Below are 235,533 nucleotides of genomic sequence, written 5' to 3' on the forward strand. Positions count from 1 at the left end.
GGTCTGACCTTTTTATTTGCCATTTCTCAGATGAGCAGTAAAATGCACTGGAAAATCCTTAATCCTTCTCAGATCCCTTGCAGGAGGGCAGGAGGTGAAAGCAGTTGTGTGCAGAGAGCACTGATGTTAAATCTCTTTGCTCAACTAAGGTGACAGACACATGTTTCTGCCAGTCAAGTGAAGTGGATATAAGACAAATGAAATTCTGGTTTTTCACGCTATGAAGTGCACAGGGTGTTCTCCAAAAGACAGGCTCTATACCAAGATGGGTATAGACAGGTACAGGCATGGAATGTGAATGCACACACCCCATAAATTAATTATTCGTTTTTTTCACTGTATTTACATTCAGGAAAATCATATAGGGCACAGAACTTCAGGAGAAAGGAATAGAGTGAAATACCTGAATTTCTTCTAACCAATGCTTAATAAGCATGTGCTCTGGAGGATTAGCACAGTGGAGTGATCCCCCAGGAAGTATGGCCAGTCATGTGGTTGGACTCTGGTCCTGAAGTACCAACAAGGAGCACAGAAATGGCAGTTAAAGAGATTAGAGTAGCAACCCCCTTCTTTGCAATTGCAGGATAATGGCTTAGTCCAGGTTCCTCAGACTTTCCCCCTCCAGAGTCTAACTCCATCAGGTTCCTTTTGTATTTAGGATCTCTTCAGAACCAGGAAAGCCATGCTGGAGATCACTGTGGTGCAGACCTCATACTGAAACACTCCTTGGTTTCTGTTGACCACAGCTTGCAAGCAAGTGGCATGTTCTGTGTGACACATCATTCTGCATCCAGAAGTAGTTTAAAGCCCCTTCAGCCTCACCCCACTGCCTCCCTCAGACACTCAGTTCAGATGATGTTCAACCAATGATGGCCACAAAGCTGAAAAGTTAACCCAAATTACAAAAAATACACTTTCCAGAGGGTTGTTTCTGTGCCCTTATGTATGAGTGACTTGGAAGAGGTGCTGGGTATGTTTTGTTTAGCCCACCTCATTTCCCAGACCATCTGTAGAGCTTCTCGCAGGAGTGGGATTGAAGTGCCCTACACTCACCTGCCAGCAAGGGTCAGAGGGTCCAGGTGGCTGTTTTGTTCCACCAGGGCCCCCATGAATTAATAGGCAGCTGATCTCTTTGGTGCTCAGACAAGCCCAATCCTTACTGATCCTTGTGGGAAGAACAGGCAGGGGAGTCTGCTGCTTCCCCTGCCCTTCCCTTTTGGGGTGTTCACTGCCGAGCAAGCTGTGGGGAAAGCTGGCTCTCAGTTGTGTACAAGCTCCCTTGCAAAGACATCATGAAGGGACTGACAATGTGCTGAACAAGAGTAGGCCTGGTGGCATGGGCTGAGACTAGACCTGCAGAAAATAAAAATAACAATAACCCACAAAAGACTCTGGCCACCAAAGTCCTGTTTAAAACCAGAGTGGATTTGGTATGTGAATACTCTTCCAAACATGGCACAAGACCTATTCAGCATCACCACAGGCCAGGCTAAGCAGGTTGCCCACATACCAGGTAGTCTTAGTGCTGGGAACCAGGATAACCATGGAAAAGTGCTTTGCTTCAGCAGCAGCAGGACAAAAGCTGAAGGAGCAGTTCTGAGACCTGAACTTTTGGCTTTAGCCCAGCCTGTGGGAACAGATGTCCCATGCATGGTTTTTGCAATGTGGACACCCAATGGGGCCAGCACACCTAGGTCACTTGGCTAATTAGCATAAAATTTATGCCTGGAATACTTAGGAGCTCCCTTGTTGGGCAAGATCTCTGTTTTTCAGAGAAGAAAAGGGAGGAAAGGAACTACTAGATGACTTGGTCATAGCAGATGTCCTTCAGCCAAGGAACTCCAAATGCTATCCAAGTACCCACCCCAGCATCCAACACTGACCCTCATATCATCATGTTCAGACCTCTGAAGAACCTCCCCCAGAGCCTACTCTGAGCCAGGCTAAGATTTCACTGACTATTCCCAGTGGAGTAAACTCTTCAACATCCCTAGGCAGTCTGCTTCAGGGCTTTCTACTTGGCAGGGTTAGAAAGTTATTTTCAACCCATGTGAATTAAAGAGAAGAGTAATAATTTAGTGTGCTACAGAGAAGGTTCAATCTTAGAATTAGGAAAAGTGCCTCATAGCCTTTCAGTTATTAAAGTGTGCATGTGATTTTCCACCACTCATCTTCCTTCTAGGAAAAGCAAAATTAATTCATTAAATACGGCCTGTGGCCAGAGTTTGTCTAGTGAGTATTTCCTAGTGAACAGTGGTGCCCTGGCTGTTCTTAGGACACCAGTTCCTTTCCCAGGCAATGCAGATGGTTTGTGGATCATGTAGATGGCTTTAACAGATGGATGTTTTCATTAAGGTGGTTGAAGGCACTTGGATGGCAAATGCCTACTAATTTCAGTGGGGTAGTTATCTCCATCAATTATGTGGTCTGTGAAAATGTAGAGGCAGTGCAGGCAGCTGGTGAGGAAAAAGGGAATAACTGGAAATTCTGTTGAGCCATTACAGTCTCTGCAGGAGCTAATAGAGATAAATCCTGCCTTTCTAGCTAGGATGGGAACATCTGTGTTTCCTGCTACACCTGAGAGGCTGCAGAAAATTCAGCCAGCAGGATCAGCACCAAAGGCCAAGTCCCTACCTGTCTGAATGGGATGCAAGCAGTTGCTGCTGGTGGGGAAATCACTTTCTTTGCCATGAGGAAAGTGTGTAGGGACATGCTTTACTCATGGCAAATGGGACATTATTGTAACTTTTTTTTTTTGCAAGACTGAGTCTGCCTCTTTGGGACATCCGACCTGGACACAATTGTGGGGAGGGTGGAAAGACTTCTCCCTCCCATCCCCCCAAGATGTTTGGTTTTAGTGGGGGAAGCATAAAAATGAAAGTCATGGCTAAAACTTGAAACAAAATATTTAGGTTTTTATGATGAGTCCAGATTACTTTGCAACTGTGAATGACAGTGTCTTGTGTCCTGCAAGATTATCCTTCATCAGCCTTCACATGTCTAGTGTCCTGTGGGAATTGTGTCTCTGAGAACTAGTGCCTTTTTCCCTGCTTTTTAAGGCATGAGTATTTTTACTATGCTGGAAAACATTCCACACCATAAATACAACAATTATTGATTTTCATGTAGCAGGGATGACTGAGAGATTAAAAGCTGCAGAAATTCAATTCTTTGAAAGCATTTTTCAGTCATACAAACCCAACACATTTAATTTTGGGAGCTGTGAAATGGCACCAGAGCAGCAAGCACAAACTCAGGAGCAGCGTGAGACTTTCCCATGTAAATCCCACAAAGATACAATTTGCACTACAGCTGGAGCAGAGAGAGGAAATACTCCATCCAGTTCAGGTCTCAGTTCGAGGCTCTGCTGGGGGACTTGATATTTTCTTTCCTCTCCTGAAAGCAGTTTGGATAGAAAGATGAAAAGCCAGCCAGCTTTGTGGTGTGCTGAGGACAGTACTCCCTGTCTCCATGTGCTTTAGTTCATACCACGGGATCCAAAGACACATGTAATAAATCAGTATCAGTGTGTTTGCTGGGTTAATCCTTGAATAACTTTCTAGGACTCCGTTTACAAAATATTACTTGCATAAGCAACCTCCAGTCCCAGTCTCATTCATCTCTGTGCCAGCATTAATCTGGATGTATTTAGAGGATTGTCTCTCACTGTCTGGAATTAATATTACGAAAGCATTGGGAGTTTCAGTGCTACTAGCCCTCTTCCACACCTAGGGCTGTGGAAACACTGTAGGGTTGGGACAGTCCCCGAGCTGGGTCTCTTGAGTCTGGAGGAGAGTCATTTATTGCTGACTTCTTTTGATTTAGGTCCATTCCTGGTGATTGCTGATGTGTTTATACAGGAACCATGGTCATTCTACGACAGGTAAGTGAATCATTCCTGTCTTCAGCTTCTCTAGTTTTACTCCATCACCACAGGCACTAATAAAAAAATTTTTTTGGAGGGGATGGGTCAAGTCAGGTTATTTTTGTCCTATCTTATTTCCCTAAAAGGACTGTTACAAGATGCAGAGATACTCATTAGCCTTAATCCTTGATTGGCTTAGAGGAAATCATTGCTCTGTGTGTGTAGTCCAGATTAACCTCACACAATGTTCCACTTCTATTTTCTCATCTGGGATGGCCCAAAAGCTGCACGTGAGTCCTGGACATGCAGAAGAATAAAACAACTTACTGCCTGACTTAAAATAGGATCTGGTCAAAAATTGATTTTCAATTTCCAGGAACAGTTCTGCTTTGGTTGTGTAAAAATTGAGTCTTTTTGCACATTCAAAAGAAATCGAGGGGTGGAGCACCTCTGATGTGGAGACAGTCTGAGATAGTTGGGATTGAGAAGAAGAAGGGGAAGAGAAGGCTCCAGGGGGGCCTTGTGTCACCTTGCATTACTAAACGGGGCTTGTAAAAAAGGAGAGCAACTTTTACATTGGCAGGCAGTGATGAGACTGAGGAAGTGCTTTTAAACTAACAGAGGACTAGATTAGATCAGATATTAGGAAGAAATTCTTTCCTGGAGAGGCACTGGAACAGGTTGCCCAGAGAAGCTGCCCCATCCCTGGAAGTGCTCAAAGGAAGGTTGGAATGGGCTTTGAGTGATCTGGTCTAATGGAAGGTGATCCTGCTCATGGCAGGGGGTTTGGAACGAGATGATACTTTAAGTCTCTTCCAACCCAAACCATTCTATGATTCTATGAATTGAAAAATTAATTGTGTAGCAGGTCTCATGTAGATTCTGCAATAATTTAGGGCTTCAGATTGTAGTGTTTTCCCTTTGTCTAGGCATAACATGTCTCACTCTCAGCTTCTTATTGCCGTGTCTCACCTGGGGAGGACTGACAGTCCCACCACGTGTCCTGGGTTGGGGCTGCTGATTGAGACTCAAGTGTATTTGTCAATACAGTCGAGCATTGATGCAATGGAGCAAATCTACCCAACAATTTTGATTTAATTCTGTGTCTTGCTTGGTAAGCCTGCTTTTGTCCAGCAGAAAGCACTGGACCTTTGAAGGAACTCACATAGTTTCAGTTTATAGCAGTGACACAAAGAGCTGAGGATAGCTTTGAGTGGAAGGAATGCCAGAGATCTTGTGGAGCAACTGAAATGCTTTTTATAGCGTTTCCCCAACCTGCCAGAACCTGAGCCCAACAAAAACCGGCTGCACTTCGGTAGGGGTGTGAAGAAGTTCAGTCCTCCTTCCAAAGGCTCCAAGGCGTTGGCCCCATGCACAGACTGCCTGATGCAGTTTGCAATGACAAGGAAAATGGCTGTGGAAATAAACATGAATTGGGTTAAAAGGTCAGAATAGCAGTTGAGAAATACCCTGTAACAACTCTGTCTAGGATGATATCGCTCTGGGCTGCCTGTCATGTCTCTCTCTGGGAGGTACCCCTATATGGTTCAGCTACTGGTTCATAGTCTTCTGTACCGGTCTGAATTCACACTTTGCAGAGCCTTAATCAAATTGAGCACCTTCCTCATTATCTAAAAACAAAGTGTTCCATCTAGGCAAGGCTGCAGCGTGCTTCTGAATAATTCTGGGCACTCTCCCTGTGGGTTCAGATGCCAAGCAGTGGCTAGCAGGTATCAGGGAAATAGGTTTGTGTTGAATTTGTTGCTTACTGCAAACATCTCTGCAGCATGGAAAAGGTGAGCAATGACCTCTCTGTGATGAAGTCAGGTTACCGAGTTGTTAGCAGGTACAGGCCCTTTCTCAAGTCACTTCATACCACTTTGTCCCATCTGAAGGTCCTTTCTGAGTCACATAGGAAACACTTTGCTCTCTGTCACCCAAAAGACTGCTGTTTATGTGATGCTTAATTGCAAATAGCAGCAATATTCATATTTTGCGTCCTTCAGTTTTGCTGTAAGATTTTGGAAATACATCTGTGATGTTCATGACCTGTATTACTTTACAAGGCGCTTTCTCTCTGTCTTTTTCGTGCTCGTTCTTGAATGTGCACAACATGCTTACAGTCCTGCCATCCTACAGCTTTTTCAAACAAAACCCCAAATCATCACCTGGGATAGATGAGCACAGAGTTTTGGGCCCTTATGGCTTGGTTTCCCTGTCCTTACCCAGCTGTAAATCCAGGAATTCTGAAGATGAGCCTGTGACATTGCTTCCCTTCCATTTTCCCATCAAAACAATTCCTACCAGGATCTCCCTTAGGGAGGGAGAACTGAGTACCGAGGGCAGTGCACAGCTCCAGCGAGGAGGAGAAAGCACACAGAGCTTTCTGCCTGCCCTGTGCCTTCCGCCCAGTAATCCAAAAGAAAAGCCAATATTGTTCCCCAGCAGGGGCCTGCAGGGAGCCAAACTTATCAGCTTTAGTCACTAGCAAATTACTAGTGGCAAGTCCATTTCCATGCACAAAGAAAAGGAAGATGGAAAAGGAGGGCTTCCTGAATTCCTGCCCTGGCAGCCTGACAAGTTGGTTTGGCTCCACAGCACAGCAGCAGCTCGTTCATGCATGTTCTGTCTGCTACGTAAAGCAGAGACATTTTTGGAGCTGGAGTGGCGACAGGGAGGGTGTGGTGGTCCTGCCCACAGCTGACCACACAGCCTGGCCAGGAAGAGGGCTTTCCTGGTGGTAAATGGCAACAGACTGCTGCTTGCTGCATGGCTCTTTTTGCCAGATCTGTCTTCTCACTCTTGTGGGCAAGCCCTCAATTAACCCAGTCTTAAATCCAAGGTGCTGCAAATTTGCTGTTGCTGGGCCAGCGCAACAGAAATCAAACCCACTTATCTGCTGGGAAATAAAACGTGCTGCAAAATTAAAGTCTTTCGTGGAAGACTGAGTTCAGCATCAGGAGTTGGACTGGATGATCCTTATGCATCCCTTCCAACCCAGGACATTCTATGATCCTGCAAATCTCATCCATTAAGCTGGACTTTTCAGATTATTGTATCTGTGTTACTGTGGTCGCCTGACCACGTCCAGACCACATGAGAAGCATCACTGCTATTGTAGGTTTTCCCCATTCTTAGTGTCCCCCATACCTGCTCCTGCAGTTATGGGGAGAAAAGTGGAACTAAGAGTTAAAAGAAACAGTGGAACCCTAATCTAAGCAGATAAAGGAAACCAAAGTTCAGCCAGACATTAAGGTCTTGAGGGATCAAGGACAGTGGATGCTTCACACTATAAAGCTCTTTTTAGTTCAATAGCAAAACAAGGAAGTTGTTCTAACTATTTTGAAACTTTGCAGTTTCAAAGTCAGAGACTTCAGCTCTGCTCTCCTGGCTTGTCAGAGCTGCTGGGGAGGCGACTCTTGGGGGCAATGCCAAAATCTCGCCGTTTCCTTGCCACTCTCCACTCTGCAGTTCCTGTGACATCTCTGGCATTTCTTTGAATGTAAAGTCCCCAGTACAGCTTCAGTTTTAAACCTCACAGGGCCAACATGAACAGGACAGTCCTTGATATCTTCATGTCTCTGTTTTCTGAGGATATTTGTTGCTTCCTGCTCTTGTGCCAGGAATGGCCTTTAGATAAAACTGTCCTTTCTTCTTCTTGCCATTTCTCAGTGTTTGTATGCAGAGTTATAGTTTTCCATTGTACCCTTGGAGCTGACCAAAATCCTACAAAACCCTTTTTACCCCCCTCATGTTAAACAAGCTCTGCAGTCCTCTTGTGATGGCGGCAGCTCTTTCTTCACTACTCCAGCTTAGCTTCTTCTTGTTAAGACCAGAATTGCACATTGAAATGCAGGTGGAGGGGATTTGTGCAGTGTGTAAATGAGCAGAAATAGATTTTGTGACTGCCAGTGTTTACAGAGTCTCAGTTTAATGCTCCAGGAGATGTTTCCGCATGCTGGGAGTAAGAATAGCAGAGACCAGGTTTTGAAACCTTTCAGTTCATTCACAGACATCACCCCCTTGGGCTGTGTGAGCAGTGGCTTTACCTGGAGCTGAGATACACAGTTTTGAGCACACACTCAGCTTTGCTAAGTGATTCATTGTGCAATATGTTTTGCTAGCAAGGAGGAAGGGGCGGGGGAGAAAAACAACGTTGTTGTAGGTCTTCTTGGGGCTCATCTGTAGTCATGTTATTATAAAAAGCAAAGTGTAACTCTGCTGTTTGGATTCTCTTTCTCATAAACACTGAATAATTTAAGTCTTCTCCCATTTATGCCTTGTATCTGTCTGATCTATGAGTCGGAGGCTTCCCTGGATAGCTGTAATGCAGCAGTAAAAAGTCCAGCACAAGCCAACCAAAGGGCACATTTGCATATAGATTGAAACATGAATCGTTGGGAGCCATTCATTAGTTGCAGTACTCAAGACATTTGGCATTTTAACAGCTCTTTGCATCAAATCCTTTCCATCACGTTTATGGGGCAATTAAAGTGCTGGGGTTGTTGTGTGCAGAAAATGAGGCTGCAGGCTAGGGAGATGCTCTTGCACTGCTATGGCTGTGGAATATAAATTGTGTGATGTCAAATAAAGGCAAAGCAAGCAGTCTCAGCCCTGGTGTGGAGATACCCTCTTAGAGAGCCTGTCTGAAATCCACTCATTCCTGCTTCTTGATACCTCAGACAAACCCCCAGCATCCTTTTTCCCTGAAGTGCATGCACTGAAACCTTCATCTATTTGAATTCAAGACAGAGAAGGCTTGGAGTGAGAGTTGTTGTATGTGGGACTGAGTTTAGTATTGCTTTTTTAAAAGGCAGTAGCAAAATACTCAGCTAATAGGACATTCATTTGAGGGTATAGGAAATTTCAAAGGACTCAATAACAAATTTTACCTTGACTTCCTATTGGGGCCACATGTTTCCCCAGGAGAGCTCTTGCAGAGCAGCTCATATATCATCTTGTCTTGCTTGATGGTAACTTCTCCATGATTGTCAGAGCCTTTAAAGATGCATTTAACTTGCTGAGACCTGTCATCTGGAGCAAAAAGAGAGGGATTCAGCTCCTCAAACTGTCTCTTTCTCTTAAACCCTCCAACTCATCATAGCCTTAAGTTGTGCCAGGGGAGTTGCGATTGGATATTAGGAAAAAATTTCTTCACCAAAAGGATGATCAGTCATTGGAATAGGCTGCTTAGGGCAGTGGTGGAGTCATCATCCCTGGAGGTATTAAAAAGATGTGTAGATGTGGAACTTGGGGATGTGGCTTAGAGTGTTGGGTTAACAGTTGGAGTTGATGATCTTAAGGGTGCTTTCCAACCTAAATGATCATTCTATAATTCTATAACCTGACCCTGAAAATGTCTCACTGTATTTACATGCTTTCTGTAAAAAAAAAAAAAAAAAAAAAATCTGTCATGAATCTTGAACGTCACCTGGCCACTCTGTCGCAGCTGGTGGAGTGGGGATCTGCTGGCCCATCTATCAACCCTTTTTTCAGGAGCAAAGTTTGGGGAGGGAGATTAGAAATCCTTCATTGTCATCCACCCCACATCTTATCCTGCCACCAGGGATCACCACAAGGGTTGATTTCCCTTGGTCATCCAGCCATGGAGCCTCTGGTTACTGTTCTCAAAGGGAGGAAGCACTTTCATCCCAGCTGTGCAAACAAAAAAAAAAAAGAGCTCAGGAGTTCCTGTCCCATCCTATCCCATCCCACCCTCCCCGTTCCATCCCATCCCCATGCCCTCATACCCACCTACCTCCATCTGTCCCAGATGTGTGAGACAGCTATTAGCTGGACCACCTTGTCCATAATTTTGCCAAAATCATATGATTCACATGTACTTCTAAAAATCTTTTACATAAGTTATGATTTGTTTTTTTCTGTTATTTTTACTCAGGTCAGTTCTCAGATGGTATATATAGGGGCTGACAACTGAAGGGATTTGAGTAAAAGGTAGACATTTAAGCCAACATGTCTGCTTTAAGGTTTGTGACGTGACATCCTCAGTAGAGTGTGGGACCATGCTTGCCATCTGCTCCTTGTACAAGTGGCTATGCAGCAGGCGGGTGTCTCTCCTTGTTTGAGGTGACCTTCCTCTTCATCAAATTCCTCTTGCAAGATTGGAAAACATTCAACAGCAAGGCATTAGAAAGAGAACACTCAACATTTCATGGATTTGGGGTTACAGATACTTCTGTGGAATGACTCTGATTTGAGTTTTATGGTATAAAATTCATTCCCTTTTCAAAGCACAGCATTTGCTAGCACAGAGTAGACTTGACAGCAATTTTCCTAAAGAAACCCACTTAGCTCTGGCTTTTGCGATCAGGTTCAAGAGACCGAGCACATCTCCTGGGGCCCAGGACAAGAAAAGCAATAACAGACCTTTTCAAATAGCACAAATTGAAAAATGGCATTTCTTTCTCAGGCAGAAGTTGAGATGGGGGTATAGAGAATATCTGTCAAGATGTCATTTCCTGGTCAATAAGTAAAATAGTTCCATTGAAATGAAAAGCTGAATTTGGAGACAGAATTCCAGTAAGAACATCAAAATTATGCTCTCCATGTCAGTTTTCAGTGAAACTCAAGTGCTTTCACTAAAAGCTTTGTTTGTATGTTTTTCCTGTTGCATTACAGGTTTTGGCAAAATGGAAATCTCTAAGGAAAATTTATAGTGAGAATTTTTGAAGAGTAAATCTGTTTTGAGTTGGTTCATAAATGTAGCCAAAATTGTAGGATAATTTAGATGTTTCCTCGAATACACATAAAGAGACTTCTGAAAAATAATTCAAAATCTATTCAAGAACAAAGAAAATTCAATACTGGGAGTGAAATAACCTGAGATAGGCCAGTGAGCCAGCTGCCACTTTAGATACTTCTACTGGAGCTTTTGACAATGGGGAAATGAGATGAGTAAGTGTGGACTGGGAGTTGAGAATTTGTATTCTGATACCTTAGCATTTCCATTTTTCTGCTCCTGGGTAGATTTACAGATACTGCCCTAGTGGTCAGCAGTACTGGCCAGCTTGTGCAGAGGTTGTGCATCAGTGTTGCAATGTAAGGGAATTGCCTTTTCTCTGTTGGCCACACCCACATGGATAAGTTTTACAAAAATGGGAAGGTGATACGGTGGTGGATCAGTCCTCTTCTCTGCTTTGCAAATCAGCCCTGTTTGGGAGGTGGCATTGGCAAAGGAAACCATCTGATTTTTGCAGTTTGATATCCCCTTAATTTTGGACCAGAAGAGTATTTTAAAGAAGTATCTCATTTTACCTGTCCTGCTTTGTGCTAGGCAACCTCATGGGCCACTGGAGAAAGCAAGATGCTGCCTACCGTAGATGGTTGTTTGGTGTGCCTAAACCTTGCACACCCATTTGCATGCCCTGCCTGAGCTAATCCCACTTGCATCCTGAGAGTATTGCTCCCAACTCCTCTAGCAAGAAGCAGATGTCCTCCATCCTTTCCCCAGAGGCACTTTAGCAGAACCCAGGAGAAGAAGAGGTTGGCTTATCTTGTGTGCTGAAGAAAGAACCAAATGCTGCTTGGTTTTAAGATTAGGAAAAACACCTGTCTGGGACAGTGATTTGCCCACCATGACTCAGAAGCCTTTTGGCAGCTTGTGCAAATGCAATGTGAGCAATTTATGTGCATCCCCTACCACCCAGCCAGGCGTTTTATTGCCAGCACCATTGCTGGCAAATGACTCTTAAGGTCACACACTGCATTTTCATGATCTACAAATCACTTTGTGAGGGCATTTTACTGCCCCTTTACCCCATAAAATTGCTAGATTCAGTGTGAGATGAACAGGCAGTCTTTCCAATTGCATAGGTGCTGGAAATTAAACAACATTTGCATCCAGCAAAATGCAGTGGGGGCGTTAACTGTATTTCCATGATGATACTGTCAGCTAATTCCTTACAGAAACATAGGCTTAATTAATATACCTATATGATAATACTCTTGCAGCCTCAAAATTAAGGCTGTGTGGCAATTACTGAATTTTATACTGAAAATTACACTTTCTCAGAGCAAGTATAAAATTGATGAGTGTTATTCACATGAATTAATTTCCCTTTACATGATTTGGGTTTGCACATGAGTACCCATTTAGCTGCCAGTTTCTGAACAAGCTTTTATGCCATGCTAGGCTCCCTGAAAATGCCCCCAGCCAAACCAAAATTTTGGTTCCAGGAGTAACATTTAGCAAAACTTATTTGTAATGCAACCCTTCTCAAAATGGGTTTTGGAGGCCATATCCCCCTCGTGCAGCATATGGACTGTCCTTGTAATAAAATATCCATGAGAAATATAAGCAGTACGAAAACTACAGGAATTATTTGCTGTGCCCAAGTGCCAAGCTTATTTTTTTTATGGTTTCATTCTTCTAGCTACTAGAGTTCAAGATGTCCATATGAAAGTCTTATCCCACTGCCAATCTTACCAGCCACCATTCCTCAAAATTTTCACGTAAGAAATAGGTCCAACTTCCTTTTCCAAGCTGTGACTATTGCTTTGTTTGCAATGGCTGGGGTCTGTTTGGTGGGACTTGGATTTTGAAACAGTTTTTTGGGCTTGTGCATGTAAAAAAGGACTGATGTTCAGGCTCCAGTTCATGGTCAGTTTCTGAAGGCCAGGTCTCTTCAGTGTGTGCCCAACAAGCTCTAACCCATTAGCTGTAAAGCTGTCCCAAGCTCACAGTTGGAAGGCATCCACAGTGCGCATCTGTGTGTGTCCTGATCCAACAAGTTGACTTGTCTTGGCTGGGTCTGGTAACTGCAGGTGTGATTTGAACAGTGAAGGTTGTCCCAATCTCTGTCATCTTGTGCCAGCCCACAAACTCCACTCCATCTCTGTTTGCAGCCTCTAGGATTTGTCTAGCTGAACTTGCCAACTGGTCCCTTCGGACCTTTGATAAACCAGGTTGTCCTCCGTGGTCCCTATGTTATTCCAGAGCCTTCTGGAATTTCATATACTATTAGCTTCAAAGTTTAACGAAAACCCGTGGAGGAATCATCAGAAGCAAGTCTCCTGATGCATTTGGTAATTCCAGAGAGTTACAGCAGATGGGGCTGGTATTGTGCTGTGCAGCTCTGCGGCTGGTCCACCTCCTCCCTTGGAGGGACCCACCATCAGCACTATGGGATGTTTTTCCAATACTGTAGGCAGGGGGATTGAAGAATCCAGGAAAGTGGTTGCAATTAGCAACCTTTTCTGAGTTTCCTTTTCAAGGTGATCTTGTATGGAGGCAACTCTGGAGTCTTCAAAACCACAAAGCAAGCAATGAAATCCAGATTATTTTTCTGGGTTTTGATAAGTACTTGTGGGATTCTTTTGTTTTCTATTTCATTCTGAAAAAACAACCATGTGCTTAATGTCCTCAAGAGTTTTTTCATAGTATCATAATATCATAGAATGGTTTGGCTTGGAAGGGACCCCAAAGACCATGTCATTACAATCCTCTGCAATGGACAGGGACACCTTCCACTAGATCAGGTTGCTCAAAGCCCCACCCAACCTGTCCTTGAGCACTTCTGGGTTTGGGACTGCCACACCTTCACTGGGCAACTTCTTCCAGTGCCTCACCACCCTCACTGTCAAGAATTTCTTCCTGATATCTAATCTAAACCTGCCCTCTGTCAGTTTGAAGCCATTTCCCTTTGTTCTATCCCTACATGCCCTTTTCAAAAGTCCCTCTCCGTCTCTCTTATAGTCGCTTTAGGTACTGAAAGGTCACAATAAAGGTCACCCAGGAGCTTTCCCTTCTCCCTGCAGAAGAATACCAAAACCCAGGTTTTTTACATCTTGGAGTGTCTTTTCTCTTTTTGGAAGGATGCTACTTGCATTGCAGCACCTCTGCACCCTTGTTGCTGGCACCTAAGGAACAAAGACCGGTATCGAGATGTTTTGAATTGCATCACAAGCATTGCCAGCACAATTTGTTTGTTTTCAGTTATGCTTTCTCCTGCCATCCATTCCTCTCAGGGGCTGGCTTTTCAAACACACCCCTCGAGTAGTCAGCTTCTCCCTTCAGCAGTCATACCACAAATTCCCTCAGGATGCTACTGACTGAGCTGCAAACTAACCTCCCTCTGGAACCCCTCACTCTCCTCAGTAATCATCACAACCCTCAGTGGGTAAGCAAAGATAGTGTGCAAAAAGGACAGATCTGCTCAGATGTGGTGTGGCAATGAAGGAAAAGTAGCATTACTCCCCTTTCATTCCATATTTCCAAAGATGAGATATTCTATTTAAGTAGTAGGGCTTGTCTAGACAGATCGTGGCTTTGGCTAATGCAAACCCTTAGCACAGACACATTTCTGGTGGGAAAATTGCATTTACACGAGTATAGACTACTATTCTATAGGAAAATAATATATTTGCAGTGCAATTAAGCACTTCTTTCTACTAAGTCGACGTCTTTGTTTATGCAGGAATTGCTGTGCAGATAACAATGGTCTCACATCTATTTGGTACGCAGGAGCTAATTGCAGACTAGGTCTCAGTGAGGTGGTGAAAAGGCAGGGAGGAGCAAAGGAGAGCCTGAAGTAAAGAAATTAAGCAGAAAGCATCTTCCCACAGCATGGAAGATAAAGCTAAAACTCTGAAAGAGAATTTGACAGGTTGCATGTGAAAAGTAAAAGATATTTTTATCGCAGATGGTGGGAAAATATTCTTTGTTTCCAAAGGAATAAAATCAGCCAAAACAATTAAATTCATGTGGTTGTTTTTAGGCTTCTTTGAACAGCCTGCATGAGCCAGGATTAGAAACATCTCTTCCAATTTACATTTCTGTGTATCATCTTCTTTTTTTATTATTTTTCCCCTTAATCAGTACTGTACAATGTAATTCAAACTGTCCTTTCTGTGAATTGTTGTGATCTTGAAAAGGCTGTATGCCTCAGAGGCAGAAAAATGTTTTGCAGACATACCTATTTATCTCCATCTGTTACATAGTTCTGTAGCTCTCATGCTCATCAGCTGGGATTCTGCTTTCATTAATCAAATCAAACAGTTCTCTGCCTTCATCCAGGGAATAAAGCTCATCCGTGAGTGTGGCAGAGCCTCCATCCAGCTGTGCTTAGTGATGCCACTGCAGGTACCTCACAGGCAGCAGCTCCACTCCCCCAGCCATGCTGCCAGTTCTGTGTTCTTGCTGCTCTCCCTGCTCCTGCACTAGGGCTGTGCTGTTTGCCTGGGGAGCCAGTTCAGGGACTAAACCAGCAAAACACTTTGCAGAAACACATGAAAATGTTCCTTCTGGGTTAATGCCCTGAGCTAGTCCACTGGGGATCAAATCAAAGAAAAAAATCATAGATTCTTTTAGGCTGATCTAGTCCAGTCCCCCTGCAACGAGCACAGACATCTTCAACTGCACAGAGCCCTGTCCTACCTGATCTTGAAAGCTTCCAGAGGTGGAGCATCCACCACCTCTCTGGGCAGCCTGTACCAGTGTTTCACCACCTTCACTGTAAATTAACGTCTTCCTAACATCCAATCTAAATCTTCTTCTTGTTTAAAACCATTACCCCCTTTTCCTGCTAAAAGGTTTGTCCCCAGCTTTCTTGTAGCCTAAAACAACCCTACTTCAACTTGAAGGCATTCCCCCTTGTCATATCACTACATGCCCTTGTCAAAAGTCCCTTTCTAGCTTTTTCTTGGATCTTCTTCTGGTACTGTAAGAGGCTCTAAGTTCTTCCTGGAACCTTCTCTTCTCCATACTGAACGCCCCAACTCTCTCCGTTTGTCTCCATAGCAGAGGTGCTCCAGCCATCTGAGCATTGTCATGGCCTCCTCTGGACTCACCCCAGCAGGTCCATGTCCTTCATATGTTGGGAGCCCCAGAGCAGGTGGGGTCTCACCAGAATGGAGGTGGGGGGGAAAGAATCCTCTCTCTTGGCCTGCTGGCCGCACTGCTGGGGATGCAGCCCAGGATGCAGTTGGCATTCTGGGCTCCCAGTGCACATTGTTGGGTCATGTCCAGTTTTTCATCCACCCTGTCCTTCTCCTCAGGGTCGCTCTCAATCCCTTTATCCCTTGCCCTCTATGGGCACTGGGGGTTGCTCTGACCCAGGTGCAGGACCTTGTGCTTGGCCTTATTGAATCTCATGAGGTTCCCATGGACCCACTCCTCCAGCTTGTCCTCTGGTGGCATCTCATCCTTTAGGTGTATCTACTGCACTACAGACCTCGGTACCATCAAAGGGATATGAACAGACAGCTGAGCTGTCCAACCTTAGGGACCTCTTGGAATCAGCATCCCTCCCAAACTATGCTTAGAGAAGGAGATAGCATTCCCTTAGTACAATCTTCCTAAAACTTGACATACAGAAAACATACATTTATAGAAAAATATCCGAAGTGATTAATTCTGGATGGTAAGGACAAGGAGTTTCCTTCATGCCTGCTGTTGCAAACTAGGAAGATTTAGCTGTACCCTTGGTTCTCTGGGGGTACGGGAGTGACTGTTCCTGGCAGATTTAGAGTGGATCTGAAAGTTCCCAGAGTGGTACCCAGCAACCTCTTACTCCTGGGACCTGAAGGAATATGTCTTGGTCAAACAGTACTGAATTACATGCTCCCATCCTAAAGTGCTCCCCTTCTGATTCCTCCTGTTTTTATCTTCCCTCAACCCAGTTTTCCAGATTAGTGCTTCTTATGATTGCTCTGATGTCTTCATTTGGATTTCTTCCATTTGCATTTAGGACAGGACCCGGCCATGGGGCTAAAAGGCTCAGTCTTCACTTCCTGTTCCACTTCTGCATCTTTGCAGATTTTTCAATCACATCCTAAGCAGCATCCATCAGCTTTTTGTGTGAGGCCTGATACGCAGGGCTCTGGCACAGCATTTGGGTGGGTGACACCCGGGGACAACCTCATCTGCTTGTAGCATCAACGGATTGCCAGATTCTCCACGTCAACTGTGACAGTAATGCCATAGGCATCACGGATTAATTCTTCTATCTCCCTGTTTGTCTGCATGCTTAAAATCCACTCCTGAGCCAAGAGGTCCCAAACAGTCAACAACAAGCTCCTTGCCAAAAGCCAGGGAAGAGGTCAGGCATCACTGGGAGCTGAGCCTCATTACACCGCACTAAGTCACGCCCTTGTAAATCTGACTAAATCCATCATTTTTGCTCCCAGAGCCTTTGACTATCCCTCAGCACCAAACAGGAAAATGTTGGGATGAGTGCCACATTTGTGGGAGGTTTTTTTCCCTCCTGTCAGTATCGGAGTTACAGAGCGAGTAAGCAGTGCATTGATTATTGAATTATTTAACAACTCCTCTTGCATCTCTCCCTTTGCTTCAGGAAGCCTTTGTGTGTAGCTTGTTACCTTGGCTGACAGCTGGTGCCTGATGTGCTGTAAGAAATTGTGAAAGGAATCTTCTATGAAACAGGAAAATTATTAGTGTTACCAACTACCAGCATGTGTGCTTCTCCTCTACGTTATCATTTGTTATCAAGCAGAAATGCAAGCTTTTTCTTCCTTTTCTACCTCTTCCTGGTGATAGTGGCAAATGCACATCTAAAGATGAGTGCAAAGAGTAGTGATGAGCAGTCCTGATTCTCCCTTGGATTGCACAGCTGTGAATCCAGGAGGAGGTGCATTAAACTGAGCAGGGTACACCTGTGTAATTGAGAGCTGAACTGAATCAGACAGGTGATATCTGGAGGTGATGATAAGTGTTTTTAGTAGAGCATAGATGTTCTACTGCCTGAAGGATTCAGGTAGCTGCTGCAAGTCCTAACTGGCATAATAAGGTGCAGTGCACCAGTACATTTGGATTTCAGTCTGCTGTCTAAATCACTCTGAAATTTGGAGCTGGGGGAATACCCTATGATTGCACTGGTGTCATGTGCAAGGATTTTCATTCTTCAAGGATGAGCAGGAAGGGAGTAAAAGACTTGGCTCTGGAAACTTGGATACGTGATTGTGCCTGTTTCCATAAAAAAACCCCAAACAACAAACATCACAAACAGGTTGGTTTACATCAGTTTTTAGAGGTATGGCCCACAGATAACATTTAGCCCACACAGTGCATCAACAGCCATTCTGCAGAGTATCATCTTTCTTATTGTAGAAAAGCAAGTTTTAGTGCTCCGGGGAGTAACTGCTGGCCTGAGACTACAGACAGCCTCTGCCACTGATTTTTCCATATCCTTCAGCAGTTTACCTGAGTATCAGCCCTTAGGGATTTTCAGTATCCATGCAATGGGTAGGAGCCACCTTAGCTAGCCTTGGACACATGTACTGTAGTTTTGTAGCTCCAAAGAGTGTGAAGAGTGTCCTCTTCACACACTTCTTTAGGTCAGCATCATCTGGCCTAGTTTAATTACCTGCTTTGGTGACCATAGGAGTGTCTCTTTTTTTTTTGCCTTGAATGTAGAGTAGGCTAGGGTAGGCTAGGATATTTAATTTGAAAGGAGTGATCATTCAGCAAAGGTCTGGATGCCTTGCTCAGAGGTGAACACTGGGTTAGTTGAGTTGTACCTGACCTTTTGTCACTGAATAACTCAGCTTTTCAGTGGTAGCTGCAAAATGATTGATTCAAGAACACTTCTTCAGCCCTGGTAGTGTCTGATGCATTTTATTTGGGACTGAAAAACAGGCTGGGGCAAAGAAACCCAAGCTTTCATTAAATTAGGGGGTTCACCTGCTGTGAGGGTGCTTCCTGCAGGTAAAATTTCCTTTCTTTCTCCAACAGTAAGGTCCTTGCCACTGCAATAGCAGTTAATGGGAACTCAGGCCTCAGCAGCAGCATAAACTTATTGTCTGTGTCACATCAATTCTTTAGGATAAACATTTACTTACTATGAATATGCACAAAGCATGTCACAGCAGGACCTTGATCTCAGCTGTGCCTGCTGCTGCAGAGGTGTAGTAAATCATCAGAGCAGGGTCCAGCATGGCTCTTTTGGCTCATACTTCTCTCTGCAGGGAAGGGTCTAATGTTACCCCGGGGAGCTGTAATCTAAACCGGATGGCATTGCTGACAGGCTGCCAGCCAGCTAAAGGTTTATTTTCCTCCACCGTGGCCCTCCCCTCATTGTACTAAGTGTGTTTATTTGTTTCCCACATAAGGCATAGCACATTTCCTCAGAAAAAGCGGGCTGATAGGAGGCTTAGTGCTGTTGCTCTGCCTCCGGATGCATAGAGAAGGGAGGCTGGTTTCCAAGCCAGGCCATCTCTTCCGAGGAATGGGGTTTCCTGTTTCCAGGAGGCAGCCTGCTCTGGTCATTCAGGCAGACCTCACTGCAAATGCGAGGTGTCTCTGGCTGACACTTGTGACTCTGCCTAAGAGTCCCCAGAAAATCTCCTGCTAGCGGAGGAGCAATGCAAAAAATATAGTGCTAATGTGTGAAATTATAGATCTTCAGCAGCCCCAGTGCCAGGAGAAAAATAAGCACACTCATATAATAGGACTGCAGAGGCTGGATTCAGCCCTCTAGGGTCCAATCTATCCTTTGGATCCTCTTCCAAGGATAACCTAGGGCAAATCAGTCCTGTGCTCCTCAGCTTACCCTTTGGCAGCACACTGGGATACACAGCCTCAGAAATATGGTACAGGGTATGGCTGAGCAATTATGGTATTGTCTGCTCCAGTGCAAGGTGAGATAAATACTCCAGCTGCTCTCTTGGATCTGCTGCTCCCACACTGCTCCAGTTTCCATGGCAGAGCACAGTGAGGAAAGGTGTTGTGGTGAACAGAGAGCCTCTGTAGGACCCCACTTATATCCAAAGAGCCTATCTTCTGGATCCCTTTTTATATATTTAATCATTCCTTTCTTCCCTGTGGATCCTCTCATTTTTTAGCTTCAATTTGACATCTATCTTCTACTTTCTAGGGGAGCAAAACCACAGTCATTTACAGCACTGTGTGTTCAGGTCATGCTGGAGGCAGACATCTCCCCAGGGATTGCTACATTCACTCTGTCCCCTTTTTCATGCCTCATGTACATTTTTACTTACTTCTTTGGTGGAGATCCATCTAATTAATCTTCACCTGGCTTCTTATCCATGAGACATGATCTCTTCCTTACTTTCCCTGAACAGCCACAAGAATTATACACCTTATTGTCCCGGGGCTTTGTAATGCAGCTTAAACCTACAGCATCGCTTGCCCTTTGGGCAAGGGTTGCCTCGCTGTTGTCACTGCTGCTCATGGTTGAGCAGAACTAGCTCTTTATGTGTTTAATGTACCCATCACCTGCTGTTGTCCTTGGAGACTGTGTCCCAAGAAGGGTACCTATGAAGCCTTCCTTTATCTAGAAAGCTTTCCTCCAAGTATGTAAAATCACAGAGTCATTAAGGTTGGAAAAGACCTCTAAGTTCATTGAATCCAACCATTAGCCTAATGCTGCCAGGCCTACCAATAAACCATGTCCCTATGTTGTGCTCTTCATGGACAAATAGATTCAAAACTCCGTGGAATGAAGGCATCATGAGAGCTTTGCTTTAAAACAGTGATAAATGAGAATGTCTTAGCAGCTGCACTGATACCTAGTCATGCATTGCTCTGGTCTGTATAAATAGCAGTGCTTTAGATTCAAAATTTTAATGGAAGAAATTGGGGCCCAGCTATAGTGGTCTGAAATCCTCTAAATGACCAGAAAAGCCTTTCTTAGATGAAAATGAGAAATTTCAAGTGTATCTAAGATAGGACAAGGAAAAAGCAAACCTGAGGCTGTAAAATGCCGTGTGCTCTTTGGGCTGGGCCAGTGGTCCTGATTAGTCCTTACTAGAGCAGTCCTCCCTATAGAGAAGGAGTGATTGCAGAAAGGGGTCTGTGGAGCTGGCAGGTGTAGAGTCAGTGCAACCTCATTATCTCCATGGTCCTTGTATTGAGCCCATTTTCATCCACAGCACAGGCTCTCCTCTCACCTATAGGCACAGAGGCCGTGCTGCGCTGAACACCTTCCACTCAATTATTTAAAATTCAGTTGCTATGGATCTACTCAAGGCGATCAGTTTAAAGAAAATGCAGACGGCCTCTGGTTTTGAGTTCCCGCTGCGCTTTGGTTAATTTGGTATGTAAAGGTATTAGGTTAATTAAATGCCATGTGTTGCATGGGGACTGACTGCATTTGTGGATTAGTAAGTATCCCAGAGTGTTCTGTGCTGAAAGTCCTCAAGCTGGCAGACGGTTATTTCACTAAGAAAGGAAGGTAACGGAGAGAGGTCCTGGGGAAATGAAGAGGTTTCCTGTTAATCCTGCAGTTGTTTTTGCAGAACGGGTAATTGCAGTGTCCTTCAGGTCCCTGACTGAGTATCAGCCCTTGCTGGAGAGACTGGAAGAATTTAAGTGAAGAGAAGCAAAGTTGTACAGTTTGCTTTGAGATTCCCACAGGTCATATACAGTGAGCGTGTCAGCTGGCCAGGGGAGGACCATGGCTGGTGCGTGGGAATTTTCCTGCTAGGAGAAGATCTTTACCAAGAGCCATATTGTGAATCAGGTCAGAGGGTGTCCTGAGAGCAGCAGGCATGATCACGCTGCAGGTCTAGAGCAAACCGGGCACCGCATTCTGGCATTCATGGTGGAATACACGTAGAAAGCAGAGACAGGGACAAATACCACTGCAAACTTTTGGAGATGTTGAAGAAGAAGAAAGTCGTTTTCATGCAGCCATGCCCTGAGGTGGTGGAAGATCAGGAGAGAGACCAGGGCAGATGGACACTACTTCGCAATGTCAACCAGGTCCTGAAGCCCACGACTATTTTAGCGGTAAGATAGGGGGTCCCAAGCCCTGAGCATGGCTGGAAGCTTTCAGGCTACTTTGAAATCTGTCTTGCTGTTGATGGGATCCTTGTACTGCTTACGCCAGCTTCTCTCACCTTCCTCCTTTGTCCCCCCCCCCAAGCACTGTAGCTCCCCTGCAGTGCAACCTTCTTGCTCTTCACATTTGGAAGCTCCTCCTTAAGATCCTCTTTGTGAATTGTGTGGATCTGTGTGGGGTGTTTTGTCATCTTGCACCACTGTTTGGTTGTCACTGCCCCCAGTTTGTGAAGTCCTGAGGGTCTGCCCCAGAGCAATTTGGAAGATTTTTCTAGTTTGAAAGGGTGCTAAACCCACTGGCTGCATTGAGGAGGAAGAGGCAGACCATGTTCATACTGTGAAGGGTCTGGTGGTATTCTCACTTCTCCAGTACTTTGTCATGTATTTTGGAAGATAAACTGTACCGGTTTAGGCATGAGGCAGGTTACGCAACTCACAAGCCGCAGCTGGTAAATGCATGAATCACCCCGATTTGCCCTGAAATCCCCAATATATCTGCTGGGTTTGGGACTGATCCAGAGGTGATTGTTTCAGCAGAAGCAATGTAGCTGACTTTCATGGGATTTATATGAAATTGATTAAAGTCAGAAAAGGAAATGGGTCAGCACTCTTAATAAGTGATGTTATTTTATAACCCCCCAACCTTCCTGAGCTTACCAGCTTAGCCCATCCCATAAGACTTTTTTTACCAGTATTAAGAACTGCACTTTAATGGGTTTAGAAAGAGCAGTTTGAGGGAACGAGCACTCTGTGCATTAGGCAGACAAAGCACAGAAGTTTTCTTAGTGGTAGTAGAGTATCAATTTACCTTGGGGAGGGCAGACTGCCTTTTATCTCAGCTGTATGGTAATGCACCATATGAAGCAGGCTGCTTTTACAGCTATTCAATATTAGAGATTTTTTTTTAAAAAAGACAGCATTACAGTTCTTGGGGTTTTGATCATGAGCAATTTTTACAGAGCTGCTAAGGTGTTGGAAAGGTTTTCTGCTGAGCAGGGACCGAGCAACCTGGCTCGTCTCTTGCTGACACCTTGATCAGGTTACCCACTGTGTGCATGAATTTGCCCAGTGATGCAGAGAGGATAACAGTGCTGAACATTCTGAAATGCTTTGAGTCTTGGATCAAAGAAGCTAAAAAATAAATATTAATATATATCGATTTATAATGTATCTGCTCCTGACACTGTATTCATTAGTTGTGACTTTTTTTCCTTTTTAATTAAGTTATGAGATGTGAGGATAAGACAGTTAATGAGAAAAAGATATGAATATTATATTTTTATGAGCTGGATAAAGATACTTATAGCTGTAGCACAACCCTTTGAGGAAATGAAAACCCAAACTAAGGACTGGATCCTGAGCTCCATGTGAGCAGGATGACTTTGTTGATATCCTAGTGAAAACCTAGCAAGTAGCTGCCAAGGGTAGAGTCTGCCACAAAATGGTTGGGGATTCCAGGTGTGTAGTTTCTCCATGTGTGGATCCCTGAGTATAACCTTACATCCTGGTGGTACTCAGAGTTTTGTGTCTCTTGGAATTCTTAATGAATGATGACTCGGATGGTGATGTCTCCAGTTCCCACCGCCCAGGAGAGAGATGAAGGTTGTTTAGCAGCCTGTTGGGCCAAACCAAATCTCTAAATATGCTCTGTCCACAGAAATGGTTGATAGTGGATACTCAGGAAAGGGGTTATATCAGAGCACATGCAAAGTGATACATCCTGGTTTTCCCTTCTCCCTCTCCCAGCAGTTCTTCAGGACTTCAAAAGGTAGATACTGCATTTGCATCGTGCTTAATAGGTACAAGTGGAGCTGGTCCCCAGGAATGTGGGTTTAGGTGGGGCTACAAGTCCACCATATTAATATCAGCTGCATGAATGAAAACACACCTGACAACTAGATTGTTCCCAATTTTAATGCCTTTTCCCACTGAGAATAGGGGTGGGAAATAATTCTGCTTTGTTCCAGTGTGGCTCCTGCTTGGGGCTTTAGTTTGGAATTATTTTGGAGTTTGCTTTTGTATTGAGAAAAACAGCTTTTTAAAAAGCTTTTTTGCATTTGAGTAATTTAATATCTACAGAGCTGATGAGCAGATAGTCCCTGCCCAGCAGGACTGACAGAGGTGCATAGGATCAGTAGTGACATGGAGTGAGTACATAGGGGTCAACTGCTTGCTGTGTCTTTCAAAATGAAAACACAGAGGTCTCAAATGAAAGAGGTAAAACATTTGAAACATGTAAAAGGACACAGCCTTTTGGGTTTAGGGATGCTAAAACTTTGCACAGCTTCAGAACTCAAGTGAAATTCCTCGCAGCAGATAAAATCCACTGAGAAGTATTAAATACAAACAGCCCACCTACACATTGCTGTAGCTGGAAGAACTGAAGAAGAACATACAGCTGCCTCTATGTTCTTAACCCATCTTTAGTCATTCCCTTTTCAGAAGTTTCCAAGGAATATCTGGTAATTGTTAACTGCCAGGAAGAAAGATGCCACAAGCCTCCAGATAAGGCTTAGCAGAGCTCAAAATCATCTCCTAAATGTGACTTCCTAGGTTTGTACATTACACAGAGGAAAACCTCTACCTGGGTGTTTTTTTCTGCCTGTATCACTGTTCTGTAACCTGTTTCTGCTGGATGCATTCTGTGACCAACAACCACTCACAAGTTTGAGGAGCAGAGACTTAGGGCAGTGCGTGTTTGCTGTGTGGACCATGCCCTGTTGCTGGCACCTTGCAGGGGATTTTACAGAGTCAGGGAGTCATTCAGGTTGGAAAAGACTTCTAAGATCATCAAGTCTTACCATTAACCCAGCACCAGTGTGTTCACCACTAAACCACACCCCCAGGTGCCACACGCAAAGCACCTTCTTTCCTGAGCCTCTATGAAAAGGGGTGGTTTGTGGTTTGCAAGGGAAATCATTTGACTTGTGCTAATGATTTGGGTACCAAACATCTACAGCTTGTATTCCAAGGGATGCTGAACTTCCTGCAGCACTGAGTATAACTGTGCTGTCTTTGTTTCCAGGGGGATTATGTGTGGATGGACCTCAAAACCGGACGGGAATTCGACGTCCCCATTGGAGCGGTGGTTAAACTGTGTGACTCTGGACAGATCCAGGTTGTGGATGATGAGGGCAATGTACGTACAAAGGCTTGTGATGTGCCTTCTTCAGCTCTGTGACCTTGCTGGGACAGGGGTCCCAGGGCCATGATAATTGACTTCATTATGGGCTTCTCATATGTCCTTGGGAATCAACTGTGCCATAGTTTTCTATTTGTAAAGACAAGACAGTGTTGTGTCCCTACTTTTGTGGCTGTACTGGGAGTGCAAGATTGAGAAGCTTCTTGAGTACAATGGTAGCAGAAGCCCCCAAAACACATTTAGATAGTTATTTGTGCAAACCCTCCTAAGTCTGAGGTTCCTCTGTTTTTTGTCCAGTCCTTCCTGACCTCCTACCAATGCCTGATGTGCCTGAACATTGGTTCTCCTTCAATTTCCCACCTCTACTTTCGTGCAATGGTGGCTATTTTAGAGTAAGGTCTCTATCACAAGCAGAAGGTGGTTCTCCATGCTTCTTTTGTTTTTCTTACTGGGGTAATTGTAAATGCTCTCACTCCCTTCAAGGGTGATAGAAAGAGACTTGGTTTGGCAGGGTCCTTGTGTGCAATTTGTAGTGCCTTATGAAGCCCTTAGAAGTGGTGAGTCTAAATTACATTGCCAATAAAAGTATGACTTTGCCATCCCTCTCTCCTTTTCTAAATCATCTTCTCTCTGCTCAACAGTATTTTGTGGCAGAGGGTTAACCAGGGATGTGAAAATGCAGTTGTGAAGGGGAAGACAAATCTGCTCATTGTTATAAACTCCCCTGATGTGCTGGATGAACATGTTGCCCTGGAGGAGGATCCTGCCAGGATGGCTTGTGTCTCCGGTCTCTTGCTGCTCCAGTAAAACTCCAATAAAAAGATGCTTTTCTTCTTCTGTTACAAATCTTTCAAACTCATCACTGCCTTACCCCAGAAATAGAAGCTGTGGCACATGTGCTGATGGTCTCTTGTGTACGTTCTTCCGTCTGGTCCTTCTGTTTGGGGTGGGCTGTTTGTGTCTTTCATCCAAGTGGTCTCTCATTTGACTTACCTTTCTCTGGCCCTGCTCTTTTCCCAGGAGCACTGGATTTCCCCACAGAATGCCAGCCACATCAAACCCATGCACCCCACGTCCATCCATGGAGTGGAGGACATGATTCGCCTGGGGGACCTGAATGAGGCAGGAATTCTCAGGAACCTGCTGATTCGCTATCGGGAGCACCTCATCTATGTGAGTGTCCACCTTACCTCCACCTCTCGTTCTGCACTCCACTCCCTGCTCTCCTTAGCTCCAGGGAACCCACGTTGGGGGGAATCCTGATTGAACTAAACATCTGGGTTTCTACCTTCACCTTGTCCCAGGTGGTGAGGGGATTCTGATATTAGAGGACACATTTCAGAGCTTGTGTATGCCCCAGTGAAAAACCCTATGAGTTAGGTGATGGGCAAAGTCCATCTTGCTGTCCCACCCCTGTAGAGGTTTTGGGCATGTGCATTAGCTTTCTGCACACAGAATAACCAGTTCAACCCAGGCCATGAGCATGTTGTAGTCATCCTAAAGCAAAAACTTTTGTAGGGGTGTAAACTACATGCTGGATGTGACCCTTCTGCCCTTTCCCCCTGAACCATTAACTTATTGAACCCAAGTGGGTGAAGACAACAATTGCTGGAGGTGGAAGGGGTGGAGGAAGGATGAAGAGGGGCACATATGAAATAACTGGGAACAAAGAAGTGAGCAACTCTCAGAACACCTCTAAAAAACCTTCCCAGTCTGTGTTAATGGCATATTAGCCCTGGGTTGCCTGGGATCCTGACAGCTGATCTCTGGGGACAGCAGTGTCCTTCCTTAGGTCAGCTCAGTCATGTCATGCCCAGTGGACCCAGTGCATCCTTGCCAACCCAAACAGCCATTCATAGATGGAGGGGTTTACAGGGAGCCAGTCAGAACTGCATCTCTTTTCTGTGATAGCATCGCAAAGGCCACCTCCCCAGCATGACAGGAGTCAGCATTCAAGTCTCTGTGCTGGTTTTATCAGTGTTCTCTATGCTGTGTAGTCTTGTGCATGTTCCTCAGAGAGAAATTCAGAGTGCACATGTGTTTGCTGCTAGATAATGTACTCAAACAGCCTCTGCAAACATGGAAAATTTAGTATTACTCTTAAATCCTACTGTTTTCAGATACCCAGGTAAGTGCCTACTGGGCCTTTGAAGGCCTTTTCAAAGCCTGCTGGTCATGTAACTTTTAAAAGGCTCTAGAGACCACTAGATTTTCAGGTCAGAGGGAATTGCAAGACAGTCAGACTTCACAGATAAAATAAGCTAACAGAGTATAGGCAGGATTTTATTTATCAAGTCTGTTTGTTCACCACTGCTTGATGTCCAGTGCCTTTTGATAGGAAGGTTTTGGATTAGGGATGGGCAGTGATGGAGAAGACACCACTCTGTTGCGTAGGCTGTTAATATGTTTGACAGCTTTTTGCTCCTTCTCTGGGAGATACCATTCTCTTCTTTTCAGAGATGGAGTCCAATCCTGGAGGAAGGGGACATGGGTGCTGAAAAGGCACCTCTAAGTCCCCAAAACTTGGAGGAGAATAGAGACCTCCAAATGCATCTCTCACTCAGACACTTTGTTGTGCGTGATGCCTAAGTCCCCTGTATTGTCAGTTTAGACAAAAAGAGTATAACCAGAAAATTATTCCCACCTTAGATGAACTGAGTTTCTCCCTTTATAATTAAAATTTCTTGCCATTTATAATGGTAAATTAGCAATTTAACAGGCCAAATTCATGCTTGAGGTGGTGTTTCCATGTTCACTGGGCATCCATGGCAGTTACCAGAGGTGTCAATAGAGCCAGGAGAGACAAGATTGCCTTTCAGCTATGCAAACAGAAGTGCCTCTCAGATGCTTTAGAGCTGACTGGAGCTTGGATATCATAGAAGATTTTATGTTGGAGGAAAAGTTTAGGCTGGTGGTCTACAGTTCAACCTTCCCCTGCTCAGAGCACATCTATCTTCAAGGTTAGGTGCTGTACTTATGTGGATAATTGAATTCAAGCAACCTGAATGCCACCCAAGAAGTACAGGTGGCCAATAATTTGTAGCTGATTGGCTCATTCAAGGAACTTGTATTTACCCATTGAGCACTGCCCCTTTTTCCCCTGCTTGTGGGCACCCTGCAATGGCACAAAGTGGATTCCTGCCGCTCTCTCTGAGAAAGTTTGGATCATGTTGGATATTTTTTCAGTGGTGTCCATGTGTCTCTTTTGGGGTGCCTATGTTGTCCAGCAAGTGCCTGTTGCCTCTCTAAGTGACCAGAGGTCCTCAGATACAATTTTGTGTTGCAGTATCAGATTGCCCGTGACTATACCAAGCTCCTTCGTAAAAGCTCTGTCTCTGAGCTCCCTTGCCAAGCTATTCACAGGCATTCAGGAAGATTAGGAAAACAAGCACTGGGCAAAGTGTTGTTTGGCAACATCATCCTAATAAGGGCTGATGCAAAGGGTAGCTTCTAGCCTGGAGGTGAGTGTGGGTGGTGATTTGGGCTGAAGTGACACAATAACCACATTGGTTTCTCTACCAGTTCTTCTGGTTCGATGGTGACAGTGCAGTGTGTCCTACAGAGTTACTGCCTAAGGGATGGCCACATCCCACAAAGACATTTGCATCACAGAGATTCCAGGTTACTGTGCCTTGATTGCTCCACACCACTAATGGCTTTAGAGTGCCAGCCCAAGAACTGGGCACAGCACAGCAATTAGTGCAATCTCAGAATCAGAATGACACTCTCAAAATGACAGAGAGTGCATAGTTTGATAGAGAGGCATGCAAACCCCTTCTGTCTACAGGTGTGTAGCTGGAGACTTGGGAACCCAACCTTAGATCTCAGCTATTACTAATGATGGCACTAGGAGGAGTAGATTTGTGTTGGATGTGGTAAATATTGATGCCAGTTTTGCAAAGCCAAGGTACCATATGGATGCCATGTGTGCAGGGGACACCCAGTCCCCTGAGGTGCTTTTTTCTGTGGTATAATTAGCCCTGTCTTAAAGATAGTTAAGTTTCACTGCTTGAAAGGATTTCTGAGCCTGCTGAGTAAATGATTACTTTTCCAATGGGGCTTCAGTTCCTCTTGTTTCCTCATGTCCTTAGCTTTGTGGAGGATGTAGTTCTGCTCTAATAAAATATAATTTCCCTTTTTCTTCTCCCTCACATTTTACTCATAAGACAAACTGCGGCGGGAGGGTAAGTATGACTCTTGGCAATGTCATTTGCAATTGCTGTCATGCCTTCCACTGGATCACCTTTTTCTGTTCAACATTGTGGCCTTCTCATTTACTTTGCACCACCGTTGCTGCTGCTTCATATATGCACTGAGAGCATCCATCCGCTTTGGTGCAGAGCTTGACCCACATGGTGAAGTTGTGACACCTCCCAGAGCTGGAAGGTCCCTGACCTGTGAATGTGGTTAAAGCTTTTAAGTCCTTCTCAGTAATGACCTTAACTTGAAGGGAATAAATGTCTGCAGCAAAATATGAAAAACTTCAGCAAGGGATTCTTGCCCTTAGTTTGGCTTGCATGCACCAAGAGAAGCTATGGTGAATAGCAAGAGAGTCTGGTGGGGAGTTTGGACTCATGAGTAAGGTTAAATCTCTTTATCTGGAGATGACCAGTGCCTGCTGCTGCTCTCTAAGGGCTGCAAAAATGCAGTAATGTTTGGTAGAGCTTTAACCCCCTAACAATCCAGATGAAGTCAGCCATGGTATTCTGGGTAGTGAGGGAAGCAGGCTCAGAAAGGATTTGTTTGGGGCTAATTAAAATGTAGGTCATGCAGGCAGTAATGAATTTGCTGTGAGATGCGGTTCCTGTGGTCAGCTACGGCAGAGTCCCTGCTCTCAGTAAAGCTTTATTTTTCCAATAGAAAAGGACTTTGACATCACCCAGCAATAGAAACCAGTGAGCTAATATTTCCTTGGAAGTGCCCTTTGGCCCCTCATTGAAAGAGTGAACAAAGTTTTGCCTTCTGTCAGCTGTGAGAATTGGGCAAATTGTGATTATTTATCAACTAGGAATGACCTACGAAAACAAGCAGTAGTACAAGAGTTCGTGCTGACAGAGTGTTTTGCAGATCACAAGGGAAGGGTCAGTGAGAGCATCCAAAAAGCTTTTCTGCCACTAATGGTTAACACCTTTAAAAGCCTCTCTGTTTGCATTTGTGGCAGGGCAGACCAGTGTGACTGAAATGCAGGGATTTCAGAGACCTCTGCAAGCAGTTAGATTTTTTTTTTTTTTTTTTTTTTTTTTTGAAAAGAGGCTTAAGGAAGATGAAAAATGTCCCTAAAATTAACCTGGTAATAAATTGTAAAGAGGAAAAGAGTTTTCCAAATATCTCAGCTAGGACTCAAAGGAGTCTTCATTAGGGATCTTGGTGTCATAATCCCATTCAGAAATTGAGCTCACTTGTTCTCTGAGCACTGAGGTTACTTGTTCTGTCCCCTTTGAAGGCTTTTCTGGGATGTCTCTGCTCCCTTATTTCAATGCCTACTTCTTCTAAAATCCAGTCTACATTATTTCACATCCAATATCTACCCTTTGGAGTTGTGACGACATTGTTCTTGAGCTCAAAGAGCTTTTTCCCCTTACTGGCACGTAACCCCCTATTACAGAGAAGAGTATCGTGTCCTTTCTCAATTACCACTGTAAAGTCAAACTTCACATGGGATTGAACTGAAAGTTGCTCTCTTGTGTTGGCCTTGAGACTAGAAGGTGAGGAACCCCAATGTCTTTCATCATCCCTACTATGGGACACAATTGCCACCTACTGGCTGCCTTCAGGAAGCCCGAACTGGTGGCAAGTGTTCCATAGATGGTGACAAATTACTTCTTTTCTCTCACAAGCATCCTTGGCTGTGCCACTTTGCTGCTTTGTGCCAAAATCTTACTGGTTTTAGGCCGTGCAGATGACAACCCATAAGGATTATATTAATATTGGAATTACTTATTTTGTTTCCTGAAAAATATGTGCAGTAGTGGGGGTGCTTTCACAGCTGGTTCCACCAGGAAAGAAAGGTGAGATTAATCTTGTAACTTCAGTTGCTAAAAATTAACCTAGAGAAAGGGACTTGAATTCTTTGAAGTCACAGAGTGAAAGTAGCCTCCATCTCATGCCCCTTGGCTAAGCCAAGGTGGAGGCCCATGACTCACCTTCTCTAGACACTGACTTCTAGACAGATGAAACAGGGGAAGGAGATCCTTATTCTCTGCCTTGAGCTTGGGATGTGGCCTAACCTCAACACTGTATCTGAGCAAGATAACAAAGTTCACGAGTCCTTTGGTGAGAGGCTTGAGAGAAACAGCTTCTGGAAGGACAGAAACAAAAAAGCAAGATACTACAGAGGAGTTTGCTGCCCAAGGCCCAGGACCGCTTTGCTCGTTCAAGTGCCCCAGAGAGCATGGGAGTGGACCAAAGGCCATTTCCAAAATTTCAGAAATAGATGAGAAGGGATATGTCAGGACTTCGTGGGCAATATCCATCTGCACAGGACAAGGTTTAAACTGAAGTATGGAGAGATTTGGTTAGGCAGAGATGGTAGAGAAGAATGTATTGCAAAGGGAAGCTTAGCATCTGCTACGGATTGATAGAAACAGGTTAGATAGTCATCTGTCAGAATGGTTTGGATCCAACTGGTCCTCCTTTGGAATGGTTCTCAGGTTTCTTTCATCTATGGTTTCTTGTTGTATGTGGAATGCAGTAGATGTGTATGAACATATGCTGGCTCTGGTGATATTTTTGCAAATATGAGCTTCTCTTGAGACTCTAAATCTTAACTGGGAGCATCCAAAATATGAATTAAGGCTTGAATCCATGCTGTGCATGAGCAAGGCTGAGTATGAACTGATTTAGGTATTTTGGGACTTCTGTTCCCCTTTTCCTCTAGGCTCTCCCTGCAAGCATCTCTGAGCATCATCTTTCATCCAGCTTTTAAAAAGCCTTGATTTTTGTGGCCTCCATCCACATCCCATCCAAGCTGCCAAAGTCTCTCAGCTGCACCCCACTCTCCCCATAAACCTTCATGTGCTTCTCCTCCAGACATACACTGGTTCAATACTGGTGGCAGTAAACCCCTACCAGCTCCTACCCATCTACTCACCTGAGCAGATACGCCTCTACACCAACAAAAAGATTGGTGAGATGCCACCACACATCTTCGCAATCGCTGACAACTGCTACTTCAACATGCAGCGCAACAACAAGGACCAGTGTTGTATCATAAGGTGAGTTGCTAAGTTTCCAGCTGGACCATATCCTGAAAGCAGATGCTGAGAAAATGCAACGTGCTTGATTTGGAACAGCTTATCAGATAGAATCAGATGTTGAGTGACTGATTAGATCTTCCATCCACGTATTCCCTGTGCGGAGGTGGTCTCTGCAGTCACTCTGTTCCTCGTAAAGGTGCTTTATCAATACTTTGGTGTTTACCCTTGCAACCCAATAGATCTCATATTTATGTTTAACCTCCCCTTTTAAATTTAAACTCAATACTCCTACAGACATCAAAAATGCACATATCTGTAGTTTCTGCACAAGGAAGGGTTAGGGACGAGCTTGATCACTGGACCTGTGGTCATTCACACTCCTGGACGGGTCTCCATGCATGGCTCTGCTCTGGACCAATCACCCTTGGGCACCAAGAAGTGCCTGGTTATGGGTATAATTATATATATAATATGGGTATATATTCCCTCCAGTATCTGTCCCAAACAATGGTATGAGCCAGATTTGACATCCTCAGCCCTCCAACACTGTCAGATAAATTCTGAACCCACAGACAGTTTTTTTGTTTGAGGCACCCCTTTCCCCAAGGCATGCCTACCCTAAGTTTCATTGAATAAAGACCCATAACTCTGGAACATCCCGTGTGCAGTATTTCAGGTACATGAGTCTGAAAAGGCCATTCAGTAAGGCTTATTTTGCTGGTTTAAAAAAGCATCATGTGGGGCCCATAGGAGAGTCGATGCAGTGTGCCAGTGGCCTGAAAAGTGAAACAATTTGCCCATGAGGCCAGGGCTGGGTACTCAACATTAGGAAGGTCTATTTCAGTCATTGAACAGGCCATATACTCACCAAAATATTTCTGCCCAGCCCCTTCCTCTTGTAGCATCACAAGATAACTGAGGTTTTTTTTCAGTGAAGAGGAAAGTTTGAGGAGTAACTCTGGCTTCCTGCCCCATAAGCTTCTCCTCTCCCACCTGCTCTTTGTTAGAACAAGCCTAAGAGACCTGTGGAAGTCCCTGCTGTTAAAAGGCCATATTTCACAGTCTGCCTTATCAAGACTAGTGATGAAGATGTCCCATGGGAACCAAAGGGTCATGGTCTGGTGATCATACCTGGAAAAGCACTGACTGAAAGTACTTCATGACCTTCCTAGTGCTGACTGAATGATGGCATTTGCTCAGGATACCCAAACTCAAGCAACAGCTTGGGCCAAATGGAACACAGAGCAAATCTGAATCTTGGCTGGAAGCTGTCTGGTACCATGTCTTACCATTTGTCCCACAACCAGTCCTTGGGATGCTGGAAACCCATCCTTAGTGGTCTCATCCTGCCTACGCTAACAGAAGAGACACAGAGACAGAAGTCCCTTTGGAGACAAAGGGAGGGACACTGGCATGGATGCAGCATGGCTTTCACTGACCTTCACTCCTGTTGTCTTTGCAGTGGTGAATCCGGAGCAGGGAAGACAGAAAGCACAAAACTGATTCTGCAGTTCCTGGCAGCAATCAGTGGTCAGCACTCCTGGATTGAGCAGCAGGTCCTGGAGGCAAATCCCATCTTGGAAGGTGAGGCCTCAGATAATGGAGAATTCTTTTGCTGGAAAAAGTAAAAAACAGATTCAGGAAGCACAAAATATAACCAAATGTAAATCACTTACGTAACACTTTGAGTTTCCAAAAAAGTGACAAATTTTTTTTTTAAAGTACACTTTTGCTAAACAATACATTCAGATTCTTTCCATCTGAATTTATTTTTCACAAGAATAATAATCTCTGGTTTGAGCTCTCAATGTGTCCTTTAATATTTTTGACAACTACTGTTGAAAGCAAAGCATTTCAGCTGACCTTAATTATTTTTTTCAACTGTTTTGTTACTTAAAATAGAAAAAAAATGTGGTTTTCCAGTTAAAGCAGTATTTCTTTCCTCAAAAAAAATCCATAAAAAACCCTGAATTTTATCTAATTCTGTGTGTAGTATGTAAAAGTGCTGATCAATATCTTTTTGAGTATCTGATGTTCAATCAAAGTTCTTTTGAAAAATCTCACCACCACTTCCAGTGCTGGACTGCATGCAGAGCACCAATATCCCATCAGTGCTGTATTCAGCTAACTAATTATTTGCTTTTTTTGGCCATAGTTGCAAAAATCCTATTCCTATTCTTTGATGGTTCCATAAAACACCAGTTTAATAGGACCTGAGCTTCACAGCACCTTGTGCTGGCCATACACAATACTAAACCCCACCTTTTCCTTCCAAGATCAGTGAATGGCAGCAGAATGCAGAAAAAGAAATAGAGGAGGTCAAGAAAGAACCAGATAATGAGAATCAGCTTGTGGCCTTAATAGGTTCAGTGGCAAGCTGTTACTGTGATCAACCCCACTATTTTAATTGAATGTCTGTAAATTAAATAGGGGATCTGACCCTCTTGAACCAACGTGATGCCAGATAGACCTTTTATGCTTACACAGAAAAATCACTTTTTCCTTAAAGAATGACACTGGGATTGTTCTCTAAGGATGGAGGTTTGATCAGCCTGGTCTAGCATGAAGCATCCCTGCCTTGGCAGAGGGGCTTGGAACTAGATGATCTTGAAGGTCCCTTCCAACCCAAACCATTCTATGATTTTTACCTCCACTGCGTGGTAAATAACCCTCTAGGAATCAACAGAAGTGTGACAAGCACACAGGGCGCTATTGACTATGCACTTAGTCACTGCTAAGATTCAGGGAGGAGAGGTTCTGTAGTTCAAGCACATGTCCATCACCTGCCAGAAATCCTGGAGCAGAAGTTGCATGGTGTGCTGGTTCAGGGCACTCATCCACACCCAACAGAGGATGGACATGGGTTCCTTTCTCTGCATAGTCTGTTTGCAGAGAGAAATCTCCCGCTGGGGCTTGGCTTAGTTGTCTGTGTTTCCCTTTTGGATGTATTTTCCCTTTTCTTTCCCTCTCAGTGATCAAATCGCTCACCAGCAGCTCTGTCATTTCCTGCACAGTGTCACCTTGCACACTGCAGCCACTCTTGCTCAACTCTTGTATTTCATCAGCTGCTGCCAAAATCCTGCTGTCCTAGCCCTTCTTCCTGGATAAGGTCATCCCATTCCCAAGCTTCCTTTTTTGTGCTCCTCTCTGTATTTCCAAGGGTAGTCAAACTTAATGGAAGGCTTTGGAGCTGCTTTTTACCCTCTCAGCCTCTCTCTTTTGGCTTTCTTTCCCCCCATGAGACCAGATCCACCATTCTCCCTGCATCAGATCCCCTCTAACCCACCACAATTCTTGCAGCTTTCGGGAACGCAAAGACCATCCGTAATGACAATTCCAGCCGATTTGGGAAGTACATCGATATCCACTTCAACAAAAGGGGAGCCATCGAGGGGGCAAAGATTGAGCAGTACCTGCTGGAGAAGTCCCGGGTGTGCAGGCAGGTAAGGTGATACACCTGCAAGGCACAGGGACTGGCGCTCGGGCAGCCAACCTTTGCAGCGCTTGTTCTCCTCACAGAGCTGACACTTGCTCTTCTCCTGCAGGCCCAGGACGAGAGGAATTACCACGTGTTCTACTGCATGCTGAGAGGAATGACCATGGAGCAGAAGAAGAAGCTGGGTCTTGGGAAAGCCACAGACTACAACTACCTTGCGATGGTGAGAGAGCAGTGGAGCAGAGGTTTGGTGGGGTGATGTGGTGAAAGGGTGTTAGCAAGGGAGAAGGAAAAGAGAGTTGCTTCTGCAGCCAAGAGCTGCTTTGCTGGTTATGACCTTCTTGAGCCTTAGCCGCAGGGTTTGAGAGATCTCTTTGTCTCACCACCACAAGGCTCACAGTCTTAGTGGAAACCCTTAATCCCTGTGTCTAGACCAGGCTATTTCCACACTTCCTGTGAAGCAGGACGTAGTCTTGGATGGGATGGTGTATGGTGCCCATGCCACGTGTTTGGAAATTACCAGGGAGCTGGGTAAGACCTGATGCTCTTGAGGCAGTGATGGACAGGGAGGAGCGCTTGCCTGGATGGCACATTCTAAGCAGAATATGGGGCTGAGCTGTGTGTCCAACTGAGCAAGTGTCCAACTGAGCCAGCAATCTCCAGCCCCACTCCCTATGTACCAGTGTTGATACCCAGAGGAGCTGATAGAAGCAGGTGTAATCATCAGCAAGGCTGGGACCCAGCTTTCTAACTGGATCAGTGGGAGCCTTCAGCTCTCTATCCCCATCTCAGACAGCTTTTTCTCCTCTGCTGGTGGCTGTCAGACCCAGAGTACCTGGGGACAATAGGGTGAGTGTAGGTCACAAGGCTGAGCAATGAATCATAGAACATGACAAAGGGCAGAGCCAGATCCACAAGTTCAGCATCATCCCTTAAACAAAATGCTGCTGGTTCAAGGGGAAGCCCTGATAACTTAGGGTTACACCCGCGTGTTCCATGCAGTGTGTGACCTGTTTGCCTCCCCAGGGTAACTGCACCACCTGTGATGGCAGAGATGATAGCAAGGAGTACGCCAACATCCGCTCCGCTATGAAGGTCCTCATGTTCACCGACACGGAGAACTGGGAGATCTCCAAGCTGCTGGCTGCCATCCTGCACATGGGCAACCTGCAGTATGAAGGTAAAAGGACAAAATACAGGGACGTGGTCCAGTGCACTGCTGCTCTTTATTCTGCATGCTGACAGGGAGCCAAGCTTAGGGATGGAGGGCTGTATCCAGAACACCTGCCATGGTGCCATGCCAGGCACTCAGGTGTTTATTGTGGCATTGTAAGGACAAGGAATGAGGAATAACTCCACCTGCCCACAGCAGGGCTCCCAGGCTGCAGTGTGCTCAATGACATCCACATTTTCTGAATGTTGTGAGGTTGAATATGGCCACAGGCCATTCAGTACATTCAGATTTTACGAGGAGAGGCTAATGGAGTATTTGACAGGTGCCTGTGTGATTGGATGTGCCTTTGTAAAGGTACCAAACAGCTCTGCTGTCAGAAATGACAGTGATTTAAAAAGCCTCTTTGGAAGACAGAAGCCTAAAGCACTTAGATGCTAGAAATATTTCTAGGTTCTTTACTGTCTTGTCTGGCAGAGCAGAGTGCAGGTCCTTTGCAGCCAGCAGCAGGACTCCAGCAGATGTGTGAACTTTTCTCTCCCTTCTATGGCCAGATTTTGCCAGGACATCACACAGAGGGAGTGGAAAAAGACCCTTTCCCCCACCCCATCCACCTTCTGCAGAGACACGTCCCTTGCTGATGGCTTTCCCTCTGCCTTTCTTTCCCCAGCTCGGACCTATGACAACCTGGATGCCTGTGAGGTTGTTCAGTCAGCATCACTCAGCACTGCGGCAACGTTGCTGGAGGTCAGTGGCCCTGCAGTGCTGCTGTTCCCTTTCTGATTCAATCCCAGGTTTTTAGTATTGTGGCAAGGCTTCAGCTGAGCCAGCCTGTCCTTGCACCACCAGCTCTAGGAAGCTGAAGAGGCCCAGATAAGCCATATTGTGTCCTGCACATGAAGGTGAGTGTCTTCATCTGTGCTGAGTAGCCAGAGGACACCACAAAGATGGTCAGAGGGCTGGAGCACCTCTTCTGTGGAGACAGGCTGAGAGATTTGGAGTTGTTCAGCCTGGAGAAGAGAAGGCTCTGAGGACAGCTTAGAGCCCCTTTCAGTACCTAGAGGGGCTACAAGAGAGCTGGAGGAGGGACTTTTGACAAGGACGTGGAATGACAGGACAAGGGAGAATGGCTTCAAACTGAAAGAGGACAGGTTTAAATTAGATATTAAGAAATTCTTCACTGTGAGGGTGGTGAGGCACTGGAACAGGTTGCCCAGGGATTTTGTGGCTGCTCCACTTGTGCAAAAAGCCAGGTTTGATGGGGCTTTGAACAACGTGGTCTAGCAGAAGGTGTTCCTGCCCTTGGCAGGGGGGTTGGAACTAGATGATCTTTAAAGGTCTTTTCCAATCCAAACTATCCTATGATTCTATGATCTGAGCTCCCCTTCATACCAGCTGATAGTAACAGACCCTCTGTTGCACATCATCCTAGTAAGGACATCCAAAATAACTCAGTCCCTAAAGCAGGGTGTTTCCTTCATTGATACAAAGAAAGTTCGTGACGGTACTTGAGACAGATGTCATATATACTCTGTGTATCTGAAGTGAGGTGAGATGACCCTCGCTGAAACCATGGGTGCAGTGGCTGGAGCATTCTTCAGTGGTCTTCTCAAGAGCTAACAGGGATCCCTCTGGGACATCATCTTATCTCCATAGGCACTGCTGGTCCCAGAGTGTGATCCACAGCTCTCTGTCCACTTAGGGAGTGGACATTTCCCTGAAGAAGCATAAAAAGGAGTCAGGGTGATGCAAAGCTTTAACCATTCTGGTAGCATACAGCTTTGCAGGCTTTACTTCTTTCTTGTCCTGTCTTCCCACACGTCATTAACATTTCATGCTAAGCCAAAAGAACACCTTCCAGATGAAAATACGGTATAAAAATGTTAATTTTTCTCTCTGAAAATGTCTGTGTCGTCATTTGAGGTACCTCTCCTGTATGGCAGCTGTGTTTGATGTTGTCTCTGTCAGGTTGAGCCTCAGGATGTGATGAACTGCCTTACCAGCCGGACTATAATCACGAGGGGTGAGACTGTCTCCACCCCTCTCAGTATGGAACAAGCGCTGGACGTGAGGGACGCTTTTGTAAAGGTAAGTCTTGGGGCATTTCCTTATGCCTTCTGTTGATAAGCTGAAGAAATCTGCCCCTTCTGAGACTGGAGCATCCACTGCACAGGAAAAGGGTCTCGCTTGGGGCCTGTGTGAGCTCAGATCAGCAGACGCCCTTGAAACCATGTTCTAATTGGGATGCACAAAGAATTGAGATGGAAGGAGACTAGGTAGCCTGCTCTGCAAAGGATTTGCAATCTGGACTTGAGATTGTCTGTAGTCAAAGGGGACCTGCAGAAGAACCAAGAAGTCTGAAATTACTTCACCTCAGCTTCAGGAAAGATCCTCAGCTGCTGTAAATGAGAGAAACTCTACCAACACCTCTAGCACCCACACCTGAATTTCAGGATTAGGGACGTAAGCAGCAGTAAATACAGTTGAACAACACAGAGCCAGGGATAGAGCAGTCTAGCAGCCATCAGAGCACACAGAACATCACTTGAGACTTTGGGGAGATGAAGGTTGATGGGGTGGGTGTGCATCACTGCTGTGCTGTTTGCAGCCCCATGTAAAATTGTGAGACAAGCATTATTGGCATGCTTTGGCCAACTTGGGTCTTCACTTTATCTGTGGGGAAATGGTAGATAAAGCTGGTTTGATAGCTAGCCTGCAAATCCTGACAGTGTCTTCTTTAGTGGTGACGAGCTTTTGAATTGAGCTCCCCTCTTGGTTGCACTGCTGTAGCTTATAAAATAAAAATCAATAGCAGTTTAAAACGTGAAGTTCTGAAATTACTGAAGCAGCAATATCTGTTTCATTAAATCATCGGACTCTTCAGCCAGCACTGCAGCGTTTCAATGAGCACTTTGTCCAAGTGAGCAAGATGTTCTTGCAGTGTAACATGGCTCTGCTCTGCTGATCTGTAGAGAGAAATGTGTGGAAACCAAAGAAAGGACTGTCTGGCTTCACAGCGAACCCATAGATCCATCATTTAAGACTATCCAAATTTGCGGTTTTGCTCTCAATTGTCTTTTAGCTAGGCTTTCAGGTCTGTTTTCCTTGATCTACATAATGGTTCTTGAAGCTTTAAACCATGCCAAGAGTCTGGCCCAAACGTTGGTGAGCACATCCTCAGGGACTGTCTGATTGTTGGCCATGGTTTAGAAGAACCTGTGTCATTGAGGGTGGAATGGTGACACAGACTTGCAGGACAAACTGCTGAACTGTCTCAGGGAGCTCCATCTTTGGGATGTTGCAGGGAATTTATGGGCGACTTTTTGTGTGGATCGTGGAGAAGATCAACGCTGCAATTTACAGACCTCCTTCCCAGGAACTCAAAAGTATCAGGAGATCCATTGGCCTTCTTGACATCTTTGGCTTTGAGAACTTCACTGTGAACAGGTATGGAGCCTGCAAAAGGAGAACGAGGTCTTGCTCCTCATTCACAAGCCCAAGCTCAAGGTCTTGCAGTCCTTTCACCTCTCTTGAAGTGAACTGGACTGGGTTGGTCCAAGCCTTTTTCTGTATGAGAAATTATCAGAGCTAATCAATTGCAGCAGACAGCATAGTTCCTAAACTGGTTTAGACCACACACATAACATTGTTTTGGGAGAAAAACTGATTGTCTGAACCAGTAAGGAAATTCTAAGCCAACAGCAGCCTTACTGAGAGGTTGACAAGGTCTTAGAGTACTACTTCAGGCATGGAGAGACATGTAGAAAAATTAACCGTGATGGATCTAAAGTGGCCTCTTCTTGACCTTCCCTCCACAGTTTTGAGCAGCTTTGCATTAACTTTGCGAATGAAAACCTGCAGCAGTTCTTTGTGCGCCATGTCTTCAAACTAGAGCAGGAGGAGTACAACCTGGAGAACATCAACTGGCAGCACATCGAGTTCACTGATAACCAGGATGCCTTGGACATGATTGCCATCAAGCCTATGAACATCATCTCCCTCATTGATGAGGAGAGCAAGTTCCCCAAGGTGTGTTTTGGGCCCAGCCTTGCTGCCAGTGATTCTTCTGGTTTTATCCCCTTTGTACTTGCATGCTGGCATTCTGTGAGAGATCTGCTCAGCCCCAAACACACATTCACCAGTGGCCTGCCTATTTATAGTTTTTATTGCTCTCTTAAATTTTCTTCCATCAGTATCACAGCCATAATAAAACAAGTGTTTGTGATGGAAAAATATGCCTGCAAGAGGCTCAAGAACATCTATTGGCAAAGTTTAAGAGAAAATAGTGTTAAATGTACTCCTTTTGGAGCATTATTTTGAATACAGCATTACATATCAGTGATATTTAATCAGTTTCTGTAATTTCTGCACTTGACATATCCTCTCCAACATACCACTTCTCAACATAAATGCACAAGACAAGAAAGAAATGTGCCATTGACTGGAAAATTATTTCAATGGGAATAGCCTTGGTTAAATGTCAGATCTTTTCATGCATAAACAGGGTACAGATGCCACCATGTTACACAAGCTGAACTCCCAGCACAAGCTTAACACCAACTATATTCCTCCGAAGAATAACTACGAAACCCAGTTTGGCATCAACCATTTTGCTGGAATTGTTTACTACGAAACAAAAGGTATGGAGCAGCTTCTGGGGCAATTCAGGGGGTGAGGGGATGTCCATGGCAGATAAGCTGCTGCTGTGTTGGAGCAGGGCAGGGTGGTAGTCCACAGTAGTGTCAGTGTCCTTTTCTGGCTGCAATGACTTGACCCTCCAGCTGTGCCCATGAGCTGCAGAGTTTGGTGCTGTTTCATTCGTGTGTGCCTGTGACAGAATGGCAGTGCTTTGCACCACTGCATCTTCGATCCAGTCTGAAGATGTGCCTCTGTCTTCCTTCTCATGGTCCCTCTCTCTCTGCCCGCTCATTACTCCCATTACCTCACCAAGAACATCCAGTAATCCACCAACCCAGAAGCTGCTTGCAGCTCCCATACTGTCCATGTTGCGCTGTGTCATCTATGTGTTGTCCCATTATTTCTCTAGGTTTCTTGGAGAAAAACAGGGACACGCTGCATGGAGACATCATTCAGCTGGTGCATTCCTCAAAAAACAAATTCATCAAGCAGATCTTCCAAGCAGATGTGGCAATGGTAATGCAGGCGGGAGAAGATCTTTATTCACGAGGAGGGGTATTCCTGGAAGGGGTGGAAGATTTGCAGACTTATATTGCTCTGATGCTCTTTGGGGTGTTTCAAACCTGTTAGTGAGAGTCAGCCATCAGGAAGTGTTAATGCAGTGCCATGGATGCATCCACATTCATGCCCCCAGTTCACTGCTTTTTGGTTCATCAAATATTATTTTTTTGCTGTGATTGCCCCTCTCTGAATTGTGTAGGGATTGGAACAATCAGATTTGTGATTGTAGAAATCTGAGAGAAAAGGAACTGTGCCTTCCACTTGATACATTCAGATGTGTGTGTAATAGAATGAGAAGTAAACTAACAGAGGGCAGGTTTAGATTAGGTATTAGGAAGAAATTTTTTCCTGTGAGGGTGGTGGGATACTGGCACAGGTTGCCCAGAGAAGCTGTGAATGTCCCATCCCTGGAAGTGTTCAAGTGTTCAAGCAATCTGGTCTAGTGGAAGGTGTCCCTCCCCACGGCAGGAGGGTTGGAACTACGTGACCTTGAAGGTCCCTTCAAACCCAAACCTTTCTATGAGTCCAAGTAAAAGCTAAATACTTGCCAATCAGAGTAGAACAAAGGGAGAATCTTGCTGGTCTTTATGCACTGCAACAGGACTTGGAGGGAACAGTTGTATTTTACTGTTACAACAGCAGAGAGAGAGAACAGTTATGAAAGCTGAACTTTAAAGCTCCTCTTTCCACATCCCAGTCCTCCAGGAGGTTATGTGTTTACTCCATGCTCAGTGTGAGAGAAGACTGTGTGCCCTGAAGCTTTAGAGAAAGGCAGAGTTATTTCTTTAACCCTTTCCACCCCATTTGAGCATTTTTTAGTGGGATACCAGCTTAAATGCTGAGATTAGTGACCATTTCACCGTTAATAACAACACAAATGTGTGATATTTTCTTCGGGAAGTTGAAAATCTAAATCTCTCTACTCAGCCCTGCTCCCAAAATTAAAGTAGAAAGTGTTTTAAAATATCAGTCTTGCAGAATCTGAAAGTCTATACAGATCAGTCACTATGGCCAAATCCCCCAGTTTTTCCCTAAGCAAAAGCCATGGAACTGTAGAGGGTGTGGGGACAACATTTTTCAAAGCAAACAAACTTTTGGCAGTCCGAGTCCCATTTCCAAATGCCAGCCAATGCCACTGATGGACCAAGGGACTTAGGGACTTTCAGGAGTGCCAAGCTGTAAGTGCTGAATTCCTTTACATGATAAGGGAAAGAAATATTTACATTCCCAAGACATTTCTTTAAATGTGCTACATGCTGTTTTGAAAGCCTTGGTCGTAACCTTTAGCCATTCCCTTTTGCTCCTGCTGAAATTAATGATCATTATCCTTTCGACTTCATTACGAATAAGAGAACATTTATCAATTATTAATTAAGCTACCAATTGGCGTGACACTCCTGGTGGGTTCAGAGCTATCCTCAGATGTGGATGCTCCTGTTGAAGTAGACACTAACTCCCTTAGCATCAGTGCTGCTGCTTACTTTGCTTTTTATTGCTTATTCCTCGCTGCTTTTTATTTTTGGTGTAAGCTTTTGACCTTGGAAGTGATTTCTTTCTTCTTTGGGCAGAGTAGAGATGCACTCTGGGTGATCAGCAAGAGGGTTTACACAGTCACACAAGCTTTCTCACGGGGACACCTACCAAAGCATCTTTAAAAAATGCTGGAAGTATATAATAGCTAAGTTGGGATGTCTGCCTGGATGTCATCTAGAATGTGAGAACTGAAACCTTTGAAAGCATCGGAACACTTTTTTTTTTTACAGAAACCATTTGGGTTTTTTCTATAGTTCCACTAGACATCTTCAGAATCTGTCCCAAGTGGTGGTCTCTGTGCTTTGATACTTTAATGATGTCTGGTTTTCTTTTTTGAATTAGAGGTTTTTAGCCTGACTGTCATGGAACTGGAAGAGGAGCCAACATTGTGTACCAGCTCCCCTAGACATGCACAGGGTTGTTGTGAAACTGGAGAGCACTTATTCCCTGAACACCACCATGCAAAAATTCTCAGACAAGCAGGATCCAATATAGGGCTGAGATGCTTTTGCCAGTGCTTTCCACCAAAGTTCAGTAATGTTTGCACCCCCTTTCCTAGGACACGTGCCCCAAAAGAAGGAGCAAGTGAGCCTGGGTCATGGAAATTGACTGCATGTAGCAAAGATCTGTGGTGAAGTGTCCTTGGAATGTCTTGGAATGGTGCATGCCTTCCCTGAGCATCAGTGAGGCAATCTGTGGAGGAAGAGATGCTCAGGCTTGGGCAGTCAAATCTAACATCTTCCCTTAAAAAGAGACATGTGGCTGCTCTGCCAAGGGCTAAATCAAATCATGAGGCATTTTGCTCAACACCTTCCAAACTTTGGTTCTCAGGAGCTTATTGACAAGTTTGTAGGATTTTGTGGGTCAGTGACAAGCAAGTCCACATCTGCTTTACATTCACTCTTTCAAATGGGGTCCTTACAATCTAGAAACTTGAGAAAGCCACAGATCAGATCAGAGAAATTTGAAAACCAGTTGAGAGTGTATCTTTGAATATTGTAGTAACTGTTTGGTCCCTGAAAGACCTAATATTTGTGCACAATGAAACCTGTGTGGTGAACTGGGTGTTTCTGGAGCACATGGGGCTGTAAAGTCTCATTTATGCACAGCCATCACAGAGAAGGTCTGTCTGCATGTGTTTGCTGAATGGGAACATTGCTTTGAGTGGTGCCAGGTGAAATTATGGATTGAGTGGGAGTTCTACACTGTTCCTCTGAGGAATCAGCTGGTATGGTCTGGCAGCATTGCTTGCTCAAGGAACAGGTAGAAGGAGCAGTGGAGGATGGAACCCTGTAAAAGGAAAAACAAATGGGAAACTGAGGGGGCTTTCCCCTTGGCAAAAGTTGAAACTCTATCCAAAATACCTGATTTTTGGGATTAAAATTAGGGAGGAAGGGAGGGATTTCTTTGGAATGTTTGTGTTTTGTTCCTGGCACCTTCCCAGCCACTGTATACTGAGAGCAGAGATGAGTGAGGATGAAGAGTGGGAATGGCTGAAATTGGATGGATAAAGAGTGGGATTAAAAAATGTACAGTTTGTTTCCAAGAAGCAAGAGCTGAACCCTGGCAGTTCCCTCAGCTTCTGAGAAGTTAACATTGAGACAAAGGGGAAAAACCAGGAGAGGGTTAGACAAAAATCTAAGAATAAATGCACTTTGTTCATGAGATATATTACAGCTGGACCTCCAAGACTAAAAATGTCAGGCTCCCATTTCAGTTATTCCTTCTTTTCACTTTTGCTCTTCTCTGTCTCTGTTTTGTGTTTTGTTTTGTTTTTTTTACCTGTGCTTCGTGTAGTTTCTCTGTGGCTATGCATCCAGCACATTTGGCCAGTCGCCCTCGCCCACACCCACACCAAAGGTAAACTGAATACATGAGTTCCTCTGTTGTATACTCACCTCTCCTTGTCAAGGATTGTGCTTTACTCCTGTTGGTTTATTCCTCTTCCTGCACTATCTATAGAGGATCCATTTCAAGTGACCAATGTGACGGAGAGCATTTTTACAGCTTGTTGAATAGGTACAGGTGTATGACTGTGTCACTTAATTCTAGGATTCAACTCAGAAGAACTTTGTAATGGTGGGAATTTGGTTTGGATAAAATCAGAACCAGGCTCAGCCATAAGTTTTTTTTCTTGATATTTTAATCATTTTAAATAACTTCAGGTGGATCATCTGGGATTTGGCTGTTGTTTACCGCGGTGACACCATTGGCTTCAGTGGGACATTATTCCTCCAAACAACTGCAAATCTGGCCCTCTTTTGCACTTTTTGAAGCAAGACAGCTCAAGTGCAAAGGGAGACCCCTGGACTGCATTTCTAAATGCTATCGTTTTTGGAGGTGAAGGGTTAGTTCTTGTTCAAGGGAGACCTCAGATCCAAGTCTTCAGAGACAAGATAAGATGAAATTTTGTCATGATCATCAAAACAGGCTTTTGGCATCGTTTTTAGGTCTTTTCTGTTGCATCTCATCTGCTGACTGGTTCTGATAGCTTCCCAGACTTTGCTTGCTAGATATTTGGCTGTAAGGTAGCATATTGTGTGCTAAAGATTTTGTGCTATAAGCTTTCTGACTCTGCTCACATTTCCATAACCCCTTGATAACCAGAGGATTAGCCTGCTTTTCAAAATTCAAATCCTTGCATGGGGCTGAATTTCATCTTTTTTTACTTCTGCAATATCTTGGATGTTTGGATTTGGAATTCCAATGAGGAGGATGTGACCCAAAATGGCTGAAAGCCATTCATTCCTTCCTCTCTGTATCATGGTTAAAACTGTTTCAATTGGAACATATCACTGGGCCTTGCTCTAGAGTTGTAGCAAAAAATAATAGTCCTTCCTGAGTCAGGATATGAGAGAGCTGGAGAGGGATTTTGACAAGGGTACTGAGTGATAGGACAAGGGGAGTGGCTTTAAACTGAAAGAGAAAAGGTTTAGATGAGGTATTAGGAAGAAATTCTTCACTGTGAGGGTGATGAGGCACTGGCACAGGTTGCCCAGAGAAGCTGTGGATACCCCATCCCTGGAAATGTTCAAGGCCAGGTTGGGTGGGGCTCTGAGCAACCTGGTCTAGTGGAAGGTGTCCCTGCCCATGGCAGGGGGGTTGGAACTGGATGAACTTTAAGGTCTTTTCCAAACCAAACCATTAATGATTCTGTGATTCTGTGGTGGGATTAAATCCAGGAGAGAAATGTGCAAAATCTGTCGGAAATGTTTAGGCCAGTTTTTTTCCTCTGAAGATGTCAACAGGAGATGCAGGGAAATGGGAGTTTTGTTGTTGTCATAGTTGATCTTACAACTAAGCCTCATGTTTTGTAGGTTTTCTAATGAATAATAATTGTTCATATTTGTTAGACACTGAGGTAAAGGTGGAACAGCCAAGATAAAAACGATCTTTCATATATATATATATATGCATGTCAATAAGCTTATAGTTCAAAATAGTGATACTCGGCACTGTTATGTAGCCCAAGTCAACTTTGCAACTTTGCATTGGAAGGCACTTTCCAGACTGCACAGCCTTTAGGAGAGAGACTGTCTCTTCACTATATGACACTGCATAATGAGGTGGCCTCAGTTTTCAGTGGTCACCTGAAGGCCACCCCAGTGACATTTCATATAAAAACATAACAAACAATAAGCATCTTTTTTCTCAGAAACTGCATGTCCCATTGGCATGGCCCAATTCAGTTACCTTATAATCCTAAAGAGATGGGAAGATAGTCCTTTGTCCAGAACCTTTCCTCAAAGTACTGCTGGTGATACAAGCTTCTCCTTCCTTCCTTAACTCTCCTCAAGTATTTCATCTTTCTGCATTTCCACTGAAGCAGGTTCCATCTCCTGATGGTGTTTCTGGTGCACCAGCAGCCTTCTCCTTCAAGGAGAAGGTGCAGAGGGACAGAAGGAATAACTTCTACCATTTCTGGCTCAGTGACATTTCTCCTTGTAGTTGCCATTCTCCTTGCCTTTTGTCTTGGTGTTACTGCAAACAGCCATGTATGTGTTTGCACCTCCAAAGTTCAGACTGGCTTGAGATGGCAGAAAGAAGCAGAATTGGAGCATGTCCAAATGTCGTGCTGGTCTGCACATCATTCTAAACTCTCTTCTGCATGCTTCTTCCCTGTAAATCATTGAATTGTCTTCTTTTTCTCATTTTTCTCTTCTGGTTTTGAGTCTTTTCTTCCTTTGGTGCAGAATACAGACTGAGTGCCCCAGTTTTGGGTACAGCACCTGTGAATGCTGCTCATCCTTCCCCACGGCACACAGGTCTCATCCTCCCGTTCTACTGGGCTTTGTATGCACACAAGTGAAGAGAGAGTCTGAGTCCCAAAGATGTTACAGTCTCAGAGTTTGAAAGCTAAGAAGTGTCTGGCCAGGGAAAAGCAGAATGTATCAGCCCTTTTCCCATCAGGCTATGAGGACTGGGTCTGATTTTAGCTAAGAAAATGCTTCTCCTCTGCAGTAAATTCTGTCTTTTTAGTGCCTTGCTAGGCTGTGTTGACAGGCTGCTTCACTCCTTTTTGGGGTCATTTTGTTGAAGTAAGGGAAGAGGTGTGATTCTCTCCAAGCTGCTGTTGAGGTGAGGCAGAAGGAACCACAATTGCTTGAGTGGTGTCACCTATCCCTGAAGGAGGAAGCTGATGAAAAACACTTGTCAGAGTATTCATTGTGTATCTGAGAGCCCAAATAGTGCCCATAGGGCTGATGCCCACTGTTGAGAGGGGTCTGTGCACAAAAGTCAGGCCCTGAGATGTCATCCCTGAATGGGATGATGTGGTCTTGACAGGGGGAGCCCAGACCACTCTGACTATTTGGACAGGAAGACAAGCTGCTCTCTGGTCACTGTCCCTTCCTTCCAACCCCTCCCAGCAAAAAGCTCTCAGATGTAAGGATGGAGATGGCACCAGTGCTTTTTGCCAGATCTGGATGCATGCAGGAAAGAAATGCAAGGCACCAGCAAGCTGGAGAGGCATTTCTTGCTGTCTGGGAGCAAACCACTCCTGCATTCCCTCGTAGACCCCTTGTACAAAGTCTTGCTGCCTTCCTAATACCATGGCTTAAAAATGATCTCTCCCAGCCAAGCCCAAATTGACAAAAATTTGGCTAACATGCAGTTGTTTCCAACTGCCAGCTCTGCTCCTGTTGCTGCTTCTAACCCCTGTGGCTATCCTTCCACATCTCACAGAGGTGACCTGCACGCATAATTAGCAAAGTGATAAGAAAACATTCATCAAAGCCTTTCAAACCAGGATTCTTGCTGAAACAGCCTTTTCCTCAGAAAATCTGTGACAAAATACGAGCATCAGACTCTACCATGCTCTGCAGGTAGCAGTTGTGTCCATTAATTACTCTAGATTTGTTAGCAGTTTGTCCTTCTGGGGAGGATTTTGCTGGGAGAGATCACTGGTAGCCCCCCATGCTCTTCTTGACAAGCAGGCCAGATTTTTGTGGTGTTTGCATGAGCTGGGTTTTCTCTTTTTGGAATTCCATGATGACTTTGTGTTTGTCTTGATTGGGTTTGTCTCAACATCACATCCAACCTGAGCTCTGTAAAATCCCTGTTCGTGGTAAAGGGGTTGGACTAGAGGGAATTTATAACCCCTTCTGATCCAAACTGTTCTGTCATTCTATGGAATTCCTCAGTTTTGGGGGGGTGGGAATGTTGAAGGTTATTAGTGCTATGTGATGAAGCATATGTAAAGATTTTAGCAAAAGTAGAAATAAACACGGCAACAAAAATATGCAAATAAACACTGCAAAATGTGGCAGCAAGGCCAGTGCAGATGAGGATTTTGTGACTCCACACATGGCTTGACCACCTGCAAATAAGAGGATGTTTGGAAGAAAAATGCATTAAAATCCTGCTGGAATCCTCCCTTTGGGAATTCTCTGGCCATCAGGTCATGTCACATGTTCACCCTGTTTTTAATTCAGAGAGAGTTGCCTCCTGGTGCCAAACTTTTCCTCCAACCTTTCAGCATTGCCTGCTGCCCCACAAAGACTCCCTGAACACCAGACCCCACTAGACACACAGCATCACTGTGATTGATGTGTCATGAGCTCAGGTAATAGTGGCTGGCACATGAAATGAGCTAGGGACTTCATTCGGAGGTGGTTTAACAAGGTTTTCCCAGAGCAGGGAGAAGGGATCTTAAGGGAAACATATACGTTCTCATTTAGAAACACTTGCCCCAAAATAGAGGTTGGGTTATTAATTTGACCAAGGGAGCTAAACTAAGAAAAATACTCCAAATCATCCTGATTCACCCTAAATACTCACCTCACTTAGTCTAGTTAATCTTCTTTTCCAAAAGCAACTGGAATCTGTGGTGGTACAGGTTGAGGAGTCTCAGCAGAAGTTTCTGAGCTGTTGCAGAGTCACCCTGCAGCAAGCATTCCCCTGGATTATATTTTACCCTAAATGGGTCTCTGGTTCTTCTTCCAGGGAGAAGGAGGAGCTCAGCCTGACATGAGGAACCATGACAGAGGGTTTGGCATGCCCATGCTGCAATCCATGGGGACAGGGAAGCCTGTGCTGCTCCTGAGGAGCATCCCTGGGCAGGTGTATTGCCCCAAGCTGTAATACAAAGAATTTTGATGGCCCAGAAGAGGCAGTATGCTCTTATGGGCAGATCTTCCTCATGGCTTTGCATAGGGAAGATGGGTTTTCCAGTCACACAGCAAGGTTCAAGCAGGAGAAATTAAATCATGGCACTTTTCCTGCCTCCACAGAGCCATATGGAGTAGGCTGCCGGAGCCCGGCCATTGCAAGTTCACAGGCTCTGCCCTTCCCCTCTCCTGCCACAACTTTCAGCCACCTCTGGCCCCACTCCCCACTCCAGCCCCGGCTGTTGCAGGAGGTTCCTGGGGATGTGGCCAGAGGGGAAAGGCACTGTTATCCTTTCATTTCCTGAGTGCACTCCGCTGCGGTTTTGCAGGGAGCAGAGACAAGGAAGCGCTCACCGACGCTCAGCAGCCAGTTCAAGCGCTCCCTGGAGCTATTGATGAGGACTCTCAGTGTGTGCCAGCCCTTTTTTGTCCGCTGCATCAAGCCAAATGAGTACAAGAAGCCCATGGTAAGTCCTGCTTTTCTCTCCTGGTTCCTTTTTGTACAGGATTGCCCGTGGGGTCATTCTGCCCTGGAGCTACCGCCAAAACTCCTTTGGGCATCAGTGGAGTCAGGATTGACCGTGCGCGCTTAGAAAACCAACCCGCAGCCTCTCGTGCAAGCAACAGAGTCACAAAAGGATTAGCAAATTCAGGCACTTGCTTTGCAGTCCAACAGCACCCCAAAACTTCTTGCAGGGGGTAGCTCCTGACCCTGCCTTTCTTCCCAAGGGCAATCTCAAGGAATTCACCCTGCAGCCCTTTATCCTATAGGAAATGCCTCTCCGTTTCCATAGGGGGTAGTCTCCTTCCTGCTAGAGACTTCAGCTGAGCCATGTTCTGTGGCAGAGTTCAGTGCTTTCTAAAAATCATCTTCCCATGGGTGTTTCCCTGCAAATCTTGGCTCTCAATGGATCTCCCTTATTTTAAATCCTGTTTGATCCTTTCCACTGCCTTTTTATTTTCTTCACCAATTACAAAAGCATGGTTTTAAAAGCAGAGGGAAAAAGAGGCAAAATAGCACAGAGGAAATGTGAGAGGAGTTATCTTGCTCAATTCACAGTGATTTGCTTCAAAAGCAGTGTACACTATGGGGGCAAACTTCTGGGAGCAAATGAAAAGGAAGGACAAGGCTGTCAATCCTCCTGACCACAAACTGCTCATGGAGGGGACTCTTAGTTTTGCAGAAGAAGGCAGGTGGGTGTTGTATGCTCTGATCCCATTCCCCACACTTTGCAGGATCAGACACTGATGCTGTGAGCTATCACTGTTACCTGCTCACCAGACTTAATAGCAATACTGCTTGGAGAGGAAGAGCTTTATTTAATAAATAAAGTTAATATGGCCAGAGCTGGGGCTTTATCTGAAGTCAGTGTCTGTTAGCAAAGCTCAGATGAGTGTAAAAAAGCAAAAAATACTGAATTTCAGAGCTGTTATGTACAAGCAGTGTTTGAAACTTATTTTTGCTGTTCAGTGAATCTAGTATGATGGAGAACAAAAGGTTTGGTGCCTCTCTCAGATCATTTTACTGTGCTCTTATCCTGGTTTTGGTGAGAGTAAAAAGGCACCTGTTAGCCTGTTAATGGAATACCTTGGGTAAATATTTAACAGTATGTCTGATCTGTGATTATCATCTGAGCAGAGATCAGAACAAGACCTTCTTTTTGAACATAGGTGATGTTGAGAAATAGATGTACATCCTGAACTGATGTTAGCAAATTATTCCAAATGCCCTGACTCTGAGCTGTTTTTACACCTGGGTGTCTGGAATTCAGTCTGGTATTTTGTGTCATGCATAGGAAGTCTGTATTTCATCAGCTCTTGCAAGTACTAAGCCAGAAGTCTCTGTTCGACCTATTTGTCTACAGAACTTCCAGTGGGACATTAAATCAGCTCCAGGTTTGAAAGAATTAGACAAAGAGAAATTAATCTCCCCATTAAAGAAATGGGTGAGCTAACACTGAATCAGAGACTGCAGTATGATATGAAATGTGATTTCTTGCTAAATTTAATTTTGGCCTTGGTTTAATAATCCAAAGGAAAAGAAATCCCAGATAAAGGCACACAGAGCTGTTCAGGGTGATTGCAAAAGAGAACATTGTCTGAGAGATCATTTTCTGTCCCTGCCTTTGAAGGAAAACGTACTGATAGTGATAGGAAATGGGATAGCGGAAGTGAAAGGTCAGTGGAAAGTCCTGACTGTTTGTTACTTTATGTTATTCTAAAACTTTTACTTCCTTCTAAAATGTGCTTTAGGGGGCAAAAAAACTGTTTGTATCGGGATGCTGGCTGGAGTTCTCTGGGTCTGTACATCATCTCATGCTGTTGTTTCTGAGTATTGTTCTGGTTAGTCCAAGAAAAAGGCATGGGATGAATTCAATAACAAACCATGCAAAGAAAATGCGGGGGGCTTTGGTTTCAGTCTGGACCGGGCGTAGACGAGAGATCTCTGAAGTCAGATCTTGGAACATGCGGTTTATTGCAAAGGGCGTGGGTATAGGGGCACTGCTTAGAGCTGCCAGACTCAGCTCGGAGCAGGCCCCGGAGAGAAAGAGAGTAAGCGGGTAAGTAAAGAGAGAGAGAGAGCGAGAGGAATGAGAGTGAAGAAGAAGTAGTGAGAGAGAGTGTAGTAAGAGAGTGTGAGTAAGAGTGTCTGAAGTCCTGGTTACAATACAATAAATCATCTTCTGTACTGAATATTCTAATTGTCACTAACCAATCTAATACAAGATACAAATCCTATAGCATTTACATACAGCCTATAAGAGTTCTTATATTACCATAGAGTGTTACATCTTAACTTCTAAAAACTACTCTTTGGACCCCTTCTGCTGAGCTAGTAGGGTCTGCTCTGATGCTTGGACCTGCCTGCAAGCAGAGGGTATTGTTCAATCAAGAGGGGATTACCTTCAGTCGGCCATACCATTGTTTTCCAGTTGTTCAGTAACTAAGACTTGGTATTTCAAAAGCGGCTTTCATTTCGATGTCGCTTATATTTTTCATATTCCCAAAATCTTTTGTCAGGCAGTCATATTTATAAGGCTTTCCTGTTTCATCTTCCCCAACAAGAAAATCAAAACTGTCTCCAGCAGTCTGTGCCTCATCAGGAGCACATAGTTGCCCATAAGTACAATGAACGAGCCCTAAAAGATTTGCAATCAAACCCCAGTGTCCTGTAACCTCCCCAGCTGTTTGATCGGGAGCTGTGCGTCCGTCAGCTGAGGTACTCAGGGATGATGGAGACCATCCGCATCCGCCGGGCTGGATACCCCATCCGCTACACCTTTGTGGAGTTCGTGGACCGCTACCGGGTGCTCATGCCGGGGGTGAAGCCAGCGTACAAGCAGGTGAGAATCCTCTTTCACAGGTGACAGTTGCTCTCTGCTGGGAATCTCCAGAGATATTTATGGGGTGCACATCCTCTCCAAAAACAATTATGCAACATTTGATCCCCAGGTGTCACAGTAGTGCTCTGGGCTTTCCAAGTGAAGGAAAAATGGTTACAGGGCTGGCAGGAACAGTTAGCCGTATTCAGCCTGTCCCTTTCACTCATCTTAAATGAGGTGACAGTAAAGCCATAAGAACCTCACTAGCAGAAAACTGCAGGATTTGGGACCAGAAAAGGTTCACACTGGGCTTGGGAGGAGCGATGGGTGAGTCTGGTCCTGGTGAATCCCAACCCCTTTTCTATCAGGGTGACCTGCGTGGGACATGCCAGCGCATTGCTGAAGCAGTGCTGGGGAAGGATGATGACTGGCAGATTGGCAAGACAAAGATATTTCTAAAGGTGAGTGGTTCTCCACATTCCCCCCACCATCTTGGATCCTTGCCTCTGGAGGCATGTCCTACCCTTTCCTTTCCATCATAAGACATGACCCTTTTCCATGGTCTCTGGGCTGGCATGTCAGTGGGTAGAACCTGGGTTAAGGCAGAACATTAGGGGCCAGTTTAGGAGCAGCAGGCAGGAGGAAGTCCTGACACTGTGCCAGCACTGATGAATTCACAAAACCACACCGACACAAAAGTGGTCACATCCAGTGCACAGCCTTTTCCCTCCTGGGGTGAGTGGTTCAGCTTCCTCTCCTGCCTTCACCCAAAAAGGCACAGCAGCAGGAGGGATGCCCATACAGAGCCCTGCAGAGAGAGGGACATGAGCACAATAGGCTCGTTTTCCTTTCTGCACATCCTTGTGCAACCCAAGATGTGCCTACAGTCTCCTTTTCTGCATCAGTCCAGCTGACACAGAGCAGTTCAACACTGCAGGTGCCCTGCAGCCCCATACACACTCATCTTTCCTTACAAACCCATTCCTGTGCTGTTCTGGGAAGATGAGGCTTCTCTTGAGCAAAAATCTCAACTATAAACCCTGACTGCTTACACCTAAATTCACCCCCAAATCCCACTGCCAGCACAAACAACCCCATCTCTTCCCCAGAGCTTGTTCTCACTAGTTGCTCTTTCCAGAGCCTGTTATCAAGATCTCACAGCTGTCAGGACAGGAAACAGAGAAATTGGGAGGCCCCAAGGGGCCGCGGGAGGTCGAGCAAAGCAGGAAATGTGTGGAACTGCCTCTGCTGCACCCAGTGTGGCATGGCTCAGCTTGCCGTGACTGGGAAAGAAAGCTGAATCACACACAGCATGGGAGGAATCAGAGTAAAGCTTGGATTGGTGCATCTGAGAGCCTCAGGGCAAAGGAAATTCAATGTTTCGAGGAGCTGGTTTTTTCCTTAGGGTAGGGAGACATTGCAGTCTTGGCTAGAAGAAGTAATGGGATCCAGGCAGCCTGGAGTTTGCTTACCAACCTCTCCAGTGCTCCTAGGAACTGGTCCCATGGCTGAGAGCAGTAGGAGGGAGCTCTGCAGGGAAGGGCAATGTAATTCAGACTGTGAAGTATTGCATTTGCAGCTTCTGGATGACCTGTTTCATTTGGGAATGAAGACTATAGATCACTAGGGTTTATGTTAGCATTTCCCCAGTGAGCAGGTGGGGTAACACTTGGGACGTAAAATGACCCAAGAGTTTATTTTGAACAACTGTCCTGGAGACGGGTCTTGTACCACCCTCTCTGGCCACATATCAGGCAGAGGGAGAGCTTGAGACATTGGTGCTGTGTTGCTTCCTCCCACAGGACCACCACGACATGTTGCTGGAGATTGAGAGAGACAAGGCCATCACAGACAAAGTCATCCTCATCCAGAAGGTGGTCCGTGGGTATAAAGACAGGTAGGTATGAACCCCACTGGCAAATGGGAGGTGACCTGTGTGGGATGCTTCATCCAGCAAGTGGCTCCTGGAGGCTGCGTCACTCCTTTTGTGCCCAGATGACCAGAGGGGACCCTGATGTGCTGACACTCAGGTACAGCGAGTACTAAAGGAAAACAGTAGAGGAAACAAGAGGATAACTGTGTTACCTGCCTCAAACCTGGACAGAATAGGACCTTCTGTCCCTGTTCAGTGCCGTCTTCAGGGGATGTGGTGTTTGCTATGACAGTGCAGCAGTGGGAGTCTGAGCCTGCTGAAGGCAACCCTAAGACTCCAGTCTGTGGAGATCACCACAAGATCTCCTGCAGAGGGAACCCTGGGTCATCTACTGTGACTAAAGTTGCTCTCCCCAAGGCCCAAGGGGTTCAGAAGTCTTCCCTTTGCAACCCGGTTTCCAGACATGGGAGGAGGACAGGGAGCTCACAGGATTGTTGTGGATGAAGAGGGGGAGCCACAGCCGAGGACAGGCTTCACCTATGGAGGAGGGACAGTTGTTGGGGTTTTGTTCTCTCTTACCATCCAAGCCATGGTATGACTCAGGTGGTGCTTTGCAGAAAGGGCACCTGCTGAATAACTCATCAATCTTTCACACACTAATCCTAGTAAGACCCCCAAGGCCTCCTAACACAATTGTCTCTATGTTGTCTGCAGGTAGAATCAGGTCAGGCTAGGAAGGATTGGAAGAGCAGATAGGGATAGCAGGGTGGTGTTGGTGAGGTTTGCTCTTGATATTTGGGTGAGATTCAATCCATTTTCAGGTGCTAGAACAAAATGGGAAGGACACATAGGGAAGAGATTTTAGGTGTGAGAAGGGGATGCAGGGCTGGGGGAAAGTGGGGACCATTTTCAGCATCTCCTGCTCTTCTCATTTCCATAACTGGGCATAATCTGCCTGCCCAGACCTCTCAGAGAGAGTCCCTACAGATGTTTTTTGAAAGCAAAGAGAGCTGGGGAAGGAGACATTTTCAGGCCAAAAATGCAGTGTTTATTCCATCTGGACACTCAGGTTCAAATCTCTAAGAAGTGAGGCCCAGGAGATGATGATAACTTGTGGCCGAACCAGAGGCAAATGATTGAAATTGACTTTGAAATTTGACTTTGCAGGTCCAATTTCCTGAAAGTGAGAAATTCAGTCCTGATGATTCAGAGATACTGGCGTGGACATAACTGCAGGAAGAACTATGGTGCTGTAAGTACACGGGTGCTTCCTCACACCTCTGCCTTCCTGCCTCTTTCACCTGGGACATACATGAGGACTTCTGGTTAAAAATGTCCCATTGAATGTAAGAAGTGGTGAGGTTGGCTTTTATCAGTTGGAGCAATGAAAGGAAGTTTGCTCTTTTGCTCTGTCTTCTCATTGAAGAGACCACCTCCTAGCTGTTCTTTTGCCTGTGACTTAAGTGTCCATTGCACCAACTGATGATTTGGGGTTTTGTAAGTCTTCCCCTAGTTTCCAGATGGCGGGAAACTCAAGAGCCTCTGAAAAATAGACTCCATCTCCACGTGGGGCCATATTTGAGTTTCTCACCAACCCATCCATAGTCCTCTTCTCTCCCTGTTCCAGCTGGTTCTGAACCCAACAGCAGGGTCTTTTGGGAAGTATATTGGGATCTAAAGTATCTCAATATAATCCTCCAAGCCTGCAACTTGATAGAAATAGCCACTTTCCAGGCTGTCTAGGATGCTGCCTCCTGCTATCAAACAGCATCTTGACTGTCAGGCAGGAGCTTTGCAGCTGCTGGACCTCCACAGGAACAACCCTCATGGCTTGTGGTTACTTGGGATGACCAACCCAACATCCTGAAGCCTCTCAAAGGCTCAGTGGGGAAGAAACTGTGTTTGTCCTTCCTGGGCTTTGAAACAATGCAGCAGCCAGAGGGCTTCATTTCCCCACCCTTTTGGAAAACCTCCCTCCAGAAGGTTTGCTGTCTTGGGGACTGATTTCAGTGGCTGTTATTTACAGCCGTGCAAGCAGGAGATTAGCAATGGAAATCTGCTTATGGTGGGTGAGCCCCTGGCTGGTGGGGTGGTTTCATCCTGCTCCCTCTTGCAGATGAGGATTGGCTTCCTGAGGCTGCAGGCCCTGTACCGATCCCGCAAGCTTCACAAGCAGTACCATATGGCTCGCCGGCAGATCATCGAGTTCCAGGCACGATGCCGGGGCTATCTGGTCCGTAGGGCTTTCCGCCACCGCCTCTGGGCTGTCCTCACCGTGCAGGCCTACGCCCGGGGCATGATTGCCCGAAGGCTCTATAAGCGCCTCCGAGGGGAGGTGAGTACCATGGAGGAGAAACAGAGATGAGGAGAGGGGAGAAAAACATGCTTCTGTATCATGTGCTCTTGGGATTCATTTTTAAAGGAAAAAAAAATCCAAAAATAATTTGGTTCCTATTCAGAAGGCTCTTCTATTTATTCCCACAGTATTATCGACGCCTGGAAGCAGAGAAACTTCGGCTGGCAGAAGAGGAGCGACTTCGAAAGGAGATGAGTGCCAAGAAAGCCAAAGAGGAAGCAGAAAAGAAACACCAAGTACGTGGGGACTGATCTCTTTCTGGGGTTCTGTCTGTTCTCCAGGAAATTGCTTCTTTGAGGGGCAATGACAAAAATATCTAAGGGATTTCTGCCCTGCTTGAGTGGTTTGTATTTAATTCTCTAAAGTACTCTGTGCTTTATTAGTTTGAAGCTGCTCCAGAATTTCTGATTTGCTGCACAGGAATGCTAGAGATTATAGTTATTATTCACTTGCTTTTGCTATTGTATGAAAGGGGAACTGGGACACTCTGTGTGTGTGTGGACATGCAGGGCTGTTGTATAAAAGAAAAAAATGAGGTCAGTGAGAGTTTCTGGACATGGACCAACACCCCTAAACAGGCACTAAGGAATGGGGAAAATGCATTGCTTTGTCCTTCTGCAGTTGGGAAACTGCGACATGGACATGTCGCTGATTTGCTTCAAGTTATGATACGGGTATAGTGCTCTAAGCACCAGGCAGCCTGCCTTCCTACAGCCAGGCCCTGTGGAATTTACTGCCAGCTCTTTGGAAGGAGCAGTTCAGTCATTGCACTTGTCCTTTTGCAGGTACGCCTGGCCCAGCTGGCACGGGAAGATGCAGAGAGAGAAGTAAAGGAGAAAGAGGAAGCACGTCGGAAGAAAGAGCTCTTAGAAAAAATGGAGAGAGCTCGCAACGAGCCAGTGAATGACTCAGAAATGGTGGACAAAATGTTCGGATTCCTGGGGACAACCTCCTCCCTGCCTGGCCAGGAAGGCCAGGCACCCAATGGCTTTGAGGTACTGGAGATGTACAGGAGCCTGGCTATCTCATGAAAGACATGAGAAAAGCAAAATATTAATAGGTCAAGGAAGAGTACAGCAGTAAAAAAGTGTGTCTCTGAAGGCTTCCTTCAAGGCCAGGCTCTCCTGTGTGGCCCCAGAGTGTTACTATGCTGTGGCTGGAGATGGGCAGGCAGACTGGCCGCTTTCCCTGGGACTACCAAATGGAGGAGAGCAGTATCACTATAAGGTCATCAAGGACCTGTGACCTTTGAGATCTTTCCTTTTTGGTTCATCACAGCTCAAGGCATTTAGCTCTTAGACACCCTTTCCCCATGCTGTGAGTGGGGCCATGCTTGTTACTTCTTCTTCTGCTCTAGGGACATTCCTGGGCACAGGCATGTCCTTCAGAGCTTGGGCTTTGCATGGGCTCCAGAGCTATATTCCATGTTTTCTCTCCATCTGACTTTTCCTTTTGGGATGGAAATCAAACTGACAGAAAATTCAGGCCCAAAGAAAAATGGTATTTTGATAGCCAAAGCCATGCTGAGTTTCTGACATGTCCTTCCACAACAGGATCTTGAGCAAGTCCAGAAGGAGTTGGAGGAAGAGGACCTGGATGCAGCATTGCCTCTCCCTGAGGAGGAGGAGGAAGACCTCTCAGAGTATAAATTTGCCAAGTTTGCTGCCACGTATTTCCAGGGCACAACGACACACACGTACATCCGCCGGCCTCTCAAGCAGCCTCTCTTGTACCATGAAGATGAAGGAGACCAGTTGGTGAGGCAGGGGATGAAAATCCTTGAGCAGGGCTGGGTGGGTTGGAGCAAGCCTGGGTAACCCTCCAGCCAAAAGGTACCAGCAGTTTCCATTTGGGATACACTCATCTGCTGCACATGTGTCCGTGGCCACTGTCCCACGGGCATGCTTTGAGTGCTGGTAAGACAGTGAATATTAGAGGGATGGAGCATTAGAGAGGAGGGTCCATCTCTGGACCTTGGTATCTGTGTTAAGACAATGAGGTGCTCTGGGCTCAGGGCATGGGCAATGGAAACCGTTGTTTGAGTAGCACTTGTAAAGCTTCTAGGGAGCTGGAAAAGTTGCTTCTTACCTTGTCATACACACCAGGGCAGAGCTGTAAGAGAAGAACCGCTTGTCCCATAGCCAGCAGTACAAGAGCAGAAATGGGTTGAATCTGCATGGCTATAATGCACGTTATATTATTCATGAACTTGCCTTCGCTGTGGTTCTCCTTTCCCTCTGCAGTGGGTTAGGAGCTGCAAGTCTCTGCCCCTTGATAAGGCTGGCATCTCCTATCAAGAAGCAAACCCCTGGTAGGGTTCACAAACACATTCGTGGTGGCACAAACACAGAGCCTGAATGTGGTCCCAGCCAGCGGCCTACCCAGCATGCTCAGAGGGGACGTGTGCCGCAGGCAAAACTTCACGTGTGACGCAGGGAAGTGTTTTATCTCCTGCAGATGTACAGAGACACCACAGTGGGATGGCTTGCCCACCCCCTCCACTGCCCTGGTGGGAGCTAATGGAGTGTAACTTTCCTTTCAAATAGGCAGCACTTGCTGTATGGATCACTATCCTGCGTTTCATGGGAGACCTCCCCGAGCCGAAATATCACACTGCCATGAGTGATGGTGGTGAGAAGATACCAGTAATGACAAAAATCTATGAGACTCTTGGGAAGAAGACCTATAAGAAAGAACTGCAGGCTCTGCAGGGAGAAGGAGAGGTAACTGCTGCAGCTGTAAAAGAGATGTTGTTATTATTAGGTGTTGGATATTGAAATGTGTTGGAAAGAAACGACTTGTGGGGTTTGTGGCAGGCAATCAGTTTGATGATTTTATTTGCGCTTACGCTACGAAGGGAGAATTGCCTGTGTGTCAGATGTTGATCCTGTCCCTCCCTCACAGGAGGAACTGAATGTTCCCCAGTGACGGAAGTGCCCTGATATCTCTCAAGGGACTTTGAGCTCTCTCCTTCACCCCACAGGGCTAAAATACAGGGGGGGAATGCAATGTGCTATGTTTCTTATTTGGGGATTTCCTTTTGATCTGCCCTGAGTCAGAAGAGACTAATTTAAAAATGTGTCCTTAATCTTGGAGCAGGAAGTAATTAGTTACCAGGAGATTAAACTGTGGAAATAAAAATTTTTAAAACAGTAAATCCCTATTGCATCCTGAGTGCCTTCTGGATATCACTGGAGGACTTCATCTTAATATCCTTCCCAGACAAAACATTGTTCTGGATAAATCAATGTTCACAGTGCTGATACGTTTCCATCTTTGGCAATTGCTTTATTCAATAGGACAAGATATTCTCTGCTATTAGCATCTTCTGGATGTCATTGTGTAATTTTCAAGAAGTTTTCTTGACAAATCTCTGCAGCATTTGCAGAGGTAAATTAACAAATCTCCTCATTCTTAGAAATTATGATACTTCTTCCAGTGAAGACAAGACTTCCCCTTCTGGACAAGAATAGCGTCAGGATCATAATTCTGTAAAAATATACACCAAGAATCACCTTTCATTCCTTCTACCCACAATTGCTTGCTTGTTTACTACAAAAAGGCATATTTTATCCAATCGAGATATCAGGTAGTACAGTAGAGAAGGAAAATTTAAGCTGTCCTTTTTTTCTGTGGTTGCAACATCTCTTCACAGTACGAAAGATGCCGGAGTGAAATAATATGCAAATCCAGGTTTACAGCACCAACTCATGTTTATAATGGATATAAACCATCACAGCCACAGGACTCAAAGTGTTGATTGGGTGTGAAATCATGGTCTGTTCAAAGCTGCTTAAATGAGGAGAGATTAACTGGGTCCAAAAGTTTGCTATAAAAGTAGAAAGCCAGCAAGTAATTTGATGATACATAGTCAGTGCCTGGAGCTGTCCCACATCAAAGGTATTCTTCTGGGAAAACTGATAGAGCACAGGGCTGATTAAAAGTTATGAAACCACAGTGGGTAACTACCTGTCCATGAATCCCTGTCTAGATGGCTTCCAGCTAAAAACCTGCTGTGCAAATGGCTTGTCTCAGAGAGTGGTCTTGCTCATCTCATTTCCACTGTCATACAGCAGAACTGGGTGGACCTGGGTTAAGCAGGAATCAGCCATGTATTCAACATAACTTTTTTTTTATGTTCCCAATATATAATTTTGATCTGAAGGACACTTACTGATTAGAGAATATCTACAAAATTCAGAGCCAGCCCTGGGTTATCAAGGGGCACAGGAATATGTGTCCAGACTTCTGGTTCTCACCAGCCTCTGAAACATCTCACTCTCTGCTCAGGATTAATGGTCTTTTGCAGGAGCCCAGGTGAGGCAGGGAGAGCACTTGTTCAGCACTTGCGTCTCACCACTTTGCATCCACCCCTCTTGCTTTGCAGAGTACTCACATTGATGGGCACAAGAAGAACAGTGTGCGGCACAAACTGGTCTCCTTAACACTCAAGAAGAAATCCAAACTGACGGAGGAGGTGAGGGGAGACGCTTGGCCGCCTGGCAGCACAAGTGCCATTGGATTGTCTGCAGCCCTCTCTGACTCTCTTCTGCTTTTCCCTAGACAACATAGAACCAGCCCTCCTCTGGGTTTGGCGCTACCTGTCTCTCTGCCTGAAAGATTTAAGGAGTGTTTAAGGGGAAAGGTTGGCTTCCCGTGTCTCCTTGAGTCATTCTGCACCTCGCGCCGGCCTCCCCTCGGCTCCTGTTCTCCATCCATCCAGCACCTTCCCTCCCCTCTTTCACAGCCCTCCATCCAGCTGCCGATACCTCCCACCACTCTGTGATGGTCTGAATGTTATCCCTGCTTTTAGTTTCCTGCCCTCTACCATGGCATAGATAGCAGAGGTGGGGTCTCCAACAGCACTCACCCATCCTCTGTTCCATTCCACTGCCAGGGACAAAACTCCCCATGGGAGCAGTTACGCTGAGCTGAGAGCTTTTGAAAAATCCCATCTCAAAAGAGTGAGGAATGATAAATCTTTCAGGTGGGGGTGATGGAAACAATTAATAGAGTGCCCATTTCCAGAGCAGGCACCATCTCACCTGGCTATAGCTGCTTGAAAGCATGAAGATTGCTCTGTGAGATATTCCCTTAAGGGTCAGTGGGGAGAAACAGGACCCAGTCCAGCTCACCCTAATTGACTCTGAACACACTCTAAAAATATTCATCTCTCTAAATGGAGGTGGGGTTGACTAGCTGAGACAGCGAGCTGGTAGGCAGATGAATGCCATCCTTGTTTTCACAAACAGCACCATGCTTATGCATTTTCAGCTGCATCATTAGCATGGGGAATAGGTCCATTTTGCCAGTTAAAACACTGATGATTATTTTAGTATGACTAAGTTAAAGGGACAGGTCCTCCTTGGCAATAAGATGGGTTTATTCCCAAGACCCTTGGTGGCTCTCTCCCAGCAGCAGGACCAGCTCAGAGCTGGGAGGCAAGGGTGCCATTGTAGAAACCCTGGGAAAAGACCAAGCAGGTGGAAGTGTGACTAGACAGGACCATTTTTAATTTCACCCATACATGATTAAAGACAACACAGTCAAACCCTCCCATTGCTGTTAAAATCCTAAATTGGAGAACTACTGAGAACCCTCCTGGCTGGTGGAAGAGTCCTCCTGGGGGAGCACCACATGCTTGGGATGGGGGTGGGGGGGGACACAGTAACTGGCTGTCCTGAAAGAGACCCATATGTCTGGTTGGCAGGTGACAAAGAGACTTCACGATGGTGAGTCCACGCTGCAGGGTAATAGCATGCTTGAAGACCGACCCACTTCCAACCTGGAGAAGCTCCATTTCATTATTGGTAATGGCATCCTCAGGCCAGCCTTAAGGTTAGAAATCAAGACAAAGGCATGAACATGCCATTCTTTTCATTCCTTCTTCCTTGAGCTTTTCTTGAGTTACCCAAACAAGTTTGATACTGTCTGCTGCTTTACAAAGCTCTCATTTTGTAATTTTTATGGTTGTGTTGTATAATGTAGGCTGGGCTGAATCATGTTTCTTACTGTCCATATCAGGCCCAGTGGAAAGACCATGCAAAGGGATTCAAACATTCTGAAAGTCCTAATGAAACTGGATTGGTTTTATTAATGCTCACTCTTGTTCCTCACTACTCCATTGACCATTGTATCTCTTTTGTTTGTGTGAATATTTTTAATGGTCTGCTAATGAAAAACTCAAACTCATTTCAGCTGCTAAATGAAGCATTCAAAAATTCTAAAATGTCAAATGAAGGCCACTTTCACATCTCTGGTTTAGCCAATTTATGTGTTTATGTTTATTAATAGAAATTAATTAATGTTAAATAGTTCCTCTAATTTTTTTCTGTTTAACTTTTAATTATTTTTTTTATTCCTGTTGTAGGGATGAAATCTACTGTCAAATCTGCAAGCAGCTGACCCAGAACCCATCCAAAAGCAGCCATGCTAGGGGTTGGATCTTGATGTCCCTCTGCGTGGGATGTTTTGCTCCTTCTGAGAAATTTGTGAAGGTAAATTTTAGATGACATTTGTCTGATGAATTATCTGCCAGTACATTTTCTTTTCCACTCATGGGACCAGCTTTTCTCTTGGGTTTCACAGTAGAGGGAATCCCAGTCTTTGCCACAAAGTTCCTAAGGAAAGTGTGCATTATCCCAAGTTCAATGTCTAATGTGAATTAGGTGAGTCACTCCTGAAAAGTGACTCTCCCTTTCCTGTGACTCTAAAGGTAATGTAGACAACCAAATTAGATGATGCCTCCTGCAGTGTAGATGTGTGAAGATGTGATTAAGTGACTTCTGGTAGGAAATTTGTTTGTGGGAGGCTGCAAGTGCAATTTGCACAACCAGAACAGCCCACATTTCTCCCCTGTTTCTCATGTGCAAAGGTCTGTGCATTCAGCATCTACTGGCTTTGACAGTGTGACCTCAGGCATCTGTTCTACCAAAACTGGCAAGGCATAGAACACAACCAATTATGAATATAAATTTATGCTAAAAAGAAATGCACATAGAAAGGGAAGGATTTAGTTTACGTGGAAGTACATTTGCAAAGGTGCTCTTGGAATGACACTACATTCCCCACCACGTGTCATACTGGAAACATCCAATTCCAAACATGAGATAACATGTAATCCATCTCCAGCAGCACTGTGGATCAGCAGGACTGAAGTTAGTGGGAGATGCCAAGTGGCTGACACTTTTGAAAATCAGATTGTTCTTAAGGATTTTCTTTTCCTCTTTTCTGGGCAAAGTTCTGTTGCCTAGATTTGAACACTCTGCTTTCCAAATGAGTTATAGAGTTACAGAATTGATTAGGTTGGAAAAAATGTCTAAGATCAAGTCCAGCCACTGCCAATCCCACTGCTAAAGCTTACCCACAGGTACCACTAAAGCATGTCCACAGGTACCACATCTGCATGTTTTTCGAACACTTCCAGGGATGGTGATTCCACCCCTTCCCTGGACAATTTGTCCCAGTGCCTGACTGGAAATAAAGATGTTCCATTAATTTCCATAGATATCAGATTAGGTACCAGGTCTTCAGCACTGAAAAGGCTGAAGCCCAGAATAGAAATGCCTCCTTCATCCCCAGGCCTTGTTGGTGTGAAATCTAATAAAGAAGATAAATCACTGGCAAAGTCGCAGGCAATTAAATTATGTGGGAAAATGAGATCTGAGAAGTATGGCACAGGAAGTTGTGCTGGTTTAAATCTTTAGTAGCGGAAGATTACTTTAGGATAATGAAGCACTTATCAGAAATAATTTATAAGTAGTTCTGGAGACTCAGACACAGAATGATAGAAATACAGGATCATAGAATCAGAGAGGCATAGAATGGTTTGGGTTGGAAGGGATCTCTGTAAGTCATCTAGTTCAACCCTGCTGCCAGGAGGGCGCTCCTTTCCCTAGACCGGATTGCTCAGAGTCCCATTCAGCCTGGCCTTGAATGTTTCCAGGGATGGGGCAGACACAATTTTTCTGGGCAACCTGTTCCAGTGCATTACCACCTCCACAGGAAAGCATTTCTTCCTTATGCTCAATCTAAACCTGCCTTCTTTCAGGTTAAGGCAACTTCCCCTTGTCCTGTCATTCCATGTCCTTATCAAAAGTCCCTCTCCAGCTCTCTTATAGCCCCTCTAGGTTCTGGAGGGTGCTCTAAAATCTCCCTGGAACCTTCTCCAGGCTGAACGCTCCCAGCTCTCTCAGCCTGTCTCCGTAGCAGAGGTGCTCCAGCCCTCTGAGCATCTTAGTGGCCTCCTCTGGACTTGCTGCAGCAGGTCTGTATCTTTTTTGTGTTGGGGGTCCTAGAGCTGGACACAACACTCCAGGTGGGATCTGGTTAGGACAGAGCGAAGGGGCAGAATCCTCTCCCTCTCCCTGCTGCCCACGCTGCTGGTGATGGCTTCTGGGCTGTGAGTGCATATTGATGGGTCATGTTGAGCTTCTTGTCCATGAACACCCTGAAGTCCTTCTCCCCAGGATTAGTCTCAATCCATTCTCTGCCCAGCCTGTGTTTGTGCTTGGGATTGCCCCAGCCAAGGTACAGGAAATTGCTCTTGTCCTTGTTGAATTTCATGTGGTTCACACAGGCCCAACTCTTAAGCATGTCCAAGTCCCTGTGGATGTCACCTATTTCCTTCTATGATTCTGTCATTCAAAAGTATCAATTAGAACTGAACATTTTGAAAAAGATTTCACTGATAATGAGGCAGGTCTTCAATATGTATTCCAGTTCCCAAATATGCAAGTTATGCTTTGGATCCCATTAGATACCTTTATTGCATCATGTGTTAAGCATGGGCCAAGACACATTAGCACTCCTGTTCTTTGCACCTTTCTTTCAACCAACAGAGGGCTTAGGTGGAAGCTTCAGTCACAAGGAAGTAGGAACGTGAAAAAACATGTAATTACATTGTTCATTGTTTGCAATAGTATAATTAAAACTACACTTTTACCTTGCATCGAACACTTAGGATCATTTCAACAGCTCTCATCTCTATAACCTGGCTGTATTACATAGGTACTTGGTAGTGCTGCAGTGAGTTATGATTGACAGAGATAGCTGTCTCTCTAGCCATGTTATTTATGGCTGACAGTGTTATAAAGCAGTCTGTGTTTCTGAAGGAACAGCTGTGTGTTATCATTCAGAGAACTCTTTATCTATCTATAAAGTCTCTCAGAAAAATTAGATTTACAGAATTATTAGTCTTACTTAGCATTTTGGCCAACATGTTTGTGCAATATTTTTCAGTGTATTATCTTTCATATTGTGAAAATCACAGGATTTAATTTTCTCTACAATAATATGGTTGTATTTTTAACATACACTGAAGCACTTCAAGTTCTGGTTTAGGCCAAATTGCAATTTAAAGTCTGACTAAGGGAATATCTGTTTAATGTCACCATGAAAGATCTTTTGTGCTGGCAGCTAAGTGTTCTGAGTGGCATTCACTTACAATTCCCCTGGATTATTACTTACACATCTTTTTCATTCACTCCCATCTTTTTGGCCAAAACTCAATAACATTTTATAATACATCTTTAAAATTCAAAGATAGAAATCAGTGGCAGCAATAGCAAGAACAGAAAAGCTGCTGCTCTGGCTTCAGTCAAAGTCTGTTATCTAGTCTGGTATCTTATCTCCTCTGAGGCCAGAAATGCACAGTAGAAGAACAAGGCAGGCGTGCAGACTGTCCTACTCTCTCTCAGCTTCCGGTGCTGTGATGTAGGAACATCCGAGCCTGAGTGTTATCACCGTCATTAGTCACAGAGGGCTTTTCTCCAATAAAACATTACTTGTTAACCTTTGCAAATGCTTGGCCTCTTAAGCCAAAGGTCTAAACAATGTGTTCCCTGCTGCCAACAGTATTTGAGGAACTTCATCAACGGAGGCCCCCCAGGTTATGCTCCCTATTGTGAAGAGAGGCTGAGGCGGACATTTGCCAATGGGACAAGGACACAGCCACCCAGCTGGCTGGAGCTGCAGGTACGAGCCCCTCCATGTCCTCCCCAGGCAACTGGGGCTCAGGGTTTAAGCCTTTCACTGTCACAAGAACCACATCTTTGTCAGGACAGAATGTGGGGCAACAAAATGCCTATTTCTGTCAAGAATTTTCAGATAATTCCAATGTATTGCATTCCCTGTACATCTTGGCTTTGCTCCAGAGTGTGTTGAAGATCAATCCTTTTGGCTGCATCAATATTTGTAAATTCAATGTGCTTGAGAGTGCTGTTGGGCATTGAGGCAAGCTGGCACAGAGCAAGCCCCTGTGTGTTCTAGGAAACTGTCTTCCAGATGAAGGTGGGTGCTGGCAAACTGCCTCCTCTGAGTGGTCCCTGGGACTTCTTTGGGGGTAATCATAGCTGGAACAGGCAGTTTGTGCAGAAGTTGCTCTTTTTCTATACCAGCTTGCAAGCACATACAGCTGTGCTCCAGTGTCCATGAGCATTCCCTAGCATGCTTGTATTTACTGGAGTAGGCACCTCGATGACTGAATGTGTTAAATAAAATATCTGTGACTTCTGAGTGCTTCCAGTGGCTGACCATACATTATCCCATTGATAAATGTGGTATGGTAACATTGAAAAGCAACCAGTCAGTAGGATCAGGAATTAGTAAGTGGTTACCAGAGTGGGGTGGAAGAGTACGCAGGTAAATAGTATTGAAATACACATAACATCATAAAGTTTGACTTCAATCCTTTAGGCAACCAAGTCCAAGAAACCAATCATGCTGCCTGTCACATTTATGGATGGGACAACAAAGACGCTGTTGACAGACTCTGCAACAACTGCTAAAGAGCTCTGTAATTCTTTGGCTGACAAAATCAGTCTGAAGGACCGATTTGGCTTTTCACTCTACATTGCGCTTTTTGACAAGGTATATCTTAAGTTCTGTTCCTGAATATCTCTGGGAAAGAAGGGGGGAGGTTCTCCTTGCTGTCACATAACTTCCAGAAGGCAGGATTATTTCTACAATGCAAGTGTCACCATGATTTTCACAAAAAGAGTAGTCAGACTCTGCAGCTGGGTTGTAGGAAAATCTCTCTCATTGGAGATACTCAGAATTTTACACGAAAATACAGAGAAAGCCATTCAAAGAGGCACTGTTCTGACCAGTGTGCTGGACCAGAAGCCTCCAGAAATTCCTTTCCTCCTACATACTTATGTGATGCTATTCTCTTGCTTTCAGTTAAGCTTATTAGAGAAGAATTTCCAGTAAAACAACCTACCTGGATTTTTATGCAAGGGAGCCAATTAAATTTAATCGGAAAGCTAACAGTTGAAATTAAGCTCCCACAATGAGCTAATATCCAAACTGCCATTCCTGCATTGGCATCTAACCTGATTTCTTTAACATAAAACCACATGTTTTTCAGAAATTCTGTAAAAATAAAAGGTGAGTATAAATGAGAGGGGTAAAACTTCATCAGGTGAGACAACAGCTACAAGTCAATGAAACTAAAATATTCCAAGAGGTGCTGTGTAAGAGGATGAAGTATATTCTCACCTGCAGATGTGGCCACCTCTGCCTCTAGGTGGAGAAAAAAATGGTTTATACTCTGCCTTCTTCATCTTTTTTGAGGAGTCATTCAGCCAGGGATGCCAAGTCTGAGGGGATATAGTCCTTTAGGGGCTTCATGGCAGACACCAAAGAGAAGGCAGGTAAATTTCTGTAACAGGACAGGCTTTTTTATTCTGGGTTTTTCTGATGCTTAGCATGGTTGGGTCCAAGCCCATGACTTTGAAACAGTGTGTTTCAAAGCACAATATGAATCAACAATAGTTTAAAATGGGACCATTGGCTTTGCTGGTTCATGTTGATGCTCTCCTTTCAATCTGGATGGGAAACTGGAGCTCAAAATGGAATGACTCAGCCATGCTGCAGAACTATTCAGTCTTGGCTGTCTAGCAGACATAGATACATTGATTGTTGTGATTATGAAGGAAGTCTGGCTGAGTGACTCAAAAATAGATCTCTCTACCTAGAAAGGTCTGCATTTGGTCAGGTGAATGCCACATTTCCCTCTGCCCTTCCCAGGTGTCCTCGCTGGGGAGTGGCAATGACCACGTGATGGATGCTGTGTCCCAGTGCGAGCAGTACGCCAAGGAGCAGGGAGCGCAGGAACGCAACGCGCCGTGGCGGCTCTTCTTCAGGAAGGAGATCTTCACTCCCTGGCACAACCCAAGTGAGGACAACGTGGCCACCAATCTCATCTACCAACAGATCGTGCGAGGGGTGAAGTTTGGGGAGTACCGGTGTGACAAGGTGTGTGACCTCAGCAGCTCCCAGTCTGGTCCAGCAAGTATCTTTGAGATGGTGAAATAGGTTACAACAAAGGGGATGATAAATATTCCTCCCTGGATACCCATTAGCTTGGGCATTATGGTATTCACGTAGAAAACAGGAACTACAGCAATCAGATGCTCTTGACTGGGCTTGGATGCTTCCATGTGCTGCATGAGCACTGTCTCCTGTTGAATTTTGGATGGGAGAGTGAACAGGCACTTTGTCCACCTGCCTCAGTTTGGAGCACCACAAATAGTCTGTAACCAGATCACCAGACCAGCAGTACACAGCAGAACCCTGCTTGGTGAATCCTGCCAAGCCTTAGGCATGAGAGATGATTTGCAGGATACCCAGACCTCTGCCATGCAGTACAAACCCAGTAGTGTTGCCATATACTGAACAGACACTGGCAGCATAAACACAGCATTAGAGTCTCTGGGAGCTCACAGAATTATTCCAGTGTCATGGAAACTAGCATTTCAGGAAACATCAAAATCTCTGAAAATGTCCATCATGGTTTTTGGGTAGGATTTTTTAGCAAACAGCCAACTTTTTGTGGGGCTTGTGTGGGGTTTTTGTTTCTGTTTAAAATCATCTTGGTGTCAAATTGAAGACATCTCTCTTCCCCAACACCTGGCCGTTCTCCTGTGATCTGGTAGAATCCAGTCACCTTGGAAACTAAATCATCTTTTCACATCTATATTGAATTAACTGCAGCTCTTTTATCCTGTCAGAAATCCTGTCCTTTCTCCCTCACCTTCTGCTGCTCCTGGTCTCCCTTGTGCTATTACCATTTCGGTAGCTCTGTTGCTTCACACCAAGTGCTTGAAATGCAGCTGCATTAAAGGATGTTTTACACGTGCAGTTGGTGGGCTTCCCAAATGTGGGAAATGATGGACATACGCAGTTTTCAATCACTAAGCTCTGTCTGCCATAGCAAAATCACCCATTGCTGACTGCAGACATCAGAAACAGGCTGATCTGCAAAGAAAGGCTGGGGCAAATGTTGCCACACAGTACAGTGTTGTGTGGTGCTAGTCGCTGAACATGTTAAGGCTTAATCATAGCTTTTAGTAGTCAATGTCCTGAACTTAAGTTGAGCAAAAAAGCTGCAAAAGGTGAAGTTCTGCCAAAGAGAAGCATCCCCACACAATTTTGTAGTACACCCAGCCTCCACAACAGGCTCCTGGAGTGGTGGAGGATGGATGTTGTGATGACCTGGTAACAGCATTAACTTGGTTTGTTTGGCTCCTACAGGAGGAAGATCTGGCAGAACTGGCTTCCCAGCAATACTATGTGGACTATGGGTCAGAGATGGTACTGGAAAGACTGCTAAATCTAATTCCATCCTACATTCCGGACAGAGAGATCACAGCTTCAAAAACAGTGGAAAAATGGGCTCAGCTCATTATAGCTGCACATAAAAAGGTGGGGACAATAGATCACCAGTCGAGGACCATGTTGTGCTTCAGTAGCTTCATGTGCGTTTTAAACGTGTCAGACATCATAGCTCAGCTCTTAGCCTGGCCTGAAGCTAAATCAGCGAGAAAGGGCAGGGTTTGTATTAACCATATTCAGCTTTACACCGGGTTTTATGCAAGATCTGACAGAAGACAACCTGCAAAGATTTACTGTGAGATGCAAAATGCCATTTCTGGGGTGACATTCCTGTTACATGAGATTGTGGTGTTACTGGTTGTATTACAGAGGTGGTCTGTGTCTCCAGGCATTGTCAGGACCTTGTTGTGCCAAGCATTGTATAAAACCTCCCCGGCTTCAATTAGAACACTTGTGACACTCTCACATGGCAACACTGCATAACTCATTACCCAGTACTCATGACCACTCAAGAGGGGTGATGTTCCTGGCATGAGGATGGGCATTCATTTAACATCAGGAGCCAGCTTCAGATTACAATACCTACAATGTAAACATCTCCATATGCATTAGGAGTCTCACCTCACCTTAACTGTCAGTGGAGACACAGGGATTCACTTGGATCTTGCACATCCTCTGTCAGCCTGTCAGCTTTGTACAGAGATGTCAGGTGTTTAAGGATGCCCTAAATAAGGGGCTCAAGGGCTGATGAGTGTCCACTTCCAGCTAAAGGAATGTCAAGCTGAAAAGTAAACACACACTTTAGGAAAACCCAAAGTCAGCTGAGATGAGCCTCACTGAGACTGGTCACTCCAGATGCTTGCCCAGCCTCTCTAAGTCAAATTATTCCCTACAGTGGGAACTGAAGGCCAGGACTTCGTCCAAACTGTTAGTTGTTCCTGTAGTAGTTTGTTTGGCCCTTAGCCACACTGAGACCTCCATTAATATTTGTTCCAAGATCTTCAGGTTACATGGATTGATTTTCTTTGCTCTCTTCCTGGTTATAACTGTGTTTTGCTTCATGTTGGTTGTGGTTTGCATTTTCTGTAGGGAATTTATACTCAGAAGAGGGCAGACCCAAAAAAGGTCAAGGAAGAAGTAGTGGATTTTGCACGTTTCAAGTGGCCTTTGCTGTTTTCTCGGTTTTATGAAGCCTTCAAATTCTCAGGTGAGTCAGTAGAGCACATCCCCAGAGGACAAGATGCTCTAAAGCAAAAGGAAGGAGAGATGGAGATTCCACAGACAAGAAGGGACCCATCTAGCTGGTCTGTTTTGGATACATTATTTTTTGGTGCATCCTGATTAGCAATGGCTCAGGCTATGGGTCTGCTACTATTTCTCTCCATTAAAAAAACATCCTTCTTTGAAACATTTTCTGTATCCTAAGACCCTTCATGAACTGATTGAATGCCTTGTCTTCAACCCAGGACCAAGCCTGCCTAAAAATGATGTGATTGTAGCTGTCAACTGGACAGGGGTGTACTTTGTGGATGAACAGGAGCAGGTTCTCTTAGAGCTCTCTTTCCCAGAGATCACAGCTGTGTCAAGCAGCAGGTAAGGGGCAATAGACTTGGCTGGCAATCTCAGCATAGATCAGTTCTTTTCCAGGCTTTGCCTCTGGATGTCATTATGTTTTGTGTTTATGTCTCCTATAAAAATACATCCCAGAGGAGGAAAGCTACAAGGGCAGAGTTTTACCCTGGCCACCATTAAAGGTGATGAATACACTTTCACCTCGAACAATGCAGAGGATATCCGGGACCTGGTGGTGACCTTCCTTGAAGGACTAAGGAAACGATCCAAATATGTGGTCACTCTCCAAGACAACCCAAACCCAGGCAAGAAAATAGCCCAGCTCAGTGGTAAACATATGGATAGATTGAATATTCCCAAGGAATTTGGAAAAAGACAATTCAAACCAATGGGGTTTTTTTTGCAGTGGGAGAAGAATCTGGGTTCCTCAGCTTCCTTAAAGGAGACCTGATAGTTCTGGACCAGGACACAGGAGAACAAGTGATGAACTCAGGGTGGGCTAATGGGCTCAACGAGCGGACCAAGCAGAGAGGGGATTTCCCAACTGATTCCGTCTACGTCTTGCCTACAGTCACCATGCCTCCGCTGGAGATCGTGGTAAGCTGTCTTACGGAACTACACAACTTGGTACAATGCCCAGGGAGGTCAAAGCCTTCCTGAAGTGCTTACATCTGGCCAGAATCTCCCTGAAGGTAAGGCAGAAACCAAAGTGGATGAGAGAGATGACAAGTTGTCCAAGGCAAAAGTGACCTCAGCCTTTCTTCTGATCTTGGCACTCAGGTTACCACAAACTTGTGACTTGGAATATCCATGTATTGTGCTAAACCCCTCCAGCTGGCCTGGTTGCTTAAAGGTGTATTTATGGTTGGAGGGAACTGCTACATTCACATATGGAGCTGTAGGTTCCAGAGCACATTTTCTTCCTCAGGAAATGATCCACATTATGGAAACATCTGTTATTCCTTGCATTAGTGACTGAGAATGGCACAGAGAAATGACAGCTGCACAGTTCTAACTGCCTGTTAACAGGACTTGATGGATTATTCTCATTTGCACTGTTCTTGTTTTGTATCTGCTTCCTCTCTTTGAATATATCAGATATATTTTATTTCAAATATACCAGGTAACAGAGAGCTTTTCATCCCACAGGCTCTGGTCACAATGACCCCTGACCAACGACAAGATGTTATCAGAACCTCTCAGATGGCAGTTTCAGACAGTGAAGAAAGAGTAAAGCCATACACCTTGGAGGAATTCTCCTATGATTATTTTAGGTGAGTTTTTTAAACCATTCTCAAAAATTATAGGAATCCATCTGCAGGTAGCTTGGGAATCAGAAAAATTTTGCTACTGGAAAAGACTCTGAATACCCCATCATGTGACTTTGTACAACTGCAGCCTCTGATTTAGGTCATGGCATTTGAACAGCAGGTTTTCCACAGACAAGGTTTTATAAAGTATTTCTTCTCAGCAGAGGTGTAGCAATGTGAAATTTAGTATTATGTGGGAGGATGTGCTTAGACTATATAGGCATTTTCATCTCAGCTCCAAAAATCTAAATGTGCACCACTGCTGAATGCAGCTGACCAAAGCTCCCACTTCTGTTAGGATGGGCTGGCAATCCAAACAGACAGACCAGATCCTCTGGGATATCTTCAGCTTGTCAGGCTTACACTGCTAGGTGATATTCTTTCAGTGCAGGTGCCCTGGCCATTCATCCATCATCCTTCCTGTGGTTTGAAGCTTTTTGGGATAGGGTTGGTGGTTGTGGTGTCAGTACTTTTGTAGGCTCTATAAGAGACTCCTCTGAGTCACAGGAATGTACAAGTGTTTATCTTTGGGCAGAACTGGAGCTTGCTAAATTGTGATGTCCAATTTGGTGTAAGAGTTCATTAGCCAAATGCTGTGAGCAACCTTTCTAGGTGAAACATTGGCCACAAGCTGTCCCTTTTATCCCTGTAGTCTTCTACCTTTTGCTTTGTATTTGCCACCAGACCACCTCCAAAGCACACCCTCAGCCGGGTCATGATCACCAAGAGCCGTGGAAAGGACAAGCTGTGGTGTTACACCCGCGAGCCCATCAAACAGCCACTGCTGAAGAAGATCCTGGGCAGCGAGGAGCTGTCCCAAGAAGCCTGTATGGCCTTTATTGATATCCTTCCTCTGCTTGGGAGTGCCTTTGGGCAACAGGTCTGACAGACAAAGGGCTGAACAGGTTCTTTAGGGCCCCAAGCAAAGCCCAAAGAAAGGTTTGTGGTCCCTCTTAAGGGCTGTGGGACCATGTCACAGGCTTGGAGATGGGTGTGCACCACAAATCTATACTTAAGCGTCCTTAAAATCTGAGGTGTGTCTACTTCTTAATAAATGAGGATTAGGGGACCAGTTATTGAGTCCTGCTGGTCCACACTCACTGGTGGTGTTCTGTCTTGGTTCAGCTGACTCTGCAAAATGCACCTTCTGTGGAAGGCCACAGCCCTAATCCATGTGAATGCGGACCAGTCCACATGGCCTCAGGGACAGGGTTTGATGCCTGAGTATCCCTTTGCAGCCACTTCTGTAGTCATGTGTAGGATGTCTTTTAACAATGTCATCAACAGAAGGGCTTCTCCAAATATCCCAGTTAGCTTATCCTTGACTCCTACCTCCCACCAGTGCTGAAATATATGGGTGACTACCCATCCAAAAGGACCCGCTCAGTCAATGAGCTGACAGACCAAATATTTGAAGGTGCCTTGAAAGCCGAACCCCTAAAGGATGAAATCTACTGCCAGACCCTCAAGCAGCTCACAGACAACCACATCAAGTAAGGGTTGTTTGTTCCGCTTGGCCCAAATGCATTAGACTGTGTTGCACAAAGCAGATCTGAAGTGTCCATGCCATGAGTGATTTTCTTCCTCCTGGATTTCTTCTTGCACAGATACAGTGAAGAGAAAGGCTGGGAGCTGTTGTGGTTGTGTACAGGCCTTTTCCCTCCGAGTAACATCCTCCTGCCTCATGTCCAGAGGTTCCTGCAATCCCGGAAACATCACCCCTTGGCAGCAGACTGTATCCAGAGACTCCAGAAAGCCTTGAGGTATGGCACCAAAAGATCTCCTAGTCCTGACTGCGCCACAACATCCAAATATGTGTGAGAAAATACAATTGGGAGATATTTTGGTGACTAGAGCACAGTGAAAGCTCACAGCCTCCCTCTCTATTCCACCAAACTGATTGAAAGAGACATTGGGTTGCTGATAAGCAGTGCAGAAAAATAGAAATGAATCAACTTTGTTCAGATCCACTTAAGTCACTTTCTTCTTTGTAGGAGGAAAAGTATTGTAATATTAAGAAACTAGCTGGAGTTATTAAAAAAGAATATGCATTAAAAGGGAAGATTTAAACAAAGCATTCTTGCTTTGATGATGCTGTGACACTTGCCACCTCCTGTTTTGCAGGAATGGATCCAGGAAATACCCACCCCATCTGGTAGAAGTGGAAGCTATTCAACACAAAACGACCCAAATTTTCCACAAGGTTTACTTCCCTGATGATACCGATGAGGTAAATGGGGGAGAAGGAAATTTTTTTCTGTCAGGATGGCTGTCAATTTTCTTATTAAAATCTCAGAAGAGGCTAATATTTGTTCTGATCCAGAAAAGTTCAGCCTTTCCAGAAGCCTCTGGGCCAAAGCGTTACAAGGAAAATCCATCCTTGTCTACTCTTTTTGTAGTAGAGTTGTTGCAATTTGTGTTTTTCAAGATATGGGTGCTCTGCTGGTGTTCACTGGAGGGTTTACAGTATGACTGCAGAAAGAGGGAAGCTGGATGGGTTCATCCACTCAAAATAGCTGACAAGCCTTGGCTCTCAGTTATTTGGAGCCTAGACCAACGATACCCAGTGGGGTATCATGATGGGGCCCCGTGGGGACTGGGCAGAATGTTGCAGTACTGGCAAGTAGGTGACTGAAATTACCCCTTCTGACCTGAGATGACACAGAAATCATACCTGCACTCAGGAAGCTCTCACTAAGCATCTTACATGCTGATAAGGCAGCTAGTCATATTGATGCCAGAGCAGATAGGCATGTCCTTGCAGATACTGCTGTCTTACAGTACTGATTAGTCTTCCTATGAGGCTCACATCTCTCTCTTCCCTCATGCCCTTGGGTACAACTAAAATCCTGTATTTCCAAATGGGTTTATTTGTAAAACAACCCACACCCATAGAAGGAAAAGGATGATTCCCCTGCAGCAGCTGTGAGTGCCCTTGTTTATCTGTAATGGAGAGTTGAGCGAACTCTTGGGGCTTCTCATCACTTTGAGTATTTTTTCCTACATGACCAGCAGTGGACATGACACTGCTTTGTACACATGCATCTGTGTGAGAGCCAGTAGAAGGAGGCAGTGCGGACTTCTGCACTTGGATGGGTTTGCTGTGATCCTTTTGGCCATGGAAGTCATCATGTGGACTGGCAGAGTGGCATCATTCCAGTACAAGATGCATTTGCACTGAAGTGCTGCTGAGCATTAGCAGCACTGAACCCCAGATCAGACTCTCATGGGATGTGGAACATGGGTCCTGGTGGTTTGGTGATTCAGGCTAACACAGCCATGCATGTGGGGATCAGGAGCTTAAATTTCTTAAACTGCTATGGAGTGAATCTCATTAAGTGGGCAGAGCAAAACTGAGGCAATGTAAATGCTGAGCACAGCTCAAAAACCAAAACCAGAATTGGGATGTGCATAAAATGGGCCAGATCTTTAAACATCCCATCCTTTAGATTATCCATAAAACAGGAATCATTTTCCTTCTATTCTGCTATCTAGAAATCAGGCATCTGGCTTAGGCCTGGTCTAAGCCAGGCATCTGACTTCCTCAGCATCACTGGAGAGACAGTTGGGACAAACCAGCCTGGAGGTCTCTCACTCTGTCTTTCCCACCCCTCTTCCCTCAAACAAATAGTTCTGAGACTTCACTGTTAGATCAGAAAAATTTCCTGCATTGCCTAGAGAGCTCTGGATAAGCCAGCACAGGATATAGATACAGCATTACAAAGCACAATGGTACAGTAGTAGCGTGACAGAGCTTCTGCAGGCATCCCTTCCAATGCCCAGAGCCCCAGTCCACAATGTCACTGATTTCACTGGTGGTGGGCATCTAAATCCCTCTGTGCACCTGGAGCTCCTCAAAGAGAGCAAAAAGTGGAAATTAACCTTGAGACAGCAGTGGTGATGATCTTCCTCTCTCTATAGGCATTTGAGGTGGAATCCAGCACAAAAGCCAAGGACTTCTGCCAGAACATCTCCAACAGGCTGCTCCTGAAGTCCTCTGAGGGCTTCAGCCTCTTTGTCAAAATCTCTGACAAGGTGAGTGACCCACCCTGAGGTACTCGGGACAACCTGCTTACCAGTGGGTACACATTGGTGGAGCCACAGCCACGTGGTGAGCAGCATTTCTCTACAAGCTGTGTGGCATTTCTAAGTCAGATCTGATCTGATACAGGTGAGGTTTGCAGTCCCACAGCCCTGACTTCTAGCAGTCACCCCAAAGGACTTAAAGCACAGACAGGCAAAGCTCTCCTGGCCTGTTGCTGAGTTGGGTTTATGAGAAAGGACTAAGTAAGAAAAATGTGCAGCTTAGAGCTGCCTCTGGAAACTGGGAGAAATCTATGGAGATAGTCATCAGGAAGTGAAAAGAATTGTGGTGAAACAAGTTGCAGTGAGGAGTAATGGGTGAAATTAGAGACAGAGCCTGAAGCAAGGCACTAGCAGGGGCTTTCTCACATCAGCAGTTTATAACGCCTCAGTGTTAGCAGCACAAAGCAGTGAGCAGCAACTACAGGAGAGGGACTGGGGCCAACCCTGCCTGTGGTGTCTTGTCACTTGTTTTGGGCACCCCAATATAAGGAAATAAAGCTGTTAAAGAGGGCTATGAAAACAGTGAAGAGCCTTGAGGGGAAACCATATGAGGTCACTTGGTCTGTTCTGCCTGGAGGAGACTGAGAGGAGACCTCATTGCAGTCTGCAACTTCCTCATGAGGGGAGGAAGAGGGGCAGACACTGATCTCTTTTCTGGGGTGACCAGTGATGAGACCTGAAGGAATGGCATGAAGCTGTGTCAGGGGACACTTAGACTGGATACTAGGAAAAGGTTCTTCACCCAAGGAGTGGTTTGGCACTGGACCAGGCTCCCCAGGGAGGTGGTCATGGCACCAAGCCTGACAGAGTTCAGTAAATATTTGTACAGTGCTGTCAGGCACATGGTGTGATTCTTAAGGATATCCTGTGCAGGGCCAGAAGATGGACTTTGATGATCTTTCTGGGTCCCTTCCAACTCAGGATATTCTGTGATCCTGTTGTATGACTCACTTGCTTAGTCTTTATGACTTTATGGGCTGTGTCCCCTAGGTCATCAGCGTGCCAGAAGGAGATTTCTTCTTTGACTTTGTGAGACACCTGACAGACTGGATAAAGAAAGCAAGACCAGCAAAAGATGGTAACGATGACTTTTTTCTTTTATGGGTCACACACAGCCTTCCTACAGCCCTCCATCCCTTTCAAACAAGACTGACCACATAGTCTGCCACAAGCACTGGAACAGGCTGTTCATGGAAGTGGTGGAATCACTGTCCTCTAGTGTTCAAAAAAATGTGGATGTGGTGCTTAGAGACATGGTTTAGCAGTGCACCTGGCAGAGTTAGGTTAGTGGCTGGACTCAGTCTTAAAGGTCTTTTCCAACCTCAGTGATTCTGTGATTCTATTGGGCCACAGATTCTATTCTGTGATCTGTTGGGCCACACTGATAGGGGTGGTGCTCTCTACACAATCCCTGGGGACATCACCTGGAAGGTAATCCATCAAGGAGCAGCAAAACCTCTGCTCCAGGGCTAGTCCTGGCCCCTGTCAGGAACACCTGCTGGAGGACAGCTTTCCAGGAAGTGCCTGCAGGAAGGTTCCAGTGGTGGGATTCATCTCACCTCACCAACCACATCCACAGTGGAACTGGCTGCAGCTCTGCTGAATTTACCAGTGGTTGCAAGACACAGGTGCCTCCAGGGTACAACTCCTCTGTCCTGTGTTAGGCATGGGCACTATCAGTGAGGTTGTGGAAGTGAACCCAGACACTTTTTTCACTTTATTAAAGCTTTGTTTGCATGGCAGTGATGTGGTTTGTTCTGCAATGTCAGAGCCCAGTTGGCCTTGTGAATGCCCCTGTCCCTGCAGGTTGTGATGGTGCATGGGCACTGCTGGATGCAGACACCGATCGCCAGCTGGTACTCTCACCATTGCTCTTATGTTTGCTTCACTTGTACAGGTATAGTGCCTTCCCTCACCTACCAAGTGTTCTTCATGAAAAAACTGTGGACCAACACAACGCCTGGAAAAGACTCAATGGCAGACTCAATCTTCCACTATTACCAGGTGTGCCGGGACTCTGCAATAGCTGTGGAGACTTGGGAGGGATTAGGAGTAGGTGTAAGGACTTGTCCATTTGCAAATGTTCCCTGGGCGCAGCCTCCTAGCCAGGGGCTGCATACCTCCACAAATTCCTTTTAACATCTGAGGATGAAGGTCCACAGGCATCCTCTCTATCTCTCTGTTCTTTCCTCCATGCAGGAGTTACCAAAGTACCTGCGTGGCTACCACAAGTGCTCACGGGAAGAGGTCCTGCAGCTGGCGGCTCTCATCTACCGGGTCAAGTTTGAGGATGACAAGTCCTATTTCCCCAGCATCCCCAAACTCCTGAAGGAGCTGGTGCCTCAGGACCTCATCCGGCAGCTCTCTCCAGATGACTGGAAAAGGGTAAACCAGCAGCTTGGTTCATAGGTGTGGCTGGGAGATGCCCAGTCTCTCGGGTAACTTTCATTGACATTCAGTGTTGAAGCTGGACTGCCAGAATGAGTGACCCCTGATCCTTCTTGAGCCTTATCAGAGCTTCAGCCTCCCTGGCACCACCAAGAGAAGAAATTGTGTATGCATGTTCACATACACATGCCTTTCCCTGGGTTTTCTTTGTCCTGAGGCTGTGGCTGTAGCGGTGGATGCAAAGCCAGAGGGAAACATGCTAAGAGATGGTCTCCTGTAGAGGTGGTCTGTCATTTAATGCAGACTAATGAGTAAAGGGATAATTCTCCATGCTTCACACAGGGAGAACTGTGGCACAGGTGCAGACAGGTCTAGCCTTAAAACATTAGATGTGTCTCACTGTCAAGAAATAGTCTGATAAGTCCTTTCCATTTCCTATCTGATATCAGCATCTCTGGATTTAAGGTCTCTCAGTCTCATCTGCTGTATAAATTGAAGAATCAAAATTCATAATGCCTTTAATGGAGTCACCAGCTCAGCTCATCTAAGAAGGACCTGCCTTGGTTCCAGGCCCTGCTCCTGTGACCAGACAGCACTTTTTTTAAGTGTTATTGGAGCAGAGACTAGAACCAAGCATCAAGGCCAGGTTGGACTGGACTCAGAGCAACCTGCTCTAGTGGCAGGTGACCCTGCCTACTGAAGGAGATTTGGACTACATGATCTTTCAAAGGTCCCTTACAACCCAAACTCTTCTATGAGTCTATCATTGTGGGACTGATGCTCCTTCCCTGCAAACATCCCTGGTGCCAGGTGGTGCAAACCCTCCATCTCTGTTATGTTCTCTGTTGCAGTCCATCGTGGCATACTACAACAAACACGCGGGCAAAACAAGAGAAGAAGCCAAGCTTGCCTTTCTAAAGATTATCTTCAAGTGGCCTACATTTGGATCAGCATTCTTTGAAGTGAAGGTACCTGCCCTGGGGGTCAGCTGGCAGCTTGTAGCCAAGATCAGGAGCCCTGTACCACAGAGGGGTTCCAGATCTGAACCAGACTGGGACAACCCTGATGAAACAGGGAAGTAGTGTCATACTCTTCATCATAAAGGGCAAATACACTCATTCATTGATTGCTGCCTTGCCTCTTTACACTGACAGAAACATTGTAGAGCTTCAGCATATCTCAGTCATTGGGGCTGTTCCCACAGTTGTGCTGCTGAACACACAAGAGCCCTTCTCTGTTTTGCCAAGGCAAAGGGGAACCTGTGGTTTTCCAAGGGATGTGTCTCTACCCACCACAAACCAAATCTGGACCATCCACCATGGCACTAGAGTTCCATCAAGGACTTTAGAAGCCAGTTCTGTCAGGAGAAAACAGGGAGAGAGGAAATAGGAAGGGGTCTGATTTTGCTTGATACATCCTCTAACCAGTTCATCTCATTTCCAACAGCAAACTACAGAGCCAAATTATCCAGAAATCCTTCTAATTGCCATCAATAAGCATGGAGTCAGCCTCATTGATCCCAAAACCAAGGTAAGCAAAACTTAGGTATTCACCAGATGCTCCTGAGCCCAGTCCCCAAGCCCTTACAGAAGACATCCCAAAGAGTGTGTTGTTCAGAACTTAGTGAGTTCTCTTTAAGCCTAGTTAGAAAGGCTGGATAGACAGAAAACTTTCTGGAGGCAGAAATTCACTGTTGCACAGAGCCAGCCCAGCCTTTTTCAACAAAAGATGGATTGGGAGCATCAACTATTAGGGCCCGATACCTGGAGAATGCACACACTCCTTCCTTAATCCTTTCACAGGCAATAGGAAAGGAGCTGGAGTAAATGAGATCTTACTAGTTACTTCCACCACGTGCATGGTCATTCTAGTATGGCAGTCCTTCACAAGATATGGAGGATCTGGAGTCTTGATCTCACTGCCATTCCCATGAGTCTTATCACAGTAGACATCCTTGGCCTGCTGTAATGGAAAGTGAACAGGGACATGAGAAGTGCCCACAGCCCTTCATGGAAGTTGAGGCTCTTGCATGTTGAGTGTCAGTCTTGTGTTCCCACCAGGATATTCTCATCACTCACCCCTTCACCAAGATCTCCAACTGGAGCAGTGGCAACACGTACTTCCACATAACCATTGGCAACTTGGTGAGAGGAAGCAAGCTGCTCTGTGAGACCTCCCTGGTAAGAAGCGTTAAAGGTTAGACAAATCCTGTCTTTAGCAGCAAATTGTGTCTCAGGGATTCTCTGGACTGAAAGTGGTCTCTCAGAAGAGCTGCTGATATGTTTTTTCTCATTCTGAATTTCCTATGGCTCTGCTCAATGAATCAGAGCTCTCACTTGGTCCGTCATCCAACATACAAGCAAGCCTAAGGTGCCTGGGGTGTTGCTGTGTCAGGACCACAGGGGACTGCTCCCTATCACTGGGCTGAAAAACACCTTAAAGCTGGTGTGGGCTCAAGGGGTATTCTTGAGCCCTTTAACCAGTATCATTTACCCAGCTTGTCCCTAGTAACAATCACAGCAACAAACCTCCTCCTAGACTATCTTAAACCCAAAGCACAAAAGATAAGAATTCCTTCTGGATTAATTGTTACTAATCTGAGGCATTCAGTATTTTGTTGGCCATTTGAAAATTCATGTCCTATCCAAAGCTCCCTGTGTCCTTAGCCTCAGCAGCATCCTGGGACAGGCAGTTCCTCAATCTCAATGTTGCAAATTTTGTTTGGACACTGTTCCTTGTGGAGAATGGGGAAACAGGTCAACGCAAGCGCAAGCCAGAGAGCGTAAACTGTGCTCTAGAGGCTGCTAACATCTTCCCTCTCCTCCTCAGGGGTACAAGATGGATGATCTTTTGACCTCGTACATCAGCCAGATGCTAACAGCCATGAGCAAACAGAGGAGTGCAAAGGGTAGCAAGTGAACTGCAAGAAGCCACTGGCACGTGGTCATGGGGCTAATTCACCAGCTGAGGGCTGTGGGATACCCATGCAGCTGGGCGAGAACCTTTGCCTCCCAGATGTGGAAGATGAGCCGAACACCATCAGGGAGTTCACTGGACTCTGATCTTGAGGGCTCCAATCCCACCTCCCATTCCAGCGAAGATGACTATCTCTGACCTCCTATTCACCTTCCTCACCCTGCATCTCAACTCAATCCTACGCCTCAAAGATTTCCAGGGGACACCATTGCTCTCAGAGAATGACCAAGGCAAAGACACTCCAGCAGGAGGTTTGCCTGAACCCAATGGTTGGCATCACAAAGGCTCTTGGAAAAGGATTTGTGTGTCTGTGTGTGTGTGCGTGTGGTTTGCTTTGCTTTCATTTGTTGTTTATTTTCTTAAATATGAGAGCTGTTAGGATGCTAACAGGTTTTTGGTGAAGTTCTGGGAATTTCAGGTTTGAAGAGGAATAACAAAGCCCTGACCCATGCCGGAAAGATGTCCAATGAACACTGCAGGGCTTGGTTTTTTTGTCATTACAAAAGAATACACTGTGTTCTTAAGATGGACGGAAAGATAAAGCAGGCTGGGAGGAGCACATTTTAACTAGGAATCAGAATAAACAACCTACTGATTGAACAGGCTAGAGTACTAAAGTGCAATCTGTGCAATGCTGGAAATATTTAAAGAACAAATTTTAAAGTTTTGTTTCTTCTTCTATTTATTTTTTAAAATATTAAAAAGGAAAAAAAAAATCCTGTATTTCGTGCCGGTATCTGGATGATGACTCAGGGCTGAGGGTGACCTGCAGAACAATCCCTTGCCCAGGGATTCCCCAAGAGCCATGACTGCCAGAGGCTGAGTAAGGCACATCTTTCCCGACTTAAGGGCTCAGCTGGAAGTGAAGGTTGGAAAATTAGTTATCTCCTTTTTCTCCCTGTGTCCAGAAAAATTAACCTTGGGAGGACTTTTACTGCAAGCTTCAATATGGATGTAGGGGTTTTGAACACCCCATTCTTGGAAGACTGAGGGCGAGCCTATGTTGGGCTGTAATTCAAACATGAACTTGGCCGCTGCGTTTGTACCAGCTGAGGATTTTATTGTGCTTTGTGTGTGTGTTTCTGTATAAAGCAGCTCTTCATGAGTCCCAGCTGGACCTGAACCAACTCACAGCAAGGGCAGACTCCTGATTTCCGTGGGCTTTTCTTCATCTTTGACTGGCTGTACTCATCTGCTGGCTGTTTGCCTCACCTGGCACCCAACGCCACGCAGCGTGGACCAGCTTACTTTGGAGCAGAGATGGGATCTGCTGGCAGAGAGGAGGCTGAAACCATGTCGTGTCTGGGAGGATACAGGGGAAGAAGCCTGGGGGTGCCTTTCCAAAATCCAGGCTTCAAAGGAGCACATGGCTGGGTGTGGGGTATTAGGAGAGGTGACAGTTGTCCACCAAGATCTGGTGTTGGTGCCACTGAGTGGATCTCAGTAGATGTTGAGGCCTCTCTTGGTCCCGTGCATTGGACTGGGTTTGGCTGCTTTTTGTAGAAGTCCATATTGTGGGGTGTCACATGCTGCTCTGTTGAGCTCAGCTGCGCTCAGGTCTCCAATACCATGGTGTGCCAGGGAGAACTGGCAGTGCTGCCTACCAGACCTCAAGGACTGTGACATCCAAGTGGGATGCAGCAGTGACTTAGGACTGTGGTTGCTCCATCAAAGCAAATGAGATGCTCCATGGAGACATCCACCAGCCAGACAGGGCTGCTAGGAGATCCCATTCCTCCATCATCCCCTACCCAAAGCACTCTGGTGATGGGAGCATGGTTACACCAACCAAGGCTACGCTGGGAGCCCAGCTGCCTTCACACCATCCATGTCTGACATTTCTCTCCCTTCCCCAGCTGCCATGATCCAGCTGTCCCAGGGATCCCACCTGTCCTTAGACACATGCCTATCATCACCACACCATCACTGCTTTTTCTGAGTCTCCAGCCATCCCTGCCTCCCATAGCACACTCAGCAGATGACCTGCTGCACAGCAGTGTTTCCAGAGCTGTTCTGGGTCATCTTTCCCCTCCCACTACCCTCATCCGTCCACTTACAGCTCTGTTGGCCTCCCATGCACCCCATAATTTTGGGGGAGGCTGGAACTCTGTGTGCGTGTACCTGTGTGTCTTATGTATTGGCATCTGCTGGCCTCTTTGTATTCACACCAAGCAATGTAACGTGAAAAAACGTATGTCCAAGTGAAATACTCCAATTAAAAAGCATCAAGTGGCTTGTGGGAGGCTGTTCTGCACTGTGCAGTTGTGGTGACATCTCCAGGGGGAAGGGTGAGATCAGGGCTCTTGGGTTCTTGGGGACAAGACTTCTCCTTGCACAGTTCAGTTTCTGGTGAGAGTATCCAGCAGTGGGGAGGAAACCATCAGTGTACCCAGACTGGAAATTAATTGAAATCTTTTCTTTTGGGATAAAAAACACTGAAGGCTGACAGTCTCCATTGCTTGTCCTCTATGACAAGGGCTGAATCCCTGGAAGTGTTGGGTGAAAAGTTTGTGTGTGGGAGGCAGACAACCAGCCATGTGCTTAACAAGGTTGCCAGACCTTGCTAGCTGTGAAGGAACAAAAATAGTTAGCCACTGAGATGTGACAAATTGTAAGGCATTAAAGGAAACCAGAGGTCTAACTGGCCAGGCTCTGCCTAAGCAAGGCTTCTGAGGATGAGGAGGCTGAGCACAGGGAGTTACCAGTGCATGTTGGCCAAGCAGCAGCTAGATGCATGGATCAAAGAGCATCGAGGTGGCTTTTCCCAATTAAAGGCAGCGGTTGGGGGACCACAGCCAAGCCCCTCACTTGAACACCAAGGGACAGGCTGAGGAGCTCATGGTGCACTCCATGCGCAACCCACATGCTCCCCACCTCCTACTTTGGCTGCTCACATACTTCCACGAGTGGTACCCATGACACCTATGTATGCAAGGCATGGGGAGGGGGATTTAACACCATCCGCTCCCCGTATTTCATAGATCTGGAGCTGCTCTACAACAATTCATCAGTCCTTTAGCCTTTTTCCAAAGGAGGATGCTTCATTTTTTGCATTTCTAGCCTCCAAAATACTCCAAAATTGCAACTTGGAAAGGTTTGGGTGCTTCTCAGCACAGATAACTCTGAAACCTAATCCTTTCCTCTCACTTGTGATCACATCATTTAACAAAAGGCTCATGTATGAGAAAATGTCTATAGTGTGAATCAGGTAAAGACTACTATATTCTTTCCCAGTTTGCTGAAATAAGAACAAAACAGGATAGGAGAGGTAAAATGTATTTAAAACATCACTTGAAATTTACAAAAAACGTATTCTTATTATCTGTTCAAGTAGAAATATATGGCTTAAACCTGAGAGATGTTTACATCTCCCTTACAGAGCATAGGCCCCCTCCCCACTGTGTGACAGCAGCCACCTGGGAGAAATGAAAATTGGAATAAATCCCAGGGTGTAGTACAGGTGTACAGACCTTCCCAAGGGAAAAGCAAACAGGACACTTGGTGGGACCAATTCACACACAGCTCCATCCTTCTGAAGAAAAGTTGTTGGTGTGTTACCGGTCATAGTCCCAGTAGCTACATGGCCAAGACATTATAAATCCTTCAGCCCCCATGGGAATGACATGCCTTCACCCACAGACAAGGGGAGGAGACTGTCCTGTTAGGCTATGGCAGGGCAAGAGTGGGGAAAAGGAAAACCAAAGTTGCCCCTGTCTCTGTTGTAGAAAGGTACCTATTGTAATGACCCAGCCAGCAGCACCATCGTGGTGGAGATAGTGTGCTCTTGGGGGTGGTGGACACCTGCAAGGAGGGAGGAAGGGAGGTAGTGTGTGGAGAAGAGGCTGGTCTGATAGGAGAAATCTGGGCACCTGAGAATGAGGAGGGCTGGAGGATGCTCAGAAGTTTGCAGCATGTGTCAAAACAGGGCTTACACACAGCACGAATGATTGCCCTGGGGGATGCCAGTGGTCTCAGGGGTAAACGGTGGCTTCCATGTGGTTGCTGCATCTCACCATAGTGCACAGTTTCTTCATGGCTGCAAGTCCATCTGTGCTCTCCTACACCCCAAGGATCCCTGACAGGCATGGGAGTGTGACAAAAGCTGTAGGAGAGGAAGATTGGTGCTCATCTCCAGCAGGGCCATGAAGGCAAATGGCTCCTCCTCACCAGATAGATCTGAGCCCCCCTCCAGCTGGTCTCCTCAGCCTCATCGAGATGGCAGGTCCATGTCCCTTCTCTGCCCATGTCAGGCCAGGACGGCAGGCATGTCATTGAGCTCTGGAAAAGGAGACACATGATGAGCTACCAAACATCTGCATCTGTTCTGACAGCCTGTGAGCAAACAGAACCTGTTTGAAAAGGCATGCAGCCCAGGTTTGGTCATTTTTTCTGGATGATAGCTCCATGGGTGCAGAAACGTGGTGCATGGGAGGGTCCTCAGCCAATCCCACCCTGCCTGGCAGAACCAAGAGTGCTCAGTGCCTCCAGAGTCTCTTTTCACAGCATCGCAGAGTAATGAATATTGGAGGGGACATCTGGAGGAGCCTTGCTTGAAGCAGGGCCAATTGGATTGTGCTGCTAAGGGGTTTGGGGCTGAGATTGATGCCTTTTCCTGGTCTTAAAATCAAGAGTCAAACACGGTTAGAAGGGAAAAAGGGATTTTACCTTGGTATTTATTTTAAGGATCCTTAGGTGCACATGTCCAGGTCGAATGCACCTCAATGCACACTGCAATGCACACCCTCCCAAAGATCAGGTATAATATTATAGGTCTTACTAATAGCATATCTATCAAAGATTCCCCAATGAGAGGCTCAAATGAGCCCCTCTCCCCAAGGAACCTTCCCCTGGATGGTTCTATCTTAGTTTACAAATGTGTTCTGGAGGGGAGACCTTGGGGTCTGGGGCACACTGATCCCTAACTACGAAGCTTCTAAGATGTTTAGTCTCCTAGCTGAACAAACAAGTCCAAGAATGTAGGCAAAAAGCACTAAGAATACAGAAGTTGTAAAAAGGTATAACAGGGGTTTATAAGAAAAGGCAAGAAATCATCATGGCATCAAGATAACCCAGACTGCATCCTTCCTCATAACCTTCCTTATAACTATGGACATCCATCACCAACCCATCCATCAGGATCCCAGTGGTCCCACAGAGACCACCCTGAGCAGGATGCAGCTGCTCTCCTTGCCCTGCTCACCTGTCTTGAATTTGTTGTATGTGCCATTCTCTATCATTGTGTTACTGTCCTGGACACAGCAGGAGAAATTCTTCTCTCGCCACCTGCATGGGGCAAAGCATCTGGGTCAGGCCACTGCTTGCTGTGGTTTTCCTCACAGCCCCCTGCAGCCTTGGACACCTTTTTCCTACTTTGTGAGGGCAGGTATTTTGGGATTTTCTCAGGTCCTTACCGAGAAAGGACTTGAGTGCATGACTGATGTCTAAGCACCCACACTCCTGTGTGCAACAGCATTTTGAAGGCAACTTTGTGACCAAGCCCTGTTTTCTGAGCAAGATTTAAGAGCTCCAAAGCCCCAGAAATGTTTACAGCCACTGGCTCTTAAGCAGCCAGGGCAATTTAAAAATTGTGATTTTGGTGTGTTCATAAACCTGACAAGACCACACAGGGCACTGAGGCATTGCTGATGGCCCTTCAGTCCCAGGAGGGCTGGGGATGCCCTTGCTGGAAGGGCAGCCAGGAGGACTTCATTGTTTGGTGGGACCAGAAGCATCCACAGGATCCTGGGAAATGCACACAACAGGAACATGATCCTGGAGGAGATGGGCATGGGAAGGTCTGATGGTGGTGGTGATGCTTTGCAGGGGTGGTTGTGCACCACCCTACAGCCTTGAAAACAGAATGAAAGCAGGACCTGAGGAGAGGAGAGCAGAGCAGAGTAAGAGAGGAAGGAAGGGAGGGAGTAATCTTGCCTTGGGAAAAGCCTGGATGCCCAGCAAAAATGCCTGTACAGCTATTAGTTCATCGCTGTCAAACTACCAATTAATTTTTTCATCATCCCAGAGCAATAGTAGCCCTCCAACCTTTTCCTATGCCGAAGCAAGTCACAGTTAATGGCAGGCCAGAGTGCTCACCCAGGGGCTTCCCAAACTTTCCTCTTGCTGCCACTGGCAGCACAGTTGTACTGCCAGCACCCTGCAAAAAATCTCCCCTGGGCTGCCTGCTCTGATCCTGCCACCCATCCACAGACATCCAGCTGAAGAGCTGAGCCCAGCACATCCTGCTTTCCTTGGGCACTACTGGGATGAGAGCATAGGCATGTTCCTCATACAGCTGTGGCAGGGCAGAACATCCAGCAGCCAAACATGACCAGCTGGGGTGAGCCTCTTCTATGAACCCCAAATTTCCCAATAATCTTTGACAGAGGGGAAGGAAAAAAATGTGGTGTCTGTGACACAGTCAGACATTTTTGTGTGGGAGGATGGATTTCCTGTGGGGTTCTGGCATGTGCAGAAAGAATGGGATGCTCTAATATTAACATTGGGAGCTTTCCTAGCAAATCAGTCCAATGAAACATTGTCAAATAGTAATAATAGCAAAATAATTTCCTTTCTCAGCCCATCAGCTTTGATAATTGGTTTATGTTGCTATTATAAATCCACCAGTTCTCCACTGAATCCTGAAGGTAGACAATGCCTGAGCTGCCAAAATGGAAAGGGAAAATGAGAGAAAGCAGGAGAAACAGAGAGGTTTGGGGGGACTTTAGGGGCTTTCTTCCATTTCCAGAAGAGAAAGCTAATGTTCTCAAGTGTAGTTTTAACCCTTCAGGTCACCTGAACGCATCCCTCCTTCCCTCCACCTGGAGCAAAAGATCAGGTTAGAATGGCCATTAACAACTTGGTAGTTACCAGTGCAGAGCAAAGATGAGTGAGATGAGGAATGCAGAGGTCAGATCTGTCAGGATCCACATGATGTTGTACTGCCGTGGAGTCTGGAAGAGAAAAACGGAGGCTGTGTCCACCACTAAGGACCACAAGATTTGCAAAAAAAGTTACTCAAGCTCTTTCTTCCTGATTGAATATGGCTGTTCAGCTGCCTGGTTTGCATCTGCAGTAACATCCCTTGAGTATTTAAAGCATTTGGTGGCATTTCAAAGTGGCCACTTACCACTGCGTTGTGTTGGTGCCAAACCATTCTCCTTCATAAAAGTGGGTCTGTTTTACCATAGAAGATTTTACCGTATCACAGTGAATGCCACAGAAACCTCTTGTGTGTACAGGCAGGCCTTGCACTTCTCTGCTTCACGCTAATAACAACATTAACTGGTGGCATCTCATTTTCTCTGGAAAAACTACCCTTCACTGAACACCACAGAGAGCCTGGGGTGGCTCCTGCTTTAAGTCTAAGAGCATCTGAAGATTCATCCTTAGACTGGACCTCCACCCAAACTTAGGATGGACAGAAACACTGCAGTTCTCTGGAGGGGAGCATTGTAAAATCTAATTCAAGAGTGTGAAGCCAACTGCTTAAAGTCCTTACAGAGACTCTGGTGGGACCAATGCCCCAGGTGCTTCTTGGCCCTACAGGTTGTCCAAGGCAGAATAACAAATAGAGAAATTATGTGAAAATTTCTCCCAGAAGGAAGGCTTATTTCTGTGGTTGTTTCCCTTGGACTTGTAGAACAAGACCAAGTTTGACAAGGGCAGTGGGATGCTCTGAGAAAAGAGAAACTTCTGACATCAGTAAGGTGCTTCAAAAGGTTAGAAATGGAAATCCTCATGCATCAGCTTGTTCCCTCAAAGGTCCTTCCTTTCTTCCTGCACAAGTCTCAATATAACTTGTTTTCCCTGATCCCAAGGCCTGAGCTGATAATCCTAACAACTAGGGTGCTTCTTCCTGAGCCAGGAGAAAAGAGAAGGGTATGGTAATACCTGTAGTGTCTTAGATGTTCCAGTAAGCCAGGTTTCAACTCAGGTCCTTCTTATGCAAAGGATCCTTAAAGGATGCTTTCTCCATATGTGAACTGGCCCATAGTCTCCAAAGGTAACCGTGAACATCCCAACCCTACTTCCCACCCCTGAGACAGAGAAGACTTCCACTTACCATGAGGAAGAGTGGCTGGCTGAGATCCTTCAGCAAGTGGACGGCATTGGTGGTCACAGAGTGTGCCCCAGAGCACCATGCCAGGGAATAGAGCCATGGCTCGTTGACCACATAGAAGTTGGTGGTGATGTTTGCCTCGGCGTATTTCCTTTAAAAGACCAAAAGGCAACAACCTTCATTGAGCAAGGAGATTAGTACTTCCTTCGGGCTTACTCAAGGAGATTCGGGAAGATCATGGGAAATGGTTGTAATCTTCTGTAGGAAGTGCTTACTTTACGACCTAGATAAGGAACATAAAGGAAAGCCAACCAGCCAATAATTAATCATTAACAATTGGTCAATACAGAATAGCTGAACAGCTGGAAACAAATGCAGATAAAATGCCCAAAAGGTCAAAACCTTTCTAATCCTTCTGCCATATTAATCAATGTAACAATGTGTTTGTAAAGGAGGCTGTTCAAGTAACAAGCAATAGAAAAGGAAAAAATGGCCTCAAGCTCCACCAGGGAAGGTTTAGATTGGATATTAGGAAAAATTACTCAATGGAAAGGGTTATCAAGCTTTGGAATCAGCTGCCCAGGGAAGTGCTGAAATCATCATCTCTGGAGGTATTTAAAATATGTGGATGTGGCACTTGGGGACATGGTTTAGTGATGGGTTAGGGAGTGCTGGGATAATGGTTGGCCTTGATGATTTTAAAGATCTCTTAAATCTAAACAATTCATGTTATTCTATAATCTCCCCACATTGTGTTCAAAACCACCACAGAATCACAGAATAGCCTGAGTTGGAAGGGACCCAGAAGGCCACAGAGTCCAACTCTTCAGTTCAGGGCTCATGTGGGGATTGAACCCACAATGCTGGTGTTGGTTAGAGCACCTGAGTTGGTTAGACCAGCTGAGCTAATCTTCGAAGCTGACCACCCAAGTTTGTTATGGTTGCTCCATCAACTCATCATTTCTCAAGTTATTATAAGCTATTGAAACTTGATATGAAGTAAGTTCATTCTTTGTATAAAGGTAATGTATCATCAGTATCAGCATTTATATATCTACCTAGGATCTATCCAAGGTTTACCCAAATGGATCTGCTTATGACTTTTAATAGCCTTTCAGCCTAGAGAAAAGAAGGCTCTGAGGAAACAGAGTACTTTGCAGTACTGAGAGGGGCTACAAGAGAGCTGGAGAGGGACTTTTTACAGGGGCACTGAGTGACAGGACAAGGGGGAATGGCCTTAAACTGGAGGAGGGAAGGTTTAGATCAGACATTAGGAAAAAATTCTGGATTGTGAGGGTGGTTGAGACACTGGTATAGGTTGCCCAGAGAGGTTGTGGACTCCTCATCCCTGGAAGTGTTGTGTTCAAGGCCAGGCTATGGGGCTCTGAGTAACCAGGTCTAGTGGAAGCTTCCCTGCCCGTGGCAGGGGGGTTGGAACTAGATGGTGCTGAAAGTCCCTTACAATCCAAACCATTCTGTGATTCTATGATTTTATGATTTTACATCCTGTGACAATTATAATTGAGAAAACATGAACATTACTCTTGTCCAAAGGATTGAAGTTTTTCCTTTCTTTTTAATTTCAACTAGACTTCAATGGTTTTGTGCATTGGAAAGAACGAAAAATCCTATTTACAAGAGGAGACCTAGACAGGTAAAGCTTGGGGGGTTTCGTGTGCGAGTAGCATTTTGGAAACTCCTGCAATGAATGTGAAGCCTTTCATCATAGAAATTACATTTTCATTGTGTCACATGCAACAGAGTACTGGTAGCAACAGACAAGAAATGATGTCTCCAAAACACTGGCTACAAGAGGGTGATGGTCTCTCACCACAGCATTATGCACTCCCACTGATGTTTGCAGAAGAACCATGGAAGGCTAAATAGTTGTTCATTCTCCACGATTCAGTGTTGGTGGGACTGAGGATGGCACAAATAAAAAGAGAAATCAGGATACACCTGTGTTGTTCTTACCAGAAGATCCTCAGATCCTGGTAAATATGGAATTGAGGACAGCAGGGTTTAATTACACGTGCCACCTCTTAGTCAACAGGAGGAGTGAACTGCAGTCTGTCACCCCTAAAATACATCAGGGATGGCTACTTGATCTGAACGACCTGTTCCCAAAATATTCTAGTCTCTGGAACTGGTCACTGGAGGGAGACATTGTCCCATGCATGAGGCAAACATAGTCCAGATGCACCCCAAAGATTACACTTGGAGCTGAAACCTACCGGATATCTTCACTGGACATTTCAGTGTAGACCAGATTGAGTTTGACAATATTGTGCTTTAATAGGTCTTCTATTGGTGCCTTTCTGCCCATCGTGTGCTGAAACCCAGGAGCGACAGATTGAACAAAGGATCTCACACTGTTATGCAGCCACAGAACCTGCAGGCAACAAGAAGAACCAGGGAATTCTCAGCAGAAGAATTCATGCCCCTAATATGCCCCACTGTTCACACAAACACACTAAAGATAACGTCTTGAGGGGCTTAACCCAGTTTGTCAAATGACTTTCTCCCAATGATCAAAGAACATTCAGATGCAGGGTTAAAACTTGCAAGTCACTTTTATCAAGAAAAAAGTATCCACTGTTTCTTGCTTACTCACTGGAAATCAGTGAGTACGTTTCACACAGCCCAACAAAAGATGCAGTGTTGAAAATGAATGAAAAGACAGCTTTGGTCTATGGAAAAGGCAACCGAAAATATTCTGTTCTATCATTCTTCCAGCATGGAAGAAAAGATCTTCAGCAGATACAGATCAGCATAACTCCCCAGACATCAATGGGTACATAACCTGATTCCCATGAGTTTAGCAGTCATCCATTGCCAGGGGCAGGAAGGCAATATTACAATTTATTTTAATTTAAGCCAGGAATTTTAATGCAACATATAAAATAAGCATGAGTAGCAGGGAACAGACTGACAATTAGTATATTTATGAAAGGGTGCTGTTTAGGGGCTAAGGCATCAGCTGGTATATACACTGCCTTTTTCCTGTGCTGCTGAAGGATTACACCCTTGTGAACCTTCTGAGGAACTAATAGTAGGAATATACTCCAAATGATGCCTTTTAAATCAAGTTAAATGCAAAGGGCCAATTTTATGCAGGTGAAATCATGCAGAGTATGCCCCAAAGTCCCAGTTAGGAGAGCAAGAAAAAGGGATATGGAGTGAGGCCACCCTACCAGATGGCGTTTAATCTTCGACTCCTTGAGGATGACGTCCAGGATTTTGCGGATCCACAAGTTCCTGTAAGGATGTCTCTCTGGAGGGCGGTAGAGATCAAATATCACAAGTTTATTGTGACTGTCTGCGAGGCGCAAAAAACCACTTAGCGTGTAAATGGACTGATTCATTGCCTGGTTTTGATCTGCCTTTGACAGCGAGCCCATCCCTAAAAATGGTTTGTTCTAGAAATAAACAGATATAAAAAAAAAAAGGAAATCAATCAGGCAGTTTGCTCTGGGAGTCAGCTGTATCTCTAAGAGGGAAAATGTTTGATGTCAGTCCTCAACAGGTGGGGATGTTTTATTTTGCTTATTTCTTCTACATAAGAAACGGGGAAGCTAAACCAGGCTGTGAGGACATTGCTTCTGGGACCTAAACTGCATAGTTCACAGCTAGCTCTGCTGTGCTTCTCTGTCCCACCTTGTTAGCTCTGAGTATTATAAACAGCACATTGAACAAGTAGCTCTTGTCTTCTTCCCCCAGCTCACGAGCTCTGCTGCTGCCATGATAAGGTGACACAGGAACACCCACCAGCCAATTGTTACAGGTCTCCTTAGCCTAAAGGCAAACTGGACAAAGCAAAGAGACCCAAACTAAAGGATTTACTCTGGCTTATTGGGAGTTTTGGCTCAACTAGAAGTTCCTCTTCTAACACTGATGCTGTTAAATAATAGGCAGCTGGTGTCTCTTCTACATCTAGTTGGTGATAGTCATGAGATGATAGAAAAGTTTGGATTGGAAGACACCTTTAAAGCTCATCTAGTCCAACCCCCCTGCAATGAAAAGGGACATGTCCAACTGGATCAGGTTGCCTAGAGTCCAATCCAATTGACCTTCAATGCTTCTAGCTCTTTATGATATTTACCTTAAGGAACCATGTTCCAGCATTCAATTTCTGCAGAGAATCCCAGGAGAATAACGAAGCAGCTTTACCAGTCTCATTAGGGTAGACCTCATGGATGTTAGTTGTCCTTCTCAAGGTGTCGTCATGCATGAGGAAAGGAACCCCATCATAGCTGCCAGAGAGCAAGAGTTCAGGTCACCTGGGGTACAGGTTCATTCACAGCACGAGCAGATTCATGCCAGGTCAGAAGACCATGTGGGGCGCTGTGAATGCAGCAGTATAGCCTCCCTCAGTGCAGAGAGTGCAATATGGAGGAATGCTGAGGCTCAAGACATCAGGTTATTTCCAGCTTAAATACTTCTAGGAGATCTCACAGAAGTCATGCTCATCTGTGCCTCAGTTTCCCTAGGGGCAACATGAAGGAGGAGACCTTTTTGCCTGCCAACTCCCCCAAAAATGGTTAGTAACTTATGGTTGAAATCTCTTTTTGCTGACATCAAAGTGTTTCTCTGGTTTTCAGAGGACTGAATTCTGAATGGACAGTGATGGAAATGCAACATTTTCTTTTATAGAAAGCTCTAGTCGAGTAGAACATCTAAATATTAGTGTTTTTCTCATGCAGTGCCTGGAAACAGCTCATCCTGCACAGAATGCTAGCATTTCATGGCAATGGGTTCACCAAAGGCAATTAAAGATCTAATAATTAGGGCAGTGCTGTCACAAATCTGAACACAATTTTCTGTTGGTTTGTAGACCTCATATAACCCTCACTATGATCTGGAAGTCAGACTAGAGTAGGGACTTGTCTCTATACTCTGCCAAGCATTTAAAACACGATCGTTAAATCAATAGCTGCAGCTTATTGACCTGCCTGACAACAACCATGCCCTACAGCCCCTGCCATCCCAATGACAGCTGAGGGATCCTGTCCCAGGCATCAGTAAAACCTAATTGCCTGGAGCTGCATCTCTCCAAACACATGTTTCTGTAGTGAGTGGTGAGTATTTTGGACCAAACCACTACAAGCTCTTAGAAGAAGCAGCGTATATTCTGTGAGATGCGATGTTTTGCCCTCACCTTATGGTGACATCTGTTTCAAGACCATCCCCGCCATGCTCAATTGTCTTCAGAAATGACATCTCAGTGTTTTCTGGCGCCAGCTGAAAAAAAAAAGCAGATGAGCGGATCATTTTTAAACACTCTCTGGAGGACTCTGTAAATACTTTCTGCCTCTTTGTAACATCTCTGTTTTTTATTAAGGGAGCATCATTATAATGTTAAAGTCTACTGTTTATTCTCTTCCACTTTGGCCAAACCCATCTTGTAGAAGAATAACAGAATCATAGAACGGTTTGGGTTGGAAGGGACCTTGAAGATCACCCTGTTCCAATCTCCCTGTCAGGGCAGAGACACCTTTCACTAGACCAGGTTGCTCAGGGCCCCCTCCGACCTGGTCTTGTCCCTCAGGAACAGTGTTTTCCTTGTAAGCAAACCCATGCAGTGATGTCTTTGGCATGCAGTCCCAATGACCAGAAATGTCTCCCACCCTCAGCAGATTTCATGGGAAAAAAAACCAAACAAAAGAACAACTGAAGATGATGATGAAAGTAGTAAGACAAAGGATGAAGAAACGACATAAAATAACTTCTTCAGACCTACCATTGGTGCTCCACGGTGTCCAATGAGGGCTGGCTTTGGTCCAAGTGTTCCCTTCTCTCTGATGCAAGGAGAGTACATTCCCAGGGGTATCAAGAAAAGAAAGAGAAGGATAGCCAGGTATGGACCAACAATTACCACCTGAATAACTGAAAGAATTTGAAGGAGGAAGGCTAGAGTTAATCCACATTGTAATGTACGAATCTGCCTTGCTGCTTAACTTCTAACACAGTCCTCCAGCTAAGTAGCTTTTGGGCTTCGTCCAATCCCTTTATCCATCCCTTCTTCCCCTTCTTTTCACTTTCTCTCCAAACAATGCAATGCAGGAAAACAAGTTGGTCAAAGCAAGGATGCAGGCTTAGTCAGGACTGCAGGTTTTATGCTTTAATTACATCTCACTATGCCTTACAGCAAGATATGGCTTTATTTCTTTTTTCTTTAGACATGGTGCAATGAAATCTCCATCTGTAGAAAAACAATCCTCAACAGAAGGATGCTAATTTTTTCTTTCTCAGATAAGAACAAGCACCATTTTGAAGTTTCATTCACAGTGAAGAAGAGTAGGTACCTCTCCTTCAACTGTGTTGCATTTCCTTACTGTGAATACTTCCCTGGTTCATTCAGATTGTTGTTAGTGCCCTTCTGCGTGTGACCTAGAGAATCCTATGGACTGAGAGCATGGATATTGCACCTCAGAAACTTGCCAACTCATTACCTACAGTCTTCTCTGGACTTTGTTGACACATTGCCCAAGAGCCCCGGGCGTCCTTCACCTCAGGGACCAAAAGAGTTCTTCTGAGAAATGAGCACCTATGCAACACCACCTCTTTCTTGAATGGGTACCACCATCCCTCTGTGCCAGTGGCTCTGAAGGATGTACTAAGCTAGGAGTACCTCAGGCATGGTGGTGTGTAATATCTAGGGTGCCTGCATATTCTCCCCCAACCTCTCCAGCTGCAGTTCAACAAGAAAAGTCTTGGACAGGGAAAAAAAATGCTTTCACCAGTCCATTCGGTCTGTGATTTTTATTGGAAACCAGTGTCTGAAGGTGGGTGTCAGGTAGATAATTTTGGCTGTATGGAGAGACAATCAGAGAAAAACAGTCACTCCCAGTCAGGCTTTTCTGCAGTTGTTCCTGGCATCTGGCTTTGTCCTTACAACATTTGGTCATTCTTCCTAGAGGTAGGCAGGAACTTCCCATGAGATAACACTAGGAACTGATCAAAAATCTCTTTTCCCTATCTCATCTGGCTTCTCCTGAGATACATTAGGCTGAAGTGGTTTGTCTGACTGGACTGGAGATCCCTTCTCTATACAGCAAGCAAAAATCAGCCAAGGGAGCTGCTACTGGCTGCTTTCTCCTGCAGAGGGCTAAACAAATTTTCACTCATGACTCAGAACATGGGTGCTTCTGCTAGTCTCCACCATCTCAACACAGATCACTGCCTCAGTATAGGGAAAAACAGTGCAAGATAACATGCAAACCAGTAATACGTTGGGACAGAAACAGGGCAGTGCACAGCCCAAGTCCCAGCCCCACTCATTTCCTTGGGATATGCAGAATTTGAAAGTCTCCTCCAGCTGGAGTGCAAGTGTGGGAGGAAAGGGCTCCTGCATCCCCCTTTTCCCATACTGATATATATCTTTTATCATACAGAGAGCAGGAACCAGAGCTGCCATACCTTTCTTATCTGCTCTGATGGCATGAAGAGCCACAGGCCAGGAAAGAAGGACCATGATGGCAATTGCCCCTATGTGGAGATAAGGAGCTGTGACCTGGCAGGCAGAAAAAAGGATTTTAGTCAAAGGATGAACTGTGGAGACAGATGGAAACAATCCCCATCAGAGCTAGAGCCCTTACCCCTGGATGGGCTCCTGCTGCAGATACCAGCAGTTAACCACTCTCCCTCGCTGTGTTGGATCCACCAAATACCTCAGGACTCAGAGGAAAGGCCAGGCCAGGGAGGAGTGTGCCTGAGGAGTGCTCCTCACTTCTTTACTTTTTCCTAAGTCAGCTGAAGGGGACACAACTACCCTCCTCCATGAAGACATGATTGCCACTACTGATATGCCATAATCTGTGAGCATCTTCCAGTTTAACCCAATATAAACCACTCCAATGCCATCCAGGAGATAGCTTTCTCCACACCACACCACACTGCAGTTAAATCATTAAACTGATCTCAACACACCTGAGTGATAAAATGTGGTATTTACTAGCTGTGGTATGAAACTAAATACAGTGGTGTAAGAGAAGCAGATATATTAGATAACATTGCTGGACAGATAATGATGCCTTAGGTTTTAACTTTAAGTCAATAGATTTGATTTCTTTAATCTTAAAGATTAAACAAGAAGATTATAAGACAAGAATCACTTCCATGCTTCTCATGAATGCATGAATAGAGTTGGAAACCAAGCAGAAATACAGATCCTGAATGGTTGCTGGTTTGATACGTTTTTCCCCAAACTAGGCAAATCTGAGCTAGAAACCAGTCCATCATCTTCTCATGTTCACCAGAGCCCTGTGGCAAATACTCCAGCTAGAACTGACAGTTATTAAGGTATGTGCTAGGAAAAACCCCAACTACCCAGAAGCAAGCCTTTCCTGCTGCTTAGTCCTGATGCTGGAGCCTCTAAGATGGAAGGGTTGAAGAAAGCAGCAGTCACTGGGAGACGTTGGTGGATGTGACGCTCTCTGCCCCAGACACTCGACACCAACATCTCCCAACCAGAAGCAGGATTCAGTTGTGCAAGCAGAGGTGCCATCTGAGATGTCCATAATACCTGAGGTAGATCTGCAAGGCTAATGGACGTGACGTAGTATCTACAAGAGATTCATGTCCTTTGGGAACAGCAATGGGAGGCCATCCCAAAGGGCATGGATACCTGAAATAAACAGCACCTGTGGGCAACCCAAAGGCTCTTGTGTCTCCTTCTCCTCATCCACATCCCCTAGTGTTTGTCAGGGGGAGGAGAAGCTGATGTTTTCTCATTACCTTTGCCAGTGCATAACCCAGTGGTTAGCAAACTGTAGAACAGGAAAGTGCAATTAACCACATCCTACAAACACATCTTGCCAGTCCACTTGCATTGCTCTCCCAGCCTTCACAAGCACTAAGCCACATGGGAGAGAGCTATTAGACCCAAATAGGGTAGAATCATGGAATTGTAGAGTGGTTTGGATCCTGTAAAGCAGCTGTGTAGTCAAAGGCTACATACTTCTTCCTGCCCAATACAACTGGGGACCTGGATGCTCAGACACTGAACAGCACTGGACAGCTCTTGCCTCCACCTTCAGATCTGGTGAGAGTTGAGGAGGCCAGCAACCATGAACTCTGATCTCCTGCATCCAGCATTTTGTCCCACCTGACACCAGCATTCTCCACCTGCTCCCCAAAAACTCGTTGCTCTCTTGCCCTCAGGAGATTAAGCTCTTCTGAGTCACAAAAGACTGGAATTGTGCTGTACCAGCAGATTGGGATGAGGGATGAGGGAGAAAGTTCTTGCTCCAGCAAACCTACCAGCCTAAGGGGTCTGATTTACCTGCCCTGGACAGATGAAATTTAATAGTACACCTAGATTTTTGGGAGGGAAAAAAAAAGGCTGTAACTTTCTATATCTTTCCAAACTGAGACATGTTACATCACACAGCTTGAAACTCAACCTCAGGCCTTGGCTTCCTTTCCCCCAAGAGGAAATGTTAGGTCGTAATAAAAGTTTACTCAGAACGTACCCTGCTAACAAAAACCACGTGAAAAACACGCACCATACAGAATATCTTCTGCCAGTTGTTACAAAAGACTTCTATAAACAAGCTGCTCTTTCAAATAGACGTCCTAACCCCTCTTACCTGGAAGGACAGGCGGACAGTTTTCCGGTGATCTCGCCAGAGTATAGATAATGCAAAGAGGGATGAGATAGTGAAGCCCAGGACGAGAAAAGTACCAATCTGGGGACACAGAGAAGACATAAATCAGCTTCGGCATTTTTGCATAGGGTATACCATCCATCTGAGTCACAGGCTAATTTAAGCAGCTCGATAAATTGTTTAAGATGCATGAGACTGACTATGCCAGTTCAAAGACGGAGAGATCCAATGGGACTAAAACCAAATCAACAATGCTATCAGTATGGCAGGACTGATTTCGGGAGCTGGGTACTCAACTAAGTCAGCTCTCAGGACTCTCCCTGTAATCAGTGGAGAAAGAGGAATTTCAGAGGTGATCCATTCCTGCTTGCATTGTGATGGAATATGCATTTCTGCCTGTTGATATAGATGGAGCCTAGGTTACCAGGTTACACTAAATCCCTAACCTGCAGATGGAATTCATCACTTCTAAACTCAGAAGTGATAAATTCCACCCAAAAGGGACAACAACACAACTTCCTTGTTCTATGAGCTGCTTTGTAACAGGCTTCAGCGGTAACAAACCCTCCCATAATTAAGAGATGAGAGCTCACTTTTTAACCTAGAAGGTGAGGCAGTATCTCAGTCAATTCTTCAGCTTCTTGTTTGGTTTGGTACCATCACTGCAGTAATGGCAGGCTCTTCTTGGTGTATCATCTATCTGCTGACAACTAAAGGCAAGTAGCAATTGCACCAAGGCCCTAACCATTCTTCGGGGGATCTTCTACAGATCAATGCCTTAATAATCCCTTGCACCCATGAATGCCTCTTTTTTATTATTCTTCTTTTTTTTTAATTTGGTTGGTTGGTTGGTTGGTTGTTTTTTTACAAATTGTTCTACAACTTTCTGGTTCTCGTGGAACCCATTTTTCAGTTGTAAAGATCACTCCATTTCCATTCCTTAAATGAAGAAACACAGGATCAAGCACCTGCATGCTCAGCTATTCCCTCCCACTGCAGCCTTTGCAACTGCATTGCATCCTACCCTAAACTGCATGGATGGAGGAGCATTTTTAAATGCCTCACACAGCCTCAAAAATTACTTAAGGAAGATGATTCTAACACATAATTTTACAGCAGCAAGTCCCCAGTAATTTGTTTCTGTATCTTCAAAACTCCAAAAGGCATTTCCCATACCACAGAATAGAATTAAGAACTATAGAACAGTTTGGGTTGAAAGGGACTTTAAAGATAATCTAGTTCCAGCCCCCCGGTCATGGGTGGGGATGCCACACAGTAGATCAGATTGCTCAGGGCCCCATCCAGCCTGGCCTTGAACACTCCCAGGGAACCATCCAAAGACCAAAAGGCATAAAGCACCAGGATGCCTTGGAAAAGCCATATTTCTCTCCTACAGAGAGAGCAGACACTTTTTGCACTGTTGCTGGTGTCTGCTCCAGAAAATCATGCAGTGCTTCTCAGGAGAACTTTGCTTTTGACTTCATGTTACCATATGTAGATGTGTCAAATATAGATATCTTCACCTGAATGAGTCACTGCAGGCACCTAGTGGGGAAAAAATGGTTCTTTGAGTGTGATTCATCTCATCTTAATTTAGATGTCTATGACCAGCTGGATGAATTGCATCCTCAGAGGATTCATTTCCCTCCACCGAGTGCAAAAAGAGTTTGAGTGATCAGCTCAGGCGGAGATATCATTTTCATGGTATCTCGATCTCATAAGATTAACCTCTTCCCTCTCTTCCTTCTCTCCCATAGTCTAAGAGGTTTTCTGTGCAAAGAAACACCACAGACTCAATTATTTTAAAGCATAGATTAGAGTTACCAGAAAGCCCTGACTCTCCCCACCTTGTGACTCCAGTGCAGGTACAGCTGCTGACCTTCTGCAAGCAAACACATCGCGAGGACCTGGGAAATCAAGAAGAGATTGTATGCATCCTGGTGGAAGGTGGTGACGTGTGCCAGTGAGGCACTTCTGGAATTATTTTTGCATTGGGAAGTTACTTTACACTAGATCTTCCTGCACAAAGTCAATGTTTGCAGGACAGGTGTATGGAGAGAAAAGTTTATTGCTACAGTAAAAATGCTTCTGAAATGGCCAAGCATGTGTCACGACTGCCCTTCAGGATCAAAGACTTTTTCCTGGGTAACAGATAATTGGGCTCTTTGGAGTACTTGCTTTCAATGACTTTTTGTGATGAGAGACTCTGAAAGAGGAATGATGGCCAGAGTAAATTATTATTGTATAAAAGAATACAGCACAAACCTTGACTATTTTCTATGCATTTATTGTGATTAGAGGGGTATCAACCATGGGAGAGAAGTCAGGGAATAAAAAATGCGTCAGAGCAGCACAAAAGTATGGAGCAGACAGCAAAAAAGGCAATTCTTCCACATTAACCACAGGGAAGGCAGGAGACAGGCACATCTCAGACCAGAGAAAAGTGTCTTGGGGATTAAATGACTCCAGTTTTTGGTGGTTGGCATGTTTTGTCCACTTGATGGCAAGTTGGAGCCCTTGGGGAGGGTTCTTGTAAGGCATGCTGAAAATGCCAGCCAGGACAGAGGACAACCCAAGATGCTTTGAACACCAAGAAGTCGAGAATGAGGCAAGTCAGTCCACGGTTCTCATGCAGAGTTCCTTCACACAGTTGCACACCTAAGTAACCAGTGGGTCTGGAGATGAATTTCACCCAAAGAAGCACTTTGCTGCTGTGAAAATGCACAAGTCTATGCTCAGGAGTCTAAATGCCTGGGGAAACTTCCCAACTACTGTAAAGGATAATTTTGGGCCCAGTATCACCAGGTATCAGGGCTTAGAGAAAAGTATCTGTTAGTAGACATCCACTGAGGAGGATCATTTTTGCTGCAAGTCCCTCCAGACTGTAGCATAGGGGGATTGTATGAAAATAGGACATATAGATTTGGGGGGGTCTTCTGTCCTGAAACACAACTGCAAGTGAATGTAAGTTGTTTCCTATCCATCCACAAAAACTCCCTCTTTCCAGGATTATGCTGATTTGAAGCAAGATACAAGGCCAGGTTGGATGGGGCTTTGAGCAACATGGTCTAGTGGTAGATGTTCCTGTCCATGACAGAGGGGCTGGAATTAGATAATCTTGAAGGTCTCTTCAAACACAAACCATTTTATGATTCTGTGATAAGCTTGGCAGTGAATAAAAGTGCTTCTTGACATGTTGGCTTCCTTTAATGGAATAAATGCACCCAGTACAGGATGAGTAACTGGGAGCAGTTGAGAGAGAACTGAAATACTGCTAAAGATCTTAAATCAGCCCCATTTAAATAAGCTATTTCAGGGTGAAAAAATGAGAGAAAAAAGCTACTCTGCTCCTTTGCTGCAAGTCTTTGTTACACAAAGACCTGGTCCTTGTGTACAGTAAAGCCAAACATTTAGAATATTCTGAGCCAGAAGGGACCCACAAGGATCATCAAAGTCTATCTGCTGGCCCTGCACAAAATCACACCAAGAATCACACCATGTTCCTGAGAGGATAGTCCAAATACTTCTTGAACTCAGGGCACTCAGGCAGACTTGGTCCTGTGACTACTTCCCTGGGGAGCCTGTTCCAGTGCCCAACAGTCCTCTGGGTGAAAAACCTTCTCCTAATTTTTAACCTAAATCTCCACTGATAGAGTTTTATGATGTTCCCTCGTGTGTTCTCACTGGTCTGTCTACTCCAAATTGCTTCCACACACTTTCTGGGATTGTCTAATATAAGTACAGAGGCATGAGGGCTTAGGTGACCAGTATGTTTCTGACTAATACTGCCAAGGTTAGAGTCAAGGTCCTTCTTGCCAATCCCATCATCTCACAGCCTCCAACACTTGCATTCTTCTCTTCTTTAAAATGAGGTGTGGAAGTGTCTGCCCTCCACCATCTACCTGCAAAGTGGTGATTAAGGGATGCTTCTCAGTGGTAAGAGAGATGGGCTCACTGCAAGGAGGATTGCACCTTTGTCTCCCTCTTTCTGAATGGCTGCATTGACCACAAGGTTATGCTGCAAAGGGTGGACAGCAGGTGCTTAACTCCACTCTGCTTCAGCATGGGAACAACCTTGTAATCATCTCAATACTTCTGGTGAGGTGTGGGCAGGCTCTGAACCTACACTACAAGGACATGCAGGCAGGCACTTAGACACTCAGCTCACCTGAAACATCTGCTCACTTAGATGTTCTCAACTGCTGGATTCAGGTCCTTATATTCATTCACTTTATGGCAAGAAACTCAGAACTTGTCTGGTACCCCAGTCTCTTAGGGATGGAGTTTTGAGGTCACGTTTTGGATTTCAGCATCAATGTACTATTTTGAGTCCTTCCATTTATGAATGAAGAGGCCACAATGCTTCTGAACCTCTTTACTTTGCACAGTCACAAGTCTCCTCCTCACAACCCTCAGAACAAACATGGTTGAACTGCAGAGAGGCAAATGTTTTCTGCTGGGGTGTGAAAGACTACACAAGAAAAGATTTTTCTTCTCCACTGAGCATGAACAGCTCTGTAATTAGACCCCTCAGCTTAACCTTTTAGCCCTAATGGGGATGAGAAAATTGTCTTGGGGACTGACTGAACAATTGAATTAATTGAAATTTGTTGTGTGAAAAAATGACAATGATGCATGTGGACGGAGAGCATCTTTGTCCAGACAGCTAGTGCTTTCTTGTGCAGCATTTTCTTCGGCCACTTGTGGCTGGTGGGCAGAAGACTGTATGCTTCAGGGGGTCACAATAAGGTCATGGAAGCAGGCTTGCAGGTTCCAGCTGGGTGCCATCATTAAGAAAGAGGGTATGGTGCTCACAAGCAAAACCAGACCAGCCACTGGTTTATACAAAATCTTTCTGCTCCAACAAGGGCATCAGGGTGCTCATTTTTCCAACATGATGGGCTGTTCATGCAAAACACCACCAGAGAACATCACCTAGGTGAAGGTCTCCAGTCCTTCTTGCAACACATGGGGGGATACTCTCCATCCAACACCGTTCAACCAGAATTTGGGATGTAATTTATCATGGCAGAAACCTATTTGGCCATCAGTTGTTTGAAATGTATTAGAGCAAACCACCTGTCATATAGTACCCACACTGAGAGATGTATTTAGATGTGGAAGGGCTGAGTTACACTTACCAGCCCGTGGGGCTCACAGTGTTTTGCTGGGTGGTCCATCAAAGCCTTCAGTGAAAGTGAAGCACTACGATGAGCTTTGCCCAGCCACAATTGTTACAATACCCTTCATGTTTTCAGATAGAGGGAGCATAAGTGGTGGCAGTGATAACTTTCCTTGCTCCCCTTTCCCTCAGGACCTAATAACATTTAAGTAGCAGCCTCATGCCCCCAGCACCCACTGCTCAGCATGGATGCATGCAGCAGTCTTGCCACATAGGACACAGTGGCATGGCGATGCAATCAAGCAGGACCAGTGTCCTCAGAAATACCCAACAGCTTTTGTTGGGTCACTTAACAGCTTCATAAAAGCAAGGAGCAAATGGACCTTCACTGCAGGGGCTGTTCCCAGGGTGGAGGAACCTCTGAAGTGTTTCTTCTGTTGTTTGATACCATCCAGACAACTTGTATTCTTTCAGGTTTATCCAGGCTCACCCTTCTGAGGAAGGCAAATGTTGTTAGCCTCGTTAGACAGAACTGAGAAGCTTGAGAGGAAGAGGAGGATGTAGCTACATAATAAAGAGTGAGACCAGGACTGAACTAAACCATGTAGGACACCAATTTCACCTCATATCCTCCATCTTCCTTTCTGGCTTTACTTTGCCCATCACCTGCCCTGCCAGCTTGCAGTCATCACATTCATGCTGACAAAAACCTGAAAATACTCTAAGAAAGTCCACTGCTTGGACACTGGCTGATGTTTGGATCCAGACAGAGCATGACTGAGCTGATATATCAGCCCCAGGGGACTTCAGGCTCCTTAAGCCCAGGAAATCCTGTAAAGCCAGTTTCTAGCACAGGCTGTGGTGAACTAGTCTGATCCTGAGGTTGACTCCAGATCCACAGCCTGCTGAGGCACCGTCTCAGATGTATCCATGTCATATGGGCATCTCTGGCAGCTCTGAGTTGCCCCAGGTAGCATTGTAACCACCAAGCTACCCACACTACTCCATGGCCCCTGGGAAAGCCAGGTAGGCTCTGCTGAATAATAGTCCATGAGCCCTAGAGCCACCACAGTGTTACAAAATCCTTGTAATTACTTATTGTTGTTTGTCCCATTCAGACCTCAGTCAGTCCACATCTCTTATGATGCTCTTGATTGCTGTGGCATGACCAAGCACCTCTCCTATTTATCACTTTGGGGGTTTTATTGGTAGCACTAGAATAAAAGTACTATTTATTTGTACTTCATCAGGAAGAAAGGACCCCAGAAACCAATTATGTTAGGTACTGAATGGACAAAGCCAAAAGAGATTCCCTGTCATGAGCAATATACAGACTGACTGTATGACGACACGTCAGGGAATGGGGAAGAACAGCAGGAATGGAAGATAAAAGCTGGTTGTCTTGGTCACAGAGGTGAGACAAAGCCATAACCTCACCTTCAGCACCTGGCATTTCAAAATCAAAGTCAGAGCAGGCACAAGACTGATGTGGACTCCAGTGCCTGGAGTCAAAGTGAATTCTTGGCCTATAGCTCTGGATGCAGAAGGTGGAAACACAGATGCAAATCTGTTTAATTTGAGAGCTTTCTTACGAAGGAAAAAACAGAGGAAAAGGATGAGTAAGTAGAAATTTTAGGAGAATTTTGGGTTTGGTATGTTTCCCTAACTAAAGCAGACATCAGATTAGAACTCTAGAAAAACTTTCACAGGACGTGGAAAAGTGAGGATTTCAGGAACCTCTGTCAGCATAAACTTTAGCAGCATCTTGTGACCACATCTATGGCCTCTACCTGGAGAACATCCTCCAGCAAAGCAGAGTGGGTCAAGTGATAAAGTTCGATTCTCCTTCCTCTAATAAACCTTTTTATCCAGGATTAGAAGAGTAACTCAGCTGTGATGACGTATCACCACTGCTACCTGACTCAGAGCCCCGTATTTCCCTGCTGCCAAAGAAATAATCTTCAGTTCCCTCCAAATCTAAATCCAGCCACTGCTGGCTCAGCTTTCCTTGGGTTCAAGGAGGAATTGTACACATTTATCAAAGGGACATCATTGAAAGAAATCACAGAAACATCTGGCTCAGAGACCCCTGAGCTGAAACTGGTCATTTGCAGGTGGATATGGGGAAAAAGTACTGTAAACACTCATTGTGTTCCAGATCTTCTCCAGGCATTCACTGTCTAAGGATCATATGGAGGACTAGACTGAGCTTCGGTCTGAGACATTAAAGCCATCCCTATGCTTAGCTTTCAAGGTCAGCTTACAAGGAGCATTGCTTACCAGTAGCAGTGAGGTGTATGCGAACAAGACTGCAGCCACAATCAGGATAACAAGAGACCAGAGAAACCAGAAGCCCAGGTTACCATAGTTATACCTAAAAATAAACCAATAAAATATTGTAAGAATGTTTTTGGTTAGCACATGGACTAGAGGGGACCAACAGCCTTGTCCCTTGAAATTCTGAAATTTTCTAAACAATAGAACAAAGAAAGGCAGAGGAACAGCCTACGCTGGTAACATGCAAAAGTGATTAAGAGCTTCCTTCCCAAAATCCCTGACTGCATTAACCATCAGACTAATACACATTATTATACCTTTCCTTCCCATAATATTTGAGCAGCTCTAATTTAATTTTAGGGGCCAGACTTGCATAACTGTTGCCTGCATACTACAGAAGGAAAAGATGTGCATAAAGCCCTGACGATTATTTCTTACTTTTGAATCTGGGAACCTGGAATTCTCTTTCAGTGAGAGAGCTGGTTCAATGCCTCTGATTCCAGCCATTACACTTCTTCACATGGAATGGGAAGGAGAAAGGGAAGGAGAAAAAGAAAGACTCAGAGAAGAAAAGAGTTATTTAGTCCCTTTCATTCACAATTTTTGTGACGGTGATTCTCCTCTTTCTCCTAAATTCACACTTACACCTAAAAATTGTAGCCAAGCAAAAGGCAGAGCCTCAGCACCTCCAGAAGCATTGGACATTCAATTTGGATGCTGTAACCAAGAGTTTAAGGTGCCAAATCTTTGCTTCATGACTAAAGTGCCCTGTTTCAACACAGCTGCTCCAGAGGCTGCTCATCCCTTCCCAGTCATGCCCAAGGGGTGGGAGAGGAGGAAAACACAGTACTTACCAGTCAAAGCCGTTGTAGTCATTTTTACCTTCACCCCATGTGTACAGAAAGACCAGAGAAAAGCAGAAAGCTGCAACAAGCAATGGGAAAAACATGCATTCCCGCTGGAGAGGGAGAGGAAGGACAAGCAGTCAGAGCTATGGCCAGCCCAGAGCAATCAAAGCAAATGGCAGGTACTTTTAGGCTGTCCCTAAAAATATGTAGCTTGGTGTTGGAATTCTAACTGAAATAAATATGGAGAGGAATTCAATTCCCATCCCTCGTAACCAGGAGAATGTCCTCAAAAGCCTACTCTGCACTACTTGTTTTCAGGGAAAACTCATGACTTCCAAATGAATGGGATTTTTACCGCCTCACATGAGAGGAAATTGCACTGTACAGCAACCTTCTTTGCAATTCTTACTGCACACCCAACCCTAATGTTACTTCTTTAATTTGATTCTATGGCTTTGAGATGTTTCACTGGCCAGGAGAGGTTGGTGCAAACTCCACATTTATTAGTTGTGTGGCAGCACAGACAAATTGAGCTTGCCACCGAAACAGCAATTCATCAAGCATTTAGAGCAAAATCTAACAGCCCAACAGATCCCAGCAGGCTCCAAATGATATTGGGCTGGGATTCCATGACATCAACCCCTTGTCTGCTTAGACTGCCCTGCCCCAGTACAGAAATCCATGTCTGTGCTGATTTTGTGCTCATTTACCATGTTGCAGCAGCATTTCCCAGGCTCAGTCCTTTCGCGCTGGTACCGCCTCCAGCGGCAGCTGTAGAAACCAGCCAGGCAGGAGATGAAGGGCTGGTGCTCGTACCGCTGCAGCAAGCGCCGGCGGACCACCTTCAGCTTCCCAAACTTGAGCCTCTTGAGGGTGGTGGGACTAGCCTCCATCTGAGTGGCTTTAGCTCATCTTCCTCCTGGAACAAGACCACAGGTTTTACGGGGACACTGTTGGGTAAGCTCTCCATATCTGAAAAAGGAGAGGAAGTTTTCCCAAGAGGATGCTGAGACCAGCAGGAAGTGAGGCTGAGGACATCCCATCTAATTTTATATACCAAAGTGAGATGACCAGCTGGGAAGGATGGTCACTGCAAATCCTCTTAGCAGTCAGTGGTGCTCCTGGTTGTAACTTAGGTGCTCTGAATCACCTTTGAGGCTACCTCTGCCTCCTTTTGCCTATACAGGGAGTTCTGGGAAATGAATTCATTAATTTAAGCACATTTCAGATTATGTCATATGAACCTGAGCCTAGGCTTACCTATGGGAATTATTCAACATCACTGTGACCTGTTTGAAACCTGCTATCAGTTTAACAAGCTCATATAGAAAAGGCACTAAACCCCACCCCCAGGTACACAGCTCTCTTATCCTGGAAAAACTGCAGCACTGCAGAGACTGATCCCTTAAGAATTAATTATTTCCTGGCTGAAACAACTTTACTTGGAACAGGTTTTCAAGTGCAGAAAGGCCAGCTGCAAAGATGTACATGTGGGAGACCTATTCATAATCATAATTTAAAGCAAAGAACTTGGTGGTAAATTGCAACCGGTGTAGTTACAGTGAAGCAAATAGCACAGAGACTAGTGCTAACTGAAGACTGCTTCACCCAGCAGGGCACTACCTTCAAGGTAAGACTTCAAGGAAAGATTTAGGAAAACAGTTTTGTGTGGGCATGCAAAGAAGCTCCATTATACAGTCCTTCTTTAGAGTCAAGTTAGTCAGAGATGTTTTTCTGTTGCGTTAAAAAGTGCCATTGCATCCTTGAGTCCACACCAACCATGTCCAAATCTTGGAACATCTGCTGCAAAATCCCAGCTTAGGACTCAAGATTTCCCTAATTTTTCAGATGTAATACCAAAAATTTAAGAGGAAGAATAAACAGTTTGCTGCACTATACACATGGATGAAACACACATATATAAAGGAAATAACTCGGATCCCAGTGTGTCCTCGGAGAAATCAGTGCATAAATCCTTGCAGACTGACACATCCAAATAACTGACCAGTTTGCAGGAAGCACAAATAAATCAGAGACATCAGACACAAGTTAAAACAGAAAAGACACTCCCCTCGCTCTCTTTCCAAATGCCCCAGCCTATTGGCAGCTGGAGTACCAGGAAAGAGGATGGAAAGGAAACAAAAAGAGGGTTCCGTTTGGACCACTACTAACTGCAGCATTAAGAATGCCACGCCCTGAATGCCTTCCTGAGACAGATGTTTCTGTCCATCCAAGACAGGCGTAGGGAATGACACACACTTGGATGGGGTGGCATCAAGCCATCCCTAGAAGCTCAGCAGTACCAGATCCTGGCACCAGCAAGTCACCCTTAGTAAAAAATTTATGCCAATCTCATGTGGCAAGATGGTGATCCTGCTCTAGAATTCCCAGAGCACAGCTGGGGGGATGTGGTGCAGATGACAGCTGATCCGGCTGGTTTCATCAGCTGGCCTAAAGTACACCTGGCCTAAACCCAGCAATTACCAAATTACAACAGCCACAGCTTCTGAATATATTTGAACCTTCCGAGCTCTTACCAGAAGGTTGTCACATGCCATGGGATTGCAGTATTTGTTACCTCCTATAAGGATCCCCAAAATAGGAGTTCCCGTATCACCAAAGGACAGCATCCATTTCTGCTCAGCCCTTCTCCTTCAGCTACAGGAATTCAGGGCACTGGACCAAACCCGTTAGTTTTGCTGTCAGAGGGCCATGAGGTTTGTTACTCACATTCCTGGGTGTGGGTACAAGGCTCACACATCAATATTTGTCTATGAGCACATAGGATTTGATACGAAAACAGATTATGGAGATCCTGAAACACTGCCCACATCATCTGTCTGGCTCCAGCAGCATGTCAGGTGTTAAACCTAGGTGTTAAGTTTACCCCTCATGAAATTGTCAGTGATGGAGATCCCAGCATCTCTCAAGACAGGCTGAACTAGTCCTAACTCACTTTATAATTCAACACTGGGGGGGTTTTCCCAGTGTCTTGTCTACTGTATTACAGTTAAGGACATTACTTCATGCCTTGTTTATTGTGGATATAGTGAACTCCTCCTTTGTTACGTATTTCATGTATTCACATGTAGATGTCTTCCCTTAAGCCTTCTCTAGCCTCAACAATCCCAGCTTTTCTAGTCTTTCCTTGTAGTTCATGTTTCCTCCTCCTCAGAGTATCCTTGTATGGAGTGCACAGTCACCTGCTATTTGGGATTTCCATGACAATTCCCATGGGTTTTGGCACACGGTAGCCACAGTCTCTCCAGGATACACCTGTTCACCCATAGCACAGGCTACTCGATACCTGCAGCATCCAGTTTCTCTCATGTATCAAACATCATCTGGCCTTGAGCTTCTGAATGCTTAAATAATTCACCCTGGACTCACCCCCAGCAGGAAGGGAAAGGTGTTTCAGCTTCATCACACAGTGACAGAATTTTTTGGATTGGGAGGGATCTTAAAGATTGTTCCACTAGACCAGGTTGCTCAGAGTCCCATCCAACCTGGCCTCTAACACTTCCAGGGATGTGGCATCCAAAACTTCTCTGGGCAACATCAGAGCTTCATCTGTGTATCAGAGTACTTATGACACCACCATAATTAAGAATTTCATTACCTCCTACCTTAGTCTTTCCAATCAAGTCACCTCGCCAAGCCCATGGGTTATTGGGAAAGGGGTACTTCATTGCAGAGGAGGCTGGGGAATGAGGGAGAGACAAACACAACCTCCTGTCCACAACCCCCTCCACCAGCCTCTGGCTCTCCCAAAAACATGAGGCTGGTCAAAGAAGAGCAAAACACCTTTGTGTCTGGCATTCCCTGAATCCCCATTGACCCTGTTGTCCAAGCAGTATCAGTATGGCAATAAGATCTTTCAGTATCAAGAGACTCAAAAAACATAACTTGTCCCCTGCTTTGGGTTCTAGCTTCTGCTGGCATCCATCTGTCCCTCTTTTCCTGTCTTCTCCCTTTTTTCTGCCCAGAGACCTTTTCCCTCCTCTCCCAGCCCCCAACAGAGCTACCTCATTCAGCTGCTCCTTTGAAGCCGGCAAAGGGCCAAAGAATCCCACAAAGGCAATAAACTCAGACTGAAATTTTATCTTGCCGAGTACAGAGGACAGATGTTCTCTAGCATATCTCCACTCAAGTAAATGGAGATATAAATGGAGACCCTACTGCACCTTCCAGTACCTAAAGGGGCTACTACTGAGCTGGAGAGGGACTTTGGACAAGGGCATGGAGTAACAGGACAAGAGAGAATGGCTTCAGACTGAAAGAAGGTAGGTTGAGATCAGTTCTTAGGAAGAAATATCAGTGAGTTCTTGACCAAAGCAGAAACTATCCTGCCAATCTCCAGATCATTATTTGATCCAAGGCTCCTGCTCCCTCTAGGCATACAGGGCTCACCTAGCAAATAGGAGCCTTTGAGCAGCTCTGACCCACAGCTTCAGGGGCCACTGGGTCTCTGCTGAGGAGCGAAGCACAAGGCATGCTCAAAGCACTAAACAAAAGGTGATGCTTGCGTGGAGATGCAAAGGAAAGAACTGACAGGGAGAGGGAAGACCAAGAACAATTCATCAAATTTTAGGCTGCTTCACTCTTAAGCCAGTGACTCCTACGAAGAGCCCATCTGCCTCTGCAGTTCTGCAAGATTCATGTGTTGCGATGCATTTACACTGTGCTGCTGCTGGTATCAGCAAACAGCCCAGTGGTAACTCCCAGGACAAGTCCAGGAGAAATCCCTCTTCAATGTGCCAAGACCCATGTGAGAATGAGGAAAACAAAGACAGACACAAGGACAGTCGGAAGGGTGCTTCTCAGCTCAAAATGTACTCATATCTCCAGGCACTCCGTTCTTCTCTTTATACCTGCCCCTCCAAACAGGCATCACTCCTCTCCTTTTACCTCCACATATTCTCCCTGGTTTCTGCCCTCAGGTTCATCTCTATGTTGTCAAGTAATTGTGTTCCCTTCAACACTAGCTCCCTCCTTACCACTCAGTCACCCTTCAGGTTCTCCATGTTCCTCTGTCTCATGGTTTCATCCTTCCTGGTTTCATCCTTAGTAACCAATTATCAGTCTGCTGCCACAGTTGGGAAAAGGCAATTAGAAGCCATAAAAACATCCCAAGATCTCCCAAACTCCCAAGGTCCGGCTGAATCTGCAGTGCTTCAGACCACATCAAACACTGACATTTGAATTCACAAGCATCTGATCCTGAGAAAGATAATATCCCAGTAACTGGGCCCATCAACAACACCGAAGCAAATGGCAGATGCAGAAGCCAAAAAAACAATTCAGTCCTTGGCAGGACTTAGCAAGAGGTTTCACAGTCCTTGCATCTAGATTTGAAGCACAGTTCTCTTAAAATTCAAAGATCGTCTGCAATTCCTGCCCATCTTTACCAGGCAAAGTTAAATGGATAAAGGGAAACAGCAAAATGCCATGGGAGCAAATGGGAGCAAAGAGCAACCAGGTAAACATGCATCAGTAGGATGGCAAAGTTTAGGACTCCTTAACAAGTGAGGCATGAAAGCAGTAACATATGTTTTTCTGCTCCATAAACCCCAGGGACCTCAGGTTTTCCATGGCAAACAGAGAATTTGTGTGCTTGCAGATAAGAGTCCCCATAATTGCAGGCAGTCAGACAGGGCTGCTGCCTTCCCACTGCTTGGCAGAGAGTGAGGAAAAGCATGGGAAATAGCCTGGGGGCATGAGAGAGGAACGAGAAGGAGAGCAAAATCAGGAAACATATTCAGCCACACAGCCTGAACGCTGAAAGCACTGCAAAGAGAAACGGGCTTGAGAGGCCAGTGCACAAGCAAGGATTAAAAACCTGTGTCTTTTTGGGTGCTGGGGCCGGATCATTCATAATCCAAGGGGAAAAGGTACAGCAGCCAAATTTGCCATTGACCTATAGCTTTTTCCCTTGGGCCTTTTAAGTATTTCTGTCCTTTCCCCTGCATCGAGGTCTCTCCCACACAATACCTTACAACGCAGGGGGTTGGTAAGGCCGGCCGGCGAGGCGGCAGCGGCGGCGGCGGAGCTGCGGCCGGGGGTGAGGGTCAGGTCAGGCTGTCCAAGGAGAAACACCCCAGCAGCAGCAGCCCAGAGCCCTCGCAGCACCGGGAAGCTCACGGCGGCGGAGCGGGCGAGGAGCGGGCGGAGCCGGGAGCACCGCGGCGGTTTCAAACCGGCCCGGGCAGCGCGAGAGGCCGGGGCCGGCGAACGGGGAGTGCGCGGGGATTGCGCGGAGAGTGCGCGGGGCTGGTGCGGGGAGTGCGCGGGGATTGCGCGGGGCTGGCGCGGGGCTGGCGCGGGGAGTGCGCGGACCTGGTTCGGGGCTGGCGCGGGGCTGGCGCGGCGGTTCTCTGGCAGGCAGCGGCTGGCACGCGCAGCGGTTGTCCCAGAGGTTGTCCCAGCGGTTGTCCCAGAGGTTGTCCCAGCGGTTGTCCCAGAGGGCGCTGAGGCGCTCCAGCACAGGCAGCAGAGTCAATTGCCTCAGATGCCTCGAGATGAGACGACCAAGAGGGGACCTCACCTCTAAGTGTCTGCGGGGAGGGTGCCAAGAGAATGGAGCCAGGCTCTTGTCGAGAAACTGGTGCACAGGAAGCTCCACCTAAACAAGAGGAAGAACTTCTTTACTGTGCAGGTGACCGAGCACTGGAACAGGTTGTCCAGAGAGTATCTCCCACTGGAGATACTCAAGAACCACCCAGTCCTGTGCAACGTGCTCTAGGATGACCCTGCCTGAGCCATGAGGTTGGACCAGATGACCCAGTGTGGTCCCTTCCAGCTTGACCTGTTTTGATTCCGTGATTCCGTGGTTGCAGGCTCTTTCCAGATCCTACATTTCCCACTTCACTGCAAGAAGAGAGCTGGGCGAAAAAAATTGCATGGGTAACAGGAGTCACATGAAGGACACAGAGATGGTCATTTCTCAGCCCCTGAGCATGGCCAGTTTCTCCTAAAAATCTGTAAAAAGACAGCAGAAAGGAATGATGCCCACTCTGCCTGTTCCACTGTTTCCAAGGGGTTTGGAGGACTAAGAGATTCCTTGAACCTGAGCTGAGCCTCTCCAGCATCTGCAGCTCCTTAGCCTGGAGATTCCTGCCACCGCTCTTTGGGGGATCACTTCCTGGCCTCTCCCCTGGCACTCTTCCGCAGCATCACACCAACAGAAGCAAAGGAATAAAACTTCCTGGCAAGCTGCCGCTTGATCACCATCATCATGAGCTGCACATAGATCTTGCCACTAGCCAGAAAAGGTCAACAAAGAGAATCCCTTAAACCTGCATTTCTGCCCTACAGTCTGCCCAAGGCTCTTGATCACCGTCCAGCATCCCGTTTATTTGACTATCATCTGCCTTCAGTTTCTTTCCAGGAAATGAATGAGGCGTAACCCAGGAAATGAAAAAAAGATCAAATAAAATAAAGATAGTTGTAATCTCCCTGTGATAAAGAATATACTCTATATCCTCTCCCTGGCAGATGTTAATTATAGTTTATCAGTATGACCTTCAGCAGTTTCTTGATAAGCCCTGATCTGGGATCCCAGGGAGTGGCACAGCCTGGGACAAACACGTGCAAGGCATGTCTCATGCGTTGCTTATCTGTTGGCTCTGAGGTGGAAGAACACAGCCCTTAGCAGAAAGAAACAACAAGGCTTAACACGGGAAACAACGAGCAGATGTGGATATAGAAGGGGAATAACAGCTCCTGCAGTGACTGCAGGGACAATACTTCTCCTTTCCATTTGTTGTAGTACACCTCTAACAGGCAGTGGCTGTGGCTTCCAAAGACATGGAGAGATTTCCACCAAGGTCCATGCCCTACATTGTGGAACACCCCACCACATTTTGAACAGACAAAAATAATCAAGCCCATTTCAAACAAATACTGCCAAAATCCTGTATCTATTACACAGGGACTTACCCCATCACAGAGGACATCCAGGAAGAGCTGTGCTGGGAATGGCTGCTGTCCCCTGCTCAGCCAGAGGTGCCTCAGCTGTGGATACATGCTTTAAGGAAAGATCTTCTCAGGCAACCAATCAATTTTGTGGGGTCAATTTAAGAAGCCCTTGAGGTGCCCCCATGGCTAAGAATGAGTGATATGGGTTTAGAAATGCTCTGCAGCCCCAGATGTCTAAACATACCCCTACATGGTGAAGCAAGCCTCACTCCAAGGTGAGAGCTATTGACCTTGAAACAAAACCCGACATCAGCCATGAGAATTTAGCATAGAAAAGGCATCTTAATTCCTGGTTTTATTCCAGAGTGATCATCATAGGAAATAAAGCTGCATAGCTGAAACACATTTTTGCACAAATCACATTTTTCCTCCCCCAAAACTCTCCCCTAGAACTGTTTACTGTCTCTGTTTCTTCAAGGTTTCTTCACCTCTCTGAAGAGTGTCTCACAATCAGAGGACTGGAGCACCTCTCCTGTGAAGACAAGCTGAGAGAGTTGGGGCAGTTACTGACTTTAAACTGAAAGAGTGCAGGTTTAGATTAGATATTAGGAAGAAATTCTTCACTGTGAGGGTGGTGAGGCACTGGTACAGGTTGCCCAGAGAAGTTGTGGCTGTTCCATCCCTGGAAGCGTCCAAGCTCAGGTTGATGGGGCTCTGAGCAATCTGGTTCAGCAGAAGGTGTCCCTGCCTATGGCACGGGGTTTGGAATGAGATATCTTAAGTTTCCTTCCAACCCAAACCATCTCATGATTCTATGTTTAGAGCATGTTTGTCCCCAGGTGCAGACCCCAGGAGTCATCACTCATTATTCACAGCCAATTGCAGAAATCTTGTTTAATCATACTTATCATCATTAGAAATTACAGCTGTTTTTCTTCATTTTCAAAGCACTTTTCAGGCTATATTAACAAATGTGTGCCCAGGAAATTATTGTCCAAGTCTCAGAGCATTTACAATGGGTTTTATACAAATGCTTTCAGCTTCATGTGGAAACAGGCAAGGGGAAATCATCATGTTTGTAAAAGGGTCTCAAAGTGCTACAACAGATTTTCCCTCTCGCCTGCTAGGAGCAAAATGAGTGTTTTGAATAAAGCGGGAAAGGAAAGGAAAGGGGAAAGGAAAGGGGAAAGGAAAGGGGAAAGGAAAGGGGAAAGGAAAGGGGAAAGGAAAGGGGAAAGGAAAGGGGAAAGGAAAGGGGAAAGGAAAGGGGAAAGGAAAGGGGAAAGGAAAGGGGAAAGGAAAGGGGAAAGGAAAGGGGAAAGGAAAGGGGAAAGGAAAGGGGAAAGGAAAGGGGAAAGGAAAGGGGAAAGGAAAGGGGAAAGGAAAGGGGAAAGGAAAGGGGAAAGGAAAGGGGAAAGGAAAGGGGAAAGGAAAGGGGAAAGGAAAGGGGAAAGGAAAGGGGAAAGGAAAGGGGAAAGGAAAGGGGAAAGGAAAGGGGAAAGGAAAGGGGAAAGGAAAGGGGAAAGGAAAGGGGAAAGGAAAGGGGAAAGGAAAGGAAAGGAAAGGAAAGGAAAGGAAAGGAAAGGAAGAAAGAAAGGAAGAAAGAAAGGAAGAAAGAAAGGAAGAAAGAAAGGAAGAAAACCAAGAGGTAGAGAAAGATTTTTTTTCAATGCCATGTCTTTGGCTGGACTCAGGCATAATCTGATCCAAGTGTTCTTGGGTACATGGGCACTTTCCCAGCATAGCAGAGATGAGCATGACTGACAGGTATCTTTGTCTCTGTTGGTGCCAGACCCCTAAGCAGAGTCTTTCCTCCATTTTTTACTCTGATCAGCCTTCATATACCTCATTTATAAACCATTTCTTGGGTTATACAGCACCTCATCTCAGTCTTGGGTTCCCACCTCAAAAAGACAGAGCCCTTTAGGGAAGCTGGCATCCTTCCCCTTAGCAACACAGGTAAGCAGAGGCAGAAATTAGCCCCAAAAGGGATCAGGAACAGCTACCTTCCATCTGTGATCACACAGAGACCTTCCACCCCCCAGCCAGATGCTGGTCCCAGATGGCAGCAGTGAGATGTCCATTTCTGGGTGTTACTTCGCTCAGCCAAAGAGGGAATCAGGACCATCACTGAGCTCCAGGTCAAGCCTCAAAATGGAGACTCAGCATGACCAGTTTGGGGTGAGATGCTGCTCCCCACACATCAGTGTGGTCAACAGGAGAAGGTAAGAGTTTTGTTCTCACTGTGCTTGTGGTCGTGCAGTGTCACCAGCAGCAGTGTGTGCAGACGTGCTCAGCTCAGCCCTGTGCAGCACGTGGGCACAGCCCCCGGCTCTGCCCCTGGGTGGCCCACAGCTTTCTAAGAAGTCGCTCTCCCACCATTGAAAAGCCACTGTGGGGAGGCAAAAAGTGCTTCCATGCCTCAAAGCCTGCCTGGGCGGGAGGAGGAGGAGGAATAAATCCCTTGGAAATAAATAAAAAAGAGCTCAGAAAGGAGGGAAAAATTTCTTTGAAGCTATAAATCCTACTTTGTGCATTTCAGCATGCCCTGGCTTGGGTCCCTCTCTGCTCCTGGGAATGCCTAAGCAGCTCTTTGTGCCCTGCTATTAAGGGGAGACGAGGAGATTTGGGCGCAGTGTGGGGGACCCTCTCCAGCCCCACAGCCCCACCGAGGCCTGTGCATCACCACAAGCATCATCTCTGGGGGAAGACTTTGTCCCTGAGCCAAGAGGGGAGAAGAAAAGAGGTTTCCAGATTGCATACCTCGGCCCAGCAGCTCTGCAGAGCACTATTCAGCCTGGACAAAGGACAGGGGCCCTGGACAGCCACTGTGCTGAAGACCCCAAGCGCTGGCCCTCCCCCAGGCTGGGTGTTAAAGTTCAAGCCTTGGAGCCAAATGCCCTGCAAGGAGGAGAGGAAAAGGGAGGAAAGGAGGCTTTCCATGTCACCAGACAGAAGTTTATCCGTTTAGTTATTGACAGTATCCAAGTGCATGAGGGCTAGCCAGCTTTTGCACCGTAAGAATGTGGTGCTGCTGTTCTCAGAGAAAAATCCTTTTTAGCTAATTAAACACTACCACAATTCTGCATAAGGCATCTCAGAAAATTCTGAACTCATTTCAGAGCAACAGGATATTCTGACACACAAATCCCCTGACCTAACCTCAAACCACGGATGCAGCGAAGCCAGCACCCAGAGCCTCAGTTTCCCAGTTCAGGGTTGTGCCAATAGTACAAGAAGATCCAGCAGGTCAGGACTCTATGGCTCATTTGATTTTCATCCATCTGCTAGTGTGAGACATGGAGTTTGCTTAGCAAAGTCAAGAAGATTAGCACAGATAACCCATGGGCAGAGCCTCGATGGACCTCCTCAGGGCCAAGGACACACAGCACAGTCACATCTGCTGGATCAGCACCCAGCAGCGCTCACATCCCAGCATCCTGGAGGAAACGAGTGATTTATTCAGCTGTAGAGCTTGGGGTGGGTGTTCTCATTCCTCCATTGATCTTTCCTGGAAGACTGGTTAGAATCATAGAATCATTAGGATTGAAAAGCCCTCTAACATCAAGTCCAACCATTAACCCCACACCGTCATGCCTACCACTGAACCATGTCCCCAGGTGCCACATATACACATTTTTTCCAGGTGACTCCACCACTTCCCTGGGCACTCTGTTCCAATGCTTGAGCACCCTTTCAGTGAAGAAATTTTTCCTTATATCTGATCTAAACTTCCCATGGTGCAACTTGAGGCCATTTTCTCTCCTCTTGTTACCTAGGAGAAGAGACAGATGCCCACTTGGCTGCAGACTCCTTTCAGGTAGTTGTAGAGAGTATTAAGGTGCCCCCTCAGTCTCCTTTTCTCAAGACTAAACATTCCCAGCTCCCTCAGCCACTCCTTGTGGCTCCATCTCCTCTGTGGTCAAGTGGTCACCCTGATCACCCAGAACAGCCAGCGAAGAGAAATGGGCACAACTCAGCTCATGCAAGGGCAGATGTCTAAATAGGCCAGATGAACGGCCTCACACACACCCAGAGTGCCAGGGCACAAGCCCAGCCCAAAAAGAAAGGGCATTCATCGCTTAAACCCAGCAAGCCCTGCCAGTTCACCTTCAAGGAACTTCTGCATCCTGGCACAGAGAGGACGAGGCCACAACTGCCAGGGGGTTGTCATCCTGTTGCCATACAAAGGGACAGCCACAGAAATTCTGCATATGGGGTGACATGAAGCAGTCACAGGGGCCACAGGTGGGTCCATGGGTAGGACCACATGTAAGGCACCAACAGGCTGATTCAGGGCAGTAGTACTCAACCCTACAGTGCCTCATTCTCACAGAAGGGCCAAAACCTCACCCCTCCCTGTCCCCCCAAACAGAGAGGAATATAGAACAGACCCAGCCTGGTAGCAGGTTGCCAACTGGCTGCAGAGAGGGAAGGAAGAGGTCACAGCAGCAAAGCACTAAGATGAAGGCTGGAAAATCTGAGGGATGGAGAAGATAAAAGGGTTGGCGTTATTCACCTGCATTTCTTGCAAGGATTGGGTCTTGCTCAACGAAAAACTTCTTAAAAGCTTTGCAGGGAAAGAGAGCACTTAGGACAGAGGCACCATGACCCCACAGAACCTTTCTGACGGCTTTGAGGCATGAATCAATTAAAGCAATCACAGAGCAAAGGTTAATCAGTAGCAAGTACATCTTAAGAAATAAGTAGTCTTTCAAAAAGCAACTGCTTTTGCCAATTCCCCCCTCCCCTTTTTCTAAAGTGTCTTTTATTTCTCCAGCTCTGGAGACTTTCCAAAGTAAGGTCAGTGATTAAGAGCAGCTGCCGAAAGGACCAGACTGAGTCGGTGGCGGCAGCCGGGGCTGCCGGAGCAGAGAGGACCGGACCCGTAATTGTCACCAAGGCTGAGTGCTGTAAAAGTGTCTCAGGGGTTGAAAACCTTCCAGGGGCTCCCAGCCTAATTGGAGCAGATGGAAGCTGGAGAAACAAGGAATAGCTCACAGTTGCATCGGAGAACAGAGGAAATGAAGCAGGAGAGTAAGGCAGAGACTGACTCTAAAGCGTTTCTGCACAGGCAGTGAGACTCCAGCAGGCCTACAGCAATGCTCCGAGCTGCTCCCGGCCGGTGCCCTGCTTGCAGATATGTGCTTCTTTCTTCTTGCACCCAACACGGGAGCTGACGTCAAAACAGCCGCCCTGGGCAGCAGCCACAGCCTCATTCACACATGTACTCATTCCCCCACCCAGCCCTGCCCTCCTTCCCTGCCTGCTGCTATTCTCGTGCTCCCTGCTGCTATTATAGCACAGCACCATCACAGCCAACCTCTTACCCTGTCACCTCTCCTTGCAAGTGTTGATGAAAGAAAAGAGCTGGCACACTGTGGTGGCCCCAAGATCTTCCCTTGGCACCAGACCTGCAGAGGGTGAGTCCCAGGACAGGGTTTCTCATCTCCTTCTTGCTACAGCATCATGTGCACTCACACAGACTACAGCTGCTCAGCCACTGGAAAGGACCTGGGCCACGAGCATGGAGAGTCCATCCTGACCCTGGCAGCAGGTTTTCATCATGCTTAACACACCTTCTTCCCTGGAGACACCACAAAGACTGGCAAGGCAAACAATGACAGGGGAATAGGATCAATAGGACATGGGCATGTTCATTAAATCAATGTATCACAGAATGGTTTGGGTCGAAAGGGATTTTCAAGATCAACTGGTTCCAACCTCCTGCCATGGGCAAGGACATCTTCCTGTTCAAGCCTCTGAAATATCAATGTTTCTACTTCCTTCCTCTTTTCCTGGAGAGAGAAAGAAATGCAGCAAGTGCCAATGTCCTGCTGGTGGGGAGAATAACTGGGAACATGACCAAAGATGCTCTCTGTTTACTAGGTTTTTATAAAATGCCAAGCCCTCAACCACCAAAAAGCAGCCAGCTGTGAGTCCTGCTTGAATGCTGCTGGGAGAGCAGTGTCCAGCACATGAATAACAGGATGAGGACAAGATGTTGAGGAGAGGAGCACGTGCAGGCAGGTTGCTCAGCTCCCTCACACTACATGCCTGTAGCTGGAGCAGAGGGTGCAACGTGGAGCCAAGCCTGTGCAGCCTCAGGACTCATCCTGCCATGAGTGCCAAGCTGCTCTACCCACACCAGCTCTTTTCTTTCCTTTCAGTAAGACCTGCAACACAAAGGATCTTCTCCCAACTTTTTATCCGATCTGCTCACCTAAAATGCAGCCCTAGACCCTTTTGGGGTTTGCTGCACACCACAGAGATCTCTGGGGCAGTTCTACAGGCCAACACACAGGAGGTCACTCCAAGATGAGGTACAGACCTCTTCCTGCAAGATATCCTGAGACACGGAGTCAGGTTTGGACCAAGGCCAGGCTGTTGCTGCACATGTGCATGGTGTTGCAGTCTACAGGGAACGACCGCTGCAGAGCTCCCTGCACCCTGTCCCCCATGCAAAGCCACCGAGCTGGGGCTTTGCCAATGGGCAGGATCTGCTCCACGCTGGAGCATGTGTGTCTCAGCTGATGGGTGGTAGCTTCTGAAAGTGTCTACACACAACCTGAAAGTTTTGCCTGAAGGAGAGCCTCTGGGCTTTCAGAGAAAAGAAGGGTACATTTTCGAAGGGCCACAAACTTCTAGAAGAAAAAACAAATCAACTTTTCTCTTTTAATTTGGCTGATACTTTATCACATTGAGCGAAACTGTATGGTAACAACTTGCACAGAGGTACATTGTGAGCCGCAGGCAGCCTCACAACAAGCTGACACAACTAAATTTAAAGAACTGTGTTTCCATCACCAGAAATGATACATAAAGTTCAAAAGACACCATTTGCTCACCTCCTTGGTCCAATGTCATGTCATAAGGAAGTCCCAGGACTGGTCGTGAGAACAAGCTTTGTGTTTGTATTCTCCGCAAGGATTTCAAATTGCCCTGAAAATCTTGCACACCTTTTAAAAATTTCAATAGTGAAGTTATAAAGGAAGTGACAGCTTTGGCTCCCTTCACATTCAGAACAATTTTTAATTACAATCCAGCTGGTCTCATGGTACATTATGCCTTTTTTTGTTGTTAAATGCAGCTTAAAATCTTTCAGCACCTGTAGGAAATGATTTCTGCTCTCTCTTGTCCTTCCACCTAGTATCACCTCTCAGAACTTATATGGGGAGATGTTACATTGTGAGATCAGGATTCCCAGAGAAAGTGTAGAAGTGAAGAGAAGGTGATGTACACCATGGGCTGGACCTCCAGCTAATCAAAGCTTGCACTTTGCAACTTAAAGTTGTCCAGGTGCCAGTCTCCAGGTTCACATCAGCTGAGTGCCTGATTCTGAATTAAAATTCACTCTTTCCTAGAAGCCAAAATTCCCCTGTTTCAGTGCTAATTGTGGTTATGCCTACAAATAATGTGGGAGCATTTGGACAACAGCAGACTAAAGCCAGGGTCAAATCCTGTTTCAGCTGCAAACCGAGCTGCTCTCTGAACAGTTGCCCATCACAGCCCCCAGGGTGACTGCAGCATCAGGGCAGATAGTGGACTGCAGTGTTGCTTCCAGCCTTTCTAACCAAGTCGCGATTATTTACAGCTGTTCCCAGATGTTACCCGTTCACGGGTTATTTGTTCCTGAGTCGACCTCCCCGTTCACACGCTAGGCAAGCTCAGGGGAAGAGAGAGAGAGAGGCTCCTTTCTCTCTTTTACTATGGAAACAGCCCTTTATCCCAAGGATTGCGAATGCTCAGCCGCCGTTTCCCTCCCACCGCTGCCCCAGCTACAGCGACCCCATGAGCCACCCGCCGCTCACGCCTCATCCCGGCTCCCCTTGATCCGCTCAACAGGTCACACCAACTCATCCAGCACGGACCCTGCGTGAAGCAGGACTGCTGAGCACCTTCTCCTCCCCAGCAAACTACCAGAAAGCCCCCTGCTCGCCCATCACCCGCTTCCCTCCCCTTTTGTTATCGTTTCTCCCTATTCTCCGGCTCTCTGCGCTTTGTTTCTCGCTGAAGCCCAGGCGGGAGCCGGGTCAATCGCCCGCTGTCGCATCCCAACCAACACACTCAAAAACCCACAGATAACAAAGGAAAAGCGGAAAAAATCTCGCCACCTCGGCGCTAACTTTCAAAGCAAGCAGGGAGTAGCAGGCAGGGGTGAAGTTCAGCAGGCAGGAGCATCTCTGAGAGTTCGGGGGCAGGAGGTAACTCACCGCGCCGTGATGCACATGGAGGGGTTATTTTTGCTTTCCGCTGCACTTGGGTTGCTGTGTCCCCCGCCTGTGACACTCCGGGACGCGAATGGTGGCACCGCTGTGTGACACCCGGTATTAGAGAGGCTGCTGGAGCCGTCCCTCCCACGGTAGGAGGGGCCATGAGAGGCTTAATAAATTCAGTCCCCAAGGCTAGAGAAATTAAAATCTCATCATGGGACGCAGACAGCTGCTCATGGCATGGCTCTGGGAGACACCGGGGACTTAGGGACGAACTTAGGATTGATTCGTTCATCCCTTGCCCACCCAGAACAGGAGAGGCTCGTATTCACATCCCACCTTGGCAGAATTAAGCGTCCAAAGGATGGGGTTTGAGGAAATATCCCAAAGGAGATTCGGGAAAGATGTGTCATCGCTGACCCTCGGAATTAAAACTCCTGAACCTCCTCCATGAAAATATTTTCCATGGCTGTAAGCCCCAGGCAGGAATCCACTACACCAGGTTTCTGAGCAACCCCGGATGCAAACCCGCTTATTTTACTTGGGTTTTTGCATGGTTTTGGGCTTTAATATCTAAATCCTATTAGAGTTATAACTTCCTTTGAAGGGGGAGAGGGGACAGGTCAGTACAACAAAAACAGGTTGTATTTTGTAACCTCCAATGCACCCTGGACTTTCAGAGAGGCAAAATCTCATAATAAAGTTCCTCAGGACAGGAAGCTGCACAACCTCATGCAGCTCCTCCTGCTCCATAAAAGTTCTTTGCCACATTAGAAGCTAAACAAACATCCCCTCCAGCCCTGAAGGGCTCTCTGAAACACTACTAGTGCGGTTTTTCTGTCCCTGTAGTTTCTCACATTGGGATTTTTCTTCTTAGGTGAAAAGACAGATCAGGGGGTCCCTCAAAAGCAAAATCAGCAAACTGCCCTTGGGAACAGAGAGGGCAAAAACATGCCAGAAAGGATGGTCCAGCAGATTTTTGTGCCGTTCACATTACAAAGAGAAACTTTTAATTAGAAGATGAGCTACAGAGGTGACAGCCTGGTTCACTCCAAAACTTAACGATGAGCAGAAGGCACATAAGAGTTCCACTTTAAAACAGTCCTTACTTAGCACTTGGTCCTAAAATAACATCACTCTTCCTGTGGAATTGGGAGAATTGGAATTAAATAAATTCAGGAACCACAAGGCATGAAGGTAGAAGCAGCTAGTTTTATTGCTGGTGGTTTTCCAGCTAACATTTAGCTGGCTGGGGTAAAAACCCATGGGGCTGTGTGTGAGCCTCTAGAAAAATTAGTTGCTTTATGGTCTAATTCCTGGAAATCTGATAAATAGGGCAGGAAAGGGTGAGATTAAGAAGACTGGTGGCACTAATGAGATTTAGGAAGCAGCAGCTATTCCAGGTACCCTGCAGTTTTAATCTCCTGAGTTGATCCACTGGATTTTTCTCCTTATGTATTTGGGCCGTGTTGAACCCAGATTCATCACGGGGCCCCACTGAGGTCCTGCAGGTCCATGGCCAGAGGAAGCATGGCATGGGGGTGGCCTGGAAGGCTTAAGGAGTAGTGGAGAACACAGAGAGCCAGAGCACTTTGCTCTGCCTTTGAAGACAGTAGTAAGGTCAGCAACTCCCCAAAGTAAGTTCTAAAGGGCCTTCACCATCATCCCTTTTCTGGCTGCTATTATTCCAGCTGCTGCATCTTCATGGTGTGTATGAACCCCAAGGGTTATAGGAAGATAAGGGGACAGGGTTGAGCAACATCATCAGCCCAAAAAAGCTCCTTACAGTGGAGGTAAGAGCCTGAAAAATGAAAAAGCTTATTAAAAGCACAACCATAGTCTTACCTCCTAACAAGCAAAGAAAACCTCAGATATCTTTGTTCTCTGCCCTAAAACATCTCTGTGGTTTTGCTTTCTTTTGGGTATAGAGATGCAAAGCCTTCAGCATCAGTTTCCTCTGCAAACACCTGGCAAGACTGATCAGCTGGGCAGATGCTGCTCTGGCTTCAGTATCTTCAGCTCGGAGTTCACCAGCTTATCTCAACCACAAAATCCTCACCCAGTGTCCCAGTCAATGCCCTAGACCTGCCAGAAACTGGGAATGAAGGCAAGCAAGGATCTGCTGGAGCCCTGCCACCACCAGCAAGTCCAGCCTTGGAGTTTATGAGTCCCTAAAGGAAATGCCTGCAAGGGACCAGTGCTGTACAAACCCTCTCCAAGGATATCAGCAGGGTAGGTCAGCCTTGAACCCAGTGAGTTTTGCTTCTGTGTCAGGACAAGATAAAACCAGGGCAAAAATGGCACAAACAGGGAGTGGGGATGGTGTCCCTGCCCAGCTGCCAGCCACATCATGGAGTATTTTGGTGGGAAATACATATGTTCACACCCTCCTACCCTAAGTCCTCTCACAACACACTGCCTTGGCAGCAGGAGGGGCCAGCATGTGTCCCCATCGTGTCCCCCATTCCACACAGGACATTTGCCCAAGGAACAGCTGCTGAACTTTCAGAGCAGGTGATTCATGCGGGTAACAATATTTAGGACAGAAATGGCAGAGTTTATGGCAGTTCCAGGAATGATAAGGGAGGAGGGGGGAGAAGGAAGTGACCTGAACAAAAACCAGGGAGAGCATCAGCACACCCCAAAGTGTTGGTGTGGGGGGGGACAGGGTAAAGCAGAGGCACAGTGCAAATGGGGAGCAACAGGTTTGGCAGGATGCTGGCAAGCCTCCATGGAAACCTGGGCCTGGCCCTGCGCCTTCATCCTGGGACACCTCCTTCACCAACACTTCTCAGGCTGCTTGGGTTGATCTGAGTTGTTTCCAAATGTACTTGCTCCCAAGAAATGCTGCTGTCCCTTCCCGAGGATGGCAGCAGCTGTGGATAATGGTGCAAAGTCCAACCAGTTGTGCCCAAGATATGGCAATTTATTCTGGAGTGTGCAAGCCACCAGGTGCAAAACTTAACCCAAGAGTCAAAATATAAACTCAAAAAAATCACCTCACACAGGCAGAATGGCCAGGCAAGTCCTCCCAAGTCCTGGGGTTCAGGGAGGAGCTCTGAGCCTCGTTTCTGGGAAAGCCCCATGCCTCAGGTGGGCAGCAAGGGAGACCAGGCAGATACATCATGAGCCTGACCATGGGGGACCAGCCCCAAATACAGGCTGTGTGGAGTGGATGGAGGGAGCTTTTACATCGTCCTCAAAGCAGCTGGCAGGGACACTCTGCCTCTCACAGCTGTTCCTGCAGCAGCTCCACTTCCCGCTCTCCCACAGCACAGCTGGCTGCTGCTGGAGTGGATACAGCCTTGTCTAAAGGGAGGAAGGGACAGTCCTCACTCTTCTTCCGTATCTTGTGGCTGTCCTTTAAGAAATGGCATCATTTTGTCCTTTCCTGGCAGAAATCAGAAGATTGCAACACACCCACGAGGATACAGCCTGAGGTACCCTGAGAGCCCAAGGGACTCCCAGAGGGGAAAATCATGCAAGAACCAGTGAGGAAGAAGAGGGTGTGATAAAACATCCCTTGGCCAAATTTTTCTGTGTCCAAGAAACGTAATGTGGCAAATGGTGAGGGAGGACTGTGACAGGTCTCAGGAGTGAAGCACTTCAGAGTTTTGTTTCTTGAGCACACAGGCAGCTGTTCTGTGTTGCCTCCTCCTCCTCTTTGGTCGGTGATCCTGGAGGTCCACGTTAGCCCTACCCTGATGGTTCCTCCCTCCAGAGTGGTGGGGACGTCGCAGCAAGATCCCCCACTATCCCTGGGTTACACACCACCCTTCAGGGAACTGAGCAGCCAAAGAGTTTTGTGGGGACTCAGAGCTGATGTCCCATTTTGGACTGGCAAATATGGTTCCCACCACTCAGGCTCTTAAAACTGTGCTGTGCCCCATGTCTCTCAGCCTGGGCTGTTGCTCGTGCTGCAGCTTTGCCACCGTGGAGCCTCTCGGGTGACACTTGTCATCACCAGGGTAAATCCAGAGAACTCACTGGGTGCTTCTTATCCTTCACATGGTGGATGGCATGGGCAAAGAGACACAGGCTGGCCAGTGGGACCCACCATCAATGAGACCTCCCTTCTCCAGCACACCAGCACCAGTGGTGACATTGCCTAAAGCTCCTGCACCCACTCAGGAGCACCCAACCCATTCTCCTTGGTGCAAGGGGAGACCTGAATGGGCTGGTGCCTGCTCTGGGGACATCACTATCTTTCTGTGCCCCAGCATTACCACTGATCTCATGCTGGTCCTTCCTGGGCTGGGACCTACCTGGTGGATTCTTCATGGTGCAAAAAAGATGGGACAATTTACAGTGTCCCTGGGCTGGGCTGTTCCCAAAGCCTAGGCAGCTTCAGAGTGACTACAAAACACAAAGGCCTTGCGTGAGAGGTGGGGTTAGAGGCTGATGTGGTTAGAAAATGTGAGGAACAGAAGAAAGTGGTGGATGCTTCCTGTCTAGGGGCTTCCTGTCCTCTCCATGAGGCTGGGTGTGAGGAGCCAATTCAGTTTTGTTATGGCTCAACAATGGTTGTCGGAGGCATGTGGAGGAGGGGTGCACATGTGCCAGGTGCAGGAGGCAGCTAGAAGAAGCCTTGTCTCTGGGGTGCCTTTTCCTGGCAGCACCTCCCATGAGACAGGCAGTAGGAGATACTGTGGAGGGGCTTCTCCGATCGGGTCTCTGCCAATGGGTGACAAAGAAAGGCTGGACTGGGCCAGTGGTTCCCTGTTAGCGAGCGGACTTTGGGAGGGGCCGGGGGGGTATAAAAACTGACCGCACTGCTGCTCGCTGGCGGGGCTCGTTCCCTCCTTTGCCCTGGCCCCAGCCTCCCTTCTGGCTCTCCTGCCCTCGCTGGCTCATCCTCACACCTGTCCTGCCTTCCTGTGCCCCTGACCGCCGCATTGGCACTTCGCCCCGCGTCATTGCCTGGGCTGCCTGTTTCCAACCCCGCTGTCCCGATCCAGCCCCTCGCCGTGACCCTGTCCAGGCTCCTGCTCCTCCCGTCCGAGCTCCCTCTCACCGCGTGTCCGGGGCCGTCGCCGCGGGAGCCGCGCCCGCCGGGAGCCGCGCAGGCTCGGCCGGAGCCGGCCCTGCCACAGGCCGGCAGCGGCACAGCCCTGCCTGGACACCGCCAGCACCGCCCTGCCGGGCTGGGGGTAATGCCCTCTTCTTCGCTCTGTCCCTTCTCTCTCCTCTCCCCCAGTCCTTTTCCATTTTCCTTTCTTCTTTTCTGTCTCTTCTAGCCCTCTTTTGTTTGGGCAACTCCTTTTCCTTCTCCTTTCTCTTATCAATAAGCAGCTTTTCAGATACAGCATTTGCCTCATGTGGCTTAATTTCCTTCCCGACCATCCGTTTTTAAAAGAACTCCTCGCAGTTCCCCTCAGTGAAATGCGACACAGGGGAATGAAAAGGAGTGGCACTGAGGGAGCAGTTTGCCCCCCAGTTCACTGCCCTCCTGTGCCAGTCCAGACTCACTCCCCAGTCTGCCTCTGAGCATTTCAGCTCTCCACTGGTGAGAAAAGAGAGGACTCTTACCTGCCTGCCGCCCTCCAGGGCACAATCCAGGCACACCTGAGCCCTGGACACCATTACAGCTGCACACGTGGCCAGCAGGACCATGACCTGGACTGTCAGAAAAGCTGTCAGCCCCAAATTTAGGCAGGTTAGTGGTTTTAGGGCGCAAGGAGTGGAATGAGGGATGAGTCACGGTTCACTTCGCTCCTGACTGCATTCACAGGGGAGGAGCCTCTGCCCAGCAGCCTCTCTCAGCCCTGCCAGCCATCGTGGCACAGTACCTCTTCTCTTTTACCAGACATAACCAGTACGTCAGAGCAGACCTGGCCCACCAGAAAGTCCCACCAGACCTGGGAGAAGCACAAGGGTGTCGGTGAACCCAGCATTAGGGACCCATGCTCGGATGGGAGCAGAGGGCTCACACATAACCCATGAACCCATGGCCTGGGGGGAACACGTTTGCCTTAGGAGGCCACTGCAACTTAAAAACGTGAGAGGAGCAAAGCTGGAGGAGGGAGGATCACAAGGGAACAGACACAGCGGGACACCAGATTCCACCTCAAGATGACCTCCTTATCCATGCCCGCTGCCTTCAGCGTGCATCCTCCAAAAGAAACAAAAAGTTTCTTTTTAGGTTGCTCGTAGAAAATGAACATGTAATGAAAGGACTCTTCTGTGCAGCTGCCGGGAGAGGGCATCACAGCCCCAGGAATGAGGAAGCATCGGACAAGCCCAGCCAGCTCCCTGCTCACCGTGTTCAAGCTACAGAGCCTCCTCAGAGATGAGCTTGAGAACCAAAACTTGGGAGTCTTCTGGGTGCTGCTGGAAAATGAGGGACCCAGTCAAAGCATCCTCAGCATGAGGAGCTGCAGTGTTCCTGCAGCATGTGCTAAGGAACACCTCTTCACTGTCGTACCTGCCAGTGTATTGCTTCTCCTATCATTTATTCCCCTATTTTGTTCCCAAATAAACAAATATCCTGAAGGTACACACACAATAACTGTTCCCACTAGGATTTAGCTGCCAGTGTGCTCTGTCTGGCTCAGACCCAAAGCTGTGTTTTCCCCAAAGCTTTTTCCCTCTTTCCTCTCCTGCTCCCCCTTCACAGATCAGCTGGTCTGACACAAGGCGTTGTCACCTTGTGTCCATCTCCAGAATCATTTCTCTCCAAAACGTCATTATTTAACTCCAATTATTTAACACCAAAACTATTAAGCTATCAAATAAGCCTTCAATAATTATATGTTTTTAAATTTGGTTATGAATTTTCCTTCAAGGAAAGGTGCCTTGGGCTCTGAAGAGCCTTCATACAGGTTATACTTCATTGAAATCAGCATCAACCATTTCCTAAAGCCTTGACATCATGCATTGTCCAACATCTCCCATCCCCCATCAAGTGCTGGACAACTCAGTCAAGTTCATCTCAAGGGAAGAAGCCTCCAAGACAGAAAGTTCTCCCCAGAAACCATGGATAATGGTAGCTAGTTAGAATACACTCTGCTCCCTCCATGGGACAGGGGGTAGAGCCACCAGGACCAATCCTGGGCATTTTTAGGGGCACTTTGAGGGGGGTGTACATTACCATGAGCAAAGTTCGCCTGGTATCCTGCTTTGTGAAGCTTCACAGGAAGAGAAGTTGTTCAGGCTAGAGAAGAGAAGACACTGTGGAGACCTTGGAGCACCTTCCAGTACCTAAAGGGGTTACAAGAGAGCTGGAGAGGGACTTTGGTCAAAGGCACGGAATGACAGGACAATGGGAAATAGCTTCAAAATGAAAGAGAGAAGGTTTAGATCGGATATTAGGAAGAAATTCTTCACTGTGAGGGTGGTGAGACATTGGCACAGGTCGTCCAGTGAAGCTGTGGATGCCCTCTCCCTGGAAGTGTTCAGGGTCAGGCTGGATGGGGCTTGAGTGACCTGGGTCTAGGGGAAGGTGTCCCTGCCCATGGCAGCGGCGTTGGAACTGGAGGATCTTTAAGGTCCTTCCAACTCAAGCCATTCTGTGATTCTGCAGAGGTGGTGTTGGCCCAGTCAGATTTCTTTTCTCTAATGGGACAAGGACATCCAATGTGGGATGCTACCACATCATGGCAAAGAGAATCACCCCAAATCCCTGCCAATTCGGCTGCAACGTTCCTCTTGCTCAAACATTGGGGCCCCCATCTTTGTAAAATACAACTTGATGGGTATCTCCTCTAGTTTTCCTGAAAAAAGCTGATGGAAAGCAATCTCCAGCTCCAGCATCTGTTCTAGGCAGAGGGGGGTTTATGGAGTAACACTGATTTCCTTATTCTAGGTGGTCAGGTCCCGCATTCATCCCTTTTTTCTCAGTGGGTTCTCTAAAACCTGGCTTAGCACCATCTGACTCAGAGGAGCTTGGCAGAGCTTCTTCCTGCTCCTCACCCCCATGTTCCACAGATGCTGACCTCAAAGTCCTCACAGCACTGGGTTGGGCTTCTCAGACTTCAGAATAAAACATCCAGGTCAGATGAAATCCAGGCAGTATGATGAACTCTTGTTCTTGTTATCAGCCTTGTCCCACCAATCCTGGAAGAAAAACTGATGCTGGGAAGGTGGGTGCACATACCCATCTCAAATCCACCCCTGATTTCCTCCTCCACACTAGGAGCCTCAGACACCAAACTTTATATCTGGGGGGAAAAAAGCATCCAAGCTGCCTCCTCTTCTTCTTCAAGATGTGGTCTAGATCCTGCTTCCAGCCTGCTTTCCAGAGCATTAACTATGTCCAAACAAGTTAAAATAAGAGGTGAAAGTCACACTTGCTGCAACAGCTTTTAGTGTAGTCATTTTGCTCAATCAAATGAGATCTGATTAATCTAAAACAGGTCAGAGAAACACAACCCCTCTTTCAAGCACCCCCATTCATTTCTACTATCACTGCAAGGGTCTTTGAAACAGCAAGTCAAGCAGAACCAAATAATTAATCAAGGTCTTATTTAAGGTTTCAATTTTTATTTTTAAAATGGCTGAGCTGACCTGGCACATTAAACAAACTCAGCAGTACAGTACAGGAGAGTTATGCCAAGACAGCATGGAGAGAAATACATTATCCAGCAGATTTTAAAACTGCAACAGCCTCTGTATTTCCAGGTGGGACATGACACAATGACATCTACCAACAGCGGAGAGCTGCAGTCAGAAATCAGTAGGTGCAGAGCAAAAAGCCTTCTTTACAAACACAAGACTGAAGTTGGGCGGCTGCTGACACGATCCCAAAGCAGAGCTGATCTCAAAAAGACACGACACTGATGCTGCAAGGCAGGAGGGAACGAGCTGCTTGTCATCCACAGAAACCTGTGTTAAATTCATTTCTGCTGTTTCACACATTCAGGAAATCTGGCCTCTCTCTTCAGTTCCTTGGCACATCAAGGCCATCTCCTCCATTCTAGCTCCACTTTTCCTTTTCAGCTGAATTTTGTCATTTTTTGTGAACCTCCTGGATTAGCTCCAGCTCTTAGCACAGGCTGTGACTCAGAGCCATATTGCTGCTCCAGTCTCCACTTTCAGCACCTTTTCCCTTCTCAGGCTCCTTTCTGCTCTCCTCCTTCAGACACGCTGCTGCCTTGAGATGCAGGAGGCTGATGTGACAGTCCCTGAATTTCCTCAGCAACTGTGTCATTGAAGTTTTAACCTTTGCTTCATCCTACCCTTTGGACCAACTCTGTCTCTTTCCCACCGCTCCCTGTAGGCTCCATTTTGGCAGGAAGTTTCTATCCAGCTCCCATCCTTATTGCAGTTTTGTTGCTGTTGGCCATTCCCTGTCAAAGTCGGCAGCTGCTTCTTTAAGATCCCACCTTTGCCACCGTGAGTTGTCATCAGCAACAAACCATGAGATCCTACAGCATTCATTACACATATGCTTCATCCAGTTGGGCTTACAACCCCAAAATACATCTACAGGCTCTCTATTACAGCTGAAATAAGAAGCCATTAAAAAGTCTTACTGTTTTACGGGGGAAAGATGAGCAGATAATCAGTTCACCTTTAACAGTTTTAACACTGAAGATGTTGTCATTCACCAGACAAATGGACTATGCAAGCTGTAAAATTAGGAACGGGCTTCAAACAAATATTATTCTTGGAAACTGGTCAGAACCAATTTTGCTGTCAGCCAAGAAGGGTGGGTTCTAAGAAAGCAAGCACCTAGTACAGACCATTGCAATCCTTTCTTGCACAGTACTCTGCTGCAAACGTGCCCTGCTTACACCGACCAGCAGCATTTTGAGACAGATGGATTAGGATACTAACAGAGATCTCAGCTAAGAGCCAGACTTTTATACACCTCACAATCCTGAGCAGGCAACATTCTCAGTACTTTTTCAAAACCAACCCCCTGAAAAGGGACATCAAGCTGGCAACAAAACACAGCAACCCCAGCTGCTTTGCAAAACAGTGGCTTTTGTGTCAATGTGGTGTCTACCCACCAAACTTCTTCTCAAGCCTTAGCCAGATCTTTTAAGTCAAGTAAGTGTCTCCATGGAAACCTCCTTTCTCAAGGAGCCTCCTTTGCTGGAGAAATCCCTGCACCCCTTTTGTTTAAAAGGGGAAGGCAGTTTGGTAGGAGCATAATGCCTGCCTAGAGAAGTGCCTGTAGGAACTAATCAGTCAGATTTATGTTCTTTAAAAACACGTCCACTCAATGAAGACATTTCAGGGATGGCTAAAGGTGTGCTACTGCTGCTGCAGCCAGCCAGTTCTGCTGTGCCCTCCATCCCTGGCTCTTCACTCTCAGCCTCACAGAATCTCCTGAGCTAGAAGGGATCTGCAAAGATCATTGAGTCCAGCTCCTGGCCATGAACAGGACAACTCCAGGAATCACACCATGTGCCTGAGAGTGTTGTCCAAATAACCTGCCTTCTTCCCACATGGTCTCCTCTCACACACATACACCTCACACACAAACTCTTGGACCCAAGTCAAATTGTTTAGAAAACCTCTAAACCCTAAAAAACCCTAATAGCTAAAGTAATATAAATCAATGCCCATGCTTGAAACATAGGAGAAGTCTTATTGAAGCTACCATCAATTGATACTCAAATAAGACAATCTCTGTGTTTAAGAAAAGATTAGTTTTAGCCTCTTCCTCCACCAAGCCCTTTGTAAACTGTAGGATATGAAATTATTTCTGGTATAAGATTGCTTGAGATCCCTCAAAAAGGAAACCAATTTTCTGAAAAGACAGTCAAAACAATTGAATATTTAATGTTCTAATATGGAAGAGAGAACTTAATTATTAATTTGCCTGCTAATATTGAAGGGCTGTGATTAAAAATGGTTTCAACTCAGGCAAATCAGTTAATAAGAGAAAGTTAGGGGGGGAAAAAAGGCACCAAAGAAGCTGTTAAGTTGTAGTCACTTTCAAGTAACAGCAGGACCAAGATATTCTCAGAAAAATAAGCCCTAGAGGTTAAATTTTCAGTCAGAAAGTCACTGTTTAAGAGCCCTCTGTAGACAGGAAGGTGCTGTAGACAGGAAGGGCTCTTCAAAAGCTAACGGAGATGCTGGTGCCAGGCAACTCACACATAAAAGGACAGGGGAGGAAACAATGCATTTCAGAACAGCTAGAACGAAATAAATCCATTCTCCTAAGATTAAGCTAATTACAAATTTTTTTAAAGATTTTCGGAGAACATAAAAACATGATGTGTCTGGCAACCGGAAACCAGGTCCAGGCACGCTGTAGCAATCGCTGCCTTTTCCCACCCACCTATCACGAGTGGGGACAAAACAGCCTGGGACAAGATGACACACAGGCATGGGCAGAGTCTTGCAGCTTTTCCCAGCAGAACGAAAGGCTTTTGGCAACACCCCTCTCCAGCAGCCAACAGAAACCAGGCAGGAGCGAGTCAATGTGGAAGTCGATGAGACAGAAGCACATTGTAAGAGGAGGGATAAACAGTCGCTGTTAATCCCTTTCCATTATGCAATAGAGGATCCAGAAGAGCAACTTAAACCACATAAAAATAACCTTTTCTATCTTCTTTGGGGAAGTTTAGCAGAAATCTTGCTGCAGGAAAATAACCTCCCATGCATGCTCGCAGATAGGGCACACCTGCATTAAGGTTCTCATCTCAATGAGATGCAGAGAAGGGAGTGGGGAAGGGAATTAAAGAGAAGTCAGAGACATTAAACACATTGTGGATCAAACTGAACCCTCTGCTGTCAGAAAAACAATCAATTTCCAAGTCTGCCAGTCAAATGAGATTTTAGATCAAGAAAGATCCAGCCACTAATTCTTTTCCTCCCACATATGCCATCCTGAGTCTTCCAGAGGGAATACAAAGTCCTTTTCAAAGGGAATTATTCAAGCATAGTGGCCTTCCATTCCACAATTTCCACCTAGGCTCCAAGCAGATGAGCTCATTAATAGATCATATCCCTTTCCAGGTTGGCAGCTCTACTGTTTTGCCCAAGGAATTCATCCTTGGATACAAACTTTGTGAAAGGAAACTTAATAATACTGGGAAATTAAATATACACGCACAAAGGGAGAGAGGCTGCAAATTTGGGCAACAGATTTCACCCCTCAGCCTTGTGTCAAACAGTGACCAACCTGGAGCACAAAGAATGGGAGAAGGCCCCTCAGAAGCAAAAGAACTCACCAACTACCTCCACCCAGTAAAGCTGGTATAAGAGCTGTCATGGACTGTGGAGCCAATCGGAAAAATTTATTTCATTAAAGCCCAGGTGCAGGGAGGAAAGGGCTGAGCCAGCAGCAGGTCTCAGCAAGAAGGAATGAATTTCTGTCCAACACAAAGATGAGAGGTTACTCCAGAATAGGTTTAAACTCACCCCATGTGTGACCAAAGCAGTACAGAGAAAGCAGCTCCTGCAGTTACAATACACAATTTTTTATCGATTTTCTCTGTGTGTAAAGTTACTCCCTTGAGGGCCACTCACTATCCCAAAGGACTGCAGAAGAAGGGGTAAGAAACAAAGGTTATATTACTTCATTCAACACATTCAAGTACCTGGTCACCATAAGAGCAATGACAGACTTGTCTGGTGACAGTGAATTCTCCAGTTCTCCCCTAGCCCCAAGTTAAGAAACGCAGCAGTCACTTTATTAAAAATCAGTATACAGTTGAACATAAGCCCAGTGTTTACAACCAGTCCCTCTTCTAGTAGTTCCAGGTTTCCTGATGTTTTACAGACTATTGGCAACCCGAGGAATCAGTAGCATAAAGAAACTATAATTTCAAAAAATTCTTGTCTCCACATCTGCAAGGAGAAAGCAGCATCCATTATCAGTTTGTTTTCCATTGAACTTGCTCTAAGAAACAAGAGTTTTCAACATATTTTGCAGGCAAATCTTATCTTTAGAATAGAAATTGCTTTGTTTGTTTATCACACAGGGTAGGGTCTCTAGAAAGCCTCACAGCGCTGATAAAATAACCCTAAAAGAGCTCTCTGTCGTTTTTTTTCCTGCGATTTATTTCCTAGAACAACAAAAAAAATATTTGAGATTTGTTTAACTAGTAGAGTTGCCACTAAAGGGGGAAGGGAAAGGAAGGGGGGAGTAAGGGGGCAGTTCACACAATTTGGCAAAGAGATCATCCATGAATTAAGTTCTCCAATGGCTGCAGGAAGCACACAGAGGCTTTGCCTACGCTTCCTCGAAGCATCCAGCAGTGCTGCAGGAGGGATGCACCTTCACCCCCTCGTTCCCCTCTCTGCTGACAGCTGTTCACATTGCTGCTGCCTGCTTCCTTCCCTCCTCGAGTCATCCAAAGCACAGAGCAGCCTCCGTGGTGTAATAGCAGCTTGGCAGAAGCAGGCAAAGTGCAGCCAGCAAAAGATTTAATTTATTAAGATAAACATGGTCTAAGGCTCCACATTATTTTTAAAAATAAACACCGTAAGAAATACGAACACAAACTGGCTTCGCTACGTGGAGGTCAGGTTCAGACGCTCTCAGAAAGATCTCCTCACCCATACAAAATGTTCTTCCCCTCTCGTCCCCACCACAAGGATGGAAGGAGAGTTCACCATGTAAGATCAGCCCTGTCCCTGTTGTGTGCCCTTCCCTGTACAGTGAATGCCACCCTTCAGGGCAAGTCAAAGTTGTCAGAACACCCCTGCAAAGAAGGAGCAGAAGGGGAGAAGGGCAAGTAATTCAGTCTCTGAAATGAACATCTAAAAGTCTTGACATGATGACTCTGTGTTGACTTCACCACTTTAGTGGTTATTCTTGGCTGCCTCTTTAGCTGCAATAATCAGAGGAGTGAGACTGGATAGAGGCTTTGCAATTTTCAAGAACTGGTGCTAGGACAAAACAAAAGAAAAAATGGTTAGAATTTTTCAGAACATGCTCCAGAAGTGGCTATTCTAAACATTTTCACCTAAACCCATATGAAATCTAAGAACCTACTCTACTCTCTGTACACATGAAACCCGAGGATCTGTCACTACCACAAAATTCTGAGGATTGCCTGAAGTGATGAAGAGATTTGCACCCCACACATGCTAAATTACCCAACGTTTGTGCATGTTCAGGATCAAGCAAAACTCAGCGAATTCCCCTGAGGAATTAAAAAGTTGCAATATCTATACTGAAATCCAGTGTGATGGAAGGTGTACTAAAATCAACCTGTGTGACTCAGACACAAGGCACAGGGCTCTATGCAGGAGTCGCCTCTCATTTCCCTGTTCCCCATTGTCACAGGTCTGGAGAAAGCATTGCCTTGGCCTTCTACCAGATATCAGAAATTTGCAAAGCAGCTGAAATTGAGAAGAGCAGCACAGAGCTTGCAACACAGCACCATTCAGTCTGCTACATTGGTGCTCTTCTTGAATTAAAACAATATCAAAACAGCTCTCAGAGAGTGAAGGGCAAGTCCACAAGCTGTTCTGAAAACAAAAAGCAATGATAATCCACAAGACTTCTGAGCATCAGAAGGGATCAATCACCCAAGGCAACACACTTCAGAGATGGAAAAAAATAAGAAGTAAAAATTCAGAGGCCACAAGGTAGTTAAGAGCAGGCTGAAGCGTTACAGTCAGAATGTTCTCCTGCTCCAAGGAACAGGACATAACTTCTTTCTGATATTTTAGGACTGAAAAGTCCAGAAGAAAAAGTGATCTTTCAACTACTGCCATTCTGTCAGCCATTTATGCTTCATTATAGTCTCAGAAGGCAGCAGCATGTCCAAGTCTGAACACACTACACAAATTAGTGGAGAGAGAGGAAAACAAAAAATGGAAACTGTCTGATACTTAACGTCTGAGTGTTCCTGATCACAGATATTTATTTTACAAAGACTTACATATTCCACCCTCATGGCAAATTTGACAGAAAGAACACACAAACCACTCCTCTCATCCATGCTGGTAAAAATCCTGGCACCTTGGTCCTCAACTTTCACCATGAGTTCAGACTAAGACATCAGTTTTTCAATGAAATATCTGATTATAGGGTGATGAGGCACTGGCACAAGTTGCCAAGAGAAGCTGTGGCTGCCCTATCCCTGGAATTTTTCGAGTCCAGGTTGGATGGGGCTTTGAGCAACCTGGTCTAGTGGAAGGTGTCCCTGCTCATGGCAAGGGAAGCAGAACCAGAGGATCCTTAAGGCCTCTTCCAACCCAAGCCATTCTATAATTAAGGTATCTCACAGGCTTTGTTCGATCATCTCTGTAAGGAGTAGTATCAGGCAAAATGTGGTAAGACTGAACTGCTCCAGTTAACAGAAGCCACGCACATTTCAAAGAGCTTTGTGATCCTTCCTCCAGAAAGGAGACAGCCAGAATATCTGATAGCTAGAAGCCTTCCTGCTGTCCAAACTGGAACAAGCATGACAAGGCTGTGATAACACATACAGATGTCATGGCCAGCCACGTGAAGAAACCACAGGAATCGGGGGTCTCAGCATTTGGCAGGCCTGGGACATATCTCTTATTTGAGGGTGGGCACAGAACACACTGCACAGCTGCTGCCAGTAGCCAGTACAGCATGGAAAGGGAGCAGTCTGTTATCACTTTATTATGGATTTATGTTTGGGGGCTGTGGTTTTCAGTTGTTTTTTTCCCCTCAGAGGTTACCTTAGCTGTGCTTGTGCCTTCAGCTGATGCAGTATTCAAGACCTCAAACAAGACCTCGCCCTAAGCCTGGCCTCACTCAGGATTGTATGATTACATTGTTCCAGTCTTGTTCCCCATCACCTACCTGTAGCAGCTCTTTTGCAGAACCTCTCTTTTCCACGTCCATTTCAAGACAGCGATTTAAGAAGTCTCGGAATATGGGTGAAAGCTTTTCTGGATTCTGCAGTTCTGGAGTCCCGTTAGTAGCAATGAGATACAGGGCCTAAGACAAAAACAAGCACCCAGGAAACAGAAGGTTATGAAGATTAGATTCTATCTCTGGATTAGAGACACCCATTTCTCCTCTCCCTCCCCACAGTTCAATGGGGAGGAAAAAACTCCACCTCATCAGGGTCACTAATCAATGCCTACATTTCAGCAAACAGAATAGCTGCCAGCCCTATTTTTTGTGGATGAGATCCAATCCTTTATTGTTTTACCCTCGTAATCTGGGTTTGGAACCTGCAGCCCTCTCAAGGGATTACCAGGACAAAAACAACATTCCAGACCCTGTTTACACAGGGAAGTTAACTGGCATGACTCTACCATTACTCCTGTAATGACTATATCTTCATGGGAAGGTAACCCTGACTAAATAGACTTTTCTTTCTGTTGGTACTCTGCCTGAGTGCACAAGGCCTAAAACATCAACACGATAAAGATGCAGTTGGCTCTTTACAAAAGATGTCCAGCAGACCCTTAGGCATCTTTTAACACCCTGCAGAAAAAAAGCAGTTTTGCTACTGCTTGGGGATGAAGCATTCACACACACCCTCCTCTGAGAATCAAGAGACTCAAAATTCATCCAGTTCAGGATTTCATGTGAGAAACTTCCTGGATGAATTTTCAAAAGAAACAGAAATCTGTCAGAGACTCGTTAATATACAGGCCTTTTGAACACATCACTCAACACATCCCATGGGAGCAGTCTAATAGACTGGTAATTGGCATGAATTGTGTTAAATGAGGCCAAAGTATTGTTACTCTAACTCAACACCGTTTTATTCCTTATAGTCTTCCTGGCTGCTGCATTTCTCTCCCAAAACCAGTTCCATTGCAAGAAATGGAAAAAGAATTTAAACAGAATTTTTCTAGACCCCTCCAACCCATGTAACTGGTGGAAAAGCCATAAACCTAGCTTGTATTAAGAGAAGTGATGTCCCTACATGCTGACAGCATATCTCCTTTTGTTAATAATTAAACAAAGGGAAGACATCAGGAGGCTTAAGCCCTGTCTAAAGGCTTATTACGCTTCTCATTTTACTTGGAGCGTGCAAGGAGGAACAATTTGCCAGTAGGAAGAAGGTCCTACTAGAATAGAATCAAATTGAATCACAGAAACATAGAATGCTTTGGGTTGAAAGGGACCTTAAAGATCACAGAATTCCAATACCCCTGCCATGGACAGGGAACCTTCCACTACACCATGCTCAGAGGAGAATTCTCTCATTCACAGGGTAGAAGGTTTGAAGACATGACTGCTTTGTTGCAGTAGGTAGAACTTCTGCCTCTGTTAGCATCCCAGAAAGTGGGAAATGACGAGTATGCATGATCTAACTCATAAAGAACCCACACCTCTGCTACCCAGAGCAAACTATGGGTTTTAACTAAGACTATCTCAGTCTTCTCACTAGGACATCTAAGGAGACCACAGATTCATTTGAATTAGATGGGGCTGGAGGTGGTGAAACCACACCGGAGGATTCAAATGAGCTCGGTTTCATCAGCAGCTTAGTGAAGAGCTGAGGAGAAAAGCACTTGCTTACTCTCAGAGGGTTCTCATTGAGGTAGGGGGGCTCTCCTTCGATCATCTCAATGGCCATGATCCCCAAAGACCAGATATCCACTTTGGGCCCGTAAGCCTTCCGCGTCACCACTTCAGGTGCCATCCAGTACGGGGTGCCCACCATGGTGCTGCGTTTGCTCTGCTCAGGAGTGATCTGGGCACAGAAGCCGAAGTCAGCTGGAAAATTAAAATAGGGTGGAGGGGAAAGACAGAGATGAAGGAATCAGCAAGTTTCTCCAAAAACAACCCTTACTGACACCAGAGCTACAGTACACTTTACCCTGCTGTGCTGTCTGGTGTGCTGCTGCTGCAACTGTGACAGGAGGAGAGGTTTTGTGGCTAATACAGAGGATGGTGTTTAGAGCCAAGTTTCTAAACCTGACTCTCTGAGGCCATGAGGATTCTAGAGCTGCTTTCACTTGTCTGTGTGAAAGATGGGGATCAGGAAATAACCACATACAGGAGTTGGGACACTCAGCTGTGTTTCAGCATTACACAGCTGTAACACACTCTATAATACATCATCTAAAGACCATTCCTGGATATGCGAAAACAGGACTTAATGCACAGTCTGATCTAGATACACTGCCCAGACCACACGCTGTACTGTACTGTCTGGTGATATTTTCAGTCCAAGAGGTATTACTTCCCCTGTAGACACATCATTTCTCAAACAGCATCTATTTTATGGAGCAAAGAGTGTTCAGAATAAATGTAAAGTACCTAAATTTATACTGACTACTTTCTTTGAACAGAGAGAAAGATGGAGGGCCTTCACACAAAGATTGCTGCGCCCTATGTCTTATTTGTATTTGGCTTACCAAAAGAAAACTAAATCTGTTCTTGCAAGCCCAGCAGAATCAACACAGCAAGATGCACCGCCCATCCTGACCCCCTGTGGCATTGCACGTCTAATTTTAGGCAGAATGATGAAAATTAAACTGATTCCTAGCTGAGTTTTCATCAAGGGTAAATACCAGGAAAGGACATATGGTCCATAAACAGGGCAAATTTCCAGCAGAGCCAATAAGCAGCTCAGATCCAGAAGGTTACTGCATCATATCCACAGGGATTTCTCTAACTTTAAACTACAGCCCGGCACCAGCACACCGTGCTCAAAGAAGTTATTCCATAAGAACAGAGCACTTTGGCCCCCATCAGTTATTCATTGCTAACACTCCTGAGATCTGGCTCCACCAAAGTGCAGCTTTAGTTTAAAAAGCAATTATGTGCAAAAAAACCCCACCTTCTTACTCAGCATATCTGCACCCTGTGAATTTTAAGTTATATCTGCTGTCACTGCCGACAAAAATAGATTTATTTATGCCTACTGGGTGCCAGCCAACAGAACTGAGAGGAAGAAAAAGGGAGCACCATTCTGTTAAAGCTATAGGTGGAAGATAATAATTCAGTGGTTTCCAGGCTTATCTCTGCATGGACAATGACAAGCACAACAGCTACCTTAGCACCCAAGGGGCAGAACAGTCTCAAGGTTTTCATTACTGGTGATACCACAAGGAGGAAACAACATTTAGACTCCAGTCTGGGTTGGCATTGTAAGATTAAATGATTTCTAGTTACACAGTTTTCAATTCTCCCTCCACTTCTCCTGCCCTTGAGTACCTGCAGCATTTTCCAGACTGAAGAGATTGTTCATAAATGAAGACTTATAGCCTTACATCTTCTAACCCAGCTTTCTAGACTGGAGTAGCATTAAAATACTGTTATTTCAGTTCACATAAACAGATGGCCCAAAGCTAGATGAACCCCAAGCCTCACTTCAAGTCTGGTATCCCTTCACAAGGATTTGTGTTTGCCAGTCTTCATTAAAACAAATGCCACAGAAATATCTATAGCAGCATTTCTACAGCCTGTTCATCATGACAGCATCAAGTACCTCAAACACCCATCTCCCTAAAATGCCTGGCCCAGAGCAGATAACTGGCATGGGTTGATAAGTCATCAGCAGTAAAGTTCCCTGCATACTTAGTTTGACAGAGCCATCCATTCCCAGCAGGATGTTGTCACTCTTGATGTCTCTGTGAATAACCTGGTTTGAATGGAGGAATTCCAGGGCTTGGAGACACTGAAAAATAATTGAGATATTCTTACTGTGCATGAAATGATTCACCAGTCACAATTAGCCAGCTAAAGGACTCAAACAGACTGTGCATTTTTGGTAGTAATGGCGCAGGGTCTCAGGGCTTTTCATATACTCAGTATGTGCAGGGCTACAGAGATGTCACACTGGGATCAGCAGATCCTGGGAGGACAAGTTAGTCCCAAATGACTTGCAGAACAGACAAAATCAATAGGATCCCAACCCCATTTCCCACTCTAGTTCCTCCCTCTGGGGTGAAACATGAGGTTTGCATTAGAATTGATTGCTGCATCCTCATAGGTGAAATCCATTCTCTAAAAGAATGACTGTCACATTACAGAAGCTGGAGACATTCCCATGGAGTCAGTGACAGATGGTGGAAAGTTCATGTCCCATTCCCAACCAGAGCTCCCTCTGACTGTGAGTGCTGCTTTACCTCCCGGCACACGGCGGCGATTTGTCCCTCGTCCATGCAGGTCTCTGTCACAACATCGGTGAGGGAGCCTCCTGCCAAGTACTCCATCACCACCCAGAGCTCTTCTCCTACAAGGTAACTGAAGGGCCCAGACCAGATTTTAAAAACAGAATGTACAGGGTTTTAAAGTTGTCTTAGAAGTGCTCTAAAAACAAGAGCTGCGTTTAACAGTATTAGGGAACCACAAAATTCTGGTACTTTCTGTACACGGGAAGATCTGATCACAACCTGAATGACCAAAGAGAAGGGTGAGTGCAGAAAGTTGAGGAGAGGTGTAGTGGGAGAGCTGGCTAGAAGTTTCCTGTCCATAAAGGCAAGGCTGAATTTTTCTGCCATGGAAAGGATGCAGACTAAGATGGAGACCTGACCTTACAACTGCTCCTGCTGCTGGGAGAGAAGGAAAGAAGCAAAGATGGGGTCCGAGCATGCAACCCAGACATTTGGCCCACAGCAATGGCTTCTGAGGGCTCTTGCACTGGAAGAGGTGGCTGGGGGCTGTTTCACTACTCCTGGCATCCTGCTGTCCTTAGCAACTGCTTGCTTTGCCTCGGCCCAGGGACAATTCTGGGTGACACAAAAGATGGCTACCCACAATCAATCATGAATGAGCACTTCTTTTTTAAGCACCATGCATTTGAAAAATCACCTCAATCTTTTCCACATCATCCAACTAATCTGTGATTCTGTCTGAAAATTTCAGAACCATTCATAAGGTCAAAGTAGTACACCTTACTGGATGAAACAACAATTTAAAGATTTAAAATAGAAAAGGAAATGCCAAAAAGGCAGGTCTTTTCTAAAGAAGGCCCATAGGAAGATGGGGAGGAGACAGCTGAGATGAGAGTGGCTTTTCTCAGTCATTTGGGATATTCCTCTCTGCTGAGTGTGTGTGTGTACCCATGTCTAAAAGTAGAAGATGGGAGATGAAGACTTCAGCATTAACGCATTAAGAACAAACAAACAAAAGAACCCAAAAAAAAAAAAAAGCCCAAACCACTAACCATTTCTGCCCCTTTTTGGGCCCATCAACACAAACTACCAGGACAGATACATCAGGATGACACACTCCTGAAGGAAGGAATCATCACTTTGAAAACCCACCTTTTCAGCCAATGCTCTCATTTTTCAAGTGAGTAGACAGATGAGTCAAAAGTGAGAGGGCAGAGAATCTAATTAAAAGCATCATCTGGCACTAGAGTTCATCAAGGATACGTTTGCTTTGCTCTAAAACACTGATCCTACTGAGGAATGAATTTGCCAGGAGCCAAATGCAAATGCAGGATAGGTATTAGGGAACAATTAGGTAGAAAGCAACAGTAAAGGAGAAAGAACCTATTAAGCTTGGCATGGAAAGTAGACAGAGATGAGTGAGACATCACAGCAGTGAGCAAGGTGTGGCATTTACCCCCAAAGGACACACTGACAACACCAAGCTGATGAAAAAATCCCCCTAAATAGTAATAGTGGTCTGATCTACACCTGGATGACAGTAGTGTTACAGTTATGGACAGCCTTTAATTCCAGGGACAAAGTGGGTATCCTGATTTGCTGGTGCTGAAGACTGTGTAGGGAGGTGCAATCTGGAGATTCTTACAAGATGCAAAGCCCAAGGGCACAGGGCTGTGCTCCCGCAGCACAGAGGTCTCAAATTCCACTATGGAACAGAAGCTGATGCACTGGCTTTTTTTTTTCCCCAGCATTACAGACCCCAGCAAAAGCACTCAGCCCCTCTGAGTAAGAAAAGAGCAGCAGGACTGCTTTCAGAAGCACTCCTGCTAATTTCTGTGGGTCATTTACCTTCTGTTGGGCTCTGAAAGCCCAACTGCATCCACACTCTTCCTTCCTGCCCTATGCTATAGCTACTTCTTCACTTCTGCCAAACCAGGCTTTCTGCAGATTTTATCAGCACCCTCTCAGCAAATCACCCACCATGGACATCACAAGGTTTCCCTTCATTGCCAGTAGCACTCTCTGCAGCCCAAATCCACTCTCTGCAGCCCAAATCCCGCTTCACTGTAAGAATGGGGGCAGAATGGGCTCTTTGCATGACAATCTCAAGTTCCACATGCTAGGAGCAAGCTGGTGTATCTCTGCAGCCAAAACAGATGGAGCAAGCCAAGAACCATGCTGTGAACCAAAGCTGAGCCATGAGCAGCCACAGACATGTGCCAAGACCCTGGCAACTCCATAATTGATAGATTTGACATAACACACAGGGAGGTGGAATTAACAGTGGCTCCCTGCCAGCTGCCACCAAAGGAATGTCATCTCAGGGTGGTACTGTCTCAGGGATCTTTCCACTCTCTTGCCAGTCTTAGTCACTGAGCTGCCCACTGAAGGCATGACTCAAACCCACTCTCTCAGCAGTTCTAGAGACACCATCAGGAAGTCCATACACCTACGTGCTGCTCTGATGCAACATCAGGCGCAGCATGGTGTCACACCTTGTCACCCACTGTCACCTTCCAAAACAAGCTGGCAGTAAAAAAAGCCTGATGAAAATCTTTGAGGAAGAAAAGGATGGTCTACAGCTTTCTCTTCATCCATCTGCAAGAGCAGCTAATGTCTGATCCTGTAAGGTGCTCCTCAGCTTCCACTTAGATACCTTAGGAAGTTGTCCACCAAGTCCTGTCTATCACAAATACACATATTTTATTGATAAATTTGGTGAAATTTGGAGTTGCCCAGAAGTGCAAGTTCATTCATTACAGAATTTTGCACCAGTAACTTGCCTCCAACATGCAAACATGAATATAGCCTGGAAAGAAACCAGTGTGTTCTTGTAGCATGACTGTCTTACACTTTCAGCTTTATTCATTGACCACCCATCCCTACTGCAGTTTGGGGTTGGGGTAACAGAGGCTACCACTTATTTGTGGGGTTTATTAAGTTAAGGAGTTCTTCAGAATGAAACTAAAGGGCAGGAGTTTGCTTTGCCTAGCACTGGGCATCTGACGCCTGTGTTTAGATGGCTGAGTTTAGAAGCAGGGCTCTGAGGGCCTCTTTCATGCAGCAGAAAGGAACTGGCACCTCCAGCAGGTAATTCAGCACAAGTGGCTGTTTGTCTGTACAGAAGACTGGTGCCACTGTCTTCAGAGCCAGATGCTTCTAAATCCAGCTCCCAAGTACAGCTGAATTAGGCATGTCACTATCTTAAATATCACAGCACACCTTTGTGCAACACTGGCCACTTAGACTGCAGCAGAAAAGATGCTTAACCACAAGCATGTAGGCTGTGCAGCTATGAGGGGACAAAGAACAGGAAACCCTTGCATAAGGGCAGGAGCTGAGGCAAAGAGAAGAGAGAGAGCTGGTTCATGCCAATGGCTATCTAGATTGCAGCTCCCATTAGGGACTCAGAAGGGGAGACACTGTAACAGAACCACAAAGCAGAAACCAGTGATCAGCACATCCTTCCTCCACCTCCTTCAGCAGGAGGCAGAAGCCAGCAAGTGGCATCCAAATATCAGCTTAATTCAGCACTTGGGAAGCACAGGCACATTAGGCTGGGCAGGAGGAACACAGCTCCCCAGCAACAGGATCTTGCAGTTACAGAGCTGAAGTGGCACAATAGGCACAAGAACCCCCATGTTCATCCCAGTTGCTGTTCTGTCCATGTGCAGCACTCAAACAAAAGCTAATCCCTCTGAAAAAGATTAGTGAAAGTGGAGGACAAAAGCAGCAGCTTTTGTTGCTGAAAGTTTGAATAAGACAGCAGGATGTGGAGCTATCCTGCAGCTGGGATGCACGGGCTAGATGAGGTAAGTGCATGTACACAGTGATGCTCTCTAATGGGAAGAGCCTCTCTCTCAAATAGTTTTGTCAAAACAAAGCCTCTAATCAGCCAGGAGAAAATAACAGTTCCAGGCCAGATGGAGTTCTTAAGCACTTGTTTCATTTTACACCAGTAACATTCTTCTGCTCTCTCTAAGAACAGGGCGTGTGCCCAGAATCAGTTTCCTGCACACACACCTCTTGCACAAAAATTTCAGGAGCAGACTTTCTGTCCCCTCAACAAAGTAGTTCTTTACAGCTATGCATGGGACACAGCACCACAAAAATTCAGCAACACAACTGTTGCAGTTTGTAAGTGCCTCCTTTTTTAGCTAAGACATTGAAAGCCTGCTAACTAAACCTATTAAAGAAATAGCTGATTAGATTTTGACATACATGCCAAGCATAAAAAGTGTGCAAATCCCCTCTCAAATTTCCAAAAGAGATTCTAGGTCACATCCCTTCATGCTATCTTCCAAAAAACCCAAGCTGCCAAGACTAAAGCCTGCAGCTCACCCTATCCAAGCAGTCTTTACCCTACAATAAAGCAAACCTGTGGTTCATCAGAACTGCTACATTCAGACATTGAGTGCAGCCGACAGAAAATCTTGCTGCAGCTCAAGTGGAACTAGCTCTATTTTTAACAGGTAAAGGACGCAGGCTTGACACAATGCAGCAGTGTGATGTTGATGGTGAATCCAAGCCACCATGCAATGCTTTTGCCAGTTGGGCTTTCAGCATCATAGAATTATAGAATGCTTTGGGTTCAAAGGGACCTTAAAGACCATCTAGTTCCAAACCCCTGCCATGGGCAGGGACACCTTCCTGTACACGAGGCTGCTCAGAGTCCCACCCAACATGGCATTGAACATTTCCAGGGCAGCCTGTGCCAGTGCCTCAACACCCTCACAGTAAAGAATTTCTTCATTACACATAACCTAAATCTACCCTCTTTTGTCTGAAAACTGTTCCCTCTTGTTCTATCACTATCTGCCTTAAAAGTCACTCTCCCTCTTTTTTAAAACCTCAGTGGACAGTCACAGGGACAAGACTACATCTAACCCTGGAAGGAGTCTGCTCCTCTGGCAGCAGAACACCACCATTGCTCAGTGGAAAAGAAAAGAAGAGGAAGGCAAATAGAATAATACATTTCAAAGTGTTTCTATTTCTCCTTTAGTAACAGGAAGGAAACAAGCAGGAAATTTGTTGTGTCAAATTTGGCAAAGGAGAGAGACGAGAAATGGAGTCCTGACAGGACCTTTGTTGCCAGCCTCTCTAAGGAGAGCCTAGACATCCCACTAACACTGGTTCAGATACCTGTTTCTCCTCGTTCTGGAGAGAGACTGCCAGGCCACCCACACTCCCACAATGCCACATGCATTAAGCAATGCAAGGTTGTCCCACACTTGCATTAAACTGAGCCAGGAACCATTAAGACACCGACATGGAAGTGTTTTCCAGTGTCCCTTTGTGAGCCCTTCAAATACTGACATACCTGTCCAAGTAGTTGACGATGTTGGAGTTTTTGTTTTCCCTCATCACAAGGATTTCATTAATAATCAGTTCTTTTTTGGGCTGCTGCTGCAAATTCATCTGTTTGATTGCAACCTGCAATGAAAAGAGATCAAGCAAAGCATTATTGCAGGAGTCCCCCAGAAACTTGCCAGTACCAGTCCATTTAGTCCCACATTCACATGAGGGAGGATAAAAACCTTTTCATCATGAGGTCACTTTTTCATCATTAGCTACTGAATCCTACTACCATTCCATAACTCTACAAGTTCCTGCAGCCAGTCCATTTCCACACATGCTGGATAATGCTTAATGACAAAAAGAACAAGGGGAATTGCCATTTTCATACTGGATCTTCATGTCACAGTTGGATAGCCGTCTCCATCTACAGCTTCTTGGTAATAAGGAAGAGGTCCCCTTACTCTGGCATGGACTGATATGCCAAAAAGTTTTTATTTCTGAAAGGATTCTTACTAATTTTATATTTAATTGAATGTTTCTGAAAATTTTTTGGTGGTTTTTTTCCTCCTCCCATGCAAATTTCTGCTTCTAGAAATCTAAAGGAGGGTGGGTAAATAACACAACCATGCTTAGTACTTCAAGGTAGTAACTCTATTTCTTTTGTCACAACAAGACCTGGGGGAGAGAAGCACCAGTGTTTAGATAAAAGGCTGAAAATAAATGAATTTGAGCCAGTTTTATGGCCAGTCATGCCTAAAGTGCAACAGGGATGGATCTGTCAGCTGCAGCCCTTTGGTTTAGTAGCTTTCTTCCTGTTTTAGGATACCAGCTCTGCATGCATATATGCAAAGAGCAGGAAGGTTACAGCATGTTTTTAACTCTTGTATTCAAGTTTCCACACTACCAGTACTTTGTGAGAGCACCTGGCCCTCTGAGGAACCTCCAAATCAGTAAACCTACTCAGCAGAGCTGGAGGCAAAAATAACTCATAGATGTCACAACTCAACTGCTTTTGGTACAATATTTAGGCAAAGGGAATGAGATGAAACTACACCTTTACAAAACTGCTGTGCAGAGAAGAAGGCCTGGGTGAATGGATCAGAACCAGCAACTACAGTAACTCACAAAAACAAGGATTAAAAGAAACAAGCCACAGAGTACCAATATAGATGGATACAATCAGCATTTCAAAAGAATAGCAGGGAAGACTATAGAAAAATCCCAACACATGAGAAGGCAAGAGCAGACAGACATGCTGGTTTTCCACAGTACTCACAAGGCTGCCAAACAGTACTTAAAGAACTCAAAAACAAAACCCCCATGCTGCTCTTTATACAAGACCAGAGAGAAGAATGAAAGATGAAGAAGAGAGGGAAGACATTTTATGCAGATAAAGAAGTTCCCAGTGTTTCCCTGCACAGAGCTCCTGAGTTCAGTGCACTTCACAAAGAGGAACAAACAACAGCATGACAAAGTTACAGCGATCCCAAATGCAGATTTTAAAATCCAGGGCCTGGTCACACTAGTGTAACAGGAATGATTTAAAAGTCTGTTGTAATACAAGAGCTCAAATTCTCACATGGGAGTCACCCAAGTGGTCCAGGAAGAAAGCAGAAAACCATCAAAGGACTTCCTCCTCCTATAAAATTTCTCATTGCCTCAAAATAAATATAAGAACTCTTCCTTAAAGGCTGCAATTAAACTGTATTACTTCTTCAGGAACTAAAAAGGGGGGTGAAGGAATTTCAGCAACAAGCACAATTATGAAATTTACTGGTGAATAACTCCTTACATTGTACAATGCAAAGTAGACATGCATTGTGGCAGACTTCCATAAATAAATTCAGAATAACACATGCACTTTAATCTTTTTTAAAATCCTCCATCTAGAAATAAAGGTTTCCACAGATGCTGTATATCCATCGCTACTAGTTTATTATGCAGGCAATAAGCATGGCACTTCTCAGTATTTGAGAGAAAAAAGAATAGACGGGCATTCCTTGTCTCCAAATTCAAGGGCAGAAAGTAAGTGGGCAAAGGGTGGGAGAGGAACTATTTCCATGCAAGTTAAGTAGTACAAGTGTAGGAAGAAAAGGAGCAGAAGGCAAATAAAAGAGCTTGTATGGACACATGAAGAAATCTTGGGGAAGAAGAGAGAAACTTTTACTGAGGAACTGCCCAGATCCAAACATTTGCTTCTAGCTTTTGCAATCACAGAAAGAATCTTTATAAATATGAAGTTATTCAGGAATCAAAACTTGGGAAGTAATTTTTTCCAGTTCTCTCCTCAGACCATTCAACCATGTCTCATTAGTAAGTAAATAAAGACCTCATTAAAAATAAGATGCCATGAATCCCTGAAAGACAGTATTTTGGAGCATCAACTTGAACTTTTAGGATACAATCCAAAATCCACTGCTGTGGTACTCTGGCAGCACTTACCTCCTGTCCTGTAGCTACATCTATTGCTGTGTAAACTGTACCTGAGGCTCTAAACAAAACAGAGAAAAAAAAAAAATTCTTAGTGTCTCAAAGTAAAAGCGAGAGCTTAACACATGCCCCTTCCCATTTGTCTCTCTGAAGTGCTCTCAGTCCCATTCCTTTACATGCAATAATTTCAATGGTAAACATCAGCTGAAATATTTCTGAGACAAGGCTGTTGTTGGAGCAGAAGCCAGAGAACTTATGGGCAAAAAAACTCCTAATAAGGGACACTGTGGTCATCCAAACCCTTGCTGCTAAACCAGCAAATTGTAGGACTGTGAGTTTATCCCATTTCAAGTGGCATGACTGCAGTACCCTGGCTTGCAGAATGCCCAATATGGTAACAGAGCAACAGGATCAGCTAAAGTAAACAAATGTGGCATTTGTAGTGAGGAAAAGAGGAGTTTGAGCACATGGAGCCAACTGCAGGTCTGTGTTTTGCCTCAGTGCAGTCTCTCCTACAACCTCTACTGTCCCCCTGCTTAGAGGGCCACAGCACATACCTTGAGAAGAGCTGATTCAGAAGCAAACCTGTAATATGAAGATGGTCTTGCAGTTCTTTCCCTGCTTGTAGCTGTATTTATAAACCTGATCATCTAATGGCATAATTTTTTATACTACAACACAATTGCACAAAAACCCGGTCCCTGTGACTTTGCCAGGAACAGGAGAACAGCTGGAGGGGATGTGGAACCCAGCAAAACAACCAAAAACAAAAAAAGAAGAAAACAAATAAACAACCAAACAAAAGAAACTTTCCAAAGTATCCCAAACAGCTTTTCCAGCAAGCTTACTTAGCCTGGTTTCAGTGGATTCTTCTTAACATAAGGAAATGAAAGGTCTAGGACAGAGAAGAAGCATATACTAACCCCTGTCCAATCTTCTCAAAATTCGTGTACTTCTTTTTTGGATCACCCACACTCACGATACTTCCTACAAAAAACAAAAAACAAGAGGATTTTCTTCAAGTCCTTTTTTCATACAGCTACAAGAACTAGCTGCAAGAACAGCTCCAGTGGCCACAGCAGGCTCTGATGAACCACTCGTCAAATCTAGAGGCACATGGACACCAAGGAAGCCCTCAGTTATTTACACACATACCAGCTGCAGCATTCCCTTCTATCAGGACCTTCCCTTCAGAAATGATGGGACACAGACATTAAGAACATTTAACCTTCACTAGCAGTCATTACTAGGTGCAGGATGGGGATACACAGGCCTAACACATGGAAAAACAATTACTTGTTGGAAACCTGCTACTTAAAGTCACTCCCAGCTTCAGCACCCTGGATGATCTAAGATGTGCCCGCACAGCAATCTCTGAAATTGGAGGCTGGGCTCTCAATCATCTTGGAGCCAACAGTCTTTTACAAAACTAGCCAAAGATTTCCTTACACCATGACAGCTTGTAGCAGAAAAAAAGTATTTATGATATTTTTGTACCAGCACAACCACAGCCATTTACTGACCCAGTGACTGGGCTGCAAGACTCAGGAGAGAAGGTGGAGAGACCCTTCAGAGCCAAACCTCCCCTACCCTGTCTTGGGCAATGCTCAGCGGCTTTTCTAGGAACCTGACAGCCAGCACAGGTTTAGCAGCAGTTGCCAGCATCCCTCTGGGTTTGGAAAGCAACCTGAGACCATCTCAGTTTGTTCTCCCAAAACACGGCTGTTCAGCCAACAGAAAGTCCATCACTGCATCCCTCAAAGGGAAAAGCACTTTGCCTGGTGTTCCACAGCATGTGGCTGCAGACTTTAACTGATATTGATAACTCCTCTATGGCAGGCAGGAATTACCCCTTTTTAGGGCAAAGAAACCAGATCCAGCAATTTCTAGAGCTCAGCTGGTAGCCAGTCCCCTCTCTAACAGCACCAAGGTGGCTCACAGGTTCAAGGGATGCAGAGCTGCATCCGAGTTGGTGTTTGCAAGTCACTGAGGCTGCCAACATACGGTGCTGCTTTCACAGGGTCTGGGGCTGAGCCTTAACAGATGTATATTGGCAAAGAAACTGCTCATGGTCATTAAGCCAAGGAAACCAGTAGCAAGCAGAGCAAGAGCAGGCTATTTTCAGACACCATTGGAGAGAAGCCAGACCCAGAGGGTTTAGGACAGACAGAGGTAGAAGTAGGGAATATGGCCCATGTTTGGAGAGGAGGGCAGGAAGAGAAATCTGGCTTTATAAAACCCACTCTACAATTACAGAAGCGATGCTGTCTGCCCTGAGGACTGGTATTTCTGGACAAATATTCATAAATTTTCCCTCAAAGCCTAACACAGGCTACAAGATCAGACTGCAAATGTTTCCCCAAGGCAAGGACTGGACAGAATGCTGTGGTGACAAGAGGCATTTGCCAGTTTTGCCCTGTTTAATGCTCTTAACTCTAAAATAGGGGGAGGTTTCCTACCTTCCAAAGAGTCGGGTGAGGATTCATTAATGTTTGTACCAATGCTGTGTTTATGCTGAGAGGTAGAGATTGAGCAGCTTCCTTTTAACCTTTGCACACATTTAGCGCATCTTTAATATGTGTAAATATATTTTTGTTTTACAGTTTTAATCATTTTATTTACGTGTCAAACTAAAATGTCAAAAGGCTGCTTGTCTGCACAAGTACAGCTCCATTGCCCTCAGTGGAAAGACATTTTTACTGAGATTAAGACTAAAGATTAAAACTTCATAACATTTTTCTGACTAGCCCACATATAGAAGTTGACACCTGGAGCAAGCAAGGTATCAGAACATACATCTGCTTCCCAGCACTCCTAAAAGTAGCAATTGCACTTCTCTTTGTGACTGAAGTGGGTGTATTTGTATTAGAATAGCACCTTTTTTCCTGCCACAGTTCCTACCTGGTCACAAAATGTCTTGAATCCTTAATGGTACAAAGATCCTGCTAACTGAGTGAGTGAAGTCGATGTTTTGAAACAACAGGTGTGAGTATTCCAATAGCAAGCAGTTCCAGTTCATAAGCCATCAAGACAACTTAGGCTTTATTTAGAGAAATCAGGTACCATTTTTTAATATTTTAAAGTTTTTTTAAAGTTATATCCTCAGATTAAGTCTTCATGTAGCTACTAGACTCTTATTCCTAAAACACTAACAAATACCTACTCAAGCCAAGGAGGTCAGCCTTACCATAGAGATGCTAACACAATTTAAGTCAACTGACAAGCAAGGAATGGATGTAATTAATACAGGATTAGTAGTTCAAAGAATTACAAATGCTCTACTCTAATAAAACCTGGCCCAGGCTGAGGATAGCAATCAATTGCATGAAAGAGCTGGTTCAGCGGTTGGATATGCCACAGCAGCTTTGTGGCAAAAACCACCAAGCAGCAGAGGGGCACTTGCACTGAAAGGTAGGAACTGTTAAAGACACAAGGACACAACTGAGAGACTTGATGAATTTTTCTCATTAAAAACTCACCAATTTGGCTACCCACAAAATGTTAAAGCACTTAAAGATAACCAAGTCACTTTACACCACGATACTGTGGAAAGCAAACTTGGGGATGCATTAATTTTCTCTCCATCTTTCAGACACCTTGTGTCTAACATTGCAATATAATAATTTGTGCTTCAGAGCTACAGAATAAGACGTGGAACAATCTCAGACTTCATTGTTAAATAGATGTTATTTGTTCAGGGCTTGTTTTGCAGAGCCTGAGGATCTGTAACTCCCTGGGGACTTCAGCAAGTATCACAGGTGCTCAGTTTATGTTCAAGCTCACCCCTTACATCTGCCCCCAGTGTTATGTTGTGACTGTGTGCCCATGTCTTCAGTAAGGGATCTCAAAACAGGAAAACATTTCAGCTTATTGACATTCTGAGAAACCAACACAGCAGGACCTGGAATTTGACTTTGTTAAAGAACAAGGACATACTTAATTTTTCCAGTATCTCTTCATCTGACATTTTTGGCTTTTTCTTTTGCTTCTCTGTGTTCCTGACCAGCATGTCGGGTGCTGTTGTGCTGTTTTCCGAGGGAGAAGAAATAGGAGAGGTGGCCACATCTCTGGTAGGAGGAGGAAGAGGGTCTATCACAGAGCGGGTGTATATCTAATTTTGTTGAGAAAAACACACAAGTCAGGTGAAGATTTAAACACTTCTATTCATCTTCTTATTATTGCTATTGTTCTGGTTGTTGCCAGGGATGCATTTCTACAGCTACTTTGTTAGCAACTAACATCACTAATCAAGGATTAGTGATTAATCATTAATCGTGCCCCCCCCCCCAACTAGGCAGGTGACAATACAAAGGTGCTCTGCCAGAAGGAATGGCTCCCATTGCATCCCTCCTGCTCCCTAGAAGGGCTCAGCATGCCATGCAGAGGGACAAAGTCACAGTCAAGGCCTGACTGTGGTTGCAGCAGTGAGGGCTGAACAAAGAATTTCTGCTCACAGATTTGGTGTGTTCAGGTCGCGGAGCTATCACAGGGGGTGGAGCTGCATCATCTTCATCATCCTCATCTTCAGACACTGAGGGTACTGCAGGGGTCTCAGAGACAGCCTTCACATTCTGCATAGAGTTGCACAAATAGCAAAAATCAAAACCCAATCGCATGTTGTAAACAAAATCACAAACACTGGATTAAGCTCCTAACAGAGATTGCACTGAAGCAAGTGCAGAAAAGCAATAATCAGAACAGGCTGGAGAGTTACAGTGTCTGAAAAATTCAAGGCCCAAGGTTTCTGAGTCTTCATGGGAAATGGGTGTGCAGTCCAGCACTGCCTGACACAGCTGTTCAGACAGAGCTCCTCATCTGCCTGACTGACAGCAATCCCCTTCCCAGAAGACCTGGGCTCTCTCACTGCTTCCCCAACACCCACACAGCTGCCCAGCAAGTTTCAGGACACTCAAGTTTGAAAATATCTCTCCCTATTTATACTGTCTCTTAGGGTTTTTTGCGTGCTTCAAACCCTGACCATTCAGTATGAAAATTTCAGACTTTAAATGCTAGAATTTGCATCAAACTCTTAATGTTTTCTCCAAAAGTTAGGAGGTCAAGTTAATGTTGCCTCTGGTACTATGATCGAGAATTAATTAATGTGAGATTTTGGAAGCAGAATCTGGCAAAATCTTTTCAAATCTCTTTTAAAATCACTTCCTAACATAAAATTTAATGGAAAAATAGGAATGATTTATTTTTTTAAAAAACAGTTGTAAAGGTGGATAAAAAATTATCTGGAATTTTCTGCAATACTGTGATTAGGAATGAAAGTAACTTTTAAACTTATACATTTAAAACTGGATTTGAAGTTCATTACATTCTTTACACTATAAACGTTTCAGAATAAACTTGGTGAGGTCCTCAACCCACTAGACCAGTTCTGTTTGTGCATCATCACCTCCCTAAGAGTGGCAGGGGGAAAAGTATTAAAGTCCTCAGAAAGAGGGGGAAAGCAACACAGTATTTCACTCAGCCTAAAATACTTGAAGTCATCATCATCCTATAATTGTCAAAATGCACTTGACATGACACAAAAGCCTGGCCTGTTAAAAGCAACAAGGAAAAACTATGCACTGGGAGTTTCCTGAATATCCCCAAAATTAAAGGTTATCCAATGCCCTCCCTCAGGCTATCTCAGTAGACTGGTAACTACTGCTTTAACAGGATTTACTTAAAAATCCAACCTCAGATATTGAAACTTCTGAGGACTGACATACAATGACATGCAATAATGAACAACGGCAGAAACATTTTCCTTTTCTTTTTACAGAGAGTCCTAAATGATCAGATCTGAATAAGCTGCCTTTGGAAGGGAGAAGAACAAGCCAATTCTATGTAATGACATGGCCATGAGAAAACAAGAGATAAGGGAATTGTGGGGTTTTATGAACCATCTTCAACTGAAAGTTTTGTTTCTTCCATCTCACAGGCACACACAAAAATTTATCACATCTCCTAACAAAGCAAATAGGAGTGGTGCCTGCCCTGGTAAGGACTGAGTAAAGGTCAAGCAGAGAGGAGGAGAACCTTTTATTTCCTGTTCTGCTAGAGATTAGTCTGGTTAATCAACATTAGCTTTGGTAAATCAGACTTAGTGGTTAGTAAATAAACTTTATTATATCACAGATGTTTATAGAGACATAAAACCTGACAGCAGAGTGGTTATCAAATTCTAGGTATAGGAGAAGACCAACTTCTATGAAAACAGAGCTATTTCTATTAATTAATTCACTAATTTGCATTCACTAAAGATCCTACTTCTGTCCACTTTACTCCCCATCAGTTGAAAAAAAAAAGTGAAAGGAGCATGCCTGTTTTTATAAAGATATATTCACTACACACATATATATAGTTCAGATTCTAAAACACTAAGCAAACTACAAGTTTACATGTAATTAACTGGTTTTTTGCAAGTTTTTCTAATCCCCAAACTCGAGACAGAATGTGAGTGTAAGGCTTACCAATGTATTCGATGAATTGTAATCCTCTGCTGATTTATCTGAAAGACAGGTAACAATGCCATTATAAATGAGTTATAAATGCAGCAGCAGTGGGGAGAGGAGCAAGGGACAAGCTGTCTTTAGAAAAGGCAGGCAAAAAGGCTGCTCCCAAACTTAGCTTTCTAACTCCAGCTTCCCAGAACCAGCCATACCCTGGCAGATATAGGAACAGAGGGTAAATAAATGCAGACAAATGCAGGGGTCACGAATCCCTGCTGCAGGAGGGTGGAATTGCCCAGAGCAAAACCTGAATGAATATGGTCCTCCATCCACATACACAAAATATTATCAATGGACTAAGTCAGCAGCAGAGGCACTACAGCTGGCTCCCTCCTGCATGATGTTCAGTCTCAGATGCCTAAACTTCCTGCAAGAGCACAGAGAACCCCACAAGTCAACTGGTGGGGTCTATCCAGGCACTAGTGGGGAAGATTTGCACTTTTATCCCTGCTCAGAGCCTTCCTAATTAGTACCAGATCTGGTGACATGGTTCTATCCCCTTAAAAGAACCAAAGTAGGGGTTAATATTTAGAAATTGCAAAAATTTAGAGTTGCAGTTGAAAGGGAGGAGTAGTAATTGCAGATGTCCTTCAGAGGGCAGATAATCCATAGAAAGAGGCACAAAACCTTGAGAGTTTTGACTTTTAGAGGAATCCAGCCAGGAATTTTCAGGCACCCAGGCAGCTGAGCCATATTCCTCAGTCATGGCACACGGGAGCAGAGAGACTCTCACCCCAAAGACACAAAAAGCAACATCCACACCCACCCTGCAAACTGAAACTGGTGCAAAATTTAGCTGCCTGTTTTCTCCAGGGATTTTCATCACTGGGAGCCCAGCCCCAGCAGTCTGGGATCTGTTTTCCAGATGATGTCTGTGAGCATCAGAAAAAATACGTGTTTGGGAGGCTTAGCCAGTTGACTGACCTCCTCTTTTTGCAGCTATGCTGGGCATCAGGATTAACAGAATGGAGAGACTAATGGAGAGTTGGACAACGCAGCCACATGAGACCATCACCATGTACCTGTGAAACTCATGTACTTCTGGCTGTTGGAGATCTTCTTGGAGTTGTAAAACTCCAACACGTCCAGCACTGCCTGGGGGTTCTTCTTCTGTTCTGACTTGGTGATGTTGGAAGTCTGCAGCAGACGTGCCCATTGCTCTGGCATTCCCTGTGGGAAGAGGCACCTTGTTAACACACAGTTGGCCTAACGTGGTCCACAAAACATAAGCCCACTGTCACAATTCTGCCCCAGCTTTTGGAGTTACACAGTACTGTGAGGGAAATAGGGAGAAAAGAGGACAGGAGAGGAGAGGAAAGAAAAAGAGGTGGTGAATGTGTGCCTCCCTAGCCACTGCCTGTGTTACAAATCACACTTGGGCATGTAAATGTCACTCTGCTCTTGGGTGACTCACATGTCCTTTGCAGACCAAAATTCAAAAACCAGAAAGGAGAAGACTCAATTGCTGCAGTTCAGGAAAAGTCTCAGGCAAAAAAACCAAAACAAACAAAACACAAAATCCTTTATGCACAGGTATACACATACTTATATATACACCCTGGAAAGACTATAGAAGTAACATACAGTGCATAGCCTCCAGCACAATGCACATGCAACACTCATTTGGGTCTTCTGGTAGCACTAGAGTTCTTTGGTAACAGCAGTGTGGTGCCCATTGTAACCAGAGCTGGGAAAGCAGAGGTGTTAACTTCACATCTCAAGCTCTGAATTTCGGTATAGGGACATCATTTAAGCCAGAAAATAAACACACCTGGAGAACAGCCAGACTTGTGCCTTTCCTCACCAGCAGGGATAACAGTTTGTACAGACAAAGAGGCAGAGATTGGGATCCATTAGCAATGACATTATAATCCTCCTGGTTCAACAGGATGGCTGGATACACCCCTCAGGTAATGCCCCACTGATGCCTTGAAGCCCTAAGGCATCAGCACTGGCACACGTGGGGTAACCTGGGCAATTCTAGAGGCTGCCATGCAAAACACAGCTGTACACGTGATTCAGGGTAGGGGAATAAAGCCCCTGAAAAAGCACCATATTACAGACAGGTAGAAACACCTTGCTCACAAACAACTTCTGCTGCTAGGAAATACTCTCTCATAACCAAAATAAGAATAAAAATATGATGATGACGAAATACAACTCTGTCTTTACAGTATTTTGCATGTCAATAAATGAAAAAACCCACAACACATAAAAGCATCTGACATTTAGCCTTAGGGCAGCACATGCATATTCTGTCCTAAGTAGTTGTAGACAGCTGTGGGCCTCCCACAGGAAAACTCCCAGATCCCCAGTTGGGGGACACAGACTATGCTGTAGACCTATTTCAGCTCTAGAAGAGGAAGAGAGGGGAAGAGAAGGGAAGGGAGGAGAGATATACCATGTTTAGCTGACCACAACAGCAAAAAAAAACAGGAAAGGAAGAGTTTGCTGGCAGCCTGATCTCCTGGGATGTGCCAAGTTTGACAGTCTTTCAGCATGGATTAGTGGGTAACCTCTGCAGATGTGTTTCAAATGAGATCAAACTAGATGATGGTAATAGCCCTTCCAGCATAAAAGATTAATGGGCCCTGGCTCCTCCTAGCAATAAGCTAAACCACACAGTTCCCTTTTCCTCCAGATTTGCTTACTGTGAATTCTCCCGTGACTGCATCAAACCCCACGTGAATCGTGTGTTCAAAGTCTGAAGGGAGGGATATCTCCGGCCGCTCTTTCTCTTTCTTCTTATTGGCTGCAAGAGACAAAAACAACAACAATTAAAAAGTCCATAAATGCATCAAGAATTAAAATCTCCTCAATAGCTTCTAATTCACCTATACAACCACCCCACACACACACTTGTGCTAGTCATAGGATTTCAATCTGGAGCAGAGAAACACCAAGTTTAAAAACTTTGTTTCCTCACTTAAGAGAAGCTACAGAGAGGGGACAACAAAAATACCTGTAATACAGGACAAGCATAAAAGAAACTGATATTTTCAGTATGTAAAGTGTCAACTAGTATGTCTAGACTCAACAGCATGAGATCTATTTACTCTAAAATAGCCACTCACACAGGTCAGAGTCAAAAGCTCCACAGTGGCAGTAAGTGGAAGCCAGTCAGTTTTGAACACATTTTTTTATTTGTTGTTTTAAGCAAGTTAAAAAAAAATATTATGTGCTTTTAAATGTACACCTGCCTCTCACACAAAGCTAGGGACAAAATTAACTACAAATACTGCTTAGAAATTGCTTTCTTCATCCTATTTCCTCAAAAGTGTATGAAGAAACCTAAATATAATGTGGGCTTCTGCTACAAAATCTTACGAGCAAAAGCTCTTCTATTTTTATTTGCTCACAAAATGAATTAAAGGTGGTTTTAATAACCAGCTTTGAAAACATGAGCAAGACAGCAGAATCTGGCAGGTGAGGCGCAGAAGTCATAAAGAAACAGGGAAGGAAATACATCAAAGCAGATGCACCCTGCAAATTTTAAACTGAAGTCGTCAAACAAGATTATCATTATGCATTGGATTCAGTTCATCCATATTCATTATGTACTAAGGGCTCCACCTTCCTTTTAGTATTTGTTGTATTCAAAAATTGAGATTAGTTTAAGGAAGAACCACATTCTAGTTGGCTTTGCTGCTGCTTGCAATAAAATGAGTGAAGCCAGGAGAAGGTGAGCAAACCACTCACGTTTCCCAGCCGCTCCCCTTTTTTATCCAAAGCCAAACAGAATTTGTTTTGTGGCTGACATTCCCCAGCACACTTTTGGCAACACAGATGCCAAACCCCAGGTATTTCAGAAGCCTGCAAGGCTAACACTCAGAGTAGCAATTCTTTAAGACACTGCTGCAGTTGGCTGTGTAGAGTGGCTCAGGGCTGGCCCCAAAGTACTGAATCCCGTTTCCTTCAGTGCCAGCTCTGGCACCATTCTCTGTATCATTACAGAGCTACAGTTGTACAGAGTAATTTTGGAGAAAGAAAAAGGATCAGATGCTCCATTTGGGACACGAAGATGGAACAGATTGTTTTTGATCCCTCTTTCAAACAAAGGGGATGGGGGAAGCTGAGTCGCAGAGGAGCGACAGAGCTGCCAAGGGGCAAAGAGCCATGCTGGAGGAGCCATCCCTGAGAAGGGAGCGAGGAGGAGACAGGAGCAGCTGCTGGTTAGCAGATGGTGAGCATCTGCAGCACAGAGGCCTGCTGCACACAGCAGCAGTGGATGGAAAGCAATAGGCAAAGAAGTGCAGGGAGTGCCATCAGAGGCACCATACTCCATAGGCCTGCCTGCAGGATCAGTCCACTTATCCAAGCCAAAGAGTGAGGTGCCATCTCAGCCTAGAAGCCCATTGCTCAGGTGAGGAAGAAGAGGACACCTCTACCAGCACCGCTGTGCAGGAGTTCCTCACGGACAATTAACACCCACACATGGTCCAGGGCAGCTGCCACAGCAGAGTTGAACATATTCCTAAAAAAGCTTAAGGGCCTTAAGTCGTTATCCAGAAGTCTTAGGCGTTTTTTGATTTCTACATTGAGGCAGATCTGACAGATCTAGAAGCCTAAACATTATTAAACCATTAATAACACAATTGCCTTTGTAAGCAGATATTTATGTCATAGCAGGTGGTAAGGGAAAAAGAACTAAAGAGATAGGCACTCCCAATCTTGCTAAACACTTAATGTCCCTTTAAAGTGATTGCATTATCCTTGCAATAAGCTTAAAAGACTTGAAGAATCCTAATTTTAAAAAAAATTAAAAAGAGAAATAATATAATATATTTAAGACAACCTGCCTACCACCACCAAAGGCTTCATTCCCACAAACACCTCACCACCTCCTCATTCATAACCCCCCTTTTCAATGCTGTTACAAGAGCCTCCCATAAATTTTCCTTATGATGCTCTGGCACCTTGAGCTGCTACTGTGAAGCATGATGTCTGACCATGCAGTGAGCCATCCTGAAGCACACTGAGATGAGAAAGGTCTTGACCACTGCTAACATGGAGTAAAGTTCTCCCAGTCACCATGGGAAGGACTCCTGGTTGCTGCACACTGTCACCTTGTGGGTAAAACCTTGCCTCTGTTCGAAGCTGCAGCTGAGCTCAGCAAAGCTCACAGGAGCTAAGTGTGCCCCATTCAAGCAAGACTGATATCCTCAATTAGTCACTGATGAGTCCCCTGAGCCCAGGAAAACTCAAAACGTTCCCAAGTCCTGCTGAAAGCAACAAGTCACACAAGCTCTGCTCTGAGTCCTTTGGGCAGGACCCATCCCGTATTAAGCCAACAGGTTTTTTAAGTACTGGGTTTGTGGTTTAGGCTGGGACAGAGGAAATCAGGACTTCAAATTACATCTTAAATTTTGCAGGCAGAGCATGACACCTCCAGAGCCACCTGGCAAGGGGTATAGCTCAATGCAAGTGTGAAAACATGCATGAGGCGCTGGATTTATGCCCCATGTGTCCCTCACACGACACCTCTGTTCATGCACAGGGGTAGCACAGATTTGCTCAAAATTACTTTCCTCTAACTAAATGGAAACCAACTTCTCTTTTAATTCAGCCAAACAAGCAAATAACACCCAAATTATTTCAGGCACAAACCAAAGAGAAGTGTCTGAACACTGAAGAATTTCCCTACGTTTAAGCAGCATGAAGCTCTAGGACTTTAGCTCTCTTCATAAAAGACTAAAAGAGACTAAAAGAAGTTTTCTAAGATGGAAATCAACCAATTTGAAGTGAAGGTGATAGTGCTAAAGGAATTTTTTGCTTGACAGGAATTAGAGGACAGAAGCAACCATTCTCGTTTGGGCAGGTGTATGGCAACAGAAGGCTCTGCTGGGCTTGGCTAAACAAAAATCTCTCACGTCTCAAAGCATCTGCCATGTTGGCCAATCTTCAGTAAACATAGGCATCTTCAGATCAGTTGCAGTCTGTCTGCTGATTTTACCCAAAACATTCATTTTTCTCCTCATTCGTAGTTCTCCTTCATAATCCAATTCAAACTAGCATTTCAGGTTCTACTTTTTTTATTATTTTACAAGTTTCAGGTGACTTCTTTGATCTCTGAAACAGTTGATCCCAGAGATTTAAAAACTCCTCTCCCTTAAGTAAGCCAACACAAAAATCCTGCAGCTTTTTTAGGATTCATACACGCAATGGCAAGTTCCAACCAGGATCCAGCAGACTTTTAACATTGAGTTCACAGGTTTCTGGATTGCAGGTTCAAAAACCCACGTTTGTAAAACAATCCAAAGTTGCCAAAAGTATCAGCTAAGAATAATAATCATCATCATCTTCATCATCATCATAAATACTACAGTATTTTGTAGAAAATGATCCACCACTTTGCTTATTTAAATTAGTGAAGCAATCATTTCAGTTAGTCTTTTCACTAATAAATATTAGGAGGCAGCCTCCCTCCTGAAGTCCAGGGAGTTGAAGATATCTAGCCTTGATTTAGTTGCCCAGTGCTTAGATACCATTGCAATACAGAAAAAAAGCTGATATATTATGAAGAGGAACTCCAAAAAAATAGGTCAGATATAAAAAGAACCCAGCACATATTAGGGGATGGAGAGATTTTTTTCTTGCATCACTTCAAAAGATTCATGAGAGAGAGGTTTTGTAAAATATTCTCATCCTAAAAATTAGAATTTCATGTACAGTTCACAGTTCCTATCTCTTTTTCCATCTGTTACAGTCCCTTGAACATGAAAAAATTCCTTCAGTTCACAAGAAATATGCAAGAATTTTCAGTGACAGATTGTTCTTAAAAGCAAGTAGACAATGCCTGACCCAGACATGAGAACAGAGTAAATGGCCATGAGGTAAAATATGACAGGTCTAGTAGGAGATTGCATGTTAGTCTTGTATATCTCAAATTATTTGCTGTTTAAAACAACAAAACAAGCAAAAGACCTCCCTCTGCTCTCCACCAAAGGAGTTGCCAGTGCCAGCTTTATTGGCCAACTTGTAATTGGCACAAAAATTTGTGATTTTCAAGACCATTATGGACAAGTCAGGCTGGGAAGTAACAGAGCTAGTCCCAGAGTTAGTCCCAGTTTTCATGAACACTGTTGTCATAATTTATGGGAAAAGCAAAATAAATTCTAAAAAATCTGCAAGAAAGGGGGCCTAAAAGAGACCTGCAGAGGGATTTTGGAAAGGGCAGGGAGTAATAAGACAAGGGGGAATGGATTCAAAACAACAGAGTTCAGGTTTAGATTAGGTATTGGGAAGAAATTCCTCACTCTGAGGGTCTTGAGGTACTGGAACAGGTTGCCCAGAGAAGCTGTGGATATCCCATCCCTGGAAATGTTCAAGGCCAGGTTGGATAGGGCTCTGAGCAACCTGGTCTGGTGGAAGATATCCATATCTACCTTTAACAGGAGAATTGGAACGAGATGATCCCTAAAGTCCCTTCCAACCCAAATAATCCTAGGATTCTATGATCTTATGAAAATAAAGTGAGATGGATTAAATGTGATAGGATTAATCATTAGAAAAAACATATCTACAGACTGTACCTTATGTACCCTGAAAAAACCAAGACAGATGTGCAGGAAACAAACACACAAGGTTTTCTAAAACCTCAACCATCACTAAGCATCAAGGGCTTGACTATGTTCAAGCAGAGCAACGTTCAGACAGAAGGTTTATTAAAAGAGATAAAATACTTTACTTTTATCTCCTGGCAAAATAGATCGGTAAAATCGATCCTTCCTCTTCTTTTCTTCTGGATTGGGAGGCAGAGGTTTTGAGCCATGGTTTAAAGTCCCAGGATCTTTGCTGCCCGATCCAATCATAGTGCTGGTATTTCTCATTGGAGGAGCAGGTGGTTTGTCTTCTGTTTCAACTCCATTGTTAGACATCTTCAGCTGGGGAGGCCGTTACTGGGAATTGGAAAAGAAAACAAATTAGAAGCCCTATTTATTTATTGTAGACTAGAATCACACACTATCAAGTAAATCATTAGCAGGTATTTGCAGACAGACCTGCAACCTCAGTCCAACCATTAACCCAGCACTGCTGTGTTCACCACAAACCATATACCCATATGCCACATCCACAGGCTTTTTGAACACTTCCAGGGATAAGGATAGCAACACAAACCCAGCACAACAAATTCTACTCAAGCTCTGAATTTTTTTCCGTTAATAAGACTATGTTCAAGCATTTGAGTTGCTGATCACTGAGAAAAGCCTATTTCAGGATACAACCACTTCTCAAGCAAACCATGGAGCTGACATGCAGGGTGGGAAGGTAAATATAAGGTAGAAAAGAGTAGGGATGCCTGAGAGGAGCCAACAAGTTGCTGAGTTCGTAACACCTCTCAGATCCCTGCTAGTTCTCCTAAAAAACACGTCAAAAAGTTTGCATCAGTCTCCAGCACAGCACAATACAGAGACTGGAGTTTGTACCCAAAGAGTTTTGATGCAGCCACTCAGGCTCCTTTGCTAAAAAGCTGCTGAGCAGGTTCAGAGGCAGAGGTGGCCAGGAAGCCCTGAGCTGTACCCATGTCACCTCAGATGCAGTGCCACAGCCCTCGATTGCGCCAAGCCAGCCCTGGCCTTTCTGCAGTAACAGCACACTTCAGAAGCAACTCCAGGAAGTTGATTGCATTTTGTTCTGTTGGGAGGGTCAAACAAAACTAGATCCCCAACACACACTTAAATCCATAAGTAAATAATCCCTGCTGTGCAGATTTAAAGACGGAAGCTTGGGAACAGGGTAATAGATTATTCTGCAACGGCTAACTTGTTCCACCCAAATGAGATCAGCATTGCTCCGGACACAGCCTGGCTGCAGCAAGATCCTTCTGGAAACTGGAATTCATCTGCACTATGTTTTCAAAAGTAAGTTGGGAGTTAACTGCTGAATAAAGACCAAAGTGGGAACGGTTTCTGTTTGGGTGGAAAAAGCAATTCAACAGCTTTACCAATTTCACAGGCAGTAAGGGCAGATGTTTTGCTCAGGGAGAATTACAAGGTGGCAGAAAGTCAGAAGCTGTTTGCTCTCTGCAAGTGAGAAGTCTAGTTACAAAGCTGAGAGCACTGCTGACTGCCAGGGAGCCGCTTTCCATAGGCTGGACTCAGTGGGACACTGAGTCACACTCCAGACAGATCCCACCACCATACCACAGTCCTATGGCCACACAGCACCCAGCCAGCCTCCAAAGTCTTCTTCAGCCAAGCTACTGATCCTCAGTGTAACTGGCAAGATTCAGACCCAGAGCACACTGCTCTTGCTGCTGTGGGGAACTGAGGCAGGCAACCACTGCCCACAGAAATCACTCGGCAGCAATGCGCCAGATTTTGCCAATAGCAGGTTTCCCTGTCATGGCTGGCCTGCAGCTCCACCTCCTCCTCCACTTGATTGATTCCCAGTTTCTTCACACTTGCCCTTAAATGGGAGGGCTGGCAGTGTTGTACACCCTGCAGGGCTTTGGGCAAGTCTTCACACAGAGGGAATCTTGCAAAAGGACTGACCCCAGTCCCATTTTCCTTCCAATACCGCTGTGCAATGGAATATTAAATGACACGCTAGCATTTGGGGATTGATTTTAATGGTGGGACAGCTTTGGCATTTGGGAGGGGTGGGGGGGAAATTAGCTGTGCACTTGTCTGGGCGTGTCCTTGCATGCGCCCTGTGCATGTCCCACCACTCATGCTTCAGCCTCATGCCATTCTTGAGTGTAAGACAGAACAGAACTAAGTGACAGCTGGAGTGCCAGCCATGAAGTGGTTGGTGCAAATGAGTAGTCTCCCTGCCTAAGCAGTGGAAAAAAGTCTAAGCTAAAACCCAACTGATAATTTCGGCAGCCACTGCTGCACATGTACCTTGTGAAACACGAAAATGCTGAGGCCTTCCTGATGGGCTTTGCACATCACAGTGTCAGTGGCTGGAACTGAACTGGCACAACTAAACCATTTGAAACAACATAAGCAGCAGTGTCCCATAGGAGATGCATTCTCTGCATTGATCTTATTTAACTACGAGAAAGCAAATGCCAGGAAGGTGCTAGGAATATACTGCAAACAGGGAAGCAGAAGGAAAAGGAACGTCAGCAGCTCTGTGCCTGCCAAACAGACCTCCCCAGGAGTGGCACCACATTTGCTGCTCTAACACCCTGGTTTACCCCCATGGGGGTTTGAATAAAGGTGCATCCAAAGATTCCCCCACCACCCAGACTGCCTGGAGCTGCAGGCATGGCTGGGATGGAGACTGACTCATTTCTGGGTCCCTCTCCCACTGGGCAGAGAAGTCAGTAGGTGAGAATTGGTGCTTCTTACCTGCTGTCAAAGGCAAGGGGACAGAGTAAAGTTTACTAAGTTGGGGAATGGATGCAACATCCGACTGAAACAGAGCAGTATGTGGCTCCGGGCTGGAGAAAAAGAAGTGAGAAGAGGAATAAAAAAAACCCCCAGATTGCAGGCAGAGGCTAGCCTGGTGCTGGGGGAAAGAAAAAACATAAGCAAAAAATCCCAAACAAAGACTCTAAGAAAAATCTCTGGATGTCAAGCATCCTCCCGCTCAGTTCCACCAGCGCAAAACCCCAGGGACATCTGCTCTCAGTTTCTTCAATACAAGAAAGTTTTTCAAAATCCCTCAGTCAGAAAGGATAGTGCACACATGAATTACTGTTTTACCACAGGGACAGAAACTGGCAGTACAAGCTCTTGTTTATCTTACATGATTCCCTGAATGAGCAAGTAACTGCTGAGAAGTTACATAGTTTTACAAAAAATATTGTTTCATACCTATTTGATAACTGCAACTTTGCTGTAGGCAAAGCCTATAGTACACCTCTCATTTTCCCTCCATCACTCAAGCTCCCAGACCTTTCTCTTCATCAAAGTCTTATGTTTGGAGTTACATGAGCTGTTTGGAGATGGCGGAGTGAGAGAAATCCACTGATCCACAAAACTAAGAGGCTGATTCCACAGAAGTTGTCCCCTGTAATAGCAGCACTAGAGGGTTCCCAAAAGCCTTGTGCCACTATATAAAAGGGAACCCAAAAACCTGCTTAAGTGAATCCTCCCACTGCAATACAGAGGTCAAATGCAACATCATTATACTTGCAACTTCCATTGGCTTCAAAGTAGGTGAATGAAACCCTGTCCTGACAGAATTATACCTCCAGTCAGAGCTGAGAGCTCAGAGCCATGCCAAGTAGTTACAGAGGTAGCCATCTCCCTCACTGCAGCCCAGCTGGCTGGGCAAATTCTCTTCTTCCTAAAATAATCTCCTGCCAATTCACATGTAAGCAGGCTTTAAACAAACCCCCTCGTGTAGGCGCTGCTCAGATTCAGAGCGCCAGGCAATCGCTTCCCCAGCCAGCAGAACATCAGCGCTAGGCCGCTGAAATGAGTCACTCTGCTTGGCACAATCCCTTCCAACAGGAAGGCAAAGCATCACTGCACTGAGTTATTTCCTTCTTCACACCAGCACGACTCTGCCTTGAGAAATCCATCTTAGGTTTCCACTGTGTTATTAAGTGAACAGTGGAAGCAATGAAACAGCACATGAACTTTTCAACCAGAGTCAGATGAGGGAATATGTTTTAGCTGCAGACACAATTATTCTCAACTATTGTATCTATTAAAACACCAGCACTCAAACCAAACCCCGTAGACACCACTAGGAAGGCATAGCCGTGATGTAGGACTATTGTTTCTGCAGACATTTGGGAGCACTGGAAGTTCAAGTTGTTTCAGCACACAGTAATCAGGAAAAGTTTTATTACATACTGCAATCTGTGACTGCTGTAGTCAAGTTATGGTTGCCTTCAATGCACCCCTGTCCCTCCCCATCAACTTTTGCAGCCCTTTAGCTACATAACATTGCCCCAGCCTCAACAGAGTCAAACAGCAAACCTGGCAAACTCTCCTTTTACACCTACAAAACACTTCTGCGTTCAGGAAAGAGACAGACAGAAGACAGAACATGCAGCAAGCAGAAGTACTGAACAGAAGACAGCACCCACAGGTGCCAAGAGTGGCATCCAAGAGCTCAGAGTACATTCACACATGCAAAGATCCATACAGGTCTGCTGATCTTTGTTAAGAAGATATAACACAAAAGACAGTTACAGAATCATTAAGGAAAAAGACCTCTAAGATCATCAAGTCTGAGCATTAACCCAGCACCACTGTCTTAATCACTAAATCACACTCTCAAGTGCCACATCTACTTGCCTTGTGAATCATGCAGTTTATGCCTAAACTACAGGCATAAACTGTAGTACAGGCACAGCCTCCTGAGACATTCACCTAGCAGAGTGGGACCCAGAGGTAGGTGGGACATTCTGACCCTACTGTAGCACACACACAAGCAGAAAAAAAAAGAGAGAACAAAGACCCTCTATGTATGTCATTTTTCTTCCACTTAAGTACATCATTTCAAACCTGCTGCTCCATGCTGAACTCTAAGTTTCTATCAAGCTGCTTGTGTTCTCTTTGCATTCCTTAGCAAGACAGACAGATGACTGATTGCTAAAACAGAAAGCAATTAAAAAGTCAGAAAGGCTGAAACCTACGCTACAGTAGATGCCATACAGATAACTACGTCCAATGCATACTAATTGCAGGAGTCGACATGAAAACTCATAAAAGAGCTATCTATAATTCATGCAGTCTGGCAAGAGAGTAGCTGTAAGTTACTCACTACAACTTACAGATGAATAAACTATATTAAACAAGACAGGGAGGAGGAAGATGCTCAGCAACTGCTCTTCCCTCTCTGCCTACTACCAGAAGGAAATCACATTTTTCCAAGACACTAGTATTCTGTTGTTGACAGGGTGAGGAAAAGGTGTCTTGCCCACAAAAAAAGAGAGAGATTCTTAACCTTTAATTGAGTCAATCCTGATCAGAACAAGTGTTTTACCTCTGCACCAGTATCCCTGCATCCTTCCACCCCATGGCTAGAAATTGCTTGTGCACACACAGTTGAAATCTCCTTCTCCCTCGCACTGCCCTGGTGAGAAAGAGCACAGACAGGCTGTGCCCTGCTCTGCTCAAACACATTGCAAGCTGCAGATTCCCTCCCTGCGTGTCACGCTTCCATGCAAATCCCATCCAAAAAAGCAACATCAGACTTTACCAGCTGGGTTTCGACACAGTATGAAAAGACAGCTATTCGTTTTTCATTACTTTACGTGGGACTGTCTGAAACACCAGTCTCGCACTGAAGGAAAGGCACCCCACACATTCCACCTGAAAAAGAGGCAAGAGGTGTCCTCTTCCTCCACCAGACAGCAGATGGGACCTGGAACACATGCTGTCACAAAAAAGGCAGCTGCAACACACATACCCCGAGGGAGGAGAGACTGGTCACCGAATTTAGAGGTGATTAAAAAAAACCCTTAGAAACTGCAGCATGGAGCTGTCTCCCCAACCAGTTACTGCACATCTGAGCTCTTTGCAAGAGTGCCAATTAAACCAAAAAAGCCAAGGACCAGCAAAGCACCAGCACAGACCCGGCATTTACATGTGAACTACAACAAAAACAAAACAAAAACAAACAAACAATAAAAAAACTCCAACAAACTAAACAACAGGTTGGCATAAAGTTCAAATAAATAATTACAAAACAGCAGTGTTTGCTGATGTCTTTTTAGAACTTACCTGTTAGACCCCTGCAGGTGCTGCCAACACCTAAAGATGCAGATGAAATCAGTAAATTAAATGAAGGAATAATCACTCAACATCAGTATACACGCAGAAGAGAATGCATCCACTGCTACAGCATGGATGGGTGGGTGTGAGGAGGGGGAAGGGAGACACTCTCATGGCAGATGGCCAACTACCAGTTGCAGTCTTGCTCCACTGCCAGCATTATTTCCATAGTGCCAGACATAAAGGATCACTGACCACTTACAAGTCAACAGGAAAAGCTGGACAATTCCATGGCTTGGAATTTTAAAAGCCAAAAGTCTGGATGGTCCTTTCTAAAAAAAGCCTTTAATTCAACCCCAACAGTTTAGGCTAAAGGCAAGAACTGCCAGGTGGGATTCCCTAGCCCAGATTTTGCAGGAGGACATGGACATCACTGCAGCGGGCAGGAGAGCTGCAAAATCTCTCCCTGGGCAGATATCCATGCTAACCCATCCTACTGCACAGATACACTTCTAAAGAAGAACAGACTAATTATAACCAGTCGATTCCTAGCAACAGAGTTCTCCTTTCATTCAAGTTAAGGAAGCTTCTTTCTGTTTTGTTTGAAAGAATGGAGGCCCAATGTTCACCGGCTTCCACAGTGTGGGCCCATGCATGAGCACTGTGACAGTAACCCAGGCACACTGAGGGTGTCAGAGGCGCTGAGGCAGGTCAGGCCCTTTCCACCACATTAGGCTTGAATCCAAAGCCACAGAGAGGCAATGCCAGCTTAAATTGCCGTGTTTAGACTTGGCTTCAGCTGTTGCACAAATAACTGGCAGTGCCAAACAATAACCATTTCACAATCAATGCCAGCTATGGCCAAGTACCTGGAACACGTGATGAACTGCCCTTACTTGTGCTCCAGTACTCAAGCTTGGAGAACTGCAGAGGCAGCTCTGGCTGATCCCATCTCTGGGCAGCAGCCTCCTCATTTTGAACGAGCATTTACCCACTTCTAACAGTGCTTTTAAACAGCCCTAGAAAAATAAATTGCATCTATTTTCAAGGAGAAAAAAAAATAAAAATCCAAGCTGAGACAGAAAGAACCAAGAGAATAATTTTTAAAAGCTCTCAGCCCACAAATCATCCTCCTTGTTTCCTCATCTCCAGAAGTGCTGCCTCCCCTCCCCCAGCTACATGCCTGAACAAGCAAGTTCGCTGTTGCAGATGTCAGGACAGGCTCCCTTTTCCAGCACAGCACAGAGCAGCCTTGGCTCTGGTTCTGCTTTTGCTTGCAGGAGGGCAGGGCTTCAACCACACAAGTCAAAGTAGTCACCAGAGTCGGAGCTTGCTAAGGAGGGTGGGAAAAATAAAGGCCTCTTATGTTAAAGCATACCCCAAAGCCCATATAAGCAGGTTTCCTGGAGGAAATCTGTGTTCCAGAGGAAATGACTAGATGCAGCATAAAGAGAATATATTAATGCACACAGTTAAACCCACCCCCACTACTCTGTGCCTAAGTTACTTGGCTCAGAGTCCTAACTCCACATTAGCAGCAACAGCAACTGAGAGCAGCCGAATCATTAATCATTCTTCCATTCAAAAGTTTCCAATCCAGAAGATAGACACAGAGCACAGGGCTCAGGATTAAGCCCTGCTATCCCCTAATGTGGAATAATTCCGTACAACGTATTCACACTTTAAAGACACGTACACATTTGCAAAACCTGCCCCTTTTTAAATGGAGAGATCTGTCATTTTAGCAACGGGGTTGGGGGTAAAAATATATATAAGAAAATGAGAACATTGTCAGATCAAGTCAACAACATACCATAGGCACAGAGGACACTGCAATACAGTGGTTAGCAAAAAGCCACAGTATGTCAATAGATGAACGTTTACATGAATCTGTAAAAGCTGAGTTTTTTCTGAGGTGAAGAAACACCAAGACAGAGAACTGCAAGGAGGAAACCAACGTTCTTAAGAGCAAAACTCATTCAACTCCTTTGTCACTGGGAAAGTAAAGAGCAAGAAGACAACCCAATTATCATTAGTGAATGAAACCATCCAAGACCCTCAATTAGACCGAGGGGAAAATGCCACAACAGTTCAGTGCTAATTGGAAATGCAAACATTTATCATCAGAGTAGTGCTTGCTCCTGTGTATAGCTCCATTGTGTTCACTGCAGCTAATGACAGTAGGAAGCCCAGTGCTCCACAGCATTTATGTAATGACTGGCGAAGCTGTCACATTCCCTTAATTGCTAGCCAGGATTTTCATACTGGCAGTAGTTTTCAATTAAATAAAATCACAAAGATTGGTTCCGTTTCATGTTGCTCTGTTAAAAGTTTTGGTTTTTCAAAGCTAGGGAAAGAAGGAGAATGAATAGTTCTCCAAAGACAGGATAAGCTCTGCAGCAAGTATGAGGTTTTTGTAGACAAACTGAATTTAGAGACAAGGAAAGCACCATCAAATACCCAGCACTGCAAGAGCTAATTTAGTATCAGTAAAGACAAGCAATTTGAGCACTGCACATAAATCTGCTTCAGGTTTGCAATGATTACTCCTTCAAGTGTGATACATTAAATGCTCTAAGAGCAGTTCACTTACAAGACGAAATGAAAAAGCCTAAGGTGGCTTAGGGTTTCTCCCCTAATTAAACTTTCACAGTAGAATCTTCTTCGCTGCAAGAACATCTGCTCTGTGTTTATAATTATATGTTATCTAGCAAAACTCCCTATTCTACCTGCTTTATGATTCCAGAACATACAGGAAGAACCATAGTGGGAGGGTCTCACATCCCTAGCTTCCTTACTTGTACCAAATGCACTGCAGAGCATTAACTAGTCCATTAAGAATCATCATCGTTTAATTTAATGAGCAGCAGTTTGTTTTTAGGAAGCACCATCAAGCCTTTTATCACATCATTTACTCAGATTCCAATCATACTTACTGTATGTCAGTAGAGAAAAGAGAGCTCTATAGGACTGGCACAAAGGAACTGCTGTTTCTGCAATATATTACAACTAAGTCTGCATTAGTGCTCAGTTAAATAAAGCCCATGAGCCAAGTGAACTATTTTTACTCCACTGAACAAAAGGAAATATAACAACATCACTTATTACAGTGGCAGGCCCATTTTAAGGCACTATGTAATTAGGAGTAGGAGTTAATTACAAGACTAGATATAGCAGGCAAGGTTTTCCTCAGCATCTTTGAGCAAGGCTTTTCTGGGGCATGGATCTTCTTACCCTCTGTTCTTGCTACAATGACCTAAGCAACTTTAAGTAGGATGCATGGATCTTCACTGCTACCTATTTAAAACTCGTTCTTTCTCAAGAAGCAGCAACACTGCAGCCATAAAACCCAACTCAGAGGAGACTGACTGAGCTCCCATTCACAGCCCTGTCAGCATCTGAAGCAAGTGACTTGCTTATTTCCATCCAATTCCCAGTGGACAAGCATCTTCATCATACAATTAGCAACAATATGAACTGCAAATTCAGCAGAATTGGGATTTCACTGATGGATGGTTTGCCAGTACGCATGTTTTATTCATCTCAAGACTGCTTTGTCAGGTAGTTGTATGTCCTCTGTGTACTTAAAATGCTAAAAATCATTTTATGGTCATTATTGAGCAGACAAGAAGCTCTATAGACAATGTTGTACCTTTGCTAAGTGGTAGCCAAAACTCACCAGATTTCCAAAATGAAGACAACGACCAAAGACAGATGCTCTAGGAAATTGTATGAGTTAAGGCATTTTGTTCATTACAGTATTCCCTCCCACTACTCTAAGGCACCTTGCTCAAGTCCTACAGCTACTTCCTCCTAAGGTCACCAGCACAAGAATTAGCCTCCCTAGGAGAGCACAGCATGCAGGAAGTCCAGGTGGAGTTTTCTGACCACCCTTCCCTAATTTCAACAATGAAGATTCAAGGATGTTCACAGCACACTGTCACTGAGATATGGTACCTACCCACAACACTAGAGCTTCCTTAGTGTTCAGGCACACAAACCCAGCACCCACCTCAGGTTACCTGACCACACTCCCTCTCTCCCATCCAAGGCAAGGGAGTATAAAATGATACTTTAAATTCTGTAACTAGCACACCATAATTTCACCCCTCACCTTTACAGTAACAGCTCTGTTTGCTAAAAAACTCAAGATACAAACAGGGCAGTCCATTTTGGAAATGGCTATGTCACAGCTCTCAAGAACTCCCCGGTTTGGTCCCTGAGCACACCCAGGAGCAATGCATGGGGGTGCGCTTCCCAAATCAATTTTTTCCTCTTCACTTCATGCCATTTACACTTGTCTCATGTAAGTGCTGCCTTCCTCTTTACTAACAATAACATTCATACACACATTGTGGCACAACCTGCACTAACTCCACCTTTTGTTCTTACACTCCTTGCAGAGGAATCCAGTGAAATAAAATACACTTGCTGTGGGAAAGGAGATCCTTCAAATCAATGCACAACAGAGCATGACCTGATGATGGCTTTAAGTGAACTGTCTCCTTTGCAAGTATGAGGTTGCATCTTCCGCTCTTTCCAGATGTTTCTTTTGGCCCAAGTTTTCATAGAATCATAGAAAAGGCTTGGGTGGGAAGGGACCTTAATAAAATCAACTAATTCCAGCCCCCCTGCTGTGTGCAGCAATTCCTCCCAGTAGATCAGGTTGCTTAGGGGCCCATCCAACTTTTTGTTCTTTTCCTGGTTATTCTTGTACTGCTGATATTTGCAGGTGCTGATTCACAGCCTCCCAACATACGCACGTTTGGCTGCTTTTATTTTTAAGAAAAGTCTCTTCTGGCTGGAAATAACTCTTGTTTTCCTGTGAACATTTGTCAATGTACATCTAAGCTTGATCTGAGGAGCTTAAATATTCTACTTTGACAAAAGCTTCAAAGTTTTGTCAGTCTCTCTTGTTCTATTAAAATGTTATAAAACAGACATCTAAACTTGTGGCCTGCTACTTTGTAAGGTCCCTTATAGCTTTAAAAATAGAAATTGGATTTGAGCCTAGTATATATTCTTTAAACTTCCAACATGGTTTGGATTTACATTCCCCACAGGTGAAACTTCCCCAAACGGTTTCAATTCATAAAGTTAATTAAAAACCTGCAAAAAATTAATGCTTTATTTCTGACAAAATTTAACCAAGATATCTTAAATGGAAGTAGCCAAATCCCAAATAATGACTTTTTTTAATCGGCTCTCAAAAAGTAGTCCTAAGAAAATAAGCCCATAATTCTGTCATTTTAGTATCTTATGTTGCCAGCAGACAGCTTCCATTTTAGATCTGAGATGATGTATTGTCTCCAACCCCTACTCCACTGGCTCCTAACCCTTTTCTTCCCCACAGAGCATCAGTACTCTACAGGGTATTTCCCTGGAGATTCGTTAACTGCTTCTTCCTCAAAGGCTGAGATTATTGGCATTTTTCTCAGACACATTTCTAGCCATTTAAAAGACCTGTCAGGACAGAGAAATAAATACATACCAAAAAATAACAATTCATCATTCTCTCTGTCAAGACATCACAGGTAAAGGGAAGACCTAAGTTTTGGCTGATGCCTTTAAAGACCATTTTCTATCTTGCATGCCTGTAAATCATTTACATAGCATTCCACACCCTCTTTTAATGCCAGTATCCTAAGGGAGAGGGTGGATTAGAATATTGGTATCTTTAATTTAGGAGGCAATTAGACCAACAATAACAAACCAGAGCTGTATGTATGCTCAAAACAATCTAGTTAAAATTCTATTTTAATTAAAAATCAGTCAAATAACCCCATTATGCCCAGAATTGCTTTAGGCATGGTTCCAATCTAGCACATCTTTTTATTTAGTATTTTAGTTCCACACAAAGAAAGTGATTGAAATAACGCTGTAGACTACCAGAATGGTCCTTTCTGTACAGCAAGTTCCTCTTCCAGTTAGAGAGCTTGGGAAGATACAGAAATAAATGTTCCAGTGTCAGTCAGCCACTTGGTAAGCCACTTAATAACAGAAACAAAAAGAAACCTGCTAAAATAAAAGCAGCCTACATCTCAGGCAGAGTAAAGGGATTCTCCACCTCTGCTCTACTCTGGTGAGACCCGACCTGGAGTGCTGCATCCAGCTCTGGGGACCTCAGTGTAAGAAGGATGTGGACCTAAACATATATCCTCAAGTGACAAAGTACTAAAAAGAAAAGCAGTTGTAGAAAGTTAGAAAGCACAACAGACAGCTCTAAATTAATATAATTTGGTATTGCACATTGCCCACTTACTTCTGTAAGTATTCATACACTGGATCTTGTTTCTATTAACTGGAATTATATTAAATTATAAAATAAATAAACCTATTCCCCAGAGACATATAAACAAGGTTGTTGCCCAGATCCGTGTTGCCCTCATGCACATCAACCACTACCACTCCCAATACTGAAATATACTAGGGAATTAAACGAGAAAAGAAAATGAAGACATTTCTTGAGGCCATTTTCTCTTCCAAGACACTTGTGGGAGGAAGGGCCCAGTACCTTAGCAAAGGTTAGCCTCACCAATTCCCTCCAGGCTTGTGCTGAAGAAAGAAGAGATTCAAGGTCTTGCAGTTCCAGAAATAGAAACCCTCCTTTACAGACATTTTATTCTACCAGGTCAATACACAGAAGACAGTGGTGGGTCCCCAGACATCATCTTCACCACTCCCTATCCTGCTGAGCCTTCCAGTCTGCTAAACTCAACCTTCCAATGCCTCTGGCTTCTTGGGAAGTAGAGAAGCTCCTGAACCACCTGGACTATTGTCACATTATTTATTTTTAGCATTTGAGCATAGAAGTCCAAGGAACTGGTGGGTAGAACCAGATTTTGCTCATCTTGCTGTTTTGTACTAAGACTAAACTTCATCTGTGGAGCTCTCTTGCCTCTCCGAATATCATTGGGAAATAAGGTAGGATGGTTTTGGGGTGATGAATGTGTACATGATTACGAAGAACTGGGAAGATATTCCTTATTACAGGCTTTCCACAGCCTTAACCTTTGAGAAAGTCTGCCTGAAGAAACAAAAGTGCACTTCTTGCTGCCAGGACAGGGGGATAGACCCAGAGCAGCCTCCATGAATGTGTAACAGTGGTGGGCAAGTGACCTTTACACTCCAAAACAAAAATCATTACAAAGCAGTGAGGTCTTAGATTTGACAAATTTTTCCAGGACAGTCAGGAAGCCAGAGCAACTTGGCTCTGCATGCCTGCATGATTAAACACAGCCATCCAACACCATGCCGGAGTCCTGCAGGATCAGGATCACCGCTGGGCTGCAGCCTGGCGGTCACTAGAGCCAAAGCCCATCCCACCTACACACACCAACCCAGAGCGGAATACTGCGGCATGAGTCCACAGGACCATAAGGCAAGAGCACCTCTGAAGACAGAATCAGGCAGCCATGTGAGTAGCAAGCTGACAGAAGAGGTAATATTTGCTTTGAACCTTTTCTGTGTCATTAGTGCTTGCGCTAATTACGATAACCAACAGCCGCAGTCACTCTGATGGCAGGGCTGAACAGAAGTGACACAGCTGTCAACTCCATTCAAAGAACTAAATCCTTAAAAGTCCATCATTTTGGGGACAGAACAGAATCCATACAGCAAGATGCACAAGATTGCAGCTTTTTTAGGGCAGAAAGCTTCAGAGAGCAAGTACAGCTGACGTAGATGTTAAAAAGCGCGTTTGCCTGTTTCTCAGGGGGATTTAAACAGCAGGTGAGTGGGGCTGGTCTGTGGGACATGACCCTTTTTTATTTCAGCTATTTAGATGCAAATTGTTCCCCCTCCCTCCCCCTCTCAACACCATCTGTTAGCCCAGAGGTTTAGACTGTGCCTAGGATGTAGTTTTTGGGGGAGGGAGATATAGATAAAGCACTGAGAGAATTTTAGTTAATGCCTCTATTTCCTCTAGGGCACAGTTTTGGAGAGAAAAAGAAAAATCACTTTTCAATACTATAAAAATAGGATTTTTCTCTCATTCTACTGCACTTTTTTTACTGACCCCATGGATTTCCTACCCTGGAAAGCATTCCTTGTCCAGCTTTTGGCCAACAAGCCACATTATATAGTGATGTTTATAGCAGGTTGCTATGGTGTTAGCCAAGGGCATGAGCTGGTATTGCATGAAGTATCAGAGATTCGAGGAATTAAAGTCCTAAATAATAATAATGAAGTCCTTTACTACAAGGCACAGTATTTAATATTCTTTTAGTGCTAATGAAGCTGCCTCATCTCTGTCTAACTTTCCCAAGTGAACAGCAATGTACTTTCAAGAACTGTTGAGAGATTTGATTCATTAAACACTTCACACAAGGCTCTCGATTCTTCATAAAGGAAAGATTATAGGTGACAGCAGAGTCCACTTTCAGTAAGCTCAAAGATGATACAGTATTGGGATTGGTGGCTGACAGACCAGGTGGGTGTGCTGCCACTCAGAGGGATGTGGACAGTCTGGAGAAATGGGCCAACACCAACCTTTGCAGTTCAACAAAGGAAGATGCAAAGCCCTGCTGCTCAGGAGCACAGACTGGGAGCCAACGGGCAGAAAGGAAGCAGAAAAAGCAGAGAAAGACCTGAGATCCCTGGTGGACATCAAGTTGACCATGAGCCTCTAAAGCACCTTTGTAGCAAACAGGGTCAACAGCATCTGGGCTGCAATGGAAAAACAACTGCCAGGAAGTCAAGGGAGGGGATCCTTCCCCTCTGCTCAAGGTTGGTGAGACAGATCTGGAGTGCTGGGACAAGTGCTTCCTTCCTCTGTACAACAGAGACAGGGACATACCGGTACAAGTCTAGCAAAGGTCCCCAAAGATGATTAAGGGACCAGAGTATCTGGTATATGAGGAGAGGCTGAAGGAGCTGGGACTCTTCAGCCTGCAGAAGAAGTAGCTCAGAGGGGAACTTATCAATGTGCATAAATACCTGATGGAGCTGTAAAGAAGATGGAACCAGGCTCCTCTTGGTGGTATCCAGCAACAGGACAAGAGTCAATGGGCACAAACTGAAATACAGGAAATTCCATTTAAATGTTAAGAACATACCCCACAACAAAACTCCACTTTTTTTCTGGATGGGGATGAGGGGAGATGGACACAAAACCACAGAACCCAGAAAAACCACAGATTTCTCAGAAAAATAATGGGAATTTTCATCCTTGGGCATGCTCAAAACCCTGCTGGATGTTCCCCTGAGCAAACTGTTTCAGTTGCCACTACATTAGGTGGGGAATTGGACTAGACTATCCACAGAGGTTCCTGCCAACCTGCAATTCTGCAACTACAAGCCACACAAACTGACAGGGAGGCTTTAGAAGAGAGATACACACATCATTCAAACTACTTGTCTGAAGCACATGTCTTTACTCCTCAGTATCCAAGGCCCTAGTTTGGCAATGAAGACAAATTTAAAGAGGTTGTGACAACCTTGAGCAGAAAATCAGCAGAAGAGTTGGGATCAGTATCACAACACCCTCATTATGTGGAGGACTGTGGAGTACAGTCCCAGTACTCGGGAGATGCCAGCTCTTGTCCCAGTTCTCACAGACCTCATTTGGGATCCTGGAGGCACAAGAGGGGGAGAAAATACTTCTTGTCTGCTCTTCCCTCCTCCCATCAGTCAGTCATCTCTTTAAAGAAAAGGCAATTCAGGTAGTTACAGAGCACACAGCATGAGAAGAATCCCTTCCAGGTGCTTCTGCAACTTCAGTTAGCACAAGAAACACATTCTCAGCAAGGAAAGAAAAATGAAAAAGAAAAGAAAAATAGAGCTGTGTATGCAATCCTGATGGGAAACTCAGAGGTAAAGGGGAACATGGAAGAATTTGAAAACCCTTCTTCCCCCTTGAAGTCCCAGAGATGGGACAGAAGAGCCCCCCTGAGCTTGAAATATGAATAGGCAGCAACCACCTAAGGGGAAATGGAGAAGGAAAACAATACAGTGTGGGCTTCAGAGCCTCAGCTGCACCTGAGCAAGTTCTTGGGGCACCCTTGCATAATACTTTAGGCTGACACCAAGCTGGGTTCAGTCAGGCTTTAGTGATGATGCTCCACTGAGGCGAAGGAAAGAAGCTCTTCAGCTGGAAAGACCTTCTGCCAGACAAGGTTTGCACAGCAACATTTTCTGAAGGGATTTGGGCCTTTTTCTTTTCTTACTGTTGGGATATTGTTTGATTTTCTTAAGTGTTGCCAACACAAACACAACATCTTCCCTCTTTCTTGCACAGAAAGAAGAAGCCAGAACAACAAATTATCTCAATTACTTGGTGACAGTCAGGAACTTCAGGTACCTACTTTCAGACAATTAACTTCTAAAATACATTTAATTCAATTTTGGTGGAAATCAATATACTGGAAAAAGTTGCAGGCATTTCATAGAAACATTCTCCTAAAAAAAAAAAAAAGTCAGTTATCTGAGCAAACAGCATTTCAATAAATTTGTGCTGATACTTTGAAAGAATTTAAAGTTTTCATTTTAAAATTCATGGGATTATATTTCCTCCATTTATGAAAAGTAGGGTTTTCAGAACATCAGTATTTCCTCTACAGAATGAGTATCTTCTTCATGCACTGCCTCTAAATCACCAGCTAATTTCTGTTTCCAGATCTCTGGCATTTCACCAGCACTACCAAGAATCTAAAGAACAGTTACTGGAAATGTTTTTGGTTAACCAACTTCTTGTTCACGAATCTCAGCACACGTACAAACTTTAGGAGCTGCAATCCTGCAGTTTGATCTCTAATACAAGGTACAGCATCAAGTCTCAGTCTCCTTGACTTTTAAAAGACAGAAAGGTCATCTGTGATAGCTGAGGGGTACTTGGCCTTAATGCCAGCAAGCCACCCACTGAAAACAGTGGGAGTTCAGCCCAAATTAGGATTTCAGGATTTATCCCTGTAACACCTCCCACACAGGACTACCTGACAGCTTCTGAAAACTGGCAAAATGTGAAGGACATGCCAACATCATCCCAGATGAGGTTTCCAAGGGTGTGTTTTGTAACAATTGAATTCAACCAACACCAGTCTGCATATGCACATATTCTTGCAGCTCCAAGGGGGTTTAGCATGCTGATTTCAAAAGCACAATGGCTAAAAACACCTCTCTGATACCGACTCAGTGCCAAACAAACCACACTTTTAAAAGAGAAAAAAAAAAACCAAACCAAAACCACAAAACCAAAGCAGTGGCATCCAGGATATCACTTAACTTGTGCAATAATACCCCATCTTCAGATGCTTTTCTAGAACTTCTTTCCAGCACCCCCACCCAAATCCTCATCTTTTCCCACCCATTACCTCCAGAACTGCTCTAAAATAGCTACTGCCATCCGCAGCTCAGCCTAGGACAAGGTGGATGGGTTTACAGCCCAGAGGCACTGAGGTCTGAGAGGCAAATTTCTGCCCACACAGCGACTTCAAACCCAAATCTAATGGCATTGATGCTCAGGAAACCAGTTTACCACTGGCTGATGATCTTTCAAATCCCTGTCCCACTCTTAACTAAGCAAATATTGCCCAGGTAAGTATGTGCCAGAGCTGAGCATTTCCCCTGAGGGAAACATCTCTATGAGCCCTGTTCAACCCAACCTGGCCTCGAGCCTGTGGGAAGCTGAGTAACAACCAGCTCACATATTCAAGGGGCCAAAGGCTTTCGTACAGCATCGCTTCTCTGAATGGGGGACCTGGGTCCTGCCCAAACTGAAGCCACTGGCTTTACAGACAACAGCATAAGGTCTGTAGCATCTAATTCTTAGAAAGATCCTTCATTTGGATGCCTGGAGGCAGCAGGGGTTTGCACAAGACAGGGTCAACACCTATGGTGCAAGTCAGATTGTATCGGTGTAAATAATCAGTGCAGCAAGTGAGATACAATAGGTAAGATGAGCAGCCTCTTTAGGTACCACAGCAGCTCCCTGACAACATCCAACAGAAAATAACCCAAACAAATGATAAAAAAAAGTTTAAAAGATGGTCAAGGACAGTGGGTATTTGAGAGACTGAATCATGACTTACTTTGGAGCAAGAGCACAGTTAAGCAGACACACTGCTGAAGAGACAAGAGAGGTTCCACTCTAAAAGCAGCAATTAGTTATCAAATGACAGAAGACTTCCACAGGTTATTTGGTATGCTTGAATTTTCCCCTGAAACTAGTAATTTTTAAGAGGATCCAAATGCAGGAGAAGGAAAGAAGCCTGACTCAAAGAAAAAAAAAAACAAAACACCAAACCAAATAGCAAAAAAAAAAATCCCATAGCTGTCTTGTATGTTATGTTATGACATATATTCTCTAGACAGGAAATCTTTGGAGCAGCAAAAGCCTCTCTGCCGTTCACTCCACAAACCCTTGATATCATAATCACATTTTTAAAATACTGCCTTCTTGAACAATGCAGATTAAAAGGCGTAAGTAATTCTCTGACATGCTATCAAAAACCACACACCAGCATGAAACAGCATTTTATTGCATGCAAGGCCATTAAACTATTACTTACAGTGCAATAAATAGTATATCCACACATATACCACTGTCACTGCTGAGCAGAAAACCTAGGGAATTCCTCATCCCTGGCCCCTGGGGTTTGAGTGAGAGAAGTTGAATTGCTCCTGCTTGGAGCAGGGTTTTGTCTTGCAGAAACACTGCAGTATCTCAGCTAGCACAGCAATTGTCCCATAATTATCATGCACACTTTACAGTCAGTGAGACAAAAGGGACCTTTCACTTCAAAAGTAATTTTTAAGGCAAAAACAGAGGAAAGCTTTTCAAATTATGCCTGTGAAAGGACAAGGAGAAGAGATTGTGTATTTATATGGGTCAGTAAAGCATTCAGCAAACAACTGCGGCAGGGGATGGTCATGGGAGACCAGGGCTCATTTGCCACACCAGAAGTGGGTTTATTTCCACAGAGCTAAGGCGCTTGTCAACCACTAAGACACAGCCCCAAACAAGAACAGCCTGACAAGACAGAACAAGACACCCAGCTGGCTCCACAGTCTAGACAAAAACTTGCTTCTCTGAAGCTTTTATATTTTCCCTTCCTCTTCCAGAGTTAAAATTGGAATGGTATCAGTTCCTTTCCCAAATGGAAAGCCCTCTGAGAGCAAACCAGATTTTGAAGCTTTCCAGCAACTACACAGATCAGGCCACCAGAGCTAGCTGCTTACGTATCTGTGTTCAGGGCATCCGCAGGGTAGTCTTGGGATCAGAGCAGAGCTACAGTTGGATGCTCTCCAGAGGTATTTTAGGAGAACAGAATCAAATTGCCACACAAATATAATTGCCAAGTTTCCGTCTACTGTTTCAGCAATTTGCTTGACACGTTTAATTTCAGAGGAGAGAGTGGTAGGGTAATATCTTGGTTTTATTAGTATGTCTAAATTCCCTAACACGGCATTCATATCTTTGGTATGGTGCAGGATTCTTCCAAGTTCTGCTTTTGATAACAAAAAGAATTACAAATTCTTCATGCCGCCTGGAAAAAATACTTGGATAGACTGAGGTTAGGGTAGTCAGTGAGAAAGGTGCTAAGCAATATCCTTAAATTACCTATTCCCCTCAAAATCTACAAATCTAGAGCAGAGAATTTTGCTCCTCTACTTTCTCTTTAGAAGTCCATTCAGAAAGCCAACCTTCAAGACACCTGTATGAGAAGTGTTGGTCACTTCTTTACCTGATGCTTTCAATTCTTGTGGCCCACACAGACCTAACTCATCTGGGAAAAAAGATTTCTCTGCCTTCTACCCCACAGTATTTAAGAGAGTTCAAATTCTGGGCCCTTTTGAAAAGGCTGTCCAAGATCAGCATGTTTTTGTGCTCCCAACACCAACTCATTATCCATCCAGCTCTTGCACATTTCACCTCTCCATTTCCAAGCTTACAGACATCTCACAGCATCCCAGAGAATACACTGAGATCATCTGAATGTATCAATATGCATTTGGATCATCTGTTAAACCCACAAGGCATCCACTGCCAAAAGATCCATAAAGAGTGGAGAGTCTGTGACTTCTTCTTCACCATTTCTTGTTAAAAATATTTCAGTCCCAATTCCCATAGAACCAGGATGTCACCTAAAGAGGACTGTTTGCCTTCAGAGCTACATGAGAATTCAGGTTTTCAAGTAAAACTGAGCTATCAAAAAATCAAGTTGCTTATACATGTAGTTTCCATTATAGAGCAGATAGACTCTGCACATATGAACAGTGCTTTTCCAAGATTTCACAGCAAAGAAGTGAGTAAAGTTTTAATCTAGAAAGTGACAAGAGGATTAAAGAGATTACAGACCTCTAAACGAATTACAAGAGCCATGTCATTCTGTAACACTGTTCACAAGAATTGAGCTCTACCTTCAGAAGCCTGTCATTTGGATTATTAAGTTTTTAAACATGAAAGGGCTGTATCCCAACACTGACTTTCAAGCCTAAAAGCGTTTTGATCTGAAGACGGTTGACCATAGCAAAAACATCAAGCTAAAGAGTGTAGGAAGTGGCTTCAGACCTTTTGAGCAGGTATATGATTTCAAGCACCAGTTTGATGATTAGGTTGAGCATCCACAGGCACAGGAAGCACCAACTCTAAGTCAAAGAAAGGACAAGTCCCAGCTGACAGTCACATAGAGGCAACAAAAATCCATTTTTTTCTCTCCAGCTTTCTGAAGTTCTCTCCTTTCTTGAATCCTTGGAGAAGGACATTTTTCTGCTCTATTCCACTTTCCATGGGATTCCATATAAGTAGAAATTCCACCTTTCCTGTTACTTTTTGGCACAGGAAAACAGTTACTTTTCTTCACACAGGAAGATAGATTTTAAAGAGAGCTTGAGCTTGTAAAAACTGTACCATCCTACTCCACAAGTGAGACAAAGTGCTCCAAAGTCATATTCTGTATAATAACAGAAATTAAGATTTTACCAGTTTCCTCAGAGCTCTGCAGAGCCTATGAAAAATCATTTAAGTTTTCAAGTCACAAATACCACTGACCCCATCAGCCTCACAGACTCAAGAGTGGTTTTATGAAGAGTGGGTCACACTTCTGCAGGCAATCTCCAAGCCCTGAGCAAGAACAGTGCTGGCCAGAGCTGTGACAATGCTGAAGTGACAGGCAGCACTTGAGCATAATCTGGCCAACAGTTACTGCTTACAGACGCCATGAGAACTCCACTAGAGATATTAGAGGAAATATTTTTGCAGAAATCCACTCGCAGGCACAAAGGCGGAAAAAGAAATGGCACAAAGCTCTCAAGCATGACTTTGCTTGCTCTTGTAGGAATGACAGAAACCCACAGCAGCACAGACTTCAGCCTAAGCATGAGCCACTCATGAACATTGTGGTCTTTCAGTACCCAAATATTGCCTACAAGAAATCTGGAGGGGATCCATTTACAAGGGCATGTAGTGATAAGACAAGAGGAAAAGGCTTCCAACTGACAGAAGGCAGGTTTAGATTTGATATGAGGAAGAAATTTTCTACTGTGAGAGTGGTGAGGCACTGGTACAGGTTGCCCAGAGAGGCTGTGGATGCCCGGTCCCCTGGGAGTGTTCAAGGGCAGGTTGGACGAAGCTTTGAGCAACCTGATCTAGTGGAAGGTGTCCCTGCCCATGGCAGGGGGTTGGAATGAGATGATCTTTAAGGTCCCTTCCCACCCAAGCCATTCTAGGATAGATACCCTGGCTCCAGGCAGCTTGACATGGTTAAGCCATGACACTGCCCATGCTCCAAAACCACCTCCAATGGCAGTGAAGACTGAGCTACAGAGACGAGCACAAAGCCAGGTGACAAAAATTTCAACATGATAACACAGTTTCAACAGACATTCAAGCACAGCCCCAGTTTCCTCTAAAAATGAAAGGCTTCAGTGAGATAACTCAAGCAATTAAACCTACACAAAAGCCTTGAGTCACTTGCTGGGTCACGATCCATCTGATTCCAAGAATCTGTATGCAGGCTGCTTACCCAGAAATTAACCTACTGCCTCAGAAAGTGTTACTTAATTTAGAAGAGTGATTACTTACAGCACCTGCTGCTAGCCTCGCAGCCCCATACGCCAGCTCCTCCAAAATTAATGCTAAGTCTTCTAAAATTATTTACATAAGTAATTAAGGAAAGAACTAAAAAAACAGTGCTAAATGTAAAACATAACGATCAGCTGGGTTATCAGCAGCAATCGAAACTGTAATTTCCAAAGTAAATAGTGTGAGTTAAGGCAGTTTGAGCTGAAGTTGCAGTCAGCTCTTGTGACAGACTCCCTTCCTCAGCCAGGAATAAACAGCAAACACTGCACAGGAGACACACACCAAATCGTGTATGTGTATGACAAAATCAGCTCAGAAGCAGCGCCACACAGCACAAGAGCCTTTGCAAAAGAGGTGTCCTGGCTTTAAAGCCACATTACCTGTAGGCTTTAAATGTAAAGCCAAACCCAGAACAACCTTGTCTTGCAAGCAAAGAGCCTCTAGCAGTAGCCGAGGACTGAGGTCAGCAGGCAACGGAGAGAGGAAAAGAAGGGAAGAAAGGAGGACCAAGGAACAGGCTTCATTCTCAAGCCTTAGTCCTTCTCTAGAAGTTTCTGTTCATATCTACAGACAGAGATTCAAAATAAGCACACAGGCCCTAATGGGATGCATCCAGGAATGTCGAGGGAGCCGGCACAGGCCACTGCAAGGCCATGCTCAGTTTGATCAATCACGGCAACTGGCAGAAGGGCCCATAGACTGGAGGAAAGCAAATATCAATCCTGATGTTCCAGAAGACCCAGGGAACCACAGGCAGGCCTACAGGTACCTCATGAAGTTCAACAAGGAGAAACACAAAGTGCTGCACTCAGGGAAGAACAGCCACAGGCACCTACATATGCTGGCAGTAGGTGGAAAACACTCTGGCAGAAAAGGACCTGGGGGTCCTGGTGGTCACCAAGTTGAGTGTGAGCCAGCAGTGGGTCCTTGCAGCCAAGAAGGCAAATGGTATCCTGGGCTGCATTAGGCCAAGTATTGCCACCAGGTTTGAGGCAGATGATCCTTCCCTGCTCCTCAGCACTGGTAAGGCCACACCTGGAATGCTGGGTACAATTCTGGGCTTTCCTGTATGAGACACACAGACCAGAGAGTCCAGCAAAGGGCCACAAAGATGCTGAGGGGAGCATCTCTTCAGTAATGAAAGGTTGACAGAGCTGGGAATGTTCAGCTGAGAGAAGAGCAGGCTCAGGGAATCTCATCCATGTCTATAAATCCCTGTGGGGAGGGTGCAAAGCAGATGGAGCCAGGCTCTTGTCAGTGATGCCCAGGGTCAGAGGCCATGGGCACAAACTGAAACACTGAGGGCCCCTCTGAACACCAGGAAACACTTTTTTACTGTGAGGGTGACCAAGCTGACACAGGCTGGCCAGAAAGTGGTGGAGTCTCCATCCTTGGAGATATTCAAACGCTGTCTAGGCACTGTCCTGGGCAACTACCTGTGGGTGGCCTTGCTTGATTACAGCAGGCTGGGCCAGATGACCTCTGGAGTTCCCTTCCAACCTCAACGAGTTTGAGATTCTATGAAGAAATGTACCTAAAGGTGTATAGGCATCAAGAAGAGCCCTTCCAAGAGCCAATGCAAACCTTAATTTAAACTATTGAATGCATATTTTTATTCTTGAAAAACAATGCTTGTTTTATGCTTGAAAAACAATGACATTTCAGTAATGGTAGCTGAGATGTTCCATGCTTCCTCCCAGGAGAAGGGGTTCAGAATTAAACACGTAACCCTTCACCACACAGGTCTGTCTCAGAGAAGAGTCAGCCCACTCGCTTGTGTGCACACAAACTGGAAGCAATTCACATTTGGGGGCTTATTCCTGTTCCTAATCAAGAGAGAGGTTATTTGCAAAAATTCAGCTGGGATCTTACAACCTACTTCATGCACTCAGAAGAACTTTTTCAGCAGCTTGAAAACATCCAACAGTCTGTGCCTGCTTCCTCCCCTGACCCATATATATCAAAGTCTAAAAGCCACAAGCGGCCTATACAGAAAAGTTTGCCTTTTAGGAGATGGAACAAAGAACATAACATTCCTGTCTGAGTGCAACAAAAACAGTTTGAACAAGATTTCAAAAGGTCACAGTCATTGCAGCCTCCCAGAACTAGAGGCACCCAGTTGCAATTCAAGCTACGCAGCTCATCTCTTTCAAGCCCAAAAGCTTGGCTAAGTTTGCAGGTCTTTTGGGGACACTAAGCAAAGTACCGGAGTGCCTCAGCTCCAGACACTGGCTGTCTCAGAAGCCAAAGCAAGCAAAGTAAAACTCAAAGTACTGAGGCTTAGGAGAGCTGTGTGGGCAAAATCTGACTTCGCCCATTGCTTTGCAGCTGTGTAGCAGGACCAGAAAGCATCACACTTCATATTATTCCTTAGGGTGTTCTTATTTCTTTGCTTATGGTTTATGTATTGAAGCATCTTCTAATCTGTACAGCCTTCCAAAAGAACCCTCTATCTGCTGTTTCACTGTACAATGAATTAACGAAGGTTTGATATAAATAACTAGCCTGAAATTATTTTGGAAGGAAAAATGCACAAGAGTTTCTGCAGAAAAGGATACAACTCTCCCTTCCCCCACCCCCTTGACCAACTCTGCCTATACAAGACTCTCGTACAATTTCTGGACATTTTTCTAAATTTTAGGCACTGCACAGAAAACCATTCATGCATAAAACACTACTCAGTGATAAAATGTTACTAATGTGGGTGAAAGAACGACTTCTGCCAAGTAATATAGAATACCTGAAAGTGCACAGGAGCTCTACCACCCTTCTATACACTGAGGACATGGCTGAAGTGAATTGAGAAAGGTTACACAAGTTTACAACAGAGAAGAAACACATCTTCCAGGCTTCTGTCCTGTTCTGGTTCTGCACCTGCAACTCTCCAACCCCCTGCTAATTTTGCAAGCGACTCTGAAACAAGGCATAGAGTGGGGATCTGCTGCTGGAACAGGCTGCCAGGCAGAAGCTGCTGGGGCTGGTACCACACTCAGAATGGAAACAGCTCAGAGAGCAGGAGGAACTGGCAGCAGCTTGCCATCCTTATCCATCTTCTGTGCAACTTTCCTGATCAGAGACACTGGCACTGCTCACTCTTTTGCCTTTCCACTTGTGTGAGCCTCACAGATTTGCTCCTGGTTTAAACTATCAAGTGATTACAACACTTTTCCCTACTCCCTATAGGGCACAGGTTGCATAAAGCAGAGATTTTGATCACTGCTCCTGGCACAGCTCATAGTGTTCTTGTTCCAACCACCTATGCCAGGAATGGGATGTTCATGTCACAAAATCACAGAATCATTAAGGTTAGAAAAGACCTTTAAGATCATCAAGTCCAACCATCAACCCAGCACCACCGCCACGTTCACCATTAAACCATGTCCTCAAGTGCCACATCCACACATGTTCTGAACACTTCCATGGATGGTGACTCCACCACTTCGTTAGGCAGTCTGTTTCAATGATTTACAATATTCATTTGACAAAAAAGTTCCTAACATCTAATCTAAACCTCTCTGGCATATCTTGGGGCCATTTCCTCTTGTTCTGTTAAGATGAAGGAAACGTTCAGTACTTTTTCTCTGGAAAAACCTTTCACCATCAGACATTCCTCCACAGCTTCTGCACTCTGAGGTGCTTAAAGCCCTCAGCACATCCCCTCAGACTGACACTGACCTTGTTCCCCACTTCCCTCACCTCGCACCAGGATGAATCTGTTGACCTCCACTCAAACCACGTGCTCCAGCCTATGAACTCACCCCAAAGCAAAGCACATCGAAGTTGTGACATGACCATCACATTCCTTTCTCTCTAAAGTGCACTCATTTATGTTGCTCTGCTGAACAGCTGAGGGACCTCTATTCCCACAGGCTTTTCTGGGCCCCACCTCCTTGCTCATCTGTTTCCTCCTTCCCCAGGAGACGGGTGGCAGATGCCCACCTGGGGCTGCAAAGCCCCAGCATTACCAGTTACTTCCCATCAATTTTAACTCCTAAACACTTTTCAGATCAATGCATGAACTGCCACTTCAATAAAACATTAAGAGCTGAGCATCAGAACCCTCCTTTGATTCATGTAAGATTCTGGTAAGAGAAGCCAAATTTCTAGAGACAGCTCTTGCGGCAGAAGCAGAAATAGAACAAAACCAACATTGTCCTCATGCAGTGGCATCATGCCAAACCTCTCTAGGCTTTTGGCATCAGAAAAAAATGCCAGCCATCACTACATTCAGCAGGAATCAAGCTGAAGTTCTCAGCTGTGCAGTCTATCAGCAGTTCAGCTTCTTCAACTGCATCGAGGTTCTGATAACAGGAGTAAAGTTATTCCCAGTATGAGAGACTTTCTGAAAGGGATGCTTGCTTCAGTCACCACAAACAAGGTGCTAACGACAAGCCAGGTTTGAGTCATAAACTCCATTAGCCTCTTTACAGAGTTTGTGGTTTGTTTTTCATATTTCTCTTTGTGCACAGTGAAAGAGGTTCTCTTTTATTTGTATTCCCCACTTCCAGTACAATTCCAGCAACAGCTGTGTTTTAACACCTTTATCACTTCTTTTTTCTTAACAGGAAAACAAACAAAAGGCCACACACCGCCTGGATTTTCCCTCCTTAGTGGTACAGAAATATTTTATTCATCTGCTCCGTGTCCCTTTCAGGTTTTACAAGGTAAAACAAATTTTAGCCAACAGCATTTGTTTGTGACTTCCAGTGCCATTTGTTTTCTTTCTCAAAGATTCAGAGAACCACCTTGACCTAATCCCCTTAGTACTGCTATTAAATTAGCAACTCAGCTGGCTGGTGGGGACCACATTTTGATCACAACAGGCACCCCTGTTCCAAGGAGATGGGTGAACCAAGTGTTGCAATACAATGCCCTGGCAATGGGCACAGTGGCAGAAGTTGTCTGAGCCAGCATCAGGACATGGCTGAAAGGACTTGGAAGCAGATTCACACCCCATTTGGTCACTCCCACTAGAGGGACAACAACCTCAGGCAGAGCTGCAACAGCCACCCCAGTATCTGCCCAGAACCACAAATTAGTGGTGCAAAATAAAGCTGCGAGGAGGCAGTGCCTCTGCGTTGGTTCAATTCCTCTGGCTGTCAACCAGCTTGGAGTCAGTCCCACAGGTAGAAAAAACCTAAGAGATTGGAATCAGGCCTCCCATCGGTGAAGCAACCGATTTCACTGGCCTTTTCATCAATCCCTCAGGGCTGTTTTCACTCTCTCATGAGAATCTGGGATATAGTTATGTAAAACAGATTCCTCATCCTTAATTAAAATAAAGTTCACATGCACACCCTGCTGAAGGCAGCATTAAAAAAAATTACTTCTATGAGGAATAAGTCACTTATAATTAAAAAAAAAAATCTCATTGTGCACATAAGGGAGTGTCAAACACTTGCCAGCCACCTGGATAATTGCTTCCTATGAAAAACTGCAGAGGAGAGCCCTGGGGAAAGGAAGGGTCATGCAGAGAGTCTTGCAAAGTACAAGTGGGATTTACCCTGCACAGGTGAGTGCCTGAAAGCCTGTCACCAAATTCTACCTATTCTGAGGCTACAGTCACCAATTCTCCACTGCACTAGTATGGTCTTTCACCTGTTTTAAAATCAAAGCCCATGGTGTTTAACCAAAAGTTCCCTGGCTGTAAAAGCATGAGAGCTGATGGTTCATATCAGCTTTACCTGCTGACTTTATGATTTAAACCTGTGTTCCTTCCCTTCTTCCCATATGAATAGTCTCAACTGCTTTAGCTTCTTCTCAGAAGGTAGCCCATTTCTTTGCCCTTTCAGCTGCCTTTCTGCAATGCCACTGTACTCTGCAAGAGATGTGGAGACCAGAACTGTACATCACCCACAAGATATGGGTGCATCAAGCATTTATACCAAAGCCAAATGGTGTCATTCATCACTTTCCCCATGAGGATGGTGGCTTTTTTGGTTGCTGCTGCAGTGATGCTTCCCTCTCCATCGTAAAATGTGAAATTGTCCCAAATTTTTTACTTCCTATTATTCATGTGGCCTTCAAACCATAAAAAAGCCTTTCCTCCAAACTTACAGGAACTTAAGATGTTGACAGAAGTTTTCTGAAAATCCAAACATATTATATCCACTTTAACCCTTTCTTATTGACACCCCACAGAACTTAATGGGGTGGGGCAGGAGGATTTTCATTTTCAGAAGCCAAACTGACTTTCCCAGCAGTTAACATTTCTCTATGTCTTCAGAGATCCTTTCCATTCCTGGTAGCATGACATTCTGTTGTGCTGTTCCCAGGATCCCCTCTAGAGCCCTTTTTATAGTTGGGAATCACACTGGCAGCTCCCCAGTCCTCTGGCACCGTGGCCGTCTGTAGTGATAAATTATACAGCTTGGCCAGCAGTTCTGCAGTTTCACATTCAAGCTCCTCAGGACTCTGGAAAGGCATCCAGCTCTGGGGACTTATTAACATTTATCTGTTTGGTCTAATTTTTCCTTTTGTAATTATCTCAAATTAGTTTATCGATCTATTGGCTACAAGAAGTGCACTTGACACAGGAACATCCCCAACACCTCCAGCAGTTAAGACTTGATATTCTCTGCTAATGCTTTATCATCTTCAAGTAGCTTTTATATACCTTTAACATCAAGCACTCCCCAGGATACCCAAACCTTATTGGATTATATCCTCACATACATAATGTTTATGTCCTAGTGGCTATAATAAGTGATGTCCTAACATCTCAGGAGAGCAGTCCCAAGACAGACTGTTTAATCTACCTGCTGTCCCCCTCCTACCAACCTGTGCCCTGGAGCAGCTGTCACCCCGCTTTTCTCTCCTGGTGAAAGTTTCAGATACCACAAGAGATCAGTGAGATTAACTGTGTCACCATGGCAGCCAGCTGTAAGGCAGGCTGGAGATCCAAGCCCTCACAATCCAAGTCCGGGACAGGAGCTGTCGAGGCCTAAAGTGGAGTTTTCTAAAAGCTCATGTCCAGGAAGGCCAGCACAAATGGAAAGTAGCCTTTGTGTGATGTGATGATATTTATAGATGCCAGCCAATCTGAGGTGCAAGCAGCTGCAGATTTTAATGGTTTACCCTGACTGAAGTACTAAAGCAGGTACCTTTCTTGCTGCCACAAAAAGTGTTTCTGTTCCTCACCAGCGCGTCCCTGTAACACTCACAAGGTTCAATGAAAATGGTCCTTTTGGATGAGGCTGTGTGCGAAGCTACCTGCCTGCACAGGCACTTGCAGAGTAGAGACTCAGACAGTTTCCTTCTTCCACACCCTCCATTCCTTGGCATTTATACCTTTCAGAAGCCCATAGCAGTCCTGCCCTCCTACTTATTTTATAAAAACTACACAAGTATATAGCTTTTATCTTCCTCTTGCGTCAATCCCTCCAACCCCAAAGTCACTTCTGTTGCTTTCCTTCAACTTCCTTCTGTTTATCTACTAGAAAGTAACAAAGATCAAAGGCACCATTACATCACAATAAAAAAATCCCCCCACCCTTCACACTGATTAGCAACATCAGACTCAATTTTCAGAAAGATATTTAAGAGTTTTTTTAAATACTTTGCCAGTTTAGGTGCCAAATCCCAACAGTTTCCGAGGGAATCAAGCGCCCACGCGCTTTCTGGATTCCCACTAGATGCCTACCCACATCTTTTAGTACGTAACCACATGAAACACTACTTTTGATCTCAAGGTTAGGCTCTCAAGTGCTGCTAAGACAGCCCCTGAATGTTCCCACTGAAACACACAGGCTACAGAGAGAGTTATGTCTCCTGGTTAGGGAGAAGAAAAAGAAAAAAAGGAAAATAAAAAGAGGAAGGGGGGAAAAAAGAAGAGTAAAAGAAAAAAAAAAAGGAAAGAAAAAACCCTCCACAACTTTTGATTTTTGTTCTTTCATGCCAGGCAGATCTTACCAAATACCTGCTGCACATTTCCTGCCAGATGAAAGCTTTGTTTTCATCTTGGCTATGAATTCTGAGGCACAGATGTTGCTGAAGTCTTTCTGTACATATTGCAGGGTATTCAGACATAAAATTACATTATGCTATATCAGAAATGTGTTTTCCTACTCCTCCTGTGCCTGCTGCTTCTCTGTTTGCCCTTTACACCTATATGACAGAACTAGGCATATTATTCTCCAGCATAGTTGTGTTTTATGCTCACCAGGAGCCTTTACTGGCAGTGTTTAGGTGGAAGGTGACAAGGCATCACAGCACCTCCATGAAAAAGCCATCAAACATTTGTACAACTCCTACACTATAGCACTTTGGCTATGAAGTGGAGGACTGCAAGGTAGAAGAGGAACAGCAAAACAGTAGGATTTTTTAATTTTGTGTGACTGGCAGCAGCATTAGCAACGTAATTCTGTCTTGGAGTAAAAATATATTTCCAGCTGGACACCAGCAAGAAGTTTGGGTCCAGCTTATAATCATTCTTTCAATTCTGAAAAATTTCTCAAGAATACATGTAACACTTGACACAAGACATTATACAGGTTGGTGATGGGAAAATCCCAAAAGTGCTCTGCTACACTAACAAATGAACCCACTAGGCAATGCACGGGAAGTCCCTACAGCATGGCAGGGATTACAAGCATTATTCCTCTACAGGGACTCAAAACAGAATTCAGGGCAACAGAACAATGGGATGGGGAGAAATACATGATCCAGTTGTGATTTTTTTTGTCAGGGTCTTTCTCCCAAATACATTTACTAAAGACAGAGAACCAGTTAGAGAAGAGTCAAAATCAAAAGGCTGAGAAAGTTGGGGCTGTTTAGCCTGGAGAAGAGAAAGCTCCAGGGACACCTTAGAACCCCTTCCAGTACCTAAAGGAGGCTACAAAAAGGTTGGAGAGGAACTTTTGACAAGGACATGGAGTGACAGGGCAAGGGGGGGGTGGTCTTCAGCTGAAGGAGGGTAGGTTTAGGTTTGATATTAGGAAGAAATTCTTTACTATAAAAGTGGTGAGGCACTGGCAGAGGTTGCCAAGAGAAGCTGTGGATGCCCCAATCCCTGGAAGCATTCAAGGTCAGGCTGGATGGGGTTTTGAGTAACCTGGTCTAGTAGAAGGTTCCTTACCCATGGCAGGGGGGTTGAAACTAGATGATCTTTAAGGTCATTCCAACCCAAGCCATTCTGTGATTCTATAAAATCCATTCTGCACTGAGGACTTTCAGATCTGCAGCATAAGCAGGTCCCACAGGAGCTGACTGAGCAGGTGCTAGAGGTTCAGAGAGCTTGGGGAGAGAGGGATATAAGTACAAAATAAGCAAAATAAAAAGCTGTATACAGTAGGTACCACAATAACAGAGTAAAAAGGCACTTACTTGAGCGTCAGTTCTGAGGAGACACTAAATCTCACCATATGTCTTACAGACCTTACTTCCAGCTTTCAGACCTGCAGGCAGCTCCGTGATCTTTAATACTACACCACAGCTACAGTCACTCATACTGCTTTGCAAAGTTTCCTGCCAGGTCAGCTCACAGCCAAGTGCTGAAAGGGAAAGGCACCCTTGCCTTTGGATGGCTGTGTGCCACGATGAGCTCAGCTGTGTCAAGCTTCATCCTCCTCAGCTCCTAAGAAACTCAAGCGAAGAGCACACGCCCAGCAGGTGGAGAGAGATCTCTCCTGTCCTTTCATCATGCACTCAGTCTTCAAGAAAATGCAAGTTCAGAATTACACTTTTAATGTTAATTTTGAGTTGACCACATCAAAAGGAAAACAGCAGCCAAGGGCCACATCCTTGCTTTATAGTTTGGGGGAGGAGGGGAGTGCAAGCTAGTTTTGAGAAAAAAAAGCAAAACACGAGCTTCTCATATGCTAGTCAAGAAGAAAGTTAAGTCAACCACAGACTCTCCTCCAAAATTTGTAGTTAGTTCATTAGGAATTTAGAGCCCTCACAGAGTTTTTATGCTGAAACTAGCACAGGTTATGCTTCATAGAGAACCCTTTCCCTGCTTACCTCATTCACACCCCAGTGAAAAGAAAAATAACGCTCACAAGAGCCCCACCACAGAAGGGAAGCACATGAATTCATGAGAAGGGAGAGAGAGCACAGACAGCAGGCATGCTCATCATCTTGGATTTCAGATGGTTTACCTATAGCTACAGGAAGTGCAGATGGAACAGGATCTCATGCCTTCAAAAACAAAAACAGCTACATCACACATTGGATGAGATCACCTTGTTGAAGTCACTGCTCCTCCATACTGAGCCAAAATAATAGGGTGGGATTCAAAGAGCAACATCATCAGAAACACAAAGCATCCACTGTAGTACTAAATTTAAAGCAGGTATGATGTAAAAAGCAGAAAGCCACTTGCTGCTCAGGTGAGATTCTTTTCATCTCCATAACCATTACATCCTAAACTGCACATTTACACATGTAATGTCAGCACATGATAAAATGTTTTTGAAATAAAAAAAGCCCACACAAACACTGTTGGTGGCATTTGGACTAGGTCCCAGGATGAATAAGTATTGGATCAGAAGGCAGGAAGGGCTCCTGCAGGATACATCTAGTGTTAGAAAGAATTGGCTCTTAAAAAAACAAAGGTCACCTAGAATAAAATTGATTATGTGAATTTAACCAAAAAAAAAAAAGAAAAAAAAAGAAAGAAAAGATCCTGATGATCATCTAATGAACTGCAGGAGATAAAGGAAATCAAGCTGAGATCATTTCAACATTAGCATTTTTCTAAAGCAGCAAATAACTTTAAAAGAAGCCATTGCCTGCAAGAAAAGACACTGTTGGTTGGACAAAGTAAATGACTAAATTCTTACCATTTTTTACAGCTCATCACTTCTGAACATTTTTCTTTTGCAGCTCAAGGACTTGTTTCAGAGACACTCAAAACAAATGAAAACGTGGCACTCTGAAGTCTACAAGGTTGTGAGATTTCTGATCTGCCCTTGCAGCCTTCTCCTGCCCTGACACCCCTAAATCCCCTCTTTGCCGTGAGTAAGTTGGAAACAAGTTAGGGAGGGGGGACTGTTAATATGAGCTGGCAGGACACTGTTTCAGCAAGTATAGCTTTGATGTGAAAGCCAGAAGCCCTACTATGACAGTGCAGTGAGTCACTTGATGACAAGTCACTGAGGCATTTAGAGAGGGACTTTGAATTCTAACAAGTGACACTGTTTTGCCTCCTCTAACTGAAGGATGTGCCTTTATTGAACCTGGAATCCAAACACTGCCTGTGACCGTCTGCCTCCATTTAAAGACAGCCTACACAGAGGAATACACTGTTGCGTACTTTCAGTCTTGCAGCAGAGCCCTGAAGGAATCTTGAGTTGTTTGCTTTCTCTTCTTGAAACAAGTCCTGCTTTTGTCATTCCCAGCCCTACCCTTACCTCCTCAGCCTTTCTAATGAAATCTACAGATTCAAGTGTTTCCAGACATCTCATCACCAAAACTACCTGCTTGATAGAGGAAGATAATGGGTTTCTTTCCCTATCCAGTCTTCACCCCCGCCCAAGCCCTGAAGAAGATGCTTCTTACTGGGGTGGAGGACAAAATATTTTACCTCCCTGCTGCTCATCTGTGCTTGCCCAGTATCTTCAGGATCACAGAAGTATGGGGAATCTGTTTCTCATCAGTCTTAGGAGTGGCTGGGGAAAGTAAAGATAGGCAGGAGACGAACAAGGATTCTGTAGAAAGGCAAAAGGAAAACCAACAAATAATGCTCTAAGAGATATGATCAAGGAATGGAAGCAGGGAAAAGAAACCAAACAGGAAGAATACAAAAGTTAGTTCCCCCATACACACTGCAAGTTAAGTTCAGTATTGTTGTCAGGGCTCCCAGAAATTGCAAGAGAGATACTAGTCTGACAGTGGAGGTTACAGCTCCAGATAAAATGTCAGTTTAATTTTATTCATTCTCTTTTAAATCTGGTTTAGGAACATATGCAAAGGAATTAAAGCAGGCCTGGAAAAGTACTTCCAGTCTCACTTCTTCAGAGTCTTTTGGCAGTGGCCTGGTAGTGGATGAGACTCCTGCTGATTTCTGTGAATAAGGTACAGCTTTTTTACTCATTCTCTCTGCTACCAAGGGAGTCAAAATTGCACAGAAGAATTTATAGCACACAAATGTAAGAGACTGTAATTTTTCCCAGACACCTTATTACCAAGGCATATAGGCTGATGCAACAATAAGAAATTTGATGAGCCAGAAATTAAAATGTGGATTTTTATATTGGATTAAGGTAACTGTGAGACAATACTCGTTGCTGGTACTGCAGCTTCCTCTCCTTCCTTCCCTTGCAACTTCTCTGGCTTTCTGTAAGGCTACTCAGTGAAGACTTCAGTGATTTTGGAGAATTAAGTTACAATGCTAGTAACTCACTGTTAAGAGGTAGTAGATACTGTCACTTCCTCACAAAAAATTAGGAACTGGAGACTCAAACCAAAGCCTCTGTGTGCTTAAATCTCTTTATTTAAGTCTTCAAGGCACATTTGGATCAAATTCTGTCATTTCTCTCTACAGATAGGAGTGGGAGAAGTCTCTTTTATATGACACATATTTTTGCATAGCTTTCACATCTCCAGAATCTTGGAGCTTAACAGAAAGCATCAAACACCTTAACACACACCCACAACGTGCATACATTTTACCAAAGAACCTTACCAATGACTTTGATTATCAGAAAATGGATGGTTTTGATGAAGGGCTACGTGGTGTTATCACCATTTCATTTCTGGGCCTCTCCTTTGAGTTCAGCTCCCAAAGCTTTTTCGTTGCCATCTGTGATCTGCCATGATCATGAGCCAGAGAAGCAACACTGAAATTGAACACACAGCTTATTCCAAAGTGGGACTAAAGATGAGCACAATGGCAGGCCAAAACAGGGATGTGAACTATCAGCTTGTGGTTAAACAGGAAAGTTAGCTCTCCTGGGCAATGTGGCAAAAAAATTCAATCAAACTTCTGTGGAAAAAAGAAATACCAGTGACCACATTCATAAGAAGTGCCATCCACTTAACAAACATTCCAGGATCTTAGGTTTATGGCTTTATCTTCCTCCAGCCTCTCTCTTGCATGAAAACTGAGAATTCCTAGAGCAATTTCTCATTTCAGCAAGAATTGCCATGAGTCAGGTGGCTCAAACCCTCTCAAGCAAAGCCTTTATTAAAGATATTATTCAAAAAAAACCAACCAACCAAAAAAAAAACCAAGTTAGTAAAGCATAGAAATTCACATTGGAAATCCAGTTCTAAGTCATTAAAGTTCATAAGGTAATTAGATCTGTAGCCTGAAAAATTGCATTTATGTCCTGTGGAGGCCATATACATGTTTCTGAATGACTGGGAAAAAATTGATTCCTTTCCCTTTTAGGAACAACATGTCCTTTCACATACTTGTTCCTTGAGTTCCTGAGCTTGAATCAAAGGGTTTCCCCTCTGTGTGCTGTATTTTGAAACAGATTTCTCTGATTTGCTAAAATTGGTCAGTATGTGAATATCTGCCATTTAATTTTTGACCCTACCTAAAACAACATTAGTCCAATTATACACTAATTTAGATTACTCTCTGTGAAAGAAACTTTTTAGTACATAATACTAGGACTACATCTTCCAGTCTATTAAAAACAGTGCCCTATCAAAACCAGTGTTTTACTGGATAAAACACTGACAAACTTGGGCTCTATTCAAAGTTAACACATTCTGTGGTTTGCAGACAAAAATGACATTAAAATTTGTCTTGTGTGAGGTATTCCTGAAAGGATAAGGACATATAAATTGTTCTATTTCCAGAACTGCAAAATGTAATGGGACTTTCATAATTGAGTGTCTTATTAATTTTAATGAGTTAATCAATATTGCATTGTGAATCCTGATATGTCTGTTTGCTGCTAATCCCTCTTTGTGCCATGCCCGCCCTGGTCTTTGCAGCTGTTACCTGACAAATCTACCTTCTATTGTGAAGGGACACGGGAGTTCAGGCTCAGGTGACCAGTTTAATGAGCAAGAAAAGCAGAGGATACATTAGGAGCCTGGCCTCATTTTTTTTCTCCTCTACCCCAAAACATGCTGGCATTAGAGAGCTCCATAACAGCCTCAAACACCTCACACAGAGGTGAGCACAGGGCCTTGAGTTGGATGAATCTAACAGCTTCAGTAGTATACAGAGAATTGGGAAAGAGGGGTTGGAATATCTCTCCCTTCTGCTGCTGAAGGAAATCAGCTTTTCCTTCACACCAAACAAGTCTGAACTCTGGAATTGCATGAACTCCACACTCAGCTGTGACTTCTAGCCTCTCAAAACATGACTGAAATAAGGTATCCTTGAAATACCTACTAAAGGCAAATAGTAGAATCATTCTGGCACAAAGCCTCCAAGTTCAACTTGTTGGCAAAACTGCATAACGTTTACTTACAGATAGCTGGGGAAATTAAATACAAGTTTTACAAAAGTAATCACTTCTCTACTCTTTCCACAGAAGAGTCTGGGTTAAGAGGCCAAGCCACTCTTATTTTAAGATCAGCAGAGAATGTGCATTTAGGAATATGTAGGTACAAATAATAATCTATCTTGTAATTTCTTTATGCTAAATAGGTGAAAAGGTATTTTGCATTACACTGTATGCAAAAGAGGAAAAAACCCACATGATGCAAGCCACTGGTTCAAATAAAAATATTTCTCGCTCCAGCTCTTACTTCATGAATAGAACATCAGCCCTGAGGAATGGGCTTTGCCTCGTAAGGGAAGCATCATCTAAAATACTTGTGTGCCACTACAGTCATTAAGAAAGGTGATAGTTCAAAGCCCTACTGATACTTAGAGAAAGTAACTCAAAGTGGTGCTGTGACCTCAGCAAGCCAGTCTGTCAAACTGTGTCCTAACCTTCTGTATTTGATTTCCTTCTCTCTGCTGCCATCTGGAAAGTCATCAAATGCCATCAGCTGTAAACCATGGACAGACACTGTAACTACACACATCAAGCTCACAAGGGCAGGAGACAAAGCCTTAAGGTAAACTTGGATGACTCCTCCATTCCCAAAACACACACAAGATGAATAGCAATTATTTTCCTCCCCTGTTTTCCTTTTAGATTACAGGTGGACAGACTTTATGGAAAAAGAAGAAGAAAAAAAAAGGCATGACACAAGTCTTTATGCCCCACCTGGATGCAGCACATACTTGTCACCTGACTTCCTCAGAGTCCCACAGCTAAAGGCCCACCTAGATCAAAGAACTGTTTGCACCTAGATGTCGTATGCTTCAAGGCAGTCACAACATATTTTGTGCACTCTCTCTCACAGGGTAATTGGGATCACAAAGGGCTACTTTGGTAGAAATTATTTCTTTCCAGAAAGTACATTTGCTTACTACTTCTGCAGTCATATGATGCGGCCCAATTTTCACAAATTAGGACTTTATTTTTTCTACACCAGTAACCTTTTTTCTCTTCCTTTTTTTAAACCTAAGATGATACAAGGTTGCCTGATTGAGCATCACTTCTGACTTTTGACGGGAAGTAAGAAACAGAATGGCTTGAAGGCAGTTATACCAGCTTAAGAGTAAAACAAACTAGCTATATGGCAGGTCCAAAGAGTACAGATTGCAAGAAGGAAAGAAAAGGAGGGGAAGTTATTGTTTAACCTGCATCTCAGACTACACACAAGAGATTGATAGTGTATGAATGGAAGCCAGAACACTTGGATTGCCAGGCTGAAAGAGTGTATTAGTACACAAACCAGAACTGAATACTTGGACTTTTTCTTCTAATTCCCCTGGAAATCCACTTCTCAGATGGCTTTTTTTTGTTGTTTCCTCTTCCTCCATCCCAACAAAAAAGTGCTAAAATGAAGAGAAAGGGCGAAAGCCACGCTACCACAGCGCTTTTGCTGATGAATTTGTTAGCAATGCTGCCTGCCTGCATCCCCACAGTGAGAGGAACAGGTGAAACTCCTCTCAGCTGCTCCAATATACAACACAACACATGGGAGACAGAGGAGACCAAGGAGACTACAAGAGGAATCAGCATTTTTAGAGTGCAACTCTCTGACCTATTTTAAAAACACCTACAGGAGGATGATACAAGGCACATCCTAAAAGAGCCTTTCCCTCTCTGCAGATCATACTGGGAGCCTAAGGAGACATGTTCAGCTCAGAGCAACCATGTTTTGAGCTCGGAGCATCCATGTTTTCATCAAATGGATCCCAGGAAGGGTCCTGAAATTGTGACATGCACCCCACTGTCATGTGCCAAAAAGAAGACAGACCATTGAAGGACCCAAAGACATCCACAGCTCTGAGGATGTGCCTGAGGTGGGATGGGACAAAAGTCAGCTCCCTTTCTTGCACAAAGCCAGCAGCAGTCATCACCACTGACGCACTGAGTGCTACCCCCCAGAGCCACAGCATCCACATCTGCACATGCTGTGCACAGCTGCACCCAAGTGCAGGAATTTCAAAGTTGAACTTCAGTTTGTGTAAAAACCTGATTAGTACAAGCAGCATCAGGTACTTTTAACCTACTCATTCCCAAAGACCATCATATGCCTTAACCTCAGATGGGCAGAACTGATCACTGTGACTTCTCTGCCACATGAGTGGGAGGGCTGACAGTCCCAGTTCTGCCGCCACCAAGGGGAATGGACCCAGCCATTCCCATCTCTGGGAACAGGGCTGGAAAGCTGCTCCTCCCAGGTGAGAGCTGTACAACTGCATAAGAAGAGTGCACTGGACTATTTTCTCCATAAGAGCAAGCCCTCAGCATCAAGCAGAACATGCCTACATTGTCCCCAGTTCGTATACAAGCCAAGGCATCAGGCTGAGAAAATTAGTTCAGCTCATTGCCAAGTATAGAAAAACACTCTTTGACACAATACAATTCTGGCACACAGTATTATTTTGCCTTCCCATAGAGGTAAAAAGCCAACAGTAGGCATTCTTGTACCTGTCAGAGGGCTAATGGCTGACTATGCTTTTAAGAAATACGACTTATTTTAAGTTGTCTGGTTTCAGTCTGTGTCTTACACATCCTCACCAAGACTGTCAGTTCCTTTATGAAGTCTATTTGCTTCTGTTATCTGCTGTTGATGAGGATGAACTGTAAAACCAGAACAATTTGAGGGTGGAGCTCTGGATCATTTCTGTATTTTTCAACTGAGAAAAGTTTATTTCAGCCCTAGGTTGTTCTCTACACTCTTAAGCATATAAGGAAATTGGACCATAGCAACAAGCTTTTGAAATTACAAAACTTCCCACACTGAGGAAGTGAGACAGGTGCACAAAAGAGAAAAAGAAGGAAAGAAGCCATACTGCAAGCTCACTTACATTTATAAAAAGACAAAACACTAGTTAGCAAACTAGGTGAAATTCATGCACTGGAACCTAAGCTGAGAGAAAAGGTCTCCCTTCACAGACCTGGAAAAGGATAATAAAACAGTTCTTTGACCTCTCAAGCAAAGAGAGCTAGCATCAGTTTTCAATCCAGTGCAAGCAAGGCAGTCAGAAACACAATAAACAAGCAATACATCTTCACTTGTGGCAGTTATATTGGACTTGTCACGTATTTCTTTCAATATCCCCACGATGCCCAGAAAAGCATGAACTAAAACCCTCACTTTTCCCTATTCTTTTTTTTCTGAGCAACATCCAGAGCACAGAGTATTCCCAAAAAAACCAGTAAAAGCATTCTTGCTGTCATGCTATAAGAGCCTTTTCCTCTTCAAGTTTATTTTTGGCTTTCATTTCCAAATCAAAGAATAGTAGTTATATCATCCTACTTAAAGATGCGGGTCCTTCCCCACAGAACTCAAAGAAGGCTAAAAAATCACCTGGCAGTTTATTGCCCAGTCTTAGACTCCAGCTTTGTTCTACAGCACAGCTGAGAACAAGTTCTGTTCTGTGCCACAAGACAGGCAATACAGAGTTAAATAGAATCGGTGTTTAGACATATTTAAATTCCCACCATACCTTCTGTTCTCTGTGCAGAGATGAGCTCCACTACTCTGACTTACCCACAAAAAAATGCACGGGGAAAAGCAATCTCCAAGCATCCAGTGGACACACACACACTAACTGTTCCACAAGGAGGAGTTTTTCCAGCCTTGCCCTATAAAGCTGAGAGCAAGATCAGCACACCCACACTAAGAGATACTGGAGCAGCAGACAGGAAGATGCTCCCTGCTTGGCCAGGCAATGTGTGCAGCACCAGGAAACTCCAGGTATGGAGAAGGGGGAGGTGGTTCAGTGAAAGGCATCCGTGAGCCACAGTGCAAAGAGTAATTGTGAGCAAAGAAAACAAACATTCTTCCGTCTGTGCCCGACACAGCCATTTCACCCAGCCACAATACCTGCTTTCACTTTGAAAATGGAAAGCTTGGCTAACTGAACAGCTTTTATGGTTGTTCTTACACACACGCACATATATAAATATATCTCACACATAATTACCACATAAAGTACACGCCTTACAGCCAGTCCCTAGCAAAGAGCCAGGTTTTGACACCTATTTATAAATCTTGCTCCTGAAGAAAAAACTCCTGGAGGCAATGTCGGAATAAGGATCAAGTAATGCTCAGCAGGAGCAGATGCACCGTGACACACATACGGATGGAGCCAGCTACTCCCAACATCATGAATTTTAAGCCATCTGGATAACAAAAGCAGCAAGACCAGGGATTGCAGGCACGGGAGAGCTGTGGATTGGGGCATTTCCATGCATAGCAGAAGACAGAAGCGCTACTGCCTCTGAAGACTCGTCCTGCTGGTGCTGCCTCCTCCTTCGGGCTCCCAGGAGCATTCAAGAGCACCCAGAGGTGCCACCCATCTCCGATGTCCCTTCACTGCTACCCACTCCCCAGGCAGAAGCCCCTGCTTTGAAGGAGGCTGGATTAGAGACCACCTGACGTCTCCTCCAGGCTGAATTATGACACGATCCCAAAGTTCAGCTTGGCTTTAAAGTACTTTACTAGCGAAAAGCCACGGTTTCGTAGACACACGCGGGCGGAGGGGTTAAAAGACAAGCTCCCACCTCTTCATCCCTCCTTCACCAACCACACAAAGCCCGAGGCTTCATCACCCCATCACCCAGCATGGGTCCAGCTCCTCAATTCTTTGTGTTTGCCCAAAGCGCCCGCCCCTCCAGCCGAAGCCAGGAGAGGGTGCTTGGCAGAAACTGTGGGATGAGCCCCGATTCCACCCCAACCTCTGCGCCGGGACCTCAAGCTTGCGGCCCCGAAGGGCTCCCCGCTCGCAAAGCCCGGGGGCTGAGAACAACTCCCTTTGTGAAATGAATGAGCCGGGGAGACAGGAGCGGGGAGACAGGAGGAGGAAGGCAGGCTCAGTACCTCCTTCTAAAAGAAAATTTAAAGAGAAGGGGGGAAGAGGGAGGCTGAAGAAGAACGAACCCGTCCGCTCAGCCCCTGCGCAAACTTCCCGGTTACAAAACACGCGAGGAAATCACCTTCCCCGGCGCGCCGGGACTCACCTTCCGCCCGCCGCAAGGTGCTGCCCGGCTCTCCCCCGGCTCCCCGCCCGGCCCCGCTGCCCACACCGCCCCTATTGTCGGCCCGGCGCCGCCCCCCGCACCCTGCCCGCCTTGCCGCGGCCATTGGCTCCGGGGGGCCCGCCCCGCAGCCCCCCTGCCGCCAAGGTGGGCAGCCGGGCCCGCCGGGGCGGGGAAGGGAGCGGGGAGAGAGAGGGCAGGTCCTTCCCGCTTCGCTCGGCGGCGGCCGGGGCGCGGCATCGCAGCCGAGTGGCCCGCGGTGGAAAGTTTTTTTGGGAGGGGGTGGTACCTTCCCAGCGCAGCAGATCGGGACCCCGGAGCGCGGTGCGCCTCGGCGCTGCCTCGGGCGGCCGCGGGCAGTGCTCCGGCCGTGCTGCGGCTGCAGGCGGCTCCCGGAGCCCCGTAGCTCCGCAGGGCAGAGGGCGGGAGCGGCTCTGGCCTGCCTGGGACGTAGAAGTCTTTGGTGATCACGCCATCAGCGGAGCTGCCACGCGGGGAGTGGATTGCCGGCAACTGCACCCTTGGCGAGCAGCGCTGCAGTGACTTTATTCCTGCTGCTCGTATCGCGCTGCGCTATCGCGGAGCCGGCTCCATTGTGCTGAGGACCGTGTGCGTGCAGATCCAAAAAAGGCAAGAATAAAATGGGCTCTGCCCTGCTTCTGTGTTGCACAAGCCGAGGCGTCTATACCTTATATTGCCGGGATCCGGGTGTTCCCTCTCCCCGTGATCCAAAGCTTGCTGGAAACTTGTCACCCTAGTTAACAGGAGTTTTCGGCTCAGCGCTTGTGCTCTGCCTGGAGAGAAAAAGAGGAGGGGTTTGATGGCACGTACAGCGCAAGGCTCTCGAGAAGAGAGCACGGGCATGCTGAGGTGCTCCTGGGACGTGCTCTCTAGAGGTACGAAGGTGAAATGTTTAAGTGAAGCAGGTAGATAAAGGCAAAAGGGAGACAAGCTTTATACCGAGACAGCATGCCCCTATACACGACAGATTAAGACAGCACTGCCACAGTCTCACCCTTCCTCCTTGTACCAACATCTGTCAGTTCCTGTGATAAGTTTGTTCGGGAGCTAAACCAGCAGAAAATTAACATCGCAAAAGTAAACAAATGGAGGAAGCGAGAATGCAAGTCTGGGACTGATAGGGAGAGTGGGACTGCCACAGAGCTGACTTCAGTCAGCTGAACCTGCAGTGGAATTGCACACTTCGGAGTACTTCCCTCTCTCGGATACATTTAAAATTGGATTCAAATCCACGCACACAGGCAGAGAGCATGAGCTCCCTCAAGCACCGTCTGGCCCTAGTCTGTCCTCTGGTTGCAACATAAAGGTTTTTATGTAGTTCATGGTAATATGTATCAATCACTTCACTTCAAAGACAGGATCAGAGCGTGTCAAGAATCCCAGAGATACATGGGAGCTTACAGGATTGCTGCTGGGGGGGGGAACTGAGGCAAAAACCATGCAGCTCAGCTTAAATGCTGGATCCATAAAGGGGGCTCCATCAAAGCTGAAGTTAAAATCCAACAGTTATCATTCAGCCCTGAACTGAGAGCTGAAGAGTGACCTCCTTTTTGTACCACGCTTGAAATCCCAAAGCCTTTTCAGAAACATGGATGATGTTCTCTGATAATTTTAAAAAATAAATTTTGAAGCCAGGCAAGAGATCAGCCCAAAACACCCCATAAACATGCCTTGTTTGACAAAACATTTTGCCAAATACATTCATTCAACCACATGGATAACGGATGAGTAAGATAATTGCAGTGGTTGACCTAAGCCCTGGTCCATACACACCTGGTGTACTGCACTCTACTCAGCCCTGGTGAGGTGCATCTGGAGTGCTGTGACCACGTCTGGGCTCCTTAATCCAAGAGAGACATGGAACTTCTGGAGTGAGTCCACAGAGAGCCACAAATATGATTAGGGGACTGGAGCATCTCTCTTATGAGGAAAGGCTTGAGGGAGCTGGGCCTCTTCAGCCTGGAGAAGAGACGACTGAGAGGGGACAATCTATACACAGGTTAACTCAGTTCAGAAATTATTTCAATTAAACCTTTGTATATCTGCTGCCAAGGGATCTCACCAAAACTTTCAGAATCCTTGTATTTTGCTATTTTCCTACTCTGTAGTAATGTGGAATACTAATGAGATATTCTGAAGGGAGATCCAGGAATTACAATACTTGGAGTTTTCTGAATTTACCCAAAGTTCAAGAGTCCTTTGTCTGAAACTACTGCTGAATATTTCAGAGGGAGTTCCTAAACAAAAGGAAGAAGATGTCCATGAACAGGTAAGAATAGGATAGAAAGCTACCACTGCAAACCAGAATTTGGTACTTGAGAAAGGAATGACTGAAATGTAAATCATTTTATTTGCATTTCTAAGCACTCAGAGCTAAGTGTTCAGATGTTTTCAGGGAAAGGATCCATCTTGCCTTGTACTCAGGTTAAAGTCTGATGGCCCTTTTCAAGTATGGAGGAAAAAGGGGATTTCTTACACCTCAAAAGGGTCTCCTGTGTTCTGTGGTGGGAAGAAGCCTGGCACCAGACTCCAGCCTCGAAGACCAACTCTGTTGAACAATCGATTTTACAGTGATCGCATAAGAACTGCATTTTCCTTCCCTTCAGACACGCAGCAGAACAAGCAGTACAGCTGCCATAGGGCACAGCCTGGTGATTTCTTCTTTGTCAGCAGCACCAGTATCAATAGTTCTTACTCTGCTGTGCATCTCTGTTTCTGAGCTACTCCCTGCACTGTGCCAGCACAGCTATTTGTGCAGCTATGTAATGGAAGGGATCAAACAACTGGTCCACCTAAGAGTTTTCCTAGGTGTTTTAGCCAGAGCAAATTCCCAAATATTTTAGTGGACACGAGGAGGAACACAAGAGCATGGGAAATCACAGAAACTGAAGCTTAGCTGGGGGACAGTAACTTGTTGGGATATGCCCACTTAGTCACCTGCATTAACCTGTCCACTCATTTAATCTGCTCAAGCAAACAGAGACAAATTGGACTCAGACTACATGGAAGAAACCAGAGTTCACAAACTACTTGAAAACTAATTACAGGTCTCTCGGTCTTAGTAGCAGGGAAAGGAAAAAGACAAAAAGAAAAATGGAGTCCTATAGTTATACAACACACAATTACAAAGTTCCTCAGCCAAAGATCTCACTGTGAAGATGCAGAAACAGCAAGCAGCAGCAAGCAAAACTGGAGGTGATGGTGGGTCAGCGCACTACTGCCTGGAGGTTTCTCACCCAGTAAATCAGAAGTCAGTCCAGCAAAGTAATGTTCTTACAGTGGTGTGAAGCAAAGAAGAAGACAGACTGTGATTCATCGCTGCCCTACATATCATATAAGTTTGTAACAGCTCTGCAAAATGTATGCAAAACACTTTCAAATCACAACTATTTCCTTTTCATTTTGTCCAGATAATACAGTACACTAAAGCAGTGAGGAATGTGTTTCTGGACACAAATCTATGATGCACAAATGTTTTTGCTAAACAAACACACAAAAGCACGACAGCAACAATCTTTCATTTCCTCAGTAAGTTTTAGAGTGTTTTAGTGCCAGAAAAGCAAAGTAAAAAATAACAAAAGGGCCAGAACACCTGACTAGCACAGAGCAGCATCTGGTTCCTATCTTCTATACCCTGATGTTAGATAGTGTGTAATACCCATCACAACAGAAGTTAAAATCACTTCCAAAATGTATACAAATAGCACATTACATCTGATGCATGTTTAACATGGACATGCACCTTCTACCATTCTGGAGAAAAGTTTGCTACGATTTCTCTGCCTAGAATGGGTTCCAATACAGGAGCAAGAACCAGGGCCACCATCTCGGCCAAGCTGGTTCTGGGTTACACGTTTTTCATCTTAGCACTGAAGTGGAAAATCCAGCTTATGCATGAACATCTCTCAGTATTTGACTATATGCAGTTGTTTCACTCTGGATAAATGGTTAGAGCTTCATACTGTACACGTTCCCACTTGCCACTTAGCCCTCCGTTTCTGTACGGAGAAGCTCACAGTAAAGGGCCAGGATCTGTCTGGTGCGGTTATAACAGTAATTACAACTTGGTATATTTATTTTCGATGCTTAAATCCCAAATAATTCTGGTTCTTCTTATGGGTTACTTACTTGTCAGTTAAGTTACCCTATAGTTGGTTGAAAACTCAGAGGAACCTTCATGCCATTCCAATTTTAAATAATCTCTTACCGCTTCATTGAAGTCCTGGAATCTTGCAAAACCTCTGGTGATGAATGCACTTTTACATTCCAGATCTCCTTTAGCCAGGAAATTGCACAGAGACAGCTAAGAGCGCTCAGTGCTTTGGTGAGCAGTCAGCAAGCCGGGGAATACTAGGGAAGCCACAAATGACTGTTTGATTCTGGAAGCCTTGTGTATCTCTGGAAGTCATAAAATACAGATGGGCAATGGCTTAACAGTGAGGTCAGTCTTTGATTCATTAGCTAACAGCTGAATTTAAGCACATATATCTGAGTTTTGAGGCATGCTGCTAATTCAAGCTTAAAAGCAAGGGGGGAGTTTTACCCTGCACTGTGAGTTTCTATGGAGCTGTACAGAATCCTGGCTTTGGCTTAGATTTTGTATGTTCTCTCAATGATCTAAATAGTTTGGTTTTTTGGGAAAATATTACTAGGCACTGGTAATCTTAGGTAAAAAACATATTTAAATGCCGTAAGCTCTTTTTTGTGGTTGGAGGTCTAAACTTCAAACACACTGGGTCAGTCACTGAAGCTATGAGAGTTCACACCACAGGCTGACCGTTTGTATGTAAATCCTACATTGTGCAAGAATCTGTGGAGACGAGTGCCATAACAGAAGAGCCTGTTTTCAGATATTAAAAACAGTATTGACGTGCTCCAAAAACAGGAATTAGGTTCAGAATTTCATTTTTCAATCTCCCAACTGCAGTTGTAGTTCCTTACAGTAGTTCCTATAGTTCCTTACATCAAACTTCTTTCTGCCTGCAGTCCAAAAAACCCCTATCCCTGCCTGCCCCTATTCTTCTCCAGCTGTTTCAAGAAACATCTACTCATTCCTACTTCCTCTCCTTTCCCATTCCTTCCACCTCCCAGCCTTATTTAATCATTCACCTCACACTGAAAGTCCCTTTCCTCCCTGATCGCACCAGCCAACCTAAGGCAAGGATGCGAATATGGTCTAGACACTCATTTAGGGATCCATGTCCCACCTTGATTGGAAATTAGCATAGAATGGTTAGGGTGGGAAAGGACCTCAAAGACCATCTCTTCCAACTCCCCTGCCATGGGCAGGGATACCTTCCACTAGGCCAGATTGCTCAAAGCCCCATCCAGCCTGACCTCAAACACTTCCAAGGGATGGGGCATCCACAGCTTCTCTGGGCATCCCATTCCAGTGCTTCACCACTTTTGTAGTGAAGAATCATGGCAGCAGCTCTGCTTTACAAAACACAGGCAGCAGCAGACAAAGAACGAGGCACCCAGGGAGAGCAAGAGGGGCACTGCTGAGAGGGAGGGGAGGGAAGGGGGAGGTCGTAGATACTGCTTATGCATTTGGGCCTTTGGAGCATGAAGGAATTGCTGCCAGTGAAGGAGGTGTGGAAAGTAGCATAGTAATGGCAGGCAGGCAAACATCTCAAGCACATGAAAGTCTGTCTCCCAAGTGACAAAATACCTGCAGAAATCACAGAACAATCCATGATTGCTGGCTCTTGTTCAGCCACCAGTACAAGGTCCTGGCCTGTGTTACTGTGTGGCACAGCCATCTTAGAACTGTTTGGGTGACTGTCCTGGCCTCAGGTGTGAACTGGTTCTCTGCATTGTCCCAGAAACATGACTCTGATTTGCTCTCCTCACTATAAAGAAATCAGAAAAAATAACTCAATACTGCCCACAAAGTAACTTTGCTAGCTAGAACAGATTTCGCAACAGACAAGTCTATGACAGGTTTTGCTTCCAGGATTCAGCGTACAGCGGTTTTATAACAGACACTCAGAATCACTTTTCCATTCATTTTATTGTGGTTTACTGTAGACCTTTGACGAGATAAATCCTCCTCTGTGAGAATGTGGAAGAACACAGTAGAAAGAGATTTACACATTCCTTGGGCTCAACAACTCCTGCTGAACCAGTAAGAAAACCAGAATAACACTACTGAAAGTGAAATAAATCCAAATTATTCTGAACTATATTATTTTTTTAAATTTCCTTTTACCTATAAGTGGGAAGAAATAAAAAAGAAAGCATAATACTCTGGAAGTGTGGAAAAAGAGGAGTGCACTAAACTTACCTTTCATTAGGGACTCCCCAAGTTTAATGGGTTATCATATAAAGAAATTAATAATAAAAATAATTTAAAAATCAATTAGCTTTTCCCCTCTTTATTGATTTTTTAAAGAATGCCTCTGGAGAACTTTCACTTCCAGTATCAGGACTTAAAAACATAGCTAGGTAATGCAAGAGACAGTCTGAATGAGACATCAGACAGAGACTACTAATCCAGGGCTATTTATTACTCAAAACCTAACAAAAGCAGCTCATTTTTCTACAGAGAAAGTCTTAGTTGCATGGGAGGACACTGTAAACAGATGAGGGTGAGGCTGAGAGAGATTGTAAAAGCGTAATGGCACCGCAAAAGTAGATTCTTTTGCTGGTTTTGCTGAGCTTATTCAAACTGAGTGACTCTGAAGACCTGATCCTGTTTTAACTGAAGCCAGTGAAAGATTTGCCACACATTTCAGAGTACAAAACCAGCCCTTCAGTCATAGCACCTCTGCCAGATTTTGTTTCACACCCTGCCAAAATGTCATAGCTTGAATCACTTCAGTAGCTTGAGCCATTTAAAACTGGACTGAATAAAACCCTGGAGAATAAACTGCAGAGAGAAATCTTGCCCTGTTCTTTCCCTTATCTCTGCTCTTCTGCCTCACTGGGTTACATGAATAGCAACCAAAAACTGCAGAGCACTGACAGACATGGTGTCTCTGGGCATTTCGGATATTTCACAAGCAAGCTGTGAAAATATGAAACCTCAGTCCTTCACTTCTACCTATTTGCATCGTGTCCAAGAGGGCCTAAGTGGATCATAACAAAAAGATTATAGACTTCAAATGTTTTGGATAAACTGCATTGAATTTGAGAGATTTCATAGCAGCTTCAAACATCAGTGCAGTAAAATTTTATTAAAGTGCAAAGTAAAGGTCTTCAACAACATAATCTGAACTGACCTGGAGCAGACAAAATACCATAGAAACAGCAAGATAATTCAAGTCATTAACTCATCAAAAAGCTGGAGAGATGGAGCACCCATTTTGCAGGGTAGAGAGAGACTTTGACAGTTAACCCAATAGCGGGAGCTATACCAGCTCAGGGGCACTTTGGCTGAGGAGAGTGACACTGATAATTTAATTATACTGGTTGGTCACACTATAACCAGAGTTACACTAGAGATACAGATCACAACAAGCCTGCCAAGAGAGCTGGCCCTGCAGAATTCCTTTGATATGATGTACATCTCAGTGCTGTCCAAATCGACGATGAGTCATGCATTGTTCTGCAGGACACAGGAAATCTTAATAAATTATTTTTATTGCATAATCCTTTTCTATTGATTCCTTGTATATACCTGCAGGAACTGCTAAATAACAACACACAGCCCCCTGAGCTTTTTCACTGGCTGCCTGAGCATACCACAGAGGTCTTGCAAAACTGCCAGGATAAAACAGGTTTCAGGAACATGCCAACCTCTAACTTTATATCCCTGTCAAGTTGCCCCTGCAATCAGAGGAATGTCAAGTTGCACTGGCTGTAATTGGCCACAGTATCTCTGATGAGGTTTCTATCCTGAATCTCACCATCTTGTCTCAGTTTGTTAATTTACAGTTTTAGGGATGGCTATTTCGCCTTTCTTTTTGCCACATTTTCTGGGACATGTAGAGATTCTTATCAAGTTATTACATCCTTACCAAGTAATTAACTTCATCAGCATAAATTAATCACCAAACCATCCTAGCAGCTGTATCACAGATGGGGAAAATGAGGTAAGAGCTCAATCCGTAGCCTCAGGCTCTGCAGCAAAACTACTGCAATAATGCTTTTTGAATTCAGGAGTTCCTACTTCCCATTTCTGCTCTCAGACTAAATCAATCCTTTAAGCTGCCTCTGAAAGCTTCCAGTTGCAGTAAATATAACCTTATGGAAGAGACCTGGGCCTGCAGTCATACAGAGAACTAATCTTCAGCAGGCAGGTGAACTATAGGGAAGAAACATTTAGCATTGCCATTTGGAATTGGCAGCCTCTGTCCACAGGCTTTGTGTTGGCAGAGAACAGCCCTGCAGGAAACTGTGATAGTGAAACTGATTCTCTGGTGACAGTGGCCTTTATCACACACAGAGATGAAGGTGCAAATGGCCGTCTAGAGAAAAAGGGCCTAGAGGCCCAAGGTAAATGATTTTCAAAAAACAGTGCAGAAAGTGAGTCAACTGCTGATGTATGTGGACTGTGCTTGAAACAGGAAGGGAAAGCTACTTGCTGAAGGGAAACTGGGTTTGGGAACATTTAAGTTTCAGGATGGACAAAGTTCTGTTGTGAAATCTGTATACTGAGGATTTCTTATTTTGCCTGCATGCCTAGGTTTCTGGGAAGAGCACCTTCCATAAAACCATATTCAAGAAGCCCATGCTGAAGTAATTGTTTTTCCCCTTTAGTTTTTAAGTGGTTAAAAAACAATGAAGCTCTCAGTTCTTTACACTTCGCAGGGGAGAATGTACAAAGAGCTGCTTAATCTCTTTCCGTTCAGCTCTTTAATTCTCATGGGTATCCAGTTGCAAGGTATCTGTATCAATCTCTGAGTTCTCAGCTGTGCATCAAACTGTTGGCTCTTGTTTTAACACGCTGTTTCAGAGCTGACCAGGTTTCAGCATGAACATGTGAGGGCTGCTGTGCCTAAATCCGTTTGACGTTGGCAGAGGAGCAGCATCACAAATCCAGCAGTGCTCACTCTGGTGATGAAATGCCAAGTAAGCACTTTCACAATGCCAGGCTAATCTTAACACTGATGTTTGCCATCCAGAAGGAAGCAAGCTGTACAGCTAAAGGAAGCATGTCATCAAGGAAGATTTGAATGCTTCCTGATTGGTTTCCCAAATAATTATTTAATTTGCTTCTAACTGAGGCAAGCTTGCAATTCAAGGATTATATGGTTTTCTCAACTGCAAACTGCAAATAAGGAATCAGAAGGCAAGATGCAAACCATACCACAAGATCAGCTAAGAAAAAATGGTGAAACTGGACAAATTAATTTTGAATTTATTTCCTCCCATTATTGCCAGACAGTCTCAAATGCAAAGTGGAAAAAAAGAACATAAACATATTTATAGCTAATGTAATAAATTAACACCTGTATGCTATATTGTGTGAAATTTGCTAAATTAAAATGCTATATTTGGCTCAGTCACTTAGCAACAGCTGCATCAGTTTAAGATGTTTCCATTCTGCAGCTGTTAGCTGTTACCTCAGGCTGGATCTCCCATAGAATCATAGAATGGTTTGGGTGGGAAGAGACCTTAAAGCCCATCTCATTCCAGCCCCCCTGCCATGGACAGGGACACCTTCTACTAGACCAAGCTGCTCAAAGCCCCATTCAACCTCGCTTTGAACACTTCCAGGAATGGGGCAGCCACAGCTTCCCTGGGCAATATGTGATTGTGCCTCACCATCCTCATAGGGAAGAATTTCTTCCTGGTATCTAATCTAAATGTATCTTCTTTCAGTTTAAAGCCATTTTCTCTTGTCCTCTGACTCCACACCCTTGTAAAAAATCCCTCTCCAGCTCTCTTGTAGTCCCTTTAGGCACTGGAAGGTGCCCCTCCAGGAGACTGGAAGGTCTTCCTGGAACTTTCTCTTCTTCTCCAGGCTGAACAACCCTAACTCTCTCAGCCTGTCTCCACAGCAGAGGTGCTCCAGCCTCCTGCTAATTCTTGCAGCACTAGTCAGATCCATGTCTTCTCTGTGCTTAGAGCCCAGAGCTGGATTCAATACTCCAGGTGGGGTTCCACAAGAGGGGCAGAATCCCCTCCCTTGCCTTGCTGCCTGCGCTTCTTTGGATGCAGCCCAGGACATGGTTGGGCTGAGAGAGCACATTGCCAGGTCATGTCCAGCCTCTCATCCACCAGCACTCGAAAGTCTGTTTCTCAGGGCTGCAATCCATTCATTCTCCAGTCTGTATTGATACCAGGAGTTGCCCCAATTCACATGAAGCATCTTGCACTTGGCCTTGTTGAACCTCATGAAGTTCCCACAGGCGCACTTCTCGAGCTTGTCCAGGTCCCTCTGGATGGCATCCCATCCTCCAGGCTCATCAGCTGCACCACACATCTGCGTGTCATCTGCGAACTTGCTGAGGGTGCACTCATCCCTCCAGCAAAGTCAGCAGAAGGAAATGCGTGCCTGCATTTTGCCTGCTTGTCTCCAAAACCAAGTGTCTTAACTCAGATACATCTTTATCAACTACCTACTGGTTTGGTTTTGTCATCAGGTAGAAGCCTCAGCACTGGTTCATTCTGACAGCTCTGATGTGAAGGAGTAACCCACACCCGAGGGGCAGAACAGGCAGCCACATCTTAAACTGCCACAGCAATACTCACCAGAGTGCAGAGTGTACCCAGCAGTGCCTGAAGCAAAGAAGAAAAGTAGAATTGCGAAAAAGCATGAAAGTGCCCAAGGAAATAATCACAAGAAAAATTGCTGCAGGAATTTTGTCACAGTGCAACAAACTATTTAGAAATTACCACGCCAAAAAGAAGAAACATAAGGGTTAGAACACACTGCAGGGAAAAGGGACATCCAGTTGTGCTCCAAGCTAACATGACTACTTAACTGCAGTGCTGTGGTTATTTATTTACTTGTTTCCTGATGTGAGTTGTGAGTGCTGTGATGTGTGTTCAGGTCAGTGCTGTCCCTTGTGAGGCAGGTGTGCCTGGGGCAATGCTTCCAGACCACAACCCCTAGTGGATGCAGACAAAGGAGTGCCTACTCTAAGGATCACGGGTAGAATTAAGAGCAACACGGGAGCTGAACTGCTTGCCAAGAAAAATTCAGAAAGCAAGAAACTTTGCCAACCAGAAATAAATCACTTGGGCTGGTGATTTTGAAGGACAATGCTTGTGAACCTACACACCTAAACTCCAACAGAATGCTCAAAAATTAATATTTTGTTCCTTAGTATTCCTGCCAGAGAACACCACTGGAATAAACAAATTCAGTAAGTGATAGTCACAGAAAGATTATATCTGTGGGATGGTGCTCACATTTTCTTGTTCAAATGGATCAAAGAAATTTCTCTCTAGGAGCTGTAGCATCTCCAGCTCCACTGAATGCCCTTGGGAAGGGCATAATGGTGTATCTGGAGCAATGGGGGCACACAGTCCACCAGGTATCATCTGCTATTCATCAGGCTGGAACTCCCTCAAGCACAGGGCTGTTTTCTCCCATGCTTTCCTTTGGCAAGAAGAACTACACAAAATCCATAAGCACAGCACTGCAGCCTCCATAATAAAATTTAAGCTAAGGATGGTGCCGTCATGCTCAGCCACAAAGAAGCAATTTCCAGCAAAGTATGCTGGAAATGCTGCTTGTTTTATTAATCATCCTAATTTTTTCATTGTGTTGTCTTTCTTCATGAACAGAAAAAGACAGGAAACAGCTACCTGCTCCTAGCCTGTGTACAACCTGCATAGTCACCAGGGATGCCACAATCCTTGGCTGATGCCTTTCAGTTTTAAAAACTAAGCAGACAAAACATGCACCCAGCCTAGGCCATACAGTCATTAAAATCCCATTAAATGCCCATACGTGAAAATCATACCTGGACCACATGTCTTATACAGACCGAGATCAAGGCTTCCACCTGATGTTTTTATCAGTACCCACAGTGGCAAGGCCATGACTTCTAGGCACCACCATAACACTAATTATGAGTAATAATTTCTAACCTAAATGATCCGGTAATAGTTTGCCAAGCCTGAACTCACAGCTCCAGCATGATACACACACACGCACACATCCAAACCACCCACTGGTACTGCAAAAAGCAGGAGTTACTGTGCTTATTTATTTATTTCCACTGGGAGTAGCACATCCTATTGTAGAAATGGAGGAAAACCATCCAGCATTGCAGATACATGACTAATCTCTGTAACAAACAGGCACTGAAAGTATACCCAGGAAAACAACCTAATAAGACAAGTGGGCCAGATCCTCCACTGCTCAGTATCCTTGACAGTCATTTATGTTATGCCAGGGAGTAGGATAACAAGAGTTCATCACCTCTGTTTTGTTCTGCACCATGTACATGTTCTGCACATATACAAATTAGAGCTATTTAAAAAAATTATCTTCAGCTTATATGTTACTATATTCAAACCACTAGTAAGTCCACTTAAGCTTTTGTTAGCATAAGCAGGAATTGCATGTGGTTCCTTCCTACTACAGGAGCTAAATTTCCTTCAGCAGATGGTCCTCAGGCTTAATAAGTAAATGTAGAACAGAAGATAATGTGTTGAAACATGAAAAAGAAGTAAGCAGGCTGCTATTATTAAACAAATTCTAATTAGAGATTGCCAGTGCCTGTCTCTTTTCCTGGTTTTCTTCCCCAAAGCCTGGAAGATAATGGGATGTCTGAGAAGATCACAAAAACAGCAGGTTACAAGGCTCACTTAGTAAGGGAAAATAAATTGAAATGCATTACCTTAAGTGCTTTTAAAAAATAAATCAGCTCAGCAAGCAACCCACATCCTCGATACCTATATAGGAAGTTCTCTACTTCCAAAGAGTTCCCCCTCTTCAACCTTCTAGGCCTGTTTTGGGGATTTTTTTAACAGCACAATTATTTGAAGGTATTCAGGGTGAGCAGAAATGCAGCTGAAATTATTGCTTTGCATAGTGTGAGGAATGAGAGATTTCCCCTTTAAGTCCACTCTGCAAACTACTTCCAAAACTAGTTAATTAAGTCTTGGTCTACTTCATAAAATACTAGAAAAATGATCTTTTTTAGGTTCACAGACAGTATACAGACCAGAATTTGCACTTACCAGCAGACCATGTCAAGCACACAGTCTCCTCACAGAAAATTTTGCATATCCAAATAACCCAAAAACCCCATGCACAGCCTACAGCACACAGTGACAACACCCTGACAGCTGCTAGTTGTCAACCCAGACGGAGCTTGGCAAAACCAGAGCAGAGTTCATCCCTTTTGCTGTTCACCTGCATGTTTTCCATGAATCTTTCCTTCATGACCTGTTAGTTTAACATAGACAACATGGCACAAAACAACGAGTTTAATGGGCTCAAGGATGCAATCATGCAAAATCCCAAATAAGTACGGGACTTTGACCTCACCTGTTTATGCCATCCTTCTCGCCCTAGTCCTCACTTTCACCTGTTTAGCTCAGTTTTCTTTGTGGCAACACACCAACTACTTCACTGAAGTGCCGAGAGATCCTATTTTCCTTGTCAAAAATCAGTTATTTCACAAAATAAACTTACACCCTTGTTGTGACACTATCTATTTTGGTTAACTCCTTTTACTTCTCCTGATCTCCATTTGTTTCTAAATTCTCCAGACTTGTTGTAAAGCCTCTGCTTCCATCAAGGCCAGATTAGTTCCTGAGAGGTTTATGGGCTAAGCTGCAGTTTGCGGGTTGTTCTGCAGGATGGCCAACGAAGAAACAGCACACTTGAGACCTCTGCTCCACAAAGATTTGGGGTTTTTTTAAGTAATTTGCCTTTTTGCTTGCAATGCAATTCCAAAGAAAGCATTATATAGCAATGAAGTCATAATGTCAAAGTGTTATTTACACTTTGATTGCAAGGGAACGGTTTTGTTAGCTATGCTCACTATTTTTGTTTGCTGTGGTGTCACCTTCTGTGGCAGAGAGGGGCGTCATTAGGAACATCTACACCAGCACTTCTCCCTTGTCTAACAAAGTGATCGTTTCAGCTGTGATCACTGGTACTTACTGCAGATCAAAAGAAAGCAGCTGATGAAACCGAAGTTTGTCTGAGCACGTGAGATGACTTTTCTTGTTATTCCAATTGGAATGGAAAGTTTTGATCCTGCAGTTGATCCACATGCCTGCAATCTGAGCCAAATTCTCCTGTCAGTCACAAGTTTGCCACACACATTAGACCAGAGTCCTACCAGGTGTAAGTCTACAGACTTCCATGCAATCAAATCACGACATATTTAGCCCACTGTTACCTATTTTTTTCTTTTCACTAAATCTTTTATCCAGGCTTCCAGGATGCTGCAGAAACAAAAGTGTATCACACAATCTCCCTGTATGAAACATACCAAATAAGTTTAAAGAAGAAGGGTGAGATGCAGCTGCCAAAGAATGTACTGACTTCCAAGATGTGCACCAGGAGACCTGAAGAAGGCTGGAGCAGAACGATGGCTGGCATCCTCGGGGAGTGAGCTCTTCAGACAAGTTCTCTGACCTGAGAAAGCCCGATTCCCACAGCTCAGTCAGAAGGGACTGCTGGATGAAGAACAAGACAGACACACTGTCCCTGACCGCCTGCCTGCCTGCCTGAGGCAATGAGTGACACTCACTGAAGCATTTTCTGGGAAAACAATTCTACCTGGTTCATGTGTTACAAAACCAAGCAGCTTATTTAATACTGTAAGAAATGCATAGAAGCCAGAAACTTCCACAGTCACTACTGCATGCCCAAGTCACTTTGAGCTCTGTGGGAAGGAGAAGAAGAATGGATGTCTTCAAAACCACAAGCACTTTCAACAAAACAAAATTACAATCTCTATTGTTTGTTAACAGCACTCAGCCTGCAACATCCAGCTGGGGAGTTCTCACATCCAGCAGCGAGGCTTAAGGATTTTAAAAGGTTTTATATTACAAATTATTACTGACCATCTTTATCAGCACAGAATTTAGTTCTAAGGTGGTAACAAAGGACAGCAGAAATTGTGCAAAGAGAACGCCTCCAGTTCAAAAAGCATACAGTATAAGTAGACAAATCAGGGACTACACACGGCTATTCGTGTTCCCAGACAAAGCTCATATATCTCAGTTTTTCAAATGTAGTCCAAGTCAGTAGTAACTGAAAAATCTGGGCTTCTGACAGCTATTCCGTGTTGTGACTGCAAAGCCTTAGAATCCTTGCCTAGGGCTTCCAGGCTCTATCTCTATACAAACAATACACAATGTTAATTAAACGCACAAAAAGGAGGCTGAGCGAACATTAATGAAATTTGCAAATCTAAGCATTTGAAGGCTGCAAAATGCCAAAGTGAATGTCAGCTGCACCACCTTAATTATTGCCCTTTGTATATATTCCTTATGGTGGATTTTAATTACCTGCGTTGGTGCTGTTTTTCCACAGGTCCCTGCTTCCTCATTTGGTTCACAAAAAAGAACAACACTCACTCAAGAGGAGATTGATGTCATTTGCCTTTATGCACCAAGTTTATGCGATCTGAGTCTCAAGCAAGCTGAGTCTCCTTTTGAAATACAGAGTTTATGGCGACGAACTTACAAAAGTATAATTTAGATATCTCACGGATATGTCAGCAATCCACCTTTTAAAGCAACAGCAGCTCAATTCCTTTTTTAATTCCTAATTTCTTGCATGTTCCGAAGTCATATTCACTGTAAGCTGGCCAAATTGAAGACAGAAAATATTACTTTATTCTATATTCTATGATTTTCATCATGATAGATCCTCAGCATTTCTTTCTTATTTTTATAATATCCTGGAAGGTGGAGGAGTTAATCTCTCCACTCCCATAGGGAACATCTCTTGCTCAGTCTCAGTTTCTCACTTCCCATACATCCTGTCATTTCTGTTTTGTTTGTCCAATGTATTTGTCCCCACGCACACCAAACTGTTTAGGTAAATCTTTGTCTACTCCCCCACAGCCAATTCAACACCTTCATAAGGCCAGTCCTAGTTTCCTGTTTATGTCCCCTCTCTCCCATCATCTTCTCATCCAGCCTCTGTCATTCTCCCACCCACTGTTTTATTTTACTGTTGAAGTTCAGCACATCTCCCAAGAACATGAAAAGTGAGATTCTTTTTTAAAGCCTCCTGACTTGGCCAAATTTAGGTCAATTTTCACAGGCACAAGAGGCACAGACCTGATACATATCCCATCCTCTTGCCAAACAAACAAACAAACAACAACAACAAAAAAACCCCAACAAACCAACAACAAAATCAAACAACAAAAAAAATCACACCACAAAAGCATCTGAGCTTCTAAGATATTTTAACACTGAAAAACAAGTTACTCTTCTCTTTTCATACTGGGAAATGGCTGAACATCTCTGGCTGAAATTTCAGAGGGAAGTAGGGATGAGTCAGCCCAAAACAGATCCCTGATTGAAAAGCATCAGAGTTAATTAAAACTAAATAGGTAGTCTCAAACAGAGGCCCCATTACAAGTCATTAAAGGAAATTGATTATTTTTATTGCAAGTTATGCTTTTTTGTGGTCTCCATATGAGCTGTGATTCCCCTGGTAAGGTATCAGTCACATTTCTGAAGGAATTTGCAAAGTTATGGTCTACTGACCCTTAACATCAGTTCATTAGATTTATGTCAGTTGGTAAACACTGAGGGAATTAGGTTTTCACACATTCTTATTAAATATTTCACCCGAAGGGATCCATGCAGCTAATTATTACGTTTTGAGTATGTTTTAAGTATGTTTTAAATGCATTGCATCCTTTAGCATACAAAAGGCTACCTTTTTTATTTCTTTTTCTTCAAAATCCCTTTTCATTAGAACCAGTAGGATTCAATTTCCATGCAGTATTACCAAGTCTAGTTCCCTGGTTCATTATAAGTCTGTGTCTTGAAATCCTAAGCATTTATTATCCTTGTTATTGGTGGTTTACCAGTTGGAGATTATGGAACTGGTCTGGAGTGGGCACGCAAACACTGATGCAGAATCCTACATAACCAAGATTTCTTTTAAGCCTTAGCTCATTAGAAAAGACTCAGGCTCTGTCTTTTTAAGGTATATTTATTTCTGAAGCAAACATTTGTCTTTCTCACTTTCCTGACCTCCAGTTTTGGTTTGGCTCTTACATGCAAGTCAGTTTACCCCTGTCCTATTTGAGTGCAATTTCCCTTTTCAGATATTGGGCTGAAGATTCTGCTGAGAGCAGACTGGGAGAGACATTGCATTACTGAAATCCTCTGTTTGATCCTCAGCTTAATTAAAACCCCTCTTCCTGTTTATATTTATTGTTTAGACAAACTATGTGGGGTCAGTTGTGCTCTGGCACAGCCTAATGAACCCTGATATAATTGGTAACTTGACTTTGGCTTTTCTTTAAGATTACCTCCCAGGTTTCTTGGAGGTTGTTGTATTTTAGCAAGGAAAAGTATTACTGACAGTAAATGAGCCCTCACATTTTTCAGCTGTCATTCTAGGAACGTAACTGATAACATGACTGCAACTGGAAAGAAATCCTCGAATCATGAAATTGTGTTCTTTGCTACTAGAAGCATGGGAATCAAAGCTGAAAATAAATGTGTTTGGTTTCTGGCTTAGCAATGTTCACCTACTTCACATTTCACACGTATATCTTTCCATTTGTTCTTGTGTCAGTATTGTCTTTTACACTGAACAGGTCATCTCTCTGTGGAGTTTTAGCTTCTTCCATGTACTCTGAAAGAGCAACAAGAGACATTTCAAGATTTCATTTGCCTTCATCTAGGCACATCTTACAGCTGGTCCACAGTACACTGGCAGCTGGCAACTGAATCCAGATGTTTTACCTCTACTCTTTCTGCAAATCTCCTCTGTTCTATCAAATTTTTTTCCTTAGTCCCCAGTACATGACTATGTGACTTCTCTTAATCCAGTCCTTAAGGTTATGCAGTGATTCCTATATGATGTTCCACTTCTTCTTTGTTTTGATTTTGTCTTCCAATTTTATGTCATTGCTAAATTTAATTAGCAATTTTTCTCTCGCCTGATAATTAGCCCTGAAAATATTGTTCATTTATTGCTTTCATAGGTTTTTGTTTGTATTGTATTGCTGTTCTTTTGACATGCCTATAAACACATTTCTTTTTATTAGGTCTAAGTGGTTATCTAAGCGGTTAGCACAGTTGCTACTTTTTCTATCAACTCCAAAAGTGTCATTTTTCATGGTTACTTGGTCCCTAGGTGGACTCGGAAACTGTGATGGCACTTTACTCCAATTCCTCAATAACATGGTAACAAAAATGAAACCATTTCATTTGTTAAGTTCAGAAATATTACCCACTGAGAAGAAAGGCATCCGTTCATGTTTCTCAGGACTATTTTTCCCATAGAACTCTGAAAACTCATTTCAGTCACATACTAAATTGTTTTCTGAAATCCTGTGGGCTAGAAATCAAAGAAGGTGGGAGAAAATGGATGTTTATAACAAAAGCTTCAATTCTGGGAAACCAGTGGCATTATAGAAAATTAGCAGTTGTCTGTGGTTATGCACTGGCTGAATCTGACCCTAAATAATCTTTTTTCAAAGATGACATGGAAGTTCAGGCTTGAGAGACTTCAATGTGGCACCCTTCAACAGGTTAAAACTCATAGAAAGCTAGAAATAGAATAACTGCGAAACAGCAGGCTTGACACGGTACTTGTTTCTAAGATCTGGTGACTCAATATTATCCTTCAAGTTACCTCTTATTATCTGTCTTGAAGTATGATGCCTAGCATCTTACTGAGGACAAAGAGTCTCTTGATACTCAGTGCCCTCATCTCACCCTCATGAAAACTTTCAAAGCTCCAGGTGATTCAGCTTGAGCCCAGCATGTCCACAGCAAAAAGCAAACCCATTGCTCACTTTTTAGGCCCAGAACACCCGAGAAGGAGCAGCTGAAGAAAAAGAAAGCCCAACAAAATCACAGCCAGTCCCCTGAGCACAGACTGTGTGCTCTACACACAGGAACTCTGTGATGCTTTCAGGTGTCACAGTTCTTGGGTTTACCAATAACTTGAAGTAGCTGAGGGAGTATCTGTTGAGGGTGCCGATACTTTGATTTTGTGATCAAGGTTAAAACCTGGGAGTCAAGAAGCTCCACATAATCCACAGCCCTCCTGACATCTCAGACAAGGCATTGAACAATCTGTTAATTTACTGCCCTGTAAAATGAGCAATGTTTTACTGCATCTTGTAATAGTGCTGTGAAACATACTTTTTAATGCTCATGTAATATTCCAATATCACTGTTATTTCTAATTAATTGTATTACATGAGGTTTAGAGATCCCATCTGAGATTGTGACTGCATGCCACTTGGCAATGATGATCCATACACCCAAGTGTTGACACTGCCAGTTGACAAGTAGAAGGCTGCAGACAGGCGGAGCTGGAATCAAAACAAGTCCACAACACATGGTTATGCAATAAGGATTAGACTGCACCTCTCTTGACTAGCATGCATGCTTTGCTACCAGATTACCTCATCTCTAACAAATGAATTATGATTTCTTTATGGAAGGAATCAACCACTCAACGCTGCTTCTTACGCTGCAAAAAAATACATGTATTGAAATATAAAATATAAGCAAACAAAATAATCCCCCATAGAAAAAGTACTGCATCTGCTTGAGTGAAATGAAAGAAACCCAGTTGTGTTAATAAAGATTTAATCTTATTAAACTTTCAAAGCAATTATGTGAATGCAACAATAAACAGGCATGAGATGTCTCCCAGTACTAGAAGCAACAACTTCACTAACACAAACTTCTGCCACAGCGAGTCACTCAAAATGATCTTCCTGTCCGACACTGAAGTTCTCCTTTGCTTCAGCTTCACGGCATCGGGAACAGACAACGAACAAACGCACCTTATCAACAGGGATGCCAGCAAAGACAGGCTTACAAAATGCTCTCTTCGAAGGAAACCACAATGGACACAGGCATGGTACAGCTCAAGTGAAGGTGCAACATAAAAACAGGCATAAATCAGAGTCATGCTCTTTTTCCACAGGTCCACAATCTTTCCTTTCGCACCAGAGGCAGACAACATCAGAGCCAACTAAAAGTTGTGATCATTCCCTTTATATCTGGTTCTCCACTCACCTTTGGTCAAGCTTGCTGCTGCAGCTGTCTGATTCAAAGCCTTCTAAGATGGGCTGCCTCCTTCTCTCAAAATCTTTCATCACCTGTTCATAAAGAAAAGCAGAGCTCCCTTTTGCTTTCGGAACTACTGCTATTGTACTTTGGAGGCTGTAAGCAACACATGAGTCATTATCAGTAACAACTGAGAGAGGGAGAACAAAAGAACTCACTTCTTTCCCACAAAGAAGTTTCTGGCACACTTGCTAAAGCACTTTTTTTGGTAAATGCTTTCATACATGTCAAGGGAATGTGATGTCTGATTACTGGTTCAGAAGGACACTTGGCAGGTGTGCACCAACATCATACAGAGAGATGATTTACACTTGAATACACAGTTTATCTACAATCAAACTCGAATTCAAGAACTGCTTTGCCTGGGCCAAAACCAAACTGCTTTGGTAACAAGTGCAAAAGGGAGCATTAGTAGCACAAGCCCTCCTGCTCACACAGTACAGTGACTGCCATTCACAACCCAGATATGTGAAGGAGAAAGACAAAACTGAGTGTGAACCAGGTTGAAAAGCTTTTACAGAGTATAAAGACAGCGTGCTAAAAAAGACTGCTGGATTCCAAGGCTCTAACACAGCCTTGCAAAACACAAAGTCATCCCAAACATATTTTAGTGATACATGAGACAATACTGCCCCTAAAAACTGTATTTGTACAAAAATATTCATCGGAGCTACTCTAAATCACAGTGGTAATTTATTTGTTGGGTTTGTTCCATGGTACTTCATAGAGAGAAAGCTAATTATCAGTGAGGGCAACCAGAATTCAGTAACGTATCTTTCTTTACAAGTTCAGCAGAATATTGTGTTTTGTACTTACACATTTCTTTTTCCTGGAAACAATCACAGGTAAAAAGAAAACAAAGCAATGATAATTATTGTTGATCTATGGCACTATGCATAATAAACAGAAGCAGAGAATTCAGTTGGTTGTTTTGGAGATTGTTATCTTAGACATACTTGAAAATGAGTCATTTCAGCTCAGGGCCTTCTACTGGTTTTTCAGCATTTACAATACTTAGAATATGGTTCTATGTTACCTCATATAATCAAGGAAAATATGTTCACAAGCAACTTAAAAATTCTTTTGCAAGTTGGGTGTAGCAGAGATATTGAGACAATAAGCATTCGCTTCATGGACTCCCTGTTCAATACAGGACCACATTTTAAGGCAAGCAGTTTGATTCTGGAACAAGCTTCAAACGGATGGAAAGCAACATGATGGGAACAAAAGATGAAGGACTGAACACTGTGCAATTTTTGTTAGCAAGTGTCACTTTACTATCATGAATGGGGTTATGGCAGCTAACAGCAACACTTAAGAAAGGCAAAGCTAAGGATTATTTTGTATTACATAATCCAGAAGAGGGGGGGGAAAAGAAAGATAAATGGCCTTGAAAAACAAGAGCCCCTAAAAAATGTGAAGCTTCTTCTCTGCCTTTAGCTTTTTAAGCTTTCATCCTTTTTGATTAGGGCGGATTTAGTGGGCCCTTGTAAGCCTCATTAAGTGCAACAAAGTAAAGTTCAAGGTCCTGCACGAGTCAGGGCATTTCCAATACATTTCCAAGTACAAATAAAGGCTGGGGTATGAAGGGATCGAGAGCTACCCTGAGGGGCAGGAGTTGGAGGTATTGGTTGACAAGAAGCTCAACATGACCCATCAATGTGCACTCACAGCCCAGAAAGCCAATTATGTCCTGGGCTGCATCCAAAGCAGCACAACCAGCAGGGCAAGGGAGGGGATTTTCCTCCTCTACTCTGCTCTGGTGAGACCACCCCTGCAGTGCTGCATCCAGCTCTGGGGCCCCAACATAAGAAGGACATGGACCTACAGGAGCGAGTCCAGAGGAGGCCATGAAGATGATCAAAGGGCTGGAGCACCTCTGCTATGAAGACAGGCAGATCCTTCTGGTTTTAAATCAAAACCAACAGATTCACTTTAATTCTGGATCTTGGTCTACAGGGAAAAAGAGAAATACTTTAGTGCTCATAAACAAAGCACGCATCAGTTAATCCAAGGGTCTTTTGCCAACAGGACCTGCCTTCCATTCATCATTAACTTAAAATTAATCTAGTTTTGCTCCAGTCTTATGAAAACCTTTGTTTAGAATCCTAATTCTACACCCACTGCTGCAATAATAACAGGTAGGTTTCCACAACAAAATATCTGGTAGAAACAACATTGAAAGCTGTGTCTATTATTAGGGAATAGTGATTTTATCTATATTAATTTGTGTATGTCTTGTTACCTCAGAGATTATGAACATCAGGTGGTTTGGAGATTTCCTTCGTCCATGATTCACCTCATAAAATAACATTGCTTGTTACATTTCTAGAAAAAAAAAAGTCCTTCCCATCAAAGCCAACAGCATGATCAGAAAACAAAAATCAGTGGTCTAACTAAGTGCTAGAGGTGCAAGGTGGCGAGTCATGACTGAAGAGCAAATAAAGCTTCTGGCTCTTTTGTATGAGGCAGTCATCTTTGGAGGCAGAATAGGGGAACAGATGGAAGCAACCTCCCTTCAGTTCCTGGTGTCTAAACCAAACAGGGTTTGGAAAAACAGATTTTCAGTCCAGTGGCTGGGCCCAGTCACTGTGATTACACTCACATTAGTAAATTAAACAAGTCTGAGACCAGTCTCTGCCCCTGAGGCCAGCTGGCACAGGACATCCAATGTCCAGTCTATGAAAGCCTCAAAAAGTCCATGAAAGCACAGTCTGCCTATTTGTAACAGCAGGATGTATCCCCTAACTCACCCCCTGGAATATTTTGGGGTACTGCTCATTGGCCCAGGCTAAAACCATGTAAGGATTATGAGAATCAGTAGAAACAGCTGAGTTCCGGTGCTCAAGGATATCCCTGATGCTGTTTACTTTGACGGTGTGGGCAAAACTTTAAAGAGTCTGTACACTTGGCACACTCTGATCCCTGCCAACGCCCTCACCAGGTCCTTGAGGCAAGAGCCCTCGCAGGCAGTGGCATTTCTTGTCCTGAAACCAAAGGCTCGCGGGTGTATTGTCTAAGAGCTCAGACTCCTGTGCACTGAGCCATTCCCGGATGGTATGATCCCTGGCTCTTCCCTACTGCCCGTGCACCGGGATCTCTCTCCGCACAGCAGAACAGCAGAGCTTCCGGCTGCCCTCTGGTGCAAATCCTGGCACCGGCATCCAAGTGCTGTGAAACGCAGCCAGAAAGGGGAAATGTCCCAAAGCTCTGCAGCCGCTTGCTAAGAAAAGCTGTGCCCGAGCTTGCCAGGGCCTGCTCAACAGCGATCTTCTGTTTGGAGGCACTACGACTACTTTTACTTGCTGTATTTCCAATGCAGCTTTAAACGTCAGTGGAAATCTACTAATTTTGGGGGAAACCAACTGAACCCAAACAGAGAAAACGAGGCACACAGATTCCCTGGTATATTGTTACCTGAACTACAGATTCAGCTCCTCTGCCATTATTCATTAACATTAATATGGATGGAAGCATTCACCAGCATTTTCCAGCATGACAATGGCCAATTTCAACCCTGCAAAACCCATCCAAGAATTCCAGGCATATTGATACCGTCCAAATGGCTCAGCCTGCCATAGAAAAAGGAAGTAGATGAGGGAATTTTAGGAAGGAAAGGGGCTGAAACCATACACATAGCTAAGAACAGTTAACTGCATGCAGAAAAAGCAGGAAATACAAGGGCTTGGAAGAAAAGAAGAGAAAGTAGGAATACACACAAATAGGAAGGAAAATACAAGGAGTGATTTGCATGGAAGGGGAGATGGGAGAAAAGGATGTGGAGAGACTTTGAAATGAGGAGAAAAGAAAATGGGACAAATCAGACAAAAGGGAAATTATTTATGTCCTGGTATAGAGCAGGTAGGAGCATGAGGGAATCTTGTTCAGGGAGGAGAGAGCATACACAAGAACAACCCGGAATGAGACAGAGACAGCAATGCCACCAAGAAGAAGAAACTGATGAGCCTAACTAATTAAGTACCTAAAAAACTATATGTTCTAAAATTAATTTTAAGAGACATTGAACACTCGTTTTTACAAATTACAAAATTAAGGGCTTGAACTTGTACATAGAAGATCTATTATCCTCACCTCCCCGTGGCAAAACACAAAATAAAGTTCCTATAGGAGCACACCAAAAGCAATTGTTTGGAATGACACTACCCTCTGGTGGTCAAATAATACAATTATATGTACACCAGGAAGTAAAATATTCACAGCTGATCGTACAGATACTTTGAAGATGCAATCAATTCCAATCCACACTCCAGTAATCCACCTCGAGACCGTGCTGTTAAATCAAACATCTACCTTATTAGTCTGTTTTAAAATGACAAATTCATGACTGGGCATACGCACAAGTAACTGTCCAAGGCTCTGAAAGAGACCAGGGTTTTTTTCCTTCCACATTACAGCTACAGAACACCATTGCTGGCAAAAGCAGTTGCTTCAATGCATTGTTTTCACGGAGGTGCTCTGAGACTTGGGTAATGACTTAACACAGTCGCGTCTCCTGCCTTGCCTCACTCACGTTTTTTGACATCTAATCTTGCACAAACAGCAAAAGCCAAATATTAACTGCTCTGTCATTTTCTCCTTTCCTCTCTTTATATCATCACTGTACAACTGCTGTTTTCCCCCCTCTCCTGTTAAAAACAACCCTATTTCTCAGAGCCAAATGTGCCTTCCAAATACTCTTTTATCCCCAGATTTCTTAAGCCCAGGTGTCTCAATGGTCCTACATTTCTGGAAATGAGTAAGAGCTTGTCACTCCCTTCTAGGGCAACAATTCCGTATGTTTCAACTTTGATCTTTATGGTAGGCTGACCTTCAATTAAAAGTTTGCTGTTGTTGCTTGGAAGCAACATATCTGTGTATTGCCTCCTTGCAAGAAACACACTGTGCGGACCTTGATCGGGCAAAAGCCATTCCTGCGAGGTCTGATAAACCGACATTGATGCCACCTTGTGGCAAAACTACTGGATACCGGAATTCTGGAAAAACATTCAGCATTTGCCCCTCCTTGCAGGTGCATTGAATTGCAGCACAGCGGTTACTGCTGTTTGCAGCACTTCAGTTTTAGAGTTCATAAAATCAGGATTTGGACACTCCTAAAAACACATTGCCAGTCAGTGACAGAGAGGAGGAAAAGTAGGAAAAAGCACCACAGAACACATTTATTTTTGTTTTATTGGGGTGCAAACTAAATCAGTACACCCAATGACACATAGCACAACCATTCATGTGCTCAGAGCTTGGGCATTTTTCTCTTTTTCCCACCAGAAAAACACTCTGGCGAGAGGTACAACCCATTCCAAACACTGCAAAATACCACTGCAGGGACAGACTGAAGGAAAACTCAGCCCCAGCCTAACAGGACAGGAAGCATTTCCCAATTACCTCACGCTGGGCTCACCCTTCTCAGTTACCAGGCCAAAGAATTACCCTAAAGGAGCCCATGCCTATTTTCCCAGGACAGTCCTGATGCCATTTGGGCCCTGCTATGAATGCCAACGTTACCACATGCAGCAGAATGAGGATGATGCCTATTTTTAGCATTGCTTCCACTGGAGAAGCCCAAGAATCACCACCTGCTTCCTCCGGGCGCTCTGTCAAACACCCTTCTCCCAGCAAGTGAGTGGGAGGAGGAGGCTGAATCAATCTGCGCATTGCGTTTTGCACCACCAGGTTCCCAAAAACACAGGAAAGAAACCTGTCTTGTTACAAAACGTGGTAAATGTAAGAATTTTCTTAAGAAAGGATGTTCTCTAATGTTTGATCTTCCTGTATTTCAAGCCTAATCAACAAGAAAGGAGGTTTAATCCATGAAACAGAGCAGCCAAGAAGCTCTAAGTGATGTCCAGGTGTTAGAAAAACAAATTGTCAGTAGAATTGCCTTGTTAAGGTTTAGGGCTCAACCTGTTTCAATGACCTCAGACCTAGGGGGAGGATAAAAAAGCTTGGGAAGAAGGATGTACCGCTGATAGTGGACACAACACAGAATTCACAGGCCACAAGGACATTTGGCAGAACTCACAAGATAAGGAAGAAACTAATAAAGACAACTCAGCAACTGTGCTGAATCAGCTCCAACTGGGTAAAAGGTAATTCTGTCAGGGGGAGATCCTGGCCACCAACTCACGCACCACTGACCCAAGAAACTCACCAACTCAAAAAAGATAAAACACTGAACATGCGGACGAATTAGCACGGGAAGTGAGAGAATCATTAACCAATAGAAGATAGAGTGCTAATTAGTAAGATAACTATGTAACTTGTAGTCAATGAACAAATCTTATGAGGAGTGGCTGAAGGAGCTGGAGGTGCTTGGTCTGGAGAAGAGGAGGTTCAGGAGGGACCTTGTGTCTCTACAACTCCCTGAAAGGAGGCTGTAGCCAGGTGGGAGTCGGTCTCTTCTTCCATGTAACAAGTGAGAGGATGAGAGTGCATAGGCTTTAGCTGTGTCAAGGGAGATTTAGGCTGGACATTAGGAAGAATTTCTTCACAGAAGGGGTGATTAGACATCGGAATGGGCTGCCCAGGGAGGTGGCGGAGTCACTGTTCCTGGAGGTGTTTAAGGAAAGACTGGATGTGGGACTCGGTGCCGTAGTCTAGTTGCCATGGTCGCGTTCC

At 44.8% G+C, this 235,533-nt stretch overlaps 3 protein-coding genes across 18 annotated transcripts; 1 reads left to right on the forward strand and 2 right to left on the reverse strand.

Annotated features, from left to right (window-relative positions):
- The first annotated feature begins 21,506 nt into the window (after positions 1 to 21,506).
- On the forward strand, positions 21,507 to 85,672 carry MYO7A (myosin VIIA). Of its 3 annotated transcripts, XM_048294335.1 has the most exons (50): positions 21,507 to 21,593; positions 24,670 to 24,783; positions 25,807 to 25,959; positions 28,953 to 28,970; positions 31,816 to 32,000; positions 33,445 to 33,566; positions 35,283 to 35,425; positions 35,528 to 35,641; positions 36,445 to 36,598; positions 37,260 to 37,336; positions 38,558 to 38,677; positions 39,894 to 40,036; positions 40,408 to 40,618; positions 41,094 to 41,229; positions 41,637 to 41,743; positions 45,119 to 45,181; positions 50,259 to 50,396; positions 53,115 to 53,273; positions 53,621 to 53,713; positions 55,055 to 55,149; positions 56,293 to 56,377; positions 57,242 to 57,460; positions 57,610 to 57,717; positions 58,267 to 58,476; positions 59,035 to 59,238; positions 60,028 to 60,204; positions 61,869 to 61,958; positions 63,192 to 63,319; positions 63,852 to 63,978; positions 67,337 to 67,456; positions 68,177 to 68,350; positions 69,512 to 69,739; positions 71,018 to 71,188; positions 72,188 to 72,305; positions 72,565 to 72,691; positions 72,806 to 72,975; positions 73,077 to 73,267; positions 73,820 to 73,944; positions 74,665 to 74,822; positions 75,320 to 75,473; positions 75,588 to 75,743; positions 76,105 to 76,210; positions 77,902 to 78,015; positions 79,057 to 79,144; positions 79,964 to 80,070; positions 80,266 to 80,451; positions 81,306 to 81,422; positions 81,901 to 81,984; positions 82,515 to 82,634; positions 83,284 to 85,672. In XM_048294335.1, exons 2-50 carry the CDS (start codon positions 24,685 to 24,687, stop codon positions 83,371 to 83,373), a joined length of 6,582 nt encoding a protein of 2,193 aa, XP_048150292.1. In that variant the 5' UTR covers positions 21,507 to 21,593; positions 24,670 to 24,684; the 3' UTR covers positions 83,374 to 85,672. The 3 variants fall into 3 exon arrangements, with proteins under 3 accessions (XP_048150292.1, XP_048150294.1, XP_048150295.1); XM_048294337.1 differs by lacking the exon at positions 45,119 to 45,181 and having other exon boundaries at positions 21,508 to 21,593; XM_048294338.1 differs by lacking the exons at positions 28,953 to 28,970; positions 45,119 to 45,181 and having other exon boundaries at positions 21,508 to 21,593.
- A 1,018-nt stretch (positions 85,673 to 86,690) lies between these two features.
- Positions 86,691 to 125,596, reverse strand: GDPD4 (glycerophosphodiester phosphodiesterase domain containing 4). Of its 9 annotated transcripts, none has more exons than XM_048294342.1 (17): positions 125,475 to 125,593; positions 115,681 to 115,966; positions 110,055 to 110,263; positions 109,351 to 109,454; positions 108,500 to 108,593; positions 102,945 to 103,004; positions 101,080 to 101,178; positions 98,909 to 99,002; positions 97,230 to 97,375; positions 96,648 to 96,730; positions 95,592 to 95,742; positions 94,684 to 94,908; positions 93,724 to 93,881; positions 91,493 to 91,640; positions 90,298 to 90,380; positions 88,631 to 88,713; positions 86,691 to 87,708 (listed from the first exon to the last, which is right to left on the reverse strand). In XM_048294342.1, exons 3-17 carry the CDS (start codon positions 110,235 to 110,237, stop codon positions 87,677 to 87,679), a joined length of 1,743 nt encoding a protein of 580 aa, XP_048150299.1. In that variant the 5' UTR covers positions 110,238 to 110,263; positions 115,681 to 115,966; positions 125,475 to 125,593; the 3' UTR covers positions 86,691 to 87,676. The 9 variants fall into 9 exon arrangements, with proteins under 9 accessions (XP_048150299.1, XP_048150297.1, XP_048150298.1 ...); XM_048294340.1 differs by lacking the exon at positions 115,681 to 115,966 and adding an exon at positions 124,110 to 124,220; XM_048294341.1 differs by lacking the exon at positions 125,475 to 125,593 and adding an exon at positions 117,283 to 117,845.
- Positions 125,597 to 133,923: 8,327 nt separating this feature from the next.
- Positions 133,924 to 209,515, reverse strand: PAK1 (p21 (RAC1) activated kinase 1). 6 transcript variants are annotated; one of them, XM_048294349.1, is made up of 16 exons: positions 208,708 to 208,750; positions 182,185 to 182,263; positions 167,310 to 167,520; positions 162,274 to 162,374; positions 160,645 to 160,792; positions 159,584 to 159,621; positions 157,574 to 157,690; positions 157,056 to 157,230; positions 154,043 to 154,106; positions 153,132 to 153,180; positions 150,712 to 150,824; positions 145,404 to 145,521; positions 144,853 to 144,952; positions 142,847 to 143,043; positions 141,166 to 141,303; positions 133,924 to 139,268 (listed from the first exon to the last, which is right to left on the reverse strand). In XM_048294349.1, the coding sequence occupies exons 3-16, from the start codon at positions 167,497 to 167,499 to the stop codon at positions 139,182 to 139,184; spliced, it is 1,635 nt and encodes a 544-aa protein (XP_048150306.1). In that variant the 5' UTR covers positions 167,500 to 167,520; positions 182,185 to 182,263; positions 208,708 to 208,750; the 3' UTR covers positions 133,924 to 139,181. The 6 variants fall into 6 exon arrangements, with proteins under 6 accessions (XP_048150306.1, XP_048150307.1, XP_048150310.1 ...); XM_048294350.1 differs by lacking the exons at positions 182,185 to 182,263; positions 208,708 to 208,750 and adding exons at positions 173,257 to 173,286; positions 173,510 to 173,847; XM_048294353.1 differs by lacking the exons at positions 182,185 to 182,263; positions 208,708 to 208,750 and adding an exon at positions 209,414 to 209,515.
- Positions 209,516 to 235,533: the final 26,018 nt, after the last annotated feature.

This window comes from Corvus hawaiiensis, chromosome 2, assembly GCF_020740725.1.
Source record: "Corvus hawaiiensis isolate bCorHaw1 chromosome 2, bCorHaw1.pri.cur, whole genome shotgun sequence".
NCBI classification, from domain to species: domain Eukaryota; kingdom Metazoa; phylum Chordata; class Aves; order Passeriformes; family Corvidae; genus Corvus; species Corvus hawaiiensis.

Coding starts and splice junctions, on each gene's coding strand:
- MYO7A (XM_048294335.1), top strand. CDS start 24,685: ATGGACCTCAAAACCGGACGGGAATTCGACGTCCCCATTGGAGCGGTG. Junction 50,397..53,114: donor ATGAGTACAAGAAGCCCATG/GTAAGTCCTGCT, acceptor TAACCTCCCCAG/CTGTTTGATCGGGAGCTGTG. Junction 81,423..81,900: donor CAGCATTCTTTGAAGTGAAG/GTACCTGCCCTG, acceptor CATTTCCAACAG/CAAACTACAGAGCCAAATTA.
- GDPD4 (XM_048294342.1), bottom strand. CDS start 110,237: ATGGAGGCTAGTCCCACCACCCTCAAGAGGCTCAAGTTTGGGAAGCTG. Junction 101,179..102,944: donor ACCTGCACTGGAGTCACAAG/GTGGGGAGAGTC, acceptor CTGTGTCCCCAG/ATTGGTACTTTTCTCGTCCT. Junction 96,731..97,229: donor GACACCGTGGAGCACCAATG/GTAGGTCTGAAG, acceptor TTTTTTTTTCAG/CTGGCGCCAGAAAACACTGA.
- PAK1 (XM_048294353.1), bottom strand. CDS start 167,499: ATGTCTAACAATGGAGTTGAAACAGAAGACAAACCACCTGCTCCTCCA. Junction 162,375..167,309: donor TATTTTGCCAGGAGATAAAA/GTAAAGTATTTT, acceptor TGTCTCTTGCAG/CCAATAAGAAGAAAGAGAAA. Junction 139,269..141,165: donor CTGCAAAAGAGCTGCTACAG/GTAGGTGATGGG, acceptor GTTTTGTCCTAG/CACCAGTTCTTGAAAATTGC.